The sequence below is a fragment of the Microtus oregoni genome, unplaced genomic scaffold (genome assembly GCF_018167655.1).
Source record: "Microtus oregoni isolate MIOR12 unplaced genomic scaffold, Mior012 000020F_ref0000438, whole genome shotgun sequence".
Taxonomy (NCBI): Eukaryota; Metazoa; Chordata; class Mammalia; order Rodentia; family Cricetidae; genus Microtus; species Microtus oregoni.
Window position 1 is genome coordinate 27,943,482 of NW_024543079.1, and position 288,358 is coordinate 28,231,839.

Sequence of the window (288,358 nt, forward strand, 5' to 3'; positions counted from 1 at the left end):
CTGCCTGTGCTTGTGTAGGCAAAGTTCTTTTTTTTTTAAAAATATTTATTTATTTATTTATTATGTATACAATATTCTTTCTGTGTGTATGCCGGAAGGCCAGAAGAGGGCATCAGACCTCATTTCAGATGGTTGTGAGCCACCATGTGGTTGCTGGGAATTGAACTCAGGACCTTTGGAAGAGCAGGCAATGCTCTTAGCCACTGAGCCATCTCTCCAGCCCGGCAAAGTTCTTATTAGCAAATATTTTTCAGAAAAAAAAAATCCAATTACCTCTGTTCTATTGCTGTGACATCATGACAATGAAAACTTCTATAAAAGAAAGTATTTTTCTTTCTTTCTTTCTTTTTTTTTTTTTTTGATTTTTCGAGACAGGATTTCTCCGTAGCTTTTGATTCCTGTCCTGGATCTAGCTCTTGTAGACCAGGCTGAACACACACACACACACACACACACACACACACACACTGTTAAAAAAAAAGCCTATTTACAAATTTTCACATCTACTAAATCAGGCATGGTGGCACATGTAATCCCAACACTTGGGAAGGGGAGGCAAAAACATCCTTGTAAGATCCTTGACTATACTGTAAGATTTTTGTCTCCAAAATGAAAAAATAAACAATTAGCATTGATAGATTACTCACTACGAGGCTGACACTTTAAAAAGTGCTTCTCACATATTAATTTATTTCTTTTTTTAATATTTATTTATTTATTATGTATACAATATTCTGTCTGTGTGTATGTCTGCAGGCCAGAAGAAGACACCAGACCTCATTACAGATGGTTGTGAGCCACCATGTGGTTGCTGGGAATTGAACTCAGGACCTTTGGAAGAGCAGGCAGTGCTCTTAACCACTGAGCCATCTCTCCAGCCCCAATTTATTTCAAACAACTATTTTTGTCCTCATTTTACAAGTGTGGAGATTAAGTAACATTGTGACAGTTAAGTAGTAGAACAAAGATATAAACACCAATTTTGTTTCTAGAATCTTTGCTGTTAACTTATACAGTATTGTTACTATTCACTGACCTAACTATTAAACACTTTTCCTCCCTTATCCAAACCACTCATTTTTTAATACTGGTTTATACATTCCCTTTCAAATCTAATGTTTTGCTTAAATTGATAAATTTCAGAACTGTCTCTAAATTTCTTCCCATGGAAGAAAATATTACAGAAAGATATCCTGGACTGGGCTAGAGAGATGGCTCAGCCATTAAAAGGCTAGGCTCACAACCAAAAAGAAAAGATATTCTGGACATATAAAAATTATTAATTATATATCTGGGGTTACCAGCAGCTGAAAAGAAATATTTTCTTTACAATTCACATATTTTAATCTAGGAATCTTAGGGTAGAAATCAAGACTTGGTTTCATCTTCTCCCCAGACTGCCTTCCTGCATCTCTCTTCCTTTTCCTTCCTTTTTTTTTTTGTTTTTTTGACAGGGTTTCTCTGAGTAGCAGCCCTGGTTCTCTTGGACCTCCCTATGTAGACCAGGCTGGTTGAATGCTGGGATTTAAGGAATGAACTACTGTGCCCAGGTTTTAAAGATTTGCATTCTTAGCAGGAGCTCTGTTGATCCTAAATTGCTGGTTTGGGACGTCATATAGGAAAAAGTACATGCCAAGCATCTTTAACATAAAAATTCACAGCCCCAATTGCTCCCACACTATGCACAAAGTTACTTAAAAATGCTTCACAAAATTAACTTTAGGCTCTGTGTGTAAGGTCTGTATTAAATACAAGTGAGTATTTACTTTTGCAACTAGTGTCCCATACCCAGGAAGTCTTATGTATAAGCAAGTATTTCAAACTTTGAAAAAAATTTAAAAATCCCAACTGTTTTTCATCCCAAGTATTTCAGATAAGAGATACTTAATTTGCACTATTCTATTCTTTCCAATGTCTGCTACCCTAAGCTGGCTATCTGCTAAAGGATACGTGATACAATTACATACAAGAAACATTGTATGTAATTGCTACCGGGTTTTGATCTTTGATCTTGGGCAGTAAAATAAGGCCGTGATAAGCCATGATAAGCTAAATAAAAACAGACCACCCAAAGGAAGTTCGTTACTTTCAACCATTATCACCTGCCAGAGTAGGACTGGGTCATGGATAAGTTTAATGGAGGCTGCGTCACAGAGTTTACCCTGAAGCAATACTTGGTTGCAGGAAGGACCATAAACTAAGATTACCTGAGCACCATCCAGAGGAAATGCCTAACGTTCCAAGTTCCAACCGCTGTAAACAAGATCAACCTGCCAGCACACACTCACCAGGACACCCCTTCACAAATGTCAGCCAATCAGGGGTCCGGAACCTCAGAAACCCCTCACCCCCCACCTTTACTACTATAAAAACTCAACTCTTGAGCTCGAGGTTCTCCGTTTATTCCAATACATTGGACTTGCGGAGAGACCGAGTTTGCAAACTTGCATAAAATAAAGGCTCTTTGCTTTATATACGGGACTCGGTCTCCTTGTTGGTTTGGAGACACTTCGTGGATTTGGGCATAACAACTACATTTTCCTTCTTCCTAGAGTAAAGCTGACTCCAACTATACTGTAACCCAGATATAATCCTTGTTTTCCATAGGTGTCGGGTTGCAAGGATGAGGGAAGAAGGGTTCTTCAGCAACGCCTTAATCAATGATGGCCACTATTTCCATGTCGTGCAACTGCGCTAGTCAGCTAACCACGTGGGTAAGAGGCAGACACACCTAGCAAATTAATTACAGAGCAAAGTGAAGGCCAGATGGGTAACGGTGACTGCACAGTTACGACAACAAACAAACCCAAATATATCAATCAATCAATAAATAAAAAACATATCAGAAGCCGCAGACAGACCTATGTGCCTCTGCTTTCAAGCCCAAGAACCCGTTACCGGATAGATAGCAGAAACACAGGCTTAGAGACATAGGGCGTCTGCTTCCGGCCTCGTGTGCACCCTCAGCCAATGGAAAGGCTTCACGCCACTCCCGCTTCCTCACCCTGGCAACGGGCGAGCGATTACTTCCGGTGTAAGGAGTGCTCTGCGCTGACGCGGGTGAGTGTCCTTCGTTCTCACGCTGTCCGCGTCGCCGCCGCCGCTGAGCCTCGGTCTCCGTGTGGCCCCGCAGGCCCGAGCGGCGTCCTCTCCCGACCGCACGGGACGGCGCCCACGGCGCCACCTGCCTGTCCTGGGGCAGGGGCCCACGGAGTTCCAGGCCCCGAGTCACGGTCACGCGTGGGGCCCGCCAGTTTCCTTGGCTGCGGAGTTTTCGTAGCGCTTCGCGCGCTGTGCAGTCACAGGCTGCAGGGAACTCGCGGTCCCCGGGTCCGCGCAGGACCGGCGATGTGCCACATACCGGTGTCGCGGTGGGGCCAGAGCTTCCCGGAATGTCTTAGAGGCCCGGGTAGAGTCCCGAGGGATGTTAGCATCCAGGGCTGAGGCATCGGAGGCTAGGACGGAGTAGATGAGGCAGCTGGAGAGGCGGGCGAAAACAGTAGCTGGAGGTGTTTTGAAGTACAGGCATGGAGATTCCGAGTTCAACCTAATTCTGCTAGGGAGAGAAAAGAAAGCTTCACTGGGGGCCATTGGACTAAGATCCTTGAAAAATAAGCTAAGGACATTTAGCTCACACACTTGGGCGTTTAATAATTTCCCTTTCTGTTTGTTGTAAATAAACCGTTTTCCTCTCACGACTTCAGAGAGCAGTGGTTATTAGAAAACGTTTGGGAAATGCAGAAATAGTTAGAGATTAGCATAACTGCTAAGGATTTTGTTCTTTCTCATTTCTTAGGTGTTTTAAGCTATGACCTGCAAGTGTGTGAGCCTACAGTTCAAACTAAAAAAAATGCAGTTTGTGTATGTTGTACTCACTGCATGGAGCATGGATAGATTGATTATGCTTTGTCTTTTTTTTTTTTTTAATTTTACGTGTGAATGCATGCATCATAATGTCTGTCTGTGCACCACGTGCGTATCCGTGGAGGCCAGAAGACGGCCTTTAATTTCCTGGAGCTGGAATCATGAATGGTTATAAGCCAGCATGTGGTGCTAGGAACAACTCAAATCCTCTGCAAGAGAAGCAAGTGCTCTTTACTGCTGAGCCATCTTTCCAGCCCTGGTTATGCTTTTTTCGTATTGGGGTGTAACCAAGGCAGTACAAAGTCCATTCTTTTACATTAAGTCTCTCTCTCTCTCTCTCTCTCTCTCTCTCTCTCTCTCTCTCTTTGTGTGTGTGTGTTTAAGGTTTTCAAAAGTTTTGTAGTATTGCCGTTTAGTTCCAGAACGTTTTTATCAGCTTCACCAGAAATCTTGTACCCAATATAGTTAACCCTCCTCCAACGGTCCCCCTCCCCCAACTTCTGATCCGTGGTTCAGTGTGCATCTTCCTGTTTCGTATATTTTAAGTAAATAGAATCATATAACAGGTGTCCTTGTCATGTCTAGTCTCTGAAAGGGTAATGTTTTCAGGGTTTGTCCATGTCTATGCAACAATACGTTTATTCCTTTTTATTTATTATTTATTTTTCCTTGTTTTTCTGGGGATGGACCTCACACATGCTAGGTAAGAATTCTACCACTGACCTACACATAACTCACTCCTTTTTATGGATATGCAGTTGTATTGTTTTGTATTTTGGGCTGTTTGGAATAATTCTACACATCCTCTGACTTTCTGTGTGGATATTGTTTTTAGGGTGTGGTCTTGTGTTTTGAGAACTGAGCAGATCTTTCTGAAGTGGCTCCAGCATATTGAATCCCACAGATTAGGAAGGCCTGCTTCTCTAATGCCTGGCAAACACCTGTTTTGCTTATATGCATCTTAGTGGTATCTCGTTTTGATTTTTATGGTTAGTAATCTTAACCATCTTTCTATGTACTTTTTGATTCTTATATAGTTTTGGAGAATTGTCTAATGTTCAACCAGATTTATCTTTATAATTATGTCCATGCACCACATGTGTGCCTGTTATTAACAGGCCAGAGCTACATAATAGTGCTTCAGATAGAGAGACCCTGTCTTTAAAACCTAACAATCAAAAACCACCACCACAACAAAAAACGTTGATGATTCTAGAGTCACAAATATTTACCCCCGTACAACTTCTGGTAACTCTAAATGTTTTTGTAGTTTCGACTCTTGTTTCTGATGTACTAAAATTTGGCGTATAGTAGCAGAGGGGAGTGCACCTTTACTTTTTGCCTTCTGGCTGTATATTTTTCATCACCTTTGGTGACTTTCCTTTTCCCACTAACTGATTTAGGAATCCATCTTGAAAATCAATTTGCCACAAATAATGTTAGTTATAACCATTCCTTTCTGTTGAACTCTTCGGTTGCACATATGTTCTTAAAATTCCATATTATCATATATTAAGCATAGCATGGATATGTAAAGCTAACCAGGAGTGGTGTCACATGCTGGAATTTCTAGAACTTGGGAGCAGAGGGAGGAGGAGCAGGAATTTTAGGTTAGCCTTGGCTACGTGACACCCAGTCTCACAAAGCAAAACTAATTGTCAACAACAACATAAACCAACCTAAGAAAGACTAAGCTTTTTCTGTTTAAAATTTAGGTAGAAGGAGTGCCCGGAAGTAGAATTACTGGTCAAAGATGAATTTAAATTTGTTTGGAACTCATTTAATGAAGCATTGCAATTTCAGTGTTATGACACTAAAAGCACAAAATACTGTGTTTTATTTTTTTTAAAACGAGAGCTTCTCATCTCATGTTCTTGGTTGGCCTACAACCCTTTATGTAGGCCAGGCTGGCCTTAAACTTGCAGCCATCCTCCTGCCAATGCCTCTCTGAAGAGCCACTGTGGCCAGCTAACAGCATGGTTCTCTATTATCAATTGCAATAGCTTACAGGCTGGATTTCTTCTGTAAAGACATATTTTATTATCAGATAGGTGATTTCTTTCTTTCTTTTTTTTTTTTAAATATTTATTTATTTATTATGTATACAATATTCTGTCTGTGTGTATGCCTGAAGGCCAGAAGAGGGCACCAGACCCCATTACAGATGGTTGTGAGCCACCATGTGGTTGCTGGGAATTGAACTCAGGACCTTTGGAAAAGCAGGCAATGCTCTTAACCTCTGAGCCATCTCTCCAGCCCCAGATAGGTGATTTCTTGACTATCTTCTCCTACACTGCCTTGGAAAGATTAAACAGGACACATGATACTTTTCTAAATTGTTTAATTAAAAAGCATGTCATCTCAAGTGATAGGAAAATTTAAAAATAGTATAATATACTTATATGTGCATTGTATATACATTGTATCATATATATCCATGTGTATACTACATATAATATAAATATAATAATGTATAATGTAATATATAATAAATATATTTGAGGTCAAGGTCAAGATTTATACCATAAATTTGTACCTAGAAAGTCTCTGAAGTAAAAAAAAAAATAATGTTTTATTTTGATTACTAGTGAATTAGCATTTATCTTGGTCTCAGAAATGGTCAAATAAAGTCTCTTTTCAGTGCCTAGTATTTAATAACGCAAGTTCAAATATGGAGGATACTAGAGAAGACAGGATTTCTCAGTTCTCCTTAGAAGTGTATCTGGGATACTGTTAACAATCTGTGTAGACTAGGTCATATGTAGTTTCTGGAGAAATGATACCAACAGTATTGTGTATTTTCAGGCTTTTCATACTTATAGACTCCTTTTCAAAACAGTTACATCCAGCTTAAGGTACCAGTACAGTTTTGTTAGAGACGATTTTTTTAATGAATATTCTTTATTATTGGATTTTTTGTTTTTGTTTTTCTAGACAGGGTTTCTCTGTAGCTTTGGAGCCTGTCCTGGAACTAGCTCTTGGAGACCAGGCTGGCCTCAAACTCATAAAGATAGATCCGCCTGCCTCTGCCTCCCCGAGTGCTGGGATTAAAGATGGGTGTTCAGCTTCTATTTCCTCTTACGTATTATCTCTGTGTGCTGGGATTAAAGCTACCATGCCCAGCTCTTAATCACTGGTGTCATGAGTATGTTATGCTCATACATAAAACGTTTGTATCTTTCTAGATGTTAGAATTTATTTATTTATTATTAGGGAGTGCATTGGCATATTACTTTGCTGTTCGAGTGTTTATTTGCCTACAGGCTACAAACTCTCCGTTAGACTTCAAGGACTGCATAATTGGGTGTGGTAATTCCAGAATTCTGGAGGTAGAGTCAGGCAGGAGTAACAGAAATTCAAGGCCATTGTTGATAACTCTTCAAGGCCTGCAGGGGTACGGTACATTGCTGCCTTCTCTCAAAAACAAACAAACAGAAAATCAAAAAGAAAGAAAAAAAGATTCACAAGTTTTTGTTGCTTCTAATTTGTAAAGTTATATTTGCCTTGAGCCAGCTGTTGCAAACCCAGGTTCTTTGATCCCAATCTTAATTACTCCAATCACTCTGCGTACTGTGCAGTGATGACCACATACTGGAACCCACACTAACACACACATCATCACAGAATGCCAGAATGCGGTAAAGGAGGTGCAGGGAGTTCAGGCAGTTCTCAGAGGCCTTCCTGGAGGCAGAGGTGGAGGCTGAAGCAGATGTAGAGCTGTAGGAGCCAAACAAAGCAGGGCTGCAGGGCCAGAGTTGATCCCAGGCCTCAGGGTTGAGTTGAGCTGCAGAGGTGATGTGTGGAACTGCGGAGGCAGTCGAGGTGAGGTTGTGGGGCTAGATCTGGGCAGACGATAATTTGAGTGGGCCATGTCATCAGTGGGGATTTAGCTTAATCCTCAGAGACAGTCCAGATTCCTTTGCCTGTGGGACCCTTTATACACACACTGGTGGTGAGATGACAGGTTGTTGAGGCTGTTGCTCAAGTGTTAGGATGCCCGGATAAAGGTGTAACACCCTTCCTCAGACTGATGTCTTTGATAAAGTTTTGGCTTGTTTCTGTCTGATAAAGGTTAATATGCCCATGTACTCATACGTCTCCAGTCTGATACGTTTATAGAGGTGTTTCTTTACGTTAAAGAAAAAGTTGATTTTCAGTCTTGTGCCGTGGGTGGTGCTGGACAGATAGCAGTTTCTGTGCACAGTGTGTACAATGAGGAACAGAGTCAATTTGCCTCTGTTTCCTCACTCAAAATGGACAAAATTTGGCTTGTAAAATGGAGTCACCTAGGCCAATGCGTGGCCTGGAAGCCACTGTTTTCTGTCTTGTTGTGACTTAGAGCAGGACACAGCTTCTCCACAAGTGAACACCTCCTTTCCAGGTATGACCATTAGCAGTCTATTATGCCTCCATCAGCGGTCGCTCCCATTGCTTCTCCACCTTTAAGCCACGCGGATGGCTCACTTTCTGTCCACTTAAATTTTTTATAAATGATAGATTGGTGGCCTTCCTTGGTTTCTACTCACTGTTTCTAATGCTTATTTATATTCTACTCTTTGTAATGGCTCACTGATGCTCTGTTTTACAAATATATCACATTTTGTTTTTAATTAATCCATTGTCACTTGATGAGCATTTAAAGTGCTCCCTAATTTTGGCTCCTATGAATAAAATTTGGAAATCTGTGAAGAAGTTAACTTTTATTTATTTTTAAGAAAACTACTTACTGTGTCTGTGTGTGGGGCATGCACTTGCAGTGATCCGCCTGCCTCTGCCTCCTGAGTGCTGGGATTAAAGGTGTGCCCCACCACTGCCTGGTTTAGCTTTAGATTCTTAACTCTCCTTCCCCAGAGTCTCAAATTTTACGATTATAGACATGTGCTGTCATGTCCAGCCTTGGGCATATGATAACACTCTTAACCTTTTTTTTAAAAAAAAAATCTTAAAAACATTTTTATTGTATATGTGCCATGGCACATGTTTGGAGGTTAGAGGGCAAATTTCAGGAGATGGTTCTCTCCTATATCATGGGTTCTGTCTGAGTTTTGAACTCAGATCACAAGGCTTACGTTTCAAGTGCTCTTTTTATTGTCTTAGCCATCTTGCTTTGGGGGATCCATTCCAGGACCTTGTGCATGTTCGGCACACATGCTGTCTCACTTGTTTTCGGCATCTATGTAATCATTAATTCTTTAAGAAAATTTTGTAGAGAATGAGCAAGTTGCCAGTGTTAAGAAATAATGTTCACAATGAATTTTAATATCATTACTGATAGGGAAGTTGTGAAATGTTCATATTTAAATGCATTGTTCAGAAATGAAGGCAATATGAAGATGAGCTATAGAATTCTTTAAAGATTAAAATATTTAAAGTAATTTATGATGTTTATGGGCTTGGATGTAGACGTGCACGGTTAGAGCTTATCCAGCCTAGTGTTCTTAGTTCTCATTGCATAGAACTTTTAATACCTGCACGTCTCTGATCATTAAGAACATTTTGTTGTGGGTATTGCCTCAGAATTGAGCTGAAGCAATAGATGTTTCTCTTGAGCTAATACTTGGTATACGTGTACTACATGTTTCAAATAATGTAATAACAGTGACAAGTATGAAAACATATCACAGAGGTATTTAATGTTAATCAAATGTCATGCCCTACCCCCTGTCTGATCGGCAGAAATCAATGTTTTTCTTTCCTTTTCCAGTTACCTGTAGTTTATGTGTCCCTATAAATTCAAGATTCAGAAAAATTGAAACAAAAATAGCTCCTTTATGAGTCATTGGGCGTGTTTTTCTATATTCTTTTCTGAGGTAGCACTATAAAGATGTCACTTAGAAATCAAAGTAAATTCAGAATATGGCATTTCCTTTGTTATAGCAGTTTTAAAGTGGAATCTTATAGTTTCTGGATCGTGGACTTAGTTCAATAACTAGTGCTTCTATAATATATATAATGTATATATATACACATATATGTTGTATGCATATATATTAAGCTTCTCTAAAGGAACAGATCTGATAGACTATATAGATAACATTCATTACATGTGTACGCCTTAGTTAGGATTTTATTGCTGTGGGGAGACACCATGACCATGGCATTTTTTTTTTTTTTTTTTTTGAGATGAGGTTTCTCTGTGGAACAGTTTTAGCTGTATTGGAACTTGCTCTGTAAACCAGACTGGCCTCAAACTCAGAAAGATCCGCCTGCCTCTGCCTCCTGAGTGCTGGGATTAAAGATGTGCACCACCATGCATGGTGACCATGGCAACTCTTATATAGGAAGACATTTAATTGGGGCTGATTTACACTTTTGGAGGTTTAACCCATTATCATCATGGTGAGAAGCATGGCAGTGTGCAGGCAGACACGGTGCTGGAGAAGGTGCTGAGAGTTCTACATCTCGATCCACAGGCAAGCAGAAGGAGACTTATGTACCATACTAGGTGTAGCTTGACCATATAAGACCTCAAAATCAACCCCCACAATGACACACTCCAACTAGGCCACACCTCCTAATAGTGCTACTCCCCTTGGGCCAAACACTCAAACATGTGAGTCTATTGGGGCTTTTCCTATTTAAACCACCACATTGTGTGTGTATACATCTATCTATCTATCTATCTATCTATCTATCTATCTATCTATCTACCTACCTACCTATCTACATCTATATTCTATATATATTTAAAAGTGGAGCCGGGTGGTGGCGCACGCCTTTAATCCCAGCAGTGGGGAGGCAGAGGCAGGTGGATCTCTGTGAGTCCGAGGCCAGCCTGGTCTACAAGAGTTAGTTCCAGGACAGACTCCAAAGCTACAGAGAAACCCTGCATTGAAAAACCAAATATGTGTGTGTACACACACACACACACACACACACACACACACAGACAGACAATAAATATACATTTCTTAAAAAGAGTCTAACTTTTCGATCAAGGTATTCTGGATATCATTGTATACCCAACTATGGTCTCAAACTTCTCAGTTGATTATTTGTATGCTTTAAAATAGTTTTTAACTAGATGTTTGTTCCATGTCTATAAATCAAGAACTTCTTCATTCCTTCTAATGGCTGCTTTTAATTGAATCGAATTGATTTATCTTTGAACCAGCTTCCAGCTGTGTAACCCTCTTGACCTTTATTTTGCAATCCTCTGTCTCAGCCTTATCGATGCTGGAATTATAGACATATGTCACAATATCTGACCCCTTCCTTTTTTCAATTTAATATGATTGAGTATTTTTTTATATTTATTTATTAATTATGTATACAGTATTCTGTTTGCGTGTATTCCTGCCAGCCAGAAGAGGGCATCAGACCTCATTACAGATGGTTGTGAGCCACCATGTGGATGCTGGGAATTGAACTCAGGACCTTTGGAAGGACAGGCAATGCTCTTAACCGCTGAGACATCTCTCCAGCCCACGATTGAGTATTTTTACTTAACATTGTCATTTAAAAAGTTTTGACCACCCCACTGTCATGTTTTCTTTAAATCTCTTTGTTGCTTTTAAAGTGGTATGTTTAGTCCTAATTTAGAATAAATTCTGACCTCTTTGCTGTTATTAAAATTTAATTGTGTAATGTTTTTGAATTTTTACTCCATAGTGACTAAATTTAAAAGCTTAATGGCATTAGTCACTTGAAAATTGTTTTATTAAATTTTTTGTCTCATTACTTACCTGTGGAGAACTTCCTGCTTTTCATGCTGACAGCTGTTTGAAAGGGTGCTTGTTTAATTTCTTGGGTTAGACATAACTTTGTTAGCATTTATGTTTCATGATTGATTCTTGGTTTAGACATAATTTTGTTAGAATTTATGTTTCATAATTGCACTGAGCAGCATTTAACTGATGATTTTGAGAATTGAAGAATTTTTTGTAAATGGGAACAGTGGTATTACACTCTGTAATCTCAGTACTCACTCAGAAGGCTGTGGCAGTATAGTCATGGAGCAGGGCGTTCAGGCCAGCTTGAGCCATATAGTGAGGTCTTGTGCCAACAAACATTCAAGCTGGCGAGATGGCTCAGCTGGTAATGGTGCTTGCTCTGTAAGGCCAGCAACTAGAGCTTGATTCCCAGAACCCATGTAAGGTGGAAGGAGACAACTGACTCCGCAGTGTTGTCCTCTGACTGCTACCTCCACAATATGTACGCATGTAATACCGAATAAAAATTTAAAAATACCTCACATGTAAGTATGAATTTGTTGCTTTCTTTAAATAGAAAGCTAGACTTTATCTTAGTTTAGTGTGCCAGTGGTGCTTGTAATTTCAAATGTCCCAGAGATTGGCTGGTGTGCAGGGAAAATAAAGTGATAGTCACGCTATGTTGAGGTTACTTCAGTATGGGCAACACAAAGACAACATTTGGACTAGGTGGAGTTTTTTTTTTGGAGAGTTCCCCCCCCCCCCTTTTAAGGATCTAACTATGTAGTCCTGGGTAGGCTAGAACTGTCTATATATAACTTGCTATATATACATATGCATATACATACACACACACACACACACACACACACACACACATATATATATATAATGATAGATAGACAGACAGACAGACTGACCAGGCTAGCCTCAAAGTCAGTGATCCCCCTGCTTCTGACTCTCCAGAGCTCTGGTAAAGGCGTGTGTTGCCACACTCAGCCCAGATGAGATCTTTTTATAGTAAGTTCTTTTGTTTATATGTCTTCAGACAAGTACTGTCACTGGAGATGGATATAAATTGTAAACATGTTATGTTACTGTTATCCAATTCAATAATTTAAAAAATAATCTATTTTAAAAAATATGTGTATGACTTTTTGTAAGTAGTGTGTATGCTGGTAGAAAGAAACAGAGGTAATCTTTTCCTTTTTTCCCCTAGGGTAACTCTTTTTATAGTTGCTGTTGCATGGAAGGATGCTCTTTTCCTGATAGAAGATGATAATCTTGGAGAATGACCATGGAGAAGGGGATGAGTTCTGGAGAAGGACTGCCTTCCCGAGCACTTCAGGCATCCGCCGCTCAAGTCACAGTCAAGGAACCGGAAACAAGGCAGCCTTGTGAGGAGAAACGAGGGGGCTTTGTGCTGGTACATGCAGGTGAGACCTTGTGGGGGAGGTGGAGTAGCAACCAAAAAGGATGTTTTCCATTTCTTGCTGTGAAAAACACCAAAGACTGCATTTTGTATATCTGACAAAGAGGCTTGGAACCAAAGAACCTGTTAGATGTTATTCTGTATCTTGGTTGGAATGTTTTACAGTGGTACTTCTACCTACAGCTTCCTTATTTCCCCTCTTTTACTTACCTTATATAGTACATATGTTTGGATCAGTCATGTTAAAACCAAAGTAATTTTAAATATTTATTATTTTGTTTATTCTGTTTTCCCACCACACTCCAATCTTGTACAATGAGAGTTGAGGGGGGCTGGAGAAATTGCTCAGTGGTTAAGAACTATTGCTGCTCTCAGAGGATCTGACTTCAGTTCCTGGCAGCCACACACAGCGTTTAGAACCTCCTGTAACTGCAGCTGCACAGCATCTGATGCCTTTGGTACTCATGGGCACCTTCACATACATGACATACATAAACATGTGTGCATGCAGGCACACCTTCACACACCCACAAAGATAAAATCAGGATCTTTAAAAAAAGAAAGAAGAGGCAAGATGAGGCAAATTTATGGAAATACGTGTACTTTTACTCAGTTAACAGTAGACCTGGGACTCCTAACTCCTGCTTCTGAATCTCTGGTTCATTATCATCTTGACTGTACCTTTTTAGGACTACATCCATAATACCAGTAAGTAACTGTCTTTAAAATTATTGGTAAACTGTGCAAGAATCATCTGAAACTTGGACAAGTAGTAACAGCTTTAGATTTGGAAAACATTGCTTTTGTTGACTGTTGTGATTCTTTTCTTCCTTTCAGACACACTCTTGATGGTAACGGCACCCAGCTAAAGACTGTGCTAGAGATCAGAACGAGTAGGGATCAGTCTGGGTGATGGCAGAAAGTGGTGATCATGGGCAACCTCTGCTCCTCCCTTCAGAGTACCAACCAGGCCTGATCCTGCTAGGTTCTGAGATAGCTAAGATCGGGTCAGTTCAGGGTGCATGGCCACAGACACATCCTCATTTTTTTTTTTTTTTTTTTTGACACAGGATTCTCTGTGTAACAGTCCTGCCTATCCAGAAACTTGCTTTGTAGACGAGACTGACCTCAAACTCACAGAGATCCACCTGCCACTCCCTCCAAGTGCTGGGATTAAAGGCATGTACTACCATTGCCCAGCTACACCCTCCGTATCTAAATTATTGGAAAGTCAAACAGATTGTTGATTACAATCAAGTCTATATTTTTACTTTTTTTTTTTTTAAGATTTATTTATTTATTATGCATACAGTGTTCTGTCTCTCTGTATGGTTGCAGGCCAGAAGAGGGCACCAGATCTCATTACAGATGGTTGTGAGACATCATGTGGTTACTGGGAATTGAACTCAGGTCCTCTGAAAGAGCAGCCAGCACTCTTAACCTCTGAGCCATCTCTCTAGCCCCTATTTTTACTTTTTTAAAGGGTTAAAGATTACATTTCTCACAAAATATATAGCTGTTTTGTTCAGCATTAGACTTACCAACATTTAGTCATTTGATTAGTATAGTTTTTACCTAGCTATTGGCTAACCTGATCCTGACAATAGAGTCAGCTCTCTATGGGGGCACATTACAATTCCAGCACTTGGGACATTGTGGTGGGAGAAATACCATGAGTTTGAGATCAGTCTGGGCTACATAAAGAATTCCTGGCCACCTGAGTTACCCTGAAGAATCCAGTCCAAACCAACTAACTAACCACCCCACCAATCAACCAACCAACTGACTGACGAACCAACCAGAAAAAAAAAGCCAAAACAAAATAGCCCCTTTAAATTTTTGAAGAAATATTTATTTTTTAAATATGTGCATGTGAATATAGGTGCTCACAGAGGCCCAGGAGAGGGTGTTAGATCCTTTGGAGCAAAAGTTACAGGTAGATATCATCTGTCTAGCAAGTGTGGGAGCTGGGAACTGAGCTGGGGTTCTCTGCAAGAGCAGTACATGCTCTTAACCACTGAGCCGGGCTGGAGAGATAGCTCAGTGGTTAAGAGCACTGACTGCTCTTCCAGAGGTCCTGAGTTCAATTCCCAGTAACCACATGGTGGCTCACAGCCATCTATAATGAGACCTGGCGCCCCCTTCTGGCTTGCGGGTACACATGGAAGGAATGCTATACACATAATATAATAAATAAATAAATATTAAAAAAAAAACCAAAAAAACCCCCACTGAGCCGTCTCTCCAAATCCATCCTTTAAAGTTGAAAAGCAGAGTCTTATTTCTATGTAGTGAATTTCGGTGTTACTTGTAGTAGAGAAATCATAGCTCGCACAGTGCGAGCACAGTAGTGCAATAGTTTTTACTGTGTCCCATTGCTTGGGAGTGCTCTGAGTGCTGAGCCTGTCTTTCCTTTGTCAAACAGGGATATGAGCAAGTATTAACCAGATTCTAAAGATTAATTGGGGCCACATTGAGCCCTTTTCTTTATTCTGCTCAGAAGAATTTGCATACTAAACTTTTTGCCAGTAATATTCCCGCCTTACCAAATATTGCTGAAAGATTGGGATCCCTGAGATGGAATACAGCAGACCTAGGATCACATGCTTCACCCCATAGGACTGCATTCGTTAGTGTGGACTGCGTATAGGCAGCATCCCTGATAGTCTATTGGTAATGCCTGCTTGATCTTAACTTTAAACATTTATTCTTTGAAAATTTTATATATGTATACGATGAATCTTGATCATCTTTCCTACGTAGAGTCCTTCCCTCCAGCTTTCCTCAGCCCCTCCCCAGCACATCTCCCTTCCAACTTCCTGTTTTATTTTTTTCTTTTTAAACAACTGAGTCCAGTTATTGTTGCCCACATATGCAAGGATGTAGAGTCCTCTGCTGGGCTTTGGGCAGCCTTCTAGTGGCCATCACCCTAAAGAAAAATAACTCTCAATTCCTCAACAGGCATTAGGAGCCCCACCCATTTCCATGTTGGATATATTCTTTTAAAGATAGTTTGATCTTGTGTGTCTTGTATAACTAGTTATAACTAGGTGCTATGAGTTTTTGTTTAGTAGCCACATGAAAACAGCATTTCTTCCATCCTCAGGTCCTTCCATTCTTTCTGCTCCTTCTCTGTTCTCTGAGCCTTGCAGGGGGCTAGGAGTGGTGGTTAATGTGCATGTTGCATTTGTATCTGAGCACTCATAGTTACTTATTTTCAGCACTTTGGACAGTTATGAGTCTGCAGTAGCCAGTATCTTCTTTAGTAAAAAGATTGTCTGACAAAGATTGAGAACAGCACACATTTAATGGATAAATATTTAGAGAGCAATTTGACAAAATGGCCATTTAGCAAAGCAACATTGATAGGTTCTCCTGTAGAGCCTATAACCTTCCTGACCATGCATTTTGACTGAGAATAGTGCCTGGCATGAAATCCCTCCTGTGCAGCAGACCTCAGATCTAATCACGAGAGTGGTTGGTTATAACTATGGGCAGTCTTATTGCTGTTGCACCAGTGGGTCCATCATGCCCCCTGGGTTTGTATTGTAGTGTTCAGGGTACAGAACACCGTTGATGTCTCCTCTCCTCTAGTACATTCTAGCATTATGAAAGCTAGCTAGCGGGGAGTTTCCTGATCAGTTTGATTGATTTCTATGTCCTGTAACTGAAGTACGAGGTGTCTTCAGCACTTAGGTATTACTCTGTACTTATGGTGGGCAGTCGGGAGCAAAGGCAGTAGCCTATATTGTTTTTGGTACTTCTGGGAACTTCTTGGCCAATAATTCATAGGGAGTTGACCTGTGCATGAAACAGATATTTAATAACCCATCATTTGGAAACAGTCTGCTCATCCATGTAGGGTACTGACATCTAAACTTTTTTTTTAAAGAAAAACTAAATATAATTAGCTTACCAAAGGATGTGGTTTAATAATGCTTCTCCATAGGTTGTTAGTTTTGGTTAGACCTACCCCCTGTACTCCTTTCCTCAACCACTGCCCCCTTCTTCTCTTCAGCCTTTAGCTCCTTGTACTACCCCCTCCCATGTTCTTCGTATCATATGTGTTCTGCTATCTCTTACTATTATTTTTACTTGAGTTGCAAGATCATGTGGCTTCTTTATTCTTTATGCACAATGCACACTTCATTTTTGTTAGCACTTTCATGTCTCCTTGTTTCTCAGTCCTCTTTACTCCACTGTCCGCTTGAAACCTCTCTGCATTCAGCATTCCACCTCTGAATTTCATTTCCCTTGTATTTTGGTGTCCTCCCCCCTGAATGAGTTCTCCAGGGTAAACGCACGAAACAAAAGATTTGAAGGAATGGTCTTTATATGAGAGGAACATGCAATGTTTGTCTTTGGGCCTGGTGACCTCACTCAGTATTTTTTTCAGTTCTATTCATTTGCCTGCAAATTTCATGATTTGGTTTTTCTTTACAACTGGGTAATATTTCATTGTGTATATGTACCACATTTTCCTTATCCATTTGCCAGTTTTTGGATATCTAAGTTGATTCCATTCCTAGCTGGTGTGAATAGAATGTCAATGACTATGGATATGCAAGTCTCTGCTGTAAGATATATAGTCCTTTTGGGTATGAATATCCAGGAGTGGTACACCTGGGTCATATGGTTCTGTTTTCAAATACTTGATTATTTTTCCTCTGTAGATCATGGCGTCAAAAGAGAGCTGTGAAGATAGGTTTGACCAAGACTGATAGTGACTCTATGAGCTTTTAGCTTTCTCTGAAAGAGAAACTTTTTGAGCCTTAGGGACTCTAGTTGCTTAACCATTGTTTCTGTTGTCCGAGGTCCTTGTAACACTGTTTATGGGTCAGTTTTTTCTCAGCCTTGAGAAAAGTTGTGTTATGTTTTCACTAGATCCACAGGAGAGTTGGGAGATTAGACATGTAACTTTAACCTTCCTTAGCTTTGACCTCTATGGAATCTACTGAATGAGGAGAGTCATACTAAAGAACTTTAATAAGAACATAAGCCATCAAGAGTTTAACGTTCTTGTTTTTCTTCCTTTTGTTCCCCTTTCTCCTTGTACTCCCATCCCTAGCTTGACCCTCTTAATTAAAAATAAGGATCTGGAGAGATGGCTCAGACTTTAAGAGCACAGACTGATATTCTAGAGGACAGGAGTTCAATTTCCAGCACGTACATCGTAGTTAACAATTGCCTGTAACTTCAGTTCAGGGGATCCAGCGCCCTCTTCTGGCCTCTGTGGACACTGCATGCAAGTGGTGCATAGACTTACACATAAAATAAAGACACATAAATCTTAAAAAGCATCAGAAAGCATTTGCTTTTGAAGAGGACTCAAGTTCACATCTGAGCATTGATGTTGGGCTGCTCACAAATACAAGTACCTCTAGCTCCAAAGAATGGAATACTTTTCTTCTGTTTTCCTTGGACACTTGTGTAAATATGCACATATAGACAGACACACAGAATTAAAAGTAATAAAAATAATTTTTAAAAATTTACTTACGTATTGTGTGTGTGTGAGAGAGAGATAGAGACAGAGACAGAGACAGAGACTGAGAGAGATACATGTGTGCACTCGTGGAGACCAAAAGAGGACATTGGATTTCGTGGAGCTGGAGTTGGGTAGTTGGTTGTGAGCTGCCTGATATGGGTCCTGAGAACTGAATGGGGTTTCTTTGGAAGAATGGCAGGTGCTCTTAACCACTGAGCTGTCTCTCTAGTTCCAAGGATAAATTTCCTTAAGGAAACTAGTTTATTTGGAGCCAAACTTTTAAGTAACTGTCTGTAGGATTTTTGGAGAATTCTTGAGAATTTTAGATTCTAAATAGTAATTTCCCAAATTAAAAGATCACTAGAGAGGGACTTCAAGGTTCTTAATTCCTGGCACCCCTGCTTTATCAATTCCATACCAAAGGAACTCCTGAGTTTAGTATTTTTTAAGTTAAAAACCACATCTATCTATCTATCTATCTATCTATCTATCTATCTATCTATCTATCTGTCTGTCTGTCTCTATCTCTCTATCATCTATATCTATCTGTCTCTATCTCTTTCTCTATATCTATCTATCTATCATTATCTATCTATCTATCTATCATCCATCTCCCATCTCTTTATCTCTCTGTATCTATCTATCTATCTATCTATCTATCTATCTATCTATCTATCTAATCTATCTTCTATATCATCTATCTGTCTGTCTGTTTGTCTCTCTGTCTCTATCTCTCTTTCTCTATCATCTATATCGATCTATCTATATCTATCCATCTCTCTATATCTATCTATCTATCTATCTATCTATCTATCTATCTATCTATCTATCTATCATATCTACTATATCATCTATCTATCTGTCTGTTTGTCTCTCTGTCTCTATCTCTCTTTCTCTATCATCTATATAGATCTATCTATCTATCCATCCATCTCTCTATCTCTATCTATCTATCTATCTATCTATCTATCTATCTATCTATCTTATCTTCTATATCATCTATCTTATCTTCTATATCATCATCTATCTATCTATCTATCTATCTATCTATCTATCTATCTATCTATCATCTTGTCTGTCTGTCCATCTAATGTGTGTGGTGGTGGGGGAGAATAACTTGTGGAAGTTGGCTTTCTCTTTTTGTCTTATAGGCCCCTGGAATAGAACTTAGGTTGTCTGGTTTGCTGCAGGTATCTCTAATCTTGGTAGAGGTTCTTGAAAGGGGGTGGGGAGTGATCATGGGAAGGATCTTTAAGGACACATGCTCTTCTTAGGAGCTCTGACAGGAAACTTTTTTGAATAAGGATAGCAACTGTATGCTATGGGAGCAAATTTTGCTCCTTCAGCCAACAGCCTTTAAGATACCAGCCCACTTGGGCATGGTCTCTTAAACTGTTAAAGCAGCTGTAAAAGCAGCTGTAAAAGCAGCTGTAAACATGCACCCTCTCTCTTGCTTCCGCCCCCCCCCCGTTTCCCCTTAAATAAATAACTCTTTTATTATTCATAATTCTGAACTGATGTGGGATTGTTTTGTGATTTATGTCATCAACTGTAGAGTCTAGAATCCCGTACAGCCAAGGCCCTGGGACTGCATGTGTGGGCTGCTTTCCTAGTTGGTGGAGCCACTGGTAGTTTAGCAGTTACTAACATTTTTTTGTTCTTTGTTTGTTTTTTTACTGTAGGTGCAGGTTATCATTCAGAATCCAAAGCCAAGGAATATAAACATGTATGCAAACGAGCTTGTCAGAAGGTATGAGCAGCATGTGTGTAATGCCTGTGATTCTGCATATGAAGCTTCACCTTGAGATTGAGAGTTTTACTTTTCATTTCCAGTGAAGTTTGGCTGGATCCCAAAGTTATTGTACTCATATTTGTAGGACTTTAGTCCTCAGTTTCTAGTTTGATCAGTGTTTTTAATTCTTTGAATGATGTTTAGCTTTCTCCTCTCCTTCCCCAGATTGAAGTCTGTACCTTTATAGTTATGGGCACATAAAACCATATCCTTTTAAATATTACTACATGACTGAATTCTATGGAAAGGTGGGGAAAACTTCCTCTTAAGTAGTTTATTGTCTTTCTTCCTTTCTTTAAAAAATAATTTTTTGAGAATTTATATATGTATGTATGTATGTATTTTATTTTATTTATTTTTTATTTTTTTATTTTTTTTGAGACAGGATCTCATTTTGTAGCTCTGGCTGGCCTGGAATTCACTTGCCTTTGCCTTCCTGTGAATAAATACTTTTCTTGATGTCTCAGTGTCAGCAGGTCACACACCCTGCTCTGCTTTCAAGTATGGAGTGGAAATGCTGACCGATTTTTACTCTGAGTTTCTCGCACTTTTAAGTCTTTGCAAAGCTTATGATAGGTTTGCCGAGCTGGTTTTACAGTGAATAATTTCTCCTCTTGGTTCCGCAGGCAATTGAGAAGCTGCAGGCTGGTGCTCTTGCGACAGATGCAGTGACTGCAGCTCTGGTGGAGCTTGAGGTATTTCTTCTCTCTTTTCATGTTTTATTTAAAATATTTGAATTTATGTTCCTTATTTTTAAATGGCATGAAAATGCTGAGTTAGCCATATGTCATGTAACCAGTGTTTCCCACCAATATTACCAAGGCAATATAAAGGATTTTGAAACTGAAAGGATGGTTTTTAAAGATTATTTTCATTGGTGACTTTTCCTGAGTTAAAAAAAAAATTGTTAATTCCTTCTTCCTCTTGTTTTTGTAGGATTCATGGTTATAAAAGTTATTGGTGATAGTTATTTTTAGTAGGACAGTTTTTGAAGTTCACATCCCCAAAATGAGATATATCTTTAACAACACATGATGTCAGCTCTCTAGCAGTGTCAAAAGTGGAAAGAAGTTTTTTTTTTTTAAATTTATTTATTTATTTATTTAAGATTTCTGTCTCTTCCCCACCACCACCTCCCATATCCCTCCCCCTCCCCCAATCAACTCCCCCTCTCTCATCAGCCCGAAGAGCAGACCAGGTTCAAGACAGGGTTTCTCCGTAGCTTTTGGTTCCTGTCCTGGAACTAGCTCTTGTAGACCAGGCTGGCCTCGAACTCACAGAGATCCACCTGCCTCTGCCTCCCGAGTGCTGGGATTAAAGGCGTGCGCCGCCACCGCCCGGCTCTAAAGACAAGTTTTATCACAAACGTAGCAGATAAAATCCTGAAGCTATATGTGTGTGTTTTGTGAGAGTGCCCTTGTTCCTCTGGGATTTTCAGGACCTTTCCAGGTTTACAGTTCAGTGGGATTTTCAGGACTGGTCCAGGTTTATAGTGGGCACTGAGCTGTGTTGCGGAGGCTCTTGGTGTCCACAGTGAGGGACTCCCAGTCTCTCTGACTCTGGAGTACTGATGAGTTTGAGGCTTGAAAAGACTGCAGGGTGGCGAGGATGGGTTTGTTAGTGAGCTGACCAGATCATAGAGATGACTGTTTCACTGGATCTGAAGACGTCGTGGGAGGGAAGTGAAGACATGGGGATGAGCAGCGATGAGTGTGAAGGAGGAGATGTGAGGTAAAGTAGTCATTCCCAAGCTGACAGTTGTGGGCTTTTGCTTAGCCTTTGATATCAGGGAAAGTAGCTAGGGAGTTGATGAAAGTCCTGGCCATGTTTTCTGTACACTCTCTCTCGTTTAACTGTAGAGCTGCACTTTGAATTATTGCTTTGTACATTTTAACCAACATTTGTAACATATCATGCTAACACAATCAAGGCAGGTTGGAAGTGTGTGTTCGTGTGTGTGTGTGTGTGTGTTGTATGATTATTAGTTCTATTGACGTTTGGCCTCTGAAACATCTGATGTTGGGATTTGTTGGCGCTTGCCTATTGGGACCTAGCGTATCATTCATAGCAGAATGACACTGGGTGTATTAGAGCCTGCCCTTAACTCAGTTCTATCTGTAATAGAATGAAAATAATTCCTGCTTACAGAATTATGAAGATTACTATATGTCAATCACTTAGAGTGCTCTATAGGTTATAGTAAAAGCTGTTATGATGTGTTCTACAACCATCAACGACTGTTACTTTGTAAAGAGTTTTAGATGTTCTCGATTAAAGACGGTAAGTGACATGAGAAAGGAGGTTATTGTATTTACTGCTAAATCTTCCTTTATTTATCCCTTTGTAGGGATATCCCTTTGTGTTGTCCCTTTGTAGAAGGTGATGTCACAATTTTCATTTTGTGGAGTCAGTATAGGTCTGGGGGGAAGCTTAAAGAGTAATGCAGAAATATGGTATTATGGCAGTCATGAACAGAAAATTATATAAAATTAGTTTCAAAACACTTTAGAGTAACTTTAATTTTGTAAGTTAAAGCTATATCATATTGAATATTTGTTTCTATTTCTCCCTGCTTTTGTAAATAATTACTTATTTATAGTGAAGAAAAATACTTTTTGGGACCTCATTATGGTGATATATGCCTATAATCTAAACATTCCCTAGGCTGGGCATGTTTGAGGCTAGCCTGGGCTACTTAGTGAGACCTTAACAGCTGCAAACTCACAAGCAACAAAATCCATTCTGGACTAATGAGTTATTCATAAATAAGTGAAATTTATAGTATTTAAAATTTTTTAAGATGTTTTATTTTATTTTTTATTTTATTTGGTTTTTTTGAGACAGGGTTTCTCTGTGGCTTTGGAGCCTGTCCTGGAACTAGCTCTGTAGACCCGGCTGGTCTCGAACTCACAGAGATCCGCCTGCCTTTGCCTCCCGAGTGATGATGTTTCATTTTTATTTTATGTGTATGAGTGTTTTGTCTACAGGTAGCCTTCCTTTCTCGGATTCCTGAGTACTGGGATTATAGATAGGAGAAGGCTAATCCTGGGTTTGAACCTGACACCTGGCAAGAGAGGACTTCAGCTGACGAATTGCTTTCATCAGAAAGGGCTATGGGTGTGTGTCTGAGGCATTTTAATTATTAATTGATGTAGGAGACCCAGCCCATTATGTGTGATACTAGACGGAGCAGGTGGGCCTGGGTTGCAGGAGAAAACAGGCTAGTGTCCTGTTGGTCTCTGCTTCAGTTCCCACGTCAGATTTCTGCCCTGGCTTCCCGCAGTGGTGAACTGTGACCTGAAAGTTGTAAGACAAAATAAACCCTTTCCTTCCCAAATTTCTTTTTGTTAATTCCACTGGTTTGAGACCACTACCACAATTTAAAGCTACATTTATAGCAAGCTTTAATTAAATACTGGCCAAGTGGATGGGCTCTTACCAGGTCCATCTCCAGGTTTCCAGAAGATGGCCCTGAATCAAGTTTTGCAGCATCTTAAGTATTTCCCTTAGATCCAGTCAGGGACAAGCATGCGTCTGGACATTCCTTCAGCCTACATCCAGTCAGGGACAAGTGTGAACCTCTTGCCCACATGTGATCCAACATATTCGGTGCAGATGGGTCAAACAAACTTGTTTATGGGAGTGGAAACATGTTGCTTGTTATATCCCATAAACAATAGCATCCAGCATTTGAGGAACTGTTTTTTGGAAGGGGCTTGCAGATCAGAGGCATTTTGCTTCATGGATCCCTACGGCATAGTGATTAAAACTTAAAATGTAACTTTGATTTTCACATTTTCCATTGTGTTTATCATATTAATAAGGAAGCTAGCTAGGATTAGGTGTCGTATATCTTTTATTGAAGTGCATGCGCATAGTTTAAATGTCAACTGGGATGATTTTCCTGTATTTTAAGAATTATGTGGTCATTTCCTTTACTGTTCCCTGGAATCTGTCCATCTTAAGTGTTTGAAATATATTAAACCCAGGATAGGTTTTCTTCTAAAGAGTTCAGTTGAAGCTATTATTGTAATATTGAAACTATTATTGTAACTATTGAAACTATTATTGTTATAGTTTGGATTAATGGAAAGAATAAAAAAATTGGATTATGTTTTCTCTGTTTAGATGAATATGTCATCCTAAGTCCTTTGAACATTCTGAGATGAGAAAAATCACAGGAACTCTGATTTATATTGTTTTACATTCAAGGGTAACATCCACCGTCAAGTTTAGTCATCCCCTCATTCACGTCTCATCCTAGATGTGCCTTTTCCTTTGGATTTAGAAAGATGTGTTTTTTTGGTGTTGTGAGAGGAGATAAGGTCTTTCTATAGTAGTTTAGGCTGTCGTTGACTTTATAATCTTCCTGCTTCAGACACCCAAGAATTGGAATCACAGATATATAGCATCAAGCCTGATTCACTCCAGAGGGTGGGAGGGTTTGTGCACCTGTGTGTTTGTGTGTGTGAATGTGTGTGAGTGTTTTGGTTTTTCAACACAGGGTTTCTCTGTGTAGCTTTGTCTGTCTTGGAACTTGATTTGTAGACCAGGCTAGCCTCACAGAGATCTGCCTGTCTCTGCCTCTTGAGTGCTGGAATTAAAGGCGTGCCCCACCACACCCAGTTGTGTTTATCTTTTTAAAAATTAAGGTTTTTCTTAATTAGAAGTATTAGTATTAGTATTTTTATTTGAGACAGTATCTCTCTGTTTAATTCTGGCTATTCTGAACTCACTGTGTAGAGCAGGATGGCCTCACAGAGATCCTTCTGTGTCAGCCTAAAGTTAAGTTTTTTAAAAAGTATTTTTTTCAGATATATTTTTGCTTTTGTAGTGCAGGCTGGCTTGATTTATAATTCTTCAGATTTCACAGCCTTAGTGCTGGTATTATCTTTTATTTTTTTTTTCAAATTTATTTTTGTGGGTTTTTTGAGACACAGTCTAGCCCTGGCTGTCCTGGTACCTGCTATGTAGATCAGGCTGACCTCAAACTCACAGAGGTCTGCCTCTCTCTAGGCTGACTCTTCCCTTCCCAATGATGGGATTAAAGGCTTGTACTACCACACCTGGCTAGTTACATACTTTTTGATTAAATAAATTATATAATTTAAATAAATTGTCTGTTGTTTTTTCTTTGCCAGATACTAGAATTGGTATGAATTCCTTGAGCACACTCCTAAACACAGACTGAAGTAACTGAAATGAACTGGTTTAATGATTCTTACTGGCTAAAAAGGGTATTTAGCCTTGTGTTTAAGAAAGTGTGATCATTTGTGTTTTTCCAAATAGTGAGTGTTTAAATACCAGTATCAACTTTATACAGTAGAGGAGGACGAGACAGGTGAAACAAAAGGGACTTTTCACATGCACCTTCCCCTCCTTGGCACACCCTCTTACATTCCTTCCTCCTTCTCCTCCCTCCTCCTCCTCCTCCTCCTCCTCCTCCTCCTCTTCCTCCTCCTCCTCCTCCTCCTCCTCCTCTTCCTCCTCCTCCTCCTCCTCCTCCTCCTCCCTCCTCCCTCCTCCCTCCTCCTCCTCCTCCTCCTCCTAATGTAACAAGGGCTGGATTCAGACTTGCTACATAGTTACAGCTGGTTTTTGATCTTGATTCTACTTCCTCAGTACTGCTTTTACAGGCATGTGCCATTGTGCTTCGGTTCTTCTTTTAAACCCTTTGTAATTGATTGCTTTGGTTAGCACACAAAGAAGCAGGTTTTACTGTGACATTTCTTTATTTATTTCAGTGGTTTGGTCTGGACCCAGTGTTTCTAGGTTTTTAGAGTGTTATACAAAGAATTGAAAATAAGGGCTCACAAAGACTTGTAAGAGAAGCAAGATAATTTTATTTGGATTAAAGAGAGGTACACTATCAAGACTGACGGACCACATGAATAAAGAGACTCAAGGACTCTAGGCTACAGCATTGGGTCACTATTTGTGGTGTCAAAGGGGAGTAACTAGTTACTTAGGGGGCATAGTTAGGGTGTTTCTCTATCTTGCTTGATAGCTTAGGTTATTTAATCATTTTTCTGTTGTGTGTGTTCCTCTGTACAATGCATTTGATTTTAGTCCTGTGCCTGCCCATAAGAATAAGAAGACAAAATAGGGTTAATGAGGACACAGTTTTTGCCTTACTCTCATGCATCCAAAACCATCTCAGGCTACACTGGCCCTTCTATTCTTTATACCTGGGTATGTTGACAGTATATTTAGATAGAAATTGTCTAACTCTAATGGTTACTAAAGGTTTCTAGATGCATTGTTTGGAGAGAGATGTGTGTTTACAGTACCGGCAGGTAGGCGAACTAGACTTCTAAATGCATATAAAAACAGAGGTATGTGTGTGCATAACCCAAAATCAAATAGGGGTCCCAGCATACTAAACTATATTCTATGCTTGCTTGCCTCAATTATAATCACTCCCGTTTCTTCCTTTATTTGTTTATATATGTGTACCAATAACAATTAATGAAAAAGAGACTATGAATTTGAAAAGAGGGATGGACTTGAGGAATTGGAGGAAAAGGAAAGAGAAAATGATGTAATATATCTTAATTTAAAATAAAAATTAAATAAAAAGTAGTGCTAAGACTAACTTAAATTTCATATTACAAAGATAAATTACACGGGCTCTTTTGTTGAACACATTCTGTTTGGCTGGGAATACTGATCAGTGCTGGAGCACATATGTAGTTTGCACAAGGTCCTCATTTGATCCTCAGCACCACAGCAAAACCAGAAACTATGCGGACCAAGTAAGAAAGCCAAGCAGCTTAAGAAAGTAGCCAAAATATTCTGTTTAAGCTACATGATGCTTTAGTTTTCTGGCTAACTTGATTTATCTGTAAAAGCTTCCTAGAAGAAGGAAAGATCTGAAACTGATTTTTTGTTTAAATCAGTGGTTCTCAGCCTATGGGTCACAACCTCATAGGGGTTGTGATCTTTTCACTAGGGTCACATAAGACCACCAGAAAACACAGTTATGTACATTACAATTCATCACAATAGCAAAATTACAGTAATGAAGTGACAATGAAATAATTATATGGTTGGGAGCTCACTACAATATGAGGGACTGTATTAAAAGGGTCACAGCATTAGAAAGATTGAGAATCACTGGATTAAGTCCTTTATGGAGAATACATTTGGCACAGTTTCTTGCCTTTGAATCTTTGTTCAGTTCAGTGGATTGCTTGCTTAGAAACATGAAGTTCTTTATGACATGATTTCCTATCAAGATGGCTGGTATTTTGAGGTAAAGAAGAAAGTAGATATTTGCATCACTATATTGTGTTACTATATTTAAAACTTTTATACATTTGTGTGTGTCTTTATATCCTCTTGTGCTAGGAACCAATGACATGCACCTGTAGGAACTTGAGAATTCCATTCACTTTTGAGTAGTCTATTGTTGGGAGATCCCATACCAGGCATCTGTTCGCCTGTAGGAGTTGGCCACACTCCTTTCTTCGGGCATTGTACATTTCTGACTGAAATTATCTATGTGTCTCAGGTGTTGGAGAAATAAAGTACCTGCAGCCTACTGATGCTTGAAATGTGTAGTGGTCATGAAGATGGTGTGGCTTGTAGTTAGTGTATGGCATACCCGGATGGACAGCACATTAAGGAGGACTGACTTGTATCAGTGTGTTTGCTTGAGGGCGCCAGATGTTTCCTGTCACCTGTTCTGTGCATTACTTCAGTGTCTTATTTTTTAACTTTTTAAAAATTGACTTTTTAAAATTACATGTGTCTGTATGTGTGTTGCTGTATGTGGGTATGTGCGTGTGAGGGCAGGTGGCTGGGACCAGAAGCATCAGATCCCCTGAGCTGGAGATTGTGGCAATTAGGACCTACCTGATGTTGGTGCTGGGAACTGAAACCTTCCTTTGGGAGAGCAGCTAGCTTTATTATTTTCTTTTTCTTTCCTTTTGATACAAGGTTTCTCTGTGTAGCCTTGGCTGTCCTAGAACTCACTTTGTAGATCAGGCTGACCTTGGCTCACAGATCTACCTGCCGCTGTCTCCTGAATGTTGGGAATAAAGGCTTGTGTCACCACACCCAGCTTTTCAACTGCTAGCTTTTTAACTGCTGAGTCTCTCTTTAGCCCTCAGTTGTTGTTGTTTAGTAAAGGCCAAAAGCAAAACAATCAGAAGGTATCTGATCATTTCCATTAGTTAGAGAGGTTGAACGTTGTCTAAATAAATCAGAACCTCCATTTTGCAGTGTTCTTGTTCTGGTCTCCAGGTGGAGCAGTTCTCTGTCCTCTTCCCTTCCCTTTCCTCTCAGAGCTGCTGGACACATTGCTAATGCAGTTACACACACACACACACACACACACACACACCCATTAACTGTACTGTGGTTGGTGATGCATTTATATTTCCGGCTCTTCAAAGCCCAAGTTTTCTTTTTCATCGATGATGTCTTTTATTTGTTGTAATGTGGGAGGGGGATGTCGTGCTTTTTATTTATGTGGAATAAAAGATTTGCCTTTAACAAATGATTGCTTTTTTCCTCCTAGTGCTTGCAGTATATTCATTGCATGGAATTGTAGTTTTAACTTGAGATGTTCTTTCCTTTCCTTTTAAAATAGCTGGTGTCGCCAGTTATTTCCGAGCCCCGATTGTGCTGTCTTACTAGCAGTATTTCCAGTGGTGCTTCATTATTTCTGTGTGTTCCAGCTATTATGGAGTCTTTATGTTTCTCTGCATTTTTTGTTTTATTTTTTGAGGTGTATACACACCGTTACACTTCATGGAGTTGCATCCAGCCAAGTCTCTGTGTTCTTCTTGTGAAGAGGCAGAAAATCACCTCTCCCAAGAATTTCCATCTTCTGGCCAAGGGAACTGTGTCCTGAAGAGCTGTACACAGACGGGAGGCACCTTGTTTGCTTGCTCTGCTGCTAGAGCTTTGATTTAATTAGAAGACAGGCTGTGGGTGGCCCTGTGCAGACAAAGAAGCATCAGACAGAGCCCACTTAGTCTGGGACGGTCAAAGTAAGTTACGTTCTTTTAAAACACTTTTTGGAGTACTAATGCTGTTTCTTGCCTTTAGTACTGAGAATCAACTTGTAACTTACTGTGTTTATACGTTAGGTAGGTACAGCTGCTCTCTTCCCAAGACTCTAGAAATCATGTCTACTTTCTAGCACAGAGTACATGCTTGGGGAAAAGCAATATTTTTTTCTCTCACTTTTTTTTTAAAGAATAAGAAGAAAATCAAGACAGTTATTAGATTTTACTTTTAACTTTACTCTGTATCAAAAGCCAAGTAAAAATATTTAACTACAGATCATGTCATGATTTACTTTGTACTGATGGGGACAGGAAGACTTTCTTTATTTTTCTAGCGATTCTTGAAGTGCTCTATGGGCCTTATCAGATGTTTCCTCTTGGCCGAAGCTGTCAAGGGATGTGTTCTAAGACTAGACCTAGCAGTTTCTGAGAAGCATATAGCTTCACGTATGAGTTTTCACTTTTCTCTCGTCATTGTTACTCTTAAGAATATATTTCATTTGATACTCAGTTTTGAACTGTTTCAATCAACCTATGGTATGATTGTAGAATTGGTGATATTTCTGTGTTTTGACTATGTAGAAGTAATTTATTTGATCTTGACTAATATATGCTGTGGTTCAGTATTCATGGATATAATTAGATTCATTGGTTATGAGAATTGCAGTTTTATTGTTTTTGAATCATTGCATCTATATTTGTACTTACTTGATTTATCATTTCAGACATCAGTCTTTTTGTTTTCTTGGTAAAAGAAAATCTGAATTTTTATTTTACTTTGCAACACATTGCAATTATATTTGTATTTTTATTGATTTTTATTGAACTCTACATTTTTCTCTGCTTCCCTCCCTGCCTCTCCCTTCCCCTTTAACCTTCTTCCAAGGTCCCCATGCTCCCAATTTACTCAGGAGATCTTGTCTTTTTCTACTACCCATATAGATTAGATCTATGTATGTCTCTTAGGGTCCTCAGTATTGTCTATGTTCTCTGGGATTGTGATTTATGGGCTGGTTTTCTTTGCTTTATGTTTAATAACCACTTATGAATGAGTACATGTGATAATTGTCTTTCTGGGTCTGCATTACCTCACTCAAAATTATGTTTTCTAGCTCTATCCATTTTTCTGCAGAATCTGAGATGTCAGACATCAATCTTATAGAATTTTATGTTTTTACAACTTTTCTGAAACTTTTCTGCGTGTTTCATTTCTGTATAACCATAGACTATGCATTTGATAGACTACCTTTCTTTTCTTTCTTTGGTGGAGGGGTATGCTGGGTATTAAAAATAGGCCTAAGTAATAGGGTTCCTTTTGCTGCGATAAAACACTGTGACCAAAAGCAACTTGTGGCAGAAGGAGTTTATTTTAGCTTACAGTTCTATAGCACAATCTGTCAGTGAAGGAATTCGGGGCAGGAACTCAAACAGGAACCTGGAGGTAGAAACTGATGCAGAGGCCATGGAGGAGTGCTGTTTACTGGCTGGCCCCCCATGGTTTACTCAGACTGTTTTCTTATAGCATCCTGACCGCCAGCCCAGGCAAGGCATTGCCCACAGTAACTTGGGCCTCCCAGATCACTCCTCAGTTAAGGAAATGGAAATGCCCCTGAGGCTTGCCCACAGACCAGTCTGACAGGCTATTTTCTCAATTGAGGTTACTTCTTCCCAAATGATTCTCTCTTGTGTCAAATTGCTAAAAAAACTAATTAGGACAGTTGATCTCTTTTCAACTTGACACACAAACACATCACTTATTAAGGTATAACTTTTCTTTTTTGTCCCTAAGATATCATGTTAATACTAATATGACAATATAAAACATTTCAACTTTAAAAAGTTCCAGTCTTTAAAATTGAAACACTTTACAATTCAGTGTTTTTAAAATATTCAAGATCTCTTTTAAATTTCACAGTTTTTCTAAAATATCCAAAGTCTCTGTAGAATTCCTAAGTCTCTTAACTATAGGCTTCAGTAAAATTAAAACCAACAAAACAAAAGAAAACAAAAAAATAAGTTTAATGCTTTCTTACTCCAAAAGGGAAAAATCAAGGCACTTGTACGATCAAATCAATTAAAACCAAACTCCTATAGTGGACATCATATATATTCATTCTATATATCTATATCTATATATCACTATATATATATATCTATATCTATACATATATAGTGGACCTGTGCTCCAAAGGGCTACATTTCCCAGCACACACCACTTGTCTTCTAGGCTGAGTAAAGCTGGTTCCATCTCATAGCTGCTGCTGTCCTTGGTGATGTCCCATCTCCAAAATGCTGCAACAAGGTAACACTTCCACCAGTACCTTCTCCTGGGCTTTCTCCCTGGACTGTGACCTTGCCTCATAGTACCAAACCTTCTAGAACCCCTCCAGTCCTGGGTCTTTTACTTCATTTGATTCTGTATCTTCACCAGTGGCCTCTTATCAAAGATTCCAGCCCTGATGCACAGTTCCAAGCTTCATGCCTTCAAAAGCAGTATGAATTTAGAAACTTTAACATTACCAAGTTCAGTTGCCAGCACAAGCTACAGCCTTGGTTGCTATTGGACCACAGCTTCTCTAGCTAACTCTGCAGAAAGTATTTTTCTCTTCATCTATGCCAGTTCCTTCTTAAGTACAGCTGACTCTTCAGCCCTAGCTGACCAGTATCAGTTGCCCCTGTGAAGCAAAGGTTTCACTTTAGAGGTTTAAGTCTCTGAATGACAGCTGATATTTCAGCTCCAGCTGACCAGAACCACACAGTCTTAAAACTCAAAATATCAAACAACCCCCATATAGTCTTTAAGCAATTCCCAAAACTTTCCTCTGAAACGTCATAAGCCAAGCTTTAATAACATTCCTATCTTTCAGCTTCTCACAGCAGCCCGTTTAGCTCTGAACACTCAGTGATTTCCCAGTCCAAAGACCTTTCACTATCCTATCTGCTCTTAAACAGGCCAAGTCTATCATAGTAACACCCCACTTCTGCTACCAATTTTTGTCTTAATTACTGTGATAAAACACTGAACAAAAGCAAGGGTTTATTTCAGAATACAGTTCCACATCACAGTCCATTGTCAAAGGAAGCCAGGGCAGGAACTCAAACTGAGCAGGGAATTGGAGGCAAAGACCATGGAGGAGAAGACTGCTGCTTACTGTCTTCCTCCATGGCCTGTTACAACTTACTTTCTTAGAGTACCCAGGACCACCAGCGCAGGGGTAGCATTTGCCCACAGTGAGCTGGGCTATCTCATGTCAATCATCAATCAAGAAAATTCACCATGGGGCCTCACTTTTTTTTTTCAATTGTGTGTGTGTGTGTGTGTGTGTTGAGTACTTGCTTGTACATATATGTTAAGGTCAGAAGGCAGGTGTTTTCCTGTAATACTTTCCACTGTTTTGAGGCAGGGTCTGCCACTTACTCTGGCTCACTGAGGACAGAGGATCTCAGCCTCTCAATGCTAGGGTTACAGGCACATGTGTCAAGTTATGCCACACATGACTTCGTTTTGCTTCAGAGATTTACTTTTAATTATGTGTATTTACATGTTCTTGTGAGTGCAGGTGTCCCTGGCTGTGATTCACCCAATGTGATTTCTTGTAGTTGAACTCAGGTCCTCTGAAAGAGTAGTGTGTGCCATCTTTCCTGCCACCACACCTGTTTTGTAAATTATCTCCCCAATTCCAGAATATTACCCTTTGATTTTAAGTTTTTGTGTATCCAAAACAAACAAACAAACAACACCAAAAATGGGTGTAGTGGTGCGCTGATTTAACTCCTTCACTTGGGAGGCAGAGACGAGCAGAGCTTGCTGAGCTCAAGGCCAGCCTGGTCTACACAGTGAGTTCTAGGACTACCAGAACTACATAGTGAGACCCTATCTTAAAAAGCAAAGTTTTTGTTTGTTTCTTAAATTCAATCTTAATTCAGAATCCAGGAAAGAATGAAGAAATGTGGCACATAATTTTTAAGGCTCTCAAGAATATCATATAAATCTTGCTTCAAAATTGTTTATAATATTACTCAAAAATTTTCTGTTATTTCTCTGTTTTTTTGTCTTATTTTTAATATGAGAACTTCATTGAAGGATCTTATGACACTGTAGAAAACAACTTTAAATTGTGAACATTCTGCTTGTCAAAAGTTCTTTGGTCTTTTCTACTGCTAAGGAGTATTTATTGGCAATAATATTCACTTCATATCTAGGCTTTTGCATGATCTGTACATTTCATGACAGTTGGTATCCTATTTCTTGGCACAGGGCATCAACACTATACAGTGCACGAAGCTTCTTACAGAATTCAGGGTGGGAAATTCACTTATACTTCTTTCTTCTGGCATATATGTAGTGGTCAACAACATTTTGTAGTAGGGTAGAAATGTTTTTAATGAAAACAAATATAGTTAGTAGAAGATTTAAAAGCTAGCTCTTTCCCCCGCCTCCATTTTGACTATGTCATGAAAGAAGGATGGTGTAAATGCTTAATTCCATGACTTGGTGAGTTTTATTTGAGTGATATTTTCCATATTATTGTCAACATTTTTAAAAGGTATAATGACTTAGGTTGAAGGGAAGTGTAAGTGACTGCCAAGTCTGGCAATGTTGGGGAAATAGCTGCATTTGTCTTTTTATTGTAGCTCATGTGGAAAGAACAGTTTCAGGTACTGTGTGTGCTAACTTCCTCCTGGACATAATAATGAGTCCAACTAAAACACTTTAAAACTCTTTCAGATGTGCAAGTCTCGAAGCCAGTGTTTTAGTTTAAAGGTTTCTGTTGTGTTTGACAAGTAACTCTTGTACTGTAGCTCTGTGGCTTTCAGTTAAAAATGTGGAAAAAAACTGCCATGATGTCATTTTTCTGCATAATTATATTATGTTTATTTGAAAATTAGGCAGACTAATAATAAAAAGGTAAGTATAATGTTTTTACTAAAATACTTTAAATAACGAAAATATGATTGTATTTTTAATAGACTATGCCAGATTAGCAAATGTTCTTATGAACAAATATCAACATTTATCACATTTTTTCTAGCATTTTCAAAGGATCTTACATAGAATAGGGTTGTAAGAGTTTTTTTTCTAGTGCATATGCTGTTGTTCCCAGCCAAAGTATGTTGTCTTTCGTATTAGACAGTTTTAGCAAATGAACTGTCACTAATATTAAACCTTAGCATTCACAGAGTGTGATGTAGACAAATGTTCTCTCAACTTACATCCAGTCCATCTAAGGTATTACTATTTGGCTGGATGCAATTCCGGGCTGTCTAGTTGAGTAATTTCCTCAGGCATTCCAGCTTTGATCAACCACAGTGAGAACTCTTAGCATGTCTGTAAAGGAGCCAGTGCATTTGCAAGTATGTCCTGAGGAAGAGAGGAAAGGGAGCTCGCCAGAAAAGAAAGACTGCTCTGTCGTTAGGAGTTACGGAATGAAGACGGAAAGTTTTCTGATTTCATTAGGAACTCTTCCCTATAATCGACTCTCTTCTTTTAAAGTATGCCATGTTGTTTAGTATTCATGAATGAAAAAGACTTAAGTTGTGCCTAGTGAAAATATTTCCTGGCTAACTCCATTAATATTTTAGCTTTTACTCTTAAAATTCTGATAGTTTGCTAACATTTCAAACACACTTTGTATGTACCGTAGTAAAGTATGTCTTCATTATTTTTAATTGCCTAGGTTTTTTTGATAGAAATATTAATATAAAACTGAATATTCATGAATAACTTATAAAAATAGAATGACTAAGAACAGGCATCCTAGGAACATCTCAGCTGCCTTTTCAACACACGCAGTAAACCTGTGATAATAGATAGGAGTTAATAATTCTTTAGTTTTTCAGTGTTTTTGGTTTGTTCTTTTCCCCCTTGCCTTGGTACTGGGAATTAAACTCAAGGTGTGTGAGTGTATGAACTGTATTCCCACTCCTTAATTAGTTTTAGTTCTGAAAATCTTGCATTTGGGTTCAGTTTGTATTAACATTTTTGGGAAGTTCATATTCTTCTTGTGACCTCCCTATGTAGATTTATATCATTGCCTACCTTGTCAGTTATTTACCATGGAAAGGAAGACTAACACAGTTCAATAAAACTTACTGAAAGTAAAAGTTTTGTTGTATTTTCATTTACTGTTCCTTTAGAATTGAACAAAGGACAGAACAATTTGCAGACTTACACCCATCAAATCTATCATAAAGAATATGTAAAGAATTGGTAAATTGGCAAACTAAAGAGAAGATGAAGGACAAATCCCAGGTCCACTAACTGTGATGTTCAGTATAGGAGTATGAGCAGACATGTAAATGGAGGTTACCCATTCTGACTGCCTAGTCGCAAATAAATACACAGAGGCATATATATTAATTACAAAATGCTTGGCTGATAACTCAGGCTTATTACTAACTAACTGTTACATTTAAATTAATCTATTTTTTATTAATCTATGTATTGCTACCCAGCCGATGGCTTTACCAGTCCTCTGGCATCTTGTTTTTGGGGCAGCTAGTTGGCATCTCCCTTGACTCTGTCCTTCATCTTCCAAATCCTTAGTTTTGATTGTCCTGCCTAACTTTATCCTGCATTGCTATAGGCCAATCAGCTTTATTAACCAATGAGAGTAATACTTATTCACAGCATCCAGAGGATTATCTCACAGCACAGACATCTGAGTTGATTATTGAATTAGCCTTTTCCCACTGTAATGAAATAGCAGAAACTGAACTTCTTAGAGAAAGTATAGAACTCAAGTGTTTGGAAGTTCAGTGGTATGGTACCTTCATTGGCTGAGTTCTTGTCAAAACTTCATGGGGAATGTCAGATAGGAGGAAGGCATGTTGGACCAAGAAACAGAAATCTGGGAGGGGCCAAACTCAGAGTTCTATAATAGTTTTCTCTGAGAACTTCCAGAGAATCCTGTAAGATCTGCCTTCTGAAAGAATGACCTCAGTTATTTAAAGTTTAAGATACTACTTCTGCAGAAGCATGGGACCTAAACCTTTATAAAATGTTGAAAGTTAAAAAGAAGAAAACACACAAATGTGTATGGATGGATCTGTATACTAGAGGGAGATAGAGAGGTGGCTCAGTGGTTAAGATCACTTACTGCTCTTGCAGAAGACCCATGTTAGGTTCCAGTCACCATCATGACAGCTCAAAGCACAGATCAAGGAGATCTGTTGTCTCCTTCTGGCCTCCATGGCACTGTATGCACATGGCACACTTACATACAGGGAAAGCATTCATACACATTAAATAAATCTTTAAAAATGTGAAATTTGTTATAAACATTTAAATATTAAGAGAATCATATAAAACATGGATTTAAAATTTCTGTTTAAAGTAGAAAATAGATCTTGCCAAATGGAGTGTGCCTTTTTCAGAGCTACAGTCTGCCAGAGCTGAATGACAGCTGGCTCTTGAGATTCTGAGTGTGACTAACAGTATTTTAGTTCAGGGTATAGCTGAAAATAATCTTGGATTGAAATGTCAAATTGACCTTGTTATAAAGGCCAAGAAAATGAAGTGATAGTAGTTTGATGCTCTTAGAGGCCAAAAATTGTTGTGAAAAGAATTTGTCTTAGTGTCTTCCTTGTTACCTAGCTTCTTAGGGGTTGTGTGTTGTAGCCTGGTTATCCTTTTCTTTACATCTAAGATCCACTCATGAATGAGTACATATTGTGTTTTTCTGGGTCTGGGGTACCTCACTTAGGATGATGTTTTTTCTCCTAGTTCCATCCATTTGCCTGCAAATTTCAAGATGTCATTTTTTTTTAAACCACTGAATAATACTCCATTGTGTAAATGTACCACATTTTCTTTATCCATTCTTCAGCTGGGGGGCATCTAGGTTGTTTCCATGTTCTGGCTATTACAATACTGCAATGAACATGCTTGAACAAATGTCCTTGTGGTATGAGTGAGTGTGTATCCTCTGCGTATATGTCCAAGAGTAGTATCACTTGGTCTTGAGGTAGATTGATTCCTTATTTTCTGAGATACCACCATACTGGTTTTCAGATGGATGCCCCTTGGAAGGAGAAATAGATAAGATCTCCTGAGTAAATTGGGAGTGTGGTGGGGGCGGGGGTGGGGTGGATGAAAGGGACGGGTGTGGCAGGAGAATATGAAGGAATGGTATGTTTGAGTTGTGGTAGGGTCAGAGAGGGAGAGCAAGGAAAGAGATATCTTGATAGAGGAAGTCATTATAGGGTTAGGGAGAAATCTGGTGCTGAGGAAACTCCCAGGAATCCATAAGGATGACCACAGCTAAGACTACTAGTGATAGTGCAGAGGGTAGGGTACCTGACATGGCCTTCCCCTGAAATCAGATTGATGACCACCCTAATTGTCACCATAGAACCTTCATCCAGTAATTGATGGAAGGAGATGCAGAGATTCACACCAAAGCACTGAGCAGAGCTTTTGGAGTCCAGCTTAGAGGAAGGAGGGATTATATGAGCAAAGGTTATCAAGATCATGATGGGGGAACCCACAGAGACAGCTGACCTGAGCTAGTGGGAGCTCATTGACTTTGGACTGACAGCTGGGGAACCTGCATAGAACCGAACTAGGCCCTCTGAATGTGGGTGCCAGTTGTGTGGTTTGGACAGTCTGTGGGATCACTGGCAGTAGGACCAGGATTTATCCCCAGTGCATGAATTGGCTGTTTGGAGCCCATTCCCTATGGAGGAATACCTTGCTCATCTATCATACAAGGAAGAGGGGCTTGGTCCTGCCTCAGCTTGATATGCCAGACTTTGTAGAATGGGAGACCATTCTGAGGAGTGAATAGGGGGTTGGATGGGGGGAAGGTGAGGTGGGGGAAGGTGGGGGGGGAAGCGGGTGGAGGGGAGAAAGGGTGAACTGTGGTTGGTAAGTAAAATGAAAAAAAAACTTATTAAAGAAAAAATAAAAAAAATAGAATTTCTATCAAAACTTAAGTAGCTTATTACTTTTGAAATGAATTACAAATCAAATTAACAGCTTTTCAAAAACACCAATTGCAGCAGTTTGAACCATTAACCAAGTATATCTCACTGTAGAGTTTTGAGCTACAGGTAAAATTGATCAAAGTACTTGGTGTTCTAGATAAGCTTGAATCAAATTCTTTATTCCCTTCGAGTCCCTGGAGTAAAGTATTGCACTGAGTATTTTTGGTGAAAAATGTACTGTAAGTCCAAATACATTGCCTTCATTTCCATCTTTGTTTTGCTAACCTCCTCTAAAGAAGCTTCCGTCACCATTTATTATATCTTCATTCTTTTACTGAAAAGAAAACAAAACAAAATTAAACAAAAGTCAGGCGTGGTGGCACTTGGGAGGTAGAGCAGGTGGATCTCTGTGAGTTCAAGACCAGCCTGGTATACAAGAGATCGCTCCAGGACAGGCTCCAAAGCTACAGAGAAACCCTGTCTCGAGGAAACAAAAAAATGAAAAAAGAAAAAAGAAAAGATGTTAGTACTTAATGCAATATACTAATGGTTGCCTAGGAAACTTTATGTTTACCTACCCTAGTCATTCCCATTTTACTCTTTGTTCTGATTCACATCTTTCTCTAATGTAGGGTGAATCCTGCTACTACAGAGATATCCTTTGCAGTGTTTCATAGTTGTTGTAGTATAGCTTTCTGCTGTTTATTTTCTATGTGTTAATGTTGATAGACTACAAACTTTCTGAAAATGGCCTAAGTTAAGCAGCTTAGTGAGTCATTGAAATGAGTTTCTCAGAGTGACAGTATGATCCAGCTCTGACAGAGTCATGTGTAGTAGCTTATTAAAAATAAAGGAACCTTAGATTTAACGCATATGTTCCAAATGGGGCTCTTTGGAGTGGGAGAATGGAAAATTTCACTTAATGATTCTTTAATTTTGAGCAGAAAGACTGATTGAATCCACAGTTGCAACAGTCTTTAAAAACTTTAGTTGTTTTATTCTAAGAAATTTGTATTGTGGTTTTAAAGTTGTTTATTGAGTATAGTGTATATACTAGAAAATAATCAAGTTTATTGTTTATGAATAGCTCTGATAATTTTTCAGAGTGAATATAGCTCTTTGTCTATAGCACCTGGACCAGGAAACACATTTCTGCCCTTCTAGAAAGTCCCAATAACACTAGGTTAACAATATTTTGTGAGTTACAAAGCTTGACATATGTAGAATCATTGAATATATGTACTTCTGTGTCTCCTTTTGTATGTTTAATTGAGGTGAAGTTCATATAACAACTTGAAAAACTAATAACAGTATGTTGACAGTGCTTTGTAGATACCATTTTCTATCTTGTTAGAAAAGAATCCTCATACCCCTTAGGCAGTTACTCTTTATTTGTTTGTCTTCTATTTGATGACAACTCATAGTCTGTTGTTTCTCTCTATGAAATTATCTTTTCTGGATAATTCATACAGCTTAAATCATAGCTTTTGTGGCTACCCTCCCACGTAAGTACAATGCTTTTGAGACTTCCACGCTGCAGCATCTGTCAGTATTCCATTCTTCTTTCTGCAGACCTAGTCAGCATTGTTGTGCATACCACAGCACTTTTATCCACTTATTCACTGTTGACTAGGGGCAGTTTCCACCTCTAGGCTATTGGGAATACCCTTGCTGTGAATAGCACCTGTACAGATATTGAAAACTTAATTTTAGTTTCTTTGTATATTTACCTATACATAGACTTTCTGGGTCGTGTGTTAATTCTACATTGAACTTTTTATGCAACTATTAAGCTGTTTTCCATAACTACAGAATGAACCATTTTTCATTGTAGTAACAATGTGTGAGAATTGCTTTGCATCCAAGTTATTATGGTCCGTCCTACCCTCCCCCACCCTTGTCACTAAAGCTATCCTTGTGAATGAGAATTGGTACCTGTCTTAGGGTTTCTTTTGCTGTGGAGAGACACAATGACCATGGAAATTCTTATAAAGGAAAACATTTAATTGGAGCGGCTCGCTCACAGTTCAAAGTTTTAGTTCATTATTGTCACGTTGGTAAGCAAGGCAGAATGCGGGCAGACTGATGCTGGAGAAGGAGCTAAGAGTTCTTACATCTTGATCCAAAGGCAACAGGAAGTAGTTCTTACATCTTGATCCAAAGGCAACAGGAAGTAAACTGAGACACTGGGCATTGTTTGAGCATATGAAACCTCAAAGCCTGCCTCCACAGTGACACACTTCTTCCAATAAGGCTACATCTACTCCAACAAAGCCACACCTCCTAATAATGCCACTCCTTATGAGTATATGGGGACCAATTACATTCAAACTACCTCTACAGTACTTCATCATTGTTTCTTTATTTCCCTAATAGAATTGTAGGCCATTTGTATGTCTTTGGGAAAATATTTGTTGATGTCACTTCATGTTTTATGCTGATTTATAATTTTTATTTTCTGATCCTTCATGGTTGTAGAAGAACTGTATATATTCTGGTTATTGGATTACTTGAAATTTAAACTACCTTTTTTATTTTATTATGTGCATTAACACACATGTGCCATGGCATCTACAGGTCAGCAGGCTGCTTGTGAGGTCAGTTCTCTCATTCCACCACGTGGATCTATTTATTGAACTCAGGTTGACAGACGTGATGGCAGGTGTCTTTACCCACTGAACCGTCTTGTTGCCTCTTGGATATTGGTTTATACTGTAGGTTTAAGCCTGAAATAATGTCAGAAGAAACAAAATAAAAACTAAACTATGGACACCTTTGTGGCTTACTTGACTCCCCTGTTTATCTTTCTGACCGTTACCTATCTTCTATTTTAGATTTGCGTTATTATATTTATTGTTGTATGTTATGCCATCCAATTTATCATCAGTCTACATAGTCATGATTTCTCAATTTTTATAGGTGCAGATCAAAAACATTCCAACTGAAATTTGCATCTGTACTGAACATGTAGTTTTTCTTGTCATTCCTCAATGTAACAACTATATTATTTTAGTTATGTAGCCAAGCTGGTTTTGAACTCATGGAGCTCTTTCTGCTTCACCTTCACGAGTGCTGAGATTATATGCATGGGCCATTATGCTTCACATTATTTTTGATTTTTTGAGATAGTTCACTGTGTAACCCCGTCTGGTGGTGGGGTTTTTATGAAACTTAAACCCACTTCAGATACCAAAGAATATCTATTTCCTTCCCTTCCCACCCTGCCAACTTCTCCCCTTTTTTGGTACTGAGTGTGGAACCCAGGGCCTTGACAGTGTTAAGCATGTGCTCTGCTGCTGAAGGCATCTATCTGCCTCCTATAGCCGAGACTGAGGCGTCTTGTCGGGAAGACTGTATTCTGTTTTGTGTATTGCTATAAGCCCTAAGATTTACTCACTATTTAGCAAATGGGTCAAAAAGCCAAATGGGCTCTTTGCCTATTTCTGATGGTCTGTAAACTTTTAATGGTTTTTAGTTTTTAAGATGATTGAAACAAAATCAAAAGGAAACTAATATTTCATGATATTAGAAAATTATATGAAATTCAAATTTCAGGGTACAAACCGCAACTTCTTTGTGATGCAGCCTTGCTCACTCATTTGTGTATCTTTTCTGGCTGCTTCTGTCCCTCAGTGGCAGTTGAGTAGCTAAAGCATTGTGTGGTCCACAAGTCTGAATCATTTAATATATCTGACCTTTTATAGCAAAAGAATTGTCTGGCACTAGGCAGCCAATAAATATTTGTTGAATGAGTGAATGCTAACCTATATTAACACAAAGGAATTTAAGTGGAAAACCTTCAGTCATTTAGTTCTTGAAAATTTGAGCTTAATTGATTGTTAAATATGCCCTTGAATTGTGTGTGTTGATTGTTTTTGTCATAACTTAGTTTCATTCGCCACTCTTCATCCTGCAGATATTATGAACGAATAAGGAAATAACAGAGAGGTAATAATTCTTGGCATAGTTTTGGCTAAGTTAGGCATACTTCATTTTTTAAAGTTTTTTTTTTTTAAGAATTTTATTTAAACATTTTATTTTTTATTTATTTATTTAACTTTATTATGTTCGTTGGTGTGAAGGTATCAGATCTCGTGGAACTACATTTTCAGACAGTTGTGAGCTGCCATGTGGGTGCTGGGAATCGAACCCGGGTCCTCTGGAAGAGCAGTCAGTGCTCTTAACCGCTGAGCCATCTCACCAGCCCCTTTTTTAAAGTTTTTTTTCATCCCCCTGTCCTCCTCGCTTGAGATGGGATCTCACTATGTAGCTCAGACTAGTCTGGAGCTGCATTTTTCTCATTTGAATTCGAAGAAAGCTGTGAAGGAAAAGCACCCATTTTTATTACTTTTTTTGTATACTGGGGATCAAATTCAGGGTCTTGTATATGCTAGGCAAGTTTTATGTCATTGAGCTATATTTATATACCCTATTACTCTTACCTAGAAAGATTCATGAAAGTTTGTTTTAAGACTATTTCCCACTTGTTACTTTAAGATCAATCACTTGCTTGTCATTGGAGGCAGTAATTAAATCATTTCAATGGAATACTTAATCATGTATGGATAAAAATGTATATTCTCCCATGTCTCATTCACCTTATGATGTGCTTGTTGTATTTGCACTTGAGACAGAGTGTGAACACTCTGTATTAGTGATCTGTCAGTAGACATCTGACATAGTCTAACAGGAATAAAAGAGACTGGACAGATAGCATCTTTTTATACAAAATGATTTTATATTATGCTAGTCTTGTTTTTGTATATTTGAAAACTTAATTGTTTGCATTTGTAAGAGGTGTTAATAGAGGTCACATAATGAATCTCCCAAGGTATGGTATACCCTGTAACTGTGCAAACTGTCTTTAGTTTTTGCTTTTATTAAAGGATACTAAGTGGGTAATGCAGCTTGTGGTTTTTAGTGAAAAAGTATGTGTTGTAGCTCCTTGCCTTGGCTGGAAGCTGCCAGATTTACTGTAGGAAAAGCTTCCTTGTCATGTTAGGAGAATAGATCCTGGCTTGGTGCTTCTTCTGTCCTTTTTTTCAAAGGGATATTGCTATTTTTTTTTTGAGTTTCTCTGTAAGAATGCCATGCAAGAATTATTATCTAGCTGGCTCAAGGGGTTCACAATATTAATTATTCTATTTTACCTAGTTATAATTAGCTTCCATTCAGTCATTCTACAAGTTTTTACCATGTGTGGATGAAACATTGTTTTTTAACTCTGGAATAAAACCCCTGAAAAGATAAAGGGGCTTATGCTCTGTGGGGCAGATTAATAACAAAGATTAGGAAGTAAGATAACTGTGGTGATGTACACTGTCTTAGTTAGATTTGTCTCATAGTTACTATTGCTGTGATAAAGCACCATGACCAAAGTGACGTGGGGAGGAAAGGGTTTATTTGGCTTCTGCTCTCTTACAACTGTTCATCACTGAAGGAAATCAGGACAGGAACTCAAACATGACAGGAACGTGGAGGAGGCAGGAACAGCTAACTGGCTTAGTCCTTATGGCTTGGTTATTCTGCTTTCTCCCAGGACCAGCTGCCTAGGAATGGCATCCCCAGAATGGACTGAGCTTTCCCCCATTAATTACTATTTAAGAAAATGCCTACAGGTATAGGCTTGCCTACAGCCCTAACTTATGGAGGAATTTTCTCAGTTGAGGCTCCTGCCTTTCCAATGACAGGAGTTGCGAGTCATTGTGAAGCACCAAGTTGGTGCTAGGCATCTAACCTGGGACTTCTGCAAGAGCAACAAGTGCTCTTAAGTACGAGTCACCATTCCAGATTCCATAAACTTATTTTCATTATGGCCCTATTTTAACATTTCTCTTATCCTTTGGAGACAGGGTCTCATGTAGCTCAAGCTACATGGCCTGTCATAATCCATTATTTTGTACAGGTAACTCATGCTAAAAAGATTATGTTGACTTTTCTTTCTCTCTTTTTTTAAAAGAGACGATACTTGATTCTTTCTAGTTTAGTTGCTCTTTATTTCTTTTCCTTGCCTAATTGTCATGCTGTGATTTTCTTGCATCTTGTTGAATAAGAAGTAGTGAGAACGGATATTTCTCTTGTGTTTTGATAATGTTTTTGTAATTTTTGATAATTTTCAGGGAAAATTATTCAGGATTTCCCCTTTTCCCCATTTTGCAATATTAGCTGGACTTTTTTAGGTTTCCTTTATCATGGCAAGGATGTTGGTTTCTGTTTCTAGGTTACTTAGTGGTTTTTTTTTATTGTTTTTATAAAAGGGTTTAGTAGTTTGTTAAATGTCTTTTTCCTATATTTCCTGACATGCCTATTTTATTAACATGTGGTATTTTGATTGATTTTTTTTCTAGATATTAAATCAGACTTGTTTCTTGAGATCCCTCTTGTTCATGATATAAACACTTGTTTATATTCTGCTGGATTTGGTTTGCTTTTGTTTCTTCAATGATTTTGATGTTAGCATCTACAAAGTATAAAGTATATTGGTCTCTAATTTTTTTCTAATTTTGGTCATAATATTTTTGTCCTTTGTCATCAGAGAAGTACTGACATTGCCTGAGTCTTAGAAAGTATTCCCTTACCTTCTAGTTTTTGGAGGGTTTATGAAAGATTGACATTAATTCTTTTTTAAGACTAATAGTATTTAAATTCATTTTTGCTTTTCAGGATTCTCCGTTTACAAATGCAGGAATGGGATCTAATCTGAATCTCCTAGGAGAAATCGAGTGTGATGCCAGCATAATGGATGGGAAATCCTTGAATTTTGGAGCAGTTGGAGCCTTGAGTGGTATGTGGGCATTATGACATAGTCCTCTATTATTTGAAAAACTGAGTTTGTTACCATTTCATGCCTTCTGAAAACTTAGTCCTGTATTTGTAATCATTTTTGTTTGGAGTAGTGCTGAAATAATTATTATTCCTCTTTACTAAATAAAGATCATAAAATCTTAAGTATAAGCAGTTTTTTTTTTCCATTAAATTTTTTTTTCATTTTTCATACCAACCCCAGTTCCCCTCCATTCTCCCCCCACCCCTGATCTAATTCCCCCATCCACTCCTTAGAGGGGGCACTCATCTCATGATAGGAAAGCTGAGGTCACAACTGCATGCTGCCCCGTTCATCTTTTTGTGTATGTTCTGGGGCTTAAATCAGATCCTCACCTTTGTTTTTGGTGTTTTTTTTTTTTTTTTTTTTTTTTTTTTTTTTGGTTTTTTGAGACAGGGTTTCTCTGTGGTTTTGGAGCCTGTCCTGGAACTCACTCTGTAGACCAGGCTGGTCTCGAACTCACAGAGATCCACCTGCCTCTGCCTCCTGAGTGCTGGGATTAAAGGCATGCACCACCACCGCCTGGCAGGTCCTCACCTTTGTACGACAAGCATGTTTTCCTGCTGAGCCATCTCACTGGCCCACATTTATATATTTTAATGAAACAGAAACAGGATTCCTCCCTTTTCTTCCCCCTCTTTTCTTACAGAGTCTCGTTATATAACTCAAATTGTCCTCGAGCTTTTCAAACTAGGCAGGCTCTAACTTCTTCATACTCCAGCACTAGCCCTTTGACTATTAGAAATTTTGGTTTGCAGCACCCTGCCCACTGCTGGAACTTTTTTTTAAAAATTTAAATCAGAATCTGTGGCTGTCTTTTTATATCAGTACATAAAAGATTGATTTAGTGGTTTATGATTCATTTAAAGATTCATTAAATGTACATATTTTTATCTGTAGATATATGAAGTTTCTAAGGTATCCAGCCATATATATACACTTTGATCAAGACTTTAAATGTTATCATGTTAGGATTTAGAACACTGAATTGGAGAGATGGCTTAGTAGTTAAAAGCATATATTGTTCTTATAAAGGGCCCAAGTCTAATTCCCAGAAAACTTTACTATCTTAAAACCACCTATAAATCCAGGTTAAGGGGAACTAATGCCTCTGTTCTCCATGAACACTTGCACCCCAAACCCATATGATGATGATCTAATTATTCTTTATCAGTTAATTTGGCTGTCAAATATTAGGGTAAGAAAATGAATGATCAGAGAAATGGCAGAGAAGGCACCAGTGACCTTCTGTCTCTTTGATTTCTCCATCCAAAAGGACTGAGGTTCTCTCTCAGCCCTGCCTTACTACTTATCTCTGTCCTCAATCCTCCAAAACCCCTCTAATTAATTTTGGTCAGCTAATGGTTAGCTCCACCCTCTGATTCAAAGCAAACTCTGTTATTAAATGCAATCAAAATATCACACATTTCCCCCTTTTCTTTAAATAAAAAGGGAAGGTTTTAACTCTAACATAGTAAAACTATATATATAATAAGAACAATTTTCAGGAAATAATTATGTTCACAATGTCCAGTCCATTTGCATTTGACAAATTTAGAGAAAATACTTCATTATCTAACCTGTCTTGGTGAGTCCAAAGCATTCTACCTAATTCACTTTCTATCTTAACTTGTATTACCAGCCCCAAACAATCTTTTTATGTCTTTCAATCTTACACACTTTACACCTCTTTTGTTAGTTTCTTTTCTGAACTTTGTAACAAGGAAAACTATTAACTATAACTATCTAGTCTTTAATGCCATCAGTGACCCAGGAAGGATATAATATTACCTGAGTAAACAGGAAGTACAGAGCAGACAGCTTCCAAAAGTAAGTAAGAAATGATAGAAACAGCTGGCTATTTAGACAATCACCCAAGGTTCCTCTGTAATGTTGGGGTATCCATCTTTGGCTGACAGGCCTAGAATATCTGACTAATGTGAAGCAGAAATTTTGAAGGACTGTCCTGCCTTGTTTTGGTAAAGTTTGGCAATCACTTTCTTTTGTGTCCTGCTTGTCCAATCTGGTGAACATACTGTCAGCAGTTGAGAAAAGGGCCATTTCTTGCTCAGTTACTAACTTTTGCCAAAAGGAAGTAAATTCCATGTGGAGTTTCTTCAATGCCCATCATCTTTTCTGAAGTAGATTGGTGCTGCTAGGAGTAGGCGTGTCTCATCATACAAAGCCTTATATTATTATTATTATTATTATTATTATTATTATTATTATTGGTTTTTCGAGACAGGGTTTCTCTGTGGTTTTGGAGCCTGTCCTGGAACTAGCTCTTGTAGACCAGGCTGGTCTCGATCTCACAGAGATCCGCCTGCCTCTGCCTCCCGAGTGCTGGGATTAAAAGGCGTGCGCCACCACTGCCCTGCTAAAGCCTTATATTTTTAAGGCATCTTAAATGCCATATTCTGTAGCTCTATAAAGTGTTGAAGAGCACTTACTAATATATATGTTTGACCTTGAAAACATACCCTATATAACAATAAGTTTGAGTATAATAGATGACTACCAACCTGCATTTCTTTATTATCCTAAATAGTTTGTAATAATAACTTTTAAGGACTAGATATGAGCTGCATAGGTACAATACATTAAACAAGAATCGAAACATATATACAGTATATTCTAACAAAATTAAACTTAAAATTATATCAATATACTAAAATATCTTAAACAAGAGTAGAAAAATATATACAGTATAGCAAAAATAACCTTAAATTTGTATCAATATACAGAAATCTATACCAATGTAAAATATTTAAGACTGGTAGTTGCTTTTTTAGTTTAATAGTAGATTCAATCATCTACCATTTTATCCTATCATTTGTATATCCCCCTTTTTTCTTTTTAAAAGGAGATCCCTGAATCTTATATTCTTTGCTTAATGTTTTTCCTGGCCATTACCAATAGCAAATTGTAACCCATCCTCCTAAATGATGAGTAATATCTATAACCTATTGGGTGACTAATAGCCATCCATCCCATCTCTTGGAAATGTGGGTATTATGTTCTTTATATTGCTTCCTGCTGTTTGGGTGGGTGGTGACATCTCTCGGGGACACTGAGAAAAGTAAGTTAATGATCAAGTCCTGAGAAAGCTAGCTATGTTATATTTTGCCAGTCCCTCCATAATGGGAAAGTGTAGTCCTTATCTGAAGTCCTGGCTGGAGAAGTGCATGAGTCTGGACCATCTCAGCTAGCTGACTTGAAATTGTCCTGAGCAATTTTTAGTCCAAAGCTGATCTTTGGGTGGTCTTTATCAGCCAGTGACATTACCAAAGGCATACACACAGACAGAATATTGTATACATAATAAATAAATAAATATTTTTAAAAAAAGAATTCCATGAGTAAAGTATACAGTCATAAGGACAAGCTACATATTGCAAAAATACGTTTTTCCATAGAGATATATAAATAAATAACAATAGTTAATTGTAATGAATAATCAATTAAAGTAAACTCACTCCTATCTGATGTACCTGGGAGAGGCATGAAGGCACATATCAAGAACAATTTTGTGTTTTTGAAGAAACTGAGGTCATAAGACTGTCTTAGTTATGGTTTCTATTGGTGTGAAGAGATATAACCACAGCAACTCTTATAAAGAAAAACATTTAATTGGGTGGCTCACAGTTCAGAGGTTTGGTCCATTAGCATCTTGGCAGGACATGGCAGTGTGCAGGCAGACATGGTGCTGCTGAAGGAGCTGAGAATTGATACATCCTGACTTGCAGGCAGAAAGAAGAGGTCTGAGACATTGAGCATGGCTTGAGTATATGTGAGATCTCAAGGCCTGCCTCTACAGACACATACTTCCTCCAACAAGGAACCTTCTAATATTGACAATCCCTTTGAGGACCATTTTTTGATTTTTTCAAACCACCACACAGTCTTGTTTTCATAGAGTTTTCTAACAAGCACTCAGAATTCCCCTCCCAGGACTCTATTCTTGGACTTGTTCCAAAGTCAAAGGAAACAGTAGCACTAATAGTCCAAAACATGATAATGTTTCTTTTTCTTCCTCTTCCTTCCTCTTTTTCTTTTTTCTTTTTGGTTTTCTGAGATAGGGTTTCTCTGTTTAGCCTTACCTATCCTGGAACTCACCAGGCTGGCATAGAACTCATGAAGATCTTTTTGCCACTACCTCCTGAGTACTGGGATTAAAGGCATTTACCATTGGCAGAATGGTTAAAAGTTTTTACCAGCTGCATATTGACACTGGGCTATTGTCTAGAATATTCAAAGAATTGAAGAACTTAAATACCAAGGAAATAAAATTGACAATCAACAAATGAGCAAATGAACCAAAAATACCATTTTCAAAAAAGAAATACACATGCCCAATAACTATGTGCTCAGTATTCCTAGCCATCAGGGATATGCAAAGTTAAACTACTTTGAGAGTCATCACATAAGACATCACTGTTCTCAAAAAATATTGCATCAAATGTTGGAGAGCATGTGGAGAGAATGAAGCCTTAATCCATTATGGTGGGCATGTCAACTAATACAATTGTGGAAATCAGTATGGAGTGCTCAAAAATTAAACACAGAACTGCTGTATGACCCAGCTATTTCTCTTGTGGGATATATTCAGAGGGGTAAATCCACAGCCAACCACAGAAATATTTACACTCCTGTTTTTATTGCTGCTTAATTCACTTATATCAAAGAACTGGAATTTACCTAGTTGTTTTTCAGCAGATAACAATATAAAAATTTGGCATATATATACATACATATATATATGTATGATGAAATATATATATATATATATATATTTGATGAAATATCACTCACCTCTAAAGAAAAATAAAATTTAAACTTGCAGGAAAATTGATGGACATAGAATGTGAAATATTAAGTGAGGTCACACAATATCAGAAACAAAAAAATGTATGTTCTCTTTCAGGCATGGACTCTAGCCAATAATAGATGTATATATGTACATCAATGTACATGTGGGTACAGTATAACAAGAAAGGCTAAGTGTAAGAGGTAAGGGAAGGTTGAATGCAGGTAATGGACATACCTTGTGAAAGAGGACGGAAAGTTAATTTGCTTTTTCAGTTCTAATTCTGTCATGACTTTTGTGTTTTGTGAGGCAAAGTCTTACTCCATAGGCGAGGTTGACACTTGTATGTATCCTTGACTACACTTATACGTGTGGCAATCCTCTTGTCTCTGTATCCCAAGTGCTGGGTTTACAGGTGTGCTCACCTTTTCCACATGCTGTTGCGTGTCCCATGTTCAGGGGTGGGTGAGTTGATGGATGGGACACAGACACGCTTGTATTTACCTTTCTGCGTGGGCTCTCCTCCTACCAGGAAAGGATTCCGGCTGTTTTTCTGCCCACAGTGTGCAGTTCTTGCTTGAATATGTATTAGATGAGTTCCGTATTAACAAACACTGTTTGAAAATTAAAATGTTGTAGTGGCATTTCATTTGTATTTTAATAAATAAAGCTTGCCTGAAGATCCGCAGAGTAAAACAGCCACGTTGGCTAGCCTTACAGACCAGGCAGCAATGAACTTTAATCCCAGTGACCACAATGACAACACCTTTAATCACAGTAACCACACTAGTTTGCCATAGAAACCAGGCAGTAGTGGTGCACACACTTAATCCCAGAACTCGAGAGGATTTTAAAACGGGAGGAGACAGCTCTCAGCCTCAGTCTCTTTCTCATTCTGAGATTCCTGGAGGCAGGATCGCCATTTCGGACTGAGGTAGAGGTGAGAGCCAGTGGCTGCCTGTTTTGCTTTCCTGGTCTTCAGGTTGATCCCTAATCTCTCTCTCTGAGTTTTTATTAATTGTGTTTTAAAATGTCTACTTCTTAGTCTCAGGTCCAAGTTCCCCAAGACCAGTGGTTCTCAACCTTCCTAATGCTGCAACCCTTTAATATTGTTCTTCCTGTTGTGGTGACCCCCAACCATGGAATTTTTTTTGTTGCTACTTTATAACTATAATTTTGCGACTGTTAATGAATTGTAACGCAAATGTCTAATATGCAGATGGTTTTAGGCTACCCTTGTGAAAGGGTAGTTTAGTTCTCAAAGGGTTCATGACCCGCAAGTTGAGAACTGCTTCCGTAGACTACATTTTAAGTTTTTATTGTGTTCGTGTTAAGTTTGTGTTACTATATTTGTTGTCTGTAAAGAATTTCAAAGATATTTTAAAGTTATTGAAACAGCACAAAACTAAGTGGAGAAATGTGAAGACATTTCTGATTTCTTTTTATGTCTCTTTTCTGTTGTAGGAATCAAGAACCCAGTCTCAGTTGCAAACAGACTCTTGTGTGAAGGGCAGAAGGGCAAGCTCTCTGCAGGCAGGATTCCTCCCTGGTAACCACTCTTCCTCTTGACTTCTGTCTTGGCATGTTAGTGTTCAAAGGCCGCTTTAATCCACAGAGGATGATGCTGTTGGTTCTGTACCAGAGATCACACGTCTAAGTCACTTTGTTCTGTAATGGTAGCATACTCTACAGTTGATAAGCTCCAGATGGAATAGAATCTCATGGTTCAAAGGAGGTTTTAATTAATTTCTGGATTTTGTATGCCATTGATTCTCAAGAGGATTTTGTGTCACCAAGTGATCAGTTAGGGTTATTTTGTTCTGAAACTCAGAACCTAAAGATACTGGAGCACAGTGTCTAAAGTAATTAGTTATGGGACATTAATAGAAAAATACATGTTGCATATTGTGAATAGCCATGATGCAACTGTTATTCACTGCTACTAATAATTAGCAAAGTCTTATCTTTCACCTTATTCATCTTACTCAGAAGAGGTAAAAACATAAAAAGATCAGAATAACAGATTTGCAAGTTAAGGGGATTCAGTCTTTGATGATGGTGTCGTCTTGGTTGCTCTGATGGGGAAAAGATGTACTAAGTAACTAGTGCTGGGGCTATATCACAATAGAGCAATAAGTTCATCACATTAGTCAGAAAAATCACAGTGCAGATTTAAAGGTTAAAAAGACTGGGTTGGAAAGATGTACGACTCAGAGGTTAAGAGTACTTGCTTAAAGAGGACCCCAGTTCAGTTCCCAGCACCCATTTGGTGTTTTACACTCATCCATAACTCCAGTTGCAGGCGACCTGACAACTTCTTCTGACCTTTGTGTGTACCAGGTATTCGGATTGTATGCATGAATATATGCGGGGAAAACACTCATACATATAAAATAAAAATCAGTCTTAAAAATGTATAGTATAAAATTTTCTTGGCAGAGTATAAAGCTGTAAACAGCCTAAATGTTTCTCAGTGGTTAGAAAATTTGCTTTCTAGTCCTATTACTAAGTAGAACAAAGGAGGGAGACATTAATTCTAATTTACTCTACAACACAGTATCTTTGAGGGAATGTTTACACAAAATTTAACCCTCATAAATGTAGAGGTTGAGAAGTTCAGGTTCATAGTTCTGGCCTGTTTGGCTCGGTGTGGATTTTCTTTTTGCCTTGCAAGCAGTTGCCTTCTTGTTTGTCCTGTCATTGAAACTATATGGGAAAGAGAAGGGGAGAGGAGTCTGTAGAGGTACAGATGGGAAGAAGAGGGTAAAAGAGAGGAAGATAGAGAGAAGGATAGAGGGGAAGGAAGGAGTAAAAGGTGAGGAGAGGAAGAGAAGTCAGAGAGAGTGAGACAGGGAGAATGAGTGAGAGAGGGGCTTGCCAGTGCCCCTTTTTCTATTAGTACAGTGATACTTGTCATGGGAACCCTACCCGCATGGTGCTCTCTCTCAGTTTATAGCAATAGATCTTTACATTGCAGAATTAAAAATAAAATGAAAGTTAACTTATATTTACATTCTTTTTGATTTGTTGAGACAGGGTCTCACTGTGTAGTTCTGCCTTGCTTGGACATTGATTTATGGGCCAGCTGGCCTTGAACTCACAGAAATTTCTTGGTCCCTGTCTGCTAGGATAAAGGTCTGCATCAGCATGCCAGCTATAGTTTCTTAAAAAACAACAGCAAAAAGCCTGCAAATTAATATGCTGAACTAGTTGATACCACCTAAGTTAGGGAATAAAATATCACCAAAGGATTTGAGGCTATCTAGACTGAAGTTTTCTTTCTTTTTTCTCCTTCTCCTCCTTCTTCTTCCTTCTTCTTCTTTTTGGATATTGTCATAAAGCCCAGAGTGGCCTTGAATTTGGAATCCTCGTCCTGTTGAATCCATCATGCTCAGCCAGCTAAGGCCTTTCTAGTGGATCCTCACCTTACACAGTGTCCCATAGCCCTATGCTGAGCTGTGGCGTTCCTTTGCTTAGTAACAATTGTCCTAAATTGAAGGCTTTCTCATTCTCAGATCCTTTTTATGTTATGTGTATTTTCTACTTATGTATAATAAATAGTTGTATTTTCTAAGGCTCTATAAAAATGTGCATTGTATTAGTTACACCATTGTATTAGAGACATCATGACCAAGCAGTTCATTGAAGAAAGTTGAACTGGGCTTGTTGTTCCCGAGGGCTAGAGTCTATCTTGACAGAACAAAAGTTTGGCAGCAATAGCTGAGAGCTCACAGCCACTAGCCGGAAAACAGAGAGAGCTAACTTGAAGTGGCCTGAGCCTTTTGAGACCTTAAAGCTTGTCCCCAGTGACATGCTGTTGAAGATCAGCTTTGACAAAACTTGTACGTTCCTGTGTAGGACCATGAGGGTTCGAATTATTAAGTAAAAGGAACAGAGACAGAAACACAGAACAGCCTCGGGAGGGACATTCAGTGAGTACTGAACCACCTGAAGTTATTTTCCACCTGCTTATATATTTCACTCCAAAAGGGGAGAGGTGAGGCAACGGACTTCATTAACATGATATAAGGAACAGACTTGAATTCTCTAACCTTTGGTCCAGGTGGAGTAGATCCACCTCGACACCCCTACATCCTCCGGCCAGTGTACACATCCTAATCCTCTGTAATAGCCACCAACTGGGCAAGTATTCAAATGCTTGATATTTATGAGGAACCTCTCATTCAAACTACCACATGTGTGAGTATATTAAACACCTTGAATGGTTATATAATCCACTGTGATTGCCTCATAAAGAAAAGGAAGAAAGACAAAACAAGGCAAAGTAGTTGCCAAAGTGAGTATAATACCTTAATATTTTACAAGGAAAAATTTTTTATTAAAATGATCTCATCTATCTAGGCTGAATAAAGCTCCTATGTTTTCACATTTTCTTTATCGTTGGATTTCTGGGTTACTTCCACATCTTGACTATTGAGAACAGTACTGTAATAAGCATGGTTGTCTAAGTATCTCTTTGGTGTGCTTGCTTAGATTCCTTTGGGTATGTATATGCCAAGGGATAGTATGGCTGGATCGCAGGGTAGTTCTATGTGTTTGTTGTGATGTCCTCTAACTGTGTAGCTCTTGTGGCCTAGGATTCAGTATGTAGACTACACAGGCTTTGAACTCAAAAAGATCTGCCTGATTCTGTTTTTCAAGTGCTAGGATTAAAGGAGTCAGCCACAAATGTGTAGCACAATTAATAAAAACCAATAGACAGAAATTTCTTTCAACTTGAAGGTCAAAAAAGCAAAGCAGCCAGCCACTGGCTCTCACCTCTACCTCAGTCCAAAATGGCGATCCTGCCTCTAGGAATCTCAGAATGAGACTGTGTCTGAGAGCTGTCTCCTCCTGTTTTATATTCCTCACTAGTGCTGGCATTAAAGGCAGACACCACTACCACTTGGTTTCAATGGCAAACTAGTGTGGCTACTGGGATTAAAGGTGTGTGTCACCACTGCCTGGTCTGTAAGGCTGACCAGTGCGGCTGTTTTAATCTCTGAACTTAAGGCAACCTTTATTTATTAAAATACAAATGAATATCACTGCACCCATGCCTGGCCTGTTTTTGTTTTTGAGGAATACCTATATTGATCTACACAGTTTTCATTCTCACCTGTAACTATATAAGGATTCCTTTGTCTTCCCTCTTCAACAGTATCTGCCATCATTGTTTTCTTGATAATAGCCAATTTGACTGTGATGAAACAGATTTGAGAAGCAATTTTAAATTACATTATCATGGCAACTAAGGGTGTTAAATTATATTTCCCCCTTTGGTTTATCGAGACAGGGTTTCTCTTTATAATCCTGGCTATCATGGAACTCGCTCTATAGACCAGGCTGGCCTCAAACTCACAGAGCTCTGCCTGCCTCTGCCTCCAGAGTGCTGGGATTAAAGGCGTGCGCCACCACCGCCCAGCCATATATTTATTTCTAATATGCTGTGTCCATTTGTGTTTCTGATTTGCTTGCATGTATGTCTGTGTACCACATGCTTATCTGGTGCCTGAGGAAGCCAGAAGCTATTGGATTCGTTTTGTAGGCTGCCATGTGGGTCCTAGAATCGATTCTGAATCCTCTGGGAGAAAAGCACGTGCTCTGAGCTGCTGAGCTGTGTATTATCTCTGTGGCTTCTCAATTTCTTTTATTGAAAAATGTCTTCAATTTATGTTTCCATTTGTTTATTGGATGACATAGTCTTTGAATGTTTTAGTCTTTTGAGTTTTCTATGGAATCTAAGTATTAATCTTTTATGAGATGTGTAGTTGGCAAAGGTTTTTCTCCCATCCTGTGTGCTGTCTCTTCAGTATGCCGATTCTTCCTTTGCTGAGCATCGATGTTTTAGTTTCATCATTTGTCAGTTGTTGGGATTACCTTTTCTGCTGTTTGAGGCCTTTTTAGAAAGCCCTTTTCTATTCCTACATCTTGAAGTTTTCATATCTTCTAGTGATTTCGAAGTTTAAGGGCCTACTTAAGGTCTTGAATTAATTTTAAGTTAATTTTTGTTGTGTGAGATTTTATTTTGTTGTTCTACTTATAAAAATATAGATTTTCCACACTCTTCGTTGAAGAAGCTCTGCCCTCCTCTGTGTATGTGTATAAGACATGTCCATGTAGCTGTAGTTGTGGGTTTTTTTTTTCTCGGTTCCTACTTAGCCACATGAGTACGAATGGAAACATTGACACAATAGTTACACTGTGTTGCTAAATAGTGATGCTGTGTAGGTTATGTATACCAAATGCGTTTGTTGTTCTGATGTGGAGTCTTGCTGTGTTGCCAGGCTATCTTAGGACTGTTGATCTTAGGCTGGCCTTGCACTCCTACTTCTGTCACCTGAGTGGCGGATGACAGATGTCTCTGACTATGCCCTGCTCTCATTGGTTTTTTGACGTTTTGGTGTTTCTTTTCCTTTCTTACCCTTGCTAAACCTTACCCGCACCAGGCAAACACTATACCACTGAACTATGTCCCCTCCCAGTTAGGACAGTGTCCTTTATAGTAGGTGCTCTAGTTTGTGATCAGTGACCAAAAGCAACTTTGGGAGGGAATGAATTATTTGGATAATGCTTCCATGTCACAGTTCATCACTGAGGCAGGTTAGAATAGGAGGTAGGAAGTGGAGACCCTGGAGAAATACTGAGTACTGGCTTTTTTCTACGTTAGTCAGCTACGTTTCTTATACAGCCTAGGCTCTCTCACCCACCCAGAGACAGTACCACACACGGCAGGCTGGCCCACCAACCCTGACTAACAGTTAATAAAATGCCTCACAGGCATGCCCAGGCCAGTCTGAAGGAGGTATCTCCATTGCATATCCTTCCTCCTGGGCGTGTGAAGCTGAAGCTAACTATGACAGTTACATCATCTGTCTGCATGCTCCTGTCAGTAGGCTGAGGAGCTGTATTTGGCTTATGTATACTTCTATAACTCCCTGACTTGTTAATTCTTCTGACCTTTTTCTTTGTTTCATTTGGAAGTTTCCATTGCTTGTGGTTTTCAATCTCAGTTATTCTTTGTTATCCAGCTACCAGCAAGTCAACATCCAGTCTAGTTGATCATTTCTGACTTTGTATTTACTGCTATATGTTAGACTAGTATCTTTATGAAAGGCTTCTGTCTTCCTAAATATATATGAATAGAGATTTAACAATTTTTAAAATATTTTTGTTTACTGTTTTTTTATAATTTTTATTACTTTTAGATAATGTTGAGTTGAGTAATATCCCTTTCCCCTGTAGGTTTTATTTTTCTGTTTGGTAGTTTTTTATTGGATTGCAGGCGTTATGAGTTTTACATTTTTTGTGTATTGAATGTTTTTATGTTTTAATAATCATAAAATTTTATTAAATCATTTCGTCTTTCCAGGCCCTGCTTTAGGGTTCCCAAGTCTAGAGAATACATTTAGCCTCATTGTCACACTGCAGCAGACGATGTGACAGTGAAGAGGCCCCCTCAGCCCGTGGGAGTTAAGGTTTCCTGGCCCTATCTGAACTTGGGATTGTTTCCTTGGCAATTGGCAGGTTGTATGCTTCAGGGCTTTGGCCTTTTCCTCTTTCTTAAACTCTGGTCTCCATTCAGCAAACTACTAAAGAGGTGCTTTCTCCAGGTCTCTGGAGCCCTCTCTCTGTAGTTCTTTCCTCTGTTGTAATTTGTCCTGGGAACTCTAGCCATTTCGGCTTCTGATGGCTCAGTTCCATCTCTTTGCTTTAGAGACTGCTGGGCTCCTGGACTGTGGCCTAGAAACTCTGGAAGTCATACAAGTGACTCTCTGAGTGCAGCTTGGTTTTTATGTTTTTCTTTCCTTTTTTACAGGATAACAGTCCTTTGTTGCTTGGGGTCTAATGTCTAAAACTGTTGATATTCATATTTTGCTTTTTTCCTCATTGATTCAGACAAGATGATAAGTTTATTTTGTTACTCTATCTTGCCTAGTAGTGAAAAATCTTTACATACTTGGAAACTCACTGTGTAACTATAGTATTTTACAAGTAGATTCTTCCACTCCTCTATATTAACTTAACCAGAGTTATCATTTATTTTGAGTTTATTTTGCATTTTTAATTTTTTAAAGAGAAGATGCTTTTAAATTTTTTTTAAAGATTATTCTTCTCCCATATATTACATCCCTAACACAGTTTTCCTTTCCTTCCCTCCCCCCATCCTCCTCCCCACTGTCTTCCCTCTCCCCAGATCCATGCGTCCTTCAATTTCCCTCAGAGAAGAGTGGGCCTCTTCGTCACCTAAACACGGCATGATATGTTAAAATAAGCCCAGGTACATACCATCACATCAAGGCTGGACAAGGTGACCCAGTAGGAGGAAAAGGATCCTATTAGTAGGCAAAAGAGTGAGTGACTGCCTCTGCTCCCAGTGTTAGGAATCCCACAAGAACACCAAGCTACCCAGCTATAAAGTGTATGCTGAGGACCTAGGTCAGCTCCCTATGGGCTCCCTGATCTCTGCAAGCCCCTCCTGAGGCCCAGTCAGTTGATTCTGTGGGCTGTGTTCTTGGAATATCCCTGACTCCTAGGTTCCTCTGATCTGCCTTTCCTCTGCATGATTTCTTGAGCTTCGCCTAATGTTTGGCTATGGGACTCTGCATCTGCTCCCATCAATTGCTGGATGAAGTCTCTTTGGTCTCTGATGAGGATTCTGCTAGACTCTGATCCCAGAACACTCTTCAGGCAGAACAAAGTATAGGTTGAAGGTTTTGTGACTGGGTTGGTGTCCCAATCCCTGTATTTAAGGCCTTGCCTGATTATAGAAGATGACCAATTCAGGCTTTGTCTCCTGTGGTGATATTTTACTTGTGATCTAACAAATAAAGCTCACCTGAAGATCAGAGTGTGGAGCTAGCCAGTTAGCTATAGAGGCCAGGCAGTGGTGACTCACACCTTTAATCCCAGTGCTTGGGAGTTAAATGTCTTTAGTCCCATCACTAAGGAGGTGAAGACAGGAAGGGATATGACTGGGCAAAGAGAGGAATGAATATAGCGTGGGAGGATACAGGAGCTCAAAGATTCAGTCTGAGGATTCTCGGAGACAGGATTTTGCCCTCTTTAACCTGAGGATTCGTTAGAGGTATAAAGAACTCATGTGACTGGCTGCTCCTCTTCTCTGATCTTTCAGCTTTTACCCCCTAATATCTGACACTGGGTATTTATCATTAAGATCAATTATTAATCACACTACAATTCCCTATTACTAGGAGTCTTTGCTTTACTTGGTAGATTCCATTACAGCAGGTTCTATTTTGCTTCCAAAATGCTCCCAATTCCAGTCATTTTTCCCAGTATCTGTCCACCCCTGCCCCCAAGCTGATCCCTCCTGTTTTCAGCCCCACCTTTCCCAGTCCACCCACAAAATCTATTCTGTTTTCCCTTCCCAGGGAGATCCGTGTGTTCCTCCTTATGCCTTCCTTGCTACTTGGTTTTTCTGAGTCTGTGTACCACAACATGATTATCTTTTACTTTGCAGCAAATAAACACTTAAAAGTGAGTGCATATCATGTTTTTCTTTCTGGGTCTGGGTCACCTCACTCACTCAGGATGATTTTTTTCCCCAAGTTCCATCCACATGCCTGCAATTTTCATTATATCATTGTTTGTAACAGCTGAGTAATAATCCGTTTTGTAAATGTACTATCGATTCTTTGGTTGAGGGACATTTAGATTGTTTTCAGTTTCTGGTTATTATGAATAAAGCTTCTGTGAACATAGTCGTGCAAGTGTCCTTATGATAGGATGGAGTGTCCTTAGGATTCTATGCCCAGGAGTGGTATAACTGGCTCTTAAGATATATTGATTTTCTGAGAATTTCCCAATTTTTTTTGTTGAATTTTTGTGTGTTTGGGTATCAGGGTGACCGTGGCCTTATAAAATGATTTTGGCAATGTTTCTTCTGTTTTAATGTTGTGGACTAATTGACGAATATTAGTATTAGCTCATCCTTGAAAGTTTGCTAGAATTCTGCACTGAAGCTTTGGGCTCTTTTTGTTTGTTTGTTTGTTAGGAGACTTTTAATGTCTGCTTCTATTTCTTTTGGGGTTATACGTCTACTTAAATTGCTCATCTGATTTTGATTTAACTTTGGTAAGTAGTATCTATTCAGAAAATTGTCTATTTCTTTTAGATTTTTCAGTTTTGTGGAGTTTAGGTTTTTGATGTATGACTTAATGATTCTCTGGATTTCTGCTGTGTCCTTTGTTATATCCCCCTTTTTGTTTCTGATTTTGTTGATTTGGATATTGTCTCTTTGCCTTTTAGTTAGTTTCTATAAGGGTTTGTCTTCTTTGTTGATTTTCTCAAAGAATCAATTGTTTCATCGATTCTTTGTATTGTTCTCTTTGTTTCTGTTTTATTATCTCCAGTCTCCTCCTCTTGGGTTTGTTTGCTTCTTTTGTCCAGGAGCTTTCAGGTGTGCTGTTAAGTTGTTAATATGGTATCAGTGCAGTTCTTTATAATGGCACTTAGTGCTATGAACTTTCCTCTTAGTACTGCTGTCGTTCATTGTGCCCTATAATTTTGGGTATGTTGTGTGTTTTTTTTTTCATTGAAATCTAGGAAGTCTTCAATTTCTTTATATCTGCCTTGATATAGTAGTCATTCACAAGGGAGTTGTTCATTTTCCATGTGTTTGTAGGTTTTGTTATTTTTGTTGTTGACATTCAGCTTTACTCTGACCTGATAGGGTACAGGGGCTTATTTCAGTTTCCTTCTATCTCTTAAGACTTGCTTTGTGACCAAATATGTGCTCAATTTTGGAGAATGTTCTGGTGAGGTGCTGAGAAGAAGGTATATTTTTTTGTTTGAGTGAAATGTTCTGTAGACAACTGTTAGACCCATTTGATTTATAATGTCTGTGAACTTTATTATTTCTGTGTTTAGTTTTTGTCTGAATGACCTGACCATTGGTGAGACTGGGGTATTGAAGTCTCCTACTATTAATGTGTGAGATTCGTTGTGTGATTTAAGCTGTAGTGTTTCCTTTACAAATGTGGATATCCTTTCATTTCAGGCATATATCTTAAGAATCTTTTCCTTTGTTCAGTATGAAAAATCCTTCTTTATCTTTTTTGATTAATTTTAATTTGAAGTCTGTTTAGTTAGATATTAGACTAGCTACAACAGCTCGCTTCTTAGGTCCATTTTCTTGGAAAATCTTTTCTAAATCTTTATTCTAAGGAAATGTCTGTCTTTGTGGTTGAGGTGTGTTTCTTGTATGTGACAGAAGGATGGATCCTTTTTTGTATCTATTCTGTTAGCCTGTGTCTTTTTATTGTCGATTTAAGACCATTGAAGTTGAGAGACATTAATGACCAAGGATTGTTAATTTTTGATATTTTGTTGTTGTTGGTTGTATATATGTATTTCCCTTCCTTTAGTTCTGCTGGTGTGAGATCTTTTATTGTTTGTGTTTCAAGTATGTAGTTAGCTTCCTTCAGTTGGAGTTTTCCTTCTAGTATGTTCTGTAGGGTTGTATTTGTGGATAGATAGTATTTAAATTTGATTTTGTCATTAAATACCTTATTTTCTCCATCTATGGTGATTAAAAATTTTGCAAGGTATAGTAGTCTGAATTGGCATCTGTGGTCTTTTAGAGTCTGCAGGACATCTGTCCAGGCCCTTCTGGCCTTTAGAGTCTCCATTAAGAAATTAGATGTATTTCTTATATGTCTGTTTATATGTTACTTGACTTCTTTCTCTTGTAGCTTTTAGTATTCTTTCATTGTTCTGTATGTTTAGTATTTTTTTCTTTAGTATTTTGATTATTATGTGACATGGGGTCTTTTTTTGTGATCTAATCATTTGGTGTGCTATTAGCTTCTTGTACCTTTATAGGCATGACTTTCTTTAGGTTGGGAAAATACTATTCTATGATTTTGTTAAATATATTTTCTGGGTTTTTGAACTGGGATTCTTCTTCTTTTATCCCTATTATTCTTAGGTTTGTCTTTCCATAGTGCTTTGTGTGTTAAAAGTTTTTTAGATTTAGCATTTTCTTTGACTGATGAATCTATTTCTTCTATCATATCTTCAACAACTGAGATTTTTCTCTTCCATTTCTTGTATTCTGTTGGTTATGCTTGAGTCTGTAGTTCCTGTTGGTGTAGACAGAGACTGTGCATTGATTGGTTTCCCAGCCAGTCAGACCCGAATAATTACACAGAAACTATATTAATTACAATGTTGTTTGTCTGATGATTCAGATGTATTTCTCGCTAGCTCTTACATGTTAAATTAACACATTTCTATTAATCTGTATATCACCATGAGGCTGGGACCTACTGGTAAAGTTCCGGTGTCTGTTGCCTTCGGCAGCTACATGGTGTCTCCCTGTTGTGCCTTCTTTCTCTCCACATTCAGTTTAGTTTTCCAGCCTAGCTCTGTTTTGCCCTGCCATAGGCCAAAGCAACTTCTTTATTAATCAGTGATAATAAAACATATTTACAGCATACAGAGGGGTATCCCACATCACGTTGGCTTACCCAGATTTTCTGTTTCTACACTTCTCTCAGTGTTTTCCATTGCATCTATTTTGATTTTTCATTTTCTGAATAGTTTCCTTCACCTGTTTGTTTTTCCTTGGCATTCTTTTTTTTTTTTTAAAGATTTATTTATTATGTGCACAGTGTTCAGCCTCCATGTATGCCTGCAGGCCAGGAGAGGGCGCCAGATCTCATTACAGATGGCTGTGAGCCACCATGTGGGTTGCTGGGAATTGAACTCAGGACCTCTGGAAGAGCAGTCAGTGCTCTTAACCTCTGAGCCATCTCTCCAGCCCTCCTTGACATTCTTTAAGGTATTTATTGATTTCTTTTAATTTTTTTCTTTTCCTTGACTCTTTAAGGTCTCTTATCATCTTCATAAAGTTGACTTTAAGGTCTTTTTTTTGTTGTTCTTCAGCTGTGTTGAAGTAGTCTGGCCTTGCTCTCATAGGATAGATGGGCTCTGGTGTTGCCATATTGCCTTGCCTATTGTTGATTGTATTCTTACACTGGCATTTAGGCATCTGGATTTGTGATGATTGTAGGTCTAGGTCTTAATTTCTGAGTTTGTCTTTGTTGGATGGGTGTTGTGTTCCTTGGATTCTGTTTCTTCTTTTGTTGATGGAGGTTTCTGTCCTGCCTAGTCCCATAGCCATTCAGTCCCAAAGAAATACACAGAGGCTTACATTAATTATAAACTGGTTGACCTATTAGCTCAGGCTTCTTATTAACTCATATCTTACATTAACCCATAATTCTTGTTCCTATTAGCCAGTGAGTCATTCTCATCTTGCTTCCTCTGGGTCTGGGTGACAACTACAGCCTTAACCTTTCTTTACAGATTCTCCTATTCTGGTCGCCCTGCCTATACTTCCTGCCTGGCTACTGGCCAATAAGCATTTTATTAAACCAACACAAGTGACAAATTTTTATAGGGTACAAAACTATTTTCCCATAGCACTCTTTTGTCTTCTGGTCTTTGTGGCCTGGCTTTATGGTGGCTTGTATGACCTCTAATCTAACAGGGAGTCTCTGTCCTTGTTGGGATCTGGCCTTCTGGTGATTAGCTTGGCTTTGGTGCAGCCATAGGTCTCTGTTCTTCTGCCTAATGTGGCCTGCACCTATCTTCTGACTACAGTGGCCTGCACCTGAGCAGCAAAAGTCCAAAAACGCACTTCTTATTAATTTGACCTATAGAAATCCAGTTGCTCTCACCTAGTCCTTCATAATATTTTATAGTATATTTATCTCTTCCTATATATACTGATGTGACACTTTCCAGTCATGCAGGATGCTCTTTAGTGAGAGAGTCTGGGCCCAAGTTTAGTTCCTAATCTGTGTAATGATAATTCCCTAATTACTACATTTGTGCATTGTGATTTTTTGTGGGTTTTATGCATTGTCTTAAAATGTTTTATAGTTTATTAGGTTAAGAGAGTTTGAGATAACAGAACTTGAATCCTATAGTTGTCCATGTTATGGTGTTAGAAATTTCTGGTATAGCACTTGGGAGGCAGAGGCAGGCGGATCTCTGTGAGTTCGAGGCCAGCCTGGTCTACAAGAGCTAGTTCCAGGACAGGCACCAAAAACTACAGAGAAACCCTGTCTCGAAAAAAATCAAAAAAAAAAAAAAAGAAATTTCTGCTATTCACCTGTATTACACTGTGTTTATACTCATCTAGTCATCCATCACATGTCCATAATATTTATTCAACAAGTGTGTATTGTTTGTTTGCTGATTGTCACATATGGAGTCAGAAAAACTATCATGTGAAAACTGAAAAACTTAACAACCAGGCATTACATGTTAAAGCAGTAGGGCATTTTAAGGGCCAGAGAACAACTACACACAATCGAAAATGTCTTAAATAAAATGTTCATTTTATCTCTGTAACTCACAGGGGAAGGAAGGAAGGCAGGAGAATTTTTTTTTTTGTTTATGCCTAGGATTTGTTTTCTTTTCTTTTTTCTTTTTGAGGCAGGGACTCACACTGTGGCCTATGCTGGCCTGGAACTCATTATGTAGCCCAGGACGACTTCATTCTCACGACAATCCTTCTACTTCAGCAATTGAGTTACTGGGATTATGGATGTGTGGTAACATGCCCAACATTGGTTATATGCATATATTTTTTTTTGTTAAGAAAAATCAATATTTGTCTTGATGTCATGTCCTTACCTAGAATACCATTACTTGGGAGGTTAAGTGAGGAGGGTTGTGAGTTAAGGCCACCTTGGGGTACATGGAGAGATCCTGTGTTACATTTTTTTGGGGGGATACCTACTAAGATATAGTAGGTTGAAGTTATATCATATCTTGGGTTTCCTTTATAATAATTGTGTATTGTACATCAGTAAAATTGACAATACATTCATAATTATTAAAGCAGACAGTAATAATCTGTTAATTTCATTGCTGTAACAAATGTCATAGACTAGGTAGCTTAAAACGATAATGTATTTCTGACAGTTCTAAAGCTAAGGTGTCTTAAGGTCAAGAAGTTAGCAGCTGTAGTGTGCAGTGAGGGTTTAGTTTTCCCAGCTGAGTCATATGGTGAGAGGACAGTGGAATCCACTGGACCCTCACCCTGTTCAGTAGGGGTCTCTCAGGACCTAATCAGTCACCCCTTCATAAGCCACACCTTCTAACACCATCCTAAAACTGTTCAGAATTGGATTTCAGAATATGGATTTTGTCAGATTGGAGGACATAAATGTCAAATCATATTGGTCATATTCTTTTTCTTTTCTTTTCTTTTTTTTTTTTTTTTAAGAAATTAAGAATCCTCAGCAGTGGGGCTGGAGAGATGGCTCAGTGGTTAAGAGCATTGCGTGCTCTTCCAGAGGTCCTGAGTTCAATTCCCAGCAACCACATGGTGGCTCACAACCATCTGTAATGAGGTCTGGTGCCCTCTTCTGGCCTTCAGGCATAGACACAGACAGAATATTGTATACATAATAAATAAATAAAATATTAAAAAAAAAAGAATCCTCAGCAGTTAGCTCACTGGGTAAAGTGCATGAGTCATTACATCCAAGTAAAAGTCCTGTATGGTAGTGAATGCATATAATCCATATGCTCGGGGAGTGGCACAGAAACAGATGAATCCCTGGCTTGCTAACTAGCCAGTCTTCCTGAAATGGTGAGCTGGAGCTTCACTGAGAGACCTTAACTCAAAAATAGAAGATAGAAAAAGATAGAGAGACACCTGGCATTGACCTCTGGTCTCTTCATGTCTTTGCATGGGTGCAGGAATACATACATGCATCATACATATGTCACAACATTTCACATTCCACAGACATCTCACACACTGCATACCACATAAACATCACATATATTACACACATATTGCATACACATTACACACACACATCCATTACACACATATCACACACATTACAAATACATTGTATACATACCACACACATCACACATACTACACAATGCTACACACACGCTACATATACATCACACATACACCATACACACATGTCACATACATTATATAGACACCACACACATCACACAATTACATCCACATTGCATACATCATACATCTTACATATATTCACATCATCCCCTACCCAAATTCAGATTTTGTTAGTTTCGTACATGTTCCTAGTGCAGTGAGCTCTTGCACTTTATGTTCATGAGCTTTAAGTATAAGTAGCCTGATTTGTCTTCAGATATATGTATTTATAATGCACAATGAAATGATAGTTTTATAAATTCAATGCTTAGTATTTTCTCTTGTACCATTATTTTATTATTGGGAAGTTTGTATATTGAATATAATGTGTTTTGGTCTATTCCACTCTCCTTCCCTTCCATTGAACACTTTCCCCAATTTCATTCAATTCTCACGTGTTTTCTTCTTCTTTAAATTTACGGTGTCTACTTAATGCCTCTAACAAGCAGAGCAGACCCGAGAACACAGCGAGTCTAGTTGCCGTCAAACAAATCGTAGCACTTTACTCCAAATGCTCTATTCAAAAGCTCTGTCTCCCGCAGGAGCCAGACAGAGATCGCAATGGCGGCACAGCCCCCAGGAAGTCGCGCTTTAAAATGACACAGCGTTTTTTTTTTTTTTTTTTGCTACTGTTGCCGAATCAGGAAATCTCTCTACAGCACGCCACCAACAAACAGCAAAAATCTGTGTTAAACTCTCTTTCCCTTATTTTTAAGCCTTCTCAGGTTTTTTAAGTGGGTTTAGTTGTCCACACGTCTGGGCGCCAACTGTAGTATTTGGGGGGCGGCGGGGCTGCGTCCCCAACACCCCAGCCGCCTGCTCGGCTAGCTTATGCCCCAAAATAATTACACAGACACTGTCTTCTTTTAAGCACTGCTTGGCCCTTTAGCTCTAGCACTTACAGGCTAATTCTCACATCCTGATCAACCCATCTCTAATAATCTGTGAGAACCGGTCTTACCGGGAAGATTCTAGCCTAGTCCATCCTGGGTCGGAGCTTCATGCCGGGAGCGGGGCATGGCGTCTCTCTCAGGCGTCTGCTCCCTAGAGGAGAGCTGTCAAGTCTCTGAGCTCACTTCCTCTTCCTCCCAGTATCCTGTTCTGTTTTCTCCTCCCACCTATCTTCTAACCAATAAAATGGGCCAGGGCAGTTCCTTTATTAGCCAATGACCTTCCTCCATCAAAAAACATTTATATGACATTTCATGTGATGGTAAATTCCTAGACAATATTCGATGGTAAGCAAAGGCTACCTATTAGTATATTTTATAGTATCTATAAGTGACTTCTAAATATTAATATTTTAAAATGTCTAAAGTATTTAAGAATTACGTAGATTATATCAAAGTTTGAGACAAATTTTTGTTTATTCCAGGCTGGCTTCAACTCACTATGTGGATCAAGGGATCAAACTCAGAACTTCATGCATACTAGGTGTGCTAGTTAGGGTTACTATAGCTATGATGAAACACCATGACCAAAAGTAACTTGGTGAAGAAGGGTTTAAACTTCTACATCATAGTATATCATAAGGGATGTCAGGACAGGAACTCGGGCAGTAACCTGGAGGCAGATGCAGAGGCCATGTAGGAGTGCTGCTTACTGACTTACTCTCTCCATACCTAGCCTGCTTTCTTGTGCTAGCCCAGGAATGCGCCACCCATGATGGGCTGGGCCCTTCCCCATTAAGAAAATGCCCTTCAGGTTTGCCTATAGCCTGATATGAAGGAGGCATTTTTCTCAATGGTGGTTCCCTCCCCTCAGATGACAGCATAACAGGCAAGCACTTTACTGAGCCACATTCTCATGCTCGACATTGGTTTTATTTATGTCAGAATTATGAATGGTGAAAGAATGAAAAATTAAGAACTGTACATCAAATAACAAAGATTCTAGACACTGAGATTGAATCCTAGATGACTGACTATTTGGAGTGTTGCAAACATACTAGGTTCAGCCCTAATTTCTGCCATGATTGCTTAATATTTCACCATCTGGTTTACATTTTTATATTAATAGAAAGCCTTAAATCAAGTCCCCCCTCCCCCGGAGGAGGAAGTACTAAAGGTGGCATAATGATGGCTCAAATCTTACATTTAAGCTTTGCTTTAGTTTCTCTGAATTTCATGTGACAGCTTTTATTTGCAGTGACCATTGTTGCACGAATTTGAAAATTCCCGTTGGCTGTCTCCTCTTTCTTTTTTTTTTTTTTTTTTTTTTTTTTTTTTTTTTTATAATTTTTTTATTAAGAAAAGAAGAAAAAAAACATAAACAAAAAACAAGTTTCCACCTCCTCCCAGCCTCCCATCTCCCTCCCCCTCCTCCCACCCTTCTCCCCCTCCTCCCACCCTTCTACCCCTCCCCCCACTCCTCTCCCCCTCCCTCTCCAGTCCACAGAGCAGTCCAGGTTACCTGCCCTGTGGCAAGTCCTAGGTCCTCCCCCCTCCGTCCATATCTAGGAAGGTGAACATCCAAACTGGCTAGGCTTCCACAAAGCCAGCACATTAAGTAGGATCAAAACCCCGTGCCATTGTCCTTGGCGTCTCATCAGCCCTCATTGTTCGCCATGTTCAGAGAGTCTGGCTTTATCCCATGCTTTTTCAGTCACAGTCCAGCTGGCCTTGGTGAGCTCCCAGTAGATCAGCTCCACTGTCTCAGTGGGTGGGTGCACGCCTCGTGGTCCCGACTTCTTTGCTCATGTTCTCCCTCCTTCTGCTCCTCATTGGGACCTTGGGAGCTCAGTCCAGTGCTCCTGTGTGGGTCTCTGTCTCTGTCTCCATCCATCACCAGATGAAGGTTCTATGATGATATGCAAGATATTCGTCAGTATTGCTCTCGGATAGGGTCATTTCAGGTTCCCAATCCTCAGCTACCCAAGGAACTAACTGGGAACCTCATGTTGGGCACTTGGGAGCCCCTCTAGGGTCAAATCTCTTGCTCACCCTAAAGTGGTTCCCTTAACTAAGAATTGTGGTTCCGTGCTCCCCTATCCACCTTTCCTTTATCCCAATTCTCCTGATTCCCCAAGTCCCCCCTCCTTCCCTTCTACCTTTTCTCTCCCCATCTCCCCTTACCCCCATCCCACCCCACCCCCAAAATCCTAATTTTCTCCCCGGCAATTGGGTCTACTTCCCTTAGCCAAGAGGATAACTATATGTTTTTCCTTGGGTTCACCTTCTTACTTAGCTTCTTTAGGTTCACCTATTGTAGACTCCGTGGCCCTAATTTATGGCTAGAAACCAATTATGAGCGAGTACATCCCATGTTCATCTTTTTGGGTCTGGGACACCTCACTCAGGATAGTGTTTTCTATTTCCATCCATTTGCCTGCAAAATTCGAGAAGTCATTGTTTTTTACCGCAGCGTAGTACTCTAGCGTGTATATATTCCATACTTTCTTCATCCATTCTTCCATTGAAGGGCATCTAGGTTGTTTCCAGGTTCTGGCTATTACAAATAATACTGCTATGAACATAGTTGAACAAATGCTTTTGTCATATGATAGAGCATCTCTTGGGTATATTCCCAGGAGTGGTATTGCTGGGTCCAGGGGTAAGTTGATCCCGAATTTCCTGAGAAACCGAAACACTGACTTCCACAGTGGTTGCACAAGATGGCATTCCCACCAGCAATGGATGAGGGTACCCGTTCCTCCACAGCCTCTCCAGCAAAGGTTATCCTTGGTGTTTTTGACTTTAGCCATTCTGACAGGTGTAAGATGATATCTCAAAGTTGTTTTGATTTGCATTTCCCTGATTGCTAAGGAAGTTGAGCACGACTTTAAGTGTCTTTTGGCCATTTGAACTTCCTCTGCTGAGAATTCTCTGTTCAGTTCAGTGCCCCATTTTTTAATTGGGTTAATTAGCATTTTAAAGTCTAGTTTCTTGAGTTCTCTATATATTTTGGAGATCAGACCTTTGTCTGTTGTGGGGTTGGTGAAGATCTTCTCCCAATCAGTAGGTTGCCTTTGTGTCTTATTGACTATGTCCTTTGCTTTACAGAAGCTTCTCAGTTTAAGTAGGTCCCATTTATTCAATGTTGCCCTTAATGTCTGTGCTTCTGGGGTTATACATAGGAAGCGATCTCCTGTGCCCAGCTCCTGTAGGGTACTTCCCACTTTCTCTTCTATCAGGTTCAGTGTGTTCGGGCTGATATTGAGGTCTTTAATCCATTTGGACTTGAGTTTTGTGCACGGTGATAGATAAGGGTCTATTTTCATTCTTCTACAAGATGACATCCAGTTGTGCCAGCACCATTTGTTGAAGATGCTTTCTTTCTTCCATTTTATACTTTTAGCTCCTTTATCGAAAATCAGGTGTTCATAGGTTTGTGGGATAAAATTCGGGTCTTCTATACGATTCCATTGGTCGACTTCTCTGTTTTTATGCCAGTACCATACTGTTTTCATTACTGTAGCTCTGTAATAGAGTTTGAAGTCAGGGATGGTAATGCCTCCAGAGGATCCTTTATTGTATAGGATTGTTTTGGCTATCCTGGGTTTTTTGTTTTTCCATATAAAGTTGATTATTGTCCTCTCCAGATCTGTGAAGAATTTTGATGGGATCTTGATGGGGATTGCATTGAATCTATAAATAGCCTTTGGTAGAATTGCCATTTTTACTATGTTGATCCTCCCAATCCAAGAGCAAGGGAGGTCCATCCATTTTTTGGTATCCTCTTCAATTTCTTTCTTCAATGCCTTAAAGTTCTTGTCAAATAGATCTTTCACTTCCTTGGTTAGATGTACCCCAAGATATTTTATGCTGTTTTTGGCTATTGTGAATGGTGAAGCTTCTCTGATTTCCCTCTCTGCTTCCATATCCTTTGTGTATAAGAGGGCGACTGATTTTTTGGAGTTGATCTTGTATCCTGCCACATTACTAAAGCTGTTTATCAGCTGTAGGAGTTCTTTGGTGGAGTTTTTGGGGTCGCTTATGTACACTATCATATCATCTGCAAATAACGAAAGTTTAACTTCTTCCTTTCCAATTCGAATCCCCTTGATTCCATTATGTTGTCTTATTGCTATTGCTAGAACTTCAAGCACTATATTGAAGAGGTATGGGGAGAGTGGACAGCCTTGTCGTGTTCCTGAGTTAAGTGGGATGGCTTTGAGTTTCTCTCCGTTTAATTTGATGTTAGCTGTCGGCTTGCTGTATATAGCTTTTATTATATTTAGGTATGACCCTTGTATCCCTAATCTCTCCAAGACTTTTAACATAAATGGATGTTGAATTTTGTCAAATGCTTTTTCAGCATCTAATGAAATGATCATATGGTTTTTTTCTTTCAGTTTATTTATATGCTGGATTACATTGATAGATTTTCGTATGTTGAACCAGCCCTGCATCTCAGGAATGAAGCCTACTTGATCATAATGGATAATTTTTCGGATGTGTTCTTGGATTCGATTTGCCAGTATTTTGTTGAGGATTTTTGCGTCGATATTCATGAGTGAGATTGGCCTGTAGTTCTCTTTCCTGGTTGAGTCTTTGAGTGGTTTTGGTATCAGAGTAATTGTGGCTTCATAAAAGGAGTTTGGTAATGACCCTTCTGTTTCTATCTTGTGGAATACATTAAGGAGTATAGGTATTAGATCTTCTTGGAAGATCTGGTAGAATTCCGCATTGAAACCATCTGGTCCTGGGCTTTTTTTGGTAGGGAGGTTTTTGATAACCTCTTCTAATTCTTCGCGACTAACAGGTCTATTTAGATTGTTCACCAGGTCCTGATTTAACTTTGGTATATGATATTTATCTAAAAAAGTATCCATTTCCTTTACATTTTCCAATTTTGTGGCATATAGGCTTTTGTAGTAAGATCTAATGATTCTCTGAATTTCCTCTGTGTCTGTGGTTATGTCCCCCTTTTCATTTCTGATCTTATTAATTTGCAAATTCTCTCTCTGCCGTTTGATTAGCTTGGATAGTGGTTTGTCAATCTTGTTGATTTTCTCCAGGAACCAGCTTTTTGTTTCATTGATTTTTTGTATTGTTTTCTGTGTTTCTATTTTGTTGATTTCAGCCCTCATTTTGATTATTTCCAGTCTTCTACTCCTCCTAGGTGAGTCTGCTTCTTTTTTTTCTAGAGCTTTCAGGTGGGCTGTTAAGTCTCCAATGTGAGCTTTCTCTGTTTTCTTTAAGTGGGCACTTAGTGCTATGAACTTTCCTCTTAGGACTGCTTTCATAGTGTCCCATAAGTTTGAGTATGTTGTTTCTTTATTTTCATTGAATTCCAGGAAGACTTTAATTTCTTTCTTTATTTCTTCCTTAATCCAGCTATGGTTCAATAGTTGACTATTCAGTTTCCATGACTTTGTATGCTTTCTGGGGGTAGCATTATTGTTGAATTCTAACTTTAATCCATGGTGATCTGATAAGACACAGGTGGTTACTAATATTTTTTTGTAACTGTGGATGTTTGCTTTGTTACCGACTATGTGGTCGATTTTCGAGAAGGTTCCATGAGCTGCAGAGAAGAAGGTATATTCTTTCCTATTTGGATGGAATGTTCTATAGATGTCTGTTAAGTCCATTTGATTCATTACCTCCACTAATTCTCTTATTTCTCTGTTAGGTTCCTGTCTGATTGACCTGTCCATTGGTGAGAGAGGAGTGTTGAAGTCTCCTACTATTAGTGTGTGCGGTTTGATGGCTGCCTTGAATTTTAGCAATGTTTCTTTTATGTACGTGGGTGCTTTTATATTAGGGGCATAGATGTTCAGGATTGAGACTTCATCCTGATGAACTGTTCCTGTTATGAGTATAAAATGCCCCTCTCCATCTCTTCTGATTGATTTAAGTTTAAAGTCAACTTTGTTAGAGATTAGTATGGCCACACCTGCCTGTTTCTTAGGACCATTTGCTTGATAGGCCTTTTCCCAGCCCTTTACTCTGAGTAGGTGCCTGTCTTTGTGGTTGAGGTGTGTTTCTTGTAAACAGCAGAATGTTGGATCCTGTTTTCTTATCCAATCTCTTAGCCTGTGCCTTTTTATAGGTGAGTTGAGTCCATTGACATTAAGTGATATTAATGACCAGTGGTTGTTAACTCCGGTCATTTTTTTTTTTTAGTCGTAGAGTTTGTGAGTTTCCCTTCTTTGTTTTGTGTTGGTGAAGGGTCTCTAGATGTCTGAGGTGTTGTGGTCATTGTTGGACTCCTTGGTTAGTGATTTTCCTTCAATTACTTTCTGTAAGGCTGGATTTGTGGCTGCGTATTGTTTAAATTTGTTTTTATCCTGGAAAATTTTATTTTCTCCATTTATAGTGAATGAAAGCTTGGCTGGGTATAGTAATCTGGGCTTGCACCCATGGTCTCTCAGTTTCTGCAGTACATCTAACCAGGACCTTCTGGCTTTCATGGTTTCCATGGAGAAGTCAGGTGTAAGTCTGATAGGTTTACCTTTATAAGTAATTTGGCCTTTTTCCTTTGCAGCTCTTAATATTCTTTCCTTATTTTGTATGCTTTGTGTTTTGATAATTATATGGCGAGGGGATGTTTTTTTTTGATCCAGCCTATTCGGTGTTCTGTATGCTTCTTGCACCTTCATAGGAAAATCTTTCCTTAGGTTGGGAAAGTTTTCTTCTATAATTTTATTAAATAGATTTTCTGGACCATTGAGCTGCCCTTCTTCTCCTTCTTCTACTCCTATTATTCTTAGGTTTGGTCTTTTTATTGTGTCCCATATTTCCTGAATGTTTTGTGATGAGAGTTTGTTGGACTTGCTGTTTTCTTTGATCAGTGTGTTTATTTTCTCTATGGTATCTTCAGAATCCGAGAGTCTTTCTTCTATCTCTTGTATTCTGCTGGTTATGCTTGTTTCTGTAGTCTCTATTCGTTTACCTAGATTTTCCATGTCCAGACGGCCCTCTGTTTGTGTTTTCTTCTTTGCCTCCATTTCAGTTTTCAGGTCTTGAACTGTTTCCATTATCTGTTTGATTGTTTTTCCTTGGTTTTCTAGGGTATCATTCACTGATTTATTCAATTCTTCAAACTTTCTGTTATATTTCTCATCCATTTCTATAAGGGCGTTTTTTACATGCTGTTTAAGGGTGTCAATCACTTTCATGAAGTCAATCTTTTCTCCTTCCTCTTGATTAAGGGGTTCTTGTCCTCCCGTTGTGAGGTCGCTTGTTTCTGGTAGCTTCATGTTGCTTTTCAGCTTGTTGGGCGAATTCTTGCCTTGACGTCGGCCCATCTCTTCTTCCAAATGCTCCCTATGGATCTTCTTTTACCGGATTAGGTCTCCTTGTCTACCAAACGCTGTCTCTCCCCAATGTTGGCTCTCCCAATGCTGGGACTCCCCAATGCTGGGTCTCCTGGCGCCGAAAGATCAGGCCTCCATGCTGGTTGGGCAGCTCGCAGACAAAGCGCCTACCCCGCTTGGTGCAGGCAGGCCACAGAAACAAAGGAACTGCTGCCCCCCGGGAGCCCCGGCTACTCGGACTCAGCGCCCAGATAGGCTGGGCTGGGCGATGCCACGCGCCAAAAGAGGGCAGTGGGGGCGAAGTGGGGAGGGCTCTGGACGGAAGCTGGGTGGGCCAGGAAGAAAGAGGCAGCACCCGGGGAGTAGAGGCCCTGCAGAGAGCCCAAGCAGGACAGGGGGCCAAGAAACCCCCGAGCTCCCCGTCCCAGGCTGGCGCCGTGGGCCAGAAACTCACCCCAATGCTGGGTCTCCTGGCGCCGAAAGATCAGGCCTCCGTGCTGGTTGGGCAGCCCGCAGACAAAGCGCCTACCCCGCTTGGTGCAGGCAGGCCACAAAAACAAAGGAACTGCTGCCCGCCCGGGAGCCCCGGGTACTCGGACCCAGCGCCCAGATAGGCTGCGCTGGGCGATGCTACGCGCCAAAAGAGGGCAGTGGGGGCGAAGTGGGGAGGGGTCTGGACGGAAGCTGGGTGGGCCAGGAAGAAAGAGGCAGCAGAGAGCCCAAGCAGGACAGGGGGCCAAGAAACCCCCGAGCTCCCCGTCCCAGGCTGGCGCCGTGGGCCAGAAACTCACCCCAATGCTGGGTCTCCTGGCGCCGAAAGATCAGGCCTCCGTGCTGGTTGGGCAGCCCGCAGACAAAGCGCCTACCCCGCTTGGTGCAGGCAGGCCACAGAAACAAAGGAACTGCTGCCCCCCCCCGGGAGCCCCGGCTACTCGGACCCAGCGCCCAGATAGGCTGCGCTGGGCGATGCTACGCGCCAAAAGAGGGCAGTGGGGGCGAAGTGGGGAGGGGTCTGGACGGAAGCTGGGTGGGCCAGGAAGAAAGAGGCAGCAGAGAGCCCAAGCAGGACAGGGGCCCAAGAAACCCCCGAGCTCCCCGTCCCAGGCTGGCGCCGTGGGCCAGAAACTCACCCCAATGCTGGGTCTCCTGGCGCCGAAAGATCAGGCCTCCGTGCTGGTTGGGCAGCCCGCAGACAAAGCGCCTACCCCGCTTGGTGCAGGCAGGCCACAGAAACAAAGGAACTGCTGCCCCCCCCCGGGAGCCCCGGGTACTCGGACCCAGCGCCCAGATAGGCTGCGCTGGGCGATGCTACGCGCCAAAAGAGGGCAGTGGGGGCGAAGTGGGGAGGGGTCTGGACGGAAGCTGGGTGGGCCAGGAAGAAAGAGGCAGCAGAGAGCCCAAGCAGGACAGGGGGCCAAGAAACCCCCGAGCTCCCCGTCCCAGGCTGGCGCCGTGGGCCAGAAACTCACCCCAATGCTGGGTCTCCTGGCGCCGAAAGATCAGGCCTCCGTGCTGGTTGGGCAGCCCGCAGACAAAGCGCCTACCCCGCTTGGTGCAGGCAGGCCACAGAAACAAAGGAACTGCTGCCCCCCGGGAGCCCCGGCTACTCGGACTCAGCGCCCAGATAGGCTGGGCTGGGCGATGCCACGCGCCAAAAGAGGGCAGTGGGGGCGAAGTGGGGAGGGCTCTGGACGGAAGCTGGGTGGGCCAGGAAGAAAGAGGCAGCACCCGGGGAGTAGAGGCCCTGCAGAGAGCCCAAGCAGGACAGGGGGCCAAGAAACCCCCGAGCTCCCCGTCCCAGGCTGGCGCCGTGGGCCAGAAACTCACCCCAATGCTGGGTCTCCTGGCGCCGAAAGATCAGGCCTCCGTGCTGGTTGGGCAGCCCGCAGACAAAGCGCCTACCCCGCTTGGTGCAGGCAGGCCACAGAAACAAAGGAACTGCTGCCCGCCCGGGAGCCCCGGGTACTCGGACCCAGCGCCCAGATAGGCTGCGCTGGGCGATGCTACGCGCCAAAAGAGGGCAGTGGGGGCGAAGTGGGGAGGGGTCTGGACGGAAGCTGGGTGGGCCAGGAAGAAAGAGGCAGCAGAGAGCCCAAGCAGGACAGGGGGCCAAGAAACCCCCGAGCTCCCCGTCCCAGGCTGGCGCCGTGGGCCAGAAACTCACCCCAATGCTGGGTCTCCTGGCGCCGAAAAGCTCTCCTCTTTCTTTTTCAGTGTTTTTTTTTTTTTTTTTTTTTTATTTTTCGAGACTGGGTTTCTCTGTAGCTTTGGAGCCTGTTCCAGAACTAGCTCTTATACACCAGACTGGCATCGAACTCACAGAGATTCACCTGTCTCTGCCTCCCAAGTGCTGAGATTAAAGGCGTGTGCTGCCACCGGCCGGCTCCATTGTAGTCTTAATGTAAAGAAGACGGTTACTGGAATTAACCTCTTAACTTTCCTTTGTCACCATTTGTTATGTTTCAGGGTGCCTACTGAGATTTTTATCATTTAATTTCTTTTCTTTTTTTTTTTTTTTGGATTTTTCGAGACAGGGTTTCTCTGTAGCTTTTTTGGTTCCTGTTCTGGAACTAGCTCTTGTAGACCAGGCTGGCCTCGAACTCACAGAGATCTGCCTGCCTCTGCCTCCCGAGTGCTGGGATTAAAGGCGTGCGCCACCACTGCCCGGTTTATCATCTAATTTCTGCAGATTTTTAAGTATCTCAGGCATTTAAAAGTATTCATAACAAAATAATTATTTGAATCATTTTTTGTGGATGCCATATGAATTCTAAACATGTGACCTTGTTGTGCTTGACTCCGCTTCCTCTCCTGAGATGGCTTCATCATTGCCCAGCTCAAATATTGTTTTGTGGTAGTTATCATTACATGGAAATGCTGAATTTCTTGCTATTGTTAGTGATAACTGAATATAAAGACTTTAATAGTTATTACTTTTAATGTTTGTTTCAGTATAGTTTTGAAAATTATATTATGTATGTCTGTTTTTGTGGAAGTATGTGCACATGATCCCAGGTCTCTTCAAAGGTCAGTAGATAGAGTCAGTTCTTTCAGAACTGGACTTACAGGTGAAGGATAGCCTCTGAGCGGAGGTTCTGGGAAATGAGTGTGGGCCTTTCGCAGAGGCTCTTCTTCACTGATTTTTCTGCCCCTGCTCTTGAACTTTAATGTGGGAATGATTAGAACGGAAAAATAGAGAGTAGGAGGCTAACAGCCAGGCACATGTTCAAGGGGTCCATTACTAGCTGGCTGGGATGTTTAAGTAGTTGGCTATGGAAGAAGATGAAGTGATTGTGGCAATTCGCTGCTTACAATCACTGTTTGCCTCATGAAATTACTTAAGAGAATAGGATTGTTACTTGTGTTGGCATGCTTTTTGAAGTCTTTGGAAATTAGTGTTTCATAAACCAGAAATGTCCTGTTCCCTTTTTTATATTAAAAATTGTAGAGTAGGACTGAAAAAAATCCCTTTTGGGATGTATTTTAGTATTTCCTCACTAGAGTGGAAACGACTGTGAGCATTCTATGTACCTTTTTGCTGCATTGAACTTAGGGTGTCAGCATGCCAGTGGATTTGTGTATATCTAGTTCTAAACAAAATAACAAGTCTGAAGACATTTGTTTAGACCCTTAACCTGATTGAACAGATTGCATAAAATAAATGTTATGGCCATGTGGATCAAAGGAAAATCTTATTTTCCATAGGAAGTTGCTTTCACTTTTTATTGTGTTAATTTTTTCCCAATTTCTACATCAGTTACTTCTAATGAAGAAAAATTTAAAAGAAACTTTGAGCATGCAGTTGTCTTATTTTGCGCCAACTTTATAATTACTTGTATCTCTCAGACTTGACTTTAATTGTCACATGATAATTTCTATAACTTATTGACTGTAGAAGATGACACTATGTATTTTTAAAAGAATAACTTTTTTGTTGTTAGCTTTTTAGTTGGAGAAGGAGCCTACAGATGGGCAGTGGATCATGGGATACCCTCTTGCCCTCCTAGCATCATGACCACAAGTGAGTAAAACCTTCCTGAGTTAAGCTGTGTGAACAACAAGCCTAAAGTGTTACATTACTTCTGTTCTCATACACAGGTAGAACACTTATGTTGAAATATTTAGAGGTAAAAGCCCAAATTTACTGATTTTTTCCATCTTTTTTTTTTTTTCTGGAGGTTTCTTCTTTGCTTTTTATTTTTAATCAGTCTTACTCTGTAACCAAGGTTGGTGTGGAACTTACCATATAGCTCTGGCTGGCCCTGATTGTAAGGTTCTCCTCTTAATTGCTAGGATTGCAAGTATGAGTCACTATTCCAGGTCTGAAAGTATTCCTGCAGCCTCATTCTTAGGTGACGTATATGATTGTGAATAGTAAAGCAACAGTGCTCTCTTTGAAGGATGCGGGAGGATTCCTAATTGCTCTTGAGCTGAGGAAGGATTACTTTTGGTTTTAGATTGGTTTATTTTTGTGTGTGTGGGTGTTTGTCTGCAGCTAAGTCTGTGTACCATGTATGTGCGGTGGGCCAGAAAAGGGCATCAGTTCCCCATAGCACTGGAGTTATAGCTGATTGTAGGCTACCACTTGGTTGCTGGCATGGGACCTGGATCCTCAGGAAGAACAGCAAAGGCTCTCAACTACTGAGCTATGTCTTCAGCCTCTTGCTTTGTATTTAGAGTCAGGATTTTGTCACTTTGTGCCTGAAGATGGTCTGAAACTTACTATGGAGCTCTTGGGGTGTAGTAATTGGAGCGGCGGGGCTTCGTCCCCAGCACCCCGGTTGCCTGCTCGGCTAGTTTATGCCCGAAATAACAACACACAAACTGTATTCATTTAAACACTGCTTGGCCCATTCTCTTCTAGGCTAATTCTCACATATTAATTTAGCCCATTTCTAATCATCAGTGTATGGCACCCCAAGGTGCGCTTACCAGGAAGATTCTAGCCTATGTCCATCCTGGGTCGGAGCTTCATCCTGGGAGCGGGGCATGGCGTCTCTCTCAGGAGTCTGCTCCCGAGAGCAGAGCTGTCGAGAGTCTGACCTCACTTCCTCTTCCTCCCAGCGTTCTGTTCTGTTTACTCCTTCCACCTATCCTCTAACCAATAAAATGGGCCAGGGAAGTTCCTTTATTAGCCAATGACCTTCCTCCATCATTGGGGTTGAAATGAGAAGGGCCCCATAAGTGAGTACATTTGATTGTTTGGTTTAGGGGTTGTGACCTTAGGAAGAGGTCTGTCACTGGGAGTGGGTTTTGCGGCTTCCCATGCCAGGCTCTGTCTTGCTGTCTCTTGATCTCCGTCTTGCTCATCAGTTGTAAGCTGTCAGCTACTGCTCCAGTGCCATGCATGCTTGCTACCGTATTTCCCACCATAATGAAACTGTAGGCAAGCTCCCAGTTAAACTCTTTCTCCTGAGTTGGGCACAGTGGTGCTCACCTTTGATCCCAGCACTTGGGAATCAGAGGCAGGTGGATCTCTGTGAGTTCAAGGCCAGCCTGGTCTACAGAGCAAGTTCTAGGACAGCCAGGGAAATCCTATCTCAAAAAACTGGAAAAAAGGCCTTTCTTCTCTAAGTTGCCTTGCTTTTGGTGTCTCTTAGCTACAACTGAACAGTAACTGAAGGAGTAGCTCATGCTGTCCCCAGACTTCATTCTTCTACCTCTGCTGCCCAGTTCCTTACCTTATAGACATAGGGCACAATGCCCCTGACCCTGAGGAATCAGCAACAAAAATTTTAGGCCTAGTATTATGAAAAAGATACATGAATTAAAACTGAAAAACCTCATAAGTAAGGCAATGATACATAGTTCAGTGTGAAGTAGTTTTGTTAAATTCAGAACCACAGCATACTAACATATTCATATTCCCTCCCTCCCTCTCTCTCTCTCTCTCTCTCTCTCTCTCTCTCTCTCTCTCTCTCTCTCTCTGCTTTTCGAGACAGGGTTTCTTTGTGTAATAGCCCTGGCTGTCCTGGAACTCACTCTGTAGATTAGGCTGGCCTCAAACTCACAGAGATCCGTCTGCCTCCCAAGTGCTGGGGTTAAAGGTCTGCAACACCACCGCCCAGCCTGACAAAGTTTTCTATAGAGGTATATAAAAGGTAATTTAAGCATTTAATTGAATAGCAATAGCAAGCAATGAGTAGTTTGAAGTGAACTCACTCCTATCTGCTACACCTAGGAGGAGCACGAAAACACATTCCTAGAGCAATTCTGAGTTTTGAAGAAACTGAGGTCACAAGACTTTTGTCTTGCTTTCTTGGATGTTCTCAGGCACTCAGAATTCTCACTTGACTACATTCCTGGACCTATTCTGACATAGGTTGGTTTGATGTGATTGATTCCTTTATTACCAGAAGATAGAAGCTGTGCTTTCTAACTATATGGTCTTAATTAATACTGAGTGAATAATAACAATGTTGATAATAATAATAATAATAATTAGAATGCATCAGTTATTTGTTTCATTGCTGTGACAAAATACCCACCAAAGCACATTTTGGAGGGAAAGGTTTATTTTGGCTTATAGTTGGTTCATGGTACACCACGGCTTGGAAGGTATGATGGCAGGAATAGGAGGTTTCTGGTCATATTGTCACCCGGGTTAGGAAGCAGAGAGTAATGAATGCTTATGTTTAAGTTGCTTTCTCTTTTTTTTTCAGTCCATAATTACAGTCCATGGAATGGTGCCACCCAAATCTAGGCTGGATCTTTCTATTTCATGTAACTTAATCTACACCCCTCACAGACATACCCAAAGTATTTTTATGGTTATTGTAAGTCCCATTAAGTTGACACTAAAGATTATTCACAAACAATAGTAATAATCAATACGATAGGAAATATTAGCAAATACAGTATATATATTATAAAAGCATATTATTTAAACATTTATTTTTTAAATTAAAAAATCATGACATATCTATCTATATATTTTAAGGTACATTTTGTTGCTTTGATTCTGTATGCATTCTGTGGTGGTGAGATCAGGCTAATAGCTTATCATGTGTGTGTGTGTGTATATGCATGTGCATGTGTGTGGTGCTTCCAGTGGGTTTTCTAGCAATGTCTCAGTTAGGATGCCACTGTTAGAGCTGAGCTTCAAGAACACCGTTATTTTCAAATACCTCTTTCATGTTGACTTTTTGTGATGTCACCCACTCCCTCCCGCCTTCACCCCTAGCGGCCACTAATTTATTACCCATCAGTATAATTTTGTCATCGTAAGATTGTTACATAACGCTACCAAATAGAGCCACTTGTGCCAAGCCTGATGACTTGAGTTTGATTACGTGGACCACATAGGGGAAGTAGAGAGCCAACTCCTGGAATTTGTCCTCTGACCTCAATATATATTCCATAACATGTCCATGCTATTGCATATACATTATTTTTATATTTACATTAGCTTTTTAAAATTAATTTTTATGTGTTTGTTAATATTTATTCCTCATTTATTTATTCCTTTAGCTTTTATTTGCTTGATAGTTAAGTGATTTTCGTCTCATTTTGTAAGCTATGTATGTAGTTTTTGCTATTTTCTTTAAGGTTGTGGTTATCATGGAGGTTAAATTTAATACATTAAGATTATAACTTAATTGAATTTGTGCTATTTTCATGGGACCATATTAGTAAGTTTTATTGTTATGTACCTCTGTCACCATTCTCTTTTAGTTATTAATGTCTCAAAATTTCATAATAGCCAATGATAGTTTAGCAAATACAGTAGGTGTCACCAAGACTGACAGCCTGATGTCCCAGCTTCTGTCTCAGATACACATGTTACAAGGAAAGAACTGATTCCTGAGAGTTGTTTTTTTTTTTTCAATTGCCTTTCTGTCTGGATAATATGTGGCCAAACACCAAAGAAGAAGAAACTTAAGGAGAAGGACCTTGTTCTGGCTACATATGAGGGGCACTGTCCACCCACAGTCAGGAAGCAGAGAGAATAAAGACTGGTTCTCAGCTTGCTTTATTCTTCTGGTTCTGTCCAGGACCACAGACCATGCAGTGGTATACCAACATTCAGGGCAATTCCTCTCTCTCCAGTTGAAACTCTCTGGAGTCCTCTCAGAGGTACATCCAGGGGTATTTCCTCGGTGATTCTAAATGCAGTGCAGCTGACAGTGAAGATGAGACATCATCTGCACCGAGGTCACTGTTTCCTCCTCTGATCATACAGATAGCATGAACTCTCCAGTTCGCACTCATCCTGTGAACACTTTCTCTCCTTCAATCTGGACACAAGGTTAAGACTTGAAGCCTCATCTCATTCTTTGTGGTAGCTAGTTTCACTGTTCATGTGGGGTGTCAGCCTCCGGGATTCTCTCCTTCTCTTGTAGCGCATCTCTAACACACTTTCTAGTGCTCTCTTCCCTATGTTCATCTCTTAGGTCTATGCATAGAGATGGTCACGGGTCTCCAGGTTCCCCGCGCCCTGTCTCCCTTCAGAACTCAGTTGTTTCTCTGATTTGCCCTTTTTCTTAAGTTTCTAAACTTGTGCTATTTGTTTCGTTTTCCAGTTTTGTCAGCGTACCTTGGAAAGACTTTTAAAAAGCAGAAGTTCAACAGTGCCTTTTTTTTTTTTCCCCTAGGAAGACGTTTCAAAATTATCTCTCTGGCCTTCTTACTCTAATAATTCTAAAGTGTTATTTTTGTTCTTCTCTTTTGTAGGATTCAGCTTAGCTGCATTTAAAAGGAACAAGAGAAAATTAGAACTGGCAGAAAGGGTGGAAACAGACTTCATCCAGCTAAAGAAAAGAAGACAATCAAGTGCAAAGGTCAGGAGATGTCTGAAGTGTTTGCTCATGCGTGGTAGTGATACTGCTGACCTGCCTTTAGAACAGTACAGTCCATTTGAAACATAACATATGCCATATATATATTTTAAAGCAGAACAGAGCTGGTGGGGCTCATTAAGTAAATGTACCTACCACCAAGCCTGATAACCCCAGTTCCTTCCCCAGAACCCACATGGTAGAAGGAGAGAACTGACTTTTATAAATTGTCCTCTGATCTTCAGGTGTGTGTTGTGACAGTCACTTATTTTGCAGATGTGCATGCATATATAATACATGTATAAAAATGTAATTTAAAAAGTTAAATTTGAGTTGGGTGTGGTGGCACATGCCTTTTTCCCAGCATTCAGGAGGCAAGTGGCTATCTGAGTTTAAGACCAGTCTGATCTACAGAGCAAGTTCCAAGACAACCAGGGCTACACAGAGAAACCCTGTCTCAAAAAGAAAAAGAAAAAAGTAAAATTTGATTGTGAAGAGAAACAAGTGAAATGAGTTTTAAAATGTAAACAAAACAATAGAATTAATTTTAATAACATATATTAAGAGATTAAAATCTTTTGAAAATAGCTTTTGAACTACAATCAGTGTGAAAATTAATAATGAGCTATTTTAAAGTTTTGTTGAAGGATGGCAAGATGGTTCGGCATATAAAGGCACTTGCTGCCTAGCCTGATGACCTGAATTTGATGGTCATTGTAGATGGGTAGAGCAGACTTCTAGAAGTTGTCCTTTGGCCTCCACATGTATTCTGTGGCATGTGTATCCAATCACATAAATATAAACAAATAAATATGTAAATGAATGCATGTAATCAGATTAACTGCTGAAAAATAAATTTACAGATTTAGTTATTAGAATCATACTTCGTAGTGGCTAAAAATGTTTCAAAATGGAACTTAATTTAAATTGAATAAAATAAGAAACTTAGTTTTTCATTTGCCCATTCTTTATTTCACTAGCTCAGTGGCTACCAAAATGCCGTATGAATATTGTTTTGTTTTGGTCCTTCTGTATTACTTACTTTTGAGAGTAGAGCGAAGCTGAAAACTTCAGTGTTCTTCAGCCTGTGGGTTTAGGGCTAGCACACAGCTCATGGTCGGTGTGTCATGTCACATCGTCCTTTGGTGCACCTGACCTCTCTCTAGTCATTCTGTCATGCCTCATGAACTCCTTCATGCTCCTTTCAAAGTTTTGTGTGCTTGCAGTTAAGTAAAAAAACCCATCTTTCATAGTAATAGGTATTTTCTCAGTATGTTTCCTCGCAGGATAATTCATCCACTAATTTAGTCCAGTTCTGTTTGGATGTCTCACAACAATGGATTTTAGGAAACAAATAAATAAATTAATAGACAGATTTGATGAAAGCTGGTGTAGTCTGGTTCCTCTATTTGTGTTTTTGCATCCTTTATGATACCTGGGTAAACAAATTCAGGCCTTTTTGCATTTTGAAAAAAGTTATGAGTATCTGGCCTGCCTGTGTGAAAGCCAAGTGAGTATTCAGGAGGTTGAGTAGATGGGCCACAGGCCACAGAGTATGACCTTGTCCCCAAAACAAGATGACATAGTATGCAGCTTCATCTGTTTTCACAACTGTGTGAACTCTTGCAGCCCCAGTCATATCAAGGCACAGAACATTTCAGGTTTTGTTGTCCTGCAGTTAACCCCAACCTAGTGGCCATTCTTCCACTTTATCCCACCACAGATGTTTTGTGCTGCTGTTGTTTGGAATGTGTTCTCTTTTGTTTACTCTTTCACAGAATAGTTTTAGATGCCCTGTTATTAGTCCCTTAAAACAAATAGGTAGCACTAAGTAATATTTCCTAATGTGCATAGACTATAATTTGCTTATACTGTCTCCTGTTGCAGATTGGCTATTTCTGGATGTTTACTATTAGGAATAATGCAGCTGTGATATTTTTACAGTTCCTTTTTATGGTTATTAGTTTAGGATTCTATGCATAGAAATATTGTGTTTTACAGAGGCTGTTTGTAGCTGGTCATTACCTATTCAGACCACTTTTTTTAATTCTGAAAATAATTGTGTGCCAGCTAATAATAAAACAGAGCTGAAACTGCAGTCAGGACATGAAATAAATAATAATAATAATAAAGAAAACAGCGGTGAGCAAAATGTTCTAGTGAGATTTTATGTTTTAGTGAACAGAGACATAAAAATACATAATTACGTTATTATGTTCTGTAAATTTTCATTCTAATTTATTTATCTTATATGCTGACTGCAGTTTCCCCTCGCTCCTCTGCTTTCATTCCCCCCACAACCTATGCCTCCTCTGTTTCTGTTCTGAAAGGGGCAGGCCTCCATGGTTATCAGCAAAGTATAGAGCATTGAGTTGCCATTAGACTAAGCACCTCCCCTTCTTCTTAGACTGGGCAAGGCGATCCATTATGAGGATAGGTTACTAATGGCCTGCCAAAGCATTGGGGACAGATAGTCCCTACTCCCATTGTTACAAAGGAGTTCCACAAATACATCAAGCTACACAACTGTCACATATATATAGAGGGCTTAGGCTGGTCCCATGTAGGCTTCCTGGTGTGTTGCTTCAGACTTTGTGAGTTCCTGTGAGCCAGGTTAATTGTTTCTGTGGGTTTTCCTCCAGTATTCCTGACCCCTCTGGCTCCTACAATCTCTCCTCTCTCTCCTTAGCGGAACTCCCCAAGCTTGGCCCAGTGTTTGGCCATGGTCTGTAAATCTGCTTCCATCAGTCACTGGATGTAGGCTCTCTGCTGATAACCAGGATAATCACCAATCTGATCACAGGGAATGACCATTTCAGGCTATGTATCCACCATTGCTAGGAGTCTTAACTGGGGTCATCCTTGTAGATTTGTGGAAGTTTCCTTGCACTGACGCTGAAATGTCCCCCCTTTCCAGTCATCTCTTAAAGTATTCTCGCCCTCCACACATCCCCCAACCAAATTCCTCAAGTTTCCATGCCCACCTACCCCCAAATGACTCAGGAAAGCTTTCTTATTTTCCATTCCCAGAGAGATTCATGCATTTCCCCATCTTGGGCCCTCTTCTTACCTAACCTCTCTGGGTCTGTGGATTGTAGCATAGTTATCCTTTATACTTTAGAGTTAATATCCACTTATCAGTGAGTACATACCATGTTTGTCTTTCTTGGTCTTGGTTACCTCACTCAGCATGATTTTTTTCTAGTTACATCAATTTGCCTTCAAAATTTCTGGTGTCATTGTTTTTAACAGCTGAGTAATACTCCATTGTGTAAATACACCAAATTTTCTTTATCTATTTTTCATTTGAGGGGCATCTCAGCTGTTTCTAGGTTCTGGCTATTACAAATAAAGCTGTTATGAACATAGTTGAGCAAGTGTCCTTGTGGTATGATTGAGGATCTTTTGGGCATATTGCCCAAGATTGGTATAGCTGGGCCTTGAGGTAAATTGATTCCCCGTTTTCTGTGAAACCACAATATTAATTTCCAAAGTGGCTGGACAAGTTTACACTCCTACCAACAACGGGGAAGTGTTCCTCTTGCTCATTATCCTCTCCAGCATAAGCTGTCATTTGTGTTTTTGATCTTAGCCATTCTAGCAGGTGTAAGCTGGAGTCTCACAGTTGTTTTGATTTGCATTTCCCTGATGGCTAATGATGGATGAACATTTCTTTAAGTTTTCTGTACCATTTGAGATTCTTCAGTTGAGAATTCTCTGTTTGGGTCTGTACCTCATTTTCAAATTGCATTATTTGCTTTTTTGATGTCTAGTTTTTTGAGTTCTTAATATATTTTGCAGATTATCTGCCAGGTGTGAGTTATGTTTTATAATTGTTAAGGGGGAAAAAAAAGAGAAGAAGATGGTATGATACAGTAGCCTAAATGTGAGAGTCTGAAGATAAGATTCCCTCCATTAGGGTGATCAACAGAGATTCCCTTGCGTTGACATGTTTGCCCTCTGCATGATGGGAATATGCTTTATAAAAATAAAAGTAGGATTCCCCTCTGTATACTGTGAATATGCTCTATTACTGTTGATGAATAAAGAAGCCTATGGCAAGGCAGAATATAGCAAGGTGGGAAATCCAAGCAGAGATAGAGGAGGAAAGAAGGCAGAGTCAGGTAGATACCATGTAGCTGCTGCCCAAGAAACAAGAAATAACAAACCACAAGCCTCATGCTAAAATACAAAATAGTAGAAATGGGTTAATTTAAGATGTAAGAATTAGTTAATAAGAAGCCTGAGCTAATAGGCCAAATATTCTTGTAATTAATTTAGTTTCTGCATGATTATTCGGGTGAGAGTGGTCAGAAACAAAAGTGCAGTCTCTGCTTACAAGTGAATTTTTACACTTTTTACAAGTGTAATACTCATTCTGTAATACTCAGAATGACCTGTGTCTACAAAGGCCATTGTGGAGGGTTGTCATAGAGTGGGATGAAGAAAAGAGTCAGTGTGAGCAGCGGTGGGTGGTGTGGGATGAAGCTGAAGAGGCAGATATGGACTAGATCCTTCAGAATAGAATGCATGTGGAAGGAAGTTTCAGCTTTATTTCACAGATGAGGGAGGGGGACTTGATCGGGGGGAGGGGGAGGGAAATGGGAAGCGGTTGCGGGGAGGAGGCAGAAATCCTTAATAAATAAATAAATTAAAAAAAAATAAATAAAAAGATTTAAGCACAATAAAAAAAAATACAAAAAAAGAGCTACCTTTTAGTGTGCTGTGCTCCTGTTCCTTTCAGCCAAATGCATCAGTATCCTCATTGTGATCATTGCTTTTTATTATTAAAATTATATAATCTGTTATTTTATGTTGGACAAGAATAATGCATTTAAAAAGAGAGTTGTCTGCTTGAAAACTAAGGATTGTTTGAATATTGAGTGCTCTACTGGAAAAGTTAATTGAAAAAGCAGAATTGGCTTCTAAGACATTGAGGCAGGCGGATCTCTGTGAGTTCGAGGCCAGCCTGGTCTACAAGAGCTAGTTCCAGGACAGGCTCCAAAACCACAGAGAAACCCTGTCTCGAAAAACCAAAAAAATAAAAAAAATATAATTATGGGTATGTGAGCTAGAAAGATTGGAAACCATAAAAATCTATACATACTTTATTCAGTTTTGTTAGTTATCCTTATTTATTGTTCACTTTTACATAATGTGAAACTCAAAATAATAGGGCATTTTATTCTGTTACTCAAGAAAAACAGTATGGAACACTGCCTGCAGATTTACATTCAAAGAAAAGGCTTTCATTCTATCAAAAGATCAGCTATGCATGTATATGAGCAGAAGAGTATTTACCTAAAATATAGAAGGCCCTGGGTTCAATCCTCAGCACTATGAAAAATAGATTAAAACATTAATGTATTATTGAATTTTTCATCACCAGCAAAATGCCCCAAAAGATTTGCTTGCAAGGAGGAGAGTTTCATTTGGGTTTCAGAGATTTCCTGTGGCCATTTGGACTTTTGCTGTTAATGCCTTTAATGAGGCAATAAATTATGACTGTGGCTACCATAAAGGAAACTTGCTCATTCCATGGCAGCCAAGAAGCAAAGACAGAGAAAATGGCTAAGGTCTCTATCTCCTCTTCAGGCACTTAGTTTCTTAGTGTTTTCGTTCCATTTCTTTTTTTTTTTTTTTTTACTAAAGAATATTTACACTTTAATGATAAACTTACAGAACCAAAGTTCCCGCGTGGCACAGGAGGTAGGAAGGAAAGGGGCCGGAGCCGCCTCCCGCACGCCCATTTATCTATAGGCATTCGCCCGAGGCAAACCCCGCCCCTCGTTCCATTTCTTAATGGTTCCACTACTTTTCCAGTAGAGCACCAGGCTAGCAACCAAGTGTGTGACACAAAAGGACATTATAACAAATACTACATCTAAAGTATGCACATCTACTTTTTCTCATGGCGAACAATGAGGGCTGATGAGACGCCAAGGACAATGGCACGGGATTTTGATCCTACTTAATGTGCTGGCTTTGTGGAAGCCTAGCCAGTTTGGATGTTCACCTTCCTAGATATGGACGGAGGGGGGAGGACCTAGGACTTACCACAGGGCAGGGAACCCGGACTGCTCTGTGGACTGGAGAGGGAGGGGGAGAGGAGTGGGGGGAGGGGGAGAAGGGTGGGAGGAGGGGGAGAAGGGTGGGAGGAGGGGGAGGGAAATGGGAGGCTGGGAGGAGGTGGAAACTTGTTTTTTGTTTATGTTTTCTTTTTCTTCTTTTCTTAATAAAAAAAAATAAATAAATGAGAAAAAAAAAGAATGTTAAGATCTGGGACAGCAGATGGTATAGATTTGGGAAGAGTTAATGGACTAAATTGACAGTGATTATATTCAAAATGTGTTGTATAATATTTTCAAAAATTAATAAAAGTATTTTTAATAGAAAAAAAACTTTTGAAAATTTAAACCAACCTGTCATTGTTACTATTGGAAAGCTTGCTGTGATAGGTAGAAATATTAACAGTGAGTTGGTTATATGAGCAACTACATGTTTATGGACAGGAGTTTTATTTATGGGCAGGGTGGGAGGGTGATATCTATGATGAAATTGTTGACATCAAAAGGAATATATATATATGTAAATTAATATGGATATATATATATATCCATATTAATTTACTCCCTGAAAAGTGAGACCATGAGAGATTTACACCTGAATCTCAAGCCAATTCAAGATGTAGATACTGGTGGGGCTGGAGAGATGGCTCAGAGGTTAAGAGCATTGCCTGCTCTTCCAAATGTCTTGAGTTCAATTCCCAGCAACCACATGGTGGCTCATAACCATCTGTAATGGGGTTTGGTGCCCTCTTCTGGCCTGCAGGCATACAGACAGAATATTGTATACATAATAAATAAATAAATATTAGAAAAAAAGATGTAGATACTGGGAGAACAAGGAACCACCTGAAGAAGGAGGAGGAGGCACAGCTGAGGCAAAGGTATCAGGATGCATATAAAAGAGGGAGGGAGAGGGAGAAGGAGGGAAAGGAGAGAGCACTGAGAGAGGAATATTTATTTCCAAGAAAGTCTATGCTGGGTCACAGGCTGCTGAGAAGTGGCTGTTGGATTTGACCTCTAGAGACTGTTTTGGATGGACCGTATTTGTGATGCAGTCATGTATTGGAGATGAACATGGCATGGGTTGGTCAGGGAGAAAAAGGGTCAGTGTAGCTCTTGAGAAGTTTGTCACAGAGGTAAGAGAGACCATGAGGAGGAGTTGATGCCATGCTCATTAATTTCTGTGAATCAACTCAGTTTTGTGAGTTTAGTTTCTAGCTGTAGGGTTTTGTAGATTTTTAAGGTCTCTGTAGTATTTAAAGTGAGAAATATAGGTTTTTAGGAATTATCTATTCTTAATGATTGGTATTTCTGTTTTTTCATGATTGTTTATTTTTTTTGTGACGTACATTGTCAGACAGGAAAGATTACTATTTAACTGTTATTTTGTATTTTTTTTGTTGTTGTAATATAGCTTAATATAAAAATAGTAGTGAACACTTGACCCTGTCCTCTCTAGGTGGGCCTACTTTTGGTATCTTCTGTCTCTTATTGTATATAGATACTCCATATTTTCTGTGTTCTGAGAAAAAAGTAAAAGGTAATTGAGTCAGTACTAATCTTTATCATATCTGGGGGAAGGAACAGTCCTCTTGTAATAACATGATCAACTCATTGGGAGACAGACTGAGTTACTCATGGCTGACAAGACCTTTGCATTTAGAACACAGACATGGTGCACACCATAGTCTAGATTTCATAAATATCAATTTCAAACAGCTAGTCCTGGATGTGATTGGAAGGGATTCTTATTCTTAGAGTATTAAAGAAGTTGGGGATACTGTTTGATCTCAACATTTTTGATGTTTCAGATCCCCTTTTCCTTTTCATTTTTCACAAGCATATTGCCTAAATAGTTTCCATCTCCTTTTCTCTAATAACAGATTTTGCAGTTGAATGTGTATAGCTGTCCCTTGTCTCATCCCACCACAAGCATAAAGTAGTCTAATTGGTTAATTATGTTGCCTTTTAGGTAAAGCAGTTTTTATGTAGGACAGTGTAGCAAATGCTCGTCAGACCTTGTGCATTGTGCAAGCATGTTTTAGTGTTCAGTTTTTATCAAAGAAATTTAGAAAAATAAGCACTGCTTTTGTGCTTTCCTACCATGTCGTGTGTTCAAAACCACTCTAAAGAGATGCTACAACATTTAATTTTGGTTCTTTAGCCACCACACAGGGACATTAAATTGGCCACATGTTTCAAAAAGGAAATGTTGGGACTTGCTTTGTGCGCTTCATATAAATATATTCTATTCTTTTGAAGTATATTGTGGGTAATGTTTTCCCCCTTTCCCCTCCATCTTGAAGTTATTATGTAAGTGCTTAACTGCATCATACTAAATCACTGTATTTTTTTGGGTGAGAGGTAGGTTAAGATCAAAGAAAACGAGTGCCCCCAAAACAACATATTTTCTTCAGATTGTTCCCTTTATACATGTCTGTGCATTTTGTGTTCAAGGAAGAGTGTCATATTATTCTCTTGAAATTTACTCACTTTGTCTGATTCTTTGTTTCTCAAGAAGATGGTTAATATGTGGGTATCTGAGTTAACAGAAGTGTGGGCTTCTATTACTTTTGGAAAGAGATGTACATTACACATTAGCTCTGTAAAATGGAAAATTCCTTCAGTGAAGTGACTATCTTCCTTTTAAAATCATTGCCTTAAATGGTAGGTAATATATTACAAAATTGCAACAACCCCATCTAAGAACATCTTTATTATTTGATGAGCCTACACTGAAGCTTTCCATGTTAATTGGTAGATAGGTCAGTCATTAAATCTGTTACTATATCATGTATTTTTTTACATAGAGTTTGAACCTGATGATCCACATTCTTCATTTTAACTTATGGTGGTTCTTTTGTTTTTGTTAAATGTATGCATTTATTTTGCGTGTGTGCGCAAATGTATGTCATGGCATGTTGTGGAGGTCAGAGCACAGCTTGCAGTATTCCATTCTCTCTTTCCACCGTGTGGACTACGGGGCTAGAACTCAGGTAGTTAGGTGTAGTCGCAAGCACCTTTACCCACTGAGCCATCTCACTGACCTGATGGTGATTCCTTAGTCTGTAGTTTGTGGTATCATGGTAAGTCATTCTGTTTTAAATCCTATACCTTTAACTGTACTTGGTGGGTTAGCTCTTACTGTAATAGCTTTTACTTATTTAAGGAAAAGCTTCTAAGTACATTTGTTAAGTTGTTATGGAGATTGGGCTTCTAACTAGAGCTAAGTCTTAAAACTGTAGTTGTCTAAATGTTGAGTTTATATAGACTTGAAGATTATAAATAAGGCAAAACTGATGCAAAAGACAATGTTAATAAATTTAACTGTTCCTTTATTTTGTAATGAGAGTAACCAGTAGTATTTTTGAATATTTATTAAAAGTTAACATCAGATATTGTCAGTCTTGTAAATCTTTCCTCATTTTGTTATGAGAAATCAAGAATTCTGTATATATTGTTAATTAGCCAGAAACTTTGGCTAAACATTGAACCCCTTCCAACTGTTCTTTCCTCTGTGGTACAGTTGGCTTATTGAACCACATGGTTACTATGGTATAGATAATTCTGTTGAGGTTTTATAGGTAACAGAGTTTGTCCAGATTCCCCTGTTTCTCCCATGAAGGTTTTTTTCTCTCTCTTTTTTTTTATTGAGAAAAGGAAAAAAAAAGTATCCACCTCCTCCCAGCCTCCCATTTTCCTCCCCCTCCTCCCACCCTTCTACCCCTCTCCCAAACTCCTCTCCCCCTCCCTCTCCAGTCCAAAGAGCAGTCAGGGTTCCCTGCCCTGTGGAAAGTCCAAGGTCTGCCCCCCTCCGTCCATGTCTAGGAAGGTGAACATCCAAACTGGCTAGGCTCCCACAAAGCCAGAACATGAAGTAGGGTCAAAACCCTGTGCCATTGTCCTTGGCTTCTCATCAGCCCTCATTGTTCGCCATGTTCAGAGAGTCCGGTTTTATCCCATGCTTTTTCAGTCACAGTCCAGCTGGCCTTGGTGAGCTCCCAATAGATCAGCCCCATTGTCTCAGTGGGTGGGTGCACCCCTCGTGGTCCTGACTTCCTTGCTCATCTTCTCCCTCCTTCCGCTCCTCATTGGGACCTTGGGAGCTCAGTCCAGTGCTCCAGTGTAGGTCTCTGTCTCTATCTCCATCCATCACCAGATGAAGGTTCTATGGTGATATGCAAGATATTCGTCAGTATTGCTATAGGATAGGGTCATTTCAGGTTCCCTATCCTCAGCTGCCCAAGGGACTAACTGGGGACATCACCATGGGCTCCTGGGAGCCGCTCTAGGGTCAAGTGTCTTGCCAACCCTAAGGTGGATCTCTTAACTAAGAATTGTGGTTCCGTGCTCCCCTGTCCAACCTTCCTTTATCCCAATCCTCCTGTTTCCCCAAGTTCACCCCCTCCTTCCCTTCTCACTTTTCTCTCCCCATCTCCCCTTACCCCCCTCCCACCCCACCCCCAAGATCCCAATTTTCTTCCCCAGCAATTTTGTCTACTTCCCATAGCCAAGAGGATAACTATATGTTTTTCCTTGGGTTCACCTTCTTATTTAGCTTCTTTGGGTTCACCTTCTTATTTAGCTTCTTTAGGTTTACCAATTGTAGTGTCCGTGACCCTTATTTATGGGTAGACACCAATTATGAGTGAGTACATCCCATGTTCATCTTTTTGGGTCTGGGATACCTCACTCAGGATAGTGTTTTCTATTTCCATCCATTTGCATGCGAAATTCGAGAAGTCATTGTTTTTTACCGCAGCGTAGTACTCTAATGTGTATATATTCCATACTTTCTTCATCCATTCTTCCATTGAAGGGCATCTAGGTTGTTTCCAGGTTCTGGCTATTACAAAAATACTGCTATGAACATAGTTGAACAAATGCTTTTGTCATATGATAGGGCATCTCTTGGGTATATTCCCAAGAGTGGTATTGCTGGGTCCAGGGGTAGGTTGATTGTTTCTTTTATTCCAGTGGATCTTAAATCTGACTAGCATTAGATCCAGCTGAGGATCTAAACACTATAGATTCTTAGGTGCTCTGTTTTACAAAAATGTTTAAGCTAGCATGTAAAGTAATGGGTTTTGTTATGGCATATTCATATGCATATAATCATTAAAACAATTAGTTGTTGATTCTCTGTGTGTGTGGGATGGGACACACATGCCATGGTCTGTATGTGGAGGCTGGAGAACAACTTGTGAGAGTTGGTTCTCTCCTGCTAGCATGTGCATTCTGGTGATCAAATTTTAGGATGGCCATCCTAGTTATAAGTCTCTACCCACTGGCCATCGTCACAGGCCCCACGGTGTCGTTTTACTCTGCTCTTGTCATTCCCCACTTCTAGTGCTCCTCCCGTCTTCTTCTAGCGCTGCCCCCACACTTTCCCTCGACAGCCCCTCCTGCTTTCATGTCACATGCACCCATTGTTCTCTGTTTAAACCCCTTTTGGGATCTTGTCACTGTTCTCATGGTCTCCTTTCTATTTTTATGACCAACCCTATATAAATTTAAACCTCGAGTCCTCACCGGAAAGAAAACATATTTGTTTTACTGAGTCTGACCTAGTTGGTTGAACATAATCTCCATTTGCAACAAATTTGTTTTATGCTTATAAAATATTTATTTATTTATCAGGTATCTTTCTTTTTAAAGAGTATTTATATTAGACTCATTTTATTGTATTATCTTTTTTAAAGTAAATGTAAGATGTTAAATTTTATTAAAAATGAACATGTTTTTTGACGAAAGCCTTAATGAAATTGATAAAAATTACTATGAAATGTGATGCAAGGGCTGAATCCAGAGTGCCCTCAGTTATTTACTGCCAAGTGCAGATAGCTGAGCTTTGGGTCCCATCCGATTTCCCATTGTCCTGGGGAGACAACTGTAAGCTGGGACAGTACTTGGTTGTGTGTGCTAAGTCTTGGGAGAGGTGAATTCAGGAATAAGGAGCAGGGGTCCTGTTTAATCCACTGGCCACATAGCTGTTGAATAAACTGTGGTACATGCTACAAAAAGAAAGACACCTTGTGATTGCATCCCTGAGGTTTACAACAGACCCCTAACTAGCACAGGCTTCTGCTCACAGACAGTGTTGGCCTGAGTAGGACTCACCCAGTTTAGGGACTCCAAAACCATGAAAAATGTAAATAACACGACTCACTCATTCCCCACAATAGCAAATTTCTAGAGTAGAAGAGCCACCTCATATCTGACACAGAGGGCCGACCTCCAAAATATATAAAGAACTCAAGAAGCTATATATCAAAATATCAAATAATCTGGTTAAAATGGAGTATAGATCTAAACAGTTAATTCTCAACAGAAGAATCTCAAATGGCCAATACACTTAAGGAATTGTTCAACATCCTTAGTCATCAGGGAAATGCAAATCAAAATGACTCTGAGATACTATCTTACATCTGTTAGAATGGCTGAGATTAACAAAAAAAAAAACAACCCACTGATGACAGTTTATGTAGGAGAGGATGTAGAGTAAGGGGAACACTCCTCCACTCCTGGTAGGGGTGAAAACTTGCATGGTCTCTTTGAAAGTCAATATGGCAGTTTCTTAGAAAACTGCGAATTAATCTACCTCAAGATGCAGCTATACCAATGTTGAGCATATACCCAAAGAATGTTCAACCATACCACAAGGACACTTGCAGCATTATTTTTAATAAACCAGAACCTGGAAACAACTGAAGAATAGATAAGGAAAATGTGGTACATTAGCACAGTGGAGTATTACTCAGCTATAAGAAACAATGACTACTTGAAATTTGCAGGCAAATGGATGGGGCTAGAAAAAAAATCATGTTGAGTGAGGTAACCCGAACCCAGAAAGATAAACACGGTATGTATTCACTCATAAGTGGATAATTGGAGTAAAGTGCAGGATAACCAACCTACAATCCACAGCCCCAGAGAGGCCCAGAAAGGGACGCATGGATTTCCCTTGGAAGGGGAAATAGAAGAGATCTCCTTTGTAAACTGGAGGGGGCGGATGGAGGGGTGGGAAGAAAATGGAGGATGGGAAATTGAGGGAACAGGTTGGATGTAGCCCTGCTTCTGGACCTGGGTCGTCGGCGGACTGGTCAGTCCATTAGCTTTTCCTCTTAGTCACTATCTGGATGAGCTGTCCAGCACTGACTCAGCCAGCCCACCCTTAGCAGCCTGCAGCAAGGAGCGTGGACCAGTTCTCTTCTCAGCCCTTAGGTCTGGCTTACCCACATTTACAACAGTAGGGCCAGCTCCACTGTCTTGCCCAGGCCAGGTGCAGGGACCACTCTTTATTTCTGTAGGAGGAATGGGGCGGCACCAGGGGTAGGGGGTGTTCAGCTCTCTTGTTCTCCTACACTAAGGGCTGGCTCACCTGCATGGGGCAACAGGGTCAGCTCTAGTGTGCTCCCCAGGCTGGATACAGGGCCAAATCGCCCATGTACTGTAGTTGGTGAGGTGGTGACCTTTTTCAATATATTTTTAGAATGCAGTTTGAAAAAATTTATTTAATGTTTTTACACACATAAGGGGATTGTGTGTGTGTGTGTGTGTCTCTGTGTGTGTTATCTAGTTTTGATATAGTGTACTACTTGCTAGTGTAGTAGGATGAGATTTTTGTAGCCTTCTTTTCCTTTCTAGATGTGAAAACTTTGTGAGGATTATAGTTTTTGGATTCTGCAGTGAATTCATCCAGTCCTGTGCTTTTTTTTGTGGGGAGAATTTTTGGCAATAGAATTTCTCTCTGTAGCCTTGGTTGGTCTGGAACTTGCTATGTAGATCATAGAGTTACCTGCCTCTGCCCCCCAAGTGCTGGGAACAAAGGCTTGTGGAAATTCATTTAACCAGTAGCTTTTGGAGTTATAAGTGTGGGTATTTTTCTACATGCTTATTTGTGTATGCCTGGTTCTTGAGGAGTCCAGAAGAGACTGTTGAGTCCCTTGGGACTGGAGTTAGAGCTGGTTTTAAGTCACCAGGCATGTCCTGGGAAACTGAAGCTATGCCTCCGGAAGAGCAGCTCTTTCCTGTTTAGGACTGCCCTCCTTATGCTGCAGTGTTAGTTTAGTTTCCACAAACTGTCCTAGTGTGTCCTCATCTTGAAATGCTCTTGTTTCATTAGTGATTAAAAAGAAAGAAGTTTTGTTGGATATACCAATTTTGATTAGCAGTGTATTGTTACATACTTTCTTGGCTTTTTATCATAGAAGATGAGTGATCTGATGTTAATTTGGCATGTTAGTTTTTGTAAATGAGGTTATTTATTTATTTATTAAAGATTTCTGCCTCCTCCCCGCCACCGCCTCCCATTTCCCTCCCCCTCCCCCAATCAAGTCCCCCTCCCACGTCAGCCCAAAGAGCAATCAGGGTTCCCTGCCCTGGGGGAAGTCCAAGGACCACCCACCTCCATTCAGGTCTAGTAAGGTGAGCATCCAAACTGCCTAGGCTCCCCCAAAGCCAGTACGTGCAGTAGGATCAAAAACCCATTGCCATTGTTCTTGAGTTCTCAGAGTCCTCATTGTCCACTATGTTCAGCTAGTCCGGATTTATCCCATGCTTTTTCAGACTGAGGCCAGCTGGCCTTGATGAGTTCCCGATAGAGCATCTCCATTGTCTCAGTGTATGGGTGCACCCCTTGCGGTCCTGAGTTCCTTGCTCGTGCTCTCTCTCCTTCTGCTCCTGATTTGGACCATGAGATTTCTGTCTGGTGCTCCAATGTGGGTCTCTGTCTCAGTCTCCTTTCATCGCCTGATGAAGGTTAATATTCAGGAGGATGCCTATATGTTTTTCTTTGGGTTCTCCTTATTTAGCTTCTCTAGAATCACTAATTATAGGCTCAATGTCCTTTGTTTATGGCTAGAAACCAAATATGAGTGAGTACATCCCATGTTCCTCTTTTTGGGTCTGGCTTACCTCACTCAGGATAGTGTTTTCTATTTCTATCCATTTGCATGCAAAATTCACAAAGTCCTTGTTTTTTACTGCTGAGTAGTACTCTAATATGTATATATTCCATACTTTCTTCATCCATTCTTCCATTGAAGGGCATCTAGGTTGTTTCCAGGTTCTGGCTATTACAAACAATGCTGCTATGAACATAGTAGAGCATATACTTTTGTTGTATGATAAGGCCTCTCTTGGGTATATTCCCAAGAGTGCTATTGCTGGGTCCAGGGGTAGGTTGATCCCGGATTTCCTGAGAAACTGCCACACTGCTTTCCAAAGTGGTTGCACAAGTTTGCATTCCCACCAGCAATGGATGAGGGAACCCCTTCCTCCACAACCTCTCCAGCAAAGGCTATCCTTGGTGTTTTTGATTTTAGCCATTCTGACAGGTGTAAGATGGTATCTTAAAGTTGTCTTGATTTGCATTTCCCTGATCGCTAAGGAAGTTGAGCATGACCTTAAGTGTCTTTTGGCCATTTGAACTTCTTCTGTTGAGAATTCTCTGTTCAGCTCAGTGCCCCATTTTATAATTGGGTTGATTAGCCTTTTACGGTCTAGTTTCTTGAGTTCTTTATATATTTTGGGGATCAGACCTTTGTTAGTTGCGGGGTTGGTGAAGATCTTCTCCCAGTCAGTAGGTTGCCTTTCAGTCTTAGTGACAGTGTCCTTTGCTTTACAGAAGCTTCTCAGTCTCAGGAGGCCTCATTTATTCAATGAGGCCCTTAATGTCTGTGCTGCTGGGGTTATACGTAGGAAGTGGTCTCCTGTCCCCATGTGTTGTAGAGTACTTCCCACCTTTTCTTCTATCAGGTTCAGTGTGTTCGGACTGATATTGAGGTCTTTAATCCATTTGGACTTGAGTTTTGTGCATGGTGATAGATAAGGATATATTTTCATTCTTCTACAGGTTGACATCCAGTTTTGCCAGCACAATTTGTTGAAGATGCTCTCTTTTTTCCATTGTATACTTTTAATTCCTTTATCGAAAATCAGGTGTTCATAGGTTTTTTCTTACATCTTTTAAAAACAAAGTCAGCTAAAAACTTTTTAATACATTTATTTATTCAAATGTAAGTATTGCAGCTTGGATGGAAAAGTTTCCTGGTAGTCGGGAGCCAAGGAATACCGCAAAGTCAATGTAAGCATAGCAGCTTACGGCTCTGCTCCGGGGAAATGGTTCCCCAGTGCAAGTGTAACAATTCTTCTCCTGCAGTGGAGGGTTTCCTTAGTGAAGTTACAACTCTGTTCCATTCTGCTCTGGAGACGGGTTATCGGGTTATCGCTCTGCTCAGGACTGGCAAAGTGTTCCCACTCTGCTTGGATAGGGGAAAGTTTCCTGATGAGAAGTGTTACCGCTCTGCTCAGGTCATATTTACAACCCCCCCCCCCAACCCCTGTGTGATGCAGGTGCCGTGGGACTTGTGTGGAGGTCAGTTTTCTTCTACCATATGTCTCTTCGGCTCCAACTCAGGTTGTCTGTTTGACAGCAAGCACCTTTAGCCTACTGAGCTATGTTATCTGTCCCTAATATTTTTCCATTTCTGTTTGATAGAGTCTATTGGTCATATTTTTCAGTGTATTTTAAAATTTTATAAAATTTCATCCATGAGTTTTAAATTTCTAACAACTTATTTCTTAAAAACTTAAATTTCCTTGGTTAACTTTTCTTCTATGTTAGTAACTTTTTATCCATGCTTACTATTTTCTCATCTGTTAGGTTGGTGCAGAAGTAAATGGAGGTTTTGCACTGTTGACATTTGCCATGAAATTGGAATGTAGTCTTAATGAATGTGGTTATGTTATACATCCCTTCAATACACATTTCTCACTTTATTATCCTTTTGCTAATGAGTTATTTGCTGTTTATTTTATTCCATGGAGATTATTTTAGACAAAAACGAAATTGGAACAGTTTTCCTCTCTGTGTTGAAATAAGTTGTAAAGCAGTACAGACAATTAGCTTGGTATATCAACAATGTATGGGTCTTAGGGACTGCTAATGTTCAGCACAGTGCATTGGTTCAGGGAGCCTATGTCCCAAAGGGAACTGTGAGAGCCCCGCTTAATACAAACAACCTCAGAGCATTGGCATTTTAAAGAAAAAGAAGAGAAAATTTGCACACGACAGCAGAAGAGACATCAAGCAATTCTCATAACTCAACAGGAAGAATTAAATATGTCTTAATGTGGCATTACAAATAGCAATGCCAATCTCCCCAACCTTGCTGAATTATTTGCTTGATAACCCCGGATTCTCCATGAATTATACTCTTAGGAAGCTCAAAAACAAGTGTCACAAGAGTACATACTGGAAGCTGGCCAGCAGAACACGTCTAGACTGCAAGAAAGGGACTTTGATCTGAACTATGCAGTGGTTAGAAAGACGGGAACTTTGCTGACACTAGAATATAGAAGGTGATGTAGGTTCTGGTAAGCAGTGCACTGATATTAAGTGAATTGCCCAGTGATGCAGCCAGTATTTTTAACCATACTAACTGTCCTGGTTTGCTTTAATTATCAGTTTGACATTATCTGGGAAAGAATCTCAGCTGAGGATTTTTCTGCTTCAGATTGGCATGTTGGCATATGTGTGGCTGGGGATTATTTGATTGCTGCTTCATGTAAGATGGCCCATCCTGTTGTGGCTGGCACCAACTGGATATAACAAAGTTAACTGAACAGAACACTACCAGCCAGCAAGCAGCATTTTTCGTGGGTCTTTGCTTCACTTCTTCAGCTACGAATTAATTTCCTTGGCCAGAGGTAATGTTGGGAGGAATAGCAAGTAGGTCTGTCTCAGGTTCGCACCTTGACTTCTCAGTTATCTGATAACCTGTGTGCCATCCTCAGGATCCACATGGTGGAAGGAGGGAACTAGCTGAAGCCTGCAAGTTCAATACCCCTAGTGTGCATGACCCCAGAATGTATGATACCCTACCCATAAATAAATGTCATTTTAGAGATCAAACAAAGAATTACCATATAAATTACTATTAAGGCATGAAATGAGTATTCTAGATTTGTAGGGCACCATGAAAAGACCAAATTTAGGAATCATGGATGTAGAAGAAAAATTCCATGCTTAATACAGAAAATAGTTTCCATAAAATCACAGCAAAAGTTTCCTAAACCTAGGAAAAGGAATATTTATATAAGTTATAGGAAGCATTTAAACATCAGAAGAGACCAAAAAAGAAGTTAAAATGCTAACAAGTCAGAGTGAAGTACCGAATGGCACATAAAGGCTTTGAGGCCATCGCTTACCGCAACAGAACCTGGAATGCTGCATTTACTTTTCTGTTTAGTTTTTTTAATGAGTTTGTTTCAGTGTCTCAATCCTGTTTTTACTCAATTTCTGTATTTATAGAATAATAATTGATTATAAAACACCAGCTATTTCTCTGCCTTTTAACATTTTCTAGTCGTACTTTAAGAACTAGCTCCAGTTCCCCTGGGATCAGAATACATTGTTCCTTCTACTTAGTTGGTGAATTACACCAGAAGTGCTTGTCAAATTGGATTACTTATGATTTACATCTGTCAGTTTGAGATTGCTGTATATTGTTATTTGAGCATATTTGTGTTAGCTCATGAATGGATGAACATTTAACTTATTTTTATCCTTTTTATAGACCATAGAAAGTCCCATTTAATTCAGTTAGCACTAATAATACACAACTGATTCTGATTTTAATTTCAAAGTGAAAAAGTGCTTTATTAGTTTTGTAGTTTAACAAAAAAGTTTGATTTTGTTAGATGGTTAAATACACAGTAGTTCAAAATTCATGCTTAGATAATAATAAAAGAGTTGATTTAATTTATATTAGACTTGTATATAGGGATTAGCAACAAAAAGAAGTTAGGTTAATTGAAATATTAAATAATATTGCTATTTCCTCAGTATTATAGCTATTAAGTGGTGATATTAAAATACATAAACAGATTAGGGAAATATGAGCATCACCAAGGACTGACTTTTAAAAAGGTACGTACGGAAGTGCCCACAAGGGGGCGTGCTCATCCAGAGATATTTTAGCAAGTACCTTTCCTGTTACACAGGGCGAAAAAAATTTTTTTAAACATATGTACATACACACCATCTCCCCCACATCCTGGGTAAGAATGAAACCTTACACAGCAAGAATTCTCATTCATTTCCTGGAACCTGTTTGTTTTGATGTGTGATTTTCCAAGTGTGAACAAAGGTCTGATAGAATGAAAATATCAGCTACCTTGTAAACATAGGCAAGTTTTTAATTGCCTGAACGTCACCGCAAATGGCAGGTTTGTGAGTACTCTTTTCTCTGAGGTCTGTTGATGCCCTTTGGTTTTGTAAGCACCATGACGTTTCCCGTGAGGAAGGGTTAAGGTTCATAAAACCCTTATTGGATCATTAGCCCTTTTAACACACAGGTGCTGCTGCTATGTTCATTTTCTGTTCATCTGTAGGAGGGTTTTCACATTGAGAAAGCACAGGCCCTGAGTACATGGCCTCATGTGATCTTTAGGTTTTCTTGTTCAGTACCTTTATTTTTCTTTTGTACTCAGCATTATAGTCAGCAAATAATTGCTGGATTTCTTGTGAAGTTTTAAAGACAGGCTTTAGTGAGTGAAGAAAGCATTTGGAGCTTAGGCTCCGCCTCTTACATATCTGACTCTGGGCTATTAAACAGTACATGGAAGTCATATCATTTGATATGTGCCCAGACAATGAAACACACCAGCGAGAGCTACAGAACTGGATGCAGAACTTACTGAATTCTGCTGAGTTCCACTTGGCCAGCTTATGGAAAGAGAGGAATGTAAGTTCAACTGAGGAAGTAAAAGTTCTAGGGTCAGCATCCTGCAGGTGGAGGAACTTGGTTCAGCCGCAGGATCTGCACAGGTGCGATGTGTTGGACTGATTGGCAGTGCTGCTCCAAACTCTGAAGTGCTGTCTAGCCAAACTCTGCAGCTTACATTTGTCTCCAGTGGGGAATGTTAGCTGACCAAGTTAAATTATCTGCAGAGGTTAGCAAACTATCACAGCCCTAGAGAAAATGAAGTGTTTCCCCACACTCAATGCCTCTCTACTTTTATTTGTTCTAACTGTACTCGGCACCTAATGTTTGGAAGTATGTGTGAATGGAGTTTATCCTAGGAATTATTTTATTATATTATTGCATTAATGTAGGCTTTTGAGTGTTGTAAGCCTCTTAACATCATTGAGGTTAAGTTGAAAGACATATTATTATTTATGTTCTAGAATGTACTTTGCTCTTTGCTCATTCCTTAGTTCTTTTGACTTGTCTAATAAGATTTTAATCTATTGGAATACAAAAGGAGAAAGAGCATATGAACATTTTTTTCTTTTTACTTTTAAGATGCTTGCCTTTAGTCGTTAAATTTCTGTGAGTTTGAGTAATTATTGTTTATGTGAACACACTCATAATTAACTGGCCAAACAGATAGTGGTATGCTTTTAAAATCTCACATCATATAAAACAACTTATTAGTGTTTTACAAGTCAGTATAATGATTATTCTTCAATATGGAGAGGGTCCCATTTAAATCCAGTTTAAGTGACCCATCCTAATTGTTATAACATTTCTCTGGCAGGAATAAGATCCAGATTGTCTGTGTTACTTTCTAGTCCTTTATCTGTTATTCCCTACTGCTTTAAGACTCAGTTCAAAGGCCAGCAGAGTTCTGGCATTTAAAAGTGTAATTTTATCCAGAGAAAGTGAGGGTATGCCCAAAATGAAAAAAAGACCTATGTTCCAGGCTATGGCCAGGTGTTCCTTAAAAGAGCTAAATTGAACAACTATATTGAAAAACATTTCCCGCTCTTCTAAAGAGTTTGCTGCCGCTGATTTAATTAACAAAGTTTTAGCTTGCTTATTTATGTGACTTTTAATCCTTCCAGGTACTGAATCCATATCCCTTTAGTATGTTGTACTGTGACTGTCAGTGAAGCGGTATGGTGCATGCGCCTTCTCTTTTGGGTTTGTTTATTTCTCAGACATTGATTATTGATTATAGCAAAGGATGGCCATCCTTCCCGTGGAGAAAGCACAGTTGAAGGAAAACTTTGGTGTCAATATTATCAATATTACTTTAGAGCTTTGAGGAACTTAGATAGTTTTGAGTTAAAACTAAGTCAAAAATGAGAAGAGTATGATTTGGTGTTAGATGAGCTCAGAGGTGAAAGGGCATTAACAAGGACAAATCTAACACTGAACGCAGGGTATGGTCAGAATCAAGACTAGATTTCTTTATAGATAAAATGAGAGGTATTTAGAAGCTTATTTTGACCAAGGGGCATGCAAAACTTCCTGAAATGAAGATCTCTCCCATGGTGTGAGAAATGGGTCTGGTCTTGAGTGTGGTGAGGATGGAGGCAGCCTAAGAGTCACAGTAGTCCTTGTAAGGATGTGCTTTGGGGACAGGCTCCGTAGATGGTGTGCAGAAGCATAGAAGCATTGCATCCAGGGAAGATCTAAGTGTAACTGAATCAGAAAAGAACTCAGTAAGAAGAAAATGGCTTAGCTACGCTGAACTCTCATCACACATGGAAATTGAACGAGATTTTCTTTTAGAGGATACAAAATTTGAGTTATTGTTGAGGTGCCAATAAAAATAATTCATTACATAGTATTTGTTGCCTGTTGCTTATAGGGACATCAGGACACAGTAACCCCAAACTAGCCTAGAACAAACTCCTGCATAGTGCCATTGGAGTAGGAAGAGAGCCTGTTTAGGGAATTTCTCTGGGAAATGACTTAGGAAACTTTTTTTGGAGTGTTTTGACGCTGCAGGATTTTAAGACAGGTGGGGATAGGGGTATTTGCATTTATTACTGGAGAGAACCCAGGCTGGTGTTGGAGAAACTGATAGGGGGATGGCCTTTGCTGAGATTTCAGTGTAACATGAATGGGCCGGCTTGTTGGGGTTTTTGTCCTCCCACCAGGTACTCCACAACTGTTTAGCCCGAGAGTAAAACCACACAAAGATCTCAGTAAGTTATAAAGCTGGTTGGCCCATTAGCTCTAACCTCTCACTGGCCAGCTCTTACAACTTGATTAACCCATTTTTCTGATTTATGTTAGCCATGTGGCTCAGTACCTTTTCCAGTGGGGCAGGTCACACCCTGCTGCTTTGGTGGTCTGGGCAGGAGTGGGAGGAATCAACTTCCTCCTTCCCAGAATTCTCTTGTTCTCATTACATCATTTCTATTTTTTGTCTGGTCATCCCGCCTATATTTCCTGCCTGGCCAATCAACATTTATTTAAAACATGATTGACAGAATACAGACAATTCTCCCACACCATTTCAGTAGTAGAGAAAATGGCTCATTCAGTTTACTTAACAGTTTTTTTTTTCCCAGAACCAGCTTTGCTTGTTTTGCTCTCTATGTAGTATTAATTTCTTCATTGGTTTTTTAAAAAAAATCTTATCTTCAAATTTTTATTTGATATTATGTTTAACCCGTTCTCTTTCTGACTACTTTAATTGGCCGCTTTTCCTTTTTTTTAATAAGACAAAATTTAATGAAAACTGGTCAATGAGTATATATGATTTATGGTGCTAGTTATATCAAACTGCCACAGAAATGTAAAAGAAGAGATGGTGAAGAAGATGTTACATATTGTTCCAAAATCAACATTTTGTATGTAAATTTCCTTTCAAGTACTATTTTTCGGGTATTTCACAGTTGTGAAAGTTTTGTATTGTTATCATTCGTTGTGCTTTGTTTCCATTTAGTTTTATTTGAACTACAAATTCTTGAGAAGTATTTTATTTTTAATTTTCAAATTTTATAGATTCTTGTGTTGTTTTATAGTTAGTGTGTATTCTTTTTGATGTTGCTTCTGAAATTTGTTGTGATTTATAGTTTAATGTATGATAACTTGTAACATTCATGTGTGCTTTAAGGTTGCGTTGCCTGTGTAATTGCTGAGCACAGCTTAGGAACACCTGTCGTGTCCTGCTTTTAATGTGCTGTTCACGTCTGTGTTTTACTTAATCCCCCCCCCCCCCCCTTACTTGACCTGCTTATGATTGGAAGAAATATGTTGAAATATCTCATGGACTATTGTTGATTTTTTTCCTTTGTGTTTTTTTTATACTTTATATAAGTTTAAAGCAACTTTACATAAGTTTTAAATTACATGTGAATTGGAATTATTTTATTTTCTCTATGGAACTTAATTTTGAGCATTTATCATATTTTCCTTATTTTTGTTAATGTTTTTTGTATGAAAATCAAGATATTAAAATACCTTCACTGTTTAGGATGATATTAGCTCAATGTATCTAATTCCCCTACCTGTTCTCTTATTTTTAGCTTGTCTGTATCTTTAACACTTTAAATATATAGCTCATTTCTAACATACACCCAGGGCTAGGGACAGCGCACACTCATTTCTAACACACACCCAGGGCTAGGGACAGCGCACACTCATTTCTAACATACACGCAGGGCTAGGGACAGCACACACTCATTTCTAACATACAGCCAGGGCTAGGGACAGAGCACACTGGGATAGCACATGAATAGCATGTGGGAAGCCCTTGATTCAAAGCTCATCATTGCAAACAAAACAACCAAAAGAAAAAACTCAAAAAAAAGAGAAAAAGGTAAGATTTTACAAAATACATTCTAGACAAAACCATTTTTAACACAATATTTCTTTTATTGAATATATAGATTTGCCATTTTATTTACTTCTCTGTTTTTGTGTTCATGATGACATTTCTTGAACTTTTTTCATCTTTTTTTTTTCTTTCTTAGAGGGTGCTGTACTAAAGATTTGGGACCCAAGGCCTCATTCATGCTAGGCACATGTTCTACCACTGGGCTATATGCCAACTTCTTTTAAAGTCTGTCTTCTATTTATTTATTCATCCGTTCATTCAGGAAGAACCTTAGAGAAATCAACTGTTCTTTTGAAAGTGTTGACATACATTAATGAAATACACAGAAGCTCCTGTCCTCGTAAGACTTACAGTCTTGTGGTAGAAATAAACAATTTTAGGGGCTGGAGAGATGTCTCAGCAGACTTTAAGAAAGCTGGCTGCCCTTCCAGATGGCCTGGATTTGATTCCCAGTACCCACATGGTGGCTTGCAACCATCTTGTAACTTCAGTCTTTGGGGACCTGACTTTTTCTTCTGGCCCCTAGAGGCACCAGGTGTTACATGGTATTATACAGGAATACTTGCAGTCAAAACTTGCATTTAAAAATAGGTAATTAAAATATTCAAAAGGAATAGTTTAAATAATTTGAAAAATATTATGTAGTTTAAATAAAAGTTAGTATTTGAGACAATATTACATTATAGTAAAAGGATGAAGTGGAACAGAGAAAGTGAAAAAGATGTATGCATGAGTGTGTGTAGGGAGGACGCATGAGCAACCAAAACTGCAGTCTGATAGAGAATGACCTCAGGGTTTCTTTAAAGGGAGATCTCCTATGTGTATATTCACAAGTATATGAATTTAATTTTGCTTTTTAAAATTATAGTTTTATTGGTTATCTATTTAGATTTGTATCTTATTTGGGGAAGGCACCATGCCAACCAGTAACTTCTGACAAATAGGGTTTTTGGGAATCTGCTATTTCATTGTAAGTGACTCCCTCCTCCCCAGCCTCATTCCTGTCCATTTTTGATAAGTTCCTAGACTTCTGGATTCTTTGTTCCCTCATCAGTTTTGGAAAATTTGAGTTACTTTCTTATTAAATATCTTACCCCTTTACTGTACCCATTGTTCTGAGTTAGGCTTAGACTTGACACTCTTTTACCTGTATCTCCTCCTGTATTAAAAACATGCAACGTATCTTTACTCCTTTGCTTATAATTGCTATAAAATGTGATAAAATTTCCTCATGATTCTTAGTTAATGTCCCTTTGACCTAAGTCACGTCACTATTGCCTTCCTCATATCTTGATGTGTTCCAAAACTTCACATAAATGGAAACATCATTTCTGTTTTGTATCTTACTTCTCTTTCTCTGCCTATGTCTAAAACATATTGTTATGTGTGTTATTAGTTTCAATTGCTGAGTTGTTTTCTGCTGTTGATGTCATCATAATTTGTCCACATATTCTTTTGTTGGTAGACATTTGAGTCATCTACAGCTTTTGGTTCTTGCAGACAGAAACAGTTTGAATAGCCCTGGTAAGGTTTCCTGTGGTGACAGTCCTTTGCTTTCTCTGTGGTAAATACTTAGGAGTTTAGTTGCTGTGCCATGCTAGGTCTATGCCTCATATAGAATGTGATTTAGAAGTGTGGTTAGCATTTATTCTACACAAGAAATCAGCTGGAATGTGTTCATTATTAAATGTTTAAACTGATTTCTTTCTTTGTTTTTGTAGGACAGAATCTTGCTGTATAGCCAGGCAGGGTTCAAACTACAGTCTTCCTTGCTCAGCCTATTGAGTGCTGGGATTATAGGTGCTAGCACCTGCAGATCTGCACAGTAATACTTGATGTCCTTGAGGTGTGCTTTATAAGTATAATTTATAATATGATTTATATTGTCCTCAAGAGCATCTCAAAATTATCATATACTTAGATATTTTTTCAACTTTTAGTATCTTAGGTCAGTGCCTTTAATCAGTGGCTTATTATGCTTATATATTAAGTATTGTTAAAAATGTCTCATTTGGTTCTGAGCATTTCATAGTTTTTCAATTTCTGTATCTTTACCAGTCATGGGTTTCTGTGTTTATCATCATCTCCTGCAAACAGAAACTTCTGATAAGGGTTAAGAGATGCACTGATCTATGTTTCTAAAGATAAATAATTTGGAGTCAGTTTAATACTGTGTTTGTTTAGGAGAATAATAGAGGCCGGTTCTACTCTAGGTCCTATGACTTGTTTAATCCTGATATCTCAGCTCTAATAATGGTACTGCGTATGGGTTTCAACTTGTGGAGCAGACCTTAAATTCAATCAGGAAGTGGTTGGTTACTTTCATGGTATTCATGCCACTATTGCACCGCTGGGCTTACCTTGCTAGGACAGTTCCTATTGCAGCTTGTGGGATTCACAGTGGGTAGGATTGATGATGGCTTTCCGTCTCTGGATGTGTAAACAAACAACTTTCAGCACTATGAAAGCTGGCCAATAGTGATGAAGTTTCCAGCTTAGTACCAGGTTGATTTCTCCATAGTCTATGTCTCAAATTTATAGTGTCTTCAGCAAAAGAAGATAGCCAATAACATTGGCAATCACTTAAAATGTTTGGTCGTCTGTGGTACCTCTCCAGCTAACAGTTTCAAAAGTGCTGACCCATTCCTGACTGAAGGCTTAGTATTTGTTGGCCTGCTGTGTCTAGTAAAGTCTTCTTGCCCCATCTACTCATTCATGTTCATACTGTTCATTCACTATAGCCAGGGAATGGTAACAATATAGGTGCCCATCAGTTGATGAATAGATAGTAAAACTGGCATCCATTTACACAATGGAGTATTATTCAGCTGTTAAGAAGAATGAAAATATGAAATTCCCAGGTAAATGGGTGGATGTGGAAACAGTTATTCTCAGTGAGTACCAAACCCAGAAAGACAGATGTTGCATGTTTTCTCATTTGTTGATGTTAGTTTTGAATCTTCAAATATATGTGTGTTCCATTTGGAATTCCCATGGAAGCCAGGAAGGGTTAGTAAGGGGGTCTGTGGGTGAGGACTTTCAAGAGAGGACTTTTCAATGCTATAGAGGGTTCCAGGGAGAATAGTGGTTCATGAAGGGTCTCATGGGGTGGGTCATGGAAGACTAGAGGTTAGGAGAAAATTCACAGAGGGATTACCAGAAGTAGAAACCCTTTAAAAAACCTCACAAGGAAACCTATCTGCTACTATCTAAGTTCCCTAATATATATATATATATATATATATATATATATATATATATATATATGTACACACATGTATAAAAAGAGTTTAAATGAGTTACTTTTATCTTTTAATAAAATATTTTTTACTTTTTGAGATTATTATAAAATACAACATAATTTCATCATATTCACCACTCCCCTAATCCTGCACATAACTCCTTCTCCCCAACTTCATGTCTGTCTCTGTCTGTCTGTAACCCACTGAGTCCAGTTTGTGCTGCCCTTACACGTATGTGCGTAAGCCATCCCTTAGAGCGTGGTTAACCTCTCAGGGGCCACATCCTTATAGAAAACCGATTTCACCTCACTTCTAGCAGCCATCATTGGTTAGTTAGTAGCTTCTTACCTAGTTCTGGTTTTCCAACCCCAGAGCGTTATACAGAGATCTTACCTGCTGGATTGTTGTCCTTTGCACTTTTGAGAATTTGTGATTTTCAAGATAATTTTGTGATACTTCCCTGTTTTATAAATTTATAACTAACATTATAATTCATGTAATATGAAATCCCCTAAAAACAAACTTTATCTAGTGTGTTTTAAGTTGAAAATTTCTAACTTTTGTCGACTAACTTAGGAAATAAATATGAGTTTAAATGCTATGTGACTCTATTTGTGTCCTGAATGTTTATGTGAACTCATATGGTACTGCAGAGACATGTAATGCATCTCGGTTAAAGGGAAGAGGGATTAATTAGCACTAGAATTCTTGTCTATAATTTATAAGAATCATTATAGTTTTGGCAGCAGAAGATGGTTTTCTTCTCTGTTCCTTTCCTTTCATGTTTGGATCAAACCCAGTGCCTCAAGCATGCTGATTAGGTGCTGTTCCACTGAGCTGTATCCAGCAGAGGATGGCCCCTGCAGAGAAAAGGCAGCGATCACTGAATCTTCTTAGCCCATACTTTTCCTTGTTTTTGGTCTGTCTTCATATGTGACGATAGATAATTTAGACTTTGTTCACAGTACTCTACTCCACAGGGGCCACTGGTAGAGGCTAGTTCGTCAGGAGCAAACAGTGAATGAGGACTGGATCTCCTGTGGCCAGAGCCATCTTTCCCTTCTTTCCCAGATACTCAAAGATGGCAAAGCTAATGGCTAGGATGACATGCAGTGAAGGGCATTTGTTGCTCTTTCAGAGGACCCAGGTTTGGTTCCCAGTACTCTCAGCTCATACCCATCTGTAACTCCAGTTCCAAGGGATCCAGTACCTTCTGACCTCTGTGGGAACCAGCACACATGTGACACATGCATTCATGTAGGAAAAATCTCGTACACATAATTAAATGTAATAAAATAAAAATGCTTATGGTGGCATTGATGTGTTGTTTTGTAGGGTCAGAGAGTTTTCTTTCCACAGGGGTGTAGTAATATGGGCAGCGGGGCTGCGTCCCCAGCACCCCGGCTGCCTGGCTAGCTTATGCCCGAAATAACAACACACAAACTGTATTCATTTAATCACTGCTTGGCCCATTTCTATCTAGCCTCTTCTAGGCTAATTCTCACATATTAATTTAGCCCATTTCTAATCATCTGTGTAGCGCCCCTAGGTGCGCTTACCGGGAAGATTCTAGCCTATGTCCATCCTGGGTAGGAGCTTCATCGCGTGCGTCTGCCTGGGAGCTGGGAGCATGGCGTCTCTCTGAGGTGTCTGCTCCCAAGAGGAGAGCCGTGGACTCTGAGCTCACTTCCTCTTCCTCCCAGCGTTCTGTTCTGTTTACCTCTCCCACCTATCTTCTAACCAATGAGGGCCAAGCAGTTTCTTTTTATTTAACCAGTGACCTTCCTCCATCACAGGGGGAAGCTTTTACTAGCTTTGTTACTGCTCTTAGATCTAATAATTATCATTGGGAGGGTTTAATATATTTTAACTTTTGCCTTGATCGACCGTCACCTTCATCTTTACTATTAGGCTAATTCCATGGCATACCAACTTCCAGATATATGCACATACTTAAGACTTATTTTTGTATCTAGCTGGTTGATAGTTAAAGTTTTTTTTTTCAAATATAAGACAGTATTCATGCTAATGAGACAAGTGATTGATAGCTGGTGACAAAGTGTTTCAGAATTAGAGAACCAGACTAGAGGTGTAATTTTTGGTGAGAATCACCATCCCCACCCCCAGAGATTTATTACCTCTAAAGTACTTTACATGTGTTACTTCCATGACTTCTTGTGATAATTATGTAAAACCTGTTTCTATCTTGGATCAGGGAAAACTGAAATTACTGCCAGAAAGTTGATTTTAGTCTTTTCCATGGTACTGGTATGCTTTCTGCCAAATTCACATACGTGTCTTTATTCTGGAAAAAAAGAAGCCTCTAGTTTATATACTTGTTTTCTTGTCACATTTTATCAGAAAAAGTAATATGAATGGCCTGCTTCAGTCAGGGACAATAGATGTATGTGTATCTGTGTAGCACATGGATTTTTAAGTATTTATGGGGTGTAAGAATGTAATGGTAGTTCTGAATAGTAACAGTTATTGTGTGTTTCAACCCAAAATTTCATTCCCATATAAATGAGCTCTGTGAGATTATTATGCCAAAAATACCAATATTTGTCTTTCACTCAATTTATCTACACTTCATAAAAATCTTTAAATATTACTTCATTATCTTGAAATTTGCTTTGCAGTATATGAAGTCTGTGGAATGCCTCTTAGATATTTATGAAGTAGCTCAGATTTTTGCAGGTGTTGTAGACTCTTAGGGATATAGAGCTTAATTTAAAACAGACTCCTCTTTTCTGCATTTTTCATTTTAAAAATCAGATTACAGCAAATCCATCTGTGTGATCCAGCTACACTGACATTGGTTTTTAGATATCTCTGTGGTGTTTTGGTTAGGCAGAGAAGTTCTCTTAGTTTATAGTATCCTAATAGTCATGCAAGGACAGCTACTGCAGATAATACTCTGGGTTGTTGTATTCATGTCATGCTTCTCCTGTAAAATTATTTTCCTGAAAGATACTTAAGCAAGATCAGCATGGTAGTTTATTCAAAACAAACCAATACAACAAAATGCAAACAACTAATAAAATACCCTTATAAAATAGATTTTAAGACTTTGGAGTTTAGCTATGTAGTAGAATATTGCCTTATGATGAGAAAATCAGCAATCTTCTGTCCTAGGAATGATGGGGGTTAAAAAATTTTTTTTAAGAACTCTTACCAGTCTGCACATATATGTGCACATTCCAGAATGCATGATCATGAATGCGTATGTGCACACATACACACACATACAGACACACAGGCTAAGTGTGGGTATAATGCATATGTTAATTATCTAGATTCTACCATACATGGTACAACATATATTTGTGTTAAAACATCATGCTGAATACTGTACATATGTTTTTGTCACCTTTAAAAAGATGAAGACTGTCCCCAAATGTTTGAGAGTGCAATAGGAAAACTATTTGTCAGCAATTGTCTTTAGCAAGCTGACAAAGCCTTACCTTATGCTGTATCTGGTCGAGAACCAACAAAGTATGCATAGATTTCCAAATGACACAAAGTCCTGCTATATATCTCTCAAAAAATAGCTTTGCTGCCAGGCGGTGGTGGCACATGCTTCTAACCCAGCACTTAAGAGGCAGAGGCTGGCAGATCTCTGAATTCGAGGCCAGCCTGGTCTACAAGACCTAGTTCCAGGACAGGCTCCAAAGCTACAGAGAAACCCTGTCTCAAAAAAAAAAAAAAAAACAAAAAACAAAAAACCCAAGACAAACCAAACAAAGTAAATATTATTGCCAAGGTAATCTCAAAATACAAGGAAGATTCTTTCTTGATTTTATGTCAACTTAACTGTTAAAGAAAATTAAGTCTATTCATTTGTGTAAGAGTTACTTATCTTAAAAAATAGCTAAAAGCACTTCTGTCAGATTAGCACTTGGGTACACTTGGTGGTGTGCCTGTGGCAGCATGTAAGTGGTGATATGCTGCCAGCTGGGTAGTCAGGCGGAATCACATCGTATTGTAGTGGGATCTTAGTCTCAGCTGCTTCAGGTTTCTCCTTTACCAATCTCGTGCCTGTATATTTTAGTTCAGCTGTTGAGAGTCCTACGCAATGCTATCAGACCTTGCTTTTCAAAGGGGCTGTGGACCAGCATCGGTGTTACCTATAAGATTGTCAGACTTGGTCTTGGCTAGTTCCTGGGTTGCTTGATAGGAATCTTCACTTAAACAGATTCTTTTAGTGATTTCTATGAGTATTAAAGCTGAAGAAGCCCTGCTATAGAACACAAAAGACTTGTAATTTAAATACTTTTGTTACGAAGTTAAATAATTTAGAAATGATTAGTAAGAACATTAAACACTTTCACCTTAAAAGCTCCCTTTTTGGTTTGGCTGATGATAGCCCCCATGGAATGCTATCAGGCCTTGTTTTTCCAGTGCATTTTGCTGTATTTCTGTACTTTGATTTTTAATCTTACTCAGCAAAGAAGATAAATGACGTGAAGAAGCAAAACCATTGCTGTTAAATCTACTTACTGGCAGCCTCTGGCATCACATAAAATCAGCTCCTCAGAAAAGGAGAAAGACTTGCTCAGACACTGGTGTGCACAGACTGTATAATCAGCACTGGGCTTTTATGCACACAGGGAATCCAGATATACTTAAAACATAATAGATGCCGAGTGAACTAGATGTTCTACTCAGGGAGTTGTTGACCCTGAAATTGTCCTTGAAGGTCATGATCCTGCTCAGGAGTAGAACTTTAGTGTTATGGGATGTGCCCACGTAGTTCCACTTGCTACCCTTCCTTCAAGCTACATGTATGATTAAAAACGTTAAACTTACTTCATCCCCATGAACGTTTTCTTCCAATGGCAGAACTCCTGGTCATTGTTTCGTTACCCTTTAGGGTGTTAGGACTCTGAGTAAGAAGTAGAGACATGTAACTGCTTCATGTTACCACATTCAAAGAAAAATTGTGTGATATGCTCTTCCTCTATGCTTCCAATTTAGTTTAGGGAAGAAAGCTTTTGTTTGAGTTCTGCTTCTGATATTTGAAAGCTCCCTTCAACTCCCTAGCGGAGATGGCTGCAGGTGCTCACAGACCTTTTCTGATGTCTTTGTGTCTCTTCACCTCTTAGCGCACTACGGGAACAAATGAAGCTTTGCCAATAGTCTGAGTATCAAGTCTGGGTAGCTCACTGCTCTTGTGAACCTGGGTTGTTCATGGTTCTTTCATTTATGCCGGAGCTTTGGCATACAGTTTGACAACCTTGCACTAGGCTAAGAATACTTACTATGACTGTTCTTGGCCTAACAGTGTACAATAACCTCCCCTTTTTAATATATGGTAAGGAAATTTTCTCCATGCCTCCTCTAATTCTGTTCTTATCTAGTAGTTTGTCCTTTGTCATGGATGACCAGGAAACCTTGGTGATAAGAGACAGCTGCTGTTAATACATTTTAGATGTCTTAAATGTGGGACTAGTGAGAAGGCTCAGGACACAAAGATGCCTTCCAATAACACACAGTTTTCTGTCACCAGTTGCCAAGCTTATTAATAATAGCAGAAAAGGGACTGTGTGGTAAGATTTCTCTTAAGCAAGGGATCGATGGGAAAATGATCGTGTCTTGAACTCCAAGATGGCGAATGCAATTTTCTCCCCTTTCTGAATGTATTATCCGCTCCTGAAAGTCTGTGCATAGTATACTTTAAAACATGAGTGGTAGCATTTATTGTTCCTTTAGATCATAGGTCTTTTTACCCACATTCTCAGTCACTTATTTAATTTCTGAGATTAAGGGAAAAGTAATGAAATAATAAAGAAATGGATTATAACTGTTACACTTAAGGAATAATTCAGATTTTTTCCATGTTATGATTTCACCAGGCCTGTTAAATACTGTGCTCCCCCTGTAGTTCTTGATCCCTCACACCAGGCCTGCTGTGCACTGTGCCTGATGTGTAGTCATGTCTAGGTGTCTTGTGCCAGTGGACACTCATGTCTCTTTTGTTCCACAGGAAAATGACTCAGGCACCTTGGACACAGTGGGTGCTGTAGTGGTCGATCATGAAGGGAATGTTGCTGCTGCTGTCTCCAGTGGAGGCTTGGCCTTGAAACATCCAGGGAGAGTTGGGCAGGTAAGGATCTGTGGGTTAATAATTCTGCTTTTCAAAATGAAATCTTGTCTAAGTACAACCATTCAAGTACTAGGGATGTTTTTTTCTTAGGAAAAATAAAAATCCTTGTTTTTGAACATTTAATTTTTATAGATCAAAACCAAAAATTCTTTAAGTCTTATTTTTTTAAAGAGCCATCTCATGGTGACGGGGCTCTTATTGACCTTTATGACCAATGACCGTGACCTCCCTGCTCTCAGCACCCTGGGTGGCACTGGCCTTTGTTTGTAGTAGACATTTAATAATCGTGTGTTGATTTACATCTTCCTTAGTGAATATGACTGTAGAAGCAAGCACTCCCTGACTGTATTGCCCGTTGCTTTTGAAGTAAGAACATGGTTTTAGAGTAACGCATTTTACTCCATTCAAGTCACAGTGACTTTTTGTTATTCTCTGTGTCTCCTCTGACTTTAGACATTTTACAGGGTAGCTAGGATTTTTGGTCACCCTGTATCACAGACAAGTATTTAGCAGATGAAGAAATTCTAATTTACGTGAAGCTTTCTTAGTCTGAGTTCTCTTGCAGAGCTTTTATCCAGCCTTCCTTCTCCACCTCCAGTCTTTAATTCTGTATTGAAAATGAAATCTAAGAGTAAATTTGATATACCATGGGTGGCGGGCATTATGACCTGACTTTGCACATTTCTTATGATCTTAGTAAATATTTATGAATCAAGACACTCTCCTGTAACTTTTTAAAGAGGTTATGAGGATTTTATTTAAAATTCAGTATTTAGATCTTGTTTCATATGTGAAATGAAGGTCATGGTGTTGTGTGTGCCAAATTCCTTTCCTCCAAATGCTATCAGATGCCTTCCTGAAGTAATGGAAAACTTTGGGAAATGATGAGGTTCTACAGGTACCCAGAGAAAATCACAATACTAGAAAATGCCTAAAAATATACCTTTGCATCAGTCAAAGTCTGTGGAGAACTAAGTGATGAGTTTAAGACAGTTATAGGGGTGTTGCAGGGATGCGTCCTCTCACCACTGCTCTTTAATATGTTCCTGGAATTAATAAGAGCAACAGCCCTGGTGGATGAGGAGATAGGTGTGCAGATAGGTGGCGTGTGAATCAGTAATTTGCATTTTGGCAGTGCTACAGCACTACTTGCTGAAAGTCCACGTGATCCGCAGGCCATGGTAAGTAGAGTGGTGGAAGTCAGTGGAAACCTTGGTGTGAAAGTCAACATCGAGAGACTGAGATGCAACACACAGGAAGGGTGCACAGGATTTTAATATTGTAATAAAGACTCAGAACCTCTGTTGTAGTAGGGCTGCTTGTTCCTCCTGGCCACCCCGAAATAACCACACAGAAACTGTAATTAGATTACTGCTTGGCCCATTAGCTCTAGCTTCTTATTGGCTAACTCTTACATATTAATTTAACCCATTTCTATTGATCTGTGTATTGCCACGTGGCTGTGACTTACTGGGTAAAGTTCTGGCATCTGTCTTTGGTGGGGCTACATGGTTTCTCTGACTCCGTCTTCTTTTCCCCAGCATTTAGTTTAGTTTTCCCTGCCTAGCTAAATTCTGCCTTGCTATAGGTCCAAAGCTGTTTCTTTATTCATTAACCAGTGGTATTCACAGTATACAGAGAGGACTCCCACATCAAACCTCAAGCAAACAGACAACTTTGTTTATCTGGGAAGAAACCTCAGTTCAAAGGAGGGAACTATTTCAGACATCAAGAGGCAGATAGGGATAATGAGGATTGCATTCCAGGTACTAGGGAAGGTTTGATCAGCAAGAGACATAAGGACAACAACAAAATTACAAGTACACGAGACACTTGTCTTGAGCTGCCTGCCTTCTTTACAATCCCCAAACCTGGACAATGAAACACTCCTCAGAACAGCAGCTGAATGAGTTTGAGATGGCATGTCTCAGGAGGCTTCTAGGCTTCACATGAAGAGACAGGCAGTGCTTAGAGGAAAACAGCATTGCTAACTTGTATGAAACTGCTGGGTCCAGGAGTCATCATGAACCTGGAGATCACATTAAAAAATATCTCCATCTACAGAAGGAAGTAAACTACAGGATATGGTTGTGACGCTTGAGATACTTGGACCATGTTATGAGAATGAATGTCGGCAGATATCTGAAGACAGCACTGCTTGGAGGAGTGCACGGGATAAGATGAGGAAGGCCCAGAAAATGCTGGATAGACAGCATAAAGGAATACTGTAGAACTTTGGGTATGACAATAACACACGCATCTAGGACTGCCCAGGATAGGAACAACTGGAGAACTGCCGTAAACGGGCTGCCCATGCATACTTAAACATTGCCAGGGCATAAATAATGATGGATGATGATGTGTTGTATGCCCCTAACATTTGAAGGACAGTCAATGTCTCTGTTGGTTTGGACATGGTTGTTAGTGATTGCTTGGAGCAGACTGATTTGTGGAAGGCTCCTCGTGATATTCCCCAATCAGCCCTTGATATGGACAGGTTTCTACACTATAGTCCTGTACCAGTAGGGTGTGAATGGTAATAGAAACTGTTTTTTGTGTTACTTTTTACATGTAGAAAATTTATGGCGAGTGATTACTTACTCTCTATATAGTGCTTTGCTCACATTCTAGAAGCCTTTGTTCACTCACGTTTTTCCAAATTCAGCAACTGCATATTTGTCAAGTTTGGAGTAAGAAAATCAAACTTTCTAAGTCAGGTTTGGATATCTTAGTAGAGAAGATTACTTTGTAAACCTCTGACTTTCTCGATATTTGTTTGTTTGGGGTGGTAAAATAATAGCAGCAGTCGGGGTGGTGGGTGCTGTTAACAGGGTGCTGCATCTACAAGTCTTGAAGACATTTTCCACCACAAATGGGACTTCTGTGAAATTTATACATTTGATTTGCTCTACTTGGCTTGTTTAAAAATATGCTGTTGTGAGAGCTAAAAAGTCATCAGAACATGTGGAGGAGAGGAGCCAGTGTGCTTAGAGGAAAACAGCATTGCTTACTTGTATGAAACTGCTGGGTCCAGCAGTCATCATGAACCTGGAGATAGGGAGAATCAAATGAGAGGTAAAGAAAACCGTGAAGCACAAAGCGTGTCCTTTCAAAGGTTAGGTCAAAACCCACAGAAATGAGATGCATTTAAATGTATTGTAAATGCTCAAATGAATGATTTTTGAAAACTGGCATACCCGCTATAGCTATTTAATAGGAATGCAGATATTTAATAGGAATGCAAATTGTAAAATTTAATTTGAACTAGAGTTTACTTCTTTTAGTGTGTAACCATTAAAGTTTATAGTGGGGATATGAGAAAGGAATTAATAAACTTTACTATAAAATAAATAGTTACCAAGGTCTAAAGATGAAATGCTATAGTGCTTACCAAGTTCTAGAAGACTGACACAACACATTTAAATTGCACTTCCTACGTCCTTGAACTATCACTGCCATTGGTTATATATATATATATATATATATATATATATATATATATATATATATATATATATACACTTGCAGTGCTCAACATACGCTTTCATTCACATGGTTCCTTGACAATAATAAAAGTGCTTTTATTATTCTTTGTTGTTTTGTGGTGAATTCAGGTCCTGTGCATGCAAGGCTGACTCAGCTGTACTCTTTGCGATCACTTTTTTCTTTTTTAGTTGTCTAGGCTGACCTTAAACTTGCTCTGTGTCCCAGGCTAGCCTTACACTTGTGATCCTCATGCCTACGTTGCCAAGCTGCTGGGATTATAGGTCTTCTACAACAATCGCTTGCTACATTATTATGCTCATTTTATAGAAAACAATAGTCTTGAGACAGTTAAGTAATATGTTATTTATATAAATTATTTTTATTATGTATAACACCTTTAATGTAATTTTACTTCCAACATAGGAAGCTTCTAAACGCTTTTTACAGTTTTGCATTTTACTTACAGAGGTGAATAATAGAGGCCAAATTCTTTATTATTATTGTATTTTTGTTACTATTTCATCCTGTTTTCAGAAGGTTAAGGAAAGTAAGTCAGCTCGAGGCCATGCAATTAAGAGGAGATATTATACAAGAAATTTTCTTAAAGAGAAGAAAAAAAGGGGTGAGCAATACTGTGTATCCTTTCTTAGGAAGGCACCTTCCCCTGGCTCTCTGAGAGGTGCCCATTCCCCCCACCCCAGGGTTTTGTATAAAGGAACTAGGTTGCTTTCAGAGAGTAGAACCAGCAGCACTGTAGCAAACTTGACCACACAATGAGGGACTTTGTAGCAGTTAGAAGGGCTTGCTAGGATAACATGTTCCCATAAGGCAGTAAGCTCTCATAACAGAAGCAGATGGTTGCTTCGTGGAGATTCCTGCTGGGTAGAATATTGGAGCAATTGAGTTCTAAGGATATTTAAAAAACTGGAATGTCGCAAAAAGCTGAAATTTTATCTGTGTACTCTTCTCCGCCTTAGCCTGTCAGCTGAGTGAGCCTCTAGAAGTCGCAGTCCAGTGTTGGGGGAGGGTGTCTTTATTTAGAGTGGTGAGTGCTACATGTGTTATAGATTCTAGAAACCCACAAGATATTAAAGCTTTCTGTATTCTTTTCACTTGCTTGTTTGAGACAGGGCTATGTATCCCTTGCTGGAACTTACTGTGTGGGACTGGGGTGGAACTGAGCCCTTCCTGCCTCTGCCTTTTGAGTTCTGGGCTTAAAGGCATTAGCTTCCACACCTATTTGTATTAAGTTTTTCAGAAACTTAATCCTTTCATTGTTAGCCTTTGTTATGATTTCTGTATATTGCTCCACCAAAGCTTATTTCGGTTACTGTCAGTCACCTATACCAGTTTTTCATTATTAATAGTGATGTAAAACATTTACCTTATTTGTCCTAATATTAATAAACACCCAGGAGTCAGAAATTGTGGTGAACACTTGATAAATTCAAAGAATAGTGGAGGAAAGAGCGACTGACCCGAGTCTCAACGTTTCCCAGATCCAAAAGCCCAAGAATCTCTTCCAAGTCCCTTCTTCTCTTCTCCGTGTCTCTCTGTCTTCCTCTGAGTTGGCCAGGAAACACTATGGCCCATTCCAGCCCACTGAACTCTGCCCTCTGAACCAAGGTCACTTTGGAGAGCACCAAGTCCCCCTTAAAGGTGCTATGATGATGAACTTGCTCAGTAGCGTGCCTCGTACTTCACCAGCTGCTGTGTCAGGTGCTCCAGAAACCAGAGTTCTTGCCCGTAAATTCCTCAGAAATTCACCATTTTTCTAGTTTAAGAACACTTATTTTTAAAACTTTTTTCTCTTTTATTGAAAATAGATTTTTTTCTCACATAATATATCCTGATTGTGGTTTTTCCCCCACTCCTCCCAGTGCCTTCTCACCTTTCTTCCCCTCAGGATCTACTCCCTTTCTGTCTCTCATTAGAGAACAAATAGGCTTCTAAGAGATAATAAAATAAAATAAAACAAAACAAAAACTTATACACTGAAATTGAACAAAAGAGAGGCAAGAGAGCCCAAGAGAAGGCAAAAGAAACACGTGTTCACACATCTAGGAATCATATAAAACACTAAACCGGAAGCTATTTTATAAATGCAGAGGTGCGGGCCCTGCGCATGCTGTTTTAGTCTCTGTGAGTTATGTGAGCTTCGGTCATGCTGTTTTAGAGGGCCTTGTTCTCCTGGTGTCCTCCATCCCCTCTGGCTCCTACACTGTTTTTGCCTCCTCTTCTGCAGGGTTCCCTGAGCTTCTAGGGGAGGGATGTGATGGAGCTATCCGATTTAGGACTGAGTCGACAATCCTTATTTTAAGGCACCATATTGGTTACAAGAGCCAACAGAGCGACTGGCCAGCAAACTGTGAAAGGAAAGGGTTTTAGGACTAGGAAGCATTCTGATGGCACTAAGACAACTTTCTCTTGCTGTTCTCTAAGAACTTCTACATTGTTAGAATAGTAGAGAACATTTGCTAGTATTCTGCATTTGTATGTGTGTTACGTGTGTGGGTATATGTGTAAGCATGCACGGGTGTGTCTAGACTGAAATTGATGTTGAATGTTTTCTTTGATTATTCTCCACTTTATTTACTGAGGCATGATCTCTCCCTGAACTTGGAGCTTCCTTATTCTGACTGGTCCAGCTTGCCCCAGGGATCCTATTTTTCTGCCTTTAATTCTGGTATTACAGGTGACTGCCATTCCTGGCTGACTTTCTGTGTAGGTTTGGGGATCCATATTCTGGTCCTTCTGGTTATGTGGCAACTGCTTTATGCGTTGAATCACGTCTCAGGCCCTACTGATCTTTTTGAATGACATATAATATCTACACATTTTTTAGACAAAATATTGATTTATGTATATGCTGATTTATTAATGTTACTAGCTACTGGGGAAAGCATAATGAAGGGGACAGGGAAAAGCTAGTCAAAGATATAGTTAGGTAGGAAGAGTAAGTTCTGGTGTCCTTGTCATAGTAGAGTGAGAGTATGGGGAGCAGTAATGCATTGCATATCTAGAAATAGATACAGCCTTGAGAGTTTGAAAACCATTGTTTGCATAGCTCTTATGTAAACTCTTATAAATTTATGCTAGGGAGGGGGAGAGGAGTGGGGGGAGGGGGAGAAGGGTGGGAGGAGGGGGAGGGAAATGGGAGGCTGGGAGGAGGTGGACACTTGATTTTTGTTTATGTTTTTTTCTTCTTTTCTCAATAAAAAAAATTTATGCTGTTATGAACTATTTTTTAGTCTTTTATTTGTGTGTGCATTTGTGTGCACAAGAAAACAATTCCTGGTGTGGTTCTTCAGTCATCCCCCTTGTTTTCAGTCTACCCTGTTTTGTTGCGGTGGGGAGTCTCTTATTTTCATTTTTAATTAGCATAAAGAGTAATAGATTTCATTATGACACTTCATACTTAATTTGCTTTGTTGTCTATTTTGTTTATTTTTAATAAACTGAGTTTTATTTGATGGATATTACTTTCATATTGAAAACTGAAAATTATGTATCATATTCAGTAAGTATTGTATGAGTCTATTTTCTGTCTTCCTAGGCTGCTCTTTATGGATGTGGCTGCTGGGCTGAAAATACTGGAGCTCATAACCCCTACTCCACAGCTGTGAGTACCTCAGGTATTTGCTGCTTTTATGGCCATTTTTCATAGCTACAATCCTGTCAGTCATTTAATAATTAAAATCAGTGTTTGGGGGAAACATTTATAAGAGTGTTGATGCATAAAAACATCATTAATATTTGGGAGGTTTTAAAGATTATTTAGTTTTCTATTATAAGTGCTCTGCAAATCTTAACTGTAAAACTCTGATATTGGCTATAATTTAATTCTATTTTATTATCTAGTGACCCATGATAGTTACAGTCACATCTCAAGTGATGTCAAAACAGTGAGGCATTTCAAAAATAATCATGTAGTTTCTTGAGTAAAATGTTGACGTGAAACTCACAGAATGTGCTTCAGAATGTATAGCCTACAATATTTCCTCAAACTATCATTTTAATAAAATACAGAACCTTTTTTGTGTGTATAATAAGAAAGTGTATGATTTAGTAATGATTGAAATAGAACGAGCATGTGTGATGTGGTTTGTGTGAGAGCATGCGCTCGAGCATGCACATGTATGTATGTGTGTATGTGTCCCTGTGCTGGAGGGATGGGAAATACGGGTGGGGGAAATTTAACAGGTGGAGCAACAATCTGTTTCTAGAGTTTTATAATACTGATACCACATATACTTGAAGCCTGTTTTTTTATGTGGTGATGCTACTGGTGGACAAGGTCAATGCTCGTTCACCCCTTCCCTCGAGCTACAGTTCTATTCATTTCCAAACAGTCCCAGGGTTTACACATCTGTGCAGCACAGATGTTTTTCTTTTCTTTCTTCACCTCTTCGGTTTCTGACCACATTGGTTTTTGTTGTCTAGTACAGTAGCTTTCCTGTGCTTCCTGCTTACTCATTCTGTATCCACTGTAGTGCACAGTGCACTAGTTAATTGTTACATGCTGTTTGAACTCATTGACACGCTGTTTCTGTCGGGTGGGGTGAGCTTTTCCCCACTTCAGATGCAAGTGTGTTTACCTTAGAGTGTCCTCCAGGATCCCTTGACCTGGAATGGGCTGGTCTCCTAGACCCGTGAGAATGGGAGTGGAGAATGGTAAAACAGCCCAAAAGTAAGATACCGAGAAGACAAACAGTAAATTCTTAGAGTAAAAATAAAAGCCCGTGTCCTTGAACAAGTACTTTCTCAAAATAAAAGATCGACTACAGCTTAGCCTGTGCTGTTGAAGACCCAGGAGGTGCTCTGCCTGAGAACTCCACCCACACATGCTCCAGCTGACACCTGTCATGTAGACCGATTTGTCTTTAAGTCTCTAGCTCACAAAAAAACGACATGGAGACTTATTATTAATTGTGAAAACTTGGCCTTAGCTTAGGCTTGTTCCTAAATAGTTCTTATAACTTAAATTAACCTATATCTTTTAACCATTTTTTTTTTTAAATGTTGGTTGGTTGCCTTGGCTCTGAACTCCACATCCTGCTTCCTCTTTGCCTGGCTAGCGACTCTGCCTTTCTTCCTCTTCTAGTCCTCTCCGTCCCCAGAAGTCCCACCCAACCTCTTCCTGCCTAGCTATTGACCATTCATCTCATTATTAAACCAGTCACGGTGACAGACACATCTTTACACAGTGTAAAGGAAAATTCCACAGCCTTCCCTGCTGACTGTTGCGGTTTGCCCCACTTTCCCAGTCTGTTTCTGCTGGATGCTCAGTTGCCTGGTCAGGTGCTCCACCGTCTTTCTGCTGCTTGTCATCATCTTCTGGTTTGTTTGTTTTTGTTGTTGTGTTTTGTTTTTGTTTTTGTCTTTCATGGTTTCAGCACAGTTAACAATCTCAGTTCTTCAAAACAGAAAACATGAACATTTTTTGTGCAAAGCTTCTATAATACAGATATTGCCCATTATAGCATGGGACCTGGTGCTCCCTTGTTTTTTTTCCCCCTCTTCTCTGACGTGCTTCATCTCAGTTATTTTCATAGGATTTTCTTCCTTTTGAAAATAGTTATGGGGTTGGGTTCTCATCATTTCTCTGTATGCTTTCTCTTGCTGATTTCCTGTTTTTGCTATCTTCCTGATTTCAACTGTTTTCTCTTTGCCAATTAACTTCTACACCTGTGCCAGCTCTGGGCTTTCTCTGAAAGTCGACATAAATTCTTTCTATTTCCTGTTTAGTAGTTCTCTGTGAGTTTTATGTGTGTAATTTTTCCCAGGACTACCTTTCTCCAATGGTTTTCTTCTTTAAAATGTTTCAGAATTACACTAATATTATTGTGTGGATGGGGACTATATCTATGTGCCACAGTACATGCGTGGAGATCACAGGGCAACCTATAGAAGTCAGTTTTCTTATGCCAATATAGGTTCCCAGGGATCACACTCAGTTTTGCAGGCTCAGCCACAGTGTCTTTGCCTGCTGAGTCATCTCACTGACCCTCTTAGCTGTTTTCTTGCCTTCACTACCTTCTTCTTTTAGATAATAAATATTGGCACTATTCTATTATTTGTGGCTTCTTATCATTTTTACTGATCTGTCTAGTTTTTTTCAGACTTTTGTGTTCTCACCTGCCATGTGTGGCCTCCATCTGTCCTATCTCCTTTCTTTGTATCCGAAGAAAAATATGATTGTGAATCATGAGACTATTTTGACATACAAATCAATAATGAATCAAAAGCATCCCAATATAATTGTAAAAACTGCTTTTTGTATTTTATTTTGAATGGATGAACAAAAACAGTAATGCATTCATTTTTAATTTAATTATGATGACATGTAAAAGTTTTGCCATACAATGTCAAAAATAGCTAATGTGTGTAGTCCTGTGTCTTTAGTAAATTATGTGAACAAATCGAAGTATGAAAAATTGCTTCATTTGTATTTTCCTACATAACTGTCAATATCATGTATTGTGTATGCTTTGGTTTTAGCAAATGTCTTCATTGAGTTAGTTAATTGTTTAATGTTATCCCTTGAGAGTCTGCCTAAGTCTGTCACTTTATGAAAGAGATTCAGTCCCTTTGGGATTGCCTATTCACCAACAAAACCAGTTTTTAAAAACTGGTGGTTTGGAAATTAGAATAACAAAATACTTTATTAATTTGATCTTTTTAAGTAGAATGCAATGGCAAGTAAAGCTAGAATTGCACTGTTAAGGTCTTTACAAGCTCCCATTTCTGTAGAAGGATCAGCAGGCTGCGTTCCTGCCGCCCGGCTCCTGGCTGCCTGGCTAACTTATGCCCCTAAATAACAACACACAAACTGTATTCATATAAACACTGCCTGGCCCATTATATCTAGCCTCTTCTTGGCTAACTCTCATATCTTGCTTAACCCATATTTAGTAATCTGTGTAGCACCACAAGATGATGTCTTACCTAGAAAGATTCAGCATGTCTGACCTGGCGGCTTGCTCCATTGCATCTGACCAGTGAGGAGAGGTATGGCGTCTGTCTCACTTCCCTTCTTCCCAGCATTTTGTTCTGTCTACTCCACCCACCTAAGGGCTGGCCTATCAAATGGGCCAAGGCAGTTTCTTTATTAACCAATGAAATCAACAGATTGACATATGACCTTCCCACATCACATTTCCTCTCCTGTACCAGTTCTTTCTTGTTCATGGTACCCAGAATTGCATTTGAATGTGGATATGAGGCATGTTGAGGCATGTCATGTTGCATAGTTAAGGGATCAAATGCCAGAGCTGGAGGATGATACAGTAGCTTTCTGTAGGATTGGGTTTACTTCCTTCTTGTTTTTCGTGGGACTGTTGTTGTGAGGTTGGTGGTGGAAACACATGGTAGAGTTGGGGTGTCCAAGTCATAGGAAAGGTGGAACACGGAATTTTGCAATTGTTTGTTCAGAATAAAAAGGACTTGTGCCTTGGGCTGTTGTAGAAAATTCAGAGACCTGGCCATGTTTTGGTGTATATAACGTGGAAGGTGATACTTGAAAAGACAGTTATGGTCAGGATATGGCTCTCCCAAGGCCAGGTAGGCAGTTTGGTCATTAGCCTGAGGAATAAACTTCAGCTTCTTGTTCTCATCATTGGGTGGGGCGGAATGAGTAGGGGTGTGTGTGTGAGAGGAACTGCTCTTGCAAACTCTGACACATGTTCTGGAGCTATGGACCTTGCAGCACTAGGGAAGGAGCAGAGCAGTCACCTTGCTTATGTCCAAACTTGGTAGTTGTAGATAACCCAGCAGGAATAACTGCCATTGCTATAAGTGCGTAGTCAGTTGACATAGGGAGGTCTCATCTTTCACTATTTATGTTCCAATGACTATCTGTCACATCTTTTATAAAATACACAATATTTGATACTATTAATGGAAACAAAAATATTGCCAATAGCAGAATGACAAAGCATTTTCACTTAATTTAACACATGACTGTTACTTTATAAGAAAGTAAGGAACTGGGGATGTTACTTCAGTCACACGTGTTTGCTTCATTGGTAATAAACCCACTTGCTATGTTGTGCCTAACATTTATAATCATTTTAAATTTCATTCCTATATCTTAATCCTTTGAACATAATGTAAACAGCAAGCAAAATGAGCATACCTAGTTTTCATGTGGTGCATAACATACAGACATCAAATGAGAACAGCTTGCATTGAGAACCAGTGACAGCTCTCTCACTACCAAAGGTTATAGGGCAGTGTGAGAGGGTAGCTACTGTCTGATTCTCAAACAATCCTCACATTTCTCCTGCTCCCCTTCTTTTGAGACCAAGTATTGGGTGGCCAAAGCTGGTTTTAAATGTTGATCTGCTGCCTCTACTCTTGAGTGCTAAAGATCACAGATGTGAGCTCTTGTGTCTAATCAGAATTTTTTAAATATGTAAAAGGCATATTTTAGAATTGGTGAATTATTAAAAGTTTTTATTATTGTTATTTTTTAAAATGAAAATAAGCAACTTGTAACTTTGAAGTAGCAGGGCAGGCTTATGAGGAAAGGAGGGCTGAGGGTATATTGGCATCTCTTGAGTGCCTGCCTGGAGCTATATACATGGTGAGAAACTAACAGTAAAGAAAGAAATGAGCGTATGGCTCCAACCTCTTTTAGAAGGATGCTTACTTTTTCTAAAGGTTGTTCATCATGGAATTTTCATAAATAGCATTTTAAAATATGGTTTAATTATTTGCCAGATATGGCTTTGCACATAATTTTTAGTAGCAGGTGAGATATATACTATAGGATACTTCTTTGCTGGTCTCTGGCCATAGAAAGGAAGAACACGTGAAGGATTAGAAGATCAGAGGAAGAAAAAGCTGGAGATCGAGGTTGTGCCCTGGTTGACCTTATGGGTTGTCTTCCTTTATTTGTCAGTTCTCCTGCCCTTTTCTCCTCCTCTTTCTCTTCCTCCTTCCTTCATTATTCCTCCTCTTCTTTATTTCCCTCTTATTGAAAATGGATTTTTCTGTCATATGATATATTCTGATTATGGTCTCCCTTACCCCTACTTCCAATTCCTCCCCACCTCCCCTTCTATGCAGATCCACCCCCTTCCTATTTCTTATCTCATTATAACATAAACAGGTTTCTAAGGGATAATATCTATCTGTTTGTCTGTCCATCCATTTATCTATCTACCTACCTATCTATTAAGACTTTATATTATCAGAATAGAACAAAACAAAATAAGCAAACAAAAGAAATGAGCGTAGGAAACAGATACAGATTCAGAGACTGGCTCATTGACATATTCAGGAAGCCCAATAAAAACACCAAACTGGAAGCCATAATATAGACACAAAGAACCTGTAGAGTAAAAAGATATTAAAAAAAGTAAGACAGGCAACATCAGTCAGGTAAGTGACCCACCTGCCAGTTGAAGGCCCCACTTCCTAGTTCTCAAAGATCCATCCCATAACCCACCATCCCAGCTCATTTCTGAACTCTTACCTGGTCCTTACCCCAACCCCCATTGACTTCTGCCACTCGGGTGCAGACCCTAGCAATCAAAACAGACTTTAGGTGCTCATGTGCAGACCATACCAATCAGGAAAACAGATCCTCTGCTGCACCAAAGTCCAAGCTCACTTCCAGAATGACCACTCTCAACTTGGACAGAGACTCCCTTCCCTCCTAGATCAGAGGACATGACAGCTTCCAGAAATCCAGGCCACAAGGACTAGAAAACTGAAGTGGAAACAGAAGCCAATGAACAAAACACCTATCCAGCAAAAAACAAACCCAGAAATAAGGACTAGACCTAAATCACCCCAAACCCATATGCCTAAATGCCAGTATGAAAAGACAATCAACAGCAGGCAGGCCTGAATATTCCAACACAGCTGAAGCACCAGAAAAAGACCTTAAAAACAACTTTATGAAGATTATAGAGGTTCTCAAAGAGGAAATGAAAAAGGTTCTCAAAGAAATCAAGGAAAAAACAATCAATAAATTAGAAGGAATCAGCGAATCACTTAAAAAAATGCCAAGAAAGAACAAATAGGTCAAGGAAACTATTCAGGACAGGAAAACTGAAACAGAAGCAATAAAGAAAACACGAACTAGCTGGGCAGTGGTGGCACACGCCTTTAATCCCAGCACTCAGGAGGCAGAGGCAGGTAAATCTCCTTGAGTTCAAGGCCAACCTGGTCTACAGGAGCTAGTTCCAAAGCTTCAGAGAAACCCTGTCTTGAAAAACCAAAGGCAGGGTGTGGGGAGGTGTGGGGGAAACCACACAAACTGAGGGAATTATGGAAATTGAAAATCTGGGTATGTGAAAATGAATTACAGAACAAGCATCACCAACAGAATACAAGAGATGGAAGAGAGACTCTTAGGCATTGAAGATATGGTAGAAGAAATAGATTCATTAGTGAAAGAAAGCATTAAATCTAAAAACCTCCTAACACAAAACATCAGGAAATCTGGGACACTATGAAAAAAACCAAACCTAAGAATAATAGGAATAGAAGAAGGAAACTCCCAGCTCAAAAACCCAGAAAATATGTTTAAGAAAATTTCTTAATCTAAAGAAGGACATACCAATAAAGGTACAAGAAGCTTACAGACTACCAGATACATTGATCAGAAGAGAAAGTTCCCATGCCACATAATAATCAAAATACTAACAAAGAATATTAAAAGCTGTAAGGGAAAAATGTCAAGTAACATATAAAGCAGAGCTGTTGAAGGCAGATTTTTTTTTCTTTACCACTTGCCAGTTCCCAAATAACTGACATGGAGACTTAATATAAATTATAAATTCTCAGATGATAACTCAGACTTTTTACTGACTAGTTCTTAGAACTTAACCCATTTCTATTAATCTATGTATTGCCATGTGTCTCATAGCTTTCTTTACCTGTCCCTCTGCATCTCCTGGTACCTGTCTGTGTCTGCCTGGTGACTCCTTTGACTCTCCCCGTCTTCATCGTAGCATTTGCTCTGCCCCCGAAAATCCCGACAAGCTATCAGCCAATCAGCTTTTTATTAACAATGAGAGCAGCACATCTTCACTGTGGACAAAGGATTATTCCACAGCAACTCTATAGAAATCATACCTAACTTCTTAGCAGAGACTCTAAAAGCCAGAAGATCCTGGACAAATGTCTTGCAGACACTAATAAACCACAGATGCCAGTCCAGACTACTATACCCTGCAAAAATTTTAGTTACTGTAAATGAAGAGCTAAGGTACATAAATCAAATTTAGACAGTATCTGTTCACAAATCTGTTTCTATAAAAGGTACTATAAAGAAAACCCCAATCTAAGGAAGTTAACTGTCCCCAGGAAAATGCAGGCAAAATATAATATCAAACCAGCAAAATCCAAAGATAGGGAATACATATACACACACAAAACATACACAGTTCTGCCAACAACAACAAAATAACAGGAATTAGCAATCATTGGTCATTAATATCATGTCAGTGAATTCAACATACCAATAAAAAGACACCCATTAACAGAATGGGTTCAAAAGATATCCATCTTTCTGCTACATAGAAGAAACAAACCTCAATATCAAAGATAGACATTACCTCTGAGTAATGGGCTGGGAAAAGATTTTCCAAGCAAACATATTAAAGAAGCAAACTGATGTAGCTATTCTAGTACCTAGCAAACCAAAATTAATAAAAAGATATAGAGAGGGACATCTCATACTCATCAAAGGGAAAAATGTACCAGGATGACATCCTAGTTCTAAACATCAATACCCCACATGCAAGGGCATCCATGTTAAATGTTAAGAAACAATTACTAAAAGCTTAAATCACATATCAAATGCCACTTTTACCATTGAACAGGTTGACCAGACAGAAACTAAACAGAGAAATAATAGTACTAACAGCCATTATGATGTAAATGGGCCTAACAGATCTACAGAACATTTCACCCAAACACAAAAGAAATATACCTTCTTTTCAGCACTTCATAGAACCTTCTCTAAAATTGACCATATGCTCAGGCACAAAGCAAATTTCAACAGATACAAGAAAATGGGAATAACCCCCTGTGCCTTATCAGACCACCATGCATTAAAGCTGTATTTCAACAACAGAAACAAAGGAAAGCCTATAAATGCATAGAAACTGAACATTTCTCAGTTGTATTATTGAGATTGCCACTGGATCAAGGAAGAAATATAGAAAGAAATTAAAGACTTCCTAGAATTCAATGAAAATGAATGTACAACATATCTAAACTTGTGGAACATAGTCAAAGTGATGCTAAGAGGAACGTTCATAGCACTGTGTGCCTTCATAAAGCAATTAGAGTTATCGTACTAGTGACCTATCAGCATACCTGAAAGCTCTGGAACAAAAGGAAGCAAACACACCCAAGAGGAGTAGATGGCAGGAAATAATTGAACTGAGGTCTGAAATAAAAAAAATAAGTAGAAATAAAGAGAATAATACAAATAATCATTGAAACAGATTTTTTTTTTTTTGAGAAATCAGCAAGGTAGACAAACCCTTATCTAAACTAAGTGAGGAGAAGACAGAATATCCAAATTAACAAACTCAGAAAGGGAAAAATGGATATACCAACAGAATCTGAGGAAATTCAAAGAATCATTAGGTCATACATCAAAAACCTCTACTCCCCCAAATTGGGAAATCTAAAAGAAATGGACTATTTTCTCAACAGATTCCACTTACCAAAGTTAAATCAAGCTCAGATAAACAGTCTAAATAAGCCTATAACCCCCAAGGAAATAGAAGCATTCATTAAAAGTATCCCAACAAGTCATTAGGATTCTGGGAGCTAAGCTAGCTCTATAATGCCACCCTTGACTGAAGAAGAAACTTGAGTAATGTTTGAGAAATTTCAAAATACATCAGGGAGAATCTATAGCTCCTGGCAGACAGGCCCCATGGCACCTACTATTTCTAACTGCACAATGACCCAGTGTACTATTTGAGTGAGATGATCCTGAATTGGCTGCCAACATCTCTGCAGATAAGCTAGTGTCATTGGCGATGTGTTTTGGAAAGTTTACCAAGACCCACAAATTCTGGTTGCATGTTAGAGCCCTCAGATACCTTGCCAAGTACAAAGTGTGGACAAATCCTGGGGTAAAGCAGCCCTTCTTGTGTGGGATCCCTGTGCTGAAGTCTGGTCTGGGTCAAATCACTGAAGACACTCTGAGTACCAGGGAGCAGTCATTCACTCCATGGCAGACATCCTTTGGATTTCTATCTACTTAAGATTGCAGTAAAGTCGACTCTATGGCAGTTGTGGTGCTTCACCAAGCAGACATTGGGGAGTATGTACTGCTTGAAGAAACATTGACTTAGGGTACTTGTCCTAAGACATTTTTGCTATGTGAGAGGACCAAGCTTTGTTTCCTGTATATGCAGAATACATCATGTTAAATTTTAATAACACTGATATATGCAACTTGGTTTCTTAATCAGTGGAAATGACTCAGAAACAGGGTTTCAGGTCCTCTGGAGGCAAAGGCAAGTGGATCCATGTTTAAGACCTGCTGGGGCTTCTTGGCAAGTTCAAGGCTAGCCTGGGCTACATAGTGAGACTCAGCTGACTGAGGTTTTTGTCCTGCCCGGTTCCTGCAGTCAATAAGTCCCAAAGAAATCACACAGAGGTCTACATTAATTATAAACTGTTTGTCCTAGTATCTCAGGCTTTTTATTAACTCTTATAACTTATATTAGCCCATAATTCTTATCTGTGTTAGCCACGTGGCTTGGTACTTTTTTCGGTGAGACAATCAATATCTTACTTACTCTGCATCTGGGTGATGGCTGCAGACCGAAACTTCCCTTTTTCCAGAATTCTCGTTGCTCTGCCTCTACTTCCTGCCTGGCTATTGGCCAATCAGCATTTACTTAAAATACAAGTGACAGGGTACAGACCATTGTCCCACAGCAAGACTCTGTCTCAAAATCTAAAACAAACAACCCAAAACTTATCAAGTGTTTTGTGAGTAGAGTGTTTCTCTTCAGAAAGAAAAATAGAATCTCCCAACCAAAAAGAGCCCAGGGCCAAATGATTTTAATGCAGAATTCTACCAAATGTTCAAAGAAGATCTAATGTCAATACTTGCCAAATTATTCTACAAAATAGAAATAGAAGGAACATTGCCAATCACCTTTTATGAGGCCATAGTTACTCTCACACCCAAACCACACAAAAACTCAACAAAGACTTACAGATCCATTTCACTTTTGAACATGGAAACAAAAATACCTATTAAAGTACGAACTGTATCCCAGAACACATCAAAAGATCATCTACCCTGATCAAGTCGGCTTAATTCCAGTGATGCAGGTATGATTCAACATGTGAAAATCTGCCCGTGTAATTCACTATATAAACAAACTGAAAGAAAAAAAACTCATGTGATCATCTTATTAGACAGTAAAAAAGCCTTTGACAAAATCAGGCACCCTTTCATAATTAATATCCCTGGAGAGACCAAGGATACAAGGGACATATGTAAACATAAAAAAGGTAATTTATAGGAAGCCTATATTTAACATCAAATTAAATGGAAAGGAACTCAAAACAATTAAAATCAGAAACAAGACAAGGTTGTTCACTGTCTCCACATCTATTCAATATAGTACTTGAAGTTCTATCTAGAGCAATAAGACAATCAAATGAGACCAAGGGGATACAAATTAGAAAGAAAAAAGCCAGACTATCACTATTTGTAGATGATAAGATTACATAAGTGACCCCAAAAATTCTACCAGGGAACTCTTACATCTGATAAACACCTTCAGTGAAGTGGTTGAATAAAAAAATTAACTCAAAATAACCAGTTGCCCTTATATACACAAATGATAAATTATCTGAGAAAGAAATCAGGGCAAAAATGCCTTTTACAATAGCCACCAATATTGTAAAATATCTTGTAACTCTAACCAAGCAAGTGAAAGACCCATATGACAAGAACTTAAAGTCTCTGAAGAAAGAAACTGGAGAAGATCACAGAAGATAGATCTCCCATTGTCATGGATAGGCAGGATTAATATAATAAAAATGGTCATCTTACCAAAAGCTATCTACAGATTCAATGCATTCCCTATCAAAATTCCAACACAATTCTTTACAGACCTTTAAAGAACAGTACTCAACTTCAATGGAAAAACAAAAAAACCAGGACAACTAAAATAAATCCCATACAATAAAAGAACTTCTGGAGGTATCACCATCCCTGAATTCAAACTATACTGTAGAGTAGTAAAAACTGCATGGTATTGGCGTAAAAACAGACAAATTGATCAATGGAATTGAGTCTTAAGACCCAGAAGTAAAAAGACACTGCTTTATGGAGACCCAATTTTTGACATGTATTTGGGTTTGTTTCTTTATATCGTGTGTGTGTGTTCTGTATACATTGTATATATTAGCCCTCTATCAGATACGTAGCTGGTAAAAATTTTTTCCTATTCTATAGGCTGCTGCTTTGTCGAAGATGGTGTCCTTTGTAATACAGAAGCTTCTCAGTTTCATGAGGTCCCATTTATTGATTGTGGATCTTCTTAGTGCCTGTGCTAACAGTGTCTGTTCAAAAATTTTTTCTGTGCCAGTGAGTTCAAGACTATGCTCAGCTTGCTCTTCTGTCAGGTTCAGTGTATCTGGTTTTATATTGAGATCTCTGATGCATTTGAGGTTGGTGTGTGTGTGTGTGTGTGTGTGTGTGTGTGTGTGTGTAGGGTTATAAGTATGGATCTATTTGAACTCTGTGACATGCAGCCATCCAGTTTGACCAGCACCATTTTAAAGATACTGTCTTTAGTCCACTGTGTATTTTTGGCTTCTTTAGCAAAAAATCAGGTATTCATAAGTATGTGGCTTTATAGCTCAGTCTTCATTTTGATTTCATTGAACAAAATGCTATATTTTATGCCAATATTATAGCTCTGTAGTACAATTTGAGTTCAAATATTGTGGTGTCTCCATCAATTATTTAGGATTATTTTAGCTATCCTTGTGTGTGTGAGTGTGTTTTCATTTGAAGCTGAAAATTGTACTTTCTAAGATTTGTGAAAAAGTTGTTTTGGAATTTTGATGATGATTTTATTGAATCTGTAGATTGTGTTTTGGTAGGAGGGCCATTTTGACTGTTGATGTGGGATTCCCCTCTGTATGCTCTGAGTACCATTGGTTTAAGGAAACTGGTTTGGCCTGATAGGGTAGATAGGCGGGGAAAACTAAACTGAATGCCAGGAGGAAGGAGGCCGAGAAAAGAAGCCATGTTAGCCCCGCCAGAGACAGATGCTGGAACTTTACCCTGTAAGCCACAACCTTGTGGCAATACACAAATTAATAGAAATGGGTTAAATTAATATGTACGAGCTAGCCGAAAAGAAGCTAAAGCTAATGGGCCAAGCAATGATTTAATTAATAGTTTCTGTGTGATTATTTCGGGGCTGAGCAGCCAGGAACTAACAGCAACCTCTTGCAACAGACTGTATTCATCTTACTGATGGTGAGTGTGGGAGCTCTATCTTCTGACACCTTCTTTAGTTTCTTTCCTAATGCCTTGAAGTTTTTACCATACAAGTTTTTTACTTTCTTGATTATAGTTACCTCAAGATATTTTAATTATTTGAGGTTATTGTGAAAGGTGTTGTTTCCTTTGTTTCTTTTTTGTTATTCATTCTTCCTCTGTTTGTGTTTTCGTAGATTTAAGGGATTTATTCACATACTCTTTAAGGACTGTCTTAGAGTTCCTATTGCTTCAATGAAACACTACTAACCAAAAAGCAATTTTGGGAGGATAGGGTTTAGTTGGCTTACATTTCCACACAGCACTGTTTATCATGAAGATCGTCAGGACAGGGGCTCAAACAGGGCAGCAATCTGGAGATAGGAGCTGGTGCAGACTTTGAAGGGGTTTTGCTTATGGCTACCTTCACATGGCTTGGTGAGCTTGCTTTCTTATAGAACACAGGACCATGAGCCCTGGAGTGGCATCACCCACAATGGTCTGAGGCCATCACCCCCACCCCCATCCAATCGCTAATTAAGAAAATTCTCTACAGGCTGGTCCACAGCTCAGTCATATGGAGGCATTTTTCAATCAGGGTTTCCGGTTTGTTTCAAGTCAGAACAAGGACCTCTATCATTTTTGTAAAGACTATTTTAAGATCTTTGTCTTGTTTCAGCCATGTTCCATTCCTTAGGACTTTCTGTGGTAGGTTTCTGGGCTCTTGTAGAGACATATTGTCCTGACTGCTATTGATTGTGTTTCTATGCTGGTTTGGGTTTGGGGTGATTGTAATTCAAGGTGCTGATATCTTTATTAGTTAAGTGTTTTGTTTCTTGTTTTTTTTTGCCTTCTCTGGTTCTTTGAGAGTGGTAGCTATGTGCTATCTGATAGAGAATGCTTTGGGGTTCTGATAGGTGTGGCCACTGGGGTTTCTGTGTAGAATGTGCTTCTAGGTATTGGCAGCTTACACTTAGAAATCGGGATGGGGTAGGAGGCAGGGTTCAGGAGGACCACAGGAAGGAGAGAAGCAGGGTCTTCCCCCAGGATCTGCCTAGTCCCCTGGGAATAGGGGTAGAGAGTGAGGAGAGGGCACAACCCGTAGCCTGCTGCAGAGCCGGGGAGGAGACTGGAGATTGAATTTGAGGAGAGGAGGGAACGTGAAGATCTGACACTAGCCTAACTGCTTGCTGGCTGGCTTGCTTTTTCCTACAGGGTTGGCTGGCAGGTTTCTAGGGATTGCTTTCTGAAGGTGGGAGTGGGATAATGGAAAGAGTGGGAAGGGAGGTTGGAGGAGCTCTTCATGTTTCTAAGGAGTTTTGGGGTGAAGAAAACACTGCTGCCTGGTTTCTGCTCTAGAGCCCAATGCTTTTTGATTGTCTGGGTTCTTTGCTTTTATGGCAGTCTAGGAACCCAAGGACTGGGAGAGTTGTGACTATGATTTGCCCGAGAGTACAAAGGTGGATGGGATTTTAAAACTGCATCCACTGAAAACATGGTGTGCTTTAACTTGAGCTACTGACTAGTGTCTCTTCCTCAGCACTTGGAGGGAGAGTTCACTCCTTTTTCCTGATTTCTCAACCATCCCTGCCCGCTCCCCTACTCACACAAGGAATGTTTGTGGGACTGTGCTCAAAACTACTCATGGCGTTATTGTCAGGCTTGGACAAGTGGACCCACGTCAGGACCAGTGGTGGACTGATGTGCATGTGTCTTCCAGTGCCACAGCCGCTCTTCCAGGGATGTGGAAAGGCTGTCAGGAAACCATGCTGCATCTTCCTTTCTAGGAGCCATCATTCTTTATCTTTTTTCTTCTGTGTGTCTCAGGCACTTTTAGCAACAAAAGTGTCAAAATGTTTTGTGCAAGTCAACTTGGGATTTAATCTTTCTAGTTCTTTTTCATTCATAGCAGTCCTGCAAGGCAAAATGTCAAGGAATTGTTGAGACTTGTTCATTATTTTAGTTGTTTCTCTTAGTTGCTCTATTTTATTTAATTTTCAGACATGGTCTCTTTGTGTAGTCCTAGAGCTTGCTATATAGACCAGGCTTAACTCAAACCCACAGAGATCCTACCTGTGCCTCCTAAGTGTTGCTGGGACTATTTACTCTTGAATATACTTTCCACAAGCCTTCCTTTCTCCCACTCCACTATCTTCTCTTGTTAAGATGGTTAGCAACTTCAGTCTAGGTGATTAATCTTGTGAGCTGCATTGACCCAACTGTTTGAAGGGGTTGCTCCTTCTGAAACTCCTGCCCTTGACACGTACTCAGGGGCTCACCCTGCTGTTGTCCCTCTTACCTCATGAACTGCAGCTTCTCAGTTTGCTGTATTGATACCTCTGTCTTTCTCACTTCTCAGCATCTGAACATCAAAGGCCTAGGCCTTTAGCTTCTTCTCACCTTCTTTGGACACCCATTCCTTTAGTGTCCTGTCTAGTCTGATGGCAAAGCATCATCTCCTGATGTCTTGTACACATCTGTCTCAAAGTCAGGTCCGCCCTAGAACTCATGTATAATCCACAGGCTTGTTAAACATCCCTGCTTACATTTGTAATGGGCATCTCAAACTCAGCATGTCCAAATATTGATGGAGGAAGGTCATTGGCTAATAAAGGAACTGCCTTGGCCCATTTTATTGGTTGGAAGATAGGTGGGAGGAGTAGGCAGAACAGGACGCTGGGAGGAAGAGGAAGTGAGCTCAGAGTCTCGACCGCTCTGCTCTCGGGAGCAGACGCCTGAGAGAGACGCCATGCCCCGCTCCTGGGATGAAGCTCCGACCCAGGATGGACTAGGCTAGAATCTCCCCGGTAAGCGCACCTTGGGGTGCTACACACAGATGATTAGAAATGGGCTAAATTAATATGTGAGAATTAGCCTAGAAGAGAATGGGCCAAGCAGTGATTAAAAGGATACAGTGTCTGTGTAATTATTTCGGGGCATAAGCTAGCCGTGTAGGCTGCCGGGGTGCTGGGAACGCAGCCCCGCCACCCTTATTACTTCAAAATATGGCTCTCAATTTTGCCCCCAACTCACGCCATGTTCTCTTGAAACCTTTCTTATACAGCAGATTGCAAATTCATCTTCCCAGGGGCTCAGGCCAAAATTGGCATGTGCTCCTTTGTCCCTTTCTGTGCTGCCTACATCTCATCTTTGTTCTCTTCTGTAAATGCATTTAGATGTGACCATTTACCAGCCTGTTAGTACTGCCAGGGTACCCCAGATGCCATCATTTCTAATCTAGTTTATGGGAAAAGCTTTCTAGCTTGTCTCTTGGTTTTGCTCTTTCTCCCGTTAGTCAGTTCTCAGCACTGAAGTTGTCATTTCAAGCTAACTTAATACCCCTCTTTCTCCGTTACTCTTTCTTTTCTTACTTCCTGCCTTTGATTTTTTGTTTGCTTTTCATCTTAAAAAAAAAAAAGATGAAAACTTCCTAGTTTTCTCCCAGAGAGCTCTTGCCTTCCTCCCCTTGACTGCTCAGTCTCAGGTACCATGACTGTCACTATCCTCCAGGAATTCTCAGAGGGCCTACACTTGAGTTGTCTTTTTGCTTTCCACTTTTAGGATTCAAGTCCCTGCCTCTCACCATCACCTTATTTATATGATTTTCCTTCTTACTAAGAGCTCTTGACTGAACTATACAACTAGGAAATTTTTGCTATTCTACTTCATATTTTATTTTTTCAGTATGAATCATTTAATGTTTTATTATCTTAATTATCATGTCTTTTTTTTTCTTCTGGCTTCTCTACGCACTATGAAAGTTAGGGTACCAACATCTTTGCTCACAGATATATGGGTGGTATACATCATAGAACTTCTGGTGCTTGTTGAATGAATGAATGAATGAATATGAATGGCAAATCAAGACAGTAGGCAGAATGATGGAGGTCACTCCCAGTGAGGACCAAGACAAAGGTAAATATTGATTGGGAGTCATTTGTTCTGTTGACAGTAGAGGGTGGCTGAGGAAGATGGGTGAGGTAAGGCACTTTGAACGTAATTTGAAGTGTTACGTTGTGATCTCTAGAAAGCTGCGAGGAAGTAAATTTTCTTTCCAATGAAGCAAGAGTTCCTTTTGAGCAGGGCGATGCTCATACTTTCGGAAGTTGCATGAAGGCAGATTTTTTTTTTCATCTCTGATGTTGTTTCAGGAGAGGAGAGCATTGATGCAGACACTTAAAAAGTTACATGCAGAGCTGTTGATCCTGCTGCTGGGTCCACACTGGTCTTTAACCTTCTTGATTAGCCAGTACTGTTTCTCATTGCATGGCTGACTCTGAATTCTCAGAAGTGTCATGTTCTAATGTAGCAATTTCATAAGATTGTCATACTCAGTAAGATTTTTAGATTGCTCAATATAAAGAGCAATCATTTAAGCTGATATACTTTGAGGAATGATGTAGAATGTGGGATTAATGCCACATGAAAATATTTTATGAATTATGACTTCTGGATGTAGGTGTAGCTAAAGCCTTAACGATTGTAAATGTCACTGTTTTAAAACCCTTGATTTGAGACGTGTGGTGGTGCATGCCTTTAATCCCAGCACTCAGGAGATAGAGGCAGGTGAATGTCTGTGAGTTTAAGGCCAGCCTGGGAGTTCCCGGACAGCCAGGGTTGTTACAGAGAGGAACCCTGTTTGAAAAACAACAACAGCAAAACAAAAAACAAACAAAAACCAAAACCAAACATTTGGACAGTTTGGTTATTGAGCTGGAGGAATCCTCTCATTCACAGATATATCACAGAGTGTTTAAAGCCCCAGCACACTTCCAGACACCAAAACAATGATATGGCTTAAGAATTCTATTCTTAGACTTTTGTTATTCTAACTGGGTCACTTTGTATCTGATGAACTCTTAACATGTTTCTGCTGTTTAAATAACTAAGTCACTGATAGATTGAGATAAAGTAGAATTCTGAATTCTACTGCATTATTTTCTAAGATACTGGCTAAAAGTGACAGCTTTATTATTATTAATTATTATTATTATTACTATGTATTCTCTCATATATTACATCTGCTCCCAGATTACACGATCCTCTCCTCTGCCTCCCCTCTCCTCTATTTCCCTCCAGAAAAGAGCAAGTCTCCCAGGGATATCAAGCAAACATAGCATGATAACTTTTGTTGTATGTATTATAAAGGTATTAAATAAATTGATATTTTTCTAATTGTGAAATAACGCATGCTAATAAATAATTTGAAAAATAAAATGGAAAACTTTACCATCTTGTGATAGAATTTTTTGGTGGATAATTTTTGCAAGCAATAAAGGGGATAGTATTGTTTAGTGTAAAGTGTACTTTGTTATTTGTTATTAGGTAGTGAACATTTAAAATATTCTTCCAAAGAAAATTTTTAACATAAACCTAATTTGTGTGTGTGTTTGAGCTCAGTTATCTTATTCTTTGGCAGGAAGACTTGTAATTTCTCTCATGTAATTAGGCAATAGTTGTTTTAGAGGCACTTAGCTCGTGCCCTGGTCTGTGTGAGATAGAGAAGCAGTGTCTTTCAGGGAATAAAAGCTCTGGCATTACTTGGTAATGAAAGGAAGTTTCTTGTCAGTCTGGAAATATGCCAGAATAACGAGACTCTGCTGGATTCGTTTATCTGGGAATGTACACTACAGTACTTGGAGGCATTTTTAGTGTACCTGGCAGTTTGGATTGTACCTGTTCCTGCAGCCCTTAGTGTGTTCTGTTCCTTCCCTACTCCCATCTAGACCACTGCCTCATAGGTCAGAGCTGCACATTGCATCTACACTATTGCAGTGTTCCCTTGAGCTCCAGAACTCAGGACTTCATGAGGAAGTCGTTTTTGAGATTGTAGACCTGGATTACAGTGGATCAAGTGGGCTCCAAGATGCTCTTTTGATGTTTATAATTTCTCCTGTTTCCTCCTAGCTAGATACTTAGTTTGCATTGCTTTGTTGTTTTGCTTTGTTGTTATTTTGTGAACGAACAGACATCTAATTTTAAAACATGAGGTGAAGAAATGGTAAAAGCAGAGGAATGAAATAGATCAAGTGATGGGTTAAAATGCCGGGGCTGTGATCCTTAATGTATTTCTCCCTTTGATTGTCCTCACTTGAAAGAATGCTTCTTCCTTCCTATTGTCAAGTACTACCTGCTGTCAGTTGGAGAGGGACTAAGTCAAGCAACTTGTCAAAGACCTTCTAAGCTCCCTTCATATGGTTAGCAGAAACAGAACTGGGTTTTCATTTCTTCTTTCATTCAACAGGAGTCCCTTTCATGTTTGAAAATTGAAAACGTGTGTTCTTCAGTGTGGAGCGAGGCTGTGTGTGCCCTCTGGCACACCTGGTTCTAATTTCCTGACTTGAAAGCACAGCCCATCAAAAGGAGCAGAAAAACAATTTCTTTCTGACACGCTGCTTCGTGGCCCTTACTGGACTGGTGGACGTGGTGGCTTAGCCTTCGTGGTTCATCTCTACAAGGTTCTTGTTAGAGACAGAATTTCATTCAGTACAACCAGTGCCTTTTATAGCACAGGGCCATTTATGGTATTGTTTTGTTGTGGTGGTGCAAGACCTTTTTAGTTCAGGAATTTACTTAAAATAAGTTGCACTTAAAAAAAATTCACCGAAAAACTCTTTAAAAAATTTAAATACTAAATTTAGCTAGTGCTATATGTTGAACTGCTGTATTTGTAAGCTAGTCAGTGAGCTGATTGGCCAGGAGTTAGGCTTGGCTGAGCATGTTTGAATTCCACAGTGGTGTTTAACATAAGTCAAATATTTCCAGTATGTTACTTTAGACTTCTCTGTACTTTGTACTCTTGCCAGTTTAAATGACTGTGAGGCACAATGTGTTGACTTTGAGTTTTGTAAATTGATAATTTGTTGCCGTGAAATCTGTACATGGTATAACTCATCAGTTTTTGAAGGTACCTGTATGTCTGATGTTGGCAATATGTTATAAGAAGTTGATGTCTGTAGTTTTCAGATGCCTAGTGTATGGGTCCTGGATTTGATTTTCCTGTTTTTAAGTTCTTTGGGGTAGCCATCATTTTATTTTGTTTTGATTTTATTTTTTGAGACAAATTCCACTATGTAGTATATGTTGGCCTTGAACTTGGGGTCCTCCTGCCTCACTCTCCTTATGCTGGCATTGCATGTAGTGTGCCATAATAGCCTGCCTTGGAACAAAATATTAAAGTGTTGAAAATGTAATTTATTATGCATTTATCTTATGCGGGGGGACACACATTAGAGCATGTGTGTGGAGGGCAGAGGACACCTGTCGGAGCTGGGTCTCTCCTACTTAGTGGGTCCTGGGGAACAAACTCATCTTGTCAGTATTGGTGGCAGCTGCCTCTACCTCATTGATCCATCTCTCTGGGCTTATTTATTATTGTCATGTGACACACATATATGATGTGTGTGAGTGTATGTGTATTCTGGAGTCAGTTATTTCTTACTACCATGGACTATAGGGATTGAACTCATATTGTCAGGCATGTGATGCAAGTTCTCTTAGCTGCTGGGCCACCTCAGGGAGGGTAGTCTTAATTATATGTTCTCCTAACAGTTTCTTCATTATTTTTAACTTTAACATTATTTCTTCTCAAACTTAAATATGTATGAGTCAGCTGGAGGTCTTATTTAAGACATAGAATATGATCTGACACGTCTGGGATGAGTCCTGGGATATTTCTCATTTCTTAAGCTTTCAGATAACGCTAGGGACGCTTCAGTGGCAGAGTGGTCCTCCCAACTGTGCCTTTCCTACAGTATGGATCGTATATGACTTACCACTCCGTCTGTTTCCTCATTGTGTTTAATGGTGGTGAACGTTAGATGTGACTGTAGGGTATTCCTGGGAGCATTAGATAAACACTTTAACAGCCTATGATTTGATCTAGAGTAGCATAAAACTCCTGAAAGAGGCTGATTGTGCTTAAGTATTCATATGGTTGTTTATCAAGTCTTGTAGAATACACCCAGCCTTGTACATTAACAAGACTCTTGTAAATGAAACTGGATAAGACAAACTGTGGGTTCTATGAGGTCCTAAGAGATGAGTTAGAAATACAGAATGATAATTCAAATGTCTTTTAAATAATAAACCACCTCTTTTCAGGAAGGCTGTTGATTGAATGAAAAGATTCACCAGTGAACTGGAGAAAAATTGGGTCCATGTAAATATAAAATGTCAGGAGAGCTGGCATTTTTATCACCTTTATATTGATATGTGTCCTAGTTTTCATTAGTAAATAATATTGTGATCTAGCCTACTGTACAGCAAGCCATGACCAACAGTTTCCTCGTACTTTCAGAATTTGTTCATATCTGCTAGAGTCCATTTATTCGCACATTGTACTGGTTTCTATATATTAAAATGTCTGCAGTAAGTGTTGAAAACATAGTAGAAAGCATAAATATTTACTTATAACTCCCCCAAGGTGGTTTTTAGCTCTGTGTGTTCTACTTTGAATATGACTGTTTGGGGGCATATTGTGCTGAGTCACTGCAGATTCACAGTTGAGACTTGAATTTTAATCATAATGTAAGGAGTGGGTCGGAAGAAATGCATATACCTGTTCCAGGACATCTTATCTCATGGAACAGAGACATGTAGGTGTGTGCTAATCATTACTGACAGTCCTTTGACAATTTCATGCATGTACATAATATATTTTTTCTTTTTTATTGTTTTTTAAAATTAATTAATTAATTTGGTTTTTCGAGACAGGATTTCTCTGTAAATTTGGAGCCTGACCTGGAGCTAGCTCTTGTAGACCAGGCTGGCCTTGAACTCACAGTGATCTGCCTGCCTCTGCCTCCTGAGTGCTGGAACTAAAGGCATGCGCTGCCACCACCACTCAGCTTATTGTTTTTTTTTATTAAACTATGTATTTTTCTCTGTTCTCCTTACTTCTTCTCTCCTCCCCATGGTCCCTACAGTCCCAGTTTACTCAGGAGATCTTGTCTTTTTCTACTTCCCATCCATGTATATAATATATTGTTATTTTCAGCCCCATTACCTGACTCCCCTCTCCATAAACTCCTTTGTTTTACATATTTTTATTTGCCTAAGTTTTTTTTTAATCTACTTTGATTTTATTTTACATTTAAGATCAGTTTCTTTGTTGTAGCTTTTTTTTTTTTTCCCCGAGACAGGGTTTCTCCGTAGTTTTTGGTTCCTGTCCTGGAACTAGCTCTTGTAGACCATGCTGGCCTTGAACTCACAGAGATCCGCCTGCCTCTGCCTCTCAAGTGCTGGGATTAAAGGCGTGCGCCACCACCACCCGGCTTGTTGTAGCTTTTTTTGTGTCAGAATTATAATCAGTTTCAATCTGGAGTAAGTATAAGGAATACGGTTCTGGACTTTGCACAGTACAACCTTTGCAGACTTCAATCTGCCCTCGTCCTTATGCTCATAGGCAATGCTCAGCCGCTCACAGCCTCTCTTTCTGCTCCATTTTATCCACTGTTAAGTCTGGTTAAAATGTCAAGAGATTAGAAAATAAGTAATTTATGTAGCCTTTTCTGTTTCCTTCTTTATTTCTCCTTTTCTGTTTTCCCCTCTCCACTTCTCCCTCACTCTCTTTTCTTCAGCCCAGTCTGTCTTACTCTGCTCAGTTCCAAAATTTATTCTGCTTAAGGTTGGTGGTGCCATGGTGTTGCACATACACAATTTTTGTCCTGTTCTTTGACACAAGACCTCAGAGAGTCTTGAGGAAGGGGATGGTGGGTTGGAAGTATAGGTGCTTCTAAGTAAATATTTGCTGAATTGTATTCAGTAATTCTTTGTGTATTTTGGAGAACTGTCAAACACAGATTCTGATTGACGAATGAATTACTTGCTTCACACTAAAAAACCAGAGTTAGTGCTCTATTTGTTTCATGCATTTTGATATTTATATACAAGCTTTCGTTTTATGTAGAGAATTGTTTAAAATTGGTTTAATTTTCATAAAATATACTATTCTCTTCAAAACTTCCCTCACTGATTCCCGAGTTAAGATGGTGTGACATATAGTCTTTTCATTTTACAGTATTTGGAGTGTGTTAACTATTTCAGTAGAAATTGTTGTACAAATCTTGATGTTTTGATAATTGCCCAAGTTAGTGAGGTGTGGTATGACTGCTGGGATACTGGTCCAGCTCCTTTCAGCAGTGTGCTCATGGGAGCCAGCTGTTGGGGCTCCACTGTAGACTGGTCCAGCTCCTTTCAGCAGTGTGCTCATGGGAGCCAGCTGTTGGGGCTCCACTGTAGACTGTGTTGCTGAGCTCTGTTGCTCAGAGGGTTAACAATGTTCATTTCTTTTTTGACCCATGTTGTCTTCACTGTAGAATGAATTTATTTAGCTGTAGCTCCATTAATTTGAAGAACATCTCTAACAACATTCTTTGAGTTCCTTGTAACAAATTGACAACTTGGTTTCAATGATAAAGATATCAATGATGTCATGTAAGAAATAGTTCAGAGGTCGACTGGCTGCAGGTGACTGAATCTGAATCTCTGAATCTCCCCCGTGAGCACAAGTGCCTACTTTTCCTTTTCTTCCTTGTTTGTTTCTATCTTGGGATTACATCAGAATTCTGCATTACCAGATAGAAAATTGTTTATAGGTATGTTCTTTTAATTCTGAACCTTTCTTAGCCTCCTGAATGTTGGGATTACAGGTATGTGCCACCTTACCCACCTGTAGGTTTTATATATATATATAATTATTATTTAATTTATTCAAGGAAATGGTGAACATTTTCATTCCCGATCCCCATGTTTGTTTATGAACCAATTGCCGACCAAAAGGCATAGAATTACCCAAGAGCAAATGATGGGCTCAGGGCTTGTTTGTAGCTTGTGTACATTGTCATCCATGAGGGGAGTAGAAAGCAAAAGCAAACTGGGATTTTATTAGGAAGGAACAGGGTACCCTACACTTGAGACTTGCCGTCCTTTGCTGATCACTAATGAAGATGCTGTGGAGCTGTAGTTGCCAAGCATCTTTCTCGTTGTCAGGTGAGAAAGCTGAAGTTCAGATAGGGTAGGTATTGCCTAGTTCCCAAAGAATGCAAGGACTCTTTACTTGAAGGTGGTACAGAAATGTGGGAAAGCTGGAAAAAAAATGCTAAGTTTAAGTTAAATTTTTAAAAAAATTATGGATATTATAGGCTATATGTTTAGACAGTTAAAAATGTACTTTTCATACAAGCTTATTCTTAACAAAGCCATTTCTTTTACCATTATTTTTGGTTAGCAGAGAATTGGCTGTGGAAAATGGATGTTTTTGTTTTGAAAGATCAAATACAGTAGATGAAAACAATGCCACCACAAAGTTTGTTTATATCTTTGTTTCACTTAAGTTGAATGGATCAGATGAGGTCTGGCTTTTCTCATATTGTTTATGTTCTGCTTAGCTTCTTGGTTCTGGGGCAGGGTTCCCAGTTCTGTGAGGCTTTATATTCCACTTAAGTATCATTTACAAGATTATTTTGAAAATCAATAAAAATAGTTCTATTCAGTAAGCGTTGTAAGTGTGCTAATATGTTATAATGCGATGTTATTTCAGCAACACTGTAAATGTCTTTCAACTGTGTTGCCTTAGTTTCAGTCTCCTTTTTTTAAAGAGTAGGGAGGAAGAAGGGATTAGCCATAACTAACCACTAATATTTAAAATGAAGGGTCATTTGGATGCCTGACTCTTCTTTCATTTCTGTTAATATAAAGACATAACTAAATGTTTGATCTATATTTCACCTCTTTGTAATACAAACATGTGTGTAAATAAAATACATAAAATCTAAGTGACTGAGTTTGTTTTGATTTCGTTTGGTTTTGGAGATCGGATTTCAGTATGTTGCCTAGACAGGTCTTAAAGTAGTGATTGTCTCGCCTCAGCGTCTTGAGTGCTCTCAGAAGTCTATGGCTTGCCCAGTGGCCATTTTCTTATTTCTCCTGATGTGTGTTTTCATGTAGACAGTTCCTTCGCTGTTACTGAAGTTCAGTGTGGTCTAGCTACAGGTGTATTGTCTATACTTTAGATATACATATGATGCTTTGTTATACACTAAGTTGATTAGCATATACATCATAGGGTCACCTTTTTTGTAGTGAGAATAATATTAAGAGACATCATTTTAGCAAATATCAGATCTGTAATACATTATTAGTAATAATCATTGATCATCATGTGTACAGCAGGTCTCCAGGACTTACTATTTTTACCATGTTTCTTTTTTCTTTAGCAGTACTGGGGATCTAATCCTAGAACCTCGCACCTGCTTAGCAAGTGCTCCACCACTGAGCTATGTCCCTGCCTGTTATTCATCTTTTATCACAGATATATACCATTCGACAAAAAACATTCCCAGCTCTCTGTTTTAGCCCTGCTAAGCATGCTTCTCTTCTGTAAGCCTGGTTTGTTAGGGTCACACGGGTAACTGAGCTCCTGTGTTATTTTTTCTCTGTGTCTGGTTATCCTACTTAGCCTAATGTCCTTCCAGGTCATCCATATTTTCATAGATGGTTGGCTTTCCATGTTTTTAAAGTTTAATAATATTTCACTCTCTCTATATATAATAACATTTTGATTGTTCCTTCATTTATTGATATTTAGGATATTTCCATATTTTAACTCTTTTGAGTAATGCTACAGTGGACATAAATATATAGATATCAAGCTTTGTTTGTATGCCAAAAGTATATTGAATCATGGGGTAATTCAGGTTTTAATTTTCTGGGGAATCACTGCTACACTTTGCATGATGACTGAATCAATTTACATTCTCATCAAAACGTAAAAGTGCTCCCCTTTCCGAAATCCTCACCAACATTTATTGTTTATTATTTTTCAATACTACAACCCTGGAATGTATTAGCTGATATCTCATTATGGTTTTAATTCACATTTTTCGGATATTTAGTGATATTGAGTACATCTTGGTATGTCTGTTGGGTGTTCTGTTTGAGAGAATGCCTTATGCTAATCCTTTTTGCTCATTTTAAAATCTGAAGTTTTTTTGTTTGTTTTTTTTTTTTTTTTTTTTTTTTTTCTATAGAGTTGTATGAGTTTTGTGTATGTGCGTTTTGGATAGTAACCCTTATATCCGATGTCGTTTGTTCTTTCCTTTTTATGTGGCAGTGTCTTAATGGAATATAGTCTTACTCCCTTAGCTTTGCTGTTGTTATCTACGATTTTACTGTCATACAAAAACAGTTCTAAGACCAGTGACCTAGAACCTTACCCCTCTATTTTTCTTTAGGAGTCCTGCAACCTAAGCCTTAGAAGTGAATTTGGGGAAATGATACCAAGAACAAATTACATTTTAAAAGTAGCATATCTAGTTTCCCCAACTTTGTTCCTTCCCCTTGTAACCTTTTATGAATCAGTAGTTTTGATGGTGCCTACTGGAGTCTCTGCTATTGGAGAGACTGAGGCAAGAGAGTCCTGGAGCTGAACATTGAGAGACCAGCCTGAAAACAATAAGTTTCAGAAATAAATATGAGGGGCCACTTATATGTGGGCTTGTGTTCTACTCCTCTGTATATCTGCCAGCTCTGTACTGTTGTGATTATTATATCTTGTATTATTTGAAGTTAGGAAGTAGTTCTGTTTTTGCACGAGACTGTTTAGCTAATTAAGTCATTTTGATTAGCTTTTTAAAATTTCTGTGAAAAACATCATAGGAATTTCAATGGGGAGTACATTCTATCTGTAGTTTGATTTGGGTAGTTATGTATATTGTTACAACATTTATTTTCTCCAGTTTATGAACATAAATATTTTTACATGTGCCTTTGTCTGTATTTTATTTAATCAATGTGTGTTATTTGGGTCACAGTGGCTAAATTTATTTGTGTTTTTGTTTTTGAAATTTCTGTTCCAAGCAGTTTATCATTAGTTTATGGAACTATTTTTTATACTCCATAACCTTTTTGAGTGTATTAGTTCTTATTTTCTTGGTAGAATCTTTGTAATTTTTCTCTCTGAAAAATACTTTCTTCTGTGGACAGAGAAAAACCACTTCTTTGCACAGCTGGGTTTTGAGCACTGCGTTGATTAGGTAGTGAGGAGCATGGGTATTCTTGTCTTGATCCTACTTTGTCTTGTTTCCCATCTTACAGCCAATGTTTTCAGCTTTCCTAGTGATTAAATATCAGATGAGAGTTTATGGTCAATAGCATTTGTTGTTTCATCTCCTCCCCGCTTTGAGATAGGATATAGTCAAATTGTAGTTTGTAAAACCTCTGTAAAACCTCTCTTTCCTTCATCAACTTCTTCCAAATATTAACCACTCAAAGGTACTTCATGTTACTAGAGGAACATGGAATAAATCAGTGTCTTGGACTGAATCCCACCCATCTGAGGAGCCCAGCGCTTGTTGACTTTGACTTCACTCTGTACCGCGAGAGCCATAGGGTGTAGGACATTTCTCTTGGCACAGAACTTGAAGGGCAAAGTAAACGGTTTTTTTCTTACCCTCTTCAAGGCATTTATTGGACATTGTGGTTCATGCTGTATTTGTGAATATCCCTGTTCAACTACCAGATTCCTGAATCCCCAGTTGCCACTAAATATAAGTACCGGTCAAAGCTGCTGCCTCTGTATGGAGACGACAACAGTAAACTCCCAGTCCCACCACTGTGCGTACACCACTCTGATGACCAGGATGTTGTGTCTTCTGTTCCCTCACAAATCTCTACTTTCCCTTCGCTCTTCAGAAAATTGTGCGCCATTACCCCGGTTAAAAAAAAAAGTTTACTTGAATATATATCTCTAAACAATATGCTGATTTATTGTTTTTTTTCTATTGACCCGTGGGAGTGTGGTATTATATAGCATATGTTGCCCATATCTTGCTGGTTTTTTAAAATGAGATATATTTCCGTAGAATTTGTTTTTATAGTTGTCACCATAATGCACTAACGTTACTTTCTCCTTTATTTATTATCTACTGATTTTTCTGAAAAGAAAAACTTTGAATATCTGTTTGGCTCCCTTTAATGTATAGTTCATATAGGAAAGATAGGAAATATGTTCAGATATTTAAAATTTTATATCAGTTTTCAAAATAGTGGAAATTCCACCAGATGTTTATTTAAGTTTATCTTATGTATTTAAAAATTTTGAAAACAAAATAGCTTTAATGAACTCATAAATAAAGACATGACACAGATAAAGGATGCCAATTAAACGCTTGCTCCAAACACAGAACATTTTGGTAGTATAAGCCATTATTTCCTTCTGCTCTTTTGAACACTTGTGAATATAATGAATATAAACATTATCTAATATTTATATTGTGTTATAAACTCTATAGTATATCATTTTTTGTGTTAAGCAGTTGTTTTTTAAAAGGTGCACACACACACACACACACACACACACACACACCCCTAGTTATTTTTTTTCCAAAACTAAAATGAAAGTTCTGGGTTTATGCTGTTCTTAGTGTCCAAATCTGCTGCTGCTGAATCTCCTAAACTTCATTTATCTGAAGTGTCTTTCTACCCCTTTACTTTTAAATGGTATTTTCTTCCTCTCACTCTTTTTCTCCCTCCCCTCAGTCTTATCAAATATTTTCTGTTAGCTTTTTGTGTCCTTTGTTTCTGTTAGGCAGTTTTGGAGTTGTCTTTTTTATGTAGTATGTCTTTTTCTTTTTCTGTTTTTAATATTTTCCTTTTGCCTTTCTAGCATTTGTCAGTATTGCAGTTTGGGATCATGGTTTGTATTTTTCCTTCTCAAATTTGCTGAGCTTCTTTGTCAATTAGTGTCAATTTTGGAAAACTGTCATATTCTCCAACTGTTCTGTCTGAGACTTCTGTTAGGGCCTGGGAGCATCCTATGGAAACAGGGACTCTCTTGCCATTTCCTCTCTCATTTCATTAGATATTTTTCCCTACTCTATCAGATTCTTGGGTCCTTTTGTTTCCTGTCTCTTTCTTACTTTTAAGTCTATTGGTCTTGTTTTATTTTGTATTCCAAGCCATCTGATTTGATTTATGGTTTTTTTTATTTTGAAATTTTTATCACTTCATGAATAAGAGTAATTTATATAGATCAATTTTTAAAATCTTATAATACCGACTTCTGGGCTCGTAGTTCACAACTACTGACTTTTCCTTCCCTAAATTTCTGGTTATCTTTTTATTTTTCCCAAGACTTTCTTTCAATTATTGATTATTTGTTTAAATATAATAATGAAACATTGTGTCAATCTCATCTGTAGGTGAGTTGCTACTCTATCCTTTCAACAGTGGATGCAGCTGTTTTGTTGATAATGTCAGTACTTAACCATTTTGGTTTTCTGAGATGGCTGAGTCCAGGAAGTCACTGTTGCTCTGTTGTGGATACTTTGATCATGCTCTGACACTCCTCGACTGCCAATACAGTTTCCCTGAATTGGAGGACGGAACTCGCTACCAGCTACCCAGAGTTAGCCTAGAGGGTTTGGAGGACCCACGACATATAGAGAGACACAGAAAGTCATAAGGAGGGACTTTGAAAGATTAATGCTCTTTTGGATTGAGCTTGGAGATAGAGAGAGGGGAAGGAGGGAGAGGGGAGGAAGAGGAGGTCACTGGCCGCTTTTCTGATCAATCAGATTTTAAATTATTTTTATTTTAAGTGCATTGCTGTTTTGCCTGCTTGTGTGTCTCTGTAAGGGTGTCAGATGCTCTGGAACAAAAGTTACAGACTGTTGTGAGCTGCCCTGTGTGTGCTGGAAATTTAACCTAGGTCCTCTGGAAGAGCAGCCAGTGTTCTCAACCACTGAGCTGTCTTTCCAGGCCCTCATTCTCAAATTTTATTTAATAATAGAACAATATAAGTAATTACTTCACTGCCCATCTTGATAGTCTGAGTTTACCTCACTGCATGCACATTCCTTCTCATTCTGCCTCTCTGTCCACTCCCCACCCCCCCCACCCCACCACACAACTACTATCAACATATCAACATCCAACTGTGTAACAACACATAGCCATGTAACAGTTTGGAGTCTGACCACAAGCAAAACACTAGGCTTTAATGTGGGAAGTCTTTCTGTCTATGTTTTGCATTTATTGGTTAATGAATAAAGCTGTTTCAGCCAGTAGTTTAGCAGAATGGAGCTAGATGGGAAAGCTAAACTGAATGCTCAGAGCAAGTAGGCGGCGTAAGGGAGAAGCCAGGTAGCCACTGCTGGGGACAGACACCTCCGCTGGAGCCCACCAAAACTTTGTCGGTAGGCCACAACTTCATGGTGATGCACAGATTAATGGAGATGGGTTAGTTAAGGATATAAGAGCAAGCTAGAAAAATTCTTTTTTTTCTATATTTTTGGTTTTGTTAATTTATTTATTTATGTAAAACCCAGCTACAGTTTCGCCTCCTTTTTTTAAAAAAAATTTTTTATTGAGAAAAAGAAAAAAAAAGTTTCCGCCTCCTCCCAGCCTCCCATTTCCCTCCCCCTCCTCCCACCCTTCTCCCCCTCCCCCCACTCCTCTCCCCTTCCCTCTCCAGTCCAAAGAGCAGTCAGGGTTCCCTGCCCTGTGGTAGGTCCTAGGTCTTCCCCCCTCCATCCATGTCTAGGAAGGTGAACATCCAAACTGGCTAGGCTCCCACAAAGCCAGAACATGAAGTAGGATCAAAACCCGGTGCCATTGTCCTTGGCTTCTCATCAGCCCTCATTGTTTGCCATGTTCAGAGAGTCCGGTTTTTCTTAATCTATTGGCCAAACAATATTGCAAATAATATAGTTTCTGTGTGTTTATTGCAAGACTGGGCAGGACAGAAACCTCCGCCAACAAGAATCCTTTTTATTGAGATCTGAGACATCACCTGCTTCTGTCTTTTACATCCTAGCTGCTAGCTTATTGGGTTTCTTTGGGGAGGTTTTAAAATCTTCCTGATCTTGGCCCTTGTTTTTTTGCCTTTCTAGGCAGTAAGAGTGAGACACTATTGCAGCGTACTTGGAGAAAACCCAGTTAGTCTTACAGTTTGATGTGAAATATTTCTTACAAGTCATCTATCTGAATAATTAGTCACAATAAGTAATAGAGTTTTAGAAGTTGTAAAATGTTTGGGAAGTTGGACCTAACTGGAAGAAGTGAGTAACTAGGGGCAGGCCTTGGAAGTTTATAGCCCAGCCCCGTTTTCACTTCTTTTGCTCCACTGATGTATAAGAACGTAGGGCATGCTAGCCACGTGCAGCTACCAGGATCCAAAGTTTCCCGACTGCTCAGACCCGAATAATCACACAGAAACTATATTAATTGTAAAACTGTTTGGCCTATTAGCTCAGGTTTCATATTAACTAACTCTTACATCTCAAATTAACCCATTTCTATTAATCTGTGTAATGCCAGGAGGCTGTGGCTTACTGTTAAGATTCTGGGCATCAGTCTTCTTCAGCAGCTACATAAGATAACTTTTGGGTAATTTCTATTCTAGTATTCCTCGTATTTTAGTCAGATGCAGATAATTTAATATGATGCCCATGTCTCCCCCTCATCAGCACATTTGTTTCCCTCTCTGCTCTCAAACCACCTCAATGAGGGTGTTGAATAGCGAAAGTGGTAGGCAGTGGCTGCCAGCAGATGAAGACTTTTCTGTTGTACTTATTTGAGGGGGAGGTTTGTTTGTTTGTTTTTTTGAGATAGGGATTCTCTGAAGCTTTGGAGCTTCTCCTGGAACTAGCTCTTGTAGACCAGGATGGTCTTGAATTTACAGAGGTCCGCCTGCCTCTGCTTCCCACGTCCTGGGATTTAAAGGCATGCACCACACCACCACAACCCGGCTTTACTTTATGTGACTTCTAAATACTGAATGTTGTTTTAAGCTTTTAGTGCAATTTAAAAACTGATGGAATGATTTATGTTGTCTTTCTATTGTAAGAGGAATTATTGGGAAATAATATCAGCGCAAATTTCTCTTTAGTTTATAAGAGGCCTGGAAATTGAAATCAACATCATAAATCACATCTGAGTTTTGATTCATTAATCCAGGAATTGATGATACTATTTTATAAGTATATAAGTTATAAGTTACATTGGTAGTTATAAGTTAAATTTATGGTACAGCATAAGGATGTTGCTTGCATTTTTGTTCGTGGGCCTTACTCCACACATCTAACACACATATGTATTTTATATTACATCTACACATTAAATATTTATAACAGTCTCTTGGCCTTTTTGGCTAATGTATACTATGGCTTTGTGGCAAAATAAAGTCTCCTTTTTTTATTTGGTAGTTACCTTAGGGACTTACAGTTTTAGTACCTTGCAGATAAAATTGGGGCCCTCTGCCATCTTATGCTTCGATGCCAGAAATGCCTGTTGAGCTTCTTGTTTTCAGATTATTATTCTTTGATTTTGACCGTTACTCAGATTTTTATTTTTTAAGAGATTTATTCTTCTTTTATGTGAATGTGTGTTTATGTCTGTGTGAACAAATGCTATATGTGTGCAAGTGCCTGCAGAAGCCAGAAGAGGGCATTGGGTTTCTTGAAATTAGAGTTATAGGTGATTATGAGCCCACCTGGTAAGGGTGCAGTGACCCAAACTTGGGTCCTTTAGAAGAGCAGCAATTGCTTTTAATTGCTGAGCCATTGTTGCAGCTTCAAGTCTCAGGGTTCTCAAGGCTTTGAGGATTTTTTTTTTATGTCTTTCCTTTTTTCATGTATTGAAACAATAACTATAAGATTTAGGTCTTAGAATTTTAGTGAAATCAATTCCTTTCTTCTTTGTCAGTTAGTGATGATATGCCTTCTCTAAGTCAATTATAAACACCCAATGAAATGTTTGCAAAGCCCAAATATACAATAATTGGCCATTTATTGGTAAATCAGTGAATCAGTGACCTTTTCCCTTCCATTGTAAAGATTCTGTATAATTGAAATTAACCTAAATGTGCTTATTATTAATCAATGATTAATCATAAGTAGTCTCTCCCCTGTAAGCACATTAACTGAAGTATTAATAATATTAAAAATAATGATAACAATAATAATTACTTTTATGATTACTATTGAGACAGGATTTACTTTGCATCCCAGTCTGGCCTGGAATGCACTATTTAGTCCAGACTGCCTTACTCTTAATAAACCTCATGCTTTAGCCTTCCTACGGCTGAGATTATAGACTTGAGCTTTGACACCTTGTTTGAAACTAAATTTTAAGCATAGATTTATTCAAGTTCTAAAAGTATTTGCAGGTATAAATATTTTTTCTTATGGGGACTTGAATGTCATTTACATGAAGCCATTGGAATTTTCAAATGAGGAAGCCAAGGCATGGAGATCCCAAGTGATTCACCTTAGTTTGACATCTGGAGCTGCCCTGTCTGTGGGTTCCCTCTCAAACAGAATAGAAATCTAGATTGGCAAAGAATATGAACTGAGTACCATAGTGTTACTTTTTAAATGGTTGTTGCCCTAATAAAGTTCTCAGGTATAGATAAACCTAATGTTTTTACAAGTAATGTGTTTCTCACTTGAGTACCAAAATACTGATCCATGCTTAGGCACAATAACAATTAGAACCATACTTCTGCTGCAGGTGGTTACTTCTCATTTGAAAAAATAATCTCTCCTTGTCCATTTGACCATGCTCTCTAATTTCAGTGTTGTGATTTAAGTAACTATTTTAAAGTAATTAACAGAAGAAAAAAATCATTTGCTTTCAGAGTGAACACTGAGGGGGAGTCGATAGAGACTGTGGAGGAGGACAGTGTGTGGAGCCATAGACATTCTGACGTGACACTGCTTTCTTTAGTGGAAAGTCTTTACTTATGTTTAAGTCTCTTTAGGTGTGTTCTAATTTATGGCAGTATCACATTCACAAAACCAAAAATTCCCCTGTTTATATAGCTAACTAATTTTTTAGACAGTTAAAACTTTTGTAGTTTGGCTTTATCTTTTCAGTAAAACTGCTAATAGTGATAAACATTAGATAGGTATTATATGTCCATATAAGATCAGATGTTTGTCTGTGTTGAATTAAAACTATTGGATATATTTTTCTTTTGTGAATAAGTATGGAATTTAAAACATATATTAATCACACCCCAATCTTTAAAAGATAGTACTTTTGCATTATAATAAAAATAGTTTTTTTCCTTTGGTTACTTACTATTAAGCAAAGATTACACGAAAAGGCCTGAGTTGTTTTTTAATCTTACTGCTATAAATACTCCAAAGTATGATGACAATTATGTAATAGAACTAAAAACACTGTGTTGAGAAACACTGTGTGTATTGGTGAGCTAGCCTTTGAACTTGACTGTTTTAGACATAGTCACCACTTACTCCATCTCTCTATAAAACTCCTTATGTTTTCCTCTTTTATATAATAGATTCCAGGTTTGATAGCCAAGGGAACACTGTGAAGACTGAACTCATGTGTGTTCTCTCACTTTTAAGGCAGCCTTCTCTGTAATTTCACAAGACAGGCTTGAAAAGCAGAAGGAACCCAACTCCAAAACTGGCAGTAAATCCTCTGACAGGGAAAAGGTGACGCACTGTGTAATAAATTCCTTTGTTGAAAAAGAGATGTCGCAAGACTGAAAAGTGAAGTACCGAATGTTTCCTTTTAAATTTGGAAAGGCCTTTGCTTATTACTTATCTGTCCCCGTGGACTTATCACAGGCCTGTGTTGAAAGGTCTTTTCAAATGTTCAATACTTTCAGTGAGCATGAATGGCAGCATTTATATGATGACATATGTACTTCAAAATCATGTGTGGTATGCCAGTGCTACCTACTGAATATGGGCTTTTGTTGCAGCTGATCCTGTGTTCCTGTGTTTTGGCTGCTTAGGAATGTAGGATACTGTCTCTCTTACGTATGCATCTTTTATTTCTGCCCCTCTGGGGATTCTTGATATCAGAAGTGAGGTTAGAAGAAATTATGAGATAATGAGTTATATTTAAAAATGCTAATCTCATTTAGGCTGGCTCTATGGAAGGATTATATTATATAGTGGCTCTTACCCAGAAAGAAAAGTGGCTCATGGTTCCTCAGAAGACATCAATTGCAAATAACTTTTGAGGTAGGGGTGCAGCTTATGAGACCTCTGTCACCCTTATTAGAATGGTGATTGTCTCGGTCTTGTGCAGGAACTTTCCAGGTAGCCATAACTGCTGTGAATTCCTGACATGCCTTGTCTAGAAAATAGCATCTCACAGCCCTTCTCCCCGACTTCCAGCTTGTATAATCTTTCTTCCCCATTCTCTATGATGTTCCTGAACTTAGAGGGGGCTTGATGTAAATGCCCTATTTAGAGCTGAAAACCATTTGTTGAAGATACTGTCTTCTCCAATGTTTATTTTTGACACTTTGGTAAAAAATCAAGTGGTCCCAGTGAATGACCATTTATATAGCTTCTATATTGTTTTTATTTATGTGATGGTACTATGTTGGTTTTTGTACCTTGGTTCTGTAGTATAACTTGAAATCAGTTTTGATGATACCTTCAGTATGTACTTTTATAGTGGAGAGTGGAGATTGTTTATGGTATCTGGGTGGGTGTTGTTGTTGTTGTTGGTGGTGGTGGTGGTGGTGCGTCCGTGCATGTGTGTTTCCATATGAATTTTAAGTATTGTCCTTTCTCTTTTTATGAAGAATTTTACTAGAACTTTGTGATTACATTGGATCTATAGATTGGTTTTGGTAGGATAGCTATTTTAATTTTTTTTAATTATTTGTTCCTTGAGCATGGGAAATGCTTCCATCTTCTAGTGTTTTTAAAGTTTTCATTTATAAATCTTTACATCTTTTGTTATGTTTATTCTATGGTGGGCTTTTCTTGTTTGCTTGCTTGGTTGATTGGTTTAAGGCTATTATGAATGGGGTTCTTTCCCTGATTTATTTCTCAGGATATTTTAATTAGTATACAGGAAGGCCACTGATTTTTTTTTTTATGTTAAATTTGTATTCTACTACTTTGAAGAAACTCTCAGTTCTGAGAGTTATCTGGGACAGTTTTTTAGGGTATCATTTATATGATCATATCATCTGCAGATAGATAACTTGACTTTGTCATTTCTTATTCATGGCCCTGTTACTTGCTTCTCTTGTTTTATTGTTCTGGCTAAGACTTCTAGTACTTTAATGAGTGGGAACAGAAAAAGCTTTACACCTTTTTCTTGATCCTGATTTTTATGTAAATGCTTTGAGTTTTCCCCCATTTAATGTTGGTCATAGGTTTACCATATACATAGCTTTTACTAGATTTTATGTGGATTCTGGGGATCTAAACTCAGGTCCTCATGATTGTTCAATAAGCACTTTACCATTTAAAAGAGCTCATATAGCTTTTGTCTTTCTGAGTTTGGATCTCCTTGGTTAATATTATATTTTTTCAGATTCATTCTAGACACATGGAACATCAAAGAATATAAGAGACCATGTTTGTATGGGTTATCTGGGTTAATATTAGGGTGGGGGATGAGTGTGAAGGAGAATCTGTTAACATATACCTTGTTTAAGATGCTCTGATATCTAATACTTTACATTTTAATTAAAATTTATTATAAGAAGAATGTAACTAAAGTTGTTTAGTAAGCTCATTGGAAATAAATGTTGATGTGGGAGGTGATATATGCTGTGTGTTTTATTGCCATTGGTTAATAAAGAAGTTGCTTTCGGCCAATGGCTTATCAGAATAAAGCCAGGATGAAGGAGATGGAGAGAGAGAGAGGGTGGAATCAGAAAGAAGCCATGTAGCCGCCCACAGGAGACAGATACACCAGAACCTTGGCGGTAAGCCACAGCCACATGGCAATACACAGATTAATATAAATAGGTTAATTTAAGATATAAACGTTAGCCAGAAATACACTTAAGCTATTGACCAAACAGTATTGCAATTAATGCAGATATCTGTGTGATTACTTTGGGTGTCTGGGCAGCTGGGAAATGAATAAGCAGTCTCTGTAGAAGCTGAGGAAAATTGCAACACAAATAAACATCAAGCAAAACCTATTATAATATACATTCCCTGAACAACTACAGAAATGTTTTATGTGTTTTATTTTAATAATGGAAATTTTGATAATGGGAATTTTATTCAAGTGGCCATTCATAGTCTGTGAGACAGTTTACTTTGCTTTGAAGCATAGTCTCAGACCACAATTATAGATCACTCCCAACAGGAGTGGCACTATTAGGAGGTATGGTCTTGTTGGAGGAAGTGTGTTACTGTGGGGGCAGGTTTTGAGGTATCCTTTGCTCAGGCTTTCCTTAGTGTGACAGTCAGCTTCTTGCTGCCTTCCAGTTAGGATGTAGCCAGCATCACGTCTGCCTGCATGCACCATTCTCCCCTTCATGTGATAAGGGACTGACCCTCCGAAACAGAGACCAACCACAGTTAAATGTTTTTTTTTTTTTTTTTTATAAATATTGCAGTCATCATGGTATTTTTTCACAGCAATAGAAACCCAAACCAAGACACTTACTGACAAGCAGATATAGAGCATATGGAAGGAAATATAGATACATGCTCTGTGGATGAGCTTTGAAGGCATTGTGCTAAGTGAAATTAGCCAGTCCCAAAAGTGAAAAAAAAGGGGGTGGTGGTGCTTGTAATGGCACTTAATCTCTTGCATTTTACTTGCCTGTATTTTGAGGACAGGAGCAGGGAAGACAGGCTAAGGAAAATTGACTAAGAATCAACTGAATTAGTTTCACGTGACTTGCACCTGTCTTTGAGTTAGTTTCTCTGAGACAGTAAGTAGAGTGAATGGTGTTTTCCATGATGGTGAGTCGAAAGCAAGAAACTCGTTTTTAGCATCAAGTTTCAGTTTGAGAAAATGAAAAAGTTCAGAAGATGAGTGGATCTGGTGGTCGCACAACTGTGTACTCAAAAATGATTAAACAGTAATTTGGTATCACGCACAAAAGGATGCAGGCGACCTCACCAAGGAGAGTCCAATTAAAGATGTCTAAACATGTGTTTATTTTTAAATGTTTTAAAATGTCAACATAACGAGATTCCTGGGAGAGTATTAGAGCTAGCCACGGTATCTGGCAGTGCTTTATTTTTTTTATGATTATATTGTAGTCATTTATTGTTTCTTTTATTTTTGAGATTAAATACATCATCTCCCCTTTCCTTTCATTCTTCCAATCTGTCCTATATACCCCAACTTGTTCTCTTTCACACCCATTGCCTCTTTTTTCAGTAATTGTTAGTACATGCATATTTGTATATTTGGACATATTCCTAAATATATAACCTCCTCAGTCTGTATAAAGTTATTTGTATAAGTGTTTTTAGGGATGACCACTTGGAGTTGGATAATCAATTGGTGTGTTCTTCCCTGGAGAAGACTCTCTTCTAGCAGTGCTTTCTGTTAACCATGTCTGGCCTTGTTGCCCTGCCTTCCTTGATGCTTATGTGTCCTGCCATTTGGTCACAAGATTGCTGTTGCTTCTCATACTTAATCATCTACAGGCATCGAAAATTAGAGTTAGGTACACATGGTAGGCTTGTTAGTACTTATTCTCCAACATCTACTTAGTCCCTCATATTTCAAAGCCTGCTTGCATTTGACTAAGAACATATAACTGTTTCTGCCAACACTAGAATGATAAAATCTTGTGTAGAAATGATATGTTCATTCCAGACAGTGATTGTTAGTTTTAAGTGTCAACTTACCACTACCAATAGTTACCAGGGAAGCGAGTCTTGCTTGAGAAATTGTTTAGATAAGGTTGGCCTGTGGGCATGTTTGTAAGGGCTTCATGATTGTTGATTGATGTGGGAGGAACCACTCTGATTGTGGGCAGCACGTCTATTTAATGGGCTATCCTTTGAACAGAGTGAATGGAAAAGCTAGGCCAGCACACACACTAAAAAGCGCGCAGTGTGGGTGCATTGTTTCCCTCTGGGCTGTGGGTGTGATGTAACTGGCTCTTGAGCTCTTGTCTGACTTCCCTGAAATGATGGCAGTAGTCTTGGATTGTGAGCCCAGTAAACTCTTTTTTTTCCCCTGAGCTGCTTTTGGTTAGGTGTTTTATCACAGCAACAGAAATAAACTAGAATATAGCTTAAAGCAGGAAAATAGTCCTGCTTGACTTTTAAATTACATACTTTATTCAAACAATAGTACATTTATAGATGATGGAACTGCTGGTATTTTTTCTTAAATATGTGACCCAAATTTGACCTGCAACATTAATCATTATTATGAGTTTGTTAAGTCACTGAAATTTGGGGTTACTTTTGTGCCAGTATTGGTATTCTGATGGATAACCAAAGGTGCATTTTTTTTCCAATTGCATTTGATGAAATGAGGGAAGTGTAGACCCTTTTTCAAGAGTAAGGGAATAAGCATAAATTATTGAAGCATGGGATTTTCCCGGGAGAAAAGCAGAGGAGGGGCTCCAAGGCGAATGGAAAACATTTAAAAAGCACTTTAATTAATAAATAGTAGCTTTTGGTAAAGTGTGATGCCCCCCCCCCCACATATGTACAGCAGAGGCTTCCAGAACCCAGATAAGGCACAACTCACACCAAAGTGCCTGTTTTTACAGAGAGATTCTTTATTATGCTGGGAAGAAAAGTTAAAGTGACTACTTTCTGTTTTTTGTTTTTTTTTTTTTTTGTTTTTCGAGACAGGGTTTCTCTGTGGCTTTGGAGCCTGTCCTGGCACTAGCTCTTGTAGACCAGGCTGGTCTCGAACTCACAGAGATCCGCCTGCCTCTGCCTCCCAAGTGCTGGGATTAAAGGCGTGCGCCACCACTGCCCGGCAAGTGACTACTTTCTAACTCAGTATTTACCAGAGGTAATTTTTAAGAGGAGAAGAAGTGGAGGTCTGTGTTAGAATGGGATGCAGGAGTAAAGGAAACAGGGGGACGAAGGAGGAGGGAAAGGGCACAGGGGTGTTTGTCCAGGACGGAGAAAGGACCACCTCTGCATAGAGAGGAGACAGACTCGGCCCATAGGCAAATGGGATTTATAAAGGTAAACTGGCAAACCCTGTGTTAGGATGAGGTGTTTAATTTTAATTGCACATTTTTATTTAGGTGAGCTAAAGTGGGGTTCTGATTGCTGGACTTCAATACTTTAATAGCTGGACCTTGGTAGTCAGCCTCTCTATCAGACAACTCAGTTTTGATATTACCTTTCTCAGGAAGCATTCAACCACTACTAGAGCACAGAATTACATCATTCCACATGTGAAAAGGATTACCCCTGTGAATGCATTATCCTCACACTGATCAGCTGTGCATGCGTGTTGAACGTCTTTTAACACTCATCACAGGGAGCATATTGCCACTCTTCCCTAGCTCATCTTTTGTTGAGGCAGCAACTGTATGACTTTTTCTAGGAAAACATGAAGAAAAAATATCTATTTACATGAGCTAGGGAACCAATGACAGATCAAAGTGCAATATGATTGGATTGGAATTGTTTACATGAACACTGATGAGGAGATTACGTACAGGAATGTCAATGACTCAGGATCAGCAGGATCACTGAAATGTCTGTTTCACCCTGGGTACCCATTCACAAAAGTTGTCTGTGTCCCTGGAGCTGAGTGACTTGCAGACAGCTGCATGAGTAAGAGAGATTCTTCTCTCCTCAGCAATGGCTACTGATTATATAATTCTGGGAGGGACATTGCCAATTTTGTAAGTTTCCTGAGGGATGAAGGCTACTTGATTACGGCAAATGATTTTTTTTTGATGTGTTCTTGGATTCTTTTTGTCCGTATTTTATTGAGTATTTTTGTATTAATGTTCATAAAGGGTCTGTAGTTCCCTTCTCTCTTCTGCTGGTTAGCTTGGATAAGGATTTGTCTATCTTGTTGATTTTCTTGAAGAACTAACTCTTTGTTTCAATGATTCTTTGTATTGTTCTCTTTGTTTCTATTTTATTGATTTTAATCCTCAATTTGATAATTTCCTGGCGTCTATTCCTCCTGGGTGAGTTTGCTTGTTTTGTTCTAGAGCTTCCTGGTGTTCTGTTAATTCCACAGTGTGGGATTTCTCCAACTTCTTTATGTAAGCATTTAGTGCTATGAACTTTCCTTTTAGTACTGCTTTCCTAGTGTTGCATAAGTTTGGGTATGTTGTACTCTTATTTTCATTGAATTCTAGGAATCTTTTAATGTCTTTATTTCTTACTTGACCCAGTGGTGATTTACTTGAGCATTATTCAGTTTCCATGAGTTTGTGGGCTTTCTGCAATTAGTGTTGTTGTTGAATTCTAACTGTAAGCCATGGTGATCCGATAAGATACAGGGCATTATTCCATTTTTTTTTTTTGTATCTGTTGAGATTTGTTTTGTGGTTACTTTTAGAGAGGGTTACATGAGGTACTGAGAAGAAAGTCTACTCTTTTGTGTTTGGAATGTTGTATAGATGTCTGAGTCATAACATCTGTTAATTCCCTTATTTCTCTTTTAAGTTTCTGTCTGGCAGACCTGTCCACTGGTTAGTGTGTGAGGTTTGATGTGTGATTTAAACTTCAGTAGTGTTTCTTTTACATATGAGGGTGCCCTTGTATTTGGGGCATAGAAGTTCAGAATTGAGACTTCATCTTGATGGATTCTTCAAGTGATGAATATGAAATGTCCTTCTTGATCTCTTTTTATTACCTTTAGTTTGAAGTCTATTTTGTTAGATATTAGGATATCTATACCAACTTGCTTCTTAGGTCCATTTGATTGGAAAGTCCTTTCCCAACCCTTTACTCTGAGGAAATGTCTGTCTTTGAAGTTGAGGTGCTTTTCTGGTATAGAGAAGGATGAATCCTGTTTTTGTATTCATTCTGTTAGTTTTTTTTTATAGGCGAATTGAGTTCATTAACAAAGGGATATTAATGACCAGTGATTGTTAATTCCTTTTACTTTTTGGTGGTAGTGTGTTTGTGTTTCCCTTCTTTAGGATTTGCTGATGTGGAATTATTTATTCCCTGTGATTTTGTAAGTACAACTAACTTTCTTGAATTGGAGTTTTCCTTCTAGTGCTTTCTGTAGGACTGGATTTGTGGATAGGTATTGTAAATCTGGTTTTGTCATGGTATATCCATGAAATATATCTTTTTCTCCATCTATGGTGATTGAAAATTTTGTTGGGTATAGTAGTCTGGGTTGGCCTCTATGCTCTCTTAGTGTCTGCATAATATCTGTTCAGGGCCTTCTAAACTTTTAGAGTTTCCATTTAGAAGTTGGTTGTTATTCTGACGGGTCTGCCTTTATATGTTACTTTACCTTTTTCCTTTTCAGCTCTTAATATTCTTTCTATTCTGTAGATTTTGTATTTTAATTATTATGTGGCAAGGGGACTTATAGTGCTGTATTATTTATGTTTGAATAAATAATGCTTGCCTGAAGATCAGAGGGCAAAGCAGTCATACTAGCCAACTACAGACTAGAGAGTAGTGGCACACACCTTTAATCCTGGACTGGGGAGACAGAGGCAGAGGGACCTTTGAGCTCAAGGCCACATAGGGCTAAACAAGGGTGTCTAAAGGAGAAACAAAGCTCACACAGAGGTAATCCCAGTGCTTTGGTTTCCACACCTTTAAACCCATCACTAGGGAGGTGGAGATAGGAGTGATGATATAGCTGGGCGGAAGGGGAATATAAAGGGGAAGAGACAGGAGCTCAGTGGAGTGTGAAGTCTGAGGTTGGTGGAGAGCATTGCAGGATCATCCCTTTGTTTGTCTGAATCTTGTTACAGGCAAGATGTCTATAGTGGCTTGGCTGCTTTGCTTTTCTGATCTTCAGGTTGAACTACAATATCTGTCTCTGGGTTTTTATTATTCAGGCTACAGGGATTTGGTGGGGGGGGGCTTACAGTTCGTTTGGTGTTCTGAAAGCTAATTGTATTTTCATAGGTATTTGCTTTTTTAGATTGGGAAAGTTTTCTTCTATGATTTTGTTGAATATATTTTCTGTGCCTTTGAGCTGGTTTTCTCCTTCTATTTCTATTACTCTTAAGTTTTGTATTTTCATGGTATCCCAGATTTACTGGATGTTTTATGGCATTAATGGTTGTTTTTTTTTTTTTTGACTGATGTATCTGTTTCCTCTATCATGTCTCAGCTAAGATTCTCTCTTCCAAGTCTCGTATTATTTTGGTTATGTTTGTATCTGTAGTTCATGTTCATTTACCTAGGTTTTTAATTTCCAGGATTTCCTTGGCTTGTGTTTTCTTTTTTTTTTTTAACTTTTTTTTTTATTGAGAAAAAGAGAAAAAAAAAACAAATTTCCTCCTCCTCCCAGCCTCCCATTTCCCTCCCCCTCCTCCCACCCTTCTCCCCCTCCTCCCACCATTCTCCCCCTCCCCCCACTCCTCTCCCCCTCCCTCTCCAGCCCAAAGAGCAGTCAGGGTTCCCTGCCCTGTGGTAAGTCCTAGGTCCTCCCCCCTCCGTCCATTTCTAGGAAGGTGAACATCCAAACTGGCTAGGCTCCCACAAAGCCAGAACATGAAGTAGTATCAAAACCCCGTGCCATTGTCCTTGGGTTCTCATCAGCCCTCATTGTTTGCCATGCTCAGAGAGTCCAGTTTTATCCCATGCTTTTTCAGTCACAGTCCAGCTGGCCTTGGTGAGCTCCCAATAGATCAGCTCCACTGTCTCAGTGGGTGGGTGCTCCCCTCGTGGTCCCGACTTCTTTGCTCATGTTCTCCCTCCTTCTGCTCCTCATTGGGACCTTGGGAGCTCAGTCCAGTGCTCCAGTGTGGGTCTCTGTCTCTGTCTCCATCCATCACCAGGTGAAGGTTCTATGATGATATGCAAGATATTCATCAGTATTGCTATAGGATAGGGTCATTTCAGGTTCCCTATCCTCAGCTGCCCAAGGAACTAACTGGGGACCTCGGCTTGGGCATCTGGGAGCCACTCTAGGTTCAAGTCTCTTGCCAACCCTAAGGTGGCTCCCTTAACTAAGAATTGTGCTTCCGTGCTCCCCTATCCTACCTTCCTTTATCCCAATCCTCCTATTTCCCCAAGTTCCCCCCATTCTCCCCTTCTCCCTTTTCTCTCCCCATCTCCCCTTTCCCCCATCCCACCCCACCCCCAAGATCTCAATTTTCTCCCCGGCAATTTTGTCTACTTCCCATAGCCAAGAGGACAACTATATGTTTTTCCTTGGGTTCACCTTCTTATTTAGCTTCTTTAGGTTCACCAATTGTAGTGTCCGTGACCCTTATTTATGGCTAGAAACCAATTATGAGTGAGTACATCCCATGTTCATCTTTTTGGGTCTGGGATACCTCTAGTGCCTAGAGACTGGGCTGTCCATCTGATATGCTGGTCAATCATCTCTTGGTCCTCTCTATCCAGTTGCCGTCTGTATCTTCAGTAGCCACCGAGGTTGCTGGGGATAGGGGCAGTAGGTGCATTTGGGGGTGGAAGGGGTCTTGTAGACTGCAGCTTCCATGGCTGGATGGAAGGGAGGGTGCTGGGGCAGCCTGCCTACAGGAGGCTTGCCTTAGTCCCTGAGGCTTGTGGGGAAGGGGTCCGGGGTTTTATGCCAGAACCTAGGGCCTAGAGACTGGGCTGTCTAGCTGAGAGATTGGCATTCACATCTGGTCCACTCTATGCAGTTGCAATCTGTCTCAAATAAGCTTTTTAAAAGGAAACCATTGGCCCTAGGTAACTCTTACATTTTAAATTAACCCATTTCTATTCATTTTCTTGCTGCCCTGTGGCTCATGGCCTGTTACCTCATTTTATACATGTCCTGCTTCTGCTGTATCTGCCTGGTGACTCTGATTTCACCCTTCTTCTTCCCAGTGTCCTCAGTTTGGTTTTCCTGCTTAACCTTATCCTGTTCTTCTATTGGCTAGTCGGCTTCCTTATTAAACCAATCACAGCCAAATTTACATAACGTACAGAAGATTAATTCTGCAGTATAAATAAATATAAATAAAAGAAGTTGTAGTGAAAAATATATTTCTCATGGTATGAGTAAAGAATGAATCTCAAAGTTAAATAACATTTGAGTCAAGCTTCAATTCTATTGCAGTATGTTCTAAGAAACTTTGGTATTTAGTAGATAAAAACTCCAATTTTCTTTCATTGGAATACATGGTAGAAAAGTTTTGGTGTCCTAATCCCTATGTTAAAGGTAATAATATGCCAGAATATAAATCAGAATTTTAATAGTTTTTTAATAAAACTCAATCACTGGTAAACCCTTTTCACTCTCCTAAATTTAATAAGAGGGAAATGCCTTCCTGACACATCTAAATTTTGATGTACTATCATGACTTCATGTGTTCTAGCTGTTTTACTTGAGGCATATGTACATGACTTTTGGAGCATCATTTAGTTTATAATGTGCTCACTTTCTGATTGTCACAATTACCCCAGAGCATAACATTTCTCTATTCCACATCAGATATGTGTCCAAAGGGAATTAAAATTTATGGGGTTTTGTGAACTTAGCACAATGTTCTTACACAATAATTGTCAAACATATTTTTTAATTACTCGTTTTATTTCTTTCTGCTTATAAAACAAACATTAGTGAACAAAATAATCCTTTATATTAAATTCCACAGGGAGTTTTGTCTGGGTTTAGATATTTCCAAAGAGATCTTGAAAATGTCTTTTTTTGTAAGATATCAGGCAGTTTGAAAGTTGTGTTTACAGTTACATATACTTTTCATATCTTGGCATGAGTGAACATTGTACATATAACATGCAATATGTGCATATCTGCCTATACATTTAAGGAAAGTTATAATTGGAGAGGCGTGAACAGAGGAGGAGATGTGCATGTATGAAGAGGACATTTCTGACATGAAAGGCAACAACATGGCTTAATGGTTATTGTATATAATGAATGTTGTTGCCCTTATACAACTGGTTTCTGACTGGAGAGATGGCTCAGTTGCTAAGAGCACTTCTGTTCGAGAAGACATGGGCTTGATTCCCAGCACACCCAGGCAATTCAGCAGCTCCAGTTTCAAGGAATTTTAACAGCCTCTTCTGGCCTCTCAGCACCACACATGCATACAGTGTACAGACATTTATGCGCATATTGAAAATAAAAATAAATAATTTTTAAACAGCAAAAAATTAAAAGTAGTTGCTTAATTTAGCTGTTTCAGTCCAAGCTTCATTATGATTGTTGAGATGCCCCTTTGTTCACTTGTTTTCCCCCATGTATATGTGTGTGTCGTGGTGTTCATGTGCATGTATGTAAAGTGCAGAAACATTGAGTTGTGCCTGGTCCTGCTTGGACTCTGAGTGGATCCTAGACACTCTTTTGTGGAGCTGCTTCTTCAGGGAGCTGAAATATGCTTTTCTTTTAGGTTCCCAGAGGATCATGATACCAGCTTTAAACATTTACAATTTTTTTCTTTTAGAAAGGAAGCTGCTCCTTTCCAAGAAATGTTCTATTAAAACTCACCAATCCTTAAATTAAGCTTCTTTGATTCTGTTTTTGCAGTAGCTACTACTGTAGAACTTCTATTCATTAATCTAATTAGTTCAAGTTTATCTCATATTAAAATCCTCACCTCCCTCCCTTTCCTTCCCTCACTTTTTCTCCCTCCCTCTTCCCTTTCTCCCTCGAGACTACCTTCCTCTCTTTGTTTTATGTGTATGAGTATTTTGCCTATGTGAATGTATGTGCATCGTGTGTATCCAGTACCCACATCAGTCTGGAATCACAGACAGTTGTGGGTGCTGGGAACTGACCCTAGGTGAATCATCTCTTTTTCCCCAAAGTACACTTTTTCTTTAAAACTATGGAAAAGTAGTTTTTTAAAGCTCCTAAAAGTTCTGTGAGTATTAAAGAATGTAAGAATGCTGCTGCTTTATCCTGTCCCTCACACTGCTGGTGTATGGACTTTCTCAAGCAAAGGTAGGGAGAGATTTAGGTTGCCCCTGGATGTCTACATTTCTCTCCAGCCACCCAGGCAAGTGGAGTGTCAAAAAGAAAACGAATGACTGACAGCTGTGGATCCATTTATTAAATGGGAGGCTGAGACCACCCAGCAGGATGATTTGTATTTACTCATTAGTGGGATTGGGAGAGAATCCTAGGTGCAGAATCTACATTCCCGTGTTATAGAAATTGTCCAGCTGAAAGACGGTTTCTTTTATTTTTGACTATTTTCTTTTGAGATTAAGTAGCCCCATGTTTGTTTATATTCTATCGAATATCGTTACTAAAATTACCAAACTGTTTATAGAGGTCATTTCATTCCCTCACTGGGTTGTCCTGTTACATAACTACTTTGTAAGTTCTGTGCAAGGGTGTTTCATATTATTGAGACAAGCAAAGCAGTCAGTATTGTTTTCCTCATCTGTTGTTTTTCTTGGACTTGTAGGATGTGGAGAGCATCTTGTGCGCACCATATTGGCTAGAGAATGTTCACACGCTTTACAAGCTGAAGATGCTCACCAAGCTCTGTTGGAGACTATGCAAAACAAGTTCATCAGTAAGTGCAACTTTGGGAAAAGGACACCGTCTCCATATAGAGCATTTCCGTGAGCTGTATATATTAGGAATCGGTTTTCCCACATAAACCTCTAGACTTGTCTTCACTGCCTAGCATGAAGTTAGACCTTCAGAAAATATTATTTGTAAGTAGAAATTCTATTACAGTAGCTGCTACAGCAAGAGAGCAGGTATTTAATTAATTTAATGTCTAGATTCGAGACATTATCTAGCATTAAAGTGACAAGTACTAAAATAGAAATCTGTAAAAGAAATTCAAGGGGCAATGTGCTATAGCATGTTTGAAATGCAGTTATTCTTCTCATGTTATTGGCATGTGCACTGCACAGGGTCAAGGTGGAACCCTACATTTGCCCAGTCCTCTTACTAGATGTGCATATATGTATGTGTTGATGTGTTGGGGAATAATCTGAGGATGGAGAACAGAAATTTCCTTGTTTGTTTTTTTTTTTTTGAGTTGAGGAAAGAATAAGTGGAAAAAGTGGTCTATTTAGGTTTTGAGACAAAGTAGATATGACACTCCTGTTCTAACCAGGATAGAAGCCATATGATAGATTAAATGGGTGAAGTCTAAAAAGAAGACTTTTAAGCTAAGCTAAATAGTAGTTATAAGACACCTGGAGAGAGTGTTTGCTGCTGTGCTGGGTAGTGTTTATGTGAACTTGACAGTATCTGAGGGTCATCTGAGTAAAGGAAACCTCAACTGAGAAAATATGTCCATTGGACTGGCTCTAGGCAATTCTGTGGTACATTTTCTTATTTGATAATTGATGTGGAAAGGATAGCCCACTGTGGACAATGCTACCCTTGGGTAGGTGGTCCTGAGTTGTATAAGAAAGCAAGCTTAGCAAGCCAGTAAGCAGTGCCACTTCATTGCCTCTGCTTCAGCTCCTGCCTCCAGGTTCTTACTTGAATTTCTGTCCTGATGCCCCTCAGTAACGGAGAATGACTGGAGAGTTGTAAGTTGAGAAACTAACCAACCAAACCTTTTCTCCCCAAATTGCTTTTGGTCATGATGTTCATCATAGCAATAGAAACCCTGGGGACAATAGACAGGTGCCCTGGGGATGAAAGTTTCCCTAGAAGAACACATTTGGAGAGATTTTAAATCCCATTGCATCAGAGATCTAGATTGACTATCAGACAGCTGAGCTCTGCTGGTTGGTTTAAGATAAAGTGGGTCTGGAATTAAATGAAACAGGCCATGCTCCAGAGTTCAGAAAGACCACAGATGCTGAGCTCTTAGTGACTGGTGTACAGTGGGTGCCCTGTGTCAGGGAGGGTGAGGTTTTCAGAACATGTAGGTGCAGAGAACGTACAGAAGGAATGACTGCTTCACAGACGACCCTCTGGGATGCAGGAGCTTGTTGAGAGATTCGTTGATGACGATTGTGTTCACTCTGTTGAGCTCTAGTTTCTATGTTGAGGGCTGTAGAAGAGTTATCACTGGGATTGGCTGTATGGCTTTAGATGAACACTTTCTGGACCATTAGCCCAGGCAGACCCTGTTCAGTGGCCTCGTACCCAAACTCTCAAGCCCATCACTCTTCTCCAGTCAGTGCTGGAATTTATAAGAGGGGTCCATATTGTAGCTGTGCTCATCTCTAACTTTGTTTACTTACCTTTTTGCTAGTTAAATAAACTCATTTTATATTACATATATACATATATATATATACATGCATGCATACGCACTATTTTGTACTATTATATTTTATTGTTGTTGTTTTTGGTGGCACCTGGAATTCAGGGAACATCTGTGTTCTGGGGTCTTATGTGGAGGGACACTCTGATTCTGCAATGTTTTCTAAGCTCTTGGCTTCTGCCAATGTATGACTTGCCCTTCACCTGTTTGTAGGCAATAAGCCTTTGTCACCATTGAATTCATTGTGGTAGCTGTAGCTTTTGTCTTCTGTAACCCACACAACAACCACAGACACTCAGGTGACAGACAGCTCACCTTCTCAGCTACATGTTCCCTCTGAGCCTTTTCAGTGAGCCCTGGTAGTTCAGACAGGGATCCCAGAGCCTCTGGGAATCTTTAAGGGGTGGTCAGGTCAGACTCTCCTCCCTTACCTGTAGAGTATCTTGCTCTTCTGCGTGTGCCTGGAGTGGGGAGCCTCACCACCAGTTTCTTTCTTTTCACATCTGGCAGGGAAAGGGCATGGGTCTCTTCTCCTTCGTGATTTCTCCAAATCTCGCACAAACAGTTTTGTTGTCTCCTTTTCCTCCTTCCCTTTACTGTAGGCCCAGGAAGAGAAACAGAAACTCTTACTAGTGACTAGCCTTCTTTAGTTTTCCCATAAGTCACACATCAATTCCCAGCTCTATTGTAAAGATTCTTATGGGGACCAGGCTAAGGAAGTATTTCTCCAAACTACTGCGTTTTCAATAATCTAGGCTTTACCTACTCCCAAGTTCTTTGCCCTCTGAAGTTGTCACAATGTAGAATTTAGAAAAGCCCACAAAGAAGCCCAAAGGGTGAAATCAAATTCAACTGGATTCACTGATAAGAAAATGAATGGATCCTACTGAGGGACTAAACCCTGAATGACCTCTTCAAAATCCTAAATTGTCACCTTGATCTTTTGAAAGCAGCATGCTCTGTTAGAAAGGTGGTTTCAGCCACACTCAGAGAAAATAACAGATTATCTTAGAAAATTATATTTATTTATGGGAAAATAGAATGACTGACCAAAGGAAAATTTATTTCATAAGGAAAGGATTTTGAACAGGTGTATTCTTACATTCTTATTGTGGGTGTGTTGCCTGTGTATATGGCTGTGTACCTCATGTGTGCCTAGTGCACACGAAGACCAGGAGAATGCCTTGGATCCTTCAGAACTGGAGTTGCAGATGGTAAGTTACTGTGTGGGTTCTAGAAATTGAGCCCAGGTCTTTTGGAAGAGCACCAAGTGTTCTTGGACACTGAGCCATCTTTTCAGCCTGCTTTCTTATATTCCCTGTACTAAGGTTATGAAGACAGTGAAGAGAGCCAAAGTTCTAAATCATCTGGATGGTTGGTTGTACTATTTCTCTCTCTCTCTCTCTCTCTCTCTCTCTCCCTCCCTCTCTCTCTCTCTCTCTCTCTCTCTCTCTCTCTCTTTCTCTCTCTCTCTCTGTAATAAGTGCTACTTGATGTTGACATACAAACTGAGGAATAAACTATGAACAGGGTTTGAAGTTTATCAATAATTTCAGAAAGATTGGTTGCATTCTTGTTGAGATCTATTTTGTTAGTAGTGTTGAATGCTGTTTTTAAAGAAAAGTGATTATTGGCATAATAGCATATGATTTATATGATTTGCTATCATTGTGTACGTATGGTAGATGTAGTCTCAGGACAACAGTAAGAGGAGATATTAAGAATTGAAAAATAGAGGTTCATGAAATCTAACTTCTTAGAAGTCCTGTGGCAAGCTAGGTGTTGTGGTTCACACCTTTAATCCCAGCACCCACGAGGTAGAGGCAGGTGGATCTCTGTGAGTCTGAGGCCAGCTGGTCTACAAAGCAAGTTCCAGGACAGGCAGGATTGTTGGATTTTTGCACAGAGTTACCCTATCTTGAGCCAACCCCATCTTGCACAAAAAAAGGAAATCCTGTGGCAGGTGTATAATTAGAGTGCATGTGTCTATTGAGGATGACCTGAAGGACACTGCCGAATCCAAAACGGCAGAGCCACTGTTAATTCAACTCAAATTTGGGTCTTGAGACTTCCTAAATGTTACTCCTTTTTGGTGCTTTGCTCTTCATTTGTGTAATGACGTGGAGCAGTTTTACCACTGGGAACTCATTATTTAGTGCCTGCTGAGGCCCATCTTAAAACACCTTGCTTTGGAAAGGAGCAGGGACTTTATGGAGCTTATTTAACAGTTAAGTTAGTTTAGGAGAATCCAGGGAGTTGCCCTCATAGCCATCTTGTTAGCCAGTGAGTATTGATTTATTCTGTAAATTCATGTAAAATATAGAAGAATGTTCCAAGACTCAGGACAGCTGGTCCTCTGTAGTTTTGTGTCTCATCCTTTGGCTGTAGCAAGTTACTTAAATGGCTTTCTCTCTTTTAAGATCAATAACATTAGATAAGAGGAAACTTAAAAATTCCTTGGTCATACTAACTTTTCTTGGCTCTATGTTGGAGTCAGTCCATAAATCTGAAATTCTTTTTAATCAGATGATTTGGACATGGGATTAGAAAATAAAAAAATATTCAAGAAGTACATGTGATCATTACAAAGTACTTGGAATGAGATAAATTGGATTTAGTGGAGGCCTGGACTAAAAGCAAGAAGGTTGAGTTCTTTTTCCTTTTAGTGCACTGATAGTTGTCTGTCTAAAAAAGACAGGTCTCTTTGTTCTATTTCTTCATTGTAGAATGAGGAGGCAGATCTCCGTGGTTCCAAAAACTCCTCAAGTTCCAACACCTTACTTAATCCTTGGATTAGTTCGTGGCTTCATCTAAACTACTTGTAGAGTTACGCACCAAATGACACATCAATTAAAATTCTGTATTTAGACTTGAATTAATAACGTCAGGTTCCTGTGTGGAGTAACACTGTTGAAATCTTCTCAGGAAGTGATTGAAATAAGTTAATGACTACTTTCGTCATCTTGTGGTAATACAAAATTCCTCCATTTTTGCTTTTTACATTTTCTTTACAAAACTTGTAAAAACCAATTTAAAGACTATCATTGTAATACTGATAGAAATGTTTTATATAATAATGAAATCAAAGAACTCCATGTTGTTCATCTGAATCTCGTTTTTTTATCAGAAAGAATCATTGTTAAAAGTGTTATGTTTTCATAGTCTTCTCTCAGTTAGCTATCTATTTGATGAGCACTTTAAATAAGTATGTAGACAAGATAGCAGCATAATTTTCACTTTCATTTAATGGCTCTCCTTCCTTCCTCTCTCTTCTCTTGGTGGTTTTTTTTTGTTTTTTTTTTTTTTAAATACAGAGTCTCCCATAGCCAACCTTGAATTTCTAATCTTTTTAACCTTTCAACTACTAGATTATAGTGCACCACCACACCTGGCCACTTAACAAATCTTGATGCTCTTTTTATGTCTGTATATAGTTAAACTAAGAGGTGAGTTAGTCCATAATCCTAGGTAAATCCCAGATATTCATACCTTTACTGGAAGGGATTTAAATTATCTGTATCATTTTATTACAGATGGATTTTTACCTCTTCATATTCTTTTAAGTTGTCTATCTGCTGACTAACATATTTATTATTTTTAAACTATATTTTAATAATTCTTTGAGAATTTCCTATAATGTATTTTGATCATATTTATCTTCTTCCCCAACTTCTCCCATATATATATATATATATATATATATATATATATATATCTTATTCTTACTGTAATTTATTTTGCCTGGTACCTGTCTGACATTGATATTGATCAAATTTTCACATACTGGTTGACTGTGTGTGTCTTTATTTTGAAATTTATCTTAGGTCTATTGTGCTTTTTAAAAATCAGGTTATCCTTTGAGGCCCACTGGTGCAGGCGTCATTGTTTGCTGCTTTTTAAGATAATAAGGCACAATGTTCACAGCTAAAACACAGCTTGGGTAAATTAGTGATACCTTGTCTCAAATTAAACAAAAAGGTGCAGATGCTGCTCATTAGTAGAGTGCCTGGCCAGCATTTGCAAGACTGTTGGTTCAGTCCCCATTACTGTTTTTAAATACAGTATCTATTATTACTGAGATAGCAATGTGAGCACCTGCTCTAATTTCAGGGGTTAGAACCCATGGAAATGTAGGTATCCTATGTTACTGGAATTTAACTTGTATCAGACTGGTCTTACACTGAGTCTCCAACAACTGGAATTCACTGGTCACTCTCATTTAAGTTTCCCTACTCTGGCACTGGTTCCATTAGTGAATTCTGCTCTGTTTAGGATAAGCAATTCTTGGCATCATTTCTCTCATGGATCCCATGGATGAGTTTTTATATTTTCATTTTGTTCAGTGTGATTGTTGACATTGATTGTTCTCCTGGCAGGATCCATAGTGACGTAGGAGACAAAACTCTGCTCATGCCTTTGGGGTATTATCTACGTTAAGTAATTGAGGTGGGGAGACCCACTTTATCTGTGAGTGTCATGGCCATTCTATGAGCTGGAGTCTTGAGCTGACTGAACGGAAATGAGTAAATTAGCTGAGTAGTAGCATTCTTCTCTGCTCCTGCCTGGGTCCACACTGCAGCCCACTGCCCCAAACTTCTGTTTCTGTGACTTTCTTACCCAGGACCTCCACACTGTTAGACAAAACAAACATGTACTTCCTTTAGTTGCTCTTGATGGGTATCTTTTTTTTTATTGTAATATTTAATTTTTTTTTTATTGAGAAAAGGAAAAAAAAGAAAAGCTTCCGCCTCCTCCCAGCCTCCCATTTCCCTCCCCCTCCTTCCACCCTTCTCCCCCTCCCCGCACTCCTCTCCCTCTCCCTCTCCAGTCCAAAGAGCAGTCAGGGTTCCCTGCCCTGTGGAAAGTCTTATCCCAACAGTGTGGAAGTAACGAATACATTCAGTTTTTCCTAGTTGTTAGGACACAGTGGCAGCTTCCATGCTCCTTCAGTGCCGGACTTCTGTCTTCATACTCTTATTTCAATAATGATAAACTTCCTAAAACAACCACTGTAGTTTTGTTTCTTTTAAGATTAATGCTTTTATTTACTTGAGAATATCATATAATTTATTTTCCTTCTTAAAAGTCTTCCTGAATATTTCTCCATTTCTGACTACCCATTCTCTTACAAACCAAAGCCAAAAACATGGAGTACAATTTATGGTAGCCAACTGCTTCTCAGCATGGGTGGAGCCTGCCTTGGTGGTTAATTTACTCATTGTCGTGTCGCTGCGGAAATCTCTCCAGAACATGTCAGTTCTGAATAACTTCTGGCTTGGGGTAGGATTTAGTGCTCATTTCCCTCCTCCAAACAGGGGTTTTGTCTGGCATTTGTCTTATTAATCTTGGCCATTCAGATTGAGATTTTACAAGATGAAATCTCAAAGCAGCTTTATCTTTGCATTTCCCTGATGGCTAAGGATGCTGAATGAAACATTTTATTATTTAAGAATTCTTTTTAACTCTATCCTCATTCAGAAAGTGTTTTTTTTTGTAAAGTTGTTGTTTTTGTTTTTAGTTCTTTGTGTATTCTAGATACTAACTTTGCCTGATGTATAATTAAGTTTTTTTTTTTTTTTGCCATTCTGTAGGCTGCTTCTTCACTTGGATTATGCTGTCATTTGTTATACAGAAACCTTTTAGTTTTATGGGGCCCCATTTATCAGTTGTTGGTCTGAATGTCTGTGCTCTTAGAGACCTGTTTAAAAAGTCCTTTCCTATGCCATTGATTTAAGTCTATTCCCTACTTTATCTGCTATCAGATTCAGGATATCAGGTCTTTGATGTTGAGGTCTCAATCCATTTGGAGTTGAATTTTAACTTAGTCTCAAGTTTTATACAGGCTGAAAGTATTTTTATTCTTTTACATGCAGCCATTCATTTTGACCATATGTTGAAGATGCTATCTTGTTGCCGGGGTTTCTGTCCTGCCCAGTTCCCACAATCTTTAAGTCCCAAAGAAATCACACAGAGGTCTACATTAGTTATAAACTGATTGTCCCATTAGCTCAGGCTTCTTATTAACTCTTACAATTTATATTAGCCCATTATCCTTGTCTGTGCTAGCCACATGGCTCAGTACCTTTTTCAGCGAGGCAGTCACATTTTGCTTGCTCTGTGGCTGGGCCAGGACTGCAGAGGAGTGGGCTTCCTTCTTCGCAGAATTCTCCTGTTCTCATTGACCTGACTCTACTTCCTGCCTGGCTACTGGCCAATCAACATTTATTTAAAATATAATTGACAGAATTCACACCAATTTCTCACATCACTATCTTTTCTCCATTTTTATTTTTGATTTGTCAAAATTCATGTGTCTGTAAGTGTGTGGACTTAATGCTTTGCTCTTCAATTCCTTTCTGTTGATCAAAGTATCTCTTTTTATTACTATAGCTCTGTACTATGATTGCCAATCAGAATGATAGTATTTCCAGCAGTTCCTTTATCGTTCAGGATTGTGTTAGTTATCCTGTTCTGTGTTCTTCTGAGAGGATCTGTGTGGATCTGTGTGTGGGTGTGTATTTCTGTATGAAGTTTAGGGTTATTTTTTCAATTTGTGTGAAGAATTATGTAGGAATTTTGGTAGGGATTGCAGTAAATCTGTAGATTGCTTTTGGTAGGGTGACCATTTTCACAATATTAATCTTACCAGTCTATGAGCATGGGAGAGCTTCCCATTTTCTGTTGTCTTCTTCAGTTTCTTTCTTTGACTACTTCAGGTTTTTATTATACCAGTCTTTCACCTGTTTTGTTAGAGTTATTCCAAGGTGTTTTTTTTTTTTTTGGGTCTGTTGTGAATGGTTTGTTTTTCTGGTTTTTTTTTTCTCAGCATGTTTATTATTTACTTATAGGAAAGCTCTTACTTTTATGTGCTTATTTTGTATCCTGCAATTATGCTGAAAGTATTAACCAGCTGTAGGAGGTCCCTGGTAGAGTTTTAGACTCTTTGTGTAATAACATCTGACTATCTGCAGATAAGGATATTTTGAGTCTTCCCTTCCTAGTTGTATTCCCTCCACTCAGGACTTTATTTTTTTCTATCACCTATCTATTTATTTGTCTGTCTATCCATCCATCCATCTATGTGGATTTTTGGAACCAGGGTCTCACTGTACTGCTGTGGGTTAGTCGTTCTGTGTAAACCAGCCTGCGAATTTGCAGATCTGCCTGCTTCTGCCTCCCAAGCTTTGGCATTAAAGAAGTGTCAGCTATGCATAGCAGTGTAATCTTTTTCTTATAAGTCAGCTTGAGAAACTGTTTACATATAGCTTGTTACTTTTTTTTTTAAATCAGGCTTTTTTTTTAAAGATTTGTTTATTTATTTATTATGTATACAGTATTCTGCCTACATATATCCTACAGGCCAGTAGAGGGCATCAGATCTCATTACAGATGGTTGTAAGCCACCATGTGGTTGCTGGGAATTGAACTCACACTCTGGTAGAGCAGTCAGTGCTCTTAACCTCTGAGTCATCTCTCCAGCCTTGTTACTTTTCTATGTTTCTTGGAATTATCTGTTCATACTTTCCCCCCACATTTTTTTTTGTTGCATTTGATGATTTTCCTTGAAATGGTCTGTACCTTTTGATAGTAATAATTTTTTTTTAAAGAAAGATTCTTTGACACAGTTCTAAGCATCAGTGTATTAAAGAATATCCTCTATCAAGGTTTGGTGCCTCTGACTCTTGATTAAAATTTAGTTAAGGTTTTTCCGTTCAAATTTTTATATTTTTTTGAAGATTTTATAATCATTTCCACCCCTCTTTCCCCTCCTCCAACTTCTCTCATTCCTGTCCTTAGTTCTATGAACCTTTCCTTTAATTATCATCATTCATGTTTGTATGTGCATTTAGGACTGACTATTTGGCATTGGACAACTTCCCAGGGAGCTTGTCCCTAGAGAAAACCTATTTTCCCCTCTCTTGGTAGTATTGATTTCCTATAGCCCTTCATCTGGAATGACCTTGTAAAATTTCCCCTATCCACAGTGATGTGTCTCCTATATTTCATTATGCAGAGCTTGTTTAGGCAACCATATTAGTGAGTTTTCATAGGTAAAGCTTCCTATTATTTCTCATAGATACGATTTTGCTCTATGTGTCCTGATCTGCTGGCTCTTAAAATCTTTCTGCTTTCTCCTCCTAGATTTTTCCTGAGCCTTAGGTTTAGGTTTTATGTTGTATATTCACCAATTCGGGATAGTCATCCTAAGGTTACTTATTCTCTGCATTGCGATCCATAGTAGCCTCTACTGTAAACTCACACCTTAAACAATCCCTCATATACAAATCCAAAATAAAGAAAAAAGTTACTGTAAGAGACAACAAATATGTCAACAGAGATTTAACCAGACTATGAATAACTTTGCATGTTATAGATGCTAGTTAAAAAAAGTGATACATCGGTTTTAGACACTGATATTTTTTATTAGGTAGAATTGGTTTTGGGGAATCATAAGTTGAATGTGTACTTAGAAATTCTGTCCCTAGCTATGCTTGTGTATATTAGATGGTGTAGTAATATGGGGCGGCAGGGCTGTGTCCCCCACACCCGGCCGCCCACATGGCTAGCTTATGCTCCGAAATAACAACACACAAACTGTATTCTTTTAATCACTGCTTGGCCCATTCTCTTCTAGGCTAATTCTCACATATTAATTTAGCCCATTCCTAATCATCTGTGTGTAGCACCCCAAGGTGCGCTTACCGGGGAGATTCTAGCCTAGTCCATCCTGGGTCCGAGCTTCATCCCGGGAGCAGGGCATGGCGTCTCTCTCAGGCGTCTGCTCCCGCGAGGAAAGCGGTCGAGTCTCCGAGCTCACTTCCTCTTCCTCCCAGCATTTTGTTCTGTTTACTCCTCCCACCTATCCTCTAACCAATAAAATGGGCCAGGGCAGTGCCTTTATTAGCCAATGACCTTCCTCCATCAAGATGGTATGTGCAAGAATGTTCATAGCACTTCCTTTCTCCTGACAGAGTTGGGAACAGCTGTGACATCGATCCATAGGAGTAGAATATGAGGCTGAAAATAAGGCATTACAGCTACACACGTTAATGTGAAAGGGTCTTCAAATCGTAACATTGCATTTAAAATACTGCAGTTTGCCCCAGTTGGCATTTTTCATTGATGAAGAAAATCTCTTAAGGCCCCACCTGTAACGGCGTAAATGAATGCAGACAGAGTGTAAAAATATATATATATATAGCTTTAATGTAGAAATAGACTTACAGAACCACCGTTCCCGCGGAGACCAGGAAAGCAGAAGCGAGCGCTCGGAGCTTGCTCGCCAAATTTATAGGCAGACATTAGCCCGAGGCGAACACGCCCCTTAAGGGGCGGGACTTATCCCTACATCTCCCCTTTTTGTCTAAATAAGACAGAACTAAACCAAATACAACTACATACAATAACAACAAATAATAAATACAACAAACAATATTGAGAACAAAAGCTTTGCTAAACATTCTATCTCAAGAAGTCCAAATAATGTAAAGAGTAACTACAATTATATAATCTTCAACTCAGTCAAAGATCTGAGAAGGGAATAAACACTACTCAACAAATGAGATATATCCAAAATGTGCAACAATTGACAGAGACAACTGACTACCTGGGCAATCACCCAAAGTCTCGTTTGCAATGTTGAGTCAACCAATTTTGGCTAAGGCCTAACATAACTGACATACCATTATTAAAGGCAAGGAACTTTTCAAAACTATCTTACCCTGTCTTGGCAGGATATGACAGTCCTGTTTTATCCATTGATGCACGCTCTGTATCTGTGTCAGTGGTTGAGGTATGGGCATTTCTTTGCCCAAAGGCCAGTTCTGCCAAATAGAAAGGCTCTAGGTGTAGTGTTTTTGGTGCTCAACATTCTCTCGGGAATAGAGCGGTGTTGCCAGGAGCAATTGTGTCTCACTATCACGAAACTCTGAGTTAGATTAAAGGCCATTTTCTACAGCTCTTTGAAGAGGTTGAAGATTATCTATCTATACTGAGTATAATCTCTATATATCTAAAGAACCTGATTAGTCTAATTATAAATGACAAACTTAGATGACAATTAGTCTATATAATTCTCAATATCTATCTAACTTAAAGACTAAGACAATAAACAACTGTGTAACAAATGAGGATAATGACCTCCAAATATAAACACTGTACAAATATACATTGCAATATGGCAAATATACATCAATACACAAACATTATATAAGTATCTTAATCAGAGGTAGAAATGTACATTGCAATATGGTAAATATATACAATATATATATCAATACAATATATGTCAATACATAAAAATGTTTTAAACAGACATAGAAACATGCATGCATACAATAGTCCATATAATTTAACTTTGTTTCAATATACAAGAATTGATACCAATATATTTGTCTAAAAGCAGTAACTCACAATTATAAATCTATTATCCCATCATTCCCTCTTTTTTTTTTTTTTCAAAATGATCCTTGAGCTTATAAAATTCCTCCCCCAACCTCCCAACCCCTAAATGATGTCCCTAAACCCAGGGGTAAACTTTACTGGGAGAGGGGACGTCGTCCTCTAGAATTACTTCCAGCTGTCATGGGGGCGACGTTCTTTCTGGGGGATCCTGTGAAAGTAAAATGATGGTTAAATTTCAAGATCAATGTCTTTTAAAATTGCAAATAGTCTCTGAGTATTTTGTGGAGGTCTGGCCAGAATGTTGTACAAGATGTGCACCATTTCAGCTAACCAAGTTGGGATCGTCTTGTGCAGCTGGTATCCAAAACAGGTCTTGTAGTAGCGCTATCAGTATCATGACGTCATATCAACCAGGTAGAGTTGTTGTTGTGGGGCCCCATCTTCTTCCTGGAAACTTCAAATGTCACTTCAGGAAAAACTCATTGTTCATTGTGAAAAACTTAAACATTAATCATATAGACATATATAGACATACATATATATTCAATGAAAGGCATGATAGATATATTCAATGAAAAGTATGATAGATATGAAGAAAAGCAAAGATGTTTTCTAAACTCATATTTCTTTCTGTCCCATATCATGGCTCTTGACATGAGACAGAAACTCCAGAAATTCTGGGTTTTTCTCTTACTAACAGGCTTGGAATTGGAGAGGGACTGAGCCAGAGTCCAACTTCAAAACCAGCTTTATAAATTTAGAAATATGGTTTAATATTACTTACACAACCCATTCAGTTGTCTTGATATTTCCTATTGGGCAGGTATTTTTCCATCTGTCAGTATCCAAACATCCAGGGTCCCTTGAATTTCTCAAAGATGAGTGTTTTCCTGTGGAGATAAGAACAGAACCCTGCCCCCATTCTATATGTTTTTCTTACCACCTGTATGAATATCATCGTTGTGGATGAGTTGTCATTTCTCCTGAATATGTAGTGAGATTGAGATTGGTACTTTATATATCAGTGCACAGGTGTTTGTGACAGATAACTGTGTATATGGGGCTAGAGTTTGTGGTGGATTAGGTTTGGGAGTTGGTCCCAAGGTTTCTGGCATACTCCTTAGAACGATTCAGCTGGGAGCTCAGATCTCATTTCAGTTCCTCAAAGAGCTGTCTTTGAGGTCTTGCTGGTCTTCCAGAATCTTTTCAGTTATATAGACGTTTTATAACTCAGAATGAATTCAAGTGAGAAATTGATACAAAAGGGAAAAACTTGGGTGGAAACTTTCTACAAGGATGTCAGTCACTTTAGAAGTGAATGCTTTATAGGAAGCTCATTGCAGAATTGAATGCCTATTCTCAAGAGATTATTAGTATATATTAATTGTGCACAACAATGTTCTTTATGACATCCTCATACATGCACATTCTATATTTTGTTCTTTATTCCTACCACTGCCTTCTCTTGTTCCCTCCTGTTCCCTTGGTCTCTTTTTTCCCTCCCTTTTGTTTGTCCCCTTATGGGGAGTTTTGATGAGCTCTGACATGCTTTGTTTGTTTGTTTGTTTGTTTTTACGTAGAGGGTTTCTCTGTAGCTTTGGCTGTCCTGGAACTCACTCTGTAGACCAGGCTGGCCTTGGACCCAGAGAACCATCTGCACCTGCCTCCTGAGTGCTTGCTTGGATTAAAGGTGTGTGTCACTACTACTTGGCTCTGATGTGTCTTTGGGTGACCTGTTTCGTTGTTATTTTTAACGAGAGGCATAAGAAATACCAGAAGCTTTTGTGGAAAGTCTGAAGGTTGAAAAATGAGTGATTTTTGATAGATATTACTTGGTAAAATAGTTGAATGCCATAAAAGTTTGAGAACCTCTCCCCTTTGGGTTGAATGGCTATCTGAGAAAAATCATATTTATTAGGCTGAGCAAATGGAAAGTAGCTGCTGCTCATGAAAACTTAGAACCTACATAAAAGCCAGCATAAATAACATCTGCCTATAACCACTGCACTGGGGTGAACATGGCACAGGGTGAGGCAGATCCCTGAATGTCACTCTCAGGACAGCCTACTCAAATCAGCAATCTTCAGGTTCACTGACTGTCAAAATTAGAGAAATAAGACACCCAGTTGTACATCTCTGGCCTGTAGACAAATGCACAGACAAGGGCGTGTGTACCTGTACCCGCAGACATAACAACAAGTACACATAATAAAAATGAAATAAAAGTTTAAACTCAAGTAAATAATGAAATTTATTCACTCAAGCAGTTTCATGTGAAAGTCATGTCTGATCCACTTCGCAATTGCCACATTTGAAATTCCGGTTCACTTGGAATAGAAGTAATTGCTATACTTTTCAAGGAGCCCAGAAATTCCCTTCATATGACTGATATATATCTTAGGATAAAACTGTCAGTATGTTCTGAGCAGTTAATCTTATTTTTCTTGCCCTCTCATCCAAATAAGAAAATGAAAATAACAAAACATTTTTTAACGCATTAAATTGCTAACAGAGCTGACTGGCAGCAGACTAACAGTGTAGATTATGTCAGTCAATAAACACAGGCAGCCAGCAGAGGAGGACAATGCCACTCTGCTTTCAGAACAGAAGTTGCTTTACTGTCTGCGGTTGAGTTGCTATTTGCACAACAACTGTAGCCTCCCAAAGCCTGGGGTACCATTTCTTTTGGATACTACACGTTTTTACATAGCAGAGACTGACTGTATCAATAGCATTTGTGTTGTCTATCCTCCCAGACATTTGATAACCAAACCAAAAAGTCATTTAAAATAAGGACTGAACTTTGGTAAGTGGAAATAATTTGGTATTACTATTTTTAAATAAGTAACAGCACAGCATTGACAAAAAAAATCTAGAGCGGACAACTCAAAACTGTACAACAGTCTCGTGTTACTTTTTAAAAAGTACTTGTTTTTGTTGGTGATAGGTGTTATTTCAAATATGTCAGAGTTTGAGGACCATGAACTTGATTATAAAATGTTGATTCTGTCAAACAAATTGAAAGCTGATGAACTAGTCACAGTAAGTATTGTATTATGATTTTCTGTTCAAAGATGTTTATGAAATAATAGGTTTATCAAAAACCATGTAAGGAATTTGTTTCCTCCCATGTAGGAAAAGTTAAACCAAAGCAACAACAAACCCAACTCTGTTTCTATTTTAGTAGTTAGTTTTTCTGCTAGGGATACTTTTTAGGGTAACCAAAAAGCTTTTGTCCCCTGTTCTTTTAGTTTGTGAGCAAGTGGTAATTTCACTGATATTAGCTACAGCAAACATAAATCACATAATTATAATATTGAATGAAGGAAAGGAGAATTGAGTCATGTAACACTTAGAGATGAATTATGCAGTGTGGTCATTATTGTAATAGTTATATGTTGATTCATTCCCTCATGGACCCTCTTCAAACTCAGAGTTAGAATTATTTTTATATTTATGTTGTTCCCTCATTATAAATCAAAAATTTAAAGACATTAGATATTTGAAAACAGCTACAATTGTTTGACTCTCTGAAAACCACACATTTATGTGAGCTAGAGTTTATATAAACATTTTTCTTAACCTTTGTAAATGCTATAAAGCCCTGACTAATTGTTAGCACTAGTAGTGGGCAGCTCATACCAAGTGCTGCAGAGGCTTAAACATGCTGTTGATTTTCTGGCATTTTATTTGGATGGAGGGGGGAGGGCCTTGGACTTCCCACAGGGCAGGGTATCCTGCCCTGTCTTAGGGCTGGAGGGTGAGGGTGAGTGGGGGAGCAGGAGGGAGTGGGAGGAGGGGAGGAAGTGGAAATTTTGATTGGTATTATTTATAAAGTAATAAAAAATAATATGCTGAAAAAATCAAGTTATTCACATATTGTAGTAATACTACACAATTATTATAAAGCACTCCATATTTCTCAAAGCTTTTTATGTTTACACTTTCTACTCATCTTTTTAATCCTCAAATGGAGGAAAACTCAGAGCGAAAGGTCATGTGCCAGCATAGTATCCCCTATCTAGTTTAGTAAAGGAAGATTGTTGAGGGAGCTGCGGCCCTCTTCCCACAGCCCGGCTCCCGGCCACCTGGCTAGCTTATGCCCCGAAATAACAACACACAAATTGTATTCATTTAAACACTGCCTGGCCCATTAGCTCTAGCTTCTTACTGGCTAATTCTTACATCTTGATTACCCATTTCTATTAATGTGTGTAGCACCCCAAGGTGCGCTTACCAGGAAGATTCTAGCCTACGTCCATCCTGGGTCGGAGCTTCATCGCGTCTGCCCTGGCGATGAGCTGCATGGTGTCTGTCTGAGGCGTCTTACCTCACTTCCTCTTCCTCCCAGCATTCTGTTCTGTTCTAACCTATCAGGGCCAAGCAGTTTCTTTATTAATTAACCAATGATCTTCCTCCATCAGAAGATGTACCCACAACGGATATCTTTATTTCCAACAATATGCAAAGAGAGAGAGGGAGAGACAGAGTACGTGTATGTATGCACGTGCACACCCTCAGGCACATATGTAAACATTTTCCCATATCTTTAGTTCTTAAAGCCTCTTTTAACTGAGAAGAGATGGAGATGTGCAGATTCTCATTTGGCCAGGGTTGACTTAGTCACTCAGCATAGTAGCCTGACCTTGCTGGCTAGGTAACGAATGAGCGTGCTGCCTGCATTGAGCCAGTTAGCATTCTTCCTTTTGCTCTTTTAATAGATGTTGTAGAGCAAGCATACTTCTTTTTGCTTAGGTTGCATGAATTTGAATTGACTGAGGGGTTCTTCTCACTGTGAAGTCAGCCATGTGACACTAGGTAGATCCCTAGAATGGCTAGATATCTGAGGAAGGAAAAGGATCATTTGCTTTGCATCGCAATAAGATCTTGATTCCCATGTATTTGCTTTGTGTCAAGTAGCCTGCTGTACCTTTTATTCTAACCCCTTGAATTGAGTTTTTCCCTACATTTCTGACTATTCAAATAACCCATATAAATGTAGCAAAATGTAATAAAAGCAAATAGCTGTTGTTTGTTTTAACATATGAGTTCAGTCTTCGTCAGAAGACAGAAGAGAACTACATTTCAAGTGGTAGTCACTGGATAACTTTTAGGCCCCATTCTATTCTTCGTCAGCTTTTAAAGAATTTTGAATGACTATTAGTTTAAGAGTTGATAAAGCTATCCTATTATATATGACTTTATATTATTAGGCATAGTAAAAGGTTTCCCACTGCCTAAGGCTTCTAGGCATGTATGAAATGTCCAAAATAAGCCTTTAAATCAAGCTCTGAGAGCCACACACATGCAAAAAAATCCATAACCAAGGTGGAGAAAAAGTTCAGGACTTTATTTAGTTTTTTTTTTTTTTTTAAAGGAGATGCCAAAAAGTAAATCCTAGCCAGTGCTCTAAGGTTAACAAATTCAAGCTTTGCTAAATTAGGATACTGAGAGAATTCCAGAGATAAACAGGGCCTGGGGGACTGGTAAGAGGAGGGAAGGAATCAAAGCCTTAGATCAGAGAAGGAATTTCACAGCACTCAGCTTCGTGATGTCCAGAACTCTGACATCCATCCTCAGGCACTGCTTTGACATTGTATCATGATAAGAGTATGTATAAATGACCTGACTTAAATGGGAGACTGAAGTCGTAACCATCTGCTGTCAGTTCAAGTCACTCACGGGTCTCCTGCTAAGAAGCCGAACTCACTGCTCTCAGTGTCCACTTGGCTGAATCCATTTAGTTGTGTCTGCTCCCACAAAATTTAGCCCTATGGGAGGAACAGTGTGCCTTCAACCACCCTGTGTTGTATTAGGTCTAACGAAGGATGGCTGTCCAGGGAACATGGAGGTGTCTCCATACTCCCTAAGAAACTCTCACCTAGACCTCCACAGAAGGCTCTTTGGCAGTCTCCCTATTCCTTCTCCTAAACCTGTTCTCCTGAGAACAATCTGTTAGAGTCTTCTCTAAATAGTGCCAGCCCTTTGCCCTTCCCCTGTGAAGAGATGCAAATGTAGGCAAGTTCTCCGTGCTCTGTGAGATACCATTACTGCTTGACCCTCAGCCCCATTCCAGGTGTTGTTTGTTATGTTGCCTTTTCCAGCTTCGTTTTGTTTTTCTAAATTTCCAGGTCTATGACTCTTCCGGACCTTGGCATGTCCTTTTTAGCTTGTCATGTCCTCCTTTCTAATCTTTATCTTGTTCTTTCTTTACCTTTTTATTAAAATTTCCAACACTGTCCTTTCAGAAATTACCATCAGCAGTGGATTCTTCAGCTTCAGTCTCCATTTTAGCCCCTGATTTGATTTTCCATGGAGCTGTTTTAAGTAGTTCCATGTTCTTTATCTTTGCTTCCTTGGATGTCTCCAGCATAAGCATATAACCAGGCACCCAGGATTGTGTGTGTGTGTGTGTGTGTGTGTGTGTGTGTGTGTGATTTGTTGTTGATGATCTATCTATACAAAGCAGGGTAGGGTAAGTCATGCTCAGGTAGGGTAAATAACTAATAATACTCAATAATGCCTTAAGAATAAATGAAGTAATAGTGCTATCCATACACTCTTTGTGGTGATCCCTTCCCTTTTATCACATAGGATTAAGACAAAAAGAACAGTTAACATATGTAATACTTCCAGTGGGAAGGGAACACTCATAGTGCAGAACTCCTCATTGTGGGATCTGTGTCCAGCAGCACTTGATGTCTTTTTGAAACAATGAAAGATGTGGCTCAAATTCCATTAGACAAGGATGCCCCTTTTGCTTACAGTGTTCTCAGCTTGCCAAGCAAAAGTTCTTGGCAAGTGATATCATCCTCTTGGCCCTCTGAACTGTCAGTCTTTCAAAGCTTCTCTTATAACACAGATTTATGTTTGTTTATTACTTACCTGATTTCAGCAAAGTATGCTGCCCTACCAGACCCTAACTATTCCTCTTTGACCTTTTCAGTTTGGTCAGTTTGTGTGTGTGTGTGTGTGTGTGTGTCTTCCTTCATAGTGCTGGGTGCATTCAGCATCATTGTTCCCTTGCTCTCTACACCTGACTCTTCCTCCTCCTCTTTTTTTTTGTTTTGTTTTGTTTTTTTTTTGGTTTTTCTAGACAGGGTTTCTCTGTGGCTTTGGAGCCTGTCCTGGAACTAGCTCTCTAGACAGGCTGGTCTCGAACTCACAGAGATCCGCCTGCCTCTGCCCTCCGAGTGCTGGGATTAAAGGCATGCGCCACCATCGCCTGGCCCTTCTTCTTTTCTTGTGAACTAGTTCTGAACTTGTTGATATGACAGCATTCTCGTCTGTGCCCTGAACAAGTTGCCTCTTAGTGCTGTTTATACCAGAGATGTGGTGCTTCCATTGCCTGTGGTTATCTACCTTTCAGTAATTCTTTGGAAGCCTGTAGCAGATACTGAGAACCTATAACATTCTTACCACTGGGTACTCTTCCATGTGAGCAGTAGTAATGATTCTTCAGTGTTATGGGCTTATGTGTAATAAACAGGTTACAAAGTGAAAGTGAGAAGAGTTTGTACTCTGGGCAAAACATGCAGCAGCAGCATTGGAAGGTATGTGGTGGTCTTGATAACCTAATTCCATTTAATATCTTTGTGCAGAGATTGGTAGAGACTTTTCCAATGTTTATCTGCATTATTTGAACATTTGAACTTTATTTGCCAAGCCCATGATAAAACAAAACGTATCAGCTGGGTCCTGTAGCAAAAGACACTGCTCATAAACACAGTTCTGAGAGACATCCTGAACTATATTATAGAAAGGGGTGTAAGGTGTAACACACACATGGGATCTTGGCTGTAATAAGAAAAGCCTCTGTTCCTTCAGAATTGTTTTAAAATACTTTATATGTTTTAAATACTGAATCAGGAAAGTTTTTCATGTACTTTTGACTAGTTAAATTAAACCTTTTCCATCCAATTCAGAGTGTTTTAACCTCAATCATAGACAGTGTGATATCCAACCTCTCTTGGAAACATGAAGACTTTTATTTTGTTCTGAGTTTTGTTCTGTTTTGTGAAACCAAACTGAACATCACGTAGCATGATTTTTGTTTGTTTGCATTAGAAATATGGATAGTGGTAAATGAGATAGGATAGATTGAAAGGCTAAGAACTGAGAAAAAACTGTAGGAAGTTTATAAATCAGAATACATTCAACAGTTGCAATTATTTGATTAAAACTTAAGAGTAGAAGTATTAAATATATACCAAAGGAAATTTTATCAATATATTTGACTCATAGGCAAAAATCACAATTTATTTAAAATGTGTCCGCATAAAATTTTCAATAAGAATAAAAGGCAAAACTGTTAAGGAATGCTATTTTGAAAAACATTTGAAAGCAGAAAAATATTATTTCATATAATAAATATTGAGAAGAAACTGGTCCAATCAAGAATAATATGCTGCAAAACTGTAAGTAGATTCAAACACTATTTATATGAGAGTAGCTTTTATCATTTAAAAATGTATGGGTTTAATAATATGAGAATTAATATATGATAAAAATATATTGTAAGTCAGTAGAAAAAGGACATTTTAAAGTCAGTAGAGAAGGAATGAATTTTTCACCAAAGTGTTATTATGCATTTGACTGACTATTTAGGGGGAATAAATCTACCACAAGTTTTCCACAACAATCTTTACCCTAAAATTAATTCCAGAAGTTTGAAGTCTTAAAATTAAAGTCTGTAATTGTAAAAGTGCTAGTAGAAAACATGGGCATGAACAAAATATTTTCATAATTTCCCACTAGCGAAGGCTTTTCCTGTAAAACTTGCATCACAGAAACCTTAAAGGAAAAAGGCTGACATATCAGCTGCCCAAGCATCAGAAACAAGTAAGCCAAAAATGAAGAATCAGAAGTAAAATCAGAGTCATTAATAAATTGGGGGAGATATTTGCATCACACTCGGTCAAAGACCTACTGGCTTTTTATAGAGTGTAGAAAATTAGGAGAAAAAAAAACTAGGAGTCGGCTAAAAGCAAATTTTTACTTGAGATTATGTTTTATTGCCCTGATAGAAATATTGCAAGAAGGTTGAGCTCTCAGCTGAAGTAAGTCCTCCTTCCTTAAGCAGTGTTGACCGAGTCTTTTGTCACTGCTAGAAGACAAATGGTCAATGCAGAGATGAGGAGGGAGGGTCATTTCCCATATTTCCCTCTTCGTTGGCTCCCTTCCCCTCTTCACCTTCTCCCTCGACATAAAGCAAGGACAAGTTACAAATAGGTTTCTCTTGTGCCTGATGGCTTGCAGTAAGGCGATTATCCAGTCTCTGTAGGTTTAGACTCTTCTCTAGAATGAATCCTGTCCTAGATCAGGGATTGGCAAGTGTGCTGGCTATATCAATTTGATACGGCCAGAGTCATCTGAGAGAAGGGAACCTCAATTAAGAACATGTATGTAGAAGATTATGCTGTCAACAGAGTAGCCTGAAGTGTATTTTTTTTAAATTAATGATTCATGGGGGAAGGTCCAGTCTGTGGGTGGGGCCATCCCTGGGCCAATGTTCATGGGTTCTGTAAGAAAGCAGGGTGAGCAAGCCATGAAGAGCAAGCCACTAAGCAGCACCCCTTCATGGCCTCTACATCAGCTCATACCTACAGGTTCCTGCTCTGTTTGAGTTCCTGTCTTGACTTCTCTTGATGATGAACAATAATGTAAAAGCATAGCCAGATAATAATTTTCCTCCCCATGTAGGTTTGGTTATGTGTTTCATCACCACAGCTGTAATCCTGACTAGGACAGCAAGCTTTCTGCTAAAGGCTGAGAATAAAGGTCACTGGCTTCACAAACCTCATTGTGGTCCCTGCTACCTACTTGTCTGCCCCCCCCCCCACTTCTTTTTTTCTCCTCTCCTATCTTTCTTAACTTTTAAAAACCAGCCATTAAAATTTTTTGTTTGTTTTTAATTCTTAGCAGGTCATAGTTTGCTGACCAGTGTTCTGGAGGATTCTTTCAGATATTAAACCAGCTACTTCCATTTCCCCTCTTCTCTGTTCATTTGCCTTCAGAGGAGATATAGGCCTCCTATATTTGATCCTTTTCAGTTTTGCAGCTAAATTAGATAGTTTTTTGAAGGTTCCTTCCACTATAAGTTCCCTACTACCTGAAAACTTGAGATTTAGCTTTCATAGGTATCTTAGGTAGTCTATCTACTGCTGTGATAAAGCACCATGACTCAAGCTACTTGGGGAGAAAAGGTCTTTTATCAGCAATAGTCCCACATCACAGCTCATCATTGAAGGAACCTGAAGGCAAGAGCTGATGCAGAGGTCACGGAGGGTGCTTTTTGACTTGCCCCTCATGGCTTGTTTAGCCTGCTTTCTTATAGTACACAGGACCTCCACCCACAGTGATCTGGGCTACCTCCTACAGCAATCATCGATCAAGAAAATGCCCCACAGACCTGCCTCCAAGCCGATCCTGTAGATGTACTTTTTTTTAAATTAAGATTCCTTCTTCCTAGATGGACCTAGTTTGTGTTAATTTGACATATAAAAACTAGCCGGTATACTAGGTCTGCAAGTGAAATAGCTGCTTCTCCATCTCTTCCCCAAAATCTGCTTTCTTTCCCCCTCGTTTTTATACCCTCCTTCCTTTTCCATCCAACATTCCCAGGGATTTGAGGAGGGAGTGGAGATAAATGCATGTATTTAATCTACTAAATTTAACCAGAAGTTTCCCCCAAATCCAATTTGGTTGGTTTTATTTTTACTACTTTCTTTGATAGTTGTTGGGTTAATTTTGCATTTGTTCTCCACGTGCTCACTTGTTATGCCAGATGTACAAGAAGATGTCCTTGGGGGAAAATGAGGGGCTTTAAAAATGTAATGTTCTTGAAATGTTCACAGTGGTTCGGTGTGTGAGATCTCAAGGAGGCTGGGTTGTTTCTAACCACCAGATTCACATCATAGAAATCTGGCTTCACCCTTATTTGTGTAAACCATCAGGAGCATTTTTAAATGTTTGTAATAAACTTTGTGGCTTATTGTTTAAAATTGAATTTAAGGTAGTAAATCAAAGCGTTTGGTGGGGTGCCTCTGGCAGCAGGGAGAGCCTTGTGTAGGATTCCCGAGAGTTGGTCAAAGGGTGATGCTGAGCTTGTGTGTGTGTGTGTGTGTGTGTGTGTGGTTGTTTTGGTCCTTTAATCTTGTGATATTTTCCACTTGTATTCCAAATACAAAACTGAACTCTCCCCAGTTCAGGTCAACTTGGCAGTATATGGCACTGCCTTTGCCAAATGGCTCCTGTTCAGGCATTAAACTGCCTTTACCATCAAGTGTATATGAGGTATGAACAATGATTGTCAGAAACTGGGCATCCTTCAAGTTCTTATTCGTGCCCCATTTTGTTCTAGTAATCAAATGGAAATTGAAAATGAAAAAATGAAAGTGACTGAAAGGTGACTGTCGGTCTTTTCTGCCCAGGTTCACCTTTCCTTGCCAGTGAGGATGGCGTGCTCGGTGGAGTGATCGTTCTCCGGTCATGCAGATGTTCTTCAGAGTCTGACTCCTCCCCAAATAAGCAGTCGCTTCTAGGTAAGGGGAATGCCCCTCTAGTGTGAAGTTACTCTTTTTCATTTTTTTAAGACATGGAAAGGCTTATGTCCTTAAGTCAGCAATTTATATTTCTGATGTCTGTCATCCCTTTGCTTGCACTGTTGACTTTTTATAAATAAATTTACAAAACACTTTTTTTAAATACTGTGCTTAAAGTGTATTTTTAAATGAGATTCATTAAAATCCTATAGCTTGTCTCACTCTCATATCTTATTCCATGGAACATTAGAGATGATCCATGACAGTCTAAATAATAACATGGAAACAGGATTCTTCCTGTTCCCCTTCCTCTAAAGGAAAGAAACTGTGTGCAGAGCTGCTGGCATGAACTTTAGTCCTGGTCCCTGGCTTATTAGCTTTGCTCCTGTCACGCAGCACTTGACTGTCCTCTGCCACTTCCTCATCTGGAAAATAGGGTGTTTGCCACACTTTCCTCATAAAACTGTTTTCAGGAAGGGTTGGCCAGTGAGTGTTTTTGTAGATTGCAGATGTGCATCCAGATGTGTAACCTTGGGTCTAGTCATCCCTGAAGGGGTGAAGCCACCCTCCCTCCCTAGGACAATTCTCATCAATATTGTGAATTGTGGTCTTCTTTTTTTCCCCTCGGGGTTTTGTTTGTTTGTCTGTTTTTTAAGACAGGGTTTCTCTGTGTAGCTCTGGCTGTCTTAGAACTCAACTCTTTCTGTACAACCAGGCTGACCATGAACTCAGAGATCCACCTACCTCTGCCTTCTGAGTGCTGGGATTAAAGACATGTGCTTTGTGACCTGTGGCTTTAACTACTTTTCCCCCTTTACACCCCACCCCCAGCCTTCCCCAGTTCAGGTTTCCCTTTTCTATCATCTCATAGACAGTTCACACCTCTTGTTTACTAGCAGAGCTTTCTCTGTGACACACCTGCAGCTGGGTTGATAACCCAGCCATGGACCTAAGCCAAGGGCAATTGGGAAAGAAGACATTGGCCCAAAGCGAAAAAGATGAAAATGTGACCAGAAGAACCACACCAACCCCAGGATCAGACTAGCCTAAATAAGAGTAAATTTTTGTGAATAAGTTGTACATATTTAAATTGGAGGGTGTGTATCTTTCTAAAATGTGTTGAAATAAGACCAGAATATGTATCTGTTAACTTTATTTCCATGTTGTCTACTTTTTTATCATTAGTTTTTTGTTGCTCATGCTAGCTTCAAATTACCTACCCTTGTATCTCAGCCTCTCCATTGCTGGAGTTACACGTGTATTCTGCCATTTCTGGCTTTTACTTTTGATTGACATATAATTATACACATGAATAGTGTACAATGTGTGTCTCATTTTATCTGTGTATTGTATACAGATCAAATCTGACCAATTAGCACACCTGTCACTTAAGCTTATTATTTCTTTGTTTTAGAATATCTAAAATACTCCCTTACAGCTACTTTGAAATATACAGTAGATCATGGGTAGCTGTATTCATTCTGGTGGGCAATAGAACTTATTCTTATTCCTGCCATGCCTACAGTACATGTCCCTAAATGCCAACCATGCTTCTTTCCCTGGACATTGGAAGCATTTGAGCCACTCTCAGTTTCTATGAAATCAGCTTTTTCAGATTCTGTATATGTTATGCTCACTACTTTTACCCTTTTATTGAGGAAACACACACACACACACACACACTTCTGGGTTACTTTCAGATCTGCAAGATGGATGCCAGTTACCTACCCTAATTGGAAGAGTTCCCACTCCCTCTCTAACAGCTTAAACAGTGTGCTCAAGTATCATTTTCAACTCATTCTTTGTTACCTAGACTCATTGCCAACGTCCCAAGTCCTTGTCTTTTGAATAGCATTTCGAATACTGAGGCTATCCCCACCTCCTCACCCCGGCCCCAGTAACTTGCCCTCACTATTGCATTTTTCTTGGAAATGCACTATCATAGTAACTGACTTTTAAGGCCTTGTTCAAATGTGGAAATCTGGAAGAGTTTCCTCCTGCGTGTTTGCTCCTTCCTTGTGCTCTGCTAGTACTATGTAGTTTACGTCTTTGCAACACTTTTCAGGGAACTCTGGTCAGATCCAAAAGTGCTTTCCTCTCCTTCTAGACTGGATACTTTTCCCTCCAGTTACGTAAATAACTGGAGAAATCCCAGGTCACCGAGAATCAGAGAGGGGTAGGGATTTGGTAGCCTTTCTATGGATTAGCGTATCTTCCTTCTGTGAAGCATCTCACACACTGGAAGCAAGTAGAGGCCAGGTACTGTGTCACTGAAATTTTTGCTCATCTCCATAATAGGCTGTTGAGGGATGAAGTAGTAAGGGCAGTGGCGGGGCTGCATCCCCAACACCCCAGCCGCCTGCCCGGCTAGCTTATGCCCTGAAATAATTACACAGACACTGTATTCTTTTAATCACTGCTTGGCCCATTCTCTTCTAGGCTAATTCTCACATATTAATTTAGCCCATTTCTAATCATCTGTATGTAGCACCCCAAGGTGCGCTTACCGGGGAGATTCTAGCCTATGTCCATCCTGGGTCGGAGCTTCATTCCGGGAGCGGGGCATGGCGTCTCTCTCAGGCGTCTGCTCCTGAGAGCAGAGCTGTCGTAACTCTGTGCTCACTTCCTCTTCCTCCCAGCATTTTGTTCTGTTTACTCCTCCCACCTATCCTCTAACCAATAAAATGGGCCAGGGCAGTGCCTTTATTAGCCAATGACCTTCCTCCTTCAGAGGGAGCTGCGGGTTGCATTCCTGCCGCCCTGCTCCCAGCCGCCTGGCTAGCTTATACCCGGAAATAACAACACACAAACTGTATTCATTTGAACACCACCTGGCCTATTTCTATTAATGTGTGTAGCACCGAGGTGCGCTCACTGGGCAGATTCTAGCCTACATCCATCCTGGATCGGAGCTTCATTGCGTCTGCCCCAGAGAGGAGAGGAAATGGCGTCTTACCTCACTTCCTCTTTCTCCCAGCATTCTGTTCTGTTTACTCCACCCACCTATGTTCTAACCTATCAGGGCCAAGCAGTTTCTTTATTAATTAACCAATGACCTTCCTCCATCAATAGGCTTCCAGTAATTCTTAGATACATGAATTTAAATGCCATATATAGTGTTTGTATTATCTTAGCAGCCCCAACCCCGTGACCATGGATATGATTATATATGTGCATATGTGAAGATTAGAAAAAAGCATCTGGTATTCTCGCCTTCTTCCTCCTCCTCCTCCTCCTCATCTGACAGGGCTTGCCTTGTTCATCATATTGCTTCATATTCCAGGCTAGCTGCCCCATGAGCAGCTCATGATTTCTCCAGTGTCATCTTCCCATCACCCATTGGGGAACTGACTGCATCTAGCTATTATATGAATTCTGGGGATGGAAACGCAGCAGCCAGTGTTTGCCCACTGAGCCATCTAGCCCCAGAACCAACTGTTGTGAATTCCCTACTCTTTCAGTAAAATGAAATGTCACATAAAATATCCTAATATGTTCTAAAAAAAACCAAACACCGTAGGTTGAAAATTTGGCTAATGAGTGTCCAGTAATATGATTTAGAGACAGTCTAAATGACTCACAGAAGACAGCTTCTGTATCCAGCCTTGTATAGGGACAGTGTGGCCACAAACTGCAACACTTGTCTGCCGTGTCCCACTCCCCAGATCAAGAGATGCTGACAAACCCCTGTGTACAAAATGTACATTTAACACACAGAAAATTTTTGTCCCTGGATGAGACAGCTGAAAAAAATTAATTTTTTATGCTTTTAGAGGGAGGTAAAAAGCCAATACAATATATTTTTACCCATTAAAATATAATTGCATATTTGTCAGGCCTTGTAGAAGTGTTTTCTGAGGCTGATGGACATATTATGATTAAAAATGTACAAACAGAAGCTAGCAAGATGACTTAGCAGTCAAAAGCACTGGCTGGTTTTCTATAGATCTTGGGTTTAATAGCCAGGACCCACATGGTTATTTGGTATTCTGGCCTCCCTGACGTGCACGTGGTGGTATATATACTTCTAGGCAAAATACACACACATGTTAAAATAATATTTTAAAATGTGCAATCAAAGACTCATTAGGCCCTCCAGTGAGAACAGTGAGCGTGCTGCTAATTTAAGCCTGTGATAGAGAGGTAATTAGAACATATGCAGATATTTTCCATAAGCAAGCAATCCTGCTATGGGGAACATTTCCTTCTTCGTATTCTATACCCCATGTCTTGATTGGAGCCTATGAAGTTAAAGATTTTCTCCCTTAATTGGTCAGTAGGTGTGAGTGGCCAGTGTGAAATCGGCTCCATGTATTTGAGGAAAATCTTAAGCAATCTTAAGCACTAAATAGATGTGTATATTTGGCAGTCAGCACACATGGTGGTTGTTACTTTGCCATTAAGTTAATCCCACTTTACGTAGAGAATAACTCTGATTCTTTCTACTGGAAATGTGTTTATGTTGCTGCTAATTAAATTTTGTGTATGATACGCTTGCATTTCTATAGCTACCCCTTTACCCACCCCTTGTGTTTTTCATCTTTTACTGTGCAACGTTTCATATATGTTTTAAAGGACATAATAAATTTGTGAGTTATAAAGGGTAATAATAAAAGGAACACCTGTGGGCCTGACGCCCAGCCCAAGACATTGCCCATTACCCGTATCTTTGAAATCCCCATGTGGGCCTCTCTGATCTTACAGCCTTCTTTTCCTGAGCTTTCATTTCATGGTTGCCTTTGAGTTTTCCTTAAACCCCTTTCATATTTCTATGTATCTGAAAGGTATGTTGTGGGTAGTGCTTGATTTTGAACTTTTATGAGAATTTCTTTGGTCTCTTTCATAGCTAACTGAAAGGATAACGAGTTCCTTTATCATTTTCAACTTAACTCTATCAAATCAAACTGTTCTGCAGTTGCCAATTAGAACTTCACTGTGATACCTCGCCCTGCTGCTCCACTTTCAGAACACAGAGCTCTTTGTGGAGTACTTTTTGTTGTATTCTTGTTTTCCCTATTTCCAGACATGCTGTAGGGTTTTTTGTTTTGTTTTTAATGTTACATTGGCTTGATGCTTCCTGAAAAGTTCAAAGGATAAAAAGTCATCTTACTGTAACTTAAAATTCCTCCAGACTTTTGGTTTTACTGGCATTAAATATTTGGTAAGCCTATGAATGTGTGTGTTCAAAGGAGCTTCTTCCTGGGGCCCCAACAGCACTGGCTGCTTCTTTTCACCACATGGCATCAGCTTCTGCGAGCACCTATGACAGGGCACTCTGGGAGGTACACATGGTCATGAAGCTAACTGGCAAAGAGAAAGCAAATTCCCTCCTTGGACAGGGGAGAGAAAGTGGCCATGTGGATATTTGTCTGATGTTGCCGAATGGCCTACAAAGTGGAATTAAAGCTTTTCTTTCCGTGAAAATCTCCATGATCTCCCACGGTGGGAAGCTCATTTCTTTTGTGCCTCAGAAGTGCTGGGGGGGAGGGGTGTTCCAGCTCCAATGATGTCTGGAAGGATGGGTTGACATTTTAATATTTATTTAAGGTCAGATAAAGTAGCAAAGTTGTTCAAGAAATAAGCAGATATAATATTTAAGCTTTTTTCAGCTGCGAGTAACATTAGCAAGTAGGGGCGGTGCTCTTTGATTTTTATTTCTGGAAATATTTTTTGATCTACTCTGTTTATAACAGAACATTCTTTCTTTAAATGCCACTAAGACATTCTTTTAAAACTAGGAATAGACCTTTTTTAGCTATAATTCTCTTTTCTTTTGTGAGAAATATAATTCTTGCTATTATCTAGCCAGAAGATTTTTTTATTGTTTGGTTTAGTTTTTCATCTAAAAATATGAAGATTTCTGAGCTGAATTCTGGCAGCTATGTACTTCTTGTGGTAGATCTTCTAAAACTCAGGAAGCAATTTTGGCTGATTTTATAGACAACTTTGGTCTGTTTAAAGGATAGTAGGTGTCACTGGAGCTTGAGATAAATCCTGGAAGAAAAAGGAATTGTGAATGAATAAAATGAAGTCTCAATTAACTTAGCTTTACTGAACGGTTTTCTGTTTAGATCACCCAGGTCTCAGCCAGCAGCCCCTACTTCAAGCGTTTCATGCAATAAGGGGCTAAAATAGAAAGAGAATTGAAATGTCTTTAGGGCTTGTATTTCTGTTTGACACAATTCCCTTGCTTTCTTGTGAAGTAGCATTTTTCTTTTTAGTCCTTACCAAAGCAGCATGAGCACTAGAAAGAGGGAATGGTTATCTCTTCAACTTATTGTATGTGTCAGTCTGTGGAACTCAGCCTCTATTGCTCCCAAGACAGTTTACCAGTGAAAGTTTGACAGGGAAGCATGCCAACTCAGCTACCTCATGGGCGTAATGAGACATGCCTTGTATATTTATACAGATTGTGTCAGGACAGGAAGCATTTTTGTATATTATTTTTTACAAACATGAGCCACCTATTGGGTTAGAAGTTCTTAACAGCCAGGAGCAGATAAGAGAAAGCTGTTGTATTTATAGTTTCTCACTCTTCCCATTTGAAAATGAATTTTTTCTTTATTTTTCAAGTAGTTACTTATATGGTGTGCAAGACATCTTCTACTTTGCTATCCCACCCAAGGAAGGCTAAGGAGCAGCAGCTGACTTGGCAACTGCCCAGCCAAGACTCTTGTGATTTTAGAGTTTTGTATTCCTCCAAGGAACTCTGGGATGGAAAGCAAAGTGGAGAGGTTTTAAAGGTTTCAGGAGCCAGTGCAGCTGGGGATTGTTAACGACAATGGGAAGAATGTGTGTGTGTGTGTGTGTGTGTGTGTGTGTGTGTGTGTGTTTGTCTGTCTGTCTGTGTGTGTGTGTCTGTGTCTGTGTCTGTTTCTCTGTGTGTATACTTATGTGAGCCTGTATGTGCCTGTGTCCATGTGTCTGTGTATATGTTTTCTGTATTTTTAGTGAGATGGCCAAGTACTTTTTTGTCTGTTTAGAAGGAAAATTCATTTGGATGGAAATACCTTGTTCACAACTTGGTAAAGACACATTGTTTTATAAAATGTAATTTAATTAGAATGGTACATGGATGATGGAGAAGGAGGTGTCCTGGGAGAAACCTCACTCATTGGGTAACTTGTAGCTCTAATAATAACTAGGGAAGGTTGTGACGTAAATGACACAGGAAAGCCAAGCTTTGTGGTGGGCCTTCAGATTGGTTCATATAGCAGAAATTACCAAGACTGAAGTAGAGCCTTCCTGAGCACACTACTAAAGAGTGGATATATAGTCAGAAACTGCTCTTTTTGTTTCCCAGCCTCCTAGACCTGAGTAGTCACTCAGAAACTTTATTAATTATAAAACTGTTCAACCAATGATTCAGGCATATTTCTAACTAACTTTTATATCTTGAATTAACCCATTTCTATTAATCTGTGCATTGCCATGAGTCTGTGGCTTACTGGAAACGTTCCAGTGGTGTCTGTCTCTTTTGGCAGCTACATGGTACCTCTTTGACTGCACCTACTCTATATATCACTTATAGCCTGGCTATATTCTGTCCTACTATAGGGCAAAATAGCTTTATTCATTAACAAATAAGAGCAACATCTTAAAGACTTCCCACATCATCTCCTCTTTTCTGTCTAATTAAAAGGAATGTTTTAACTTTAACATAGTAAAATTATATATAACAAAGCAGTTATCAAGCAAGAATTATAGTTACAATATTTAGTTCATTTACATTTGGCAAATTAAGGAAAGTACTCTATCATTTATCCTATCTTTGTGAGTCTAAAGTTTTATATCTAATTTTTCTTTTATCATAACTAAGGAAAACTATATCTGTTTAGCCTTCAATGCCATCAAAGACCCCAGAAGGATATATTACCTAAGTAAACAGGAAGGGCATTGTAAGCAGCTTTTAAAACTCTAAAGTTGACAGAGATATCTTTCTGCCTGCCTGGACAGTCACCCAAAGTTTATCTGTAATATTGGGGGCATCTGCCTTCAGCCTACATATCTGGCAGACTTTTCCATGTGGCAAGAAATTTGAAAGACTGTTTTGCCCATATTTGTAGTTTTTCAGTCACTTTCTTTTGTGTCCTTCAGAATGTCTGGCAGACTCTTTCATGAAGTAGTTACAGTCGTCTTGCATTCTTTAGGCAAGTTTAGCATTCATTTTCCTGTGGGTCCTGCATGTCCAGTTTATACAACATACCACCAAGCATTACAGGCAAGAGCAGTTTCTTGTCCAAATGGCTAGCCAATTCCATAAGGAGCCTCTTTGATGCCCATCATCCTCTAGAAGTAATTGGTGCTTTCAGGAGCAGATGTGTCTCATTATCATATAAGTCTAAGTTCTTATAACATTTAAATGCCATATTCTGTAAATCTTTGAAAGGGTTGAAGAATACCTGTCCATTTGAAATATATCTCTGTACATTTAGAAAACCTAACTAACATGACTACAAATTTGACTATTATAAATGACTACCTATTAATCTGTAATTTTTAATTATATATTTTTAATGAGATATATAAGCATAATACTTTAAAAAGGAGCAGAAATATATATACACAGTGTAACAAAATTGACCTTGACTTTGTATCAATAGACCAAGATCCATACCAATACAAAACATTCATTTCTATATCATATTCCCCTTTAAATGAAAACAAACATTTATAAACAGTCATTTTGAGAATTTGGCATTATTTTCTCCAATGCTTCCTGCTTTTTGTTGGGAAAAGTATTTTTAGAGTTTACAGGGAACTTTTGGAGGGTCTTGTTCTTTCAAACTGTATTAGCTTGGAAGGAATCCACAGACTCATTTCCTATGAAAACAAAAGTAGAACCTCTTTTCCAAAGCAACATATCCTTCAATTCAAATTTTGAAGTCAAGATACCTTTAAAATGTATATATGTTAGTTTAGCTTAGCAGCCCCCAGAATCAAATGTCTCTCTGCAGTCAAAAAATTTAATGAAATAATTTGCATAATTTAGACTCTCTGTATATTTCTGTCTTTACATGGCCTTTTTTACTCCTTTAATCTATGTCTGTCTGTTCTCTTTTATATTACTTTTACTGTCCCTTTAAAGGCTTTGTTTTTATTTTTTTAAACTATTTATTTCTATAACTGTCTATACTCTTTCTTTTTTTAATTTATTTATTATGTATACAACATTCTGCCTCCATGTATGTCCACACGCCAGAAGAGGGCACCAGATCTCATTACAGATGGCTATGAGCCATCATGTGGTTGCTGGGAATTGAACTCAGGACCTCTGGAAGAGCAACCAGTGCTCTTAACTACTGAGCCATCTCTCCAGCCCCCTCTATACTCTTTTTCTACTCTCTCCCAAGCCTACATACATTTTTTTTAAATTTTTTTTTGTATTCTATTTTTTTAATTTAAAACTTTTTTAATTTTACATACTAGCCCCAGTTCCCCTCCCCTCCCTTCTCCTGCCTCTCCACCTTCCTCCCATTCCACCCCCTCCATTCACTCACCAGAGGAGGTAAGGGCTCCCTTGTAGAGTAAACAAAGATTGGGCGTACCAAATTGAGATGGGACCAAGCCCCTCCCCTCCATCACCGCTGAACAAGGTATCCCCCCCCCCCCCCCGTAAGAAATGGGCTCCAAAAAGTCAGTTCATGCACCCAGGATAAATCCTGGTCCCACTGCCAGGTCCCTTCCCAACAGATCAAGCCACATAACTGTCACCCACATTCCCATGTATTTTTTTTTCCCTCGCCATATAATTATCAAAACACAAAGCATACAGAATAAGGAAAGAATATTAAGAGCTGCAAAGGAAAAAGGCCAAATTACTTATAAAGGTAAACCTATCAGACTTACACCTGACTTCTCCATGGAAACCATGAAAGCCAGAAGGTCCTGGATAGATGTACTGCAGAAACTGAGAGACCATGGGTGCAAGCCCAGATTACTATACCCAGCCAAGCTTTCATTCACTATAAATGGAGAAAATAAAATTTTCCAGGATAAAAACAAATTTAAACAATACGCAGCCACAAATCCAGCCTTACAAAAAGTAATAGAAGGAAAATCACTAACCAAGGAGTCCAACAATGACCACAATAACTCAGACATCTAGAGACCCTTCACCAACACAAAACAAAGAAGGGAAACACACAAACTCTACGACTAAAAAAAAATGACCGGAGTTAACAACCACTGCTCATTAATATCACTTAATGTCAATGGACTCAACTCACCTATAAAAAGGCACAGGCTAAGAGATTGGATAAGAAAACAGGATCCAACATTCTGCTGTTTACAAGAAACACACCTCAACCACAAAGACAGGCACCTACTCAGAGTAAAGGGCTGGGAAAAGGCCTATCAAGCAAATGGACCTAAGAAACAGGCAGGTGTGGCCATACTAATCTCTAACAAAGTTGACTTTAAACTTAAATCAATCAGAAGAGATGGAGAGGGACATTTTATACTCATAACAGGAACAGTTCATCAGGATGAAGTCTCAATCCTGAACATCTATGCCCCTAATATAAAAGCACCCACGTACATAAAAGAAACATTACTAAAATTCAAGGCAGCCATCAAACCGCACACACTAATAGTAGGAGACTTCAACACTCCTCTCTCACCAATGGACAGGTCAATCAGACAGAAACCTAACAGAGAAATAAGAGAATTTAATTTTTTTTTATTGAGAAAAGGAGAAGAAGAAAAAAAACAAGTTTCCCCCTCCTCCAATCCTTCTCCCCCTCCTCCCACCCTTCTCCCCCTCCCCCCACTCCTTTCCCCCTCCCTCTCCAGTCCAAAGAGCCATCAGGGTTCCCTGCCCTGTGGTAAGACCTAGGACCTCCCCCCTCCGTCCATATCTAGGAAGGTGAACATCCAAACTGGCTATGCTCCCACAAAGCCAGCACATTAAGCAGGATCAAAACCCCGTGCCATTGTCCTTTGCATCTCATCAGCCCTCATTGTTCGCCATGTTGAGAGAGTCCAGTTTTATCCCATGCTTTTCAGTCACAGTCCAGCTGGCCTTGGTGAGCTCCCATTAGATCAGCTCCACTGTCTCAGTGGGTGGGTGCACCCCTCGTGGTTCCGACTTCTTTGCTCATGTTCTCCCTCCTTCTGCTCCTCATTGGGACCTTGGGAGCTCAGTCCAGTGCTCCAGTGTGGGTCTCTGTCTCTATCTCCATCCATCACCAGATGAAGGTTCTATGATGATATGCAAGATATTCGTCAGTATTGCTCTAGGATAGGGTCATTTCAGGTTCCCTATCCTCAGCTGCCCAAGGAACTAACTGGGGACCTCGGCTTGGGCACCTGGGAGCCCCTCTAGGGTCAGGTCTCTTGCCAACCCTAAGGTGGCTCCCTTAACTAAGAATTGTGGTTCCGTGCTCCCCTGTCCAACCTTCCTTTATCCCAATCCTCCTGTTTCCCCAAGGCCCCCCCCTCCTTCCCTTCTAACTTTTCTCTCCCCATCTCCCCTTACCCCAGTCTCGTTTAGAGTCCTTTATGTCTGAGTCTGTCCTATTGTGCATCTGAAATTCTTTTCTGACAAGGAACATTTTAAAATGGTAAAAGGTGTGGTCTCAGTGGTCCTGGATGCTGCCTCTGCCTCTCTCAACCTTTCAGTATGTCAGAGGTACCTTTACTGCCAGCTCTGGGATGGGCTGGTTAGGAGCCACACTCACCATCTCAACTCTCGGAAGGAGCGTGCAGCATGTGAACCCTTTTTGTCTGAGTAAAAGCTAAAACTGCCATGCAGAATGCTGTGCAGCCTAGAAATGTCTTTGTGTATGTTGGCAGGAATCTACCATGCTTTCCTGCCTGTGCACTCCTAGCAGACCCTCTCCAGCTGCTTGCCCAGGCGGGGGTATTGAGTGGTCGGCATGCTCTTAGCTACTTTCCTCCTAATCCCCAAGCAGGCATACAAGTACCCAGATCCAACTGGGTCACACAGGTTAGCCCCAAACATATGGGCACCATTTTGTTGAAGGAGACTGTTCTTTCGTTTTCTGGCCATCCAGACCCAAATAATCACAGAAAAACTATATTAATTACAACACTTTTGGCCAATGATTCAAACACAGGAATCAGTCTCACTTATTTACACATTCAGGAGTCCCAGAAAAGTACTACACTGAGAGCTATAGCATATATGCAGCGGACCTAGTGCAGATCTGGGTAGGCCCTGTGATTACTGCTTCAGTCTGTGAGTTCATATGAGGTATGCTCAGCTGTTTTAGAGAGCCTTATTTTCCTGGTGTCTTTTGTCCCTTCCTGTCTCCCTGACTTCTTCAGTGTCTTCTTCTACAGAGTTCCCTGATTGCCAAGGTAAGGGATTTATTCTTGTTTAGAGCTGTGTCTTCCAACGTATCTTTCTTTGTATAATGTCTGCTTGTGGGTCTCTGTATTTTTTCTATCTGCTGCAGGAGGAAGCCTTTCAGGTGATGACTGAATAAGGCACCAATCATGATTGTAATTATTATATCTTGCTTGCAGATGGCACTTTGCAGCCTTTCTCCCTGCCTTCCATTCTTTCTGCTTCTTCTTCCACTCTATGCTCTGAGCCTCAGAAGGATGTTACAATGTCTTGTTAGGAATGCAATTTTAAAGTATTATTTATTGTTATTCTGTGTGTACACAATGTGGGGGACATACAAGTGTCACCGAGCTCATATTCTGGTAAGCTGACAATTTTGGGGGAATTACTTTGCTCCTTCTCCTGTTAATTTCAGGTTTTGAACTCATTTCTTTCAGCTTGAGTGAGAAGCATTCAATAGGCATCTTCTTTATTTATTCACTGACTCTGCTACAAGGAAAGAAGAGTTTATCTCCTTTCTTATTTCTTCACTTGTTTCCATCAGCATTGCTTCTTTGGTTCTTAATTTGCTCAGTGATTATAATCTATCATTGTCACTTTGTTGGGAGAAGATTTGGCTAGTAAGGGACCTTCAGGCTAACCCCTGAGTCTTTTTGATAAGTCCTTGTCATTCTTGTAGCATTTTCTTACTCTCTGTAACAAGCTAGTTCAGATCCATTGGTATTTCATGAGTCTCTGCTTTATGCCTTAAGTAGAGACTAAGGCTGTGTGCATATGTGTATGTTGAAAGAAGCTATACTGTGGAATATTACATTTACTAAATCACTAGATATAGTATTATGAATGTATAAGTGTTTAATGTTCTAAGTTCAAACACAAGTGCATTTATTTTACATGTAATAATCATAAGTTTTGACAAGAAAGAAATACATTTTTCATTTCACAGTAAATGGCATTACAGTTTTGAGCACTAAATCATCTTGACATTTATGAAGGAGCAAATGGAAAGTAGGGAATGAGTGTTAAATATAAAGCTATCTTTAACTGTTCTATTAAAAAGGCGAAGATTTATTTTCCATCTGTGAATGTGAATGTGCCTATTTGTGTTCTTGTTCACACAGTGGAATTTCTGTGGAGCCACACTACAGAGAGCATGTGCGTAGGATATATGTCAGCCCAGGATGGAAAAGCCAAGGTAAGCGGGAAAACTGGGTCATAACCTGAAAACCTGGTAGCTAGTGCATGTGGCTTCAAACCAGTTTGTTGAAACAGATGACTTTTCCACCTCTTGAGTAGAAGCCAATGAGCTTCGTCTATAGCACAGTTTACAGTTCCAAAGAAAAATCAGATTTCACAAATTCTTCTCATGATGGATCAAGATGAATGAGAAACCCATTTTCTTCTTTCGTTTTGCTCCCTTTTCTCCTCTGTGAATACTTGTGAAGAGGAACCTCAGTATTTATAAGAGAAAATGAGAGCAAAGCTGACAAGCCGACCAAGATGTCTGATTCCTCAAGGAAGGTTGATAAGAATAAAGGAAACTGAGGCCATGTAAGAGTAGCTCTGGGCTGTGTCTGTATCTATCCTAACAGAAATGGCTCACAGACTTGTGGATCTCACTTTTGCTCTCTTGTCGTCTGCTATGCCCTGTTATGTGTCTACCCAGGCTTCGCCTCTCTGTGCCACATGACTTGCCGTGAGTCACAGCAGTCATATAGTCACTCGGCATCAGTTATTGAGTTGCTGGTTCTCCGTGAACTTAAGATTCTTGATCTTGGGAGTAAAAAAAACCCCATAATTTGTGGATTTATTTTTATATATGCCCCATATTTCTGTTCATGGAAGTTTTAGAAACAGCTGTGCTTTATGACATTTATTTGGCATTAAAGCACCTCAGCTGCAGATTTATGAAGCTAGGCAGCCTCTTTTTTGAAAAATAACATGTTTACATATTTGAAAATAGCAAATAAAGAAACTTCTGATATGTGTTGTCTATTACACATTGAGTAATTTTTTTAAAAAAAATAGAGAAAGTCAACTAAAGAGTGTAGTGATACAGCATACTGGCATTTTGAACAACAGTAAACCATGTGTGTGACAGTGGACACCGAAGATTATGTTGCCTAGTGAGGTCATATTATGATGCTCACTCAGTGATAAAATAGCTTACTGACAAATTTCTCAGTTAGATAACTGATTTTTTTTTATTTTTTATACAATACTACTCTGTAAGTATATTACCTAGTAAATCAGTGGGGCCACCAAATGTCTGTGAATGTAGTATATAGGAGCATTGTCACAGCAAGAGATTGATATTTGTGAAATATTGCTGAGCTCTCTGTCCTCCCATTATCTCAGCTTCACCTGAAAACCTTGCATTTTGCATCAGGAGACCTATTGCATAAGAGAATTTATAGATTTTTTTTGCTTCATAATCTTTCTGAAATAAAATTGTAATTGTGTTTTGTAAAGCTGATTGGCATGCCTGGAGCAAACCCTACCAGCTTTGTCACAGTAGTTGAAACACTGATGTCTGCGTCATCGAGTAGAGTAGCCAGAGCCACGCGGTGAAATTATTGAGCATTTGAAATGTGGCTACTAGAACCAAAGAGCCGAATTTTAAACTACACTTATTTTTTTCATAGCCACGTGTGGCTAGTAGCTACTATATCGAGCAGCATAGTGAACAAGTGGAAAATGGTTATTCAGATATTTCCAAAACGTGTCTAACAGCACTTTCCAAACAGGAAGTAAATGTAATAAGCCATAGGAGTTTCTTGTAACCATTTAAGCTTTCTCTTCCACTTTGAATATTGATCTTGAACTAAGATCTTATTTAAACAAAGGATCATGATGAGGGTAGGCTTCAGCTCTGCGGTCAGTTGGGGGAGGTAGGGGCTGGGAAAGACAGGGGGATGTACCGAGTCCCTTGAGTGGAAGTGTCTGCTTTCCCTGCTGGTCATCTCTGGAAGACACTTGCCATTTAACATGAAAGCACAGAGACCTAAGTTGAATCTAGAGCTATCTGGCCTTCAGTTGTGCTGTTTGGCATATGAGGGGTGTGATTTTAGTGTTATCTGTCAAGTTCCCCAGCTGGTAATGTGGAGGTAGTATGGATTGGGCCAGCAGGTACAGCTTCTCCACTTGCCTTATTTGTAAATTATGTTTCTAACCATTTTCTTTTCAGAGAGTTAATCTCTCTTTCTTTATTGTTTGAACTATAACTATAAACGCTTTCCATGAAAATAAAACAAGCAATAAGACATCAACACATTGTTCAATTCTATTGTTTGAAACAGTGGCAGCACACACAAAAACCAACAAATTAGTTCTTTTGTCAGAAATGCGGGGATTTTATGGTGTTGAAATTGTGACAGAGAATATAGATGAGACTATGGGTTCAAAAGCAAAAAGGACTTCAGCAAAGTATGTATTCCAGTAAGAGTGGCAGCCTTTGCCTACCTAGTGACCTCACCCAGCGTTCCTGGCTTCTGTCAGGAACTGTTGTATAGGGCCCTTGTTTATCATGAAAATGTTCTCTCCATAGTGCAGAGAGTTAGTATTAAGATTGACAGGAAGCAGCTTTAGAGACAGTTCTTTTTATTTAAAACCTTTCTTTAAAGAAAAAATGTTCTATTTCCCCAAAATTGCCCTCCTTTTCCTTGGTATCAAACACAGACCCTAAAAGCACTTGAACGTTTTATATGAGGCTATGATTAATTTTTGTTAAAGCCTTGGATTAACACTCTCCTCAAAGTCACACTGCTCAGAAAAGGTAAGGAGTAACTGGGGGTTGTGTTCAGAATCATAGATAATCTAAATGAAGGTAGTTTCTCTGTACATGTTTCTGTTTTCTTTTTAAAAATCATGTTTTCTAAAAGATACAGCAAAGAACATCTTTGTATCATTTAATTTATAACTCCCTTCTCTGGCATGAAATAAATAGATTTATCTTTATGGAACAAACATGAGCTCATTGACACTAGTTAGGTTTAAAAGTTGTACTGCCATTTTCTATAGTGACTGGGCAGTTAATGAGCAGTTTTCATAAATACTCAGTGCACATAGTCTAGTGCAATAAAACATATTTAAACTGGCATGGAGTTAATTCAGGCACATAACTCTCACCCTAAATGAATTAGCTTTCTTTTACATATAGAGGTTATTTTTTATAACAACAGTATAAATACTGTTATAAAATTTATTTTTGAAGAGGAATGGGCTATTTTATATTTGAATATCTCTCTAGAGATTTATTATTAGTTCTGGGGGAAAAATAGTAATTGCATAATGGAGAAACAAGCAACACTGAGACTGTGTGTTCAGAATTAGGGTCACCGTCGAGGAACAAGCCAACAGTGTGCGTGCCTCTGGATGTGACAGCCTGAGAAGGATGGCGTCATTTGTGTCCTTCACCATTTGGAAGCACATAACATGACTTAGTGCAGGACACAGATAGACAAGTCAGGAATGAAGAGCTTGCTGGGAAGGAAGTAAAGGGGGACGATGGTATAGAAAACTGTTAAATGTCAGAAAAGATAAGGATGGAGAAAGTGTACCGGGTTGGATACTACTAAAGATATGTTACCAGTAAATGTTTTAATTCACCTTAAAGTGGCTTCTGTCTATAAGACCAAATGCTATAGTACATTTTAGGTCAATTTGCAAAATAAGGCTTTGAAATTTGAAATACGGATAGCAAAAAGAGTTGCACTGTTTATAAATTCACTAAAATTGCTATCTGTGTTATGATTTATTGGGACAGATCCATAATTTTAGGCAGCATGCCCTGAAGTATCTAGCAAGTGGGAACCCGTGTTTGTAATCTTGGTGTTTCAGAAAAGTAGTATGTGAATAAAAAATGTGGATAATAAATTACCAAGTAAGTGCAGCAAAATGCTGACAGCAGGTAAGCGTTGGCAAGTGTTACATGATACTTAAACTATTCATAATGCTTTTGTTATTTTAAGTTAAAATGCTTCAAAATATATCACTTGCATGTAAGTCAGATCTGATGATTTTGTGAGCCTTGCGCCTAAGTTATACAGTTCAAAAGTTATAACCTGTTCTGCATTGAATGAGTGGCTACACTCCTCTAAACCGCTGTCTGGTTTGCTCTCTGGCTAAAGCTGAGAGGTGAGACTTTGTCACTATCAACATGCCTCACATTAAAGTGTCTTCTGGAAAATTACCCAGCCTTTGGCTTTAAATTTTTTTTAGCTACTTAGGAAATATTTACTTGTAATATCCTCTGGTCTGTCTATCAGGCTGTGTTCATATTTTGACAGATGTTGCCCATGTCGTTATTTCCCTTGGATTAGGCAGTGGTTTTTAAAAATATGATCCCTAAACCATATGCAACAAAAGGGAGAATAAATTATTTTCAGTATTAAAACCTTTGCTGCAATGGTCTTGTTAAAGAACTGAAAGACAACCCCTAGAATAGGAATACATGTTTGTTAATAATGCCATTGGTGAGGTATTTGCCATCAGTTCAGAATAAACTTAATCTTGTAACTCAACAAAAAGATGCAGATAAGCATTTCTTCAGTTAATGTATACAAGCAGCAAGTAAGTATATGGAAATATTCTTACTGCCAGTATTCATTGGGGAACTGCAAATCAAAACCATAGTTTGATTCTACTTCTCATCCAACATGAAGTCTACAGGAAAGAAGAATAAGTTCATTAGGGAAAAAAATAGAATATGGAAAGGGTGTTTCCCTTTCTGAAAAACAGCATGATAATCTCTCAGAAATTTTTAACAGAATTACCACATTACCCAGCAGGTCTGCTCCTTGGTATATATTAAAGAAAATTAAGATGTTTGTTTATACCAGGGTTGTTCGTAGTCGTTAAGGATTAGGAACAACTTAATGTTCATCGGCTGATGAATGAATAAACGAATGTGTTGTATTCATGCAATAATTTTTTTTTTGTAATCACATAAAGAAATGAAGTTCTACAACAGGATAGTTCAAGTGTTCTTGAAAACATGATGCTAAATACAAGAAGCCAGGTGAAAAAGTTCAGACATTTCATGATTCCATTGCATTAAGTGTCTAGAATTGGAAAACTCATAGAAACAAATGTAAGAGATTAGTGGTTGTTAGGGCTGAAGTGGGGAGTATGGATACCACGTTTGCTTTCAAGGACATGAAAATGTTTTGGAATTAGAAATTGTCCAACTTTACAAACACTTGACAAACCACGGGATTGGACATTTATTTAAAACAGTGGATTTTATGATACATGTGTTTTTCCTTAAGGCTGTAAAAATAACAACAAGTGTAATTACTGTATTATCAAAATAAAGTAGAAGAAATATATGCTTATTTTGATACCACACAATCTTTTCAGCTTCTATTCATTATAAACCCCTCAAAATACCAGATATTGGAAGAACTTCCTTAGTTATATTTTTTAAAGAAACAACAACACAACAAAAACTACCAAAAAAAAATCTATAGCTAAAAATCATAGCAGTCAGAGAAACCTGGAGCACTTTTAGTTGTAGGGATGCAGAAAAAGGAGGTCAGCTCTTGTCACTCTCATCACTCTGCTTGGGATTTCCTGGAAATCTCAGCCAGTGCCGTGAAGCAAGAAAACGAAGCCAGAGACACAGGCTGGGACGGGCTTCTTAAAACCTGTACTTTCACATGGTCAGGAATGAATAAGAAATTTTCTAGAACTATCCCCTTAAAACTACAAAGCCTTGCTCAGATGAATCTGAATGGAGAAATATGTTTTATTCTTGAAGTGAAAATACAGTACTTGCCGGCCATTTTTTCCCCCAATTTTTCTGCAAGCCAAACCAAAATTCCAACATTTTTTTAAATTAAGAAATTGATAAAGTAATTATCAATTTCTCAATTAAAAAAAGTATGGTCTGGAAGTTCCACTCCAATGGTGTCCAATATGTTCACATTGGACTCAGTGGGTAATAAAAAGTGATATGAATTTGGCAGTCAGATATGAAAAAGGGGCAAATGTGATCAAAGTACACTGTGTGCATATATGAAACTCTCAAAGAATTAACAAAAGTTTTATATTAGAAATCAGTTTGATTTTATGTAAATTTTATTAGGATTTTTATTTGCTCTTACATGAACATTTCAGTAAACCACAAGCCCAAATTTTTTTTTCTCAACTTGTAGTGGCCCTCAGGTGCTGGTGTGTGTGTTCACAACTTCCTCCCCAACTGTGTTGGAATTTTGTCTGGCTTGACCTTGTACATGCAGTCAAAGTTGCTGTGAACCCTTATGTACAATTGCCCTATTGTGTTTGGAGAGTGCTGTTTTGAATTGTCCCAGGCAAACCTAGAACCCATGATTTCCTCAACATTCCAAGTAGCTGGATTGTAGACCTGAGCCTCCATGCCATGCTTCTTTTCTGTTTCTGATAATCCATTAAGTTCAGTTCATGCTGCTCTAAGTGTACATAGGTATGTAGGGCCATCCACTAGATCGTGGGGATTAGTAGTAGTCATCTGAAAAGAAAAAGAGTGCTCTCTCTCTCTTTCTCTCCCTGAGCAGCTCTTAACTCCAGTCGCTCCTCAGTAAAGGGTGAGGCCTGGAGGGCACCTCCCTTTTGTGCTGGGATTCTGGCTGGCTTTACCTCATGCAGGTCTTGTGCAGGGAACCACAACTCTTTTGAGTTTATGAGTATAGTAGCCATGTCATGTCCATAAAATGGCATTTCCTTTTATCCTGAAGTTGGTTCTGCCTCCTTTTTCTATGATGTTCTCTGAGCCGTGGTTGGGGGAGAAGCGTGTTGATAAAAATTCCCATTTAAGGCTGAGCACTCTTAGTATTCAGGATGTTTATGCATCTCTGCATTGAGTGCTGCCCACTACAAAAAGAAGCCTGTCTAGCCAAGGTTGAGAGCAGCCCATGTATATGCTTTTAAAACCAAATATTTAGAAGACAATTTGATGACATGACAATGGAGCAAAATGGCAATAGTGGATTCTGCTCTAGAGCCTAAGATCTCCTTACCAAGGGCTTTTGACAGATTACTGTCCTGGCACGAAGTTCCCTCTTGTGGAGCAGGTCTTACATCCAGTCTGAAAGTACTACCCTGTAACAATAGTGCCTCTGTTAGAGTTTGCCTGGCAGTCTGGTATTGCAGTGTGCAGGGTCCATTGTTAAGCTGTTGCTCTTCTCTCCCAGTCAGTCTGCACAGCACCTTTGGGCACTGTGAAAGCTAGGCTGTGTGGAGGAACTTGTCAGAGTTTGATACTGACCTCTGTGTCCTCTGCCCAGAGTGTGTGGTATCTTCAGCAGCAGCCTACTCCATAGTTGTGGTGGGCAGCAGTGTGTGGCAGTTGCCTGTGCTCTTTCCGAGCCCTCTGCGGCCTTCCTGATTTATAGCTGTAAGGAGGTGTCTGATGCCTTTCATTGTGTTTTTTGTTCAATAATATGTGTTTTTTGGAAATGATATTGTTCACTCATTAGTAAACTACTAAAAACAATTTTCTAGTAAACTAACAGATTTCCAGTTTTCATGGGGTTTTTTCAACCTGTTTAGGAATGGGAAGAATTTCTGAGATAGAATTTTTGATTTATGGAAATGATTTTTCTGAAATTGAATGAGAATCAATGAGATAATAATCTCATCTGTTCTTAATTCTCTAACCTTTTAAAAAACATTTATAAGTTTATTTAGTATAAGCCGGGCGATGGTGGCACACACCTTTAATCCCAGCACTCGGGAGGCAGAGGCAGGAGGGTCTCTGTGAGTTCGAGACCAGCCTGGTCTACAGAGCTAGTTCCAGGACAGGCTCCAAAGCCACAGAGAAGCCCTGTCTCGAAAAACCAAAAAAAAAAAAAAAAAAAAAAAAGATTATTTAGTGTACAATTTACTCAATGAGTGTTTCATGCTATTAAAGAGTAAACATACAGTAAATGGCTTTCTTTTGAAATGAGAGAACTTACACTCAGAAAATGTCTTTACAGATCAAAAAGAATATGTAATATGAAACCAAGTTAAAATGGATTTATTCTCTTTGGTAGTACTTTGTCTTTTTTATTTTTACTTATTTCATAATATCAATAGTGATTACATCTATAAATATTTTTCCCTATATTGTAAGGGCTGAGATCCAAAGCCTCAGACATGTTAGGCAAGCATGCTACCACCAAGCTGTACCCAGTCTCACAAAGCTTGGATGCCATTAATTTTCTCTGGCCTCATAAAATTGTCCTAAATAGAGTTACAAACCTTGAGTAAGGTCTTTCTTGTGCCAAGGTTAAAGCCTCAGAAAGCTAAATAAATTCTCTTCTACATCTTAAAAATGGGGAAAGCATTATGCTGAATAACCAAGCTCGGCACAGAAAGGTTACTTGGTGAGTTTTTCTGTTTATATGCAGTACTAACAGAGTTAAAACAGGGGTGTAGAAATCTAAAATGCTTTTTTTTTTTTAAAGTAGGGCCTGAGGGAATTTGAGGGTAATAGTAGAAATGTTCCATGCATAAAGTTTTCTATTTATGTTTTGGTTTTGTGAATAAACTATTAGAAGTCATCCATTCCTTTACTTAGCATCTGTGCATTTTATGGAATGCAAATTATACCTCTGTGTTTTGAAAACCATAATAAATAAGAGTACTATATGAAGAATGACGTAGAATTAGACTTGGGTTTTTATATGAGCCCCTGTTTATAACCTGTGACAGGTTCCCAATTTCTATTTATTTGTTTATTTAGGCTGAGGGGAGCTGAGGTTGGCCTAGATCTCCTGATCCTCTTGCCTCAGTCTCCTTAGTCGGTGTGTGCCACTGTTCTGCACATTCTGCAGATGAGAGCCATGTTTTGATTTTGAATGAGTGAGCAAAATAAAAGGATAAATAGCAAGTAGCTGATAGAAGTGACAAACAATTGCAAAACCGCATCAAATCAGGCACTCTAAATACCCAGAGGGGTGACTGACGTAGCCCAATTGAGTGAGCGAATAAAATGTCAAAGGTAGCGTTATCAGATCCAGGGCCATACAAACATCTAGCACAGTTAGACTGGTCAGCTGGAGTTCCCATGTGGAATACAGCATTCCCTGTGGCAAGGCTCCAAATAGAAGATCAAATTAGGTAGACAGCATCATCAGATCGGACAGTTAACAAATATAGAGCAGAAATCAAGCGAGGAGTTTCCACTTGGAATCCAGCCAGGACAGAGCAGGCTTCTTGATGAGCTTCTGCATTTCCCTCCCTACTGTGTGCATTTTTGCATAGTTGTAAGCACAGTTGGAATAGTTCACCTTCTGGCTCTCCTTAAGGGGACAGTGTTTTTATATCCTTAGCTGTTTGTTGTTTTCCTTCTACCCGTACAGAGACAGGAGACCTGCTGGACTCAGGATAGGGATTTGAGAAGACTTATGACATAAATAAGCTTGGGAATGAAGTGAGAACGAAATTTGTTTTCAGAGCCAACTTCTCAGTGGTCGTAAGCAGAACATGATAGTTTTTACTACTATAAGGGACATTACAGCTACCAGGCCCTGCTTCACAATTCCTCATCTTAAAGAGGGATAGATACTTCTGTTGCTTTGATAGCATTCCGAGAAGTAGGTAAAAGTGTAAGTGTAATGTATGTGGTAGATGTGATATCACGTATGGTGGGTTGTGGTGGTGATAGTGGTGGAGACAGTAGAGGTCGTGGAAAATCACTTAGAGCCTTTTCATTTCACAAGTCTTACACCTGGCCTGTTTCACAGACGTTTAGGAGTAGTTGTAGATTTTGAGCTTCAAATTAAATATAGGTAGAATACATATTTAATCACTATTTTCATTATCCGTTGATAATTTTATGTGATGTATTTTTAGTATAGTCACCCCCACTTCTTCCATGTCCACCCTCCCCCTTTGCCTTTCTACTCACCCAACTTTAAATTTTCTGGGTATTTTTTTTTTTAAAGTCTTTTGTTTTTTCGAACAGAATATTCTTTTAGTGTCTTGTATAGAGTTCCTTCTTGGGTTTTTACCATGGGAAGTACTTCTCTCTGCTTTGGATCGCTGATAGTTTTGTGAATATGGTAACTTGGCACCTGCGGTCTTCTATAGCCAGTAGAGCACCAGTGCAGGCCCTTGCCTTTCGGCATTTCCTTTGAGAAATCAGTTGATTGTTTTGGTGGGTGTCCCTTTACGTGAGACTTGTTCTTTCTGTCTTGTGGCTTTCGGTCTTCTTTCTTCCTTCTGGACATTTAGTGTTTTGATTATTCTATGATGTGGGGAGTTTCTTTTTGGTCCTGCCTCTTTGGTGTTCTCTATGCCTCTTGGGCTTTAATAGGCCCCACTTTCCTTAGCATTGGGTATTTTTCTTTATGATGTTGTTGAAAATATTTTCTGTACCTTTGACTTAATTTTTTCTTCTTTTCTTCTATATGTATTATTCATAGGTGCAGTCTTTTCTTAATGTCCCAGATTTCTTTTATGCCTTGTTCCTGGGACGTTTTAGATTTAATCTCTTCTGTGACTAAATGATCTGTTTTCTCCACTCTGTCCTGGGGACTTGATATCCTCTGTGCCACTTATCCAACCATAAGACTTTACTCTTAGCTGTTCTTCTTTTCCCTGAGGAGGTTTTTTTGTTTTGTTTTGTTTTGGTTTGGTTTTGGTTTTGTTTCATTTTTTTTTCTTTTCTTCAGAGATTACATTTCATTACTTAATTCTACCTTCATATCTTGAATTATTTTCATTATTTCATTGAACTGTTTTTATTTTCACAATCCTCATTCAGGGATTTGTTTATATCCTCTTTGACTTCCTTGAGCATATTGTAATTATATTTAGAACCATTATCCTCTGCAGTAGCTATGCTGCATTTCTCAGATAACAATACAATGGGGTGCTAATTTCTATAGGAGACATATTGTCTTGATTATTCATGTTGTTTGTGGTTTTTTGATAGGACATTGGTATCTGGAGTTAGGTGACTGAGGATAATTTTTGATTTGTTATCTGGTTTTGCTCTGTTGAGTGAGTGTTTGGGTACTTATTTGTTCTTATTCCAACTTGTCAGGTTTAACCTAGCTGAATGGTGCTTGGTTTTCAGTTTGAAACTACTCTGTTAGTGTTTGAATGGGGTACCAGCAGTGGTCTCAGTTCTGCTAGGGAGAGGTGCAACCTTTGAGCCTAGAAGTTAATCTGCTGTGAAGGCTTAGAAGATTCTACCTGCTGATGTGAGGTCTGCTGACGTGAAGTCTGCAGAGGGTTTGTCAGGCTCTGCTGCTGGTCCTTGGGTAGCAGGGCCTGGGTTCTGAGTCATGCTGCACATGGTGCTGGTGATGCAGTTCCAGCCACACTCCAGAGAAGACTGTTCCGGGTCAAAGTGTAGGATGCGTTGTCTCATAGGCAAGCAGCTCTAGGTTCTGGGTGGGCTCCATATGGCTCTGGTGCTGTCTGGTGGATGGGGTAACTGATAGAGGAGTGGACAAGAACACATTTTAATTCTAGTACTCATTTGAAATACAGTCTGTGACCGAATGAAGGAGGGCGACTAGAAGGGGACCAAGGGGAGGAAACTGGAGTGGAGTGGGTACAGCCAGCGTGCATGGTATATTTGAAAGAAGGAGTCTTTACGAAATCAAGCACTGTGTACAATGAATGCATACCATTAAAAGGAACTCCTAAAAAGGAAGCAACTTATAGCATGAAGAATGTGAGACATTCTGCCAGTGAATAGTTGTGCTTGCAGAGTCGTGTGCACGTGCCTATGTCCTAATATATGGAGTCGCATCATGTAAAATTTTAGTGGAGCTATAAGGAAAATAGTTTTTTTTCTGCTTTTGAAATCTCAAGTAAGAGTGTCTTTTCTGCTTAATTCCAGGGATTAAAATTCCTTTATGACAGCTTACTACTCTTATGTGCCACTTGTAAGGCAATACTATAAATCGGTGAAGAGTGAACAGTTTCATATTGATTAATTGATACACGTGGCCATGGTTGAGCTCGTCTCTCTATTTACGTTCCTTTCAGATATTACTGGCTGCAGTAAGTGGTCGGTACTGATGGTTTACTTTATGTTCTCAAGCTGTCATCGCGATGCTGTGCCTGTTTGCACTGTGCTGTCTGCTGCAGTGTTGAAGGGGTAAAAGAAACTTAATTTAGAATGAAGCTTGTATTAACAGTTTGCTGTTAGGAGATACTCAGAGAACTTTGAAACAGCTTTTATTTAACTTGAACATAGTATCACTAGAAGGTGATGTTTTAAATATTCTTTTAAAAACAGAATATAGTAGTTCTCTGATTTCTTTCACTGATGGTTCTTTATTAAATTCGAACAGTTAGACCGTGCTCACTACACTATTCCTTTAAAATGTTTCTGATACATGTCTTAAGGACAAAAAAGAAAAGACATTGGCAAGACTATTTTTTATAGTCAATTTGAGTAAACCCTAAACTCTGAATGACACATCACAGATTCCTACAGCATTACAAAAGCTCGTGGTCTAACTGTGTGATACCTCTGTGAGGTAATGACTCCTGATGTATACGTTCCTAGATTTAACAACTCACATTTTAGCTAAGTTTCCATGTTTGGGGACAAAGTATCATTTGCAACATTTTCATCAAGGATGACAAGAATGCATTTTCCCCTTAGATTCAGATAGCTAACACAGACTATCAGGGACTTACTGCAGTCATGAGCATGGAGAGACTACAAGGAAGCTTTAATTGTTTGCTGTTGAGACTTCTGCCAAGAAGAACAGAGAAAAACAGAGTAGTAAGAAGGATTTCCCTGACATTTGCCATGTTCCCTTTTCCAGAGTATCAGTTGGGATCCAGCAAAATTCAGCTTTACCACACAGGAGACCATAACTGATGTTTTGGATTTTCACCTACTAGAAATGCCCAGGATATCAAGACATCCCACAAAAGTTATTGAAAAAGGATGATTTGGCTTCTGCCTTTACTATGGAAAAGATGAGCCAGAGTCTTCCCTTTATAAACCCAAGAGGAAACTGCAATATCTATGCAAGGTTTGGGGTTAATTGTACCTTGATCTGTAGGGTAGTTACCTTAGAGTTTCTATTACTCTGAAGAGACATGAGGACCATGGCATCTCTTATAAAGGAAACCAGTTAATTGAGGTGGCAGCTTACAGTTCAGACGTTCAGTCCATTACCATCAAGGCAGTGGGCATGGCACTGTGCAGGCTAACATGGTGCTGACTGCATCTTGATCAGAAGACAACAGGAAGTGAATTGTAACTCTGGGGACTGATATTTGTGTATATATGAGACCTCAAAGCCCACCTCCACAGTTATACACATACTCCATCTCTTCATAGTGCCACTCTCTATGAGCTTATGAGAGCCAATACATTCAAACTACCACACTGGGCTTTTCTCTTCGCATAGTACCTCCTGTTCCTCAGAGGAGATATCAAGTCCCCTTACTACCAACCATGGAGGGGTGCTGCTTACCAGCTTGCTCTCATGGCTTGCTCGGCCTTCTTTCTTAAAGAATCCAGTACCACCAGCCCAGGGATGGCACCCCCCACAATGGGCTGAATCTCACCCCATTAATCAATAATTAAGAAAATGCCTCACAGCTGAATTTTATGGAGACATTTTCCCATTTGAAGTCCATTCCTTTCAAATAATCTAGTTTGTATGATAAGTTGACAGAAGACTAGCCAGAACAGTTACTATAGGTGTGTGCTTGTGAATTTCAGCTTTAAAATGCTTTATAGAGAAGACAAATTGGGTAAGATCAGCAAGAGAGTGAATACAAACAGAGAGAAAAGACCCTAGCCCTGAACTTTCACATTTACAGATTGGGAATGAAGAAGAGCTAGCAAAAGACTCTGAGATGTAGCCAGGTTCAGAGAGAAGAGAATTCAACTCTACTCAGTATTATAGGGATATTTTTATTTCATTTTGCACCTGTCTGTTCTGAGGAGTGGAATAAGGACATAGTCACATCCCTGATGACCTATACTTTACTAGTTAATTATTATTTTTATCGCCACATTCAGCATTGAATCACCTTGCTACATAATTAAGAAAATATCAAGAGGATGTCCAGTCCTGATCCTGAGTGAGTTCTGGAATTTCAGAGAGCTGCTCTGCCACTCCACATTTAGTATTCTTAACACATTGGACTGTGGTTTGTTTCTGCCTAATTGTTATTGTGTAGAATGTATGGAATATACACTGATTTTTAAAATTTAATGTTTCATTAAAATTTGTTCCTCTTCATATATTTAGAGAAAAGAATAAAAAGTGTTTTAAAAATCAGAACAAAGGACCAGTGAGATGGCTCAGCACTTGGCACCAAGCTTTATAACCTGAGTTTGATTCCCAAGACCCACATGGAGGTGTGAGAGCCCCAGCTCATGCAAATTGTCTTCTGACCTACACATCCATGTCACGGCATGTGTATGTATGCATGAGCACTCAGCCACATGCGTACACACAGAGAGACACACTAAATAAATGTAATACAAATTTTTCACTTGTTTTTATTGAGCTATGATGAACGAACCAAGTGATGAATGGACATTTGAAAGAAATCCCACACTAGCTCAGAAATGAAAAATAGATAGTTATTTATCTAGGGGTAAACTCACAAATCAGAATTCTCTGCTTGAACGGTGGTCATAGATCAAATCCAGCAATCCAACAATCCAAATGAGCAGCCTGCGAAAAGGAGGAAGACAAAAGGGGCAGGCACAGGCTCTGCATCCGAGTATATAGTATAAGAGACCACTCCCCAGTAGGCGGGTAACCACAAGCTGCAAGCCTTCCTACAGCAGAGCTATACATTTTTCCACTCCCCCTTCTTTTTCCCCTCTCCCCTATAATAAAATTATTAATCAGAGTAAAGATTATGAAAGGTCTCAAGATCTCAGGACTTACCATTAATGTGACATCAGGTGTGTATCTCCACATAGCCTGTAGAGTATATACTTGCTGACCGTTTCATGTCTGCTGTGCCGGAGGCAGGGAGGGACAACTTTTGTCCTCTGTGGCCATATGAGATCACATCCCAGGGTAGACTGAAAGGGCCAGTCTCCTGCTTTCAGTGTTGCTAGGTCTTGAGATTATTCTAAGACCATTACTTCCAAAGCTGAGGTTTTGCCCAAGGAGGTTGGGGGAGGGGGGATGAGAATGTCTAGAACCGATTGTGATTTTAATTCCCACTAGAAGGGCTAGTGAGAAAACCTATAACATGGATTCAAAGAAATTTCATTGATGAAAACATGTAGTTTTAGATACATGGTATTTAAAAATTATTTTAAATTACATTTACAGGAACATTTTAATGTGTGTCAGAATCAGACTCAACTCAATATTGTTGAGTCAGTTTAAAGACAATTCTTTAACCTATAAGAATGTTGAATCCTGGAGAACTAGTGACTAGAGATTATCCAACCTGTCAGCAGTCGCTCAGAACCTGTTCTCTGAGTTGCAGAATCATTCTAAACAATTACAATTTGTGGCAGTAGCTTTTCTAAGCAAGCAGTATTTCACTCTGAAAAACTTTTGGGCATATGCCACTGCAGTAAAGGTGTGCCTCCAACAAGTTAGATTTAGAATCCTTTGGGCTAGGGCACTGTGGGAGTAGAAGCCCTAAATTTGGAGTCCAGACACATTCATTCATGATTCAGTTTTTCCACTTCCTCTCTAACCATAAGCAAACCACAGTACAATTCTATCTTGCTCATTTCTCTATTTTTTCCTTGAAAAAAAAAATAGGTGTAGCATATGTCTGTCTACCAGTAGTGGTATTTTGAGATTTCATTGATTCAGAAGCGTTGTGGACTCTGCAACATTATATAATTATAGGGATCTCTTATTTCTAGTAAGGTTTCACAAGGGACTGTTTTTTTTTTTTAGAAAAAAATGTTTGTTTATTTATTTATTTATCTATCTATTTATTTATTTATTTTGTATGCAATGTTCTGTCTGTGTGTATGACCGCAGGCCAGAAGAGGGTACCAGACCCCATTATAGATGGTTGTGAGCCACCATGTGGTTGCTGGGAATTGAACTCAAGACCTTTGGAAGAGCAGGCAATGCTCTTAACCTCTGAGCCATCTCTCCAGCCCAAGGGACTGGTTTTTACATTCTATAAAGATAAATTTTCCTAGAGCAAGATCCATGTGTGCTTTATTCCACTGTCCCCTATGAAGAGAACAGAGTAAACGTTTGCTAAATAGTGGAGAGCTTTTTATCACCTTTAACAAAGGGAATATTCAGAATAAATCTCCATATGAGTGGCAGGGTAATAGTTTACTGTAGCATTGGCCACATTTTGTGGGCTGCCTTAGAGGGCTTTCAAGGGAAAACTGGGAGGGAGTTTTTGTGTGATGTCGCCCCTAATGGAAGTATGGTGTCAGCAGGCATGGGAAGAGAAGAACCCAGAGCAGCTCTGGGGCCGGGACATGCTGTTCTCATCAGGCAGCGTTTTCATCTTACTCTAAGATTCTGTGGACATGACTTTTATATGTGAGAACAATAGAATGTATTACCCATTCCGTAGCTTTCAGTACTAACAATAAAATTTACCATAATACTGTCTTTGTGTTTTGTCCGCATTTGCCAGTGCATCTTTTATGTCGTGTATATTTTGCATGGAAAATAAGGTGAGGAGGACTTACAACAAAGTAATAACATATGTCATTAATTCCTCATTTTATTGGTATTTCTGATTTATTAGGTTGAGCATAGGAATAATGTCTTCAGATTGCTCTGGCCTGTTTTTCAGTTTTAATTTAAGATATTGGTGGAATTTTTTTTTTATTTGGTAACAGGACAAATAAAAACTAGATGAAGTTAGCATCTTAGAGTGTTAAAACCCTGGGTGCTGGATCTAGAGAGATGGCTCAGTGGTTAAGAACACCGGTTGTTCTTCTGGAGGACCTGGGTTCAGTTTCAAGCATCCACAAGTCAGTTCATAACCATCTAAAACTCGAGTTCTAGGGGATCTGATGTCATCTTATGGCTTCCATGGCAACAGGTATGCATGCAGTACATAGACATATATATGCAGGTGAAAAAAAATAAAAATGTAAAGATAGAAATGAGTTCTTATTCTATAAGATATACACACCATCTTAGACTATGTTAAGAAAGGTCATATGCAGTTGTCATCTAGTCGAGTACATCTGCTTTCATAATGAGGTCTGAAGTCCAAACTATTTTTAGTTAACTACATTCTGAGGTTTAATGCCTCACACAAAGAATGCTTAGAATATACTTGTTCACAAGTCATGTCTCCTTGAAAGACAGCTCTTAAAGAGATGGGCAGGGACTTCTGGGAAACCGGTGGGGGTGATAGTGTCTCTTGATTCAAGTCATTAAGAGATGGGAGAAAAGAAAGCCCACAATAGAAGTATGCTAACAAAAGCTAATCAGGCACAGCTTCACCAAGACACAACTTCTCTCTGCAGTGGTTTTTAAATGTTTATCATATTTATACCACCAAAAGAATACTGAGGATGACTGTTATTGGGTCAAATATGAATTGACTATGTTGGGCCAGGACTGATTCAGCAGGTAAAGGTACTTGTCACACAAGACTGGCCTAAATTTAGTCCCCAGAGCCCATGTGAAGGTGGAAAGTTGCCCTTTGACCTGTATATGTGTACTATGGCTTGTCCCCCCTTAAAAAGTTTAGGTACAAGCTTACCTGAACTTGTTAAGGATGTAAAGTGTATTCAGCCTGTATTACAGTCTCAATTAACCAAATTCGTGTTGCCCAAGTAGCAGAGTGGACAGTGCAGAAGAGAAATTTAACTCAGATTTAAATAAGTTGTTACTCAATAAACATACATATTGTTCCAGGTTTTATTTTGTAAGTTCATGTGGCACTATCATTATGTGAAAAAATAGAAATCCTGAGACTCAACAGTGTAAAAATAGAGCGGATTTAACACGACGTGATAAAATGGTAGCGGGTGGGAGCTGTCTTCTCTACAGAAGGGTGTAGTAATGAACAAGTGTGCTTGTTAGCACCCACATCTTATCAAAGCAGAGGCCTGCTTTCCAGAAGGAAGATACACATGCAACCAAATTTGTTCTAGTGCTTTCCACATTTCTCCTGCTGTTGAATTCATCAAAGTTTCACAAAAGTAACAACTCAACAGATATGCAAGGCATACAGTCTCTACTTGACCATGACTCTGGTTGCTGATGTCTCTAGTGCTCTCTGGAACACACAGGTCCAAGAGAGGACAACTGTACAATAAATGAATGGGTGGAGTCAGATGATACCATTTCTATATTTTATGTCAGGATTGGGAAATATATAGACTTTCATTTTTATTCAGAGCATACAACTTCAATAACATGATTATTTGACTTATATAAACATCTTCAAGATAAAGCACTCTTATTAGTCTAATAAAAAGCACTAAAATATAAGAAATTAGTTTTAAATGTCAAATTTGCAGTTATCAATTGTCAGCCAATCTTGCTCTCCATGCCCTGTGTCCCCGCTTTTTAGAAGCATTCATCATTCACTTAACATGTGCAGGCTATCCTTCAGGTGCCAGTGAGAAAAGAGTACACAGGTAGACAAAGCTGCCTGTCCTCATGGAACTTCTATTCCAAAAGACACACGTGATGACTGAGTAAGCCGTCCCAGATTGGCTGGGTGATGGTGAGACTCTATTGCTGACACAGAAAGGCTGTGGGTTGGGGCCTGGGTGAACTTTTTAGAGAAGGTAGCTTTTGAGCAATTGCCTGGCAGAAATGAGCAAGAGATGCACACTGATGCTAGAAGAAAAACTTGGCATTGACAACAACCCATGGTCCTGCTCTAAGTGTGTGCTGTGTGGTTGAGGACCAGCAAGAAGGCAGGTGGTTGGGTATAGGGGAGTGCAGGGGGCATTTGAGCTGAAAGATGGTGGAGACTGAAGCCTGTGGAGCATTGCTGGCTTTAACCCTGTCATTTAGAAGTCTCTATAGATTATGGTCTGAATTCTCTCCCCCCAGAATTTGTATTTGTTGGTCACTTCTGTTGATTTAATAGTGTATCCTGCTTTTCCAACAGTGTTCCATGCTGTGAGAAGGTGATTGGTGAGCATTCTCCCACATTTTTTCTGTGGCCCCTAGCTCTGATGAGTTGATTGTTTAGCACAATTTTCAAATACAATTTCCCAAATACAGGCTAGCTGATAGTTTTTAAATTGTCCTGCATATTTTGTGCTAGGCTGCATATTTGTTTGAACAGTAATGTTTAATTTTTATTGACACAAGTTTCTTTGCATTCACTATCTCATGTAGTCCTTACCAGCTTTATGATGAGTGTTACATTCATATTCATGAATATGGAAGCCCAAGAAGTTAAGTAACCAACAGAGTTCACATAGTAGGTGGAGATGCCTGGCTTGCCTTCATTAAGATATAGAAACTGCTGTAACAAGCAAATCTAGAAAGTACATAATTACTTAAAATGGAAGTGTATTTCTCATTTATAGACAATGAAAATTGAGGTTTCTGTTTAGCAAAGGCCCCTCTCCTAGTAGTGATGTGGAAGTCCCAAACTCCTGTCTTCACAGTCATCAGGATCATTCAAAGCTGGGGCACAAGAAAATGTTTGCTAGCCTTGTGATGATGCATTTCACTACAGTCCCCTCACCTTTCTGTCACATACCTATACCCAACTGCAAAGGAGGACCAAGCTCCAGAATTGCAAAAACAGTGAACAAAATATTTCTGAGAGATCATTTTTTATTGTGTCTGCCTAGATATGCTTTCCCAATTCCACCAAAGCAGGGTAATGACTTCATGGCCATCCTTTGACTGTCAGAGGATCTGCGAGTCTAAAAGTGGAAACACAGTTGTGTGTGGAGAGGCAGAGGATCAAAATATAATGACTAAATAAAGGCTTTGTTACTTTTAAAATTAAACTATGTGTTTAAAGTTAAATCATGTGTTTGTAGCTTTCCTAGAAACTTCAAAAGAGCAGACACTGAAGTGTTCTTAAAAGATTTTAAAATGTATGTGCAATAGGAAGTAATCAGGTTATTTTTAGATTAGATCAAGTAATTAAAGTTTTTCTTTAAAATATCACTTTAGAATTCTGATGCTGAATGTATTTGGAATTTTAAGGAGCTTCCACCCTGACCACATTGGCTTTGAGCAGTCAGTCAGCTTATCTACAAGACATAGCTCTTCAGACTCCTTAACAGCAAGGCTGTCTCTGCTGCCCAAGGTATTGGCAAGAACCACGCAGCTGCCCAGGCACGAGACTGCACTGCCAAGGAGCTGCTAGGGAAAGCCCGAGTTCTGCCTCTAGTCAGATTTCAATAATTTTCTGTTTCCCCAATAGGAAAAATTTAGTCTGTGCTTTTAAAAATAAAAATCTAAAAAGAATTGTTACTGTGGGGAATAGCTTGATTGACTTCTTTTTTTGGGGGGGGGGGGTGTTTGGTTTTTTCGAGACAGAGTTTCTCTGTGGTTTTGGAGCCTGTCCTGGAACTAGCTCTTGTAGACCAGGCTAGTCTCGAACTCACAGAGATCCGCCTGCCTCTGCCTCCCGAGTGCTGGGATTAAAGGCGTGCACCACCACCACCACTCCCCCCCCCCCCCCCGGCAGTTTGATTGACTTCTTAACTAACCCCAGGATCCTCTGTGTACATTAACAACCCTGGAAGGTGTATTGAAGTTGCTGCCCAGTGAGTGTCTCGGAGTGGTTTCTTTGTCAGGCATAGGGAATGCTGAGGTACACATAAAGCAGCTTCTGTCTCCAACTGACTTTCAATTAGACAGCTGTAAGACTGAAAATAAATCAAAATCAAGAGTTACTGGATGAGAAATGCTCAGATGGCTGGCACAGAAGTGGGGGAGCTGCTTGGGTGAGGGGATGAGGGGAAGCTTTTCCTTGGCAGAGTCAGGATGTACTAAAGAGCAATCATTATACAGTGAGAGACCCCAATGAATATGCCTGCTCCATTCTCACTAGTTCTAAATTTCAGTACAGTTACATTATTTAAATAGCTGGAATTTACCTTGCTGAATTTCCTTGGCTTGTAAAAATATACAAGTTTGCATAGTCCCTAAAGACATTCAATTTAAAATTTTCTGTTGGGGGCTGGGAAATGATTTAATCATTAAAGTGCTTGCCACCCAAACAAAAGAATCTGAGTTTGAATTCCCAGCACTCTGAAAATCTGAGTGTGACAGCTTATTCCCAGCTCTGGGGAGGTGAGGAAGAGGATGCTTGGGGCCTGTTGGCCAGGTAGTCTGCCCAGTCTGTTAGTTCCAGGCTCAGTAAATGTCGGTGCTTGAGAGCTGGAGGACACTTGGCATCGTGCTGTGGGCGCCACACACGCACACACAGATCCTGTTGAGTTTTGGTTAGTCTTTATATTTCTAGTTGCTATAGATCGAACTTAAAGTTTTACACATATGTATGCTTGCTTTTTTATAACGTAGGCTGGTATTTAACATTCTTTCCTTGCTTCAACCTCCAAATCCTAGGATTACAGTTATGTACCACTACAGTGGAGGTAAGTGTAGAATTTTCATTGTAGAAAATGGACTATTCAGAGCCTCGAGGTTCAGACACACTGCTTTATTAGAAACTTGGAAATAAGCTCTCATGTAACAACTGAGAGCCCATGTAGCAGCTTCTACTGTTTCTAGGATTTGACATCTATTGAAACATGCACAGAAAGCTTTGAGTGTATATAGACAGACTCAGAATAAAATCACTTTTTGTCTGAGATCATGCTGATGGCAAAGTATTGTCATTAATATAGTTAGCTATTTTGCTACCCACAATATCGATCTCATTCAAAAATAATTCTTTTTGTTGTTGTTGTTTTAGTTTGTTTGGTCTTTTTTCAGGTAGGTTTTCTCAGTTTAACAGCCCTTGTTGTCCTTGAACTCACAGAGATCCACGGGTCTCTTCCTTCTAAGTACTGGGATTAAAGGCGTGTGCACCACCGCCTAGCTGAAAATAATTCTTGGAATTGCAAATCCTCCTGTACTAAGTGGTGTTTTGGTGAAAGAGGAGTGTGAAGAGTTAACAATTTTTAAATCAAGCTTATTTAATTTAACTACTTTATCTGAGTATTTCTTTTGTGTACAAATAGCTGGGCTTAGCGAAATCTAGTTGTGTCTTTGTCGCATTGTGCTCATGTACTGTTACTGAACATCTCCAGAGCATTCTACTCCTACCCCTTCTAACCTTCCTAACTTTCCTTGAAACTTGGTGGCTGACTCAGCTTTTTTATGTGTTCTGCTATCATAAACTTTGTGTTGGAGTGGTAGCATTTCCGGGGCCCTAGACTGGCCATGCATGCTGTTTGAAGCACATCAAGTCCCACGGTGCCCACAATAAAGATTCCAGTTTAGAATCTTTATCTTGGACAACAGGAAATCTGTTCCTTTAGGACTTACATCCCCCAATTCTGTTTGTAGGCTGTTTGGCTATATTGTCATCAGTTTGGCTTTAATAACATCAGTTAACTTATTCTCTTTAGTCTCTGAAGCCTGATGTCCCAGTGGATTTCGTATAATCCTCTAGGAAGTCTGAGGACAGATTTTCCTGTAAGCCTCTCTCTTTTTAAACCTATTCAAAAAACATTCCAATCTGTTTATGAGTAGACATAGTAAAGGTATATTTCTCCTGTAGAGATCTCCATCATAGTTTGATTCCTTGTTAATCCCTGTCTTAGTTAAGGTGACCTGTTTTAGGATTACTCCAGTGAAACACCATGACCAAAAGCACGTTTCAGAGGGGAAAGATTTATCTGGCTTACACTTCCACATCACAGTTTATCATCAAAGGAAGTTAGGGCAGGAACTTAAGCAGAACAAGAAGCTGGAAGCAGGAGCTAATGGGGAGCCCAGGTAGAGGTTCTGCTTACTGGCTTGCTCATCATGGCTTGCTCAACCTGCTTTCTTATAGAGCCCAAGACCACCAGCCCAGGGATGGCACCACCCACAATGATCTGGGACCTCTCCCGCCAATCACTAATTAAGAAAATGCCTTACAGCTGGATCTTATGAAGGCATTTTTTTTCGCTTTGCTTTAAGGGATTTATTGATCTCTTCCAACAAATTTTTTGTTTGTCTCTTTCTCTCTCTCTCTCTCTCTCTCTCTCTCTCTCTCTCTCTTTCTTTCTTAAAGATTTCTGCCTCCTCCCCACCACCGCCTCCCATTTCCCTCCCCCTTCCCCAATCAAGTCCCCCTCCCTAGTCAGCCCAAAGAGCAATCAGGGTTCCCTGCCCTGTGGGAAGCCCAAGGACCACCCACCTCCATCCTGGTCTAGTAAGGTGAGCATCCAAACTGCCTAGGTTCCCACAAAGCCAGTACGTGCAGTAGGATCAAAAACCCATTGCCATTGTTCTTGAGTTCTCAGTGGCCCTCATTGTCCGCTATGTTCAGCAAGTCCGGTATTATCCCATGCTTTTTCAGACCCAGGACAGCTGGCCTTGGTGAGTTCCCGAAAGAACATCCCCATTGTCTCAGTGTGTGGGTGCACCCCTTGCGGTCCTGAGTTCCTTGCTCGTGCTCTCTCTCCTTCTGCTCTTCCATTTCTTTAAGAGAATTTTTTATTTCCTCTTTAAGGGCCTCAATCATCTTCACAAAGTTATTTTTAGTGTCGGTATTTTCTGATTTATCTGTGTTGGGACATTGATGTCTTCTTGATATAGAACTACTAGTTTCTGGTGTTGCTGTATTGCTCTTTGTATTGTTTGGTGCATCCTTATCTTTTTGTCTACCCATCTCTTCCTCCAGTCGGTATGGGTAGAACCTGTGCTTCAGTGAATCCCTCTTCCTTCAATTGATGTGGCCGGGGGCTGAGCCTCCAGTCACTCCTCCAGGTGTAGATGGGCCCTAGGTTCAGATGGTTTTTCCTCTCCAAGCAGATGAGGCTGAGGCAGTCGGGGCTGAAGCTGAAGTTCAGGTGGCTGAATAGTTTCTGGAGGCCTCTGCTGTCACCACAGCCACCAGCCACACTGTGTCCTGCCGCAGCCTGATCCTGTAGCAGGGAGGGTGGGCACTGGCGCTGTGTGGAGTGTGTGGAGGCATTCTTAATTGAGGTTCCTCCTTTCAGATGAGTCTAGTCTGTGTTAGGCTAGCATAAAAGTAGGCAGTACTCTAGCCAAGTAAGAGACTATTGTTTCTCTCCTCTCTCTCTCTCTCCCTCCCTCTCTCTCTCTCTCTCTCTCTCTCTCTCTCTCTCTCTTTCTCCTCTCTCTGTCTGTGTGTGTGTGTGTGAGAGAGAGAGAGAGAGATTATTGCAGCTTATACATACATAGAATTTATCATGCGAATCCCTTATCAAGCACTGAATAATTCACATTGTTAGGCGCTATCACCACATCCATCTCCAGAACTTTTTCTTCTTCCCAATCTGCAAATCTATACCCATTACACATCACCCCACCCTACCCCATTTCCTACTCTCAGCCTCTAGAAGGTGCTATTCTAACTTTTAATGTTTATGAATTTATTAGATGCCACATATTAGTAGAACCTACTATCTTAGTTCTTTGATGTCTGTTATTTGGCCTGTTTTACATAAGGTTCACTGTCTTGTCCCTGCCCTTTTAAGGACACATAGTGTACCATCGCGCACATTCCACACTTTGTCTGTGCATCCAGTGATAGTCGTTTATCCTGCCTCCACCTTGTGCCTTCATAGCGCTGCTATGAAGACTGAACATTAGTTTATGCACACTGTCTGAGTTACTCCCTTCAATTTGTGAGGGGAGTTTATATACCCAGTAGGGGGATTGTTAGATCATTCTGTCTTTAAGGTTTTAGAAACCTACCACCATCTTCCATACTGCTTCTACTTTCTGCCTAGCTCGTGTTGTAGCTACATGCCTGTGTTGATGACAGGTAGATGGGAGTAGGAATGAAAGCAATTGGACTTTTATTATCTTGGGATCCTTTTTGTTTAAGAAGACCTTAAGATGATGAGTGACACCAGTGGGGAACATTTCCACTCCTGATGATCAGTGTTTTTATCAATGCTGAATGTTGGGAACTTTGAGAGTTGAGCTTTTTGTGCACAGTGTTATATAGGTCACAAGTAGCAAGGACAAACTCTCCCTCTTCTAGTAGCTACTCTTTAGGGACTGAAGAAGCTTCTTAAAAAGCTGGTCTCGGGAATGATATATTCATGTGATAAAACAAAACTTGGATCCCAGATTCTTCGGCACGGCTCCCAGGGGCCTAAGTCTGGGATTACTGTATGTAAGGGATCTGCCTTACACAGCATTCACACTCCAGAGTCACCTGCCTCACCCCTGAACAGGGCAGGTTGCTTCCAGACTTGCCCACACAAAAGCTAAGTACTCAGAGAACATTTTCTATTCTCTAGACCTTCCCAGGTTGTTTTATATCTACTCTTCTTGTTGGACTTAGTCAAAGTAGTATGTCCACCTTCAAACTGTGAGCCAGCAAGCTTACTGTTCAATCTAAAACACATGTTTACTTCATTTTTGTTTCATGAAGGCATGTCAGACCTGCCCTTGGCCAATTTACCAGCTTCAGCTAGCAACTTCATCTATGGCCTTGAACTCACTTTGGTTCAGTCCTTAGGCAAAGTTTATTTAGAGAAAGAATTAGAGAGTAGTATGCACCCTTCCCCCTTCTTGGTTAAAAATCCTGACATTTATTTGTCCTCTTGATTTAGCCAGATTATGTAAAAGAGGAAAAAAGAGAAATTGTTTTCCTGACCCCTTCGAATCAGCATGTACTTTCTTTCTTGGATACCAGATTCCTTTGAGTGGTGTTGCAGTGTTCAGCCCATACAAATCCTTAATGTGTGGCACACAGATGTTGTCTCTTCGCCTCTTTAGTCAGCGACCTGTTTATGACAGTCCCCAGGAGAAATGCCACCTAGCTTCAGTGCCAAGAATAGATGTTCTCACCTGAGCAGTTGACAGGCTGTGATCCAGCCCACCACATAAACCACAAGGAAGCCGTGCAGCACGGCCTCAGTCCGGCTCCAAGACAGGCCTCCTTAGCCTCGATTTGGTGTTTTCCCCTCACTAAATTTTTACTGTTATGTTATTTTCTTATTTACTTTTGATTTTTTGTAAGCTACTTTAGTCATTGAAAGACTAAATTACACCTGAAAAACATGCTTTATATTCTTTCTTCTCTCGGAATTTAGAGGACAAATTGTACACAGTTGCCCTGTTTTTATTTTTTTAAGTTTATTTATTATGTATACAGTGTTCTGCTGGCATGCCTTCAGGCCAGAAGAGGGCACCAGATCTCATTATGGATGTTTGTAAACCACCATGTGGTTGCTGGGAATTGAACTCAGGACCTCTGGAAGAGCAGCCAGTACTCTTAACCTCTGAGCCATCTCTCCAGCCCCCAGTTGCCCTGTTTTTAGATGGCTGGAATGTACTCTATATAGTTGCCTTCAGAACCTTTCGTGAGAATCCAGACTGTGTTGTCTGTTGTGCTGTTGAGGTGTTGGCCTCTCCATTACCTCTGCTTCCCTATGAACTGGTGTTGTGCTTGCCTGTAGCAGATGCCCAGTGAGCATCCCTGAGCAGTTTAAACCAAGAGGGCTTACTTCTCTGAAATGTTCCTACCATCACTTCCAGTGGACACTGAGAGGCCAAGTGAAGACGCGATGTTCCTGAGCTGGCTTCATGTTTGTCAGCTGCAGGGCCTCTGCTTGCACCGCTGACACTCCCTGTCTCTTTCTCTGCAGACTCACATTTCAAGACTCCCTCCTGGTGCTGTGGCAGGACAGTCGGTTGCCATCGAAGGTGGAGTGTGCCGCCTGGAGAGCCCAGTGAACTGACTCCGGGCTGAATGTGAAGTGTCTGAGAGGCATTTCAAAACCTGAGCTTTGGACTATTTAATTGAACTTGGGTGTTTTATCTTCCTTGTTTTGTAATTCCTATTGCAACCTCGGGCACTGCTTGGGACACAAGTGCTGCTATACTTAGTGCTGGTTGACACTCAAGTCTTTGATGGGTGAACGGGAGCATGTGTGGATGTGTATCTGTATGCAGTTTGTGTGCTTGCTTCTCCCTGACGGGACAGGATCTCCTCAAGTGTAACCTATGACTGAGAATGATCAAATCTTTACAAAATGTGTGCTTTAACTGTTTACAAGTAAAACTTAAAGTTGTAGAAAACTTTAATTTCATAAAAAGGTACCAACTGTGGTTGATACAATGTGTCTGAACTGAAGAGTGAATCTCCTTGTTTAAATGACTTGACCTTCATTGTGGTCCATTTAATAAGAGTAATCAATAATATGGTGTCAGTTTAAGTGGTTGGTGTGGTAACTTAAACTGTGTTCTCATCCCTCATACAGGGCATTTTTCCTTGAACAAAGAATGGTTTCAGTGAAACAGTCTAGTGGAGAATTAAGGTCAGAACCTTTTAAAGTAATAGTCTTATTGATAAAGTTTGTGCTTCTTTCCTGAGCTATTTGAAGCTTAAGTATTGCATAGCTTTGCGCCGTGTGCACTGTACTATGAAAGGATATGTAAAGAGAATGTTCAGTAATGCAGTCTTAATTTGTGTATAATGGAATGTTATTTACAATGTAACACTGTAAATAAGAATGCAAAGTTTATGGGGAAAATTCAATATCTTTGTTTCTTGTTTAAATATATTTTTAAGATAAAGGTACAAAAATAAAAGCATATTACTGGGGACAGCGTGTGACCGACCACTTGTTGCAGACTCATCTTCTGAATCCTAGACTGGTGACTGTGTCTTATTTTCTTTGCAAAAACAAATTACTTCTTCCAGAATTATATTATTGCCCATCTTACTGGCCAAGCTCCATAAAACAGCAGTCAACCCTAGCAAGAAGGAAGTCAAACTTAAGGTGATTGAAGTCTCAGTATAGAAACAAGTACAATTTCCATTGCAACTTGATAAAAATAACAAAGGGAATAAGCAAAAACACTTTGCTTTGAACAGTTGGAGCGGCAGCTGGAAGCTCAATGGTGGCGGTTGATAAATTGCTCCTAAATGTTCTATTTAGGGACTCTGGAGCCACATAAGAAAACCCAGACTTTCCTTTTATTTATTTCTTTTTTTTATGTAAGAAGTGGTTATCAAGAAGATACTAAAGATAGACTTGCTCAGGGGGAGGAAGTTTCCTTGCAACATATAATCATGGCTCTGGGCGGTAACTGATAAAGCCTCAGATGAAATTATATACTTGACATGGATGTATGGCCAAATTATAAAGGAAAGACAACCAAAATGAAGAGGGTGTAAATATGAATGATTTGAAAGCTGCTGATTTATATTCCTTGTACGGGCAATTACATTTGTCTCGCTGTGTTCTCGTAGACAGGTTGGTGCCATAGTATCTGTTTCTCATTCTTAATGAGGCCGAGAATTTAGGAAGAGATGGACTGGCTGGTGGGGAGCCTTTGGTTTTAAATGCTTTCAAAGACCTGTTACCTGTTGGCAGGATTTTTTTTTTTTTTTTTTTTTTTAAGGAGCTGGACTGGATCACATAAAACTATCAGGACATGTGGAGTCTGAAAATCCTCTGACCGATTTCACCAGGAATGCCAGTTCTTTCATCTTCTTCTGACTTACTCTATTCATATTTAAAAGTCTGAGTTTGTTTAAGACCCCTTTTATGAAGAGCTTAAAAACTGGTCAGCATCATAGGATACTACCCCTCTCAGAACAGTCTGTCAAGACTATTCTCCAGTATTCTAAATACGTCTTTGTAAGAGATATCGTGGAGTTGGGGGGTGTGTGTAAATTGCTATTCAGAATCTTGGAAGCAAAAATGAAGTGTGTTTATAAATTCTTTCATTAGATAGTCATGTTTAGTTTCAGGTACTGAACCCAAAAGTTATCAACAGATGTAAAATTGACTTCACACAAAAGTAGAAAAGGTAGAAGCAGATAAGAGAATAACTTTATTCTCCAGTTCACAGATATTACCCAGGCTCTCAAACTGTATTTCAAGAAACCTGCTTTTAATGTCGATGACCTTGACTGTTATACCTATTTTCAATCTTTTCAGGAGCCAAGAATTAGATGCTTGAATCTCTTAGTACAATAAAACTTGGTCTGGATTTCTTAAGTGCATCACTGTAACCCTGCTCTGGGTTTGAAAGTGGTACATTTCCAGGACTTGGTGAGAGTCAGGCTGTGAACACTCCTCACACAGGTGGTGCACTGTGCTCTCCAGGACAGTGGTGACCTTGTGACTTTGTCATCCTTGCTTGTCTCTTTCATGGGTCTGCCTGTACCTGGCCCCTTGTATTTTGATCTCTTCTTCTAAATGTGAACTTGACTTGGGATATCTGCTTATATGCCTGTTGGAATTGTGTTTGCAATATGCATAAATAAATTCCAAATGTTAATTTACAGTCTTTCTTTCGGAACAAAGAAATTAATTTTGGTTTACAGATATGAGGTCGTCTCCTTGGGCTGGTCACAATCCCCATAACATGATTGTTCTTTTGACGCAGTGGAGGAAGGGAAAAGAACTTCCTGTCTTGTTCCTGATTTTAATGAAAGTTATTTGAATTTTTCTCCGTTTAGGATGATGTTGGCTGTGGGCTTCCTGTATATTCCTTATATTATGTTGAGATATGTTCCCTGTATTTCTGTTTTCTCAGAATGCTTGTTATTGAATGAAGTTGAATTTTGTTGAAGACCTTTTCTGCAGCTGATGAGATGGTCTTGTGTGTTCTGTCCTTGAGTCTAATCATACAGTGGGCTGTTTATTCAAGTTCAAGGTTTCTACTCATTATCTGAACCTGAATAAACAATTTCAGGTTTGTTTAACCTGAATACTGTGTTCAATCTACAAATGTTGGACCATCCCTGCATCTTTGGAATGAACTGGACATCATCACGGTGGATAAATTTTTGATGTGTTCTTGAATTTTTCTGCTAGTTTTTTTTAATCCTAGAAATGTATATTTTTAAAATGCACAAAAGCTAAATGGATATAGTATTAAACTAAATGGATATAGTATTAAACTAAATGGATATAGTATTAAACTGACTCCCGATGACTCACTGTTTTATCCTCACAGTTAGTATAACCCAGCCCTCATCAGAGACACTTCTGTTTGCAGTATATGGTAATCAACAAAGAGACCCACAACTGGCCTAGATGTCTCTACACCTGTAAGAGACTCAGTATTCTCAGCCCTAAATGGGGCATCTCAGGAGACCATTGTCTTTAGACTATACTTCTTCAGTGTGCCCCAAACAACTAAATGTGAATATCTGCACCTCTGTGCCAGAGGATATATCTCTGGGATGCATGGAAACCTTCCCAGTCTCTATGCACAGCCTGCCATAGGTATCAGAAAATTAGCACTTCTCCAAAACAACTCCAGATGTGCCATCAAAGTTGAGACAAATCTGCATCTGAGTTAGTTGGCAGGTCCTGTACTGCTGACATGTGAACATTCTTAAGGAGATGGTGGATATAAGGACTCTGAAGAACAACTTATCCAGGACTTCCACAAGGCATGTGTGCATCTTAGAACAGATCTAGAACTGTATTGACAGATGTTGGGGGAAAGGTTGCCCAAAGGCACGTATTACTTTAAGGGACATTAGAGCCCAGGCTGGTTGCAGAGTACTGTGCCATGAACACATCTCCATGGTGATCATGCAGTAACAACCTCATATGAAACTCCTTTCAAACTGGTTTGGTAGCACATGCTCATAGCTCAGCAGTCAGCATGTGAGAGGCGAAGGCAGGAGGATCATGAGTTTAAGCACAGCCAAAGCTGCATAGGGAGACCGGCCAGGGGCATTTTCGAGAAGTTGTGTTTAATTCTTGGATAGAAGACCTCAAAGGCAATCTAAATAATAGTTGCTCTTCATTCCTAGTAACATTGACACAAGAGAAGACAGTCCAGAAGAAGGAAACCCTTGTGTATATTATAAACCTTTTATAGAATCCTTTTAAGAGGAAAAAAATATGATTGAGTGAATGTCATGGGCTATTAGGGAGAGTGAATGGCGGATTGGCAGTGTAAAATTATTCCTTTTAAATTCACATTTGTTCTGGGACATTAAGAATTCCAAAGTAACGCATGGCCTTTTTCCTCAACATAGTTTGGGTTCAGGTTCTGCAAGGTATTAGCCCAGATGTCTGTGATCAGAGAGACTGACCAAACTGCCTGGGCAGTTTTTCTTTTCCCACAAGCTGCTGTCCAAAGGAAGGATTAAATCTAACATTGGCCAGGGCTTCTCTCCAAGGAGCCCACTCAGCCTCCAGAAGCCCATCAGCCAAGCCCTAAGTGGTTTACCATGACTAGTTGTGGAAAGTGTGGAGGGAACGTGAGCTCAGTGGATTCTCCTTTGCATGATGCTGTTACCAAAGCCCTAAAACCACAACAGGCAAAACCAGGGACAGGCAAGAGCGACTGTCAGGGTTTCTCTGACTAATAGCCTCAGAATGTGAAAAAGGAAAACTGAAATAACCCCTCTTCTAACTTCTGCTGTTCTATAGGCATCCTAAGAGTCACTCTTAGAGGGGCCTCTTGAAATCTTGGAAGAGCCATCTGTATTTAAGAGAGCAGATGTATTAAGAAAAACTACCTGCCTCATGTAGAAGTGATAAGATTTTAATTTTGTTCCCAAACTTGTTAGCCACACCCTCCCCTCTAGTTAATGCTGATTCCATCCTCTAGGTGCTCTGGCTGCAACTCTTGGGTCATCTATTTGATAGTCCCAAGGCTGAATGAGTCACCCTAGACTTTAGTAGCTTTAAACAATTTGTTCTCAGTTCTGGACCTGGGCTTAGCTCTCCTCTATGGATTTCCTGCTGTTCTTGCTGGTAGGCTCTGGTGAGCTATGCTCAGTTGGAGGGTGACCTAGAAGCTGGACCCATGTAACATATCCATGTTTCATTTTTCCTACCTGCTCAGGATCCTCTGTACATGCTTGAAAGATCTCAAGAGTTTCAAGAGCACAAAAGCAGACATTGCTTAGGACTAAGGTTTGGGTACAGACTGGCCCAGCATCACTTTTGTGATTTGCATCAAGTTGCCTGGGGCAGCCAAGGTTCAAATGAAAGGAACCAGAGAAGGGCATGAGTACCAGAAGCCACGTTCACAGGGGGCCACTGACTTGACATCCCTGAATTTTTACCTTCTTTCCTATTCACAATCAGTTTACCAGAGAGTCTCTTCTCTGCTTTAAAGTGCACACTGAGTCCAGCCACCACCTCTACGGATACCATGCAGATCTGTTTGCCTGAGTAATTACAATAGGATCCTCACTGGCCTCTTTGCTTCCATTCTTTCTCCAACATTCAGTTGTCCACTGGAGCCCAAAGTAGTAAGATCATGGTATGCCATTATTCAGAATTTTCATTGTGCTTTGCTTTTTAGTCCTTCAGAATCCTGGGATTAGCTTTCTCTTAATCTATAACCTTTTGCCTTCTGTTCAGCTCTGCCTACCCCGGCCTTCTTGCTGTTCTTGCAGCATGTCAGAAGTATCACATATTTTTGAGTCAAGGTCTTTCTATAGTAGCCCAGCCTGGTCCCAAACTTGTGATCTTTTGCCCTAGCTCCCAGTATGCTGAGGTTATAATAAAGTTTACAGGTGAATCTATGTGGGTTGATTCTCCATTTCCTTCAACTCTTTGTTGAATATCACTGTATTTGTTACTTTTCTTATTCTTTGGCAAAATACCCGAGAAGAAGCAACGTAAGGGAGCAGGGTATGATACTTAATATTGATTGTCAACTTGGAAGGGTTTGTTATCAGCTAGGACATAAGCCTCCACTTACGCTTCTGAGGGGTTATCCATCTTAGGTTATTGTCTGGGCAGACCTGTGAGCATCTACCAAGGTTAGGCTACCTGAGGTAGGAAGATCCACCATAACTCAGAGCCTCACCATTCCTGGGCTAGGGGTCCTGGACTGAATAAAAAGGAGAAAATGAGGTGAGCATTTAACAGTTTCTACTTCCTGACTGAAGGTGGTATGGCTAGTACCCTAGAGATCCTGCTACCGTGACATCTGTAAGCCAAAATAAACTCTTTGCCACTTAAGTTGTGTTTGTCTAAATTGAAATATTCCATATTGGAGGGAAACTCGATATGACTTGGAAAGTTCTGAAAGGAGTATCTTTGTGAGTTCAAGGCCAGCCTGGTCTATGGAAGTGAGTTTCAGGACAGCCAGAGCTGTTACACAGAAAAAACAGTCCCCGCCCCCCACAAAAAGACTTTGGAAGTAAACAACTCATAATTCTCAGAAAGTCTCCGGAACTGACTAAATTTACGCGATCCTTCCCTCCCTAAGTTAAGAACTGCTTAGAAGAGATTCCAACCTGCCAGAGATCTGGAATTCTGTCTTTAATGAGTAGTCACTCATGATGGAAAAACATTCAGTGCTGCAGCTGCCTTGAGTAGCCACTCCACCATACTCCTAGAAGTAATTCCAATAAACTGATTGGTTCACCAAGACTGGTGTCATTATTGCTTCGGTCTGTTGTTTCCCTGTCTGTGGTGAATAAGCATCTGAGTCATATCTCCTCAGGCAAAGTGTAGCACCACATACAGCAAAGGTGAAAGTAACTAATATAAGAGTTTGGGCTTACAGTTTGAGAAGATATAGTCCTTCGTGATAAGGAAAGGGGAAGGCCTGGTTACAGGAACTTGAGGTGTCTGATCCCATTGTATCGACAGTCAAGAAGCAGAGCCATATGAATACTTGTGCAAGTCTTGCTTTCTCAGTAGGCCAGGGCCCCACATTTGGAGTGACTCTTCTCAGTTAAACCCAGCGGTCTGTTTCCGTGGTGATTCTAAATCTGATCACATGGACAGTGAAGATTCGCTATCACAATTGCCTTCATCGTAGGTCGTCCCTGATCATCTTCCTTACTGCCCTCCATCCAGCAATCTGCACCACTTCTTTCTAACCTACCATAGAATAGGAACATACGTGGCTGGTTTGTGTTTCTCCCCTGAAAACAGATTTCTGTGTTGTGTATGATAATTCTGTAATGCCTATTTGTCCTAAGTGCCTAACACCGAGTAGGTACTCAGTAATTGCTTGTATACATGAAGGTTCCTCATGGTAACACAGAGGAAACAAGGTGGCGATGTATATTAATTGCCTTTTGCAGCAATAACAAGGAGCTACAGATCGAGGTGCTAAGAATATCATTTTTTTTCTTATAATTCAGCAAATAAGAAATTCGGTCCCCCTAGATTGTGTCATCGCTTACAACTCTCAGGGTCAAAAGTGACAGACCTGCATTCCTTTTTTTTTTTTTTTTGGGTTTTTTTTTTTTTTTTTTTTTTTTTTTTTTTGGTTTTTTGAGACAGTCTGTAGTTTTGGAGCCTGTCCTGGAACTAGCTCTTGTAGACCAGGCTGCCTCTGCCTCCCAAGTGCTGGGATTAAAGGCGTGAGCCACCACCGCCCGGCCAGACCTGCACTCCTTTTAGGAAGAACTAGCGATGGTTTGTTTCCAATGGATTCATACTGGTGGAATTCTGATGTATGGGATTCTAACTGAGATGTCCATTTCTTTTCTGTCTGTTGGCTAAGGGTTGCTTTCAGCTTTCACCCACATTCCATTCCCTAAGTACTGGCCATCTTCAAAAGTGTCCCCGAACTGGATGGAATTCCTCTAGTGCTTCGGATGCTTTGTCTCATCTTTGCCAGGCATCTCTTCTAGCTACAACTGGGAAGTGTTTTCCGCTCTTAAGGGCCCACAGAGATCAGCCAAGAGAACTTTCCTCCCACCAGACCCATGTCACCTACACCTGCAAAGGCCTTTCACTTGTACGAACAAATTTGGTCCTCTGCCTTCCAGATCAAGTGGTCGGTCTGTCAATGAACTGAAGGGCTGGCCCTGGGTCTGCCTCATGCCTCTGAGTGTACCGAAACACACCTCTTATTTTCTGGGGGCCACACCTTCCACATCTGTCAGACTAAGGGCACGGGGTTAAGTTGAGATTCTTAGGACCTAGGTAGACTTCATTTAAACATGCATGTCAGGAAGTGCCAGGCCACAGTACAGCAGAAGCTGCCAGCGGAATGCTATCATCCTGGCTTTCTTCATGCCTCATGCCTCTTGGGTGCCCTGTCTTTTCTAAAAACCTGCATGACTGTATTGAAATCAACTCTCAAATGTTTCTGCTAAAATGTCAAAGTCCCAAAGTGCCTCACCCCATCCTCCCTTTCCTCTCAGACTCGCTGTCTCTGACCTGTGAAGACAGAGCAGTGTGTCAGTATTTACCCAGATGATATCAGTTTACTCTGAAACTTAGCAACACAACTACAAGAATCTTTCAGCTGCATCCACCACATACAAAAGTGATGTGGATGCAAGGACTTTTGTTGTGGATTATCCATGATAGATTATTGAACAAAATCAATAATTACTACAGAGTTGTGGAATTATTAACTGTTTTATCTGTATCAGAATAATATGCGGTGTTAAAATGAAAGGTGTGTTTATGTTTTTATGGGAATAAGTTCAAAATATATTAAATGCAAAAAACAAAATAATGACTAGTGTGTAGATCATGCAGTCTTCAAGGTAAGAGTTAGTACAAAGACTGCATTTGAAAAATCTTTTTATAATCCAGAAGGACATAGGAAGAAAGGTGGACCTGGAGGATGTAGCTCAGTGGTTGAGCAAGGCACCTGCTTAGCATGTTCAAGGCCCCTGGTTTGATCTTTATAACTGGAAAAAGAAATATGTACTTTTAAGAGATGTTACAGATTCTTGGGGATGTGGAAGGGAGTGAAGACGGGCTCGGGACAAACTCACCAATGGGGTTGATTATCTGCTCTTTTCTCAGGAAAGCCTCTTGCTCTTATAGTCTTTTTTTTTTCTCATCCTCTGAATAGCTGCCAAAACAGAATCCTTACCAGATGTGAGTGTCTGTGAAAACTGACACATTATTCTGAAATGTATACGGAGATATAAAGACTGGTAGTAGCCAAGACCTCCATGACCAGAACAATTGTGACAGGCACTACAAGATGTCAACACTTACTATAAAGCATACTCATCAGGACTGTGTCTTGGTATTGACACAAACATTAAGAAAAAGGAACAATTGAAAAGAACACAGGGCCCAGAAACAGAACTGCAAGTATATGATCAATTGACTTTCAACAAATACAGCATGGCAAAGCAGTAGAGGGAGGAAGGGTCTTTGTAGTCAGTGCTTCTGAGGCAATTAGCTGTACAAATGGGAAACATGTGAGCTATACCTCACACTATGAACACAAGTAATGGGAAATGAGGAAACAGTATTCAAGAACATCTACCAGAACTGGCTGAGAACAGTGAGAGTCTGTGGCACTCTCTTCACCAATTTCCATGATAGAAGATTTACTCTGTATCAAGATATCTGTGGAACTGAGGAAACAGGGCTACCTCTTCCCTTGTTATCCTACAAGGCATTTGGTGGAGAGCGGTGGTTAGAAGGAAGCATGGTCAGCCTAGATGGGAAAGTTTAAAGTACGTATATTATACACCAACTTATACTCATTATAGGTAATTTAGCTGGTTTTTAATAGAATGGTTCTTTATGACTTTTTTCAGACAACCATAGTGTTATCTTACCCTCCTTACTCCTTCTGTGTTCATCTCTCTCCCATCCCTAACTAGGTCCCCCTATTTCCCCATCAGGTAACTTATACTCTGCTAATTCCCTTCTAGTGCTTTCTGCCACCCCGACCTTGGCAATGATTCCTTTTTGCTGCTCTGGTTTCTGAATTTACTCCAGGATAAGACTCACATCTGAAGATTTGGAAGTAGAATCTCCGATGAGAAAGAGCATGTGACGTTTGTCTTTCTGGGTCTGGGAAACCTTAGTAAATATGATGTTTTTTAGCTCCATCCACTTACCTGCAAAGTTCTTGGTTTTATTTACTTTTTTACAGCTGAATAGTATTACACAGTGTATATGTACCACATTTTCATTATCCATTCATCACTTGAAGGACATTCCGATCGTTTCTGTTTCCTAACTATTGTGAATAAAGCAGGTGATCATGCATCTGTGGAGTAGGATGCCAAGTACTTTGGGCTTATTCCAAAGAATGGTACAGCTGGGTCATATAGTAGACTTATTTTTGGCGTTTTGAGAAGTCTATTATGATTTCCATTGTGACTGTAACAGTCTGAAGTCCCACCAACAGTGAATGAGGGCTGCCCTTTCCCCACACCCCCTCCAGAATTTGTTGTCTCTGCCATTGTGACTGGGGTAAGATGAAATTTCAGAGTTATTTTGATTTGCACTTATGTAATTTCCAGGGACAATGAAGCAATCCCATTGAAGTCAGGAAGGAAACAAAGTTGTCCTCACTCTTTTTCAATATTATGCTCCAAGCACTGGCTAGAACAATAAGGTAGGAGAAGAGAAGTAAAGGGATACAAATAGGAAAAAAAAAAAAGCTTGAACTATTCCTCCTTGCGGATGACATCCTGTATACCAGAGATCCCCAAAATTCTACTAGAAAAATTATGAAAATGATAAAAAAATGCAGCAAGGTGAATGGATACAGAATCAACTTATACAAATTAATAGCTGTTCTATATACCAGTAACAAGCATACATAGAGATAAATGTACACTTCATTCATAATAGCCTCAAAGAAAATAAAATATTCAGGAATAAACTTAACCAAGGAGATGAAGGACCTTTAAAATGAATACTTTAAACCCCTGAAGAAAGAGAGAGAAAAGACACTAGAAAATTGAAATATCTCTCACACTCATGTTGGTAGAATTAATACCATTTTATTATTATGTAAAAATTATCACATTTTCACTTGTGCTGATTTTAACATCATAAATCTGAAAATGCAAGATAGGAAGGAATGACTAAAGGGCAACATTCTGATTTTGAATTTGTTTGATGGCAAACAAATTCATAGATGGGCAAACATCTATAAAGTCCAGACTGCAGATACTGCGAGCCAGCCATTTTTCTTTCAAAACTATTGAAGTATGCCACTATTCAAAGTGGTAGAAATGGTAGAAATAGCCATTGTACCCTAAGCCATTTGCAGATGCCTTGCAATACCAATCAGAATTCTCATCTCATTTTTCACAGAAACAGAAGAAAATAAACTGTCCTAAAATTCATACAGAGCCATGAAAGATCCTAGGAAGACAAAAACAATCTTGAGGACAAAGAACAATGCTGAAGGAATTACCATTCCAGATCATAAGATACATTACAAAGCCATAGAATTAAAAACAATATGGTACTGGTACAGAAACCAGAGGAACAAAATCAAAAGCCCACACATATGTACACATAACTTCAGCCATTTAAGGTTTGACGAAGATGCCAAGAACATACTCCGGAGAAAAGAAAACGTTTTCAACCATTGGTGCTGGAAAAACTGGATGTTCACATGCAGAAGAATGAAATCAGACCCACATCTATCACCTTGCACAAAACCTAACTCTAAGTGGATCAAAGAGCTAAATGTGAAAGCATGAAACCTCTAGAAGACATATGAGTACCATAAATGATAGCGGTGTGGAAAAGGACTTTCCGAACAGGACTCGATTGCCCAAGAATTAAGGTCCACAATCGCCAGGGGGACTTCATAAAGCTCGGAAGTTTCTGCACAGCTAAAGAAACAATCACCCACGTGTAGTGGAAGCCCACAGAATGGGAGAGAATATTTGCCAACTATACATCTGACAGGGGATTAATATCCAGATATACAAAAAAGTAAAAAAAAAAAAAGTCAGAAAGCCAAATGACCCATTTAAAACAATGGGCTATGGATCTGAACAGACAGTTCTCAAAAGAAGAAAAAAATGGCCAAGAACTACCATATTGCTCCTATTGTGTCTCACCAGTAGAGGCAGGCTGCTGGTATTATACCTCAGATTTTAAGAAGAAAAGGTGAAATTCATGCCAAGAGCATTAGGAAAGGCACACAAACTATACAGATTGATATGCTAATATTTATGCATGCCAAGGAAGTGGGAGCAACAAAATGAGGACTAAAGTCTCATGGAAACCTGGGGCATTTAGTGTTCTGTCATGTGCAGAATGGAAGTTATCGCAAGAAGAGAGGAAGGAGCTGAAAAGAACAAATAGCAACTGAAAGTTGCTCAGATTTGCTGCAGCAAAAGCACTCTATTCAAGCTCAACAAACTGTAGGTTGGAAGTGAAGAAATAAAGTATTAAAGGAGAGAGAATGAAGTGTACATATAAAAACAAAAGTTAAGCAACATACATAACTATAGCAGGAGTTACAGGTTTATTAGTCAAGATCTTGAGACTCAGGAGAGTTGAGTGTGAAGGAAGCCCAATGAAGGATTCCTTCATGCTTAGGGACTTGTTCTACTTGAACTGTGAACTCACTATTTTTCAGATGTGTAATTTTCACCTAATTCATGAGACGTGGAAGCTACACCTACAGACACACAAGAATATACACAAATTGGAGCTGAGAAAACTCAGGGTTATATCCAAGCCACTTAATGAGAACAGTTACCAATGTACGGCTGGTCAACCCTGGGCCACGTGGGTTCGTGAAGGCTGGTGGAGTAGAGGTGATAATTGTGGGCTTTTCCTTTGCTCTGTTCCACTAGCATTCCTCCAGGGCCCTTGGTCCCCACTGCTCCCAGAGCCCTGTAGTCTATTTCCAAAGATGCTTGTCTGCATCTCTGCTTGAGGAGTCTACCTCAGGGGACTGCCCTGCCTCTGGCAGGCCAGGAGTGATATTCTTTTTTTTTTTTGTTGTTTTTGTTTTTGTTTTTTCGAGACAGGGTTTCTCTGTGGTTTTGGAGCCTGTCCTGGAACTAGCTCTTGTAGACCAGGCTGGTCTTGAACTCACAGAGATCCGCCTGCCTCTGCCTCCCGAGTGCTGGGATTAAAGGCGTGCGCCACCACTGCCTGGCTCAGGAGTGATATTCTATGAGACCCTCAATTCATGGCTCCCAGGAATTGTTTCTCACTGGATACATCTAGCTGTTCTGAAGAAGGGAAGTCTTATTAAACAAGACCTGCAATGAAAAAAATCCCTGCATCTGCTTTTTTCCCCCTTCTCATATATCCCAAGAATATTACTTGGCTCAATGTACATGCCAAATAAATATTTGACAAATAAATGGAGAAATGGATATTTCTGTAAGAAACTTGCTAAAACAGCTAGTGGTATAGCCAGATATTTAAAGTAGTTCTTGGTAATATTTGTAGATGAGCTTAAAAATTGCATTTATAGGGCTGCACTTAAGAACACTTACTGCTCTTCCAGAAGACCTGAGTTTAGTTCCTGGCACCCAGATCAAGCAGCTTACAAACCACCTGTATCTCCAGCTCCAAAAGAGCCAATGTCCTTTTTTTAGTCTTTATAGGCACCTGCATTTGTCTGCACAGACACACAAAGACACTTATTTAACATGTATTTTAAAAGACTTTCATATTTTACTTTTTAAAGATTTTGATGTTACTGGTAATTGAACCCAGGACTACATCCACTCTACTACTGGGCTATATGCTTGTTTTAAAGAGTATTTAAGTGTGCTGCTAATACCATCAGTTAGCTCTAAAGTATAGCAATGATAATAGTTTCAGCCTGTGAAATCAAGATATTTGTGAGACCAAATGTCATATGCATTGGCTTGTGTTACAGACATGAGAGTCTTCATTCTTTCAGTAGTCACGTGAGGTACAGGGAGCAGCAATACATTTTTCTTTACTCTCAGGTGGCTGGAATGTGAGCTAATCATGGCTTTTTAAGTGGTTTCCTCTCCATCAGCTGGTGTGAGCATCTCAAAGTCAACTTGGGGGGAAATCTCATTCTTTGACATCTAAATTGAGTTAAAAAAATAATTTCATAAGGATTCTAATGAGTTACTTAATTACTAGACAGAACCATATTTAGCATTATGGATGAAATAATATCCATTGCAATTAGCTATCAGATTAGATACCAACTCATTAATCAAATGTTTGCATAAGTCACACATCTTCCCCCAATGGATCTTCTCTGAAGCTGTCTTGAGGCTGCAGTGATTTCCCCAAACTCCTTGCAGCCATCAGACACATTAAAAGATATCCAATTTCACTGGTCTGAGCTGAATGATCACAATTTATCAAGGCATGAAAAGTCTGTCCAGTCTTCTGGAATATCATTAAATGGTTCAGCGACATTTCTAATCTTAATGATAGCCCAGGGAGAGCAACTATTATGATGATGAATGGAAATGAATATCTGGAGAAAGTTCAAGGCATGTTATACTTCCAGAGACTAATACATGTTGTTTATCTAAATCATCCAGCTGATTAAAGAAACACACAAAGCCCAAGACAGTTAAAAGCAAAGAGCCAAATAGGGTTTGACCTACCCTAGTATATTTATTGCTGACCATGTCATGCATGTAAAATGTATTACTCTACCAAAATGCTGTGTATATATATCGGGAGGGCCTTTTGAGGCTGCTGTTGAGTAATATAGGCTGTCCAGTTTATTGCCTGGCTAAATATTTACATAAAATGAGTTCATTGATTGTGGGGAAGCCTCCATAAAAGGAGTCTTTCAGCATTACTAGCTGATTAGCTACAACTCTCAAGGCCTAGCAAGAGCTGGAAGGTGGTAACATTTGTGCTCCTATTTCTACAGTCAGTTTTTTAGTTGCCCAGTGTTTTCAATAGCTGATCTGAGTTATATTTGGGTGTGTAGCCAAGAAGCCAAACCCCTCTTGGTTTTAAGAGCAAGGCAACATTTGCTAGAAAAGTGGGGAATGCTGTTCAGTACACACCTAGAAATCTGCTCTCTGTAGTCCAGCTTTCTTCCGGGAGCACATGTCCGTTAAACATACTCTGTTCTTAGTACAGGGAATTCAGTGCTGGGTGATTGAGACAGTGAAAACATTTATTTTGGAAAAGTCAGAAAAATAAATGCTTTATATAAATAAGATTTCGTTTTGTCCACCTTTCCCTGGACAATTTGGGAGGGGGTGTCAACTTCCACAGGAAGATCGTCTAAAGACATAGTAAATATCTTTTCAGTAGATTTTGGAGTGAAAGTTTGTTGGGGTGAGGTGGTGCCACCTATGTTTAAATGTTTGTGTACAGAGGAGAAGTAGGCGTACTAATAGTAAATGATAAGACACGACACCTCTGACTTAATTCACTTTGATTCTTGGACTCCTCCTGCTTCTGGTTTCCTCACCCTTCCTTGGCTTCCTGGTCAGTGTCCTTGGGTGTCTCTGGGCATGGTTCTCGGCCTTTTCATCTCCAGATATGATCTTTTTGAGCCTGATAGTTAAATCTTATGCCTCCTAAATCTCCAGTCTGGGCTGGAATGTGCACCTAAACTGCAGATTACCTCACAATGTGTTACCGTGACACTCCGTAAATCCTTCTCATGTCACTGTGTCCAAAGTAGAATAATTTGAATAAGATGAATTTGTCTGTGTCCAGAGAAGAATAATGAATTTCTCTCTTCATCTCCTATCTCTGTGCTCCTCTTAATTCAGAATTTTCCATTTATTTTATTTTTTTAATTTTTATTTATTTTTTATTTATTTTTTAATTTTTTTAAATTTATTTATTTATTAAGGATTTCTGCCTCCTCCCCACCACCGCCTCCCATTTTCCTCCCCCTCCCCCGATCAAGTCCCCCTCCCTCATCTGCTCGAAGAGCATTCAGGGTTCCCTGACCTGTGGGAAGCCCAAGGACCGCCCACCTCTATCCAGGTCTAGTAAGGTGAGCATCCAAACTGCCTAGGCTCCCACAAAGCCAGTACGTGCAGTAGGATCAAAAACCCACTGCAATTGTTTTTGAGTTCTCGGTAGTCCTCATTGTCCGCTATGTTCAGCGAGTCCGGATTTATCCCATGCTTTTTCAGACCCAGGCCAGCTGGCCTTGGTGAGTTCCCAATAGAACATCCCCATTGTCTCAGTGTGTGGGTGCACCCCTCATGGTCCTGAGTTCCTTGCTCGTGCTCCCTCTCCTTCTGCTCCTGTTTGGACCTTGAGATTTCTGTCCGGCTCCCTCTCCTTCTGCTCCTGTTTGGACCTTGAGATTTCTGTCCAGTGCTCCAATGTGGGTCTCTGTCTTTGTCTCCTTTCATCGCCTGATGAAGGTTAATATTCAGGAGGATGCCTATGTGTTTGTCTTTGGATTCACCTTTTTATTTAGCTTCTCTAGGAACATGAATTATAAGCTCAATGTCCTTTATTTATGGCTAGAAACCAAATATGAGTGAGTACATCCCATGTTCCTCTTTTTGGGTCTGGCTTACCTCACTCAGGATAGTGTTTTCTATTTCCATCCATTTGTATGCAAAATTCAAGAAGTCCTTGTTTTTTACTGCTGAGTAATACTCTAATATGTATATATTCCATACTTTCTTCATCCATTCTTCCATTGAAGCAGAACAGAGAATTCTCAACAGAAGAACTACAAATGGCCAAAAGACACTTAAGGTCATGCTCAACTTCCTTAGCGATCAGGGAAATGCAAATCAAGACAACTTTAAGATACCATCTCACACCTGTCAGAATGGCTAAAATAAAAAACACCAATGATAGCCTTTGCTGGAGAGGTTGTGGAGAAAGGGGTACACTCACCCATTGCTGGTGGGAATGCAAACTTGTGCAACCACTTTGGAAAGCAGTGTGGCGGTTTCTCAGGAAATTCAGGATCAACCTACCCCTGGATCCAGCAATACCACTCTTGGGAATATACCCAAGAGAGGCCCTATCATACAACAAAAGTATATGCTCAACTATGTTCATAGCAGCATTGTTTGTAATAGCCAGAACCTGGAAACAACCTAGAATTTCCCATTTAAATATATGTTTTCATTTAACTTCTTATCTAGACGTTGTCTTTGAGTCCTTTACCTTATGGACTTTATTTCTCAATCTTAGACTTTAATCAGTGCACCCACCCACGCTATTTTAATAAAATGTGCTCTCCCGCCACGCTACCCAGACTTGCCCTCTACCATGTCCTTCTCATCTCTAACCCCAGGCATAAGATCTTGTAAGATACAAAAATCATCACATCTCTGTCCTAATTAATGTCTTGCCATGAAGATGTTCTCACTGTGACTTACAAGGTTCTCCATATCTTGGTAGCACACATCTTTCAAAAGGCATCTCCTCTTTCCCCTTCTCGTTTTGTCTACCCTAGTACATGGCCTTGCCTGTGTTCCTCCACACACTCAGTGATGGTTAGGGTTGTTTTCACTGGTTATTCCGTCTGCTTAGACTGATGTTCCTGTCGCTTTTCAACCAGTCAGGCCTTTGCTTACCTGTCCCCACGCTGAACAGCCTTCAGAACACAGTGATCTAAACTGGATCCCAAACATGAGCTTCTTCTGTTTCATTACCCTGTTTAATTTTTTTTAACACAGCACCTACAGCTTTTTGACATCTTTTATTAGCCTGCCCATTTTCTGTCCTTTACGTTATAAATTTAATAAAACTAGAGCCTACCCTTGTTTCTTGTCCTGTCTAGAATGTTTGTCACAGAATAAGGATTAAGTAAATATTTATTTATTGAATAAAGTTAGGTAAGTGTAACTAGAATAACTGGAAAAATTCTGAAGATTTGGCATCGAGATGACTCTAGGCTTATAGAGATAGATTATGGAAAAGCATGTAGCAGAAAATAATACAAAAGTGAGGAATAGTAAAACTTTTATTTGATAAAGCTGCATTTTCTACCACTACTTATGTTAAATCAAATCAGATTGATCGGATGGGCCAGAAAAGTGTCCGTCAAAATACATATTTTTACTTGCTCACTTGGATAAGATTTTAAAACTCGGTATTTTAATTTAGTTTAGCAAAGAAAACAAAGTAAACAACACAGTAAAGAAGAGACTACTGTTTCATGGATGCAACAGTCGCTCCGTGATTACTGACAGAAACATCCCTTCCTGTTACTAAGGCTCTCTCCAGCTCAAGGGGACAATGAAAGTAGATATTAGAATGGTACACTAGAAATCATGTTATATAATAATTATTATATCAATGTTTTATTGTACATAATCTGTAAATTAAATTGAATCATGGGCATGTGTGTATAGGAACTAACTATGTCATGTTCAGTGTTATCTAGACCTTGAGATATCCACTGGGATGTTTGGCACGCCCCCTCTGATAAAACAGGACTACTGTCTGTATGCACAATACAGTGCTGTGGGGCAGACACACGAGGATCATGCTGACTTAGAAAGAGCCATTCTGTGCTTTCTTAATGAATTTGAGGCTTGCTCCACAGGAGGGAACCAATTCCTAATACTCTAAACCTGGTCAAAAGCCCATGGCTGGCAAGGCTATTGGCCCTCAGAGAGAACTTACTTGTTCTGCTAAACGGACATAGTGTCAAACTGCCTTTAGAATGTTTGTGCTTATGCACATGGACTCATGTGCTGAGCTTTGGGCCAAAAAACTTCTGTTTGCACTGGCCATTAGTGCAGAGACTCATAGCTGGTCGCTGTGTGGAAGTGAGTGTTCAGCCCTAGACAAGACATCACAGCTTTGCAGAAGAGAAGGGTGGAAAGAGCGTAAGAGCCGATAGATGAGGAGTGCTGTAAACCTCTCTTCTGGACGTGACATGGATTTGCACGCACAGCAGCTGGGGTTGCTTGCACAAGTCTGGCAAAAATCTCTCAGCATTCTGTGATGGGTAGGGTTCCTTAGTCCCCTTTCCTCCCAGAGGAGCTGTGGTAGTTAGGGGTTGCCAGCAAAGGAGTGTTATTTTCTTCAGTAGTGTAGCTGCTGGCAAGTTGCCTGTGCTCCAATAAAACAACCCTTTCTAACACAAACCGCCCTTATTAACTGCCCCCTTCTCCTGTCTCTTTCTTCTCTCTTACATATACGAAGAAAAGGACATTTGTAGTAATATGGGGCGGCAGGGCTGCGTCCCCCACACCCGGCCGCCCACATGGCTAGCTTATGCCCCCAAATAATTACACAGACACTGTATTCTTTTAAGCACTGCTTGGCCCTTTAGCTCTAGCACTTACAGGCTAATTCTCACATCCCGATCAACCCATCTCTAATAATCTGTGAGAACCGGTCTTACCGGGAAGATTCTAGCCTAGTCCATCCTGGGTCGGAGCTTCATGCCGGGAGCGGGGCATGGCGTCTCTGCTGAGGCGTCTGCTCCCGAGCGAGCAGAGCTGTCGAGACTGAGCCCACTTCCTCTTCCTCCCAGCGTCCTGTTCTGTTTACTCCTCCCACCTATCCTCTAACCAATAAAATGGGCCAGGGAAGTTCCTTTATTAGCCAATGACCTTCCTCCATCATTTCCCCTTTTTCGGTTTAAACAAAAAAAAAAAAAAAGCTTTAACTTTAACATAGCAAAATTACATATAACAAAACAGTTATCAAGTAAAAGTTACAATAATCTTTATCATAACTAAGGAAAACTATAACTATAACTAACTATTCTTAACTCCATCAAAGACTCCAGAAAGATATATTACCTAAGTAAACAAGAACTAAGAAACTTCAAACTCTAGAAATGACAGAGACATCTCGCTGCCTGGATAGTCACCCAAAGTTCCTCTGTACCGTTGGGGCATCCATCTTCAGCCTTCAGGCCCATGGTATCCAGCAGACATTTCCATAAAGCAGGAAAATTCAAAGTCAGTTCAGTCACTATCTGTTGTGTCCTGCAGAATGTCTCACAGACTCTTTCAAAATGAATCAGGAACCCCGAAAGATCATCTCACCTTAGGCAAGTTCAGTAGTCCTCTCTCTGCGGGTTCTCTGTGTCCAGTTTATGCAATAGTCCAGGCAAGAGCAGTTTCTTGCCCAAATGGCTATCAAAACTCCATAACGAGCCTCTTCGATGCCCATCTTCCTCTTGAAGTAGATTGGTGCTGCCAGGAGCAGAGTGTCTCATTGTCATGAAAAGTCCTCAGTTATTAAAACATTAAATGTCCTATTCTGTAATCTTTGAAAGACATGAAGAATGTCTATCTAACTGAAATACATCTCTATATATCTAGAAAATCTAACTAACATAACTACAAGCTTTACTATTATCGATGATTATCCATTAACAACCTATATTTCTTAATTATACAGTACATATTTAAATGAACTACACAATCAATACCTTAATCAAAATCAGAAACACTTATACATATAACAAAATTGACCTTAAATCTCTATCAATAAAGCAAAATCTATACTAATGCAAATTATTCATATCTATAGCATATCCCCCTTTAAATGTAAAAGGACGTTTATAAACCATATTTGGGAACATGGGCGCAGTTTTTTCTCTCCAAACTGCTTCCTGCTGAATGGGGGCGTCGTTAATTAGGTCTTTCATGGTATAACCTGTGTGCTAGTTTCATCTCAGTTGGCAGTTGAGCGAAGCAATTTTCTGAAGGTGTTCACACCAACCCTTCAGGAGGGCGTGGTCCATCATACCAAATCGGAATAGAAGAAATGAACAGTGTCTCATCCTCTGTGAAAACAAAATAAGAAACTCCTTTCCAAAGTATCATATCCTTAGATACAAATTCAAAATATCTATGTTGGATTAGTTCAGCAGCATTTATAAACAAATATCTTTTAGTAGCTTTTGCTCTTTCCTCAGCATTCAAACAATTCAAAGAGAGCATAATAGCATACAGTATCAAAATTCTCTGTGTATTTTCCATCTTTGTGCAGCTGTGTTTTAACCTCTATTTTGTTTATTTTTACTTTTAACTCTTTGCTTTTTGAGACAGGTTCTCTGTATCTTTGATCTGAAGTAACTCTGTAGACCAGGCTGTCTTTGAACTCTCAGAGATCTGCCTGTCTCTGCCTCCCAGGCATTCGGGATTAAAGGTGTACACTGCTACACCTTGAACTCACAGAGATCTGTTTGTCTCTGCCTTCTAGGCACTGGGATTAAAGGCATGTGTTACCACACACAACAACTCTCTTCCTTTTTTTGTTTTTTACTTTAAGAACTTCAACTTTTAGTCTGCATATATTTTTAACACACTTTAAACCATTTAAAAATTTTCTTTGTCTCTGAATCTCTCTTTACTGTATATCTCTCTTTTTCTGACCACATGAGTCTTTAATTTACCAAGCAATATCAGTAGGACTAAAGGCGTGGCTTTGCCAGCTAGATCCAGTCCATTCCTTAGCTTTCCAGCCTCATGGCGGATATACAGGCTGTAGCCATGTTTACTGCAACAACTGTATGGCATTTCAAGGTCCCTGCCAGCAAGTGAGCTACAACAGACAACACTCAAGTCCTCTCTCTCGGTAGCCGGCCCTCCTGCCTCAAACAGTCAGAGTTTGCCCTGGCAGGATGGCCCAGAAAGCCGGCATTTTTAAACGGTGCAGCTTTTTTCCTGCTACGGCTGAAAACCGAAAAGCATGTGTTCAGCTTTTCATCAACACCGTTTAAGTGTTTCGTGGCAGGACCTCTTAATGAGCTGCAGACTTTGCAGCTAAAGCTGAGTTGGGAAGCCTCTCTTAGATGAGGCGCTTGCTTGCCTCTGGCAAGCAGAGTAGACCCTAGAACACAGCGAGTCTAGTTGCCATCAAACAAATCGTAGCACTTTACTCCAAATGCTCTATTCAAAAGCTCTGTCTCCCGCAGGAGCCAGACAGAGATCACAATGGCGGCACAGCCCCAGGAAGTCGCGCTTTAAAATGACACAGCCTTTTTTCTGCTACTGTTGCTGAATCAGGAAATCTCTCTACAGCACACCACCAACAAACAGCAAAAATCTGTGTTAAACTCTCTTTCCCTTATTTTTAAGCCTTCTCAGGTTTTTTAAGTGGGTTTAGTTGTTCACACGTCTGGGCGCCAAATGTAGTAATATGGGGCGGCAGGGCTGCGTCCCCCACACCCGGCCACCCACATGGCTAGCTTATGCCCCCAAATAATTACACAGACACTGTATTCTTTTAAGCACTGCTTGGCCCTTTAGCTCTAGCACTTACAGGCTAATTCTCACATCCCGATCAACCCATCTCTAATAATCTGTGAGAACCGGTCTTACCGGGAAGATTCTAGCCTAGTCCATCCTGGGTCGGAGCTTCATGCCGGGAGCGGGGCATGGCGTCTCTGCTGAGGCGTCTGCTCCCGAGCGAGCAGAGCTGTCGAGACTGAGCCCACTTCCTCTTCCTCCCAGCGTCCTGTTCTGTTTACTCCTCCCACCTATCCTCTAACCAATAAAATGGGCCAGGGCAGTTCCTTTATTAGCCAATGACCTTCCTCCATCAGACATTAAAAATAGGAGTGGACCTTGTTGAAAAGAAGAAGGGGTTTGCCAAGGGGTGGTGGTTCATGCCTTTAATCCCAGAACTCAGAAGGCAGAGAGGCAGGCAGATACCTGTGAGTTCAAAGGCAGCCTGGTCTACAGAGTGAGTTTCAAGACTGGCTTCTAAGCTACAGATAAACCCTGTCTCAAAAAAGAGAAAAAGAGGGAAGGAAGGAAGGAAGGAAGGAAGGAAGGAAAGAGAAAAGAAGAGGTTCAGCAGGGGAAGGGGGTAAGCGAAGGATGGGGAATAAAAAAAAATGGCCAAAACACATTATATACACATATGAAATTGTCAAAGAATAAAAAATTACAGGAAAAAGGGGATTGTCTTGTTCTAATTTGGTCTTGGGAAATGCCATAGGTGAAGAATTAGTGAACAGCCAAGTAGGGCACTTCAAACGTTCGTTCAGTGGGCACAAATGTTTCTGTTTGGCCCCTCTGAGACCTGTTACAGGCTTCACAATCTAGAGTCTTTTTGTTCTAGGATAGCCTGGGTTCACTATCACTGGGATAGCAAGAGTAAACGTGATATAGACCAGAGGCTGAACCTGTGCTGTCTGTCTTGGGCTGCTGTGGGCGCCGATCCGTGGGGAACTCTGATGAGACCCCATCAGCCTCTGCTCCTCTGCTAATGGCTGTGGTACCTGAGCACAACTTCTCCTCCAGGGGACCCTGTTCGCCCCTCACCTCAGTGTATGGCAACAGGGGACCCTGTTCGCCCCTCACCTCAGTGTATGGCAACACGGCCCTGCCCTTTACTGGCTCCCAGATCTGCACTTCTGTTTTCATTGCTTTGGTTTGTCATTGTTGTTGTTAACAACGACATTTATTATTTGTCTTTTTATACCAAACACCCCGAAGTCTGCATCATGACTTAACAGTTCCCCAGGGGGTTACAGGGTGTCCATTTCAAAAGTGTGGTGCTGGGGTTTGGTTTCCACACAAACACAGGCAGCAGTTTGGGGGGTAAGGAGATGGCACAACAGGAGTATTTCTCAACCCTTTGTCAAAGAAGAGACAGTAGAACATTCTGAACCATTGAATGTGTGCAAAGGGGGCTGCTAAAAGAAGCACTATGCTGTGAGCTCTTACTTAAGGAAAGAGCAACAGAAAGGGTAAATAAAGGGACTTGTCCTGGTGCCGGGGGCAGAAGAAGGCTTACTGTTGTGAATGCCCCCAGCCCTAGTTCCAGTTGATATTCAAAGGGAACTATGCCCAATCACAAATCATTTTTCTGTTCAAAAAGGCAGCTAGAATCTCTGGGAAGAGATCATGAAGAGACTGGTCATTCCTGAGCCCTCATTCTGTGTGCCAGACAGAGCACGTGAAAAGGCCAAACTAAGGTCAGAAGAGAGCTGTTTGCGTTCCATGGAAGTAAAGGCCTGGTTGACATGATGTACTGAGGAAGCCAAATGACTGGAGGACCACAGATCACAGACCTGCTAAGAGGACCCTAGCTCAGGCTTGAGCAGGGAGACCCAGAGCCTCCGCAGCTGAGGCACAGCGGGTATAGGAAGTCTTCAAGGAAACAGATAATTGCAGACCTTCATTTAATGGCATAATTTAAAGAGAGAAATAGAATCAAAGACTGGGTACCGGTCACAATAAATACCATGCCATTTATGGTCACCTGACAGCATCAAAAGCTGCCATGGTGTTTCCAGCTAAACATTAGATCTTGCCAGAAGGTGCTTGTGCACACCGGAAAAGGCCCTTTGACACAGCTGACATCCAACAAAGGGGCCCTGACCTAACTGTTTTAGATGCTGTAACCTGCTTTGACCTAATGAAGAAGAGCCAGACTCTCACTCCAGAGATGGTGATGACCAGGTCTAACCCTGACCACATACTTTAGTCCTGGTCACCTATGGCTAGGCGACGTGAGCTGGTGAGGGAAGAGGGGGTCGCTTTTCATCTATTACCTCCTCATTTATATTTTATTTCAAATGTACTTTCAGTGCCTCAGATACAATTTAATGTTAAATCTTAAAAGCCCCTGAAACAGAATTATCCCTTATTTTTAAGTGTCCTCATTTTCTTATAGTTTCCCTCAATTTCCCATTTAACCCTGACTTTAGAGTCCACAGACTTCATCAGACCATCTGTGCTCATGGACTTGGGCCTTTCTAGAGGGAAGCGTAGGGCTCTGCTCTGGATTGAGTTGTACCAGCACACCCAGTACCCTCGGCCCTCTGATCAGGACTCTGTAATAATTCATCTCCATCACACCATAGGACAGGAGCAGCACCCCACCGTGAGCATCTATGCTGGGCCAAGGATTCTTGGCCTTCCCTTGCTCCAAGAGGATATTGGGCACAATCTTGTATAGTTGAACAAGCAGCTTTAGCATGGGGTCATTAGGCAGATGTTTCAGAGCAACCTCTGTCTGGCAGGAATATCATGGATCAGTCTTCCTTAGTACTGTATGATCATATCCTGGGACAACTTGTCCTTAGTTGATGTATTCCAGATGTAGTCTCATAACTTCTCTTTGACGCATCTTTGCCAACTTCCTTCTGTAGCTGTGTTAGCCAGACAAGCACTTCCTGATTTGCTAGTCCACGTAGAGGTCCTGGCTGCCCATTCGTGGTTGCTGCAAAGGACAGGTAAGGGTCTGAGATGGCACTGCCTACACTAACATTAACATCCTCACGATCACTGTGCACGCTGAGGTACAAACGTTTAAGTTCAGTGGACTGAGCATCAGTATAACCTCGCATGCTGGTAAGAATGTGGGACCAGTCCAGTTTAGAGCCATTGGCACCAGTGCTGCTGCCGTTGTGGTAAAGAGTCCAGTTGGCTTTTGCTGCAACACAAGATGGCATTAAACTCAGGTCTATACAGTCTTCATAAATCAACTCCCAATTTAGCTCTGTTAATTCGCTCTGCCTATGCCCAGGCAAAGTCACTTTTACTGTTGAGGGCTGTGATGGCTGCACTGAGCCAAGACATGGGGTCCAGATTAGTAGGAAAGTTGTCTAGCATGGTGACCACAGGAGCAGGCAGATCTTCCATTTTTGCCCATTCTTGTAAGAGCCAAGATACCTGGTCCACTGTTGACATCTATCTAGTTACCAGCAGTCAAAATAAGCCCTCACGTAGGTGTTCTTTCTCACCCTTAGCCTGAGGCAGCAGTTTCTGGCATTCAGGGATGCTACGGCCTCTGAAACGGATGCCCTCGGGATCAAGAACTGATGTTTCCCATACAAGTCCTTTCCAGCCTCTCATATTACCTTGCATCATGACCTCAGTGATCTGGCCCACCACTGTCTTTCCATGTTGCTGTCTGAGGCTTTCATTCTGGCCTGCTCCTTAGACATCAGCACTGAAGAAGCACTGGTGTGCCGGGCAATAAGGGCAAGGCAGGATGCATTCGTTCTTGGATCCCTAGAGTGAGGCTCCCTCGTTAAATAGAGCCAAGGTGGGTGAACTCCCGGACCTAGCAGGAAGTGAATGGAGCGGGAGAGCCATGGCTAGAACAGAAGAGGCCCCCACTGTAATGAAGACTATGCCAACCAGTCATGGATAGGGTTGAAAGTTCTTTGTTTTTTATAATTAATTATTTTGAATTGCAAAACAAAGTTCTTTGCTTAAATGAAAATAAAAAATATAAAATATTTTTTATTCCTGAAGTTATAAAAAAGATACAGTGATATATAAGAACATTTAAAATATAGACAAAGAAGAAAATAAAATTTCTTCATAACCTTATCACTGAGAAATAAGCACAGCAAATAACATTTAAATTATTTCCCTTTCTCTTTTCCTTTTGTTCTACAGTGTGTTTTTTTTTTGTTTTTTAGTTTTTGTTTGTTTGTTTGACAGGATACTAGTGTATGGCCAGGTTGACCTAGGCTTTGGGATCCTCTTGTCTCAGCTTCTCAAGGGCTGAGATTAAAAGTATGTACCATTGTACCAAGAATTTTTTTATTTAAGAAAATACCTTTTTTTGGTATTTATTTATTTATTAAAGATTTCTGTCTCTTCCCTGCCACTGCCTTCCATATCCCTCCCCGTCCCCCAATCAACTCCCCCTCTCTCATCAGCCTGAAGAGCAGACCAGGTTTCCTGCCCTGTGGGAAGTCCAAGGACCTCCCACCTCCTTCCAGGTCTAGTAAGGTGAACATCCAAACTGCCTAGGCTCCCACAAAGCCAGTATGTGCAGTAGGATCAAAACTCAGTGCCATTGTTCTTGACTTCTCAGCAGTCCTCATTGTCTGCTATGTTCAGCGAGTCCGGTTTTATCCCATGCTTTTTCAGACCCAGGACAGCTGGCCTTGGTGAGTTCCCGAAAGAACATCCCCATTGTCTCAGTGTGTGGGTGCACCCCTTGCGGTCCTGAGTTCCTTGCTCGTGCTCTCTCTCCTTCTGTTCCTGAAATAGAAAACACTATCCTGAGTGAGGTAAGCCAGACCCAAAAAGAGGAACATGGGATGTACTCACTCATATTTGGTTTCTAGCCATAAATAAAGGACATTGAGCCTATAATTCGTGATCCTAGAGAAGCTAAATAAGAAGGTGAACCCAAAGACAAACATATAGTCATCCTCCTGGATATTAACCTTCATCAGGCGATGAAAGGAGACAGAAACAGAGTCCCACATTGGAGCACCAGAAAATATCTTTTTTAATGCATACGTTTGTGGGGAAAAAACATAGGCCAAATCTTTTGTGATTGATACATTTTTGTGTTATGCACAGAATTTCTCCAGAGAAGAGATTATCATTCCTGAGAAGTTGCATGAACCATTTTGTGATGGTCTAGATGAAATGGAGACCACCAGTCACTGATCCTCTAGATGCGGGTCAGTAAAGAATGTACAGACCTGTAGCTAGACTTTTCTTCTCCTGATATAAAAGGGGAAAAGGATTGTGTGACCGTTTACTTTCTCCATAAAATGTCTTCCTAAGAATAGCTAGGCAGAAAGAAGTTAGGCGGGTGTTGTAAAAAGGAGCAGCGGGGCTGCGTCCCCAGCACTCCGGCCGCCTGGCTAGCTTATGCCCCGAAATAACAACACACAAATTGTATTCATTTAAATACTGCTTGGCCCTTTAGCTCTAGCCCTTACTGGCTAATTCTGATATCCTGATCAACCCATCTCTAATAATCTGTGAGCACCAGTCTTACCGGGAAGGTTCTAGCCTACGTCCATCCTGGGTCAGAGCTTCATCGCGTGTGTCTGCCCAGGAGCGGGGAGCATGGCGTCTCTCTGAGGCCTCTGCTCCCGAGAGGAGAGCTGTCGAGTCTGAGCTCACTTCCTCTTCCTCCCAGCATTCTGTTCTGTTTTCTCCACCCACCTGTGTTCTAACCTATGAGGGCCAGCCAAGCAGTTTCTTTATTTTTTTTTTTTAACCAATGACCTTCCTCCATCAGGCGGGCCTTCCAAGCTCAGAGAACATAAGGGGAGATGAATCTAGGTGTGGAGTTTGGGGGGGGGGATGGATATATATACCAAAGAGAGGAAACAGGAGGTGCAAGATGGAAGAGAGGTAAAAATCATGAGCCAAAACAAAGATTAATATAAATGGGTTAATTTAAGTTATAAGAGCTAGTGGGATAAGCCTAAGCTATAGGCTGAGCTTTCATAATTAATAAGTCTCTGTCTTTTTTTGTGGTCTGGTGGCCCAAAGAAAAATCCATCCATGTAAATCCTTGGAGTGGATCTGCTGTAGCTCTTCCCCCACATCAAAACTCATAAATTTGACATAATTTTATCCAAAAAAAGTTGCTTTTTTTTTCAAGTTAAAAGGATGAGTCAATACTTTTTATATTCAGGATATTTTTAATGCTAAGTATGCTCTAAATTATTTTTCTAGATGTCCTTTGAATGGGAGAGGCCTCTACTAAATTGGAGAAGGCTTGGGGAATGTTTACTGAGATTGATAAAGGAATTACATTCCCTGAGAACCAACATGGTACTGTATTGTAATTTTATTCCAGAGACACATCTGAATGCCCACTGGGAAGTCAACATAGTTGTTGATTGGTCACTGCATTGGCAGAAGCTGGGTAACCAAATTGGTAGACTGTAACGCCTAACACATGCTTCTCAGTATGTTGCAGACTCTTGTCATGGTTTAATCTCACAGCAAGCCAACGATGTAGGTCTTATCTCTCTCTTTGTTTTTCAATGGTAAGAACAGGTGCCTAAAGATTCCATGGCTTTCTTAAAATCCAATAGTTGGTGGCAGAGCAACCAGTCTAGCTAGTTGAGCGATATGTTCAAAACTTCGCCTGGCTCTTCTCACCAAGCCAGGCGAAGGCTGAGAGATGTGCATGCTTGTCCTCTCTTCACTCTCTTTCTGAGTGGCTGTCAACGCCAGATATGCCATCCATCCCTGGATGCTACCCATGTCCACTGAGCACCTATGCAGTAGGTAGTGTATACAGATGGCCATACTCAATCCATCCCCCACTGTGACTGTCAGCACATATGACTTCTATTTCCCCTGTTTTAATTCACATCTGTCTTCTCAGATTTTTAAAAAAACTTTTATTGTTAATTATATCAAGCATTCTGATCCCACTTATCTCCTTGTCCCCTCAAATTGGCCTCTGCCCTTGCCACCCCCAAAGATCAAAACCAAATTAAAAAAAAAAAGCAAACCAGAGAGAGGGAGGGTGGGAGAGAAAGAGAGAGAGAGAGAGAGAGAGAGAGAGAGAGAGAGAGAATCTTGTCCTGGAAGTTGTAGCTGCTCTCATACCCACAGGACTAACTTGCCTGTGTCCCAGGGTCAGCTCTTGTGTGCTGCCCAGATGGAGTGCACAGCCTGTTCTCTTGTGTGCTGCAGCCACTGAGGGTCAAGGCAAGCTCTCCCACTCTTGTAACACTGCTGCAGGTGGCAATGGATGAGGGGGGAGGGCATCTTTCTCTCGCCCAGGCCACCACATGGCCAACAAGGAGGGGAGGGGTCAGCTCTGCTGCTCCCACCCGCAGGGTTGGTTCACCTCTCACAGCACATAGAATGCTGCATACCTGGGACTTCTGAACCGAGGCCTGGAGAGCATTGCAAGGGTTTGTTTCTTTCCTCTTGGAACATTCCTTCTCCAGACCCCGTTGCCTGATGGGAGGAAACGGGAACAGGTATGGGAAGGTAGCCTTAGTCAGGCTACCAAGCAGTAAGATAAGTTCATGTTGGACCTTCCAGCTATCAAATTATTCCAGCCAATTTCTATATGAAACAGAAGGATCAAGTGCTAAAACCAAAGAATCATGAACACTAATACAAAATTTGTGCAACTAAGGTTGGGGTTAGGATTAGCAATTTATTGTGAGTTCTGGGGATTAGAACTCTGGTCCTCGTGCTTGCACTTTAACCACAGAGCCGTCTCCTCAGCTTTCATTAATATTTTTATTTCTCACTTTGCCTAGACAAGGAGCCCTAATTATACTTAGGAGCAGCCATAGACTGGTTGTTGTTATTATTTACTAACATTAAACTGAAGGTAAGAAGTTGAACCATTTTTGCACGAGTGTAATTTAGCTCATATCTGTCTAAGAACAGATAGTTGGCCTTGCACAGCTCTTTGCCTTATCATAGGCTTATACTAGAGGTCTTGCTATAATGACCTACTTAAAACATTATTATAAACCAGCATCACATCACTGTTATATGACTTTGCCTGGGGAGACATAAACAATGTCTATTTCAATACTGAGAAGGCATCAGTGAGAGAAAAAAGCAATAATTTCATCCTAGCCTAGTTTGGTTTTTAAAAAAAGTTTTAGTCCTACTTAAAGAAGTATGGATGAGAGGGGTTACTTAGAAGGCTATGGGTGACCCTCAAACAGCAGAATCACTGAAAGTCCTGCCCGACAGAGATACATATTGCATCATAGGCAGCTTCCAAAGCTGAGTGAACTTGGATTTTCCCCTCAGTGAACCTTCTACTTTCCATATAATCCAGCACTGCCCTAGACTGCACATGACTGGATCAGAATCACATACAGCCTGAGCCAATGAGTAGTGGGAATCTCAGGTTAAGATCTAAAGACGCTCTCCATCCCTTCCTATGAAAAACTATAACTGGCTCTATCTTCTGAGGGTCTCCTGTAATAATCACAGTTGCTCTGATTTCAAGATAGGAGAGAGCCATGGAATGCCCGGTACTCAAGATGGGAAAAAGCCATGGCATGCCCGGTACTCAAGATGGGAAAGAGCCATGGCATGCCCGGTACTCAAGATGGGAAAGAGCCATGGCATGCCCGGTACTCAAGATGGGAAAGAGCCATGGCATGCCCGGTACTCAAGATGGGAAAGAGCCAATGGCATGCCCGGTACTCAAGATGGGAAAGAGCCATGGCATGCTCGGTTCTCAAGATGGGAAAGAGCCATGGCATGCCCGGTACTCAAGATGGGAAAGAGCCATGGCATGCCCGGTACTCAAGATGGGAAAGAGCCATGGCATGCCCGGTTCTCAAGATGGGAAAGAGCCATGGCATGCCCGGTACTCAAGATGGGAAAGAGCCATGGCATGCCCGGTACTCAAGATGGGAAAGAGCCATGGCATGCCCGGTACTCAAGATGGGAAAGAGCCATGGCATGCCCGGTACTCAAGATGGGAAAGAGCCATGGCATGCCCGGTACTCAAGATGGGAAAGAGCCATGGCATGCCCGGTACTCAAGATGGGAAAGAGCCATGGCATGCCCGGTACTCAAGATGGGAAAGAGCCATGGCATGCCCGGTACTCAAGATGGGAAAGAGCCATGGCATGCCCGGTACTCAAGATGGGAAAGAGCCATGGCATGCCCGGTACTCAAGATGGGAAAGAGCCATGGCATGCCCGGTATTCATTGTTGTTATTATTGTTTTGTTTTCCTCACCGCTGATATCAAATCTCTGACAGAGAAAACTTAGGGAAGGATTTATTGGGAAGACATTAAAGCAGAACTATGGGACATTTTATATGCATTCAGGAAGGTACAGAAAATAGAAATGGACTATCAAACCAAGACCCATCTCACGCTGGCACCAAATATTCAATCACTTGAGCCTATTGGAGACATTTCACATTCAAACCCCAACATTATGCCCCTGACCCCCCTGGGCTCATGGCTGTCTCATGAGGCGACATGCTTTCAGTTCAGCTTCAAAAGTGCCATCATGTTTAATAACATCAACACCGTTTCAAGGTATGAAGTTTCTTCTAAAAAACTTAAGACCACCTTTTAATCACGAATCCCTATAAAATCAAAAATCAAGATTCCAGTTTGTAATGGTTAAGTTAGCTTTTCTATTAGTTAGCTTTCTATTGTTGTGATGAATGCCATGACTAAGAGAAACTTGGGGAGGAAGTGTTTATTTCATCTTACACATCTAAGTAAGAGTCCATCACTGAATAAAAGTCAGGGCAGTAACCTGGAGGCAGGAACTGGAGCAGAGGCCATTGAGGAGTGTTGCTTACTAGTTTGCTCATGGTTGTCTCGGCCTGCTTCCTCACACCATCCAGGATCACCTGCCCAGAGGTGGCATCCGAAGCTGGGCTCTCTCACATCAATAATCAATGAAGAAGATGCCCTACAGATTTGCCTACAGGCCAATACAATGGAAGAATTCTCGATTATAATTTCTTTTCCCCAGATGATTCTTGCTTGTGTCAAGGTGACATAAAAACTAGTCAGCACAATATCATTAGACAAACTATCCATTCCAAGAAGAAGGAATGGAGACATAGCCAGGAAAGTTTGGTTTAAAACGATGCCAAAACTCAGCAGAACAAGTACCAGGTCCTGGAGCTCCATGCATACATAAAGAGCTCATGGTGGAACAGTCTGGGCTCCAAAGGGCATGGGTAGCCCAGCCTCCAGCTCTGTAAACTTCAGAACAGATAGCCTCTCTTTGGGCCGGCTCCAGTCTGTGACAGCAGTGTTTCTTAGTGGACATTCTGTGATCTCTACATCTCCATCATCTTCGGGTCTCCATTGAAATGGTGACTTTACCGCATCAAAAAATAGCCTCTCAGTAACTCCAATATCGCCATATATTACCTAGTTTCAGTGGCTCTCTGGAACTGTGGCACAAACTCAATGACCCCCTTGATCTTGCATCTTTTGTGTTTGCAAAGCCAGGGCTGTTGAAGGAGGCAGCATGGCCGCTTGTTCATTTCCCAGCCGCCTAGACCCCCAAAATAATCACACAGGAACTGTATTAATTCAGTCACTACTTGGCCAATTAGCTCTAACTTCCTATTGGCTAACTCTTACATATTAATTTAACCCATGAATTTAGGCCATGAAGCTAATACACATAGCTTCTATTAATCTGTGTGTCGCCACATGGCTGTGGTCTACCAGGTAAACTTTCAGCATCTGTTTCTGGCTTCTCTCTGACTCTGCCCTTCCTTCTCCCAACATTCAGCCTAGCTTTCCACACCTAACTAAGTTCTGCCCTGCTATAGGTCCAAAACCGTTTTCTTTATTAATCAATGGTAATCACAGCATACAGAGGGCAATCCCACATTGCAGGACCTTCTCTGTTGGGAGCACACCATGAAGGCCCTTGTGCCCACAGATCTCCAGAAGTATCAGGAATCTTTAGCATACAGGATTGTCAAAGGAATGGACATAAAACCTGTTCCTCCACCCTCAAATCTAGGCATGGGAGGTGATTAATGACCCGGTGATCTGTACATCAGTTGGGCCAGGCCGTATCAAGCTCTTACAACCAAGACCGAGGTGGATAGGAATCTAAATGACCCATACAGCCAGGGGCTCCTCCAAGTTCCAACACCAGGATGAGAGGTGGCTAATAGGCCAAATCATCCCTTCATTATATGACAGAGAACAGGCTATGTCCTTGCCTAGGCCGTGAAGCTAATGCACATAGTGCATCTCTAGAATCCATCTTCTTAGAAGAAGTGAGATGTATCCTGACTTGAACCTCAATGTAATTATGCTTCTCTGTGCACCTGGGATTGATTGTTTTATACCAGGAAACTTTTTTCCCCAAAATTATACTGTTTTATAAGTTCTGGGAATAGATGCCTGGCACCAGACTCTCTAGAGGGTTTGATCCAGGTTGAAGAAGTCAACCAAGTTTTCATTCTTTCCTCTTCGTGGTCCATTTTCCTGTCTGACACCAGCAGAGAAACCCTCACTTGTGCATAACACTGACCAGTTCTGCTGCCAGAGTGATATGTGGCCAGGCCCCTTGTATTGCCTCAATGCCTTTCTCTCTCTCTCTCTCTCTCTCTCTCTCTCTCTCTTTCTTTCTTTCTTTTTCCCTTTGTTTTTTGAGACAGGGTTTCTCTGCTTCACTGTCCTTTAACTCACTTTATAGACCAGGTTGGTCTCAAACGTGGAGATCCATCTGCCTCTGCCTCCTGAGTATTGAATTAAAGGTATGGGCCACCAGCATTTCCACGGTTGTTTTCAAACAATGATTCCCTTCTGTGACATTCTCAGCTTCTTCTGTTCTGTCCTTTCAGATAAATTTGTGGTTTCCTAATATGGAGTCCTTGTCATGTGCTTCATGCCATCAGCATACTTTTCCTGTTAGCCCAGTGCTGAACCCAATGTTTTTCTTTTGTTGGTGTGGTGTGTTTTTTATATGTACATGTGTGTGCATGTGCATAGTGTATACCGCAGAACACATGTGGATGACAGAGGACAACTTTGTGAAATAGTTCTCTCCTTCTACTTTTACACAGGTTCTGAGTACTGAACTCAGAACTGCTGAACTTTACACTGTGAACACCTTTCTCTGCTGAGCTATTTCATCGGTCCCCACCTTAGTTTTTGAGGGAAGGATTTTTTTTTACTGACTCAGCTAGACTGCCTAGCCAGTGAGCCCCAGGGACTCATCTGCCTCTGCCAGCACTGTTTTTATAGATGTGTGCCCCTATGCTTGACTTTTAGGTGGGTATTGGGGGCACACACTCAGGTCCTCACGCTTCTATGCCTAGTTCTTTTCTGAATGAGCCATCTTTTCAGCCCTATTAACAATGCTAATCTCATTAACAGGTGCAGCTCCTTTGTAGCCACCTTCTCTGCAGTGTAAAACTCTTTCCTTTCACTGCAAAATCTCTTTTCTTTTCATTACACTTGTGGATCTCTCTCACTCTGGACCTGGGGAAGAGCAGTAATAAGCAGTAATTATGACAACAGCTTCAGTGCTCAACAATCTGATCTGTTACTTTTTAATTCAGCCTCAACTTTACAGGGCATGGAGAGAACGCTGCTAGATTCTCTGCGAGAACGTGACATAAGTGGCTGCTAGTCCCGTTCCTGCTAGCATCTTTATTCTCCTCTCTATTCCCACACTGTGATAAGACTGCCCTATTAGACTCAGCTTACAGTGTTCCAAGGCTCCTAGTGCACAGTGCCCAATGTGTTGGGAGCAGTGAAACCCCAGATCCTGAATTTCTTGTAAACAACTGATTTTCCTTTGATCTGAGTGCCTACAGCTGCTCTGAGCACAAGACCCTGAGTTCCTGATGGCAGGAGAGTGGTTTCTGGTGGGTTTGGCTGGGGTATGGCTGTCCCTATATAAGGTGCCCCTGAACACAATAAAGGGGACATTCTTGGGGCATTCTGGCATCAAGGATGACCCATCTCTCTCTCTCTCTGTTTCTGTGTTTCAATCTCCAGCCCCTTGCCCCGTTCACGAACTGTATTGTGGTGCATAGCACACAGACGAGGATTCCTGAGCCGCACCAATGCTTCCACCACCCCGCCTTCCGGGCCTCTGCTTTCTTATCTGAAGGCCTGCCGACAGCAGCCCATCTTCTTCCAGCTGGTACCACCGTAAGGGCCACCTTTAGCAGGAGCCAGGTGTTCATGAGCCTATGGAGAACATTTCACATTCAGCCATACCAAATCATCACCCTGAATTTTGTATTTGTTTTGTTTTAAGGCAGAATCTTTTTGTATATCCCAGGCTGGCCTCAATCTAAACCTCTGAAACCCAAATTCAATGTTTTCTTTTATAGGCTGCTTTGGTCATGGTGTTTTATGACAAAAATAGAAAAGTAATGAAGACACGACATGCCATTCTTAAATGCCATTCATTGCAATTCTTCTAATACTGGATGTATTTGGACGCCCCCTCCACACACACCAAACCAATTGGGTGTTCTGTAATTGAACCTAATTGTGACATGTCTACCTAGAGACAGTGTCAGATCCCATGAGTTGAGGGTTCAACCCCTTTTCTTCATTCAGATCTTACTGGAAGTCGTATGTTGTTACCAATGCATCTGGCTGGCTGGCTGTGGTTCAGGGTCTCCATGACCTCCTCTTTCTGGTGGATTATTTTGCTAGAGTGGCTTTTTATTAAGAGACACAATGGGATGCAGATGAACAGCCATGAGGAGATCCACAAGACAGGTCTGAAGGATTTCTGAGACCAGGAGATTTTATCTCCACAGAGTTTGGGGTGTGTCTGCCACTCTCCTGGCAGGGAACATGTTTCCCAATTCAGAATCTATGGATCAGGAATGTTTGGGTTTGTTTTTGTTGTTGTTGTTTTTCCAAAGAGACTTCATCACATAGCATGACTGATTACTAATTCAAGTTACAGTTTTTCTCCTTTCTCTGGAAAGTGTGTGTGTGTGTTGTGTGTGTGTGTTGTGTGTGTGTATTGTGTGTGTTGTGTGTGTGTTGTGTGTGTGTGTTGTGTGTGTGTTGTGTGTGTGTTGTGTGTGTGTTTTGTGTGTGTGTGTTGTGTGTTGTATGTGTGTGTGTTGTGTGTGTGTTGTGTGTTGTGTGTGTGTGTTGTGTGTGTTGTGTGTGTGTTGTGTGTTGTGTGTGTGTGTGTGTTGTGTGTTGTGCGAAGGCTTTTGATTGTAGCTCATTTCTGGAGAACTGCTCTATCCAGTCTCATCTAGAGTCACCTCAGCAGAAATCAATGTGTTCCTGCCAAATCTATGGATTTGAGCACTCCCATCTCTCAGGAAATTATAAAAGTTTTAGAAGTTTTAAGTTCGGAATAAAGGTCAAAGGGGAACTATTCGAGGGAAAGATATTCTGCCTCAGTCTCCAGGAAGTTTCAAGGGCTTTAGGAGCTCTGGGACAGGAACCAGAGGCACAGACTAACATACAAAGTTATTACTATTTTCACTTCACCCATTGCAGTCAGCCCTGTTTTACTCAAATTCTAGGCAATCACTGATCTTTCTGTTTTCATGATAGATTAGTTTTGTCTTTTTCTAGAATCTCATATGGATGGAATCATATAATATGCATCTATTTGTGTTTGGATTATTGTGTTTGTAAGATCTGTGAATACACACACACGCACACACACACACACACACACACACTAGTGGTTCTCAACCTATGGGTCACAATCCCTTTGGGGGTTGACCAACCCATTCACAGGGGTAGCCTAAGACCATCAGAAAACACAGATATTTACATTATGATTCATAACAGTAGCAAAATTACAGTTATGAAGTAGCAATAAAAATAATTTTATGTTTGGGGTTCATCACAATAAGAGGAAGTGTATTAAAGGGTCACGCCACTGGGAAGGCTGAGAACCACTGTAATAGACCATTAATTTTCTTAGTTGCTGAGTTTCCAATTGGCTAAATTTACCACACCTATTTATCTGTTCTACTGTTGATAGACCCTATGTTGTTTTCTGCTTGACCAAGGAGGGACAGTGCTGCTGTAGATATTCGTATATATACTGTCTCAATATGGAAATCCTTTCTCTTGAATAAATACTGAGGACTGAAAATGTTGGGCCTGCTGCTATTTCAGAGCTTTAGAAGAATGTGTGCAGCTGTCCCGCAATGCTTTATCCTCATTCATTTCATCACAACTGTTTCTTTACCATGCGCTTAAAAGAGCTCAGAGAAAAAGAAAGGGCTTAACAATGGGAGACATAACTTTGTTTTTCTCTTTGGTGCTCTTCTTATTTGAAACACATTTGGCTCTCTTTTTCCTTTCTGAGAGAGACGGATATCTGGGAGAAACAAAAATAGTTATCTGATCCTGAAGCAAGAGGAAGAGAAGAGTATGTTAATGGCTTTCTAGGCTAATGGATGAGTTTTTCCACTGAAGAAGTCCTTCTGTTTATTCCTTTACTCAGAGATTTGGATTCATCCTAGCTCAGCCTTAATGGCCCAATCCATGTCGACTTCTCAAAGCAGGGCCAACAATTATTCCATTTCCTTCACTCACCTTTCCTTTTGGCACTGGGTTGTTTATAGCCATCTATATTTTCCTGATTAGTTGGTAAGTATCTCCCTTTCTACACACGAGGAACCAAGACTCTTTTATCCCAGGCCTCACAGTAGAACTCGAAAGCATTTGCATGAATATGCAAATGAATAACTGGAGAACAGGATTGCCAAGCCAACAGTTGAGGTTCTAAGAGTGAAGTAAAAACCTGCATCTGTTTGTCATTTGCCATCTCCTCCAAAGGAGCAGGGCAGGCAGACTGAATCAACAAAGCTGAGATCATTAACTTATTATTGTAAAGAAAGCACCACTTTGGAAGACTCTTCGGCTCTTAGAAGCAAAGGGCCAAGGGCGGATAGGACTAGAGATTCAGATCTGGTTTGGGGCTTAAGGCTGACCTTTCTATGTGGAGAGTCAAATGGCAAAATTCATGAGCTAATGGCTTAGATGAGACACACACACTGAAAGTGGTGGCCTCTAGACGAAGTCATACTTTGATAAAATCTATCTTAGAGAACCATCTGTTGACCTAAGGAAGGGAGCTAGATTAATACTCCATTATTTGGGGGAAAAATACTCTACTAAGTGTCCAAGGAGTTCCTGAAGAAAATATACAAGTTATTTTCTGAATAAAATTTCTTAAAACTGTAAAGCCATATTGATAAACACTTAGTTCTTTAGTTGTCAGACTGAAGACAATTCATCAGTATTCAAACCCAGCTCCCCCAAACTGCGTAATTGCTGATATTCATTTTTAAATAGGAGAGCCTGTAGACATGATGGCACTACCAACTGTTGTACCCCCGTAGTCTCATAAAGGAAAAGAATAACATCTCAGTGGTGCATCCAAGAATCAAGATATTGAATTTGTTGGGTTTTTGTTTGTTTTTGAAATAAATATTTCACACGACCCCAGTTGATCTAGAACTCACTATATGTCAAAATTTAAGATTTCTACTGCTAGGAAGAGACTCCATGACCATGGTATCTCTTATAAAGGGAGACATTTAATTGAGGCTGGCTTACAATTCAGAGGTGCAGTTCATTATCATCATGGCGGGAGGCATGGCAGCATGCAGGCAGACATGATGCTGGAGAGGTGGCTGAGAGTTCTACTTCTTGGTCCTCAAATTACAGAAAGTGAACTGTGTCCCACACTGGGCATAGCTTGAGCATTTGAGATCTCAAAGCCTGCCTCCACAGTGACACACTTCCTCCAACAAGGCCATACCTCCCAATAGTGCCATTCCCTACAGGTAAAATATTCAAGCACGAGTCTATGGGGGCCATATTTATTCAACTACCACACTATATAAACCAATCTAGCCTCAAATTCACAGAGATCCACCTGCCTATGCTTCCCAAGAGCTGAAATCAAAAGCATGTACCACCATACCCTGTAGATACTTTTGTTTTTTAAGACAATATCTTGCCATGCGGTGGAGTAGCATGCATGATGGCGATTAATCCCATCACTTGGAAGACAGAGCTTGGTGGATCTCTGTGGGTTCAAGGCCAGCCTGATCTAAACAGTGAGTTCCAGAACAGCCAGGATTATACAGAGAAGCCCTGTATTGAGAAGAGAAAAAAATGGCTTTAGAAGAAAATGTCTTACTATGTAGCCCAAGGTCTCCTGGCATTTACCTTCCTCCTGCTTCCCAAGTTCTTGGAGACTTCAGTCACACGACACCTCATCTGGCAAGATGTGCGATGATGGGTTTTTATTCTTTCTTTGGCTTCAGGTTCTTAAAGATCATCGGCTAAAGACAAACCTTTGCCTCTCTACCCCCAAATCTTCTAGGAACAGAAATGTGAGGACATACGAATAGTGTGTAACCGTGACAACAGAAGTCTTTAAGTGAGCAGCAGTGGTTTCATCACAGTTAAGGCTGTCCAGGGGGTCAGCATAGCTCTTTTGTTGCCAGTGTAAGGACAGATGAGATCTTTTTTTTTTTAAAATATTTATTTATTTATTATGTATATAATATTCTGTCTGTGTGTATGCCTGCAGGCCAGAAGAGGGCACCAGACCTCATTACAGAGGGTTGTGAGCCACCATGTGGTTGCTGGGAATTGAACTCAGGACCTCCGGAAGAGCAGGCAACGCTCTTAACCACTGAGCCATCTCTCCAGCCCGACAGATGAGATCTTAACAGGACTTCCTGAACTTGGGAGACATCTCAGTCTAAGTTAAACAGGACTGGGGTCTTGAGACAAATAAAGGTAGAAAGAGTTACACAGGGACAGTTATGTAACAAAATAAACTTGTTTCCCCACCTGCTGGATGCCTAGCCACATTCACCTGGCTGACAGAGAACACGGAACCAGTCCATAAAGCATTCCAAAGCCTCTATTGCCTGCACACTATGCATGACTGGCAGTCAAGACTTGCCACACCAGTGTGGAAGGAAGCGTGCCGAGGCTTGTGCAATTTCTGACAGCACTCGTATGGTGAGTAGGGACATAGGAAACATTCTAATCACGGAAAATAAACATCTCACCTCCAAATGGCTACACTCCGGCAAACACCATGGAACAAAGACCGAGTATTGTGAACAGAGCCAAGAATTTCCCAAAAGAGAGGGTGGGGCTTGGCAAGGATTTTCTTCTCTTCCCTTGCATAATATCGTCATATCATCTGGGGGTAGTAGGTGTGGAAAGAAGCCTTTAGAAAGATGGTTGTGCCACAATTTATGGCTTCCCGCACCAACTAAATCTTTGTCGTATGATGTACAGCCCAGCAAGCATGGTTTCTCCTTCCTCTTTAAAACGTTTCCTTTTCTGTTCATAAAATATCTGGCCATAATACTTAAATTAAATAAATCTCCCAAGCACTGGGGACTTACTCTTTCTCCCCTCAACCCTTACTGCCCATGGCCCACTTAGATCTTTTCAAACCTTTGCTTCTGGTCTTTATATTCATTTGCTTGTATTCTCCTTGGATGTATCCACTTTAAATCCTGTGTGCCAACCCTCTACAGCCTTATGTAAGGATGTCACACCTCTGTAGGCCTCCTTCTGTTTCCCTTTCTCCCTGTTCTGATAGGTACCACACAGTTCCATAGCAGTTCTCATCTGAATTGCAACCCACAGAATCACATAAGGATGCCGGTTATCTTCCTTGTGCCTTGTCTTGTTTTGCTTTTCAGTTGCAGTTTTGTGTGCTTACCTTAGTTCTCCCCACCAAATCTTCCAAAACATCTAATATATCATATGATTTAATCTTTCCATTTTCTCCGATGTGGGCCTCCCTGCCAGGGCCCTCCACCTTCCTGCTTTCTTGTAGTTTTGAAGAATGTTGTGTGACTGTCCCTCCCTCATCTCCTATGAATTTCTTTTTCCTGGAATGTTATCTTCTATTTTCTTTTATTCTCACCTGCTATAGGATTATGTACTCATAGTTTTCATAAGAAAGAATACATGGGAAGCATTACCTTTCAATTTAAGGAAAAAGCATGTCTCCATATTTATACTCTGGCCATATATAGACTCCTGACTGAAATTCAGCAGCTCATCTCTCAGTATATTGTGTTGTGACTAGTCTAATCTTTTCTGACCATGTCACCTCTCTCTTTCCTTTTGGATGATTTTATAATATCCTCTTTATTTCAGCGAGCATCAAAATGCTAGTTACTCAGTAGACCTTTTGGATCTTGGCATGCTTGTCAACTACAGAAATGTTCTTTTATTGTTTCTTTGATGACTTCTTTCCCTCTCTCTTCTGTAACTATTGGAACTAACTATCATTTAGATCTTCAATTACCTCTACTATCTAAGGTGTTAATTTCTCTTTTGAGACTATTTTATCCATTAGGTTTTTTTAAACTCTGAGATTTCATCTATTTTTTTCCCCAAAACTTTTACTGATGCTTTAAAATTGGCCTTTCTTAACTTGCAGAGAGGGAGGGTAGAGATCTCTCGGTGGTTAAGAGCTCCTGTTGCCCTTGCAAAAGAGCTGGGTCCAGTTCTCAGCACCCACAGGGTACTTTACATGGTAGCTATAGCCATATGTGACTCTTGTTCTAGATGATCTGACACCATTTTCTGACCTCAGAGGGTACAAGGCATGCATATGGTTGTGACTCATACATTTGAAATGGATAAATATACAAAATTTTAAAGAATATAAGTTCTTGCATCTAAACTAATAGTTTCATAGTATTTCATTGTTTACTTTTTTTGTTGTTTTTGTGTTAACAAAATATAACTAATACATCGAACCTACAATGTCATTGCTGAATACAAGCTACACGAATAAGGTGAGTTAAGTAAAAACACATTAAGGTGTGAGGGTCTGAATGTGAAGGATCTCTCACAGGTTCATGTGCTAAAGGTTTGGTCCCCCAGCAAGAGGTGCTATTTGGGGAGGAAAGTAGGAGGTGAAACCTAATTGGAAAAGATAAGTAGGTCACCGGTAGTGCCCTGAAAAGATAAACATCTTGTTTCCTTCCGATTCATCCTCCCACACTCTGTCTCCCGTTCACAGGGAGGTGGGTCATTTTGCTTCACCAAATGCTCTTCTCATGATGTTCTGCCTCACGCTACACAGGCTGGAAGGCAACAGAGCTGAATGAAACCATGAGACAAGCTAAATTCTTCATCCTTTAAATTGTTTTGGTGGGTACTTTTGATTTCTTACTGAATTGGGAGTTCACTACTGAGCTCGACGAGCTGACCGCTGAGCTCCATGGACTCCCCTGTTCCTGCCACCCTCCTCACCAGTACTGGGGTTACAGAAACTTGTTGGATGCCTGACTTTTGCTTGGGTGTTGGTGATCCGAGCTTAGGTCCTCGTGCTTGTGTGGTAGGAATTTCATCAGTGGCACCATCTTCCCAGTCTGGAAAAATCTCAGAAAATCCTCATTGAGTCTATAAATCTGCTATAACTTTTAAATTACTGCATTCTCAGTGAGCACACTCACAACAGATTTTAATTTTCCTCTCATTTTAGGTCCTCTAGCCTGGGTGTAAGCAGATCTCAGGTAAGCTTTGAGACACAATATAGACAGGCTGGTACCCTGTGGTTGCTTTGCCCACTGTAGGAGCTACTAGGTATAGGGACTATTTGAGATGAAGTTCATTGTAATTAAACAAGATACTCAGTTTTGTGTTTATATCTCAAGTGCTTGTGAATCACATGCAGCTACTAGCTATAGTGCTAGAGACAAAAATGTAGGACATATTATCACCAAAAGTTTCACTGGTGACAAAACAGCACATAAAGCCAGCTTTGGTTACAAAGCCTACTTTGAATTGAAAAAAAAAACCTAAACATTTAAATACACCAAAATTAACTTTTTTCATGCATATATAATTGAATTGTAACACAAAAATAGATGAAAATAGATGCCATGACAGTCATGGCACAAACACAACCCCATCAGTTCCTCCTCTCCCCTCAAATTTAATAGAGACATTCCTTTTAAATTTTCCAAAAATGCTGTGTAAGTGGAATCATGTGATATGTAACCTAATTGATACACATCTGTTATTTCTAGAGGTATTTTGAAGACTTCTAGCATATTTTACATTGACTATCATATTGTATGTGCAGGGTCTTCCTTCCAGTGTTCAAATTTTGGTGACAGTCTACTGAGATATTAGAGTTCAGTTATGTGGAACAAAGGTACAATGTCTGTTATCTTTCCTTTTTTTCATTTCTATCTTCATGCTTTCTGTCCTATGTCACTATCCATAAATCACGTCCTGATGAAATGTCACATCACAGGATGGTATTAACAACCCCTTGTAAAATACTAACTGTAGTAAAATCAAAAGCAATGTGTCAGATCTTCTAAAAAGAAAGTTATAATGTCATAGCCAGCAAGCCCTTGAATCACTTAGTCCATGTGCTTGGGGGCAAATATTGCTGTTTTAGCACTTGGAATGATGATATGGGCCTCGAACCAGAGGCCCCGCAGGGCACCTGATGGCAGCAAGAAGAGCATCTGCCCCAGCAGAGAGACAACTGTGGAGCCAAGGAAGAAGGGGGCTGATTCTGTGCCCCTTGAGGCTTCAGGAACCAAACCACAGCTGGTATCTTCCAGACACTGAGGTTCCATCATCTGTTTATGGGAAACCACCCTCCCACCACTGACTGCTCCTTCGTGGAGTTTTCAAACAGCTGAGCCCACACAAATGACAGGCTGAAGTTAACGCTGTTTCTCTAATTGAGGGCTGTCAAAAATACCAACATGCAGGAGGTGGTGGGGCTCGGGTGTTTTGCACGCCAGGGTTGCTGGCTCTCATATGATACACTTAATCTGTCATGGCTCCAGAGTTGTCCTAGAGAATAAGAAGGTGGGTGAGGCTATAATTCCTCTAGGCTATCCTAACTCACGTGTTAGGTGCCATGAAACTGGCTAGAAAACAGGAAACAACAAAGATGCTCGGAGCCAAAAATAAAGCCCTGGTGCCATGTCAGGAAATTCTGAGGACACAGAGGGAGTCTTTTAATTAGGACTGCGCAGCCGTAACGCACCTACAGAGCAGACCTAGAATCTCTTGGCATGCGCTCCACTCCCTCCAGGTCTCAGGAACCAAAAAGTCACATCTGAGTGAGTAGGGGAAAAAACATTGTCTATGATAGTCCTACATGAACTTAAAAATATTAAGTTGATACAAAAAAGATCTATAAGACATAACTTTGCATGGCTGCATTTTGCTTGTGTGTGTGTGTGTGTGTGTGTGTGTGTGTGTGTACCATTTCATTTCCTATATTTGTAAACACACTTGCATGTCTAAGTGGTTCAGACTGCAGGGTAGTCCTGCTGGCAAGAGTGAAGTGAGGTGGTTGACGAGTTTGGTGACAAATTCCCATCATCCTAGTACAGGCATGGTGGAAGGCTCCTGTAATCCTAGAGTGGGCATGGCATGTCATGTTTGTAATCACAGACTGTGAGAAACTGAGGCAGAACTATTGAAAGCTCAAGACCAGTCTGGTCCACATATTGAAACCCTGTTTCTAAATGGTAGATCCCACAAGAACAGTGGAAATATTAGTTTAAATGGTATGTGGAATGCCTACTGGAATGCCCCTCCCCCAAACTCTGTAGCATAAGGAAGTTTAGTTAACCATGGCAGAAGTCACAGAGGGCTGACATGACAACAGAAGTGTGTGTTTTTCCTGGCTTTACTGAAGCTCAGGTGGCGGTTGAGGTCAGGGGTCCCCAGTTTCAAAAAGCTGCATTGCTCCTCTAAGTTTGCTGCTGCAGCAACAGACAAGTCTGAGGTCCCGAGAAGGCTTTGTTCTTCCATCCTCAGAGCACTGCACACATGTACACTGCCATGGCCGCGGTGTAGTGCACAGGCCGTCTGTGCTTCTTGGTGCAATGGTTTCACTTCGGAGGAGCCCATGATGCCAAAAGGTCTTCCAGCTCTGTGCCTTACCCCTCAGATCTTCTAATATTGAGGTTGTGGGGTTAGTGGTTCACTCAGGTGTCTTTCTGTCTTTACCCAAAATCCAGACACTGACATTTTTAATTTTGTGTTTCCAGAATGAGAATCCAAAGCTGCTAGGATTTGAGTCACTTATAGAAAAGCAGGCTTTTAGGACTTTAAGAAGCAGTATGAGTTAAAGACCAAAAATAATTAAACCTCACTTTGTTGCAGGGAACATTTTATCTTTCTCTTCATCTCTTTCTTCCACTACTTTAGCTTAAACATGACCCCCAAAAGCACTAAGTCATGAAGAAGGAGACAGCCAGGTCGCCAAGGCTAATATTTATGTTTGGAGCAAGGTTTCTGTCAGAAAGGCAGTAGCCCTGAGCTGCCTCGAAGATCTCTGGGCTACTGTGCTGGCCAAACAATCCTGTTGCTCACTTGCTTTTGGTTGGCTTAGGGTAGAGAAGTGATCAAGACGTAAAGAAAATGTAAGTGTGGGTGTTGAGGGTCATTCCCCGGGTCCTTCTCAACATCTTCAACTATTTCTTCCCTCAAAGGCTGAGTTGGGGAAAATGCACTGGGCTTGAGGAAATGGTTGGACACCTGGGATAGGCTCAGCTCTCAAGCTCACGGTGTCTTATCCTACATGCTCTTAACCCAGGTTCCATCTTTCAGAGACACTGGTGAACATGAAATCCTGGGTGATATCACTCATCTTCAGAAGTGTGTGTGACAGGCCATGGTAGTCTGAACGTATTTGGCCCCCATAATCTCATAGGGAATGACACTATTCAGAGGCGTGGCTTTGTGGGAGTAGGTGTGGCTAGGGATGTAGCTCTGTGCTAGACTAAAGTACTTGCCTACCATGAGAAAAGTCGGGTTTTGAGCTTGATCCCTACTACTGAAAAAAAAAAATTAGGAGAAGAAGTAACTGAAGTTTTCTTCAATTCTCAGAAGTGAAACAGGGAATAGGGAGGTTAATGGTTATAAGTGCCTAGTTTACTTGTGTGAAACTGATTTACTTACATGGAGTTTAGTATAAAAGAACCTTAGAGGGCAGGGCCTCCATTTTGTCTAAAGACAAATAAACCTTGAAGCCTACAGGGTGTGCTCCAGCCACTCACCACATCTGTGTGAGCTCACTGCAGTGGGAAAACATGGGGTCCGCAGATAGAGAAGGGCTAGGAGAAAGGCCTGATGGCAGAAGGTATGAAGGGCATAGAGACCCTGGGGAATGGGAGGATGCAACACATGCTGGAGAATGTGACCTCAGGAGCCGTCTCTCTTTTACTTGGCACCAGCACCATTGACTAATGTCATATTTTCTCTTCAAGAAGTTGGGTGTTACTCAGTGGAAGCAGGAAATCTTTGGAAGTATATTCAGACCATTCCAAAAAAAAAAAAAAAAAAACTCCTCTGGAGATGGCTGCCTCTACAGACTGATCTCTCAGAGAGAGGTGAAAATCACTGATTTTAGGTCTAGAAAGAGACGTGTTTGTTTCTTCCCTCCCAACTTCTGCTCCCATAATAAACTCACCAGTTCCCTTTACCTCCATCTACTTAAGGCAGTTCCTCCCTTTTACCTTGGAAGTTTTATCCTATACAGTGTGTTGAAGAAATTCAGGGGCATGAAAATTCAGTCTGGGCAGGTGTGTGTGTGTGTGTGTGTGTGTGTGTGTGTACTTTTGATTATTACAGACACTCCATAGTCTTGAAACCATCTGACTATCTGACTCCCAGAGCTTAGGTTCCTCCTGGCCTTCTGTAAGTCACATTTCTCCTCGGCCTAGGATGATATTCCTCTTAGTATGGCACTACCCAAAAGCCAATTGAATACTAGAGAAGGGAATATTCTAAAAGCAAACAAACATGGCCTTCATTTAGGATGGAGTTGTCAAGAAAAACAGAGACCTTTTGGTACCTACAAGTGATGGCGTTACTAGTGAGAACAGTTCTTGGTGGAGTCTCCACATGGGAGTTTCAGAGTAAGACAGGAAGAAAGGACCCATGGAGGGGTATGCGGGTTAATGTTTATTGTCAACAGGACAGTATTTTAGGATTATCTAGGAGACGTACCTCTGGGAGTGTATGTGCATACATGTCCCGTGTGTTTAAGGAAGGAAGACCCATTCTGAGTGTAGATGGCCTCATCCTACAGCCGGCTCCTAAGATCAATACAGTGACGAGAACTGAGCATCAGCGCTCAACTCTTTCAGCTTCTTAAGTATGGACATCATGTGACCATCCTGCTCACTTGCCTGCTACCATGCTCTCCCACCATGGTGGACTCTATATCTTCTCAAATCACGAACCGAAATAAAACTTCCTTTGGTTGTTTTTGTCAGGTTTGTGCCATAGAGACAAGAAAGGTAATTAATTAGCACGCGGGGCTGCAGGTTAGGCTTGGGGACGTAGCCAGATACTGGATTCCGCAGGGCCGAACTCTGTTGGTTGGGGTTCTAAAGGTCATCACACTCATCTGCTGGTATACACAGAGCAGATGCTTTGCCAATGGCAATACGGAGACAGAGTGCAGTTCTCAGAGGCCCGAGGCTGAGCCTCACATCTCAGGACCTGTGTGAGCCACCTTTAGATGAGGAGAACTTTCCTGCCAGTGACGTGGGAGCCACAGGGCTTGGTCCCGCCCTGTTGCTCCCGACCTAAGAACCGAGCCTGTAGGGAGAAGTGCAGAGTTGGAACATGTGTACATTGCTTTAGCTTGTTTTCTGGTCCAGGTATGGTTTGGGGGTGTCTCCTTGGCTTTTAAATCTGGAAACTTCACAAGGAACTCAACTCAGCATTGTCTCTAGAGCCAAAAACAAGAATCTGGGGAACGAGGCCCAGTAGGACCTTTTTCTTTGAGCCAGATTGTGCTTCCCTGAGGCTTTGCTGAGTCTGCTGTCTTGGAGAATGGTGGGCGAGTTGGCTATGGCTTGTTTTGGAGAAGGATCTGGCACCCCCATGGGGGCCTCCAGGCATATCAGATACTGGCCTCCTGCTGGACTTTTATTTAATACCTTTGTGTGGGCGGGACTATTGGATAAGGACTTGCTCAGTTGCCCACTCACACAGGAATGCTGCTTCTGGGGCTATGTCTGAGGCAAGGGCCAGTGAAGGAACACTTGCCACAGCTGGCCAAGACCCTTCCCTGACCCTTTGGCAACAGAGCCGTGTTGCAACATCTTCTCAAGAGAAGGCTCTGTTCCCAGAGGCTCTGCCAGCAAAGCACGCGAGGGCCAGTTTTGTTCCTTTTGAGACATTTCTTCTTGCATCCCTGGCAGCTGTATCCCCTGGTTTCTCATTGTCCTGATCCCACATGACTTCTTGTAAAGGGCAGAAGCACTTAGAACAGAGCAGTAACCTGTTCCTGTACTCTGCCTCCAACAGGCACATCCTAAGGAAGCACCCTGTTGGGACATGTGGTTCCTCCTTATTGCTGGCCAGAGGGGACAGCATATGGCTCGAAACACCAGACATTCCAAGCCCCTTGACTATCTTTCACAACTTGTGTCAAACCTTCAAACATGTAAGTGTGAGCCAAATATTGTCATCTGTGGGCCAGGAGTTCCACTTTTCCCAGCCTAGCATTCTCTGCTGTTAGTTGGTAAGGTGAAATCATTTTGTCACCCCAAACCAGGTAGACAATATGGACCATTGCACCTTGTACACTCTTGATGTACAGTTGATGGGTTCCCACCTAAGAAGGAAGGATAACCCTCCAGTGCCTCAAATGCCCATCATAGTCTCTGCTGATTGTCCCCCAGCAGGTTTCAAGGTCTCTGACAAGGCCCTGCTCCCCAACTTGTCTTCATACGCATGGCAGACAGCTCTGAGCTATTTTTTCTCTCCCTGAAAGAAAGACATACATGGGAAATAGACAAAAATAAAAACAAATAGCAAAACAAACCATCCTTGCAGACCTGCAGTGTCTGCCTTGATAGAAAAATAAACTTTGTCTGGTTTTGGGGCAAAGATTATTTGCAAAGGCCAGTCCACGTGTGTGGCTCTGGAAAATCGTCTGGATATTGCCATCTATTGCTAAAATGGCCACACGGTTTTCTTCGCCCAGAACACGACTTTGTAGCTCCTCTCGTCAAGAGATAAACCTGTTTCCTCACGTGATAGACCTGGTCTGTACCGTGACTTGCTTTAGCTGCTGGAGCGTGGATATGTTAAACATGTGTGAGTTTTGAGCCTGGGCCTCCGAGAGCACTACTCACTTTTTCTTTTCTGTCTTGTGACCATTAAGTAAACAAGCTCAAAATAGCCAGCTGGGGGGTGACAGACATGTGGCTAATCATCTTGATACAAAGACTGATAGCCATCCAACCACCAGGCAGATAGTCACCTCAGAACAGCTGGGTACCAGGTGACCCCTCATTTGATCATAGGCTTGTGAGCCTAGCTGAGCAAGTTAGATGAGAAGAACTATCTTACCCAGCCTCAAGATGTTCATGAAGAGAAATGAATACTCGTTGTTTACTGCTGCTAAGTTTAGGGATCATATCTCAGCCCCTTAAGGTTCTCTGAGCATCGTCTAAGATGGTGCAACATTGTAAACCTGCACAGAATGCTGTATGATTCCTATGTAGAGCTATGGAATTGGAAGAGACCACAGAGATCTTTAAGAGCATGCATGAAGTCATGTGACAGGAACTTCACTTCCTAAGCGCCCATTATCTCATTTAATTCTAAAAACCCATTTTCATTGTTTTGAGAATGCCACCCCTGTACGAGGCTAGGGCTGAAATTTAAGCGTTATCTGGCCAGGATTCATACTAATAATTGTGTAGCTAGCCCTACAGAAAGTTAAAGGCCACATCTTTAATTATTGGTGTTTAAAACTTTGATTCATACATTTAAAAACTGCATTTGAGGCATGCTCACTGAAAGGGATGAATGATAATGCAAAAAGAAAGATGAACACTTCTTGTTTGTGGAAGACCAGGAATAGGTCTTCTTTATAACTCTGCCGTGGAGATAATATGGAAAGTAAGTACTATTGACAGTAGTTACGAGCTGTGGGGCTGCCTGATTCAGGCTGATCTGCTTCAGCAACAGCCTTGGTTAATAGCACAGCTGGCTTGGAGGTTAGAGAGCTGTTTTTGCATTCATCAATCTATGGGTTTGCATAGATGTGTATCTCTTGTGGGAGAAGTCTCGGCTCCATAATGGCTGAATGAGAGAAGTCGTAATAATCACAGTATTTGAATTGCAGTCCTAATGTCCTCCTGTGCAACTCCTGAGCTCTTAGCACTTCTGTTTCCTTATTTTCAGAGTAGGGATGAATGAGATAACGAAAATCGAACCACCATAGGAATATCAGTTGTTATTATTACAAGGGCAGAACCATTATTGAAACTGAGGAGGCGTTGCGTTAAACAAGGAGGTGTATTTGTCTTGGTTCAAGAGATAAAGCTCCTGGAACAAGGTTTACCAGTGTCACAGAAATTTTTATGGGTGATCGGAGCTATTAATTGACAATACCAAACATGACAGAAAAACCCCGTTAACTCTGCATGATGTAGCCTGGCATTTCTTCCTCCACTTGGAAATAACAAGTGCTGGCATGGTTGTGCAGTACCTCCCTCTTCTCACCCTAAACTCCCATCATATTGGCTTTTGTCCTTATGCATAGTGCCCTCATGGTCTCAAGATCGCTGCTGCAGTTCCTGTCAGGAAAGGGAAATAAATGGTAGAACCTAGAACTTTCTCAGATATATTTTTCCTCCTTTGTTTAGGTTTTGTTGGTTAGAAATGTGTCCTGACCACCTAACTGATAAGAGTATTAACCTTTTGCAGACTGACTCTTTAACACAAAGAGCTAAATGAGAAAATATTTGTGAATGTGTTGGCTGAACCAAAGAGCTCGTATAAAAAAGCTTTAAATCTTTAAGTTTTTTCTTTTCTCTTGTTTATGGTTCCTGACATTTTTTTTTTTGTCACAGAAGTATTTTGTTTCTTTATAAGAAAGCAGACACCAAAAGCTATAACGTTTAAAGGAGTCAAGTACAAGACTCCAATCTTCCTTCAGTGTTGAGCAGGGTCTGGGAACCGACCAACAGTGTGTGATAGCTGCCTATAGCTTTTTCTTGCACCCTCAAAACCAAGAAGATGTCTGATTGTCAACATCCATGAAAGCCTGCAGCCGAGGTCTTCTTATGTGAAGGGGGGAACAAGGACCATATCTCCATGGATTTTTTTCTGTGATATACTTGTAGTAATTATGTTTCTCATGCTATGGCATAATATTTGACAAAAGCAACTGAAGGAGGGAAGAGTTTAATTTGGCTCATGGTTTGAAGCCTGTGGAGGAGAGGGAGTCATGGCATTAGAAAGTGTGGTGCCGGTACTGTCAGGTTGTACCTGCACATTGAGTCAGGAAAAAGAGACGTGAATGCTCATCTCACTGATGGAGGAAGGTCATTGGCCAATAAAGAAACTGCTTGGCCCTGTGGGTGGAGTCAACAGAACAAAATGCTGGGAGGAAGAGGAAGTGAGGTCAGAGACTTGACAGCTCTCCTCTAGGGAGCAGACGCCTGAGAGAGATGCCATGCCCCGCTCCCGGCATGAAGCTCCGACCCAGAATGGACTAGGCTAGAATCTTCCCGGTAAGACCGGTTCTCACAGATTATTAGAGATGGGTTGATCGGGATGTGAGAATTAGCCTGTAAGTGCTAGAGCTAAAGGGCCAAGCAGTGCTTAAAAGAATATAGTGTCTGTGTAATTATTTTGGGGCATAAGCTAGCCGAGCAGGCGGCCGGGGTGCTGGGAACGCAGCCCTGCCGCCCCTATTACTACATCTCACTTTCTCCTTTTTTTAAAAAAAATATTTATTTATTTATTATGTATACAATATTCTGTCTGTATGCCTGCAGGCCAGAAGAGGGCACCAGACCCCATTACAGGTGGTTGTGAGCCACCATGTAGTTGCTGGGAATTGAACTCAGGACCTTTGGAAGAGCAGGCAATGCTCTTAACCTCTGAGCCATCTCTCCAGCCCCTCACTTTCTCCTTTTTATTCAGGATAGGACCCCTGTGGGTGATGATCTTCCCTCCTCGGTTAAGTTTCTGTTGAAACACCGGTAGGCATGTCCAAGGGTGTATCTCCTACGTGATTCTAAACTCCATCAAGTTGTCAATCAAGATGAACCTCCGCAATATCCTATATAGATGGGTTTTGGATTGTTAGTCTTTATCTTTATAAGATTTTTCTAATGCCTGTTTGTAAGTGTCTGCTTGTCTGTATGTGCACCATGTGTGTACAGATGCCTGCAGGGACCAGAAGGTGGCGCTAGATTTCATGGATCCCATGGAACTAGCATTATTTGGCATTTTTTGGTGCTGGAAACCTAATCTAAATAGCAATTACAATAAATTACAATAGCAACAAATAATCACTGAATCATCTCTGAGTACAATGGTCTCTATTTTTTTTTAAATCACAGATAAGCAAGAAAATAAAATCCACTTCAAATTTGATAATGTCCTGACAGTAAAACTTTGAGGCAAAGTCTGCAATCAAAATTCTATCCTCTAAAAGAAAAGACAACAGCTGGTATTGACAAAGTGGCTGCTAAGTAAATAAAGAAGGTAAAAAATGACGTACTAGATGTCACAATCTGCAACATGTTAAGGATTAGCTGCTCTTGTCCTCACCACGGAGACTCGTTTGGAAGAAAAAGTAAAAATGTGGCTTGATTTAGAGCTGATGATATCGTGTGTCTAGTCAGTCGAGATCAAAAGCCTGCTGGCCTGTAAAGCCCTGCTAATGAAATGAGAGCATCGGCCCGGCTCCTCTTGGGTGTGTCAAAGGGAAGCGCTGCTGGGTATCAGGCCAAGGGATGTGAGTCATACCATGTTCTACGGGTGTAGCTTTGGCCATGTGGCCTTGCATTCGACCCCATGAGTGCTGCATACTACAGACTGTGAATGGTCATTCCCTCTGTGCCTGTGACATGGTGACTGAATAGCTCTGTTTATTCCCATATTGTGTGAGCAGAACTTTTTGCTTTAGGCTTTCTTTTAAAACATGACTTCATATATGTGTTCTTGTGACTGTGTATATGCACATGTATGCCATCATGGTGCTGTAGTATGGAAAGCAATTGGCTTTCAGATTCTCATTCTGTAAAATTAGATTTTGAACAGCCTACCTGTAATAATTATGCATCTTTTTTTTTCTGAGACTGGAAACCAACATGTGGACGGTGGGATGTATTCTCTTGGGATAACTCTGGGGAATCCTGCTGTAGAGCCAAGACAATCACAGAAGTGAATGTCACACTCTTTGCACTGAAGAATTCATGTGAAGACAGACATAAAAAAAAAAGCATCCTTAGTATGAAAACTCACTGAAAGAAAATTCCTGCAGCCTATGCTATTCGGTGGGCTGGAAAGAACTTCGTCACGGTAGGCCTTGTTATCCTGTGTCAGGACACATTCTTTTGTGAGTACAATGGAAACCAGTGGCCTTGCTGAACGCCCTTCTGCAAATTCCATGTGTACTGAATTTCCATGGAATTCCTATTTATAACACAGCAGAGGTGCTGAAGACCTGTCAGAGCTATGCTCAAAGCTTAACCGAAGCACTCCCGTTTCCTCTCCTTCTGGCCTTTGGTTACTGAAAACATTTGCTGAAAATTGCTGTCCCACTCAAGAACTGTCAAAGGTAATTGTGTTGCACAGAAGTTACCAAGAAGCATGAAGTAATATGGTTACCACCTGGCGACCAAGTTAATAGAACCTGTCTGATGAGCCGCCAGCCCTGCCACATGTGAACACACCAGTTTCTGTCTGAGAGACACGACAGCATAAATTGGTAAGGAAGATGTGGATCAGGGGCCTCTTAGTGGGAATTTATGATACAAATCCCCATGTAAGGGCAGCTGTCAGGTCACCAAATCCAGTGAGGTCTATGGGTCTGCGAATAGCAGCCCAAGGAAGATGGAGAAAGAAAAACTTCTAGGGGGGGATGTGGACCTGCATGAAATAAGTAGCAGTTTTTCAAAGATCAAGGCCTAGACTTGGCTACTTCCACATCTGGCAGTGACCTTGGTGTCTGTTAAAATAAAACTCAGACTTATGCATCAGAAGGGGCTCAACCTGAGTACTCCCTGCCCTGGTTCTTTAGTTTCTGGCTCACCTGTGCTCTCCCAGAGGAGCTAGCATCTCATTTCCTGTGCACATTCCCCAGAGAAGAAAAGCCTCCCCATTCCCAGAATCCACTCTCAGGGTCATATGTCTTCTAGAGAAAGTATGGCTCTAACTTAAACTTAGGTATAGGTGCCTCTATTTGCCTGGCCCAAATTCCACTAAGCCTCCCCATTCGACCATGAAACTGTCTACATGAAATTGTCTTTTCCTGTGGTTAGGAATTGTTTGGTTTGGCTAGATATGAATCCAGTGATATCTCATCGTACAGACAAAGAATGATTCAGAAATGAAGCACTGGGACCTGGACCTGTAGGTGTGAGGTCTCAGGCTCAAATCTGAATCATCCTGATGGAGTTCTGCATGTAGTCAGCTTATATGTACAGTGTGGGATAATTGTCTGTATTCTGTCAATCATGTTTTAAATAAACACTGATTGGCCAGGCAGGAAGTATAGGTGGGTTAACCAGACAGGAAGTAGAGGAGGGGTGATGAGAGCAGGAGAATTCTAG

General features: G+C 39.9%; 1 protein-coding gene and 2 pseudogenes across 6 annotated transcripts; 2 read left to right on the forward strand and 1 right to left on the reverse strand.

Annotated features, from left to right (window-relative positions):
* Positions 1-3,034: 3,034 nt before the first annotated feature.
* On the forward strand, positions 3,035-234,632 carry Tasp1 (taspase 1). Of its 6 annotated transcripts, none has more exons than XM_041670827.1 (14): positions 3,035-3,060; positions 12,736-12,952; positions 20,119-20,186; positions 20,855-20,923; positions 44,837-44,957; positions 51,268-51,352; positions 77,915-77,994; positions 82,647-82,753; positions 115,633-115,752; positions 122,795-122,873; positions 169,992-170,102; positions 193,604-193,714; positions 207,149-207,222; positions 233,674-234,632. In XM_041670827.1, the coding sequence occupies exons 2-14, from the start codon at positions 12,808-12,810 to the stop codon at positions 233,764-233,766; spliced, it is 1,263 nt and encodes a 420-aa protein (XP_041526761.1). In that variant the 5' UTR covers positions 3,035-3,060; positions 12,736-12,807; the 3' UTR covers positions 233,767-234,632. The 6 variants fall into 6 exon arrangements, 5 of the variants coding, with proteins under 5 accessions (XP_041526761.1, XP_041526763.1, XP_041526764.1 ...); XM_041670828.1 differs by lacking the exon at positions 3,035-3,060 and adding an exon at positions 4,551-4,853; XR_005976046.1 differs by lacking the exon at positions 233,674-234,632 and having other exon boundaries at positions 122,795-122,860.
* LOC121460437 lies at positions 132,056-132,572 on the forward strand (annotated as a pseudogene).
* Positions 234,633-258,185: 23,553 nt separating the features above from the next.
* Positions 258,186-278,666, reverse strand: LOC121460036 (annotated as a pseudogene).
* Positions 278,667-288,358: the final 9,692 nt, after the last annotated feature.

Bases quoted from the DNA above. Each gene is read 5' to 3' on its own strand.
- Tasp1 (XM_041670827.1), top strand. From the start codon at position 12,808: ATGACCATGGAGAAGGGGATGAGTTCTGGAGAAGGACTGCCTTCCCGA. The intron at 44,958-51,267 runs GTATGTGGGCAT...TTTCTGTTGTAG, and splicing joins AGCAGTTGGAGCCTTGAGTG to GAATCAAGAACCCAGTCTCA. The intron at 51,353-77,914 runs GTAACCACTCTT...TTTTGTTGTTAG, and splicing joins GCAGGCAGGATTCCTCCCTG to CTTTTTAGTTGGAGAAGGAG.